This window comes from Seriola aureovittata, chromosome 14, assembly GCF_021018895.1.
Source record: "Seriola aureovittata isolate HTS-2021-v1 ecotype China chromosome 14, ASM2101889v1, whole genome shotgun sequence".
Taxonomy (NCBI): Eukaryota; Metazoa; Chordata; class Actinopteri; order Carangiformes; family Carangidae; genus Seriola; species Seriola aureovittata.
The window spans coordinates 11457268-11663312 of NC_079377.1; the positions used below are offsets into that span (position 1 = coordinate 11457268).

The following is a 206045-nucleotide window of genomic DNA, read 5'->3' on the forward strand; positions in this document are numbered from 1 at the left end:
GTTTTTAACATGTGTGACAGAATCCACTTAACCGGTAGTGAGAGGAAGATTTTTTTTTTTTTTTTCTTCTTTGGACTGACAGCAGACATTCAACCCTGATGTGGCATTCAAGTTCTAGTCTGTGTTATGTTAAACCACAGGCAATTATAGCGAGGCAGCCATTAATACTTATAGTCCACATTGTGTTGTACATCCAAGGAACAACTCTGAAGAGAAAAAAAAAAAAAAAAACCTCCTAACCACCTAATATTCTCTATTTCTTCTTAAATGAATAGTTCAACATTTTTGCTGAGAGTAAGATGTGTATTCCCCAAAATGTTCAAGTATTCATTCATGTCTCATTCACTATCAAATAAAAACCAAAACCTGGCTGTGATTGATGCAGTCTGAATGCACAGACAAACTGGGTTTTGGTATTTAAATGTACAATAATCCAGCCACAATAATGTCCTCACAAGCAATAAGAGGGAGAATACTGTAAACACAGTTATGGACGAAAAGAGGCAAATGAGATGCAAGTCATTCTCAGGTCAAATGTGGATATACAGCAGTCTGATCTCATTAAATTCCATCTTCAAAGCTTTAATAACTCATGGGGAAAATAATTGTGGGGAGAAAGATGCAGTCGAGCAAACTCTACAGTATATAGGGCTCGAATAGATGGTCAGTGTTTACTTGGCAGTTTGAGCCACAGCAGCGTGAAGTAGCTTAAAAACAAACTCGCATTTGTGCCGCAGTGATTAAAGCCTGTTTAACCAAAGCAAGCGGGAGCAGAAGACCAACTCTCCTCTTTTCGCAGGTTGTACCCAACATAAAGTCAAACACGAAGCGACAGCACGGCTCCAGGCGGAGCTCTGAGAGAGTGAATGAGTTTGTGAGTTAAAGTTAATCACATGAGCAGCGGCTCACACATCTGTCAGGTTAATGAAACAACGCCCAGGGGATTAATGGTGAGTTTACATACAGCTGCGGGGACTTTACCACCAATTTTACAATCAACAGGGTCGTCACATCTCCTGGCTAATTTTGTGTTTGGAGAGAGGACGTGATGATAAATGTATTGTTTTGTTCTCTCCATTTAGATTTCTTTTTCTTTCTTTTTTTTTTTTTTAAATTTAAGAGACAAATATCACACTCTGTATCCTAACAAGAAGTGCCAGGTTTTACATGAATTAGACAAAATGCTGATGGGAGTGTAACTGATGCTTCCATCTGGTGTTACGATCAATACCAAACATCACCTAGAGACAGTAATGGACACTGGTGGATCTCCGGATTTAGACCAATGGAAAGATGCCAACAGGTGCATCCTCGCCGTACTGTGAGAAGGACACCTATATGCAGTGATTGATTTTCCTGCTAAATTCACTTTTATATTTTAAACCAAAGCAGCATCAGTGTTTCCTCCCAGCAAGAACACAGCAGTCAGTTCCCGGCATGCTCACCTTCGGTTTGTGGTGGTTTTCTTCCACAACCCAAAAACATGCATCAATTTGGTTCATTTTATGCACCAACAAGTCACACAGAGAGACTACGACTGTGGTTATATTAATGAAATACTTAGTAAAAAAGTAAAGTAATGTGGAGTGGAGCAGAGTTTTGCACGCCTGGTCACTTTCCCAGCACATCTACATGCTTTTCAGTAATGATTTCAGACATCTGTGACAGTAAAATGTCGCCATGTTGCTTTACATGAATGCCAGTATGAAGAGGAAACAAAATATAAATGGTAATCGGGGTTCTTAATCTTGGAAACACTAATGCTTAGCAATAAAAGACCATATATATATATATATATATATATATATACACACACACACACATACATATATACTTTTAATATAATTACCATTATCAGTCTTGCAACCTGCCACAACAGTATATTTCTCTCAAATTCACCTTTGCAGAGTCATCTGCCAGGACTATTTCTTGATTAAATGTCAGTCTGGTGAGTCATATGAGCGCTCAGAGGAAAATGAAATTGTTAAAATTGAGAATTACTTTTCTGATTGGTCTTGTGACACAAACAATTTTTTTATTATTATTATTTTACTTATTTTTCTGAACATATTCTTCAGGCTGTTGTTAGCGGATAGAAGCAATGTTTTTCATGGTAAAATAGTTTTTGTCCTGCTTTCTTTGCCAGCCAAGTAAACATCCAAGCGCCTGTGTGTTTAATACATCCCAGTGGGACCCTGGGGTGGAGGGTGAACTCAGAATATAGGGAATGTACTCATGGATGACATTTGAGTGATTCTGCAAAGTGAAGGAATTAAATGTCACCCTCTTTGCCATTATGTTCAAATACACAAACTTCTGACAGAGGAGCGTTTCAGACTAAGTAAATCAAGTGTTTAAGTTAGTTAAAAGAGTCAATTCATACACCATGATCTCTCTAGCTTAGATGTTAAAACCTCCACCAGGCTTCACTTCACATCTGCTCAAACTTTATTATCTTTATTTATTTCTTCCAAGTGTGGCAGCGACCACAGCGCAGAGAGGATGAAGGCGGCAACTGCAGTACGGCTAATTTGACAGGAATCCACCGAAGACCCAAAATAATCTGTTCTTCCTCCCACTGAAACGTTAATACTCCATCATGACTACACAAGCGTTTATGAAATCTGAAATCAGGAATGAGGCAGTTATCAAATAAATTGCGCTCGTTTTTACACAGCTCCAGGGCGAGATGTACAAGTATGCGTTATGGGGTGTTATCTAATCCTTAAAAAATAAATAGAAAACAAAACTCACACAAATCCCCAAAATTAACCAGGGGCCGCTCCTGGTGAGGCATATTAAATAACAAATCAAACTGCTGTACAGTTGGTCCCCTGGGCAAAATTATATTAGGAAGAGGACAAAGAGAAACATCACGCTCTGAATAGAAATGTACAATGGAGTCAATGTGGAGAATTCAATACCACTGACAAATGACCTATTGTTTTATTTTGGTGCTTTCACATCATAATGCAACAATTGCACTTCGCAATTCTAACTTCCCTGTATTGTATCTCATGTTTTGCTCCCTTTCTTTTTTTTTTTTTTTTTTTTTTCATTTTTACATTTGAATTAATGTTACTTGTTTATGGATGCAATGCAAATCAACTTGTGGATGTTATGTTTGCAGCATTTACGAGCTCCAGATTGCAACACATTCACAGGGCTGCAACAAAAGCCTCACTCCAGCTACACTGCACGTCCTTGCATACAGATTCACCCTGCATGTCAACCTCCATGTGAGGCCCATGAAACAAATGTTGCGGTTAGGTCTCAAATTGAATTTCTGGCTCTTTCGGATAATGCACCATCCCCAGAACACCTCTCGCCTATGTAATGAGTACGGGAAGAGAACGAATCGCACGACGAAACCAAGCAAGTTCATGACTAATGATTGTAAATCCATTCGGAGGAGATAAACACTGTTCTAGTCAACTGCCTGCCCACAGTCTAAGAAAGTGCCAGCTTTGTCAAATGTAGTCATGCTTTACCAAATATTAAACATCAAGGGTCTCTTGCTGACAGCAGCCCGGCTGCGCACTGTTATCCAGTTGCCTTATTATACTGAATAAATCCTCTCTGTGTCAAGCACCATGCCTGGATTTTAAGACCTAATTTAATTCCAGCTATATGCAGCTCTGGTGAAAACCATGCGTTTGTGCTCTGACGTATAAAGCACGAGACAGTGATGAAGTGTGGTCTGAAAGTGTCTGCAGAGAAATCTGCAGAAATGCTGTGATTTTTTTTTTTTTTTTTTTTTTTTTTTTTAAATCGTTTGCCACCGACACCATCTGGAACATTAAATTAGATTTAAAATGATCAATCATTAAATCACAGAATGGTTTTCACCCCATCATTCAATATTTCCTTTGGCCTCCTGGAAACACATTTGTATTCATTTAATTCCGGGCCAACTCTTCAGCGCCTCTAATTGGATCTTAAGTTTGTAATCTAGTAAAATGCATGGTAAGAGTGGAGATAAGGGCTCAAAACTGTACCTCCTAAAGAACCAAGATTAGAGGAGCAGTCTCCGTTACCAACATCACAGCAGTGCAAAAGGTCCTTGACTTTCAGGCAGCCACCATTTCTCACAAATTATTGAGCAGGCAGTTCGAGATAAGAAAAAGGAAATATCTCCTGACCACGTATGCTTTGAATAAATTGCATTGTGCACTATGAGGCAATATTCCAAGGCGGCATAATACAACTGTGGAAATTATTTATTTTCATCCATCCTCCTGCCACCATTCATCCATACTCCTGCCAGCAAATACAATGACATTGTTTCTGAGACAGCTGGGAAATGTTCTAGTCATCACCCCCAAAACTGCGTCCCTGCCAAAACACTGTGCACTGAGACTGGGTATAAGCCATCTGAGTCCAGACCAGAGTGAAAACAAAGAAAGAAAACAAACCAAGAGACTACTTTTAACGCATGGGTTAAACGGCAAAAATGAATGATGCAGCCTCACAGACGCTAACAAGGAATTTGATCAGGTAGAAAATGTAATGCTGAGATTAAGAAGATGTCGCTTAGAGGCTAACTCAGACCCTGCTGTGTTTTAAAGTGGACTCGATCATTGAAAGATTACTGATATGCAACTTTAATACATGTCAGAAACAGAGTCTTCAAATCATGTAAATATGGACCCCGCCCCCCACCCACCTTCATCCCTCATAGAAAAGACAGACATTTATTTCTACATGTATAAAAGTAAAAAAAAAAAAAAAGAAAGAAAGAAAAAAAAAGAATTAAAAAAATGTTTTAAAAAAAAAAAATCAGGCGTCTTGAAAGAAAGAGTCCAGCTCCTCCGTCATCTCGGCCAAATCCTGGGGGGCGTTTGCTGCTGCTTCTCGTGCTGCAGTGGATCCTTTGGCAGCAGAGTTTTCCTGCAACCTCTGTGGAGCCTCCATCTCTCGCTTAATATCCTTGCCGCCGCCCAAAACTCTCTGGCTCTCTATGAAGTACTGGTTGGGGTGGTTGAGCGAAAAATTGGAGTCCTCAAACTGCTCAAATAAAAAGTAAAAAAAAGAGAACACAGGAGAGGTAGGTCAAGGGGAAATTAGAACAGCAGTCTCAGTTTTCCCAGAAGTGAATGATGGATTCATGTCACCTTTTATAAGATGATCACGTAACATCTGCTTCATTGGGCAAGATGTGGAATGGCTTGCTAATTTACCAACAATTTACTAATTAACAATAATGAGAACTTTCACAGGCACATTAGCGAGTTAAGTCACCAGCTAGCTATTCCATCAGAGCACACAGCGAAAAAGATGAAATGTCCTCTCAGGAAATAAAATGTCAAAATCACTCATGATGAGTAAAAACCTATGAATCAATTAACAAATGAAGTTTGAGCTCTTTCAGAAGTTCGTCCTGTGACCTTTAGTTTTTAAACAGCTGTTTAATGGTGAGTGATGTTTTAAGTTACTGTGACAGATTTGTACACAACACATTTCACTTTGCCATTTTTACTTGTTGAACTTCTAGAGTGAAGGAAATAATTGTGCACCGAGCACTTTAACTACTATAATGTACATCTGCAGGTGGGTGGAAGAGTGACAACATACTTCTGTTTAATCATTGCTTTTATCAGCTAGTAGCTTCATAAGAATGTGATTTCAACGTGCATAAATTGTCCTGTGAAGCAAATTCATTAATTTTACACATGACTGCAGAGTACAACATCTTTGTTCTTTCATCAGTTGTTTGGACTAAATTCATTAATGTAAGTGTAGTGACTGTAAGCAAATATGACAACTGCATTTTTCATTAAGGTCAATAACCAGTCAAGGAGCTAAGGAGCCCAGGGTTATGACTATGTAAAAGAATGTCTGTTTGGTTTTTAATGTCTTCCATATTTACACGTTTCATTTAAAATGAGACTAATTTTTTAGCACATCCATTCTGTTACAAATAAAGAACTGAACAGTGTACTTCAGTGTACTCGGGGGTTTTGCTGCTACATCCTGATGTGGTCTGGTATGACCAGTAGCTTCTGGTGGCTAATGTTAGCAGACACCAGGACTGTGTCATGGACACAATTTTAGGCAGTTTGTGTAATTACTGATCTACATCCAGAAGAAAATATTTCATGAAGAGTGTAAAGGTGGATTTTACCATGATGTGTCTCAGAGGTATTGTACAGTGTATTTGCTGCTGATTGTACTGAAACTGACAAATAAATTGATTCAAAGTCTAAACTTTTATAAAAAAAACTGATAAACTAACAACTTAATTATACGTTGCGTGAATTCTTTGTGTACAGTCACTGTTATTACAATTTCAGGGATACAACTCCATCACTTGCAATAGATCTACTAAAAAGGTACAGTATGTGAAATGATGTTCCCTCCCAAAATTAACTATGACACCTAACGTTTGAGCATTCAAAATAACTGTTTCACCTTAGACACAATATATCAAGCTGTGTAAATTTGGTAAGAAGAGAGAGAGAGAAAAACCAGAGCACGTGTTAAACTACTGATCACAATGTGCCAAACTCAGCTGAATGACAACTGCAGTCACAAGCAAATACATTGTGAGTCTAAGACCTTGTTTATTTGTTGTTTTCTTTTTTCAAGTCACTACTCTTCCCTGAAACCAGGACTCTGAGTGTGACTGAAAGGGATGATGACTCAAGCATCCAAACTTAAACAGATTAAATTAAGTAAGTATCCACAGGGGACAAAATAGATCCGAATGCCATAATAAACCTTTAAAAATTAAGTGGCTGTGACAGCCGGCTAATGATGGATGTGATGACAGTTCTGGGTCTCTCTCCCCAGCCGTCATGCATCACATGTGAGGACCAAACACCTGCCTCCGATACAGGTACCCCCCGCTTCAAATTAAATCTGCACTTACATTGTGAGTCAGCTCAAAGTACTTCTGGCATGCCAGCTGATAGTGCATTCCTTTAACCAGCTCCAGGATCTGCAACAATAAGTAGAGGATAGGAAAAGTTCAAAAAAACATCAGGGTAGAAATTTCATCTGCATTCTCACACTGTTAAACTGTTACACTTTGGAAACCGGCACAGAGCGTTTACATAAGGTATTGCCAACATTTTGTGATTTTGCAGTCTTGTGATCCAAATTGTTTTAATTGGCTTTTCGATCAACTACCTACACAAACATCTCTCATAAATCATTAAGACAGCAGTGAGCGCATCCTTCAAGAAATCTTTGCAAATGTAATCAAAAACAGATCACTTAAATATTCATGCCCTGAGTCAACTCTTTGTAGAATGTAGGAACTGTTGGCAACGTTTACACCTTCAACTCTTTTGGTACATGTACATTTCAGAATTTCTATCTGCTTTTTCATTCCTGGTTTTCGGAAGCTCTGTAAAGTTGGAAAGGGAGGGTGGGAGCAGCCAGTTCGAAGCCCGGGCTTTGGTTGGGTGGCACAAGCACTCTCACATTCTGGCACCAAAATCCCCTGTAGCGTTAGTGCGACTGTACACTCAGGGTGACTTACCTGCTGAAAAATAAATCCAAGGTCTTCATCACTCGCTTAGAGAGAGAGACTGCCTGTATTTGGCTCCGTCATTATTCTCTATATTCCTGAAGGTTGCCTCCAGCGTGATACTGCCACTAGCACGCTCAACCACTGTGGCTGGTATTAGATCTGCGAGAGTGGTAATAAAAGGCAAACACTAGCTGTGCTCTCAGTTTTATTCCTATTTTCTCTTTTGCAAAAGAGAAAATATCGCACTTATGTGATGCGAGTACTTCACTTCCTATTTGTGTGCTTTACTCGAGAAGGTTCTTCTGGGATTTGAGAAACAACATGTCAAACATCCACATTATCGCGTTAACTATCTATTTTTACTTGTCAGTACTTTTAGAAATAAACCCGCTGTTGCAGGAATATGTTGTAGGTCACCCTGTGAAAGACACTATTTTGTGCAGGCATTCATGGATGAATCCTCATGACTTTGGTGATCCTGACTTTTCGTGTAGCGTCTCCGGCAGGTCAAAGATTTCATATAACCTGTGAAATTTCATTTCCTCTGGCACAATCATGAGGTTGACATGTCGTTTTGAATGAAATATCTTGACAACCACTGCATGGACGACCATGAAATAATGACTCTGGTGATCCATTAATTTTTCATCTGGCGCCATCATTAGGTCAGCTTAATAATTTGTCAAATATTTTGGTTCATGCAAGTACCTGCAACGTCGGTTACAGGTTGGCATCTGTAACTACTTTCAACTTGCATATTTTCTATACTGTAGTTGAAATGTTATAAAGACACAGCTTCTAAAGGCAGCTGCTCTCAGCCAGGGTGTGAGGGTGTGGTGAGTAGTACTAACATTTTCCAGTTTCTAACTCTAGATTTTATTTATTTTTACCCACTGGAAAAAAAAAAAAAAAAAAAAAAAAAAGATGACACCCACCTGACTGATTCCACTGGGAGACACTTTGTAGAACTGAAGCTTCTGCTTCAGTAGCTCTGGGTCACTGTGGCGAAATGGGCATCCTACAAACATGAAAATGAATTCAAATAATTTGCTTCATGAATTAACAATTATTTGTTTCACCAATAGGAGCAAACTGAAGTTTTCAGCATGTGAAAACTGCATGAGCAGAGATTTGGGTGATGATTTCGATAATCAACACCCAGTCAGTCGTGTCACTATTTCCAAGCCAAGTTCCGTTAACTAGAAAGCCTGATAATTAGAGTTGAGTGGCTCATCACATGGGTAATGGCTTCTTCCAACAGCCGTCAACTCACCATGATGGTCGCCTTGGCTGGGTGGGTTTGATAAAATCACCTTCATGCAGCTGTAGGGGGTGTAGTCTGTTCGCTTGCCTTCTTTGCCAAACATGTGGCGGATGCTGTAGGCATATGCTTTGTCAAACTACAGAGAGTGAGAGGAAGACAAGAGGGGAGAGAGGAAGAGAGGGCATTAGTGAGGATGAGAGTGTAAGAGGGACAAGGTTGGGGTGAAAAGAGACATTGTCATACATCATGTCAGTTTTGACAGGGTGTTTTCCTCAATGAAATATAGAGCTATTAGAGAGAACCTGCTGTAGAGGTGTCGCCACACTCGAGATAGCTGAATTATGGATACCTTAATACGGCCATCTTTCGCTCTCAGTGATTGTGCCCCTTGTCTTGCAGAGCACTTTGATACAATGTGTCTTTAAATAAAATAAATAAAAGATGTGTCCTTAAATAGAAGAATGGAAATCCCAATATGATGTATCAGTATTCAGCGTGATGTATTAACCATTTCTACCTAAAAATGTAGCACTTTACTATTTTATTGGTCCGGGAAAGTTGTTTAGATGTATGAGATCCGTGTTAATATGCACAGTCTGGGCCCCTTGTCACATTTCAGGAGTTTTTGACCTGTTGCAGATCTACCACAGAGGCATTTCCCATTTAAACTTCTCTGATGGGGCAAATTATCAAATAATTTCACAATAAAAGCAAAGACAAAAATGTCCAAGAAGATGGAGACACATTTTTGCATCTGATTTTTTTTCCGTAGTAAAAACTGGCTCCACCTCAACAAGCTACAACAGCAAAATGCTGCTTATACATTGATGCATTTATCATATTAACAATCTAATAAAGTAATATATGATGGTGTGTCAGTCACTGAGGTCATTTTTTCTGTAGAGCAAGTACTTTTACTTAAGTAAAGGATCAGCGTACTTCTTAAGTTTTTGCTGCTAATAAAGTGTCTTTGGGTTTTGGGTTGTCGATTGGATAAAGAAACGTGTTGAGGAGATCTTTTGATTTTAAGATATTATGATGGACAGTCGTCACCATTTTAATAACTGAACAGTTAATCTTCAAAATTATACAGTAAGTGATGATGAAAATGATCATTAATTGCAGCCTCAGGCTTGTATAAGATTTGTATTCTACTAAGTTGAGTAAACAAATGATTGAGCATCCACATTTTGATTTGAATATATTTTCTCTGGCCTTTTTTGATTTACAGTTTAGTTCCAACTTATTACTGAGAAACAAATGTACCAACAGGTTGCATTCACAGTCAGACAAAACTAGACTTTGTGTAGAAGTATTTGATCTATGACCGGATTGCAGCAGGGTTTGAATTCAAACAAACTTTATATTAATATCTGGAAAAATCTTTGTATGATAACCTAAAAAGAAAAAACATCAAAGTCAAGGACACAAGTGAACTGTATCAATAAACTTTAAAGTGCCAGACCTCTGCAAACCTTCACACCATATTCTGTCCAGTTTGTTCCAAACCAAAAAATCCTCAATATTTTTTTTGATAGGGGTCATTCTACAAAATCTCCACGGTGAACTCCTTTTATGTGTACCGTACTTCTGCGCAACCATTAAAAATGAATTACAAGGACCCTGCCTCTAAAAATCAAACAGTAAAATACACACTGTGTGCTTCAGAAGTGGCGGAACACAATCACCATGACTGCACCCATCATAACACATTAATGTTGCAATAAACCCCCTGAACTTGCTAATGTGACAACCTGCAATAGCAATTTAAAAACCCATAAAATCTTCCTTAAGTACAATAAATCAAATATTAATTATGTAGAGCTTCTAAGGATTCAAGAGGCTGTTTCTCGATTTAAGACCACCCTACTCTATTAAAACGAATCCTGGAACTCCACTGGCATTAAAGTGTGTTTAATATGTATTACATGAAATAATTAGGACATAAAAAGATCCTACGTCATCTAAAAAAGTGATACAAACACTTGATATGGCATTGAACTGTCACTGAGAAAGATAAGACTGAGGAGGTCTGATTAAAGAGAAAACTTCATATGAACAACAGGTACCAAAACAGTCTGTTCATATATACTGGGATTAACTGCAAATGGCTCCAGAGGTAAACCTTAAAATGTGCAATAACTGATGAGATTAAACTGTATTTGATTTCCCCTCAGCATTCAGATTCCCTTCAGCACTGAGATGTTGAACAGTGCAGTTCAGTTTCTTCTCATCTTGTCCCATATTTACTCATATTGAATGAAACTCCTTTAAATGCAATATATTTGCTGCGCTTCCTCTAATCACCAAGTGTGTTCCTACACTTCAGCCTACACTTTAGATAATCCTGGATATACTCTAATACAGTTGACCTCCAAACTGATGGAAGTGAGGAAAAAAAAAACAGTAGAGTCTGAACACAAGCACAAAAGATGCATTAAAAAGGAGCAGAGCCATAGCTCTCCTAGTGCTTGGCTCGTGGGGCTACATCACTGCAACATCCCCCCACACTCTAGGACACATTCACAAAAACCTGCGGCAATGGAGACAGAGAAATAGGACACAATCAAAGGGATTATGTACGTGTGTGTATGTGCATGTGTGTAAACTTGGCATGGCTTCTTAGGCTCAGTCCATAGTGACTGATGTGCCTGTAGCTCCAATCCCTCTTACATATAATACCATTAAAATAGTTTTTTAAATCTGCACTACTGGCCTTTTCACACCCTAAAAACAATAAAAAGGTGAGGGACTGAAAAATACTGCAAATACACACAAGGTAAGAAGTTTGATTTTGCGGAAAGAAGAAACGAACTGCTTTTTGAAATGGTCATTTACTCACAATGAACGAGGAGAAAGGAGAGAAAATATACTGCTACATTAATGACAAGCCAATATAAGATATGCATCTGCATAGTCCTAGGTTCTGCATGAAAGCAAATGTCACTTGAACAACTTATATTCAGCATGAGCAGTAAAACTAAGTGCGATTCTCCAGACTTGTTTTCAACCACCTATTTCAGATAACAATGTACTAGCCAATATTCTGTTTATTTAAGATTTGGATTTTATTCATTTATTTAAATTGGAGCCTTAACTTTCTAAAATGAAAACAGAACAAAAATCTCACTAACACAAAATAATTTCTCTTGGATCTCTTCAAGAAGAAGACTTTTCAAAAGTGAGGCAGACCCATAGCAAAGGAGGAGCTCGGGGCTACTTTGAAATGTACTGAAAATACCAGTGATTAAAATAACATGGTGTACATTTGTAACCATACTTTAAGAGCAGTTAATACAAAGTGTCATCTAACGAATCTCCTCTACATTTGGAAAAGACCCCAGAGGAAACCAACGCTATAAAGTGAAAAATAGTGTCAGTTAGTGGAAATTAATTAACCTGAAGTTAACATCTGTAAAACAAGCAGTTCAGAGCAGTCCTACCCTGAGGCTAAACAACACACTAAAATGTGGTACAAATAGACACTCCTTCAAATGAATTGGCTGACTTCCGTGGCAAGAAAAATGGTTAGATCAAGTTGATTTCATCAATTTTCCCTCTCCCTCTAGTCTAATATTACACTGCCTCTTCCTCCAGGCCTCCCTTTCGGCATCGCTGCCTCCCATCTTTTTCTCCGTGCCAGTCGCATACTAATGAGCAGGCTTTGTGCAGCCTGCCACAAAGTGCAGTCCCTGACACAACACATACATCACTGTGAGAGCTGCGATCTGGTCAGCACCACTCTGCTGCCTCTGCTGTGGAGCAAGGGCTGGGCTTTATGCAGAGCCCATCACACTTTCTCTTGGAGCTTGTACACGCTACTTCAGAGATGGGGCACCAAAGAGGGATGTAACATGAATCCAGTCCTCTGTAGTTGCCATGAGGCTCTTACTGAGGGGCCAATAACAGACAGTAGGACAGGAGAGAGTGTGGGCAGGAGAGATGGGATATTTTTGAATGGCTCAAATGAAAATACTTGAAAATGAATGTTTTTATTTTTTCTTTTTATTAAAGATATGGGCTCACAAAAACCAACAAAAGAAACTGACTGACCTACATCTTAAGAGAGTGAGGAACTAACCACACTAACCACCCTGACTTCTAGCATATGTTGCTCCAGTGCAAAACTATTTCAAAAAGCTACACAAATTACTGCTGATATTTTGGTTCACTTTACTCAGATTAGAAATGTAGTCTTATTATTTTGCTGTATGTTTCTCCTTAGTCATAAATACAGGTGGTGGTTGCAATCAACAATGACAACCAACCATTACTCAGCAGGACACTGATGTTTAGAATAACAAAAACAAAAATATTAACATGTTGTAAGGGCAAGCAGAATTAGTTAAATGGCACCAAAACAAAATGTTTTTGAAATCTGATTAAATTGTAAAAGTTTCAGAAACAACTAAGCTTGTTGTGGCTTTATGTTTTAATTTCCCATAGTGATCTACAGCTCAGCTCAACAGCGATTGTTTAATTTATGTTGGACATTAAACTTTAAAATTCTTACCAAACTCCTGAATTTGTTCCTATTCACACTATGTTTACACTGGTTCTGGACATGGCGTTATGCTTTTACACATTGGCCTCTAACCAGTTGCATGTTAGTGTACTTCGTCCTCCATTTCTACAATGCTTTTGCAAAGAGATGAGAACAACCTTACGAATGGCGAAGTATCTGGATTTTAAACAGGTGAAAACATGAAAAGCGTCTCTATGCATCTTTGTGCATCAGAGTGTGGTCAGAATTCTTCTTCTTCTGTCTCATTACAACTAAAAACTGACGCACCAGCAGAAACAGATGCCCCATATATTCCCACGACACGCCTGGAGACATCGTCTGGCTGATGTAAAACACATCCTTGGACTGGAAAATATGCAGACTACCTGGAGTGACATGGTAGGGGTGCCAACCATGTGATACACTGTACTACTACAAGTCATTATTAAAAGACAACACTGCTCAGGGATCAAGGCCCATCCACATGAACTGCTGTGCCAGACTGCTGCACTGGGTTTCTATTCAACTCAGCACAATTAAATGATTTCTTGGCACCTTACACACTGTTAATACTGCATCTTTTGAACAGCACTCAAAAATGCAACACACATGTGTTTGAGATTAAGCTCTGGATGGGTGTTTATCAGAGCAGGTCATAGGGTTAGACAGACAGTATTTTAAGCGTTTACTTTGCAAATATAATTTACAAAATAGAAATTATTACAAAAACAGGTCAAAATAAGACAAGTCTCTCACAGTGTCACAGTGCAATCAAATCATGCTGGTTTAATATTTACCTGCGAAGTAGGTTTGCATCAAACAATTATTTTTATTACCAATTATTTTCTCAATTCATCTCTTTATCTATAAACACCAGAGAGCAGTGAAAAAAGACCGTCCCTGTTTCCTAGAGCCCAAAGTGTTGTCAAATTCATTTAAAAACCTGATACCATCAAATGTTTCAAATTTTTCCTTTAAGTGATTCAAACTATTAATCGACCAATAGCTGCAGCTCTGCAGTCAAGAACTCCCTGCTGTGGCTGAGCAGCAAACTGTGTAATGGTCTCACGGAGCAAATGATGCCACTACTAAAACAACAAAAAGGGTTCATAATCATATTTGGGGGTTATGGACCTGCAGATATTTTTAATATTGTGTGATCTGACCATTCATATTGTAATTTGCTTTCATACTGAACTTTTTAGGACAAGGTTCATTTGGTTGTTTTTGGCTTGTATTCAGGGAACCACTGAGAGCAAAATCACTGACATGCTGAAGAGGTGGGGTGAAGTGAATGAGGCACGAGTCCAAATCCATTAATTGTAGCGTCAAGCTTTTTTTTCCCTCAAATATACAGTATGTGTTTTAATATTTATTTTTTTATTAATATAGAACATGGCGTAGAATGAAGTTTAATCACTTGAACTGAAATTTCATTTTCATGTTTCATGCATAATATCTCAACAACAAATTCCTAAGTGGCTGTGTGTGGTTGTCGAGCATTTAATAAAAAAAAAAAAAAAACTACTCAGAAACAGGGAAGTCTGAATCAGCCATATCTTACTTCTTTTAAGACAGGCCAACCAAGGTGAGGCAGACGGGGATGTTCTAACAGTCTTTAGTGTATAGAGCAATATTCCTAAAAGCAAATCGATGCAATCCAAGCAATTATCTATCTAACACGCAGTTGTTTCCTTTACAGTCAACAAGGACAGGAATTAGCACTTGTACGATCAGACTTATAAAACCATGCACTCAAGCCAAGCTAAGTAAGGCACACTGTGTAACAGCATGTCCACAGCTACCTAATGACCTAATTGAGGAAAGAAAACTTAATGCTGTAGCTATTGATTTCAGAAATGAAGAAAAACTGCAAAACCTTTTCAGAACTGTTAAATAAAATGTGGTGTGGTCCTGGCTTATGTCTAATACATTTAAATTAAAAGAAATTACGACAAGAATAAACAGCATGATTCATTTGAGCTGGCATCTCCTGTCACTATCCACATGAAGAGTTGTTGTTCTCCTCATGTAGAACAATTTTAATCTCTTTGCTGTGAATCTGTCTTCTATTGAGAGATACAACAACTGAACCCACAACGACTTAAGTCTTCATTAGACTCATTACAGTACTGCGTGCAACAAATGAAACCGGTGAACTTTCTTTCTTTTTTAATCGATACAGCTTTGATGAGGCCACTTCATCAACAATAAAACAGCACCACTGACTCCAGTGTTGAGAAGCACTCAGGAGAGGAGAAGGCACTGAGACATTAACACTGCTGTCGAGCGTTTCTTAATTATAATCATTATATTACTAAAGTTTAGTTTGCTGTAATCTTCTTTTTACAACACATTCCTACATTATAATATTATAGCATTAATATCGTCAACATTACCTTGTCTGCATCCACTTTCCCTCTGGTGAACTCTGACCTCCAGAACTGCAGCGCCTGCTCCAGAGAGAGGCCGATACCTTTGAGGAAGAGGCCGTACTGCATACGTCCCCCATGGCGGAGATGGTGGTTCTCTCTCAGTGACTGGTGGAGCTGCTTCATGCACAGCGGGAACGACTTTCCTGAAAGCTACAGGCAGAACACAATTAATGACTAATAAGCAAAAATAAACTAATGTGATTCATCAGTACCTGTTTATTCCCATTTCCATTCTATGGACCACATGTTAAACATAATGTGAACTGACTGATTAAAACTAACGTGACACTAAATACACTTTCGATTCGTTCCTAGCTCTGGGCCACCAGAGTTACTACACAAGCATCATTTCTCCCCTTTTACGCCACCCATTCCCAGGCAACATGGCACCCTGAACTTGACATTTCGAGAATAAATGGTCAGTGCAACTCACTGAATCAATTTGTTCCAAGGAGATTTTCCCAACATTCTTCTGGATGCTGTAATCCTGTCCCACATAGGCATGACTGAAAGAAGAAAAAAACATGAAAAATATCAGGATTTTGACAAATGAGACTGTATTCCTTTAGGAATATTAATGCAATTTTAGAGGCAATTGGGGCTGCCATAAAAAGTGAACGTATTTTCCGAGGCATGTTCCCTTAACTCAAATCAAATCTTCTTGATAGAAAATCAGGTTAAGACCTGACAGTAAGACTGGACACAGCTAAAATAATGAAAACTTTACTGCAATAATAAAAACAAGGGGACACATGCCTGTAACCTCCTGCCAAACAAACTTGAAACTGCTAAGCTGCTATCAGTAGATTTTTAAGTCGATGACTTTGGCAATCCATCAAGTCCCGTGTGGCAGTGCTTCACATCACATTGTGTTACCCCCCCCACCACAGAGATTAGTGGCTTGCCCACTAATCTCAACAACCTGCCCACTAATCCCCAACAACAATCAAGCGACACGACTTCTCCCACCCCTACATTCATGTTCCTACTTTTATCTGAAGTAAGATAAACACCCTCACTGTGCTCTGAGTTGCTCTTCTTGGCTATTGAAGATGAAATGAAGTCAGCTGCCTTTTCATGCACACTCATGTGCTGTTGCTGATTCACTTCAACTTTCAGTGGTGAACACGTTTAAGGTTTTTACATCCAGTTATCCACAAGAGGTGAGCCTTAGTATCAGAAGTTAGCAGCAGCTCTATTGTTTGAAAAAACTATATCAACATTTAAGGTGGTTTTTAATATTGCAATGCAGGTCTGATAAAACAAGATGCAGGTTTAGTGCGGCACTTCAATGAAGTGACAGGCTTGAATTGCATTTTTTGGCATAACTGAACACTAATACATCAAGATAAGTGACACCTTTTACTGCAGCATTCATGTCTTATGGAAAATAACTTGCAGTGTGTCCGCATCACAGGCGCTGATCACAGTCTGCTCACAGGATGACATAAAGCAGGTATTCCCACCATATGGAGTTTGACTTATGAGGGCTGCATACTGAGCTCTGCTTAATCTATGATTTGATCATGAAAATGCATTACAATTTAAAATTCTAAATCAATTAAGTAATTTATCCCAAAAAGCAATTACTGGGGGGGGAAAAACATGCCCCCCCATCAGTCAACAGCTAATGCAATAACAGTGTTTGAGAAATTGTAGGAAACATAATGCACATGTTGCATAGTGCTTACTGCTTCAAGACTGAGTTAACTAACAATAAAAATAGATGATGGTGGGCACCGGGCACCATAAGTCTCCACAACATCTGGACTTGTCTACAGGGACCGATTGGGTTGAATCAGACCAGGCACAAGCCCCCAGCCCTCCTTGGTGCCAAAGATCAATCCTGCTAAATCTCTTTTTCAACAGAGTTCTGGAAAAATGGCAACAAAGTTATCAATCCTGCTGCTTACCTGAGGTGGTTAAGGAGCGGTTGGAGACGTTCATCAGAATGCACTGCTGGTAGTGAGCGGGCAGTCAGCTGCAGAGAGACGGACATCACATGAGTGATGGTGAGCAGTGTAGGTCAAAGGATTAGAACAGCCGACCATTGCAGGTAAAGTGCAAAGATTAAGTAATGCGCAGAACAAGAATTAAAATACAAGGTCATGGAGTCAGCTTATGTGGGTTGAATAAAACTAAAGGTATACGTATATAAGACCACATTATCCAAACTGATCAGGAAAAATTGAAAATGATTTAACCAAACATGTAAATACACTGTATTATCAATCAGGAATAAATTCCAGATACTTTTTCATGCTGTCTCAGTCTATTTGAGCTTAATTTTCTTAATTCAAAAGCAAACCTAGAGATGGAGGCACATCTCTCCTCAACAAAAAGCTTTAGATGAACTGCATCATAAACACGAGTCCAATCGGCAACAGTCTCAACCATTTCAAGGTCTGCCCTACAGATAGACAAAAACAGTTTAATATACAATACTCTGCCTGTTGAAATGAACAGCGAACAAATAACTGGTCATTGGAGTCATATGGAGAAGCAGCTTTCCATTTCATGCTTTTTTAATGGCACATTTTTGGCGATGTCCCCTTGCTGTCCCCAGACAAGGAGAATAGACATTATAGTAACACAGAAACAGTCACAATGGCACAGTTACAAAAAATAGTTTTGGAGCATTACTCCATTCCAGCAGTTAGTGGTCCGGATAATTACCAGAAAATTGGAGAAAGGCCCAACTGGACCAAGTTGTCCTTATTATGTTTTTTTTTGTTTTTTTTTCTGTTTTTCCTTTTCTAATCCTGCCTGCCTGTCCTCCTGTAAGGGAGGAAATGCATTCAGATTAAAGCAAATCAAGCAAATGTTGCCCACTATGCCAACATTAATACAGAGATAATGACTTTCTATATTACAGTGACCTAATCATTATTTGGACATCAGAATGAATTCTACAGCCAGTGGAGTTCTTTACTTGCCCAGTAGTGAGTTTTAGACCAGAGATTCAGTTTGTCAATAGGCATTTTAGATCAGTGGCTGAGCAGAGTCCACTCTTTGTTGTGAACACAGGCATTACCTCAAAAACGCACTGATTGAAAGTGACTACTCGGTTGAATGCGAGGGACGGACAGCAAAACACAACCACAGAACAAAAACTAACCTTTGTTCAAACTGCTAAAGGATTTTCTAGGCGCTAAGCAACAAACCGCCTGTCCTAAGGTAGACACAAACAGCTGCTTTGGAAAGACAAGGCATCTGGTGTCTCTTTTGACAAAGTGTTTTTTAGTTGGAAAAATCATCAAACTATAAGAGGACACATGATATACATGTATGTGTGCATAGGTATTAGAGCTAGCCCAATATATTAGCCGATATTAGCTTATTGCAGAAATAGCTGTATTGGTGTATTTGGGTGGATAATTAATAATTGCAGTACATTTCCTGCAGAAGCCTATTCATGAACTGTACAGTGCCACTGCCTTTGGCTGTTGATCACCACGATATAACCTGAACTTTGGTTGTCTCCTCACATGTATTATATATGCCTCTGGTTCCCAAAACATCATGGTTCACATCCTACAGGGCATTCGATGCAGTGCACAAGTGTGCCGATATTGCGACTTCACAGACCCCCTTCAACAGCCTTTTAAAAAAACATCATGCCTGTAGGGAGAATAAGCACTTTCACACTAGCTGTCCCCAGTCTTCCCTCCAGACATTTTATGTCATGTGTGCATACTCATTCCCCTCATTTGAACCATGAGTTTCTCTAGTTTCCCTCAGGGCTCTGAAGGGAACAGCCATGATTGCAATTTAATAATACGCCTTATGCACCCAGGATTACTGTATACACAAAATACATTTACAGAAACTACATGTACAGGAAGTGGACATAACAGAAACACTTTGCAATGTAATGTAAAGTGAAGCTCTTGTAGTGAGTCAGAAAGGTGTTGATTCAAATCTATGGTACTTTCATTTATGTCAGAGTTGTACATGCACATGCTATATATATATATATATATATATATATATATATAAAAAGGGGTAAATCTTTGCTATATGTTTACACCATGAACTGCAGTGAAATACGCCTGAAGTTGCCATGTTTCTCTCAAGTACACATTCTCATCTTCTTTGAGCTTTCTGGAACACAACCCATTATTCAGCCTTTCAAAAACAATGAAGAGATGTAAACACTCACCGCGAGAGCTTTAGATAGCCTTGTGCGAAAATCATTGAGAACAATGGTGACAATGTCCTGATGAGGGATGTACACGTAGCCTGCTTTGAGGTACACTTTCCTTGTTCGCACTAGATCCAGGGCATCTTGAAAGGGAACCTTTAAAAAAACAAAACAAGAGTTGGAGAGAAAATGTTTTGAATAAATAATGCATTCAAAAGATACATTTTAATATTCCGTTGGCATGTATAGTAAGTATAGTGTCAGGAGGTTGATGCTAACCCTTTTGCCCTTTATATTTTTTGGCCACTTAAAATGTGATCCAAGGATTTAGACTTATTCTAGTGATATTCAATAAAGCGAGTGTAATGATTTACATTCTCAATGAAGAGACCATCAGCAACAAGCATAAAATGTAAAATGAAAGTCATGTAGCAGGCCATGACATTTTCCCCTTTTCCTTTTCATTTTGTGAATAGACAAACTGAGACTTAAACTTAGTCAGCTGTGAAAGGTTATGATGGTGATCTGTCAATCAGGCAATTACTTTTCAGGCTCTCTATTCACACTGATTTAGGAGATTCCTCCACTATGTGAACATTTAATGATTTAACAACATTATGTCAGAACATTTCTCATGTAGTATTACAAGATACTCAGATGCATTTGGGAGAGTATGCATTCTCCAATAAGTTGATTTAAACTGCCTGAGGGAGAAAGAGTTGCATATTTATTTCATATTAGAAAATGTTCTGACTTGATCTGACAAAACATTGGCCCTGGGGGTAGGGGAATTGAAGTAAAAATATAGAGCTAAGAAGGCTTTACTTCAGTGTAATCAATATTTTATTTATTTTTAAGAGTATTTTAAGAGTGACTGGTACACTCTTGAACAGGTAAGTATTACACAGAATGGTTTACACTAATAAGAAAGCTCTTATGGCAGTTATTCCAAGCTTAACATTGGCCCAAAGGCAAAAGTTAAAAATCTATGAATCTTTATAAGTTTCTCTCTAAATTCTACCCAACCTTTTTTGATCTTCTGTGATCCGAGTTGTTACATGTATTAATGGTGGTCAATATCTCAAATTAATGGTTAACATTAGTGATTTGTATCTCATCAGTAGTGAATGGGACCCAAATTATGTAACCTGGTATACTTTACTTTGTAATGGCTTCAAATAGGAACAGCCTTTTAGTCCGTAGTGTCGGTCAGGTTCCAAAATCACAAGATCCTACATTTCCCATTATAGAACCTCCCCGACTAACTAACGCCACAACTTTTAAACTCCACACCTCCAGTTTTAACCAAAACCTCTTTTGTTAAAAATGTGAGGCTTATCTGGGAACCCCGATGACATCATCTGGGTAAAACTGGTGGAGTGACCCTTTAACGTGGCAATCCACTCCAGAAGAGTCTCTTTGAAAGACTAACCCTGACCCACAACTTTGTTAAACTTGTTAACTTGTTAACTCAAAATTACAAAGAAATGACCTTCAGCTGGAAATCCTGGAGCTTTTGATAGTGAATGGAAGAATCACTGTGAGGATAATTACAGTGGAGAGGGTGATTTTAACATAAAAAGCATTTTCTGATTGGCTGTTAAGATACAAATGTTCAAATCTTTATTAAAGCTCTAACATTCAGAATACAAAACATTTCATGTTCATTGTCCCATGTCTAGATTCTGCACCTGCTGGATTCTAAAAGGACTAGAAACTGTTTTATGGGCACATCAGCACTTAACTTTCTTAGTGGACTCAATGGACAGAGACGAGTAACTCACTTTGTAGAAGTCCTGACTCTCAACAGTGACTCCACTGACGGCGTAACTGGAGATGACAAGCTTTTCCTGCAGAGCCTTCTTCTCCTCGACAGTAATCTGAAAAAGTTATTGAAGAGGATGATGAATTTCAGTGAAGAGCTGCAAAGGCAGAGCTGTGTCAGTGTTAATACATTGAGGGTTGAAGCTCATGGAAACCAAATGTCATTTATCAAATTAATGCACCATTTTCATTCTTGCGTCGACTCATTATGCGTAGATGAATTATTCAATAGTTTTTTCCATTTATGAAAACCTGCTGCGTGCTTTCCTTAAAGTGTGTCTTTAGACGGACCTAAGTAAAACAGAAACTAAACACACCGTTATTACACTTTTATTCTTCAAGTGATTAGGGAAACTGTTAAAAATAGCATTTATCTACATTTATCATCTCTGAAATATAATCTGTTTTACAAATAAATCTTTTACCAAAAACAGAGCAAAAAAAAAAAAAAAAAACACTTTTAAAAATGAAACTTTTTAACTACCACTGAAGAATACCTCACCATTTATAGATCCTGTTACAGTGATCAAACAGCTCCATCTAGTGAAAATACAATTGAATACCACTATGTTGTGAATGGAGGCAGCTTATACAGCTTGTTGTCTCCCATGACACACTCATTACTTAAGTCTGCCCTAAAGAAGTAGCGCCGCTCAGAGGGTGTATTATAACCTCGTTTTGTAAACGCAATGATGGATGAAGCTCTTGCTAAGACTGGTAATTAAACAGCTGTTAATGCTAATGCTGGCTATGTAGCAATAGCAAAACTTACAAATAGCTCCTTTAAATCAAGGCAAAATAAAGGCTTCAGAAACTTACTGTGTTATATTGCAGATTATTTCTGTGCAGAAATTCACGTTTTTGATCTGAAAGCATGCCATCGAAACGGTAGCGGAAAAGATCAACTTCCTGCTGTATAAACCACCGCCTGAGATCTTCCCTTTAAGAGATCATTGAAAATGAATATTTAGTTTGGTTGCTTTTGAATGACACTCATTTGTTGTCAAAAAAAGAATACAATTGTTATTTAAATTTAAAATCATTTGTACTTACGTTTGGCAGTAGGCGAGCCTGAGAATGAAGTGGGAGATATGATCCTTTCTTCGTTTCTCATATTCATCTTGTCCAATCTGAGACTTTTTTTCATCCTTGACAGACTAAAAAAGGCATTTTAAATGACATTATGTAAATAACATATACAAAAAAAAAAATTTTCATAATCTGTCTTGGAATATTGAGAATTGACTGCACCCTGAGTATTTTTAGAGGCTAACCTGCCACAGGTGTAAGCTACTAGTGTTTGTTTACATAGTGACTGCATAGTACAAGCTATTTTTGGGTAAACATTATAGCAGATTATTGTTGTAAACATGCACATGCATGTACCACACAGGGACAACCTGAAAAAGGATGCCATGGATAGGATGGGATTCGTGTAACATGAATATTGAGGCAACAACGGAAGTGACATAAGATATTCAGATGCATTTGGAGAGTTTCTTACAATTATGTTAATTTAATGGGATACTTTGACTAATTCTTTTAAATTGGAAGGAGTGTAAACCGTGCTGCTTCTCTAGGGATGCATGGCTGGAGGAATATCTGGAGGAATATCTGAACATGGAATGAGCAGATTGTCTCTTAAAGAATTTCAAAAGGGCCCTGAGGGACATTGGACACTGTCCGCAAGCTCCTTGCTCAATCATGTAAACTGACCGATTAAATTTGTTGGTATGTGTTCATCCATGCATCCATTTTTTTAGACTTCCTCTTTGTAGAAGACAGGAGCATATTATCGCAGCCTTTACTGTCAGTTGTGTTTACAAGATATAAACATTTTTAAAAATACCTGTTCGCTAGCTGTTGTGAATTTAGGCCATTGTGTAAAATGGCTTTTGTAATTCAGCTTGAGAAGTAAGAAGACAGCTTTCTGCCCACTGACTTTCTCAGTGATCGCTTCTTTTGTGTTTTAATATGTGTGTCTGTCTGTCTGTAGCAGACTAAACATTTTACCTCAACTAATGTTAAAACCATTAATATTTACAACGATGTTTGTTTAGAGTCCATGCAAAAACACATTTTGTAGTTGCACAAACTCAACCTAAAAGCCAGAATAGTCAACATTACCGATACATATACCACTTCCCATCCCTCACCTACAGCTCAAACTACCAATATGGATCAATGTAGTGTGACAATTCAGGATGAAAGCCCTGTACGCTTCATCTAACAGCCAACACTTGGTAAATGAACATTGAGAAACTGTATGCATTTGAGTATAACGGTTTATACAAGCTGCACTGCAGAGTTTTGATGTATGTCATGCTTAAAATACTCACAGCCTCTAGTTTGTAAGGAAAGTTCAGGTTTCTAGACTCATTCCACAGTTTCTTTTTGTAGTCTTCTGACAGTTTCACGTAGCTCACTCCCAAATTCTCAATGGTCTTCAACACTGCATTGACATTAAAAGAAAACTTCCTTTTTAATATGAAAAAATGTATTTCACAACACCTGAGAAAACAGTGCTTACAGCAAATTTCATAATTAAAATTTCATTTGATCAACATGAGACCAACTACTTACATTTCACTCTGTCCACAGCAAATGTCTCAAATTCAGAGAGAGAGATGTTTTCAAGCGGAGGCTGCACATAGAACTGCAGAGCATGTCCATAGAGCTCCGTCTGAGGGCTGGTGTCAATCTTCTTTCTTCTGCTACCAAACTGCATTTTGCCTAATGGTAAAGGAAAAGTATGTTTAATGTACCACCAGATAATAGGCCACTAGTGGAAACCTTGTTGGGATATCTGGTGCAACTGAAATGCACATACAGTGAGGTGGAAATCAGCTGCAGCCCTAAAAGACAAGTTAATCAAAATTAAACAAGATGCACAATTCTTTACCGGGGTGCTGGCATTTTGGGACTAAATATGGTATATTGGAGAAGAATTGTTTGGCTTTATACATAACACCCACTGCCAACAATTACAATCAACTGATGATCTGGTCTGAAATGATCAAGAATGCTGTGACTCTCCTCACAACATAAATAAATAAACAAATAAATAAAATGACTGCCTAAACTCTTTTACCAACTGTGTACAATCAAAACTGTGCAGAAGTGACACTAGCTAATCTTTTTTACAAATCATCATAATCCAAAGACAGACCGTCGTAGAATATGGAAGTTAGAAGAAAGAAAAATACACATGCATGAGGCATCTTCTCTCTGTCAAAACATATTTTTAGCTGCACCTACTTGGGCTAGAAAGCTGACCTTGACTAAACTCTGTAAAGACTATTATGAGGTTAATTCCACGATACACAATCTAGCCCTGCAACCGTGAGCTCACAACTTACTGACAACTTACTTGACAAGCTACTAGCTTTATTATGTCACACTGGGTCCAGACCAGCAGCTTGAGACTTCACTTAGAGAGTATCAGAGACGAAAGTTAACCAGACTATCATTAACACTGTCTAGTTAGCTAAACGCAGAACAGCAACTTGAGGGTTGTTGTAGATGCTAGCTAACTTACAGTAAGCTACCTTGGAAACTGACTTGAAATCGGCCGAGCTCTAAAACAAACGGAGCAATTTATCAAACAAGCAACTGGCAGAAGAATTAATTTGCAAGATTGCAGTTACATTACCGATTAGATGATGAAGCAGCTGCCTCCAAACTCAATCCCGCCAAACAAAGTGGGCTGTTCAACAAACGCGGGTAAACGATGACGTTTTTAACCAACTCAGGAAGAGAAACCTTGTCATAAAGAGGGCACTTGTTTTCTTGTTCCGCCTGACACGGTGTGCCTCTCCCGCTGTTGACGACTTCCATGGAAAGATTAGAAAGTATTCTCACTTTTGGACGATACATTTGAACCAGGCGTGTATCCGGAGAAGTTGAGATTTAAAATAACTCATGGTTTTTACATTGTGTCATTTCTATGACTCTTTTGTTGTCGTCGACCTGGGTGCAACAGGAACTTGCGGGGGCATCTGTACTACATAGCAAACGCACCCAGAACATGTGGGTTTACCCATAACCTCGAATGCAGACTTCTTTTCTCTAGAATATGATAATAATACGTACCAAATCTTAGCCCCCCGTCTTTATTTATCGAGACGCTTTCTGCCATTAATAATCAAAGTCAATAGAAAATACTCAACCATCGTCTTCGTTGTTCTGTGACTGAACTTAATACAACGAACTCTGTAGATACTAATGACCACCAATGTCCATAACCATAGACTGTAAATAATATAGTCGATGGTCAACTAGGCTACTGTCCATGTCACACAGAGACAGTACTAAAATGTATACTTTTCAGGGGGATATATTCTACTTATTGTAGTTACATTTATATCATTATTATTTATTGATTGATTGATTTATTTATTCAATTATGAATAATTATGATTCAATTTATTCATTGTTGTGTTGGTAGTTTAATTTAAGAAAATGATCTGAATACTTTCTACACCAAGAAGAATAATGGCATTCGCATTGAGTCAGCCACAGAAATAAAACACACACACATGATAGTTGTGAAGAACATATCATATCATTGTCGGGAAGGAGTCATTATAGATTTACCGACATGACAAGTACCTCAACATTTACAGTCGTGCCTTTAGAACTACAAATGTTCCCAAGACTCCTACGTCGAGACGTGTGTTTCATGTTAACTATCTTGCGTTGTGCACTCTTTGGCTCTGCTGCTTAGCAACAAACATTAGCGAGCTAGCCAGTTGCCAGGTTAGCTACTCTCATGCGCAACGTAGTTAGCTGGAACATTGGCTCGCCGATAGACAGTAATGCCGATAGATGGTAATCTTCATCCCGTAAATGTCACAGATTTTACTCAGCTGTCGACGTTAATTAAACTTTATCAGCCTTTTTGAAGCGGAAAACACACATTGGCTCTGTGCAGACATTAGCTAGATATCATTAACGGGCGGAGCAGAAGCTTCTTTTCTCTGGGAAAAGTGGCTAACCTTAGCTAGGTAACCTTAGCACCAGAGTCACTATCGCCTCCTCTTGCCTCAGGGTAGAGCAGGGGGAGACTGTAGATATGTGATTGTCGGTTATCTGGCTGGTTACCTCATCTAATGTTGGCGGACATCAGATGAGACGTAACGTGATTTTACAGGTAAGAAATTGCTTGCTCTGTGGGTTTGCTAGTTTTTAATTCTCACTGTCCAGAACCGTTTCCTTCAATCAGCTTTAAGGGACTACACCAGCAGCTGTTCGGTACTTAAAGCTGCTATTCAACAGGTCATATCTTGAGGGCGAGGGAGTCTGATTTGGGCAAATAAAAAACATTGAAAAGTTTACTTGTCAACTTAATTCCACCCACAGACTTTGGAAATACTACATTGCCTACAGTAGCAGTAAATTTCGACAGAAAGTAGTTGTTACACCTCAATAATTGTATTCTCCCTGTGCCCTAAAATATTGGCTTTAACTGTGCCCCGCCTTGACGCCTGGCTAAATTAACGGTGTGTCTGTGAAGATGACTCACTGGACTTGGAGGGGAGGTGTATTATCTTCTACATATTTAACAGAGTTGTTGTATATGTGCATTGTAATGCACAGGACACCCAACCCTGGTAACCTCTCATGTCAACGGCAGGGCTATATTTTAGTTTGTTTATGTATTATATAAATATGTTGTATGAATGGGGTGATGATCTCATTGTAGGTGACAAATACGATAACCAGAGGACCCTCAATATAGTTAGCATAGTTATCTGTGCAGGTATGGAAAATTATCTGTTTAATTGTAATTTGTGGTGATCATACTGCAGTTGATGTTAATGTGCAGTCAAACTTTTCATCTGGTATTTTCAGATATCTCAGAAATCATTGTGATCGTTTTTTGCTTTATTACTTTGTATTGATGGATTATACCACGCTTTGTGATTACAGTGATACACATCAAATAATTGCCCAACATTATTATCAATGTTAATAGCATGATATTACTTTTTTTTTTTATTGTGTCTGAGCAGACTGTTTAAGACTAGTAGTCGACTGTTCTCCAATTATTATCCACTTTGAATCACTTTTTGTGACCTAACCCTAACCGTAATTTAAACTGCACATCTAGGAATGATTAGACTGAGATATGAAAGAACTGCAAATGTTTAACTTTGCTTGTGAGATGGCAAGTTAAAAGAAGAACAGGTTCTGAGTTAGATCAAGTGTATTGTATTAACTTAACCTGAAAAGAGCATACAAATAAAGAGCAGGCTGTTTTATTTTAAGCCATGTTTTGATTAAGCGTTATCACGATAACAATATATACATATATAATAACAACTGCTGCATAATGCGGCTCAATTATGGTTCATGAATAATATCCTCTACTACAGTACATATTGTGACAGACAGGCTGTTGGACATCACAGTCACACAGTAGGTTGTCAGTGTCCATTGGGAACAGCTTTCCCACAAGATGTTGTTTATCATTGCACTCAGCAGCTACACACATATAACTGTGGAAGACCCCGTTGCTATGCGAAGTCTGCTGCTCTCAGTCCTAATGGAAGAATAAACACATCGCATAGCCACTCCAAACAAGTTCCCTGTAAAATTTACAATCATTTGTTCAATTTGAGCACACACATAATAGTTAAAAGGGCAATTCCAGTTATTGTGTATATAAAGTCATTTATTAGAGTGTACCTTGTCCTTAATTAAATTCTTATGATAACCTGTAGTGCTAAGATTTATAAGATTTCAAATTGGATGATCTATAAAAATATTAATTGGATACTTATAAAGTTTTAACTGTTGGCTAAGCAGAAGAGGCAATAGCTTCATACTCTTGTAATTTTTAATTTTGTTGATATTTTTGACACACAGTGGGGCCCAAAAATGGCCTCAGACTTTTGGACCCCACTGTATACTGTACAAAAAAGATTAGTTGAAGATTAATCAATAACAAAAAATAAACATTTGCTGCAGCCTTAGTAACCTGTAATATAAAGGTACTGTTTGCATTGGATAAGAAATAAGTTTAAAAAAGTTGACTACTTACACCCACTACTTTTATCAAACCAATTTAATCAGAGCTGTATTTTGGTGGGAAAAGTGCTAATAACAAGTGGACATTCATGTTGATGAAAGAGAGGTCTTTGAGTCACTGACGTGATGGCTTCAAATGTGAACTAAATCAGGATGTGTTAAATGACAATACAGTATTTTAGCTGCACTCGTGTTGATGTTTCACTTACAGTATTTAAACATGTGCCACACGTCAATGTTTTGTTTAATTTATGCTTTCAGGTGGTATATGTGTCCGTGTCACATCACTGAATCTACCTGGGCAGAGTGGAACTGAGAAAAGCAGCCAGACGTCGCCACCATGTTGGAGGAGGACATGGAAGTGGCCATCAAAGTGGTCGTAGTTGGCAACGGAGCTGTCGGAAAGTCCAGTATGATCCAACGCTACTGCAAGGGCATCTTCACTAAGGACTACAAAAAGACCATTGGAGTGGACTTCCTGGAAAGGCAGATACTGTAAGCAGCTTGTTTCACAGAAATTCTCTTTTCTCTATCAGGTAGTTACTACTCTGCTCTGATGTACCACAGTTTAGACATATATTGTACTTTTTAAGGTTATTGTAAAGTTGACAGACAACAACTGCAACTTTATTAATAAAGATTTTTTTTGTCTACATTCCAATAATGAAGATCCAATAAGATGCATCATTTTATTTTGATTTAATTAGGAAACAGTGAGATAAAATGTAAAAAATGTTCTAACAAGAGCAGGTTTGGCAAACCTATAGAGAAAAAATGACTGTGTTGTGCTGGGTAGGATATTGTTATGCTAACTAGTAGTTATTACATACTTTATATAGCCTCATTACCTGTTCATTGTTTTAGTGTAAATGATGAAGAGGTCAGACTAATGCTGTGGGACACTGCTGGGCAGGAGGAGTTTGACGCCATCACCAAGGCGTATTATCGTGGTAAGACCCCACCCCCACCCCACCCCCACACTGCAACAAACCTATCACTGTTGCTTTGGGTCACTGACCACCGGGGTTTTGGGTTTTGGGTTTTTTTTGTTTTATTTTTCAAAGATTTTATGGTTTACTGGCAGCGGAGCATTTAACCAAAGCACATATTCTGGCACACAATACCACTGTAAACATGCCTCTCCAAAGAGGCTGTTTTGAAGTTCACAGTGTTTTAACATCCTCAAGGAGGGTGAATTATGTCTCATACTTATAGCAGAATAGATTAAGTTTTTTTTTTTTTTTTTTAGATTCAGCAGCTTGTAAAATGTGAATTGTTGTCATGGTGTGTTGTCTTGCATTCCAGGCGCGCAAGCATGTGTGCTAGTCTTCTCTACCACAGACAGGGAGTCGTATCAGGCTATTGACAGCTGGAGGGAGAAGGTGGAGGCTGAGGTTGGAGATATTCCCACAGTTCTAGTGCAGAACAAAATCGACCTCCTGGAAGAGACTGTTATAAAAAAGTAAGTTTCTTTTTTCTTTTTTTTCTTTTCTTTGTAAAAATCACAGTGGAACAGTAAAGCAGTTGAATGTTAGGGACAAATGGTAATGACTGTGAAATGTAATTCAGGCAGTATACCTTACCATGAATTCAAGAAATGTATTCTCTTCACTTGCATTGCAGCGAGGAAGCAGAAGCCTTGGCTAAAAGACTTAAACTGAGATTTTATCGAGCTTCGGTAAAAGAGGACCTTAATGTCAACGAGGGTGGGTAACTGAAAATGTGGACAAATAGCCTTATGCAAGTGAAACAGTCTCATTCTTAATGTTACTTTCGTAACATTTTTGCTGGTTCTGTCTTTATAGTTTTTAAGTACTTAGCTGAGAAGTATCTTCAGCGACTCAAACAGCAAACAGCAGAGGAGACAGAGGTGGTCCACACAACGAGCAATAAAATAGGTAAGAAATAACCTTTCATGCTACATTAAGTGTTTTTTCTTAAGTATGGTGAGATAACTCGTATATTGTGTTTTTCCAAAGGTGTTTTTAATACCACAAGTAGTAATGTCTGCAACCAGAGCTCCAGCAACGGCAGAGAGGTCATCACTTTGCGACCTAACAAACAAAGGACCAAGAAGAATAAAAATCCTTTTGGAAGTTGCAGCCTACTCTAGATAGAAAATTTAAGTTTAGTGATAGACTATCGTTTCTATCTATTGTTTCATGGACAAAACACTATCAAATCCAGAGTTAATTCTCTGTGCAGAAGTATTTTTGTACGAATCACAACAGTGTTGAGTGATATTTTCACTTAAGTGTTGACATAGTGCCAAATTTCCATTTTTCTGAGCTGTAGTTAAATATTAGTACTGCAGTGATTTGGATGTAACATGAAATTAATAGAATATGCTCCTATGTATAACCAAATATCAATAGCTATTGTCAACAATAGTCCTCCTTAATACCTAAATACTCTGCTCTTTGAATCAAAGTACATCAAATCACAATCAGTTATGGTACCATGTTTTGATTTCACTTTTACAATTTACACATTTCATATTTAACTGAGATTTTCTTTAACTGTGGTACAGCTTTGAGTAACTCACCACAACCTCAGAGTAAATACATTTCAGTACCTTTTTGTTTTCAGTTTTCACTACATTTATAACATTTCAAACACTAAAAATGGTACAAGACTTATAGTTTTGGTATGCCTTCTGTTGTATCGTATCAGTTATTACTATTTTATTGATATCATTCTGCTCCTGGGAGGAGTGGGAATAGCTCAGTTGTATCTGCCCCTGTGGTGTGGAGTCTTGAGGACAATGCAAAGCCTTGTTCTCTGAAGGTTTTACAAAAAGCTGACCATCAGGATTGGATATTTTTCTTCTGACTGCTTGTGTTTGCCTGAATATGCAAGCAAATCCAGTTTCTTCGCACTACACGAGGGTACTCCAAAAAAGATCTCCCAGACTAATGCTCACTCCTCAGTGCAGCTAGCTGTGAACTGTATGTTATTGCCTTGTCTGCATCAATCAAGCCTTTTTATAATTGTTCTTTCCAAAACTCATTATCTGAAAGACACCGGTTTACCAAGCACAAAGAAATATGTGGTAGTGTCGATAAGTCGTATATTAAATATCCTGTCTGAAATTATTAACATTTCTTTATTAATAGTTACGATTCTAAGTATTTTACATGGAATTATACTACATAGGACATCTGGGATTACATGTGCATGCATGTTTTTGTCTTTTTAAAAGTTTTGTAACTGATCTCAGATCTGTGGTAGAAGCTTCTACAGACAAGTTCAGATGGGACTGAATTTATTCATTTTTTTCACTTCATAGTTTGTTGTGAAAATCCCAACAGTCGGTTAAAATGTGTTCAATATTTTTACCATTGGCACTAAATTGTGTCACATTTCAAGCTCCCTCATTTGTTTGTATGTGAACAATTCTGTTTTGAAAAAAAGAAAAAAGCGTGGCAACTAATGCATGTAAGCCTTTTCCCACATCAGTGAATGTTCAACCATGGTCACAATGCCACAATGCCTTGTCCATGTTTACATTCTCCCCTACTGACCACCAGTAAGCATTTTAATCCTACTCTTGCTGTTTGTTTAAGACTGCCTGCACAGTGAATCTGTAAATATTTCTTTCTCAAACTTTCTCTTGTAACATTGTGTTTACTTTTGGCTTTTTTGCTTTCTGACTGAATGGATTTAGCGCACTTTATCATTAAGATGGCATATAATCTTAAAGAACCATAAGTTAAAACTAACCATACTTATGTGCTGTCACTCAGGTGTTGTTATAATCTTTGTGTCTTACTGCTTTTCACACACAACTTCACAAACCAGTTTCACACATTTAGATAGACAAACCAATATATGTATGCTTAGAGTCTGACAAAAACAACACTCAACTGTTGGATTTTTTTGTTTTAACAGTTACAAATGTATCACAACTTGAAGCGTGCCACACAACTGTGCACCTTCAGTTTGGGGGGAAAGTTGACGGTAATCTGACTTAAATAAAACTACTTTTTTCTCGGGCATCCAGTGTGTCATTTCAAATGACCTTACTCTCCTGTCTCCTGTTGACATTAAAACATTTTGTTTAGTTGCATTTGGTCAGAGTTAGCAAGAAAATAACTAAACTGTAAACTTTGTTGCTAATAGATGGTGTATTAGTAACCATGCTGGGTGTGGAACTTTAGTTAGTCTTAACCTTAGAAACAGTAGTTTGACAGAAAATAAAAATGTTTGTAAGTCAACGTTTTAACCACTAACCTTCCTCCGACCATATGGGAGTTTGCTCGAACTCCATCCATAGAGGAAGAATAGTTAAGCTTACTAAGATGTTTATAGCTGACTTGCGTGACTATAGCACCATTTCACCATTGCTTTGTTGATGTTGTTTTGTTTATAGCTTCATACCCATCCTAAATAATTGTTTTGGTCTCCATTTTAAAAAATATCTCTGATACCAACAGGATACAGTCTATAGATTAACATGTGTATGTTACCAGATGGTTCAGCTGAAGGAAGACAATAAACAAGTGTTCATTTAGGGTGTTAGAACCAATGTAGAATAGGTTCCCTAAAAACCAACTGATAACTTTTATTCCCATCTATTACAGCAAAAGTCCACCTTCAACATATTCACTTATTAGACAAAGCCTTTTTTTGAATTTGCTTTTTTGACACACAATTAAACTTTAAAAACGGTTTTATGCAAATATGAACTAAGTCCACAGCTTAATGTGATTTGTGTTGCCGTCACACAAAGAGGTAGTGTATGCACACCCGAAATCCTTTAACAAGTGCCTGATTTAAAAGGTGAGAGTGAAACAGAAAAAGACACTTTCACACTGGGCTCACTTAGCAGTTTTCTGACCTTCATTCATCAATTACTTCACTTTAATTTGGATCAGTCCAGATGTTCCTGATCAGAGTAACAGTAACCAAGTCATAAAATACCTGTTAACTGCTATGTAGACTATTATGGTCACTTCATTATAAGTTTATTAACAGAACAGACCTCCAATGAACCACTGCTACTGTATCTTTTTCTGTCTTCAGTGCACACGTGAACACACGTTTGGTGGGTTTACACAATAAATGATTCATATTAAGTAGGTCAGTGTAAATGATGATCGTTTAAAAGTAAAACTTGATTATGCATAGAAATCACTGTAATATTCCTTAAAGGAGAATACTAGTGTCTGCTCACTCGTGAGTTGTGCTTTACTCATTGCCCATAGTAACTAGTCTTTCTGCTACATGTTGAGTCTCTCTAAAAGTTAGTAGGATTACAACAGTTCTCGTGAGGTTAGTAGCTTTTAAGACACGTGTTGTGTTTTGGTGACTTATTGACTGCCGTTGGCTTGTGGCTCCTCTAGTTTTTGGTGATCCATAATCTTAATATTCTTCTCAGCATTTTCAACGTTCCTCAACAACATCTCCAGCCTCCGCTTGATCTTCTTCTGGTCCTCCAGAGCACAGCTGATCACGACGGCCTGAAACTTTTGGTCGATGGGGACGGGCGGCGCCTCAGACACACAGGCCGCATGCAGGGCCAGCAGCCGCTGCCGCCCGCCATCCATGTCACTCAGTAACTTTTTCACCATTTCATCTATTATAGATGTGGCCTTGCGCAGTGCCTCCTCCTGCTGGGAGTTTCTGATTGTGCCAACACAGATCTCCACACACAGCGTCCGGCCCATGAGACGGTTTGCAGTTAAATCTAACTCTTCTCTCTCCCCTAGAAAACATAAAGAGATAAATCAGTGTGTCTTCAAATAAATAAAATACACTGGTACAGTAGTGGACACAATAATAAGAACATATATGCAATCTACTGTAAGTGTTGCCACACAACAAGGTTCTTGTCCTCAACCTCGTGAGTGGAGTTTCAATGTTCCTGCTCCAGTTTCCTCCCACAAGCCAATGACATACAACTCAGATGAACAGTCCTAATTTAATGCAATACAATCCAACAGGATGGCCCTGCAGTTAACTTCACTATACTTGTGGAGCTTATGAACTTCATTTTCAAGACTGTCAGAGAAGTGTTGATTCAACTCATGCAGCTGACAAAACAAGATTTTAGCATTATACTGTATTAGATGCTTATATGTGTGTGTAAACCAAACAAACTCAACAAAATTGATACATAATTCCCTATAATATTCACAGTGGTTTTTATTTATTAATGGCAGGATAGGTGGATTGGACAGTGTTCGTGTAACTTCCAGACCCTGTATGTACAGTGTTGTGTCGTTAGACTGGAGCTGTATTGATGTAAGGTGGACATACTTCAGTTGGGAAATCAGGAAATTGTAATTGTGATACATTGTGTATGATCATTTAACTGTAACTACCCTTTGTGCATCCTACAATATATAAAAAGAAGGAAAACAAGCTATGAATCTCTGATGCAAATTTCCGTCTTCTTTAGGGTGGGGTGCAAAAACTCCCATGTTGACTTACTCCTCTTTCAATCCCTTGTGGTTCTTGAACACCACCACCCAACTATAAAGCAGCATTCAAAGCATAACCTCACTGGATCACAATGTTACAGCAGCTTCAACTATGCGTGGATTTAAAACACACACACACACACACACACACACACACACACACCACTGAAAAACACACAAACAAGGTGTGATCAGACTCTATTATGGTCAGTGTCAAAAACACAGTAAAGCAGAGTGGGAGTCAGAAGCCTCACCAGCACAGATGTTTCGCATTTCTTGACTGTTCTGTATGGACTGAATCATTTCCAGGATGCACTCCCTTTCCTGCTCCATGGCCGATGCTGCTTCGCGTAAAGCCTCCACCCTGATAGAGAGACAGAGGCAGGTCACAACCTCCACCGCCCATTCAAAACCACATCCCTCCATTGTGAAAAAATAACGGCTTTTACAATAACAGGTCGATGAACGTGAGCTTCACAATCAATACACGTTAGGATACAAAATAAAAGCAGATTTTTCTATTATGTACTTATGTCTCTATACATATTTAGATATATATTTTTTTTTTCCTCGCCTATACCCAATTACTGTCACTAAACTTACTATAAAGGCTGTAAGCAGCCACACAATGTAAACAAGACAAATCTTCAAACATCTCCTCAAGTGCACTGTACATAACGCACATGGTTCAGGCCTGTTACTTGACTGTACCTCGTTTCCAGCAGATCCAAATTTTCCAGGAGTCGTCCGGAGCGATCTGCCATGGACAGTGTCCGGCTGAACTTGCTACAGGGAGCTTCGTTCATTTTCGCCTGTATTTTCGCTTGAGCCATGCTGGTAAATGATTCTTCTTATTGTTATTATTGTGATTCGTGCCTGAGAGCAAATCCCGTACGTGCGATCGACACCCTGAGCCGTCCAGCTGACACTAACTCCGCCGGCTCCAGCAGCGCCCCAGGGAGAACATTTCCTAACATGGGCTGCAACTTCCTTCAGTCGCTCCTCGCAGAAGTTTCCCGAGGAGCCCAGAACAGATCAGTGGTTCCCAACGTCGGGTCCGAGGACCACTACAGGTCCTCGAGGAGCTCCAGTGGGTCCCCAAGAATATAGACTAAGATGTAATTTACAGATGTGTAAATATGAATGCTTATTTTCATATTTAACAAATATATTAATGTGAGGGGGTTTTAAAACCTAATTTGGCTCTATTGCAGTAGAAGAATCATTAGTTTTGGGAACCTTGGCTTAAAGTGGACCTCAGATGGGTGGGATTTCATTTGTTTGTTTGTTTGTTTTTTAACAAAACTGGCAAATCAGATAGGACAAACACTTTCCAACATTAATCTCCTTTTCTAATCATTTAATGACTATACTGATTTTTATCAATGAGTAGAATATCATAAAGATTAAGTATTTTATGGATGCTTAGACTAATTACCAAGATCTATCTGTCATGTTCCACCGAAGCTGCTGAGTGAGAATTAGAGTGATTTCACACAAGTGGTTGAAACTGTAGTTAGACAGAAGCTGCCAAATTCTACAACCAGGAGGGCTCAATCTGAAGGATTTTGTTGCATGAGTGCATAAACATGCTCCGTTTACCACCTGGTAAGTGACTTAGAGGATGTGAACGAAAAAGCAAACAAGCAAATAAATTACACTACAGTACGTCCCAATTACAAGGGCAGCATCACAAAACGCATCTGAATGCCAACTTGCAGTTTGAATCCACTTTAAAAGGAATTAGTCAGTCACCCACTAAAAATTTTAACGACAACATGAGGAAACTGACAGTGCCCAAAGAGCTGTTGCCAGAATTGCAATGGCAACTGCAATTATACAGGACTTCCACTGGGACAGTGTTTATATTCCAACCAGTGCACAAAAACAATTTGCTGCAACAAGCACAAAACAGGCCCTTGGTGGTTATTCTCCAAAGTTTCTTTCATCTTCATCCAGATGGGCGTAAGAATTCTATTCTAGTGCATTGTGTACCTTGTACTCCAATTTATGTTATCGCATTATTACATTTCTGTAGCACAGGAGAATAATGCCTCTCTCAATATGGTTGACCTCCGACCAGCATAACAAAGACAAAAAAAAAGAAAAAAAGAAGTGGTTTTCATTTTAGAAGGATGATCTAGTGCACTTCAGGAAAGACTGGTGCAGGCTATCCACTGGATTTCATGTCTGCAATGAAAACAGAGACTGCAACTCGAGACACTCTTAGCACTGTGGTCACAAGTTCAGCTAAGGCATTTTGCAGTGTCATCAATGCCATCTATAGCAAACGTGTTGGCACACTGAATTGTCAAGTCTTTTACAACAGAGGACTGTGCGTAAATCAGCAGCCAAAAACCAACCTTTCAAAACATGGGATCTGCCAACCACAGTATGATCTGAGTGGTGCTCTGTAACTGAAGTAGACAGGAATTCTAATAATGGAGACCGTCATGTCCGATCTTGATTTTAAAATGATTAAATATGTAAAAAAAAAAAAAAAAAAAAAGGAAAATAACAACTAACATTTATTTAATATATTCTGATACAATTACCTTGTACAAAACATTACAATATGTCTCATGAACTGTGTCACAAAAAGTTTTCAGGTCATTAGTATTCCACAAGACTTCTTTTAAGTGCTTCTTCCAACTCTGTAAAGAAAAAAAAAAAAAAAAAAAAAAAAAGATAATCTGTCACAGTAAGTTCGAATAAAATTGACACACAATCGTAACACAAAAAAATACTTTGTTCATATTTCATTTTATTGCTTTAGATCTATCTTTTAAAGCAAATCATGAACATTATTAAGTGCATCAATATCTTGAGTTGGTACAATTATATCCTTTTATGCTGTACCTGCTGATTCTCTCGCTTCTTCATCAATCACAGACAGAGCATGCTTCATCTCGTCATCTGAAACTTCTGTTATAGAACACACAAAAAAGGAGAAATTGGTTCATTAAAATCTGTATTATTAGATACTTAAAGACATGCAAAAATTCCCTAAAAAAAAAAAAAAGCACTGAAATGTGATGTCATATAACATTATATATTTATTTGCCTCTCTAATTTTCTATGCATACATTACACACTGGCTATGCATTATTTATTGCCGACTTTCATTTGCTTGACTCTTTGTTGTCTCGGCAGATGTTTAAAATCTTAACCTGTGTTTCGCCCTAAACATAAATAATAAATGCTAAAAATGTGATGGAAACTGATTTACCATTGTTGTCTGGTTCGATCTCCACAGCACTCAGTATGTTTACAGTGGCGGGTTCTGCTTTCACTTCTTTCTTGCAGGTCCTGGAGTTAATGCAGGGTTGCAGTGTACAGTGTTGGGAGTGATAGTGTTTATGGAAACTTGGTACACCCGCAAAACTCGCCTGGCAAGCTTCGCACTCTACATCAAACGTCTTCTCCAGATTCAAGGCTGCATGTTTTGTGTGGACGTGAGTCTTCATCTGTGCATAGGACGGCACAGATACACCACAAGGAGTACACACATACTGGCATTTCCCTTCGGCGGCCAGATTCCTCATGCACTGTGTATATGTAGCCTTCATTTCCTCTTTGCGCTTTTCTGAGCCCATGCATGGGCATGTAAGCTGACTGGTGCTTTCAGCAATGGCTGGCTGAACAACGTCAGCATCATCCATACAGTAGTAGTCCTTACTGTGAAGACTCTTGTAGTGCGCCAAGAACTCGCTTTCAGATTCCAACTGCATGCTGTCACACAGGCCGCAGAAGTGGGAGCTCTTTATCTGCCCATCGTGCTCATTCATACAGTGTCTACGCACAGTGGACACTTTAAAGAACTTCTGTGGACAATGTCCACAGATGAACCTCTGAAAGCTGTGACTGCTCACGTCGCTGCAGTGCTCATGGACGGCCGCTTCCGAGTCAAAGATGTCCTCGCACATCCTGCACATCCAAGTCTGCTCTGCTTTTGGAGGAGGTGGCTCTGCTATGTTCTGCTGGACTGTGGACTTGGACGATGAATGTCGCCGGACTTCGTGGCTGGTGGAGGGCTTGTCATCGATGACTGTGACAGCCTCCTCAGGCACTTCTTGTTCAGTGAAGTAGGTGTGACCGCTGTGAGCTTCTGACACATGCGACAGGATATCTTCATACCGGGGCATTTCCACCTTGCACTTGCGGCAGTAGAAGAGGAAGTTGGAGAGATGAGCTCCCCCATGAAAGCGACTCATATGCAGGCGGGTAATTGAAGACTCTCCCATGTGTTTCCCACACACACCACACTGATGGAAAATCTGGTTCACAGCCAGGAGATGCTTACTGGCTGCAGCCTCCTCTGAGAACTGTAGACCGCACTCGCAGTACCATGCTGTTGCTAGGTTTCTGCTAGTGCTGTCATGCAGAGTCGGGCTAAGTCTCTGCCGCTTGGCTGGAAATTTTTCACAATCGTTTTCCTTCCGGATTCTTTTCTGAAAAGATGTTTCAAGGCCATGCAGTCTTTTCCCTTGTGCCTCTTTAGCGCTCTGGCTGTGTTGAATTTCACCAAATCTGCAGTGCTGAAGAAGTGCTTTCTCCATTGCTAGGTTGACCTCCACATCATGCTGGGTCGATTCTTTGTGTCTCTCAATTTCAGCTTGGCTGAGGAAGATTTTGCAGCAGAGGGAGCACTGCCCTCGCACTTGCAGCTGTTTCATGACCTGCGCTATTGTTTTATCAGCCTTGGCCACCGCACAGCCCTGTCTGCAGTGCACACTGAAAAGAAAATAAGGAGAAAACCACAGTAAATCAGTTCCACAAAAAAGAAAAGACAAAAAAGCAAACAAAAACAATGTCTACTATATAAACATGTGACACTGCATGCCAGAATAATCTCAACAACACTTACTTAAAGTGAGCTTGAGCTGCCTGGTGTGAGATCAGTACTTTGTGACATAAAGAGCATCGGACATTGAACGCCACATCCTTGCACAAAGCAATGAGGCGATTCTTAACATATTGTGGGAGAGGAACAGGCAGTGCTCTTCCTCTGGGTTCTTTAACAAGAAGAGAAAAGTAAAAGTCACACATAATCTTGCTCATATAATACCGCCGAAGTCCTTTCTTTAAGTTTAGGAGATTTGGATATGTGAGGTTTTTAATGAAGATGTACAGAAAATAAAATTGTTCAATAAACCTTACCACTCATGGTGAGTGTCTCTGTGAAGTGGTTTTTGGCTGACATGTGCTGCAGACACTCATCTCGGAGGTTGAAGAGGAGGTAGCAGGCAGGACAGGCAAAACACACAATGCGCTGATAGGTCTGAGTGATGCTATGATTATCAGCAGCAGATGAGGACGCCTAAGGTTCAAAACTGAGTGTTACTAGAATTATTTTACTCCTATAAATCAATAGTCAGATTGACTTTCAAGAACTAATTGTTAAAACATTCACAGAGCAGAGTTTGTGTGCACAAACCTTAGTTTCGAGGTGTTTCCTCCATGCTTCTTTGGTTTGAAAATGTTGACCACAGGCAACACAGGCAAAGAGGTCAGATGGACTCCCCTTCAGATTGATAGCTGGGTCACAAGGGGAATGATCAAACCTGCACACAAGATATTTTACTTCAAAATATACCAAATTGTAAACAAGAAAATGGTTAAAAGCATTACACCCACACTGAAATGAACAGAAAATGTTTACCTTTTTAAGTGCCCATCAAGGAGGGACGCATTGTCATAAATTCGACCACAGCTAATCACTGGACACGTGTGTCTAGTTGAACTATTAATGGGGAAAGACGCAGGTCTGTGCCTTCTTCCAGAGCCAGCACCGATCATTCCGGGTTGAAGACCTAAATAAACACAAAGGTACAGTATAACCAGGTGCACAGAGTCAGTCAGCTGACACAACATATTAGCATGGTAATAGGTTGGCGTTTGCATGGCTAGATCTATTAAATCAAAATGACACTGTAATCATCCCTGTAATGAAAGTGGGTCAATGCAGCAGCCAAGATAGTATGCTGGCAAGAATATCAAACACTACATGGCAGAAAAACACATGATGTTCTGACAAATTTACAGGTGACAATGTACCTGGCATCTTTAACCACATGTCTACACAGCGCTTTGCTTCCTGATTAATTCCATTTGCAGAACTAAAAGCCAGCTCCTGTTGTCCATGAGCTCTTTGTAAGATTTGCTTCTCCTGAAAAAGAGAAATGCAGAGATGAATGACAACAGAACATACAATGTTGTTATATGGAATGAATACACTGCTGTTTATTCATCCTAGTACTACAGGCCGCACCAGTTATTTGTTTTCTGATTCTGCCCACAGGGTGGCACTGTTGTTGTCACAACTGGCCTTAATTGACCCCATAAACCAACACAACACAGACAAACACACACATTTCTACTGGGCATTTTAAGTTACATTTAGCCATTAAATGATAAAATGCAAATAACAGCTGTTTATAAGGTTGTTGAGGAGGTTTTGTCAGCACTGATGCTACAGACTGGACTGGACTTGACTAAGGATATGAAGATGATTTTTACAGAGTAGTCTATAAATTAAATATTATATTTCAAAGTTGACACTGAACAATCTACATTCTGATTCACTATAGATCTCACAGAATATATAAGGCATATTTACTTTAGTTTGTCCGTGCAGAATGCATGTGAATATTTGGATGGAAACACTAGTAGAAGTTATTTCAGTATAGATTACATAAAATTTGAAAGCTGGAACTATAGAGTATGCATTAACCGTTTTTTGGCTTTAGTATTATTTTCTGTTAAAAACATGCCCTTACAATGAGCAAAAGTCATTTTGCTTTTAAATGCAAGGGGTGAGTGAGTGAAGACAATGGCCTGATACAGACACCTCCAAAAAAAAAAATGAATAGCTTAATTACAATCTGACAGGCAACAAATGATAGCAGCTCATTTTATACTGAGGTGATCTCACCTTGAATGCTCTACATTTATCTGCTCGTTCCTTTTTCTCTAGGGCCACCTGGTGTGCTAGTCTGTCCAGTGTAGATGTAACACGTGCTTTGTGGCGGGTGATTTTATCTTCAAGCTATATTAGAAAGAGAAGGCACAACACTTTTAGAGAATTATAGACAGGTTTTCACACTATATAATAAGAAAGGTGTTCTATTCAGCCACTCACCCCTCCTGCTAATGATGAACAGCCCTCATCCTCACTATCACTCAGCAGATCAATACATTCCAATACTGGTTTGAGAGGGCCCTCCTGAAAAGATAGCATGTCATTTAGTGTTATAAAATACACCAACATTTATCAAAGAAGTCTGCGAAGCCTGTGTGCAATGTGAAAAGGGTGGTTTCTTGATGTTAACATGCCCATGAAAAACAGGAGTGATCTATGTCTGAATCATCACTGCAGTCACAAAATATAATATACAGAGCTTATTTTGTTCAGTGAGTCAAATGTGATATATTCAGGAAGTAAATTAAAAGCACATCAGTCTTGTTATCAGTCTAGATCGATATGTTATTGCACAATTAGTCCAGTCAATGTCAAGAGACAGAAAGTAAGCAAATGCAATTGATTATCTTATCCTTGGAACCTTTTGAAGGTTTTTTTTTTTTTTTTTTTTAAATTGATTAAATTTACACATGACTTACTGATACAAACTCCACGTCTTCTTCTTCCAACTCATCTTCGTCTGCTTGACCTGGAGAAGACATTTCTCTGTGGAAAAACAACTAATTAAAGTAACATCTGAAGTTGAAATCCTAATTTTGAACACAGGTGAAAAAAAGGGGGGGGGGGTGCACTTTTCAACAAAGGCCAGCCAATCAAGTACCTGAGCAATAATGCACGCCCACGACTGTAACTTTGGCATTAGACCTGTGAACTATCAGTCAGTCGAAGGTGGGAACCGTTCTTTTCAATACGACCCTCAACAGTGCAACATTAGAACCAGAAATTGCTCACTTAGACATTGGATTTAGCCAGACCTTGAGTAAACAGCACCCTCGGCTCAGCTAGCTACCCAAGTAGCGTACAGCTCTCGTATTAGATATACGTTGGTAGGATTAATAAGGTAAGGTTGCTAAAATTACAAATGTTAAACCGTTGTAAAAATACATTGGAGTGCAGTTATTACACCCGGCAACTGATCCGGGAACCTTGCATCGATGTCAGGCTTGTGCACAGTTACAAAAAAACACGACTTACTCCGGTGCTATACAAGTCGCTCCATTGAATTCAATACAACCAATGTAAAATCCAACAGGGGGGCGGCGGGGTAAATTCTTCCTCGTGTATCGCTCACATTGCTTCTCATTCATGCTGCCATAGACGGGTGGAAGCAAAATTGCAACGGTCTACAATACTCTTAAATCACGCTGTTGTTGCAATATAGCCCTCGGCCTCCGGTGGCAGCAGTGAGCGCCGCCGAGCTGCTAAAGCAACAACCCCAGGAGGAGCGAGGATAAAGTTACGCGCCATAAAGGACTGCATGGACTGCCTCGAGTTTAATAGGCATTTAGCGGCACTCCATCGAGGTAACACGTATGTTTGCTAACGTACACATACTTGACATCGACGTGAAGTATCCTAATCTGTCGCTAAGAAATTCACCTGCAATCTGATGGGTTTGTATTATAAACCGTCGTCTTTTCATCAACTTTATGAACAGCGAGATTTTGAAATCGGCGCTTTATTTTGACAGCAATCCAGAACGGTCCCAACGTCCGGACTCCGGGTAAGCTAACGTTAGCTCTCTCTCGTTTGCAGTTGCAAGGGCTTTGCACCTCTAAACTACAGTAAGTTAAACACGCCAAACTGGGACTTGGGTTAGTGTTAATTACATATGATTGAAACAAGCTGATGAATGAAGCTGAGCATCACATTACCTGCTGCTTTTTCCGCTGATTCCTCAGTTGAGAAGAGAAGCAGCTAGCTACAACATCCCAAATCAAAGTAAACGCAGCTAGTCTGGTCTGCGACGTAATGTGTCACTGAAGCGCTCCTTTTCTGCGCGGAGTGTGCCGCATGGACGGGGTTATTAGATGTTGGGACAAACTCCGCCCGTCTGTAGTTAGTTGTTCTGCTCGAAGTATGAAGCTGTGGCACGGTATCACTCTCTGAATGTTTTAATTGCCCCAGTCGGATGAATAACTAAACATACATTGTAAGTAATTGACACCATTCATTTGAGAAACGTATTAGCAGTAGCCTAGTTAACTATGTATCCATACATGTCACATATTTTAAATTATTCTGACACCATATAGTGAATGAATTTGACATATAGTTATGCTATACTGTATGTAAAATCCATGCAACAAAAATGTACTGACCGGCAATGACTGTGCACAAATGTTAAGTACATAAATGCATTGTGATTATGTGGAGATGTTGTAGTATGAACCTTTTAAAAAAAACACTAGTGCCTAAGTAATTTGCAGCATCCAGTTGAAAACCTCTGTGTTTAAATTCGTATGCACACAGGAAGAACAACACACAAAAAGAAATAACACCCCCACCCCTCCCCACCTAAAAATAAAATAAAGCAAGACTAAGCAAACATTGAAACTGCAGCCTCATGCCAGTGTGTGGTTGCTTATGAAAATGTGTGTATACAAATGATAATGGTATTTATGCAAGCTCACGGTATACATTTACATGTATTACAATAAGAATGATTATACAGTGCATCGCTTACATAAATCTAAGACATGTATAACAAAATGTTAAATAAATAAACTAATAATGTGAGCATTTCTAGCAAATAAGAACACATGTTGACATACTCAGAACTCGGCACACATGACAATTAGTTGTATTTGCAGATGCAACCCCTGGTCACTCTATTAGGTACACATACTGTATATAATCTAACTCAGTCCAATACAACATCTCTGCCACATATTCCATCCTAACAAATCTTATAGCCAGTTTTTGTTTAAACTTTCCGAGATATGTTTATTCAACTATATGTTTATTGTTGTGGTTGTTTAGTGCCGGAGGTTCCCTGGGCTGAATTATATTGAAATATGTTTCTAATATTCTTCCCCACTCATGTATGTAAATGGGGTGGGCAAAACATCAGTAACATCTCTCAGTGTAATGCTTTCCAGTGCAATACCACTGCCAACCACAACCTCAATAAAAAACATTGAATTAATATGTCTGACAGTGTCATGAAAAAGTGAACATTATTATCTATAGGTAGAATTTACGACTAACCTGTTGTATTAGATTTTGCACGTGTGTCTAAGTACTGAATGTTCTGTATATTAACATACATATCAATGTAACTGAGCATAGGTTGTCATACGGTACATGGAATACTCTGCCTCTTCTGACATGTGGGAATAACACTACTTTGTATTTAATAATGCTACATAAGTGAATACATGCTATATAAGAATAACCTTATACAGTAGCCTACATACATTCTAATGAGTCATGTATGATAACATACTGTATTCAGATTTTTTTGATCATGTAAAAAATATATTGAGCGATACAATGTTATATTGGTTTGTTGTATAACACGTGCTAACATACTATGTTTAGTACTATGTTTATCAATGGCAGCCTCTGGCTTTTTGTTTGGGTGCAGAATTACCCTTCTAAATTTGAAAATAAAACTTTTTTTCACCCATTACACTTTGCTTGTCCGAGTCTTACATCTGACTGAAGAAAAAACCTGCACATGATGTTAGTTCATCAAAAAAATTATATAATCCATGTTGGATTATGATTAGATTTGGTTTCTATTTTTCCCCCCTAATCCTGCAAGTGTCTGTGCATAGCACCTGCCTCGTTGCAGGGCCTGCCAGCACAGCATGCTACATTTTACAGGGGTAGTAAGCCTGTACAGAAAAATATACCTAGGTACTCATAATAAACTGTATCAGACACGCATTTTGTATTACCAATAATAGTGATCCAAACATAATAGTAACATTTTAGGTATACCATGGGTTGTGAATGCAAAATCTGTTCCATATAAACTATATCACTGGACTGTTGACTTTCACATACCCACGAATGTCTATGTGGATCCTTATAGGCTTGTTACTACTAGTATTACAGCATCATCCGTCTGGGCTGTCGACTCTGCAGCACATCACTGCGATGCTCAGACAGACTCTCCCTGCCCCCTGTTAGAGAAAATAAATAAATAAAACTTGCGTCTCTGCTGAGTCATGCATTGTGCCTCACAATAACGATATCAATAGTCTGGGCTGTCTACTTTGAACCTACACGCTTGACACGGTTTGCTGTGCGATGCTTCACGTATGTCGCTCAGCGTCCTTATTCTCCTCTTGAGCTTTCAGCGGTGTAACGGCAGGGGAAGGAACCAGCTGTCTGATGCTGCGGGATCTGTCCTACATCTCGTCTTATGATGATCGCTGCGGCGTTTTTGGTCCTGCTAAGGCCGTACAGTATTCAATGTGTGCTGCTATTATTGCTGCTTTTGCTCGGGACTATTGCGACTATTTTGTTTTTTTGCTGCTGGCATCGCAGGCTTCGTAATGGAAAACATCCAATAAAATCTGTGCTGTCCGGACGCTCCAAGAGCCGCGGTGAGTAGCGCAGGCCAGCCGCATCTCCTCACCCTGCCAGCTCATCTTATGTCTGGACATTTACTGTATCCTCTGTGCGTCTTCATAGTATGTTTCTCTTATTTGTTGTAGCTAGTAGCAAAAGTCTGTAGCAATTACACCTCTGCAGTTTGGGCTGATCAAACAAACACATGATTTTCCGGAAGGTTTTAAGGCAATTAAGGTTTTAGTTAAACTGGTCAGAAATGTCTTAAAGTTATAATAGGCTATATTGAACGAACGTATATCTGATATGTGACATGTCATACATTCATGGTAAATATTTGATCATAACACCCCATTCTAACATCTGTTATCTGTCCTGTAGTTGGCCTCCGAACGCACCATTTTCGATCAGAGGTAGGATGAACTTTTTACATTATGGGCTTGAGTCATTGTGATTCAATATTATCTAATAGCCAGGAGAGATGGTACTTTAAATGTGTGAAAGCTTTGTTCAGGCTGCATGATCCTTCTATGTATAATATAACGAATGCTTCACACACAAGTCTTGATTCTTTTGACTTTTATCGAAGGGCTGCGTGACTATTTTAAGGACCATGATGTGCGCAATGCGCATGTGTTATCAATAAATCATATAGGTGATTTTGCAGTTTCATACTTTAAGGTGGATGGAAACTCTTTAAATTGTGTTCTCCAAAACGCATTGCTTGAAACTCAGGTCTTAGTGAGCCGAGAGAAAGCTACTCAAATGTATGGTCCATAAACTGTATTCATCCTTCATGTTTGATGCTTGTGTGAATGCGTCCAGTAGAGCTTCAGGCGATCCGTTTCCGTTTTACGCATATTGTTTTCAAAATAAAACCTGACATTTTAAAGCTTGTAAATACATCAACTGCATAAAAACAAATTTAAACCATTATCACCACAAATTTGGCATCTTAACATTTAAAATTGTATATTATTGTATATAATGGCAAAGGTTGCTTTAGTAGGCAGCCTTTGCCAAAATAGGCTGTTTCTATAATCTATCTTCCTGGCATGGTCTGTATGGAGAGGCTTTGTCTGTAATTTCATTAAAACTAAAACTAAAGAGGGGTTGGTGAAAAGCAATTTTAGCACATAAACTCATTATTTAGTGATTATTCAGGTTCATTGCCACATTTGCATTTGATACACTGATGCGTACGGTCTTCTTTTTTCTGTCTTTTCTTTGTCTTTTCGTGACTGACTGTGGTTAAAATGTTCCTAAATCAAAAGCTTGCCGTTCCATAGCGGGTTATGTTATCTAACCACAGGACACTGAATCCCTACCAACTCAGTGCTGTAGCTGGTGGATATTCAGTATCATGTTCAAGGACACAACAGCAGGACAGTTGCTGAGACCAGTCTCCTTGATTATTACCTTCAAACTTAACGTGTAACAATAAACAGCTTCTTAAAGAAAAACACAGAGAGGGTCGAAGGAAGAGGGCGATAGTTAGAAATGTCGGAATTTACACTGAAATATTTTCCTTTCCTTCCTGTGTGGTGATTGGAATTGCTGTATCATCTTTCTCTGACTCTGAAATCTAGGTCACACAACAGATCCCCCCCTAGCTTAAGAAGCCTGGATCACATCACAATTATTATTCCTTTTATAATGAAGCTTTTAATTTCTCTTGCTAAATCTGCTGAAAGTCTTATCTGCTGTGTGCTTGACGTTTGTTCATGGTTTCCCAGGGCTTCAGGCACAGTCCACGTCACGCAAGAAGGAGCATACATGCTCGAGTGACAGAGGAAAAACCCAATCTGGTTGAGGTTCCTGAGAGTGAACCTGACTCATCAACCACTCTACGGAAACGCAAAGTGAAGAAGAGAGTCCTGCCAGAATTTTACCAGTCTGTACAAGTCACCCCCACACGCAAACCTGTAGGTACCCCCCCTTACCTGTAACCTTGATTAACACATGATGATAAAGTGATACTATTTTTTGCTTGCTCCCCTCCACAGGGACACCCTTGTGCCTTTGAAGCCGGTAAGGATTCAGTAACTTACTCAAGGACACAGGGCAAGTGTTTGACTACAGGGCTTGGACCCTGGGTGTGCTGTTGAATTATGGTCTCTTTACACTATAGGTCTTATGAAATGAAAACCGGTACCTTGTATCCGTAGGTGTATTGTTGACTTATTTATCATCATATGACAAATATGGTGGTCACGGATTTTTGCACAAAAGACAATAAGGCTCCAGAGTCGCACCTTTAACAACAGATCCCATAGATTTGGCATGAACCATTTCATACTTGTCCTGGAGGTAATCTACTTTTTCTTCAGGTAAGCCGCCAAAAAATCTTAAATGCTTCTAAGCAACTACAACTACAATACATTTAGCCGAATACAAGTTTTGTGTAATAAGAAATATTTAGTAATCACAAAATGACACCATGAATTCATACCTGATATGAAGTTCTACATTAGATTGAACCACTCTGGTCCAGTATTTTGACATTAATGTTCAATTTCTAAAGGTGTAGCAGCCTTGGTGTTAAAAAGCGGTATTGAATATGTTTCACAAACACATCCCTGAGCATTTTACTTATTCAAGAATCACAGGTTTTATAAGGTATTTACCTGAGAACCTGAACAAATTGATTTTTACTGATTTCCAGTTCCTCCATTTTAAAAGATTCCATGGGATCTATTCATTTTGCCTTGGTTTGTAGTCATCTTAGTCAGCATCTCAGCAGGTGTCCTCTCTTATCCATTCGAAGCCTGTTAACAATTTACCATGTTGGCATGAAAACATAATGTGTCTCATGTGGATCAACAGCTCAGCCCTTTGTTAACTCACCACAGCTTTAGGCCTTCAGGTTTTCATATCTGCATCTTTATGTCACCCTGTGAACCAGCTGCTCTGTTTCCGAACAAGAGCGTGCTCACCATCCTTCAATACCGTTATCAGCTTCAGATAGTGCAGTTAAAATGTAAAGTGAGGAGAGACGGGAAACCCTGGGCCAGACTGGAAATATTGACTTGAGGGGACGTGAATCAGAGAGCATAGCCATGACCCCCTCAGGTTTGCTGGGTTATCTGTATGTACTGCCGCTCGGATCCGAGAAAATGATCAAATCACAGAGTCTCTGGATGTTTCTGGGTGTGTTGAATGTCATTTATTGTATCCAGAACATTAAATATCCTACCCAACATTTATCCCTATACTAAACATCTCAAATCATGTCAAGACTTGACATGATGCTGATGCTGAACTTACTGACTGTGTTCAAAGGAACTTATTGATCTGTGCGAACATGTTGCAATGTCAAGCTTCTGTTCTGCAATACTGCAGATAACAGACACAAACAGTTTGGTTCTTTTTCTTATTGCCATTGTCAGCAAACTACACACGTCAATGTGACTAGAACCACCTATAGTAGAGAAGACTTTTCATATCACAATCTTGTCTGATGGAAATTATGTTTATATACAACTACCTGAACATAATCCAGCCAATGATTACGTTGCCACCACAACGAGGTGCATATCGATGTGTTATTGTGGTTTCTGATGCCTTTAGATCGAATATTTTGTTGCCATGGGTAAAACAAAACCAAAATGTTTAAAATATTATTGATACAATGTACAAATGAAATACTTAATGTGGCATTGAACAAAAAGCAAATCTGTGTTGGCTAATATTGTTATTGTAATAATAGAAAAGTGACTGGGGATCACAACAGGAAAAACTATTTGGAGATTTAAGGAATCGTGGGAGCTCCATGATGTGGCTGTAAATGAGCAGACTTTAATATGTAATTGAGAAGTATAAACTAGTGCAGGCCTCGATCGGCCCAGCATGCATCATTCATGATATATTTGCATGACTAAAAAATGAATCATCCAGAGTGGTTGCCATGTCTTGGTGAAACCTATATTTTGTGTTTTTTCATTGATACACAGATATAGTATAATGTCCTCATATCCCTTTTTGTTAACAGTAACAGCTCCTGAACAAAGAATATTGGGTATTAAAGAATAAAGAATTTTGTACATTCTCTAAGGGAGAGGATAAGCTGTGTATGAAGTGATGGGGGAGGGCCTCCAGTCTGTCAACTATTCTTATCCCTGTGCAGTTTGTTCCTCATAAAGAAGGGGAAAACAGACTTGGGAAATCATAACAGCCCAAACTAATAATCATTTCATAATAGTGCACATTAAATTTCCTCAAATCATGGAGATTTTTTTTCTCCCCTTTTAGTAGGAGGAATTATGAATAAGCAGAAAGCTGATAAAAAAGTGCAACGCTAAGCTGCAGTTTTATCCTGACGAAAAGTGATGCAATGATGAAAAGGCTGCTAATATTAGCAGTGTGTTGCTTTTATCAGCTCTTACAGATTCTGCACTGAATGACCCCGCACTGGAACCCGAAGCAGATTCCTCTACTGCTATTTTAAACCAGAACTTATTTGCAGACACTTTCAAGTTTATCCTGCACATTTACATTTCATGCATCCAGATTTACTATATTAAAAATATCACCCAGGCAGGATCATAGTCAGTTTTTAGGTTGCATTTCCCCTTTATCATTAAGCAAATAAGGTGTCATCATACAGGTATTTTAGCGCCCCACCCATCTCCTTCTAAGTCAGGTTGTGTTAACCTGCATTTGCTCCGTTGCTCAACCTCAGGTGTGTCAGGGTGCAGCAGGAAAGTCATTACTTCATAATTTTCCTTTTTGTGAGCAATTATGTTATTAGCAGCTCGAGTTACAACTGGAAAATGTCTGCAAAAGTTCAAGGAACAATAACAGTCAGAGATAATCCTGGATGGGTTGCATTTAATGGCGTTATTATATGTTTTTCTGGTTAAAGTAGCCTTTAACCGGGTTTATAATTAAACCCGGTTAAACCCACTTAATCCAACTGCTTTTGTTGTACACCCATGATCCACTCCATCCTCTCAGGTAATTAGCACAATGTATATGAATGCTTCCCACCCTACCCTCTGTGGTTTACACACCACCTACAGTGTAGGAGATTATAATGTGCATCTGTAGCGAAGTCCTTGCCATGAGAAACCGTGGGAGCCCTTGTCTTCCTATTACCCCCCCCACACACACACACACACACACACACATTCGCCTCGGAGGTAAATGTGTAGCCAGCCAGCACCTCTTTTTGTGCAGGATGGCGCTCTAACACCGCCGTTGCTGTTGGAGCTGCTGTTGTTGGCTACACCGGCTGTGACGCGGAGACACATGCAGTCTGCTCTCCCCATCACAGTCCAGCTCTGCCTCGACAGCACACAGCGTACCATCCCCATCAGCCCTCCGGAGATCTGACATCACCTGACATCCTTAATGCTCCGATGGCCGGAGCATCCCTCAAAGGGCGTGGCACCTTGAGAAATTAACGCACGAAATGTGTGACTGAAGAGTGGAAGCTAATAACGCACAAATAGGATTTTTTTCCCCCTTCTTCTTCTTCTTCTTCTCTTCTTCCAGCTGACAGGTCTCCATGTATACAGTGGTAAGTCTTATTGTTGACCTGGCGGGGGAGCCATTTACTGTTGATTTCACATCGCCTTTATTTGGCTCAATTTTTAATTGTTATGGATGATTGCGAGCTGGCGGCTCATGTCACGGAGCGTCCTCACACCTAACATGCGCTCACATTACGCACTTTGACCCGCAATGGTGAGAAATCATCTGATTTGCGCTTGTTATTCCTGCGCCACGTTCTCTTTCATTTTTGCCTGGGAGTGAAATCAAGACAAGCATTGTTCATTTTTTCCTCTCTCTCTCTTTATCCCCCGTTTTCTTTTGTCTCACAGAGCTCCAGTTCGGGGAACCCTTCCCTCCACTGCTCCATGTCTTCCTCGGCGGATTTCTCAGACGAGGATGATTACAGCGTTAAATCCGGGTCGGCATCGCCGGCTCCGGGGGACACTTTACCCTGGAACCTGCCCAGACACGAGCGGTCCAAGAGGAAAATCCAAGGAGGATCCGTGCTGGATCCGGCAGAGAGAGCCGTGCTCAGGATCGCAGGTGAGCGGCTGACTCCTTGTTGTTGTCCGGTTATCAGATAGTGCGGTAAAGAGAAAAACAACGCTGGAATATGCTGCAATATACGGAGAATGCATGAGCTCATAGCGACTTATTAAGCTGTATCTTTTCCTGGTAAACCCAGTGTTATTTAGGGACCTAAACACAGGGTCTGAAGTGACATGGACCTGTGGTACATGTGATGGTATTTTGGTCAGTTCTTATTCTGGATATGGTGCTTTAAAATGAACCAAAGCGGTATTGGATATGTAGTGTAATTTCAAAAGGAAACAACTGTATTTTTCTTTGAGCCAGCCTCTGTCAATGAGTAGCTTTAAAGGCCCATTTTAATGTATGATTTCATTTTTCATTTAAATTATTTATTGAGACACCCTAACCCTCACGAGGACGCATCTTAATGCCCAAAGGTCACATTTGTTCCCTATAAATTAAAAAAAAAAAAAAAAAAAAATCCTTCTCATGTGGACACTTGTTCGTTTCACTCTTTATAACAAGCTTAGAGAGCTGAAGTTTATAGCACTCGTGTAGGCTATTTAATAATGATACTCTTGGACGTTTTAAAAAAACGCCACAAACACAGAAATAAAGTCAGATCGATATAGGGAGTGTTGTGGGTGAACTTTTCAATGAAAGCTTGCAGCTTAGTGTGACAGTATGGTGACAGCTGATCTGAACCACTGGCAGCAAAGAGACTGACATCTTCTCAAACAGTAAGTCCTGTAAATGTGCCAGAGTTGTTTAAAGTCTTTGGCAGGTGGACAGCAGCGAAAAAGAAAGTGGTCCATGTCACGAGCCGGTACTGAGAAGCCTGAGTTTATTATCACACTATAAAAAGTGAACTGACCATTCAGTTTGGTTTACGCAGGTAATTTTACTCACTGGTGCGAAAATCGCGCACATGGGCGTCAGACCTGCTGAGATGTATCCTCTCGTGATAAGAGAGTAAGATATAAATCTCACTTTCGCCGTCCGGCTGATTGACTTGTTAAAAGAGGCATTTTTTTTTGCAGTGCAGCACGTCCGGCTGTCCTCCCTATCAATCCGTGAACTCCAGAGAGGAAGTGTGGCCACTATTGGACAGAACGCAGACAAGGGAGGGACTTAGGGCGTTTCCTTTAGTGCAACAACAGCGCCGATCACTCTCGAGTCCTCAGCACATACACATGCACACACACATACATACATACATACACACACACACACACATACACTCACACACGCTGTGTCCCTGTCCGCCGCTGGTGAATGTCCAGTTTGTGGAGCCCGGGTTATGGCTCAGTACGCACCGCAGGCTTATGTGCTCTCCGACGAACAGGAATACCTCCAAGCCTATGAGGATGTTTTGGAAAAATACAAAGGTAGGATCAATGGTGATTGGATAGCCAATTGCTTCAGCTTTGGGACGATGAGGAAATTGCCTGATTACTGCTTGACAGCTCGATAAATGTCAGCCTGCGCCCCTCTCTTCCTCTGGTGACCGGCTGCTCCTAGTGTCCTTATCCCCGCAGTGGAAAAGTGAGAATATTTCCTGCATGACATCACGTTTAGGCTGATTTTTAGTAGCCAAAACAAAGGCCTTATTATATGATCACATCTGATCATTAGATTATGGGATTATTTCTCTTGTTTAGCTGTGGTATGAAAATTTGTAGCTCGAAATATGCCTGGAAAAACAAGAAATCAAGCCAGACGATTACAGTGTCTGCATTGTTTACCTTCAGTCTGAAAGTCTAAACAGATAAATCAAGTCTGTTGTTTGACTTAATTGTACTTTCACAATATAAATGATGTATTTGTATAGGTTTTGGCTGATCGCCTATAGAAATACCACTGAGTGAATAGTGCTTCGCTGACCTATGTGGTGTCTCAAGGCAGACAGGACAATGACATAGCAGGGTGAGGCGTTAGCTCATATCAGTGGCTCGTGTCGTTTCATGTAGCTGCTCCTTTTAGGTCAGTCCCATTAATTAGATCAAATCCATTACACATATAGAGATCTATATTATTCAGTGTCTCTGCGACAGCGAGAGCTCGTTGACAAAATCATACACATGTACTCTGAGGCCCGAGGAGATCCAGTGGAGCTGCATTCACACTGACAGCAGAGGTTTTAACTCTTGAGTTTCCTTTTCAATCAGGCTAACAAAGTGAAACAACAGCACAATAACTAACAGACTGTGGACTATTGTATTCATGCTTGCCATGAGCTTTTTCTCTCAGCTGTTTTTCTCTCTGCTTTCTCTGAAGCATTGTAGCCAGCAGGGCCAGTCAGCTGTGGTATACGGCTTAAACGCCCTGACTGGACTCTTAATGGGATCATATGATGTAGCATCATTAGGAATCTGTATCTGTTTTCTTCAGGCAGAGGAGCTTTGACACACAATGAGCTTACTTAGTTTTCCTGTTTTCTCATATCACTAACTACCACTCGGATTAGTTTTTACATGTTAAGTATTGATTCTTGGGAGATATTTGACTCCCCGCCAGCTGGTGCATGAACAATGAACGTATCAAAGAGGGGTAAGGTATTCTTTTGTATTTTTAAAAAAATAATTTTAGCAACAAATTTCCACATTTTCTGGAGTGTTATCGTCTTGCAGTAATTCTAATGTAGTTTCAATCCAACCAATTTATTATGCTGACTGTTTCTTAAGTAAAATTGGCTGAATTAAGTGTCTTTTTGGCTTATCAATAGCATTCTGCACAGATTTGTCTTTTTTTGGCTACAGAGCCTTCCTGGTAGAAAGTTGAGTTTAGCAGATGGGCTAATCATTGGCAGGAAAAAAAGTTCCAGCTTAGAGAGCTGAAGCAGAAAGTCTTCAACACTATCAACATTTATTTACCAGGGTTCAGCTAAGGAGAGAGGGAGCTATAGCTGAGACTATAGCTGGGTTATAAACATGAAGAATTCATAATTTCTTTGTAAGGTAGTGGGCTCCATGCTTGTACCTGATAATGCTGGAGAGTGGTGAGTGAGATAACGACAATTGATAAAAATGAATATTAGCAAAGCTTTAGAAAGTTAGATCTTAGCTTACGAAAGTTAGGTATACAACACCATAGCACAGTGTACAGTATGTCAGCATATATAACAGGATGATTAGGCCTAAATATGTATCCTTACATCAGAGCCAAATACCTTCTACCTTCTTAAAATGATCTAGTTCCCAATCAATCCCAATCTTCCCATAAAACATTTGCTTTCATAAAACATTTATTTGCTTAATATGTCTATAGAGTGCTGGCTAAGTGCAGGAAAAATCCTTGTTTTTAATTTTTAAAAGTTTTATTTGCAGTTGACAGAATTAGCCAGAGCCCCCAAGCTTCTCTTCATGTGATGCTAAGCTTATCAAAGAGAGACATTTTCATCGCCAAGTCATCATCAGTAACCAAACAAACAAACCAGTAAACAGAGCAGCAAGAGGGCCAGCTATAAAGTAGGGAACAGTTTTTTCTTTGTTTCTCCAAATCAAGATATAGGATCGGATCCTTTTCATATTGGACAGTGGAAGTTCAGGCAAACACATTGTAATTTATTGTTAGTACGTGCACTGGTGACTTTGTGTTTACGTGGGTGGTTGTCATTGGTGGTTTGGCTTGGTTCCAGAGTCATCAAACACCTCTGAGATAATGTCAGCTGTCAGTTTCTAGAGAAAACTGTACAAAACTGTAGTCTTCACTGTGGTGAGTGAGTGCCATGTGGCGCGACACATGCACTTGTTGACCTCCAGTGTGACCCTTAGTGAACTTAACCATTAGAAATAAATTGGCAAATTTTCAAGATCAAGGAAAAACCATATGAAGAGCTGAACTGTGAGTTTCGGATGTTTCTTGAGCTTAAGCACAATTGCCATTGACTGGGTCCATGCATGTAGTTCCTATTGCTCCAACCTTAAGAATGTCACACTAATTAGGTATTAGAGTTAATTATACACTTTGCGATGGAATTGCTTTAGGCCAGGATGAAATTCAATGCAGGCTTTACAAAAGACTGTTAACTTGAGGAATGAGTTAAAGACATGGTTTCCTGGACACACACAACAGTTAAATACACTGGGTAGTGGCTGTTGTTGGATTGCACTGTTCTAGCAGAGCCTGCTTGGTCGGTCCTCAACATGATGGGAGCGAGTTTCCCAGCAGATGATCATCCTCTGACATCAGGGAAGATTTAATGGATTAGACATTTGGTGGTTCAGTCAGCTCTTCTTGCAGTTGGTTCATTTTGTTTTTAAGGTGCCATATGGAGTCAATAGTTTGAGTAGATGGAAGGAAAGTATATTTCTAGAGGTGGACCCAAAATGAGCAGGTTTTGCTTATTGAGTGAACTGAAAGTCTTGCAGAAAATATGCAGAAAATTCTATTTTTTTTAATTTTTTTTTCAATTTGGTGACTTGCTTTGTGACTTTTGTGCATGAACACCATTTTTTTTTTATTTGTGGCCAAATATATTTTTGTCTTAATAAACATTACTAGAAGACAATGTTTAAATTTACATTTATTAATTTATTATTAATTCATTGATCTATTATTTATCAAACATCCATTAAGCTCATTTCCCAAGTTTGAAAAAACGATCTTTTGTGCAAGGCTTTAGATTACAGACATATACAGTATATTGTATTGACTGTTACAGATTTAATTCCTTTCAGTAGACGCCCATATACACTACCAGTCTGTAGGATGGCTGCTTTGTAAGTTATGTGTTATATGAGGGTGTGGTCTCTCACTGGCTGTCTGACATTTCTGTCTGTGAATCACTGCAGTCTGCCTCATGATTTAATCTCTCATTACAAGTAGGACTTCTGTAGAAACAATAAGAAATACCTTATTATTATTCAAATCACCCTCATATACCCTTATATTATACTCATATTATCCTGTGTTGTCAAACAGTGATGAGTGAGAGAGCATTGTGTTTTTTGCAAGTCACTGCCTTTGTCCATCCTCCTGGGCCGTGCCCAGCCCAACCCCTCTGCTCTATGTCGACAGCCCACTCATCACATTCAAATGGCCCAGTGGCCCACACATGCAGCAGGCTGCTTCTATGGAGACTGTCTGCTGCCATACAAAAGACACTTTGTTTTTTAGGGCGAGCAGCATCCAAGTTCCACAGACTTGTTCATGTGTCAAGCTGATGATGGTGTCACTCCTTTTTTGGCGTTTCATTGAGGCTTAAACGTCAAGGAGCCTCACTTTGAAGGTGGTCTCTTTCCACCTAATTCAACCTACGACTTAATGTTCCGTACTGCATATTGCACGTGCACAGCTGGCCATTGTAGCACTAACCACTAACCTGTATTGTTCACAAACAACAGGATCATGCTTCATAGGTTTAAGTTAAACCCTGTTTTTCAGATTGGTAGAAAGGGAGAATACATATTATTTCAAGTATGTACACTTTATATCTGCCAACCAATAATTTTCTAACGACATCAAATGAAACAATTACTTCCACTTAAAGCAAGATTTAATTTTGATTTAAATTTTTTTTCCATTCTAGAAGATTATCAGGAAAAAAATATGGCACTTGGACATGATGTATTTGATAGCAAAAATGTGCGCAAATATGATTTAGATAGTATAATCACTAGGCTGTCTAATTATAGTGTATGGTGTGTTCTAGGGTAATTTCTCAGCTACTACGGCCAGAATTCAAAGTGCTAAGTTCTAATAGCTAATTAAGTGCATCAGATCTTTGGATCAGTTTCCAGCACAAGCTCAACTTTCTGCTCCATAACCTCACAATAACATCGAGCAGAGGCTGATTTGAAGCAATGAAAACAGCTGCCCATGGTTTCATTTTACAGGCTTCACTAATATGTGTTCTCAGATCAGAATGCAAGTTATCTGCAGTCAGAAACCCAATGTCGGGGCATTTGCCGTCATTGTCCATCAGTTTGTCAAGCTTTTTCCGTGGAAAAACAAAATGTTAAAAAATATGAACCATTAACAGTAAATACGCACTACGCTAGAAGTACTTAAGATAAAACATAATATTGTTCTTGTTGCCATGCTCCTCACTGATCTGATCAATAGACTTCATTTAAAATGGGCCGTGTAATCCAAACCAGGGCTCGCAGAAAGCTTCTTACTGCTCCATCAGTCTTTCTCAGAAATCTATTTTGTTTTTGTTTTTTTCTTCAATCATATATTATTCCTGCATTACTCATTTATAGATAGGTAGCACATGCATTGCCCCTTTGGAATACATTTGATTAATATTATCAACATATGTTTAGGAAGTTAAATGAAATATAACTTCAGTGCAGTCACATTCAATTGCATCATGTCTGTGCCAGAGCGTGATGCCTGTTCTCTGTTATATTTCTAAATGTTGTATTTATATGCTGTCATGGTGATGGGAAGACCAGCGTGGCCGAACCTCATTCCACAGCTTTGCTTAGCTCCACTTACATGAGATCATCTTTTGAGTCTCTGTCCCACCCCTGACTCATGCTCGGTTGCCTTTCCTCTCGCGCTCCAGCGGCACCACCCTTCTCTCCTGAATGCAGCAGATGCTGGGAAGCAATCACACACTAGCAGCAGGAAACAGATTTCCTTTCTCCACTTTTTATTGGGTGGGCAAGAAACGGGCAGCTCCATCTGCTTTTATGTGAACTCCACATCATAAAAGCTATTGTTTTAAAACCTTTGTGATCCTCACATGAATTGGATTATATCAGAAGCTAATTGTGAAAATAACATTAAAGGATTTATTTTTTTTGAGTGCCCATTAGTGAGAAGTGGGTCTAGTGTGAAGATACAGACTGGTGATGAATTAAAGGAAAAACCTGAATACAAGAGAGGAGAAACATAACAAATACAGATGCTTCCACATAGGGTACAGGGGACCGCTGAATGTTTTGATGAGTATGAAAATGATGTGAATCATATACTGTGACTTTTATGTTCGCATTTTACACTGTGTGAGACAGCGCCCTCCGGCACCATCATCAAAACACCAAATATGGGAATATCTTATAAAGAAATAGTTTTTATCCCTTCAGTGAAGTTTCAGAGGCTTGTAGAATCTGTTTTTTTCTTTACTTTGTCACCCATCTGTATAATTTAAGTAATAACATACAAAAACCATTTTACCTTTTAGAGTGAAGATTGTTCAAAATGCGAGTTGCAAAAACAAACAACTCACCAAATCTATTTTATATCGCTAACGTAATTATCATCAATATATACTAGCTAATGAATTCATGTCAATTCTACTTTGATACCTTAAAGAAGCTAATCCTAAAGAAGTGGCGCTGCTCAGATGGTGTATTATAACTTATTGTCTTCTTAATGCAGCAACGGCTGAAGCTCTTGCCAAGACTCATAAGTACGCTAACCAGCAGTTAATGCTAACACTGACTGTGTAGCAATAGCAATACTTACAAGTAGCTCCTTCAGTTGGGCTGATCAAGAAAAGCTTTGTTTGAAAATGATGGAAAGTAGCCCCTCTTTGTAGTTGCTATAGCTCATTTTTATGCAAAATAATTCAACATGACTGAAAATTGTAACTTTATTTAGGATGATATTGGAAAAATATATATATTTACAGTGGGTACCTGTTTTTTTTTTTGTATTTTGGCAGTGCCAAGCCAACATTTCTATGGTGTTTTTTCAAAAAAGGATGAATGTGTTTAACAGCCCCTGTGTAATTGTATCACAGCTAAAAATTTACACAGAATTATCATAAATTATAAATCTTGATCAGGATTCTCCGTAGTCAAAGTGAGAGGGAGGAGGGGGAACAGATTTCCATGAGCAAATACTCACTTAAATGTGGCAGTTGCAGCTGTTGCACATATGGAGGCTAGAAAGTGAGTGTTAGTAACTGTGTGTGCGTTCATGTTAGTGCCGTTAGTGTGTATGTATGTCCCATTAGCTGTCGTTAATGCTCCCCCTTTTCCTCTCCTTGACTTTGCTGAGTGCCTCTGTAGTGATAGCTCATGCCTAAGGGTACTTTGACAGCTTCACCTTGATCCTCCATTTGCTTTTCATCAAGGTTCATGGAATATTCTATCATCACTGGTGAATATACTGAGTATTATATCTGAATAGCCTGAAACTTAATGAATAAAAAGCCAGTCATTAATTAAGAAGACACCTCTTGATGCACTACACAGTAAAATTAGTCACAAAGTTAGTCAGTAAGCTCTGTGTATATAATCAGTCACTACTGCTCTGTGTAGAAGCCACTGTTCACTGTGATTTAGTTTGAAGTTCAGGAAAATACTGATCAGAGGAGAATGCTGAAAATTTTATGCGGAATTGGCTCAAAACAAGACGGACAAGATAATAATAATACTCTGCACAGATGCTCAGGCATTGTACCCTTTTCTTGCAGTCTCCTTTAATTTAGTCTCCAGGCTTAAGACAAAGCAAAGGCTGAGTTGGAGGGCTGCTTTGAAGTCTTGACAACCTGTTTCAGTTACATATTTCAGACTCAGCCCTGCCCCTCTGAAAAGAGTATTCTCACTTACAAAGAATGACAGGTATTTCCCCATCATCGTCTCACATTGTAGTTTTGTTTACCAGCTACCCAGATACCACTTTGACAGAGTTGTCAAACAGTAAAATCCAGTGGTAGCCATTTGTGCTGAGTCACCACTCCTGTGGGCCTCAGTCATAAAGGGCAATATACATTAATTCCCAAGTGTGACTGATCTGTAAGTTGCAACAGATCATTTTTAGCCAGGATACTGTCATGGCTAAAAAGGATGGCAGTGTCAGTCTATTGGTCAAATAATCAGTTAATCAATTAATCATTGCAGCTCTACTTTAATTAATCTATAGCCAAATACCTAAAGCTAATAACATTCCCATCAACCTCATCTGTACTTGTGTTTTCTGTTCAATAAGCAATGCTAACAAGCCAGGCTAACAAGTCAAGCTAACATGGTAAACTTTATACTCCCTACACATCAGCATCTCAGTATGGTCATTGTGCATTTAGCTCAAAGCACCACTGTTCCTATAGTACAGCCTCACCATTTCCGCAAGCACTGGAAGAGTGAACAATGTCTTTTGCACATTGCGTGTCCTAATGAAGCATGAACGTTGATCTAGAGCTGAGCTGTAGGATGTAGCGAAGCTTTTTCATTTTGGATACTTTTACACTGACTGTGTATATGTGACCATGAACGCACAGAATTATGCTGCTATGAAGGAGATTCCCTCGATGTGTACTTTAAGGAACATTTTGAGAATTTTGCTACTCATCAAAGGGAAGCCTGTTCAGTCAGAGGTGTAAGATGTTAACCTCGAGCAGGATAACAGTGACAAAGACCAGTACCTACTTCAAAATCTCTGCCACTGCTACGCAGTATATGGCCTTGTACCCAAAACAAAGCAGAGGCATACATGTCTTTGCTCACTGAGCTGGTTATGACACACAAGAGGTGAAATGAGAGCTGTTGAGCAAGAATGTTTAGCGAGTCCTTGTCATACGCTGGAAGGTTGAGGGCTTTTCAGTTTACACTTTGTCTGTTTTGATCCCCCTCCCATACGAGGTCAAGAGGATTACACAGGCTGGATTTTGATTGCGAGGACTTTTTGACTTTGCTCTGCTCAGAATCATGTGAGGATATTTTAGGCATCCTGACGCAACAAGATGCCAAAGGATGTCACCAGCCCCCCCTGTGCAAGTCATTCTCTGGAAAACAACAGTTTATCCGTTCTATTGTTCAAAGAATCTTGTAAAAATATTGTAATGAAAAGCCAGTGTGAAGTGCTGTAGACTTTACTGCTGCCGGTTGAATTTCCAACAGTTTGGTTGTGCGTTGTTGGACACAGTTTAGTAACTATCATTCATTCATTCATTCAAACTCTACTATAAGTTTAACTTTACTACGTACATTAACTTCAGTCATCTTTATTGTACGTAAGGAAATGAAGGACGTCACCTAAGGGCCACAGATTATGTGGTCTGCAGTTTCAATGGCAGCATGGTTTAGAGTTGTGGCTATTTATAGCTGTGCACATGTGCTTTGCTGAGGTCTACAAATAACAGTCTCAGGAGCTCCATGGCTGTCCGTTTGAATGCTGTGGTGGACTCTTGGCTAGTGCTGGGCTTAGTTTGTAGTCAGGGAACAGACAGGCCTAAAAACCGGTGTGTACGATGTACTGTACAGTAAATAATACCTTAATTACTCACAGGTCAACCTCCTATCATGGTGTAAAATTGCACTTCTGCAGGGAGGCTGTAATGGCAAAATCTTTTAGATGGCACCCAAACATCAAGAAGTGCAAATATAACGAGAGAGACAGGTGGTTAGTCTGGCTTTTTCATGTGATCCTTCAAACATCAACCCATTAAAGTCAAAGGTCACAAGCTGTTGGTTATACTCTAAGCTGTTCCCAGACCTCTGCTGGATGTGATTCATCTAACTACTTGAATGTGTGCGAATGTTTAAACGTCAAAAGGAAAATTTGTGTTATTCTTAAATACGTAAAGCAGTGTGGTGGATTTGAATAAGTACTGTATTTTCAGTAAAAGCAGTTACTGTATGTAGTTCTAGTTGGCGTCAGTGATCACAATTTGGAGGCTCTTTACACTATAAGAAAGCCTTGTGTGAGAAATGCCTTGTGTAAGCCGTATGAAACAAATCTAAATAATGAGAAAAGCAATAAAGAAATGGAACACACGTCTGCACAATAAGCCACAGTATTGTACTGTCGCTAATTGAATCAGATATGGGGTTTAATAGGTAAAAAAAGTGTGAAAGTCCAAGTAGCATAATCATGTATTTTATTAGATGTGATAAGTAGAATGAGATTGATTGGGCGGATAAAGTTGTGCAACGTCAGGAGAATGAGATGATCATATTTGATCTGACATTATGTCATTGTTATTGTTAGAGGGGGAAAGCTGATTTGTTTAATGTCTGATATTTGACCTTTATTTATCTTTAGGACTGTTTTCATTTTATGACCAAATAATCTGAGACTGCTGTTTAAAAGATGGGAGCATTCAGTTTCTGTTGGACTGACAATAAACCAGTTAATCCTTACGTTTTATTCTCATAAGATCCTCAAGAGGGCACTATACTATTAAGCTCACCTTCATGTTTTTTTGGGAAGCACATGTATAGAAATAACTCATCTTATTGCATATACAAACCTGCTGCCTACTTCTGTTTCTGTTTATGCTGCTAGTATTAAAGATTTAATAGGGATGGCATAAATAATGAAAAACCGGGTATCTCACCATCTGACACTAGCTGATGTTGATGTGATGTGTTCAGTGTGTCTGTTATCAGTAATCTGTGCAATATGTGAAGCACAGCAGCCTATTGTTGACCACATCTGATAGCACTCTGTTTCAGCCTGTCCTTGATCTGAGCTGGAGAGTTTCCCTGAATACTTGCCCGGCCAATCTATATTAATGAGTTTTTCAGTGGAGGTTTATATATTATGCAGCAGAGAGCTTAGATATGGGCATTACAAACCAAATTGGTATCCTACTGCAGACTGCACTGCTTTATCTCTCTCTGTGATTCAGCTCTACTGTAGAGTCACAGGGACGGACGCATCGGCGATGACACAGCAGCACTGCCGGGTAAAGGCCTCTCGCTGCATCACTGTTTCGATGTGATCACAGACTACTTTCCTTATTTGGTAGGATTCTTTAATTGATCACGTTTAGTGAGTCATCTTAGTCGAACTGCTTTGACAGGCCAAAGTGTTCCTTCTTTTATGTGATGTTTCAGCTTCATGTCAGGCCCTCATCTAGACCAACATACATAATGATAAATTGTCAGATCAACCCACTTTCTAATTCTCAGCAGCTTTTACACATGGACTATTTTTAGATGAACTAAATGTAAAAATCTGCAGAGTACAGTCACAGGACTCTTAAGGTACCCCTGTTGTCCTGGAAATGTGTGTTTCAGGCGTTATGATAAGTCAGCCTGGTCTGTTATATAAGAATAACCACCCACAGCAACTGTCAAATGAAAAAGATGCCACCCTGTCAGAGGTAGGCCTGCTTTCGTTTTCTGTGACTGCCTTATGTAACTGGTACACAAATTATCAAAAAACAAATGTAGAAATTCCATTAAAAAAATCTGATCTGAATAACTTGTGTTGAAAGATCGCTTGGCCTTTTTTGGTCAGGTTGCTTCAGGAAGAGTGTTGATGTTGTTATTTGTCTGGATGTGTTCTCAGTTGTTTCTGCTGATGCACAATATAATGACCTGAGAATGTTTTCACCTTTGAACATTAAAGTATATAGTTGCGCATGGTTATATTGCTCAAGATACACAGGATAAGATATTAGCCTTAATCAAGTGTACCATGCTGCCAGAACAAATCATGGTACATTTCTCTTAAATAACATCTTAAACTGTATCCTGCCGCAGTCATTCCTTAAACATGTCAGCAAGGAACTTTTCTTCTTTTTTTTTTCCCCCTTCATTTTCTTTTACAAGAAGCACTGATTTCTTGTGTGGTTTTGAGTGCTGCTGCTAGATAAACACTTAACCGCGTGGAAACTCAAAATAGTGTGTAGCGATGGAAAACCTGACAGAACTCGTTCTGGAAGCTTGATGAGAAAGGGAGTCACGGCTGCCCTAGAGGCTGGCAGGCAGGCAGCAAGGCAGTCAGGCAAGAAGACGGCGACTGTAACTCCTTCCTCAGTCGCTTATCCACATGGCATCCGTCTACCTGAACCACGATCCTCTTGACAGCCCTCGGGAGCTGGTTCAGAGAATGAAGTACCCGCTTAAAACTGAGAGGGAGCGTAGGACTCACCTGGTTACTCTCATGTGCTGCATGGGTCAGTATTAATCTTACTGCTTCTTGTCATTTCCTTGAGAGATTATTCATGTCCGTGCTCGTTCATGACTAATAGTAGGTAAGTTATCCTTGAGCAAAACTCATTTTGTAATCCGCACTGAGGAAAATTAAAGGGAGGATGTTATCTGTGTTGTAAGTCCCGTGGTCAAAGTTCAGGAAAATGCTGATTGTCATCCACCTAGTTGTTGTGAACTGAATGCGACCTAGTTGGCAGATGATGTTGTAGATGTGATCGATTGTGCGTGTGTGTTTTTTTGGTGTTCGCTGAGGGATAATTGAGAGGAGTTGTGTCTGTCATACTGGGAGGCGTGGCAGCCGTGACATGAGTCATGGTTGTGGTGGCTGGCATGAATCCTCCTGTGCTCTGACACTGCATAAAGGACAGTCTTAAAGAAAATACGGTGACAAAAAATATGAGTTGCTCATAATACTGTAAAGAAAACATATATGAGATGCAGTGTAAGAACTGGTGTTCCTTTTCTTCATTATACTACTACTAGAAAAAAAAATGAGTGAGCAAAAAAAAGAAAAAAAAAAAAAGGATAAAACTTTTTTTCCCTATTTTATTGCATCCATTCGCATCCTGGTCTCACATATGTCACTGGTGGCAGGAAGTGTGGTTGCTATGGTGATGGGAAACAAGAAACATAATGTGGTCAGCAGCATGCAGGAAAGAGTGATGCCATTTCAGTCTCTGGGTAACAACATCCTTCTTTTTCAGCCACAGGGACTTGAGGTCTTCATTAGTTCTTCCATCACTTTCAATGAAAGTATAAATAACTGACTGTCTGCAACAGGAAACAGAGGATTTAGCTACTAAAATGAAATGCTTCAAAACCTCGAGGCTCTCACATGCTCTACAGATGCAGTTATGTATTTGTGCCCTCTGTATTTGTCTCTGACCTTGTATGCCATTAAATGCCATGCAACCTAATAGGCTAGATAACCGGCTTACACAGAGGAGAATTAAGCTACTCCAGAAACCTTCACAAAAAGTGTGCTGCCCGTACACCTCTGATGATTGCTTTATAAAGTGAAAAAAAATCACAAGACGTGTTTTCTGTTCTTGCTCCCTTCCTCAGATGAAAGAGACAGAGTGCAGAAGAAGACATTTACAAAATGGATAAACCAGCATCTGCTGAAGGTAAGAACAGTTTGTTTGTCCTGTCTATTTAATTTAGAATTTCATAATATGGAAGCTGATCTAGAAATCGAACTCATTTGCGCCCTATGTGTTTATATGGAAACTATAGTCACTAATACAGAGATGAAACCTAAATAATAGTTAAAATTCCAACGATCAGCAAAACGTTGTCCTCAAACTTAAACAATCCATTAGAGAGGTGTTGACAGTAATAACATTTACCATGTTAGGTCCCAACATGCTAACATTCCGCCCTCCTTATTAAAGCTTGATAAAAGTCATTTAGTATGACATGTGCTGCTATGTTGCTGCAGCAGCAGGTTGTCTTTTGTTGACTCAGGCATTTGAATCACTTACTCCGCTTTTTCATCTGTCCATTGAATTTAATGAAACACATTAACAGACGGACAAGCGTTGGCAAGTCACTGCCAATACGCCTTTCTTAAAAAAAATGAATCATTGCCTGGGAATCAAATGTAATATTGTACTTTATGGGGTTCTTGTGTCATACACGTATGTAAGACATAAACATGTATCTGTGATATAGCCTCTAAATTAAAGGGACTTTAAAAAGAATAAATACATTTTAGACGTGAAATTGGTTGGTACTAGATGCATTATGTCTTGAAAATTGGACATCTTTCAAGTAGTCGTTTGCTTGCCAGATAAAAGTGGAGAGCAGAAAATGGGGTCAAGCTAACAGAAACGTTTCAAGCTAGCCTGGCAGTAACTCTCAAAAATAAAGTGGCTAGATGTGGCTTATTGTGTTGGGCAGCTCAGTGCTCAGTTATAGAGCCAGTGAGAGCGATGATCAACCGTAGAAAATTGGTTGCTTTTGCACAAGCTGTCTCAACAAGATGAGTTTTTTTTTTTATTGTCCGTCATCCATTCTTGCAAAAGCGGTACCATGTGACAGTAAATTCAATGGAATAAAAAGAGTATTCAGTACTTGGTATTTTCATACCATATTGAAATGCAAATTATGCAGGAAAGGTAGGAAATCAATCAAAAACTAATGGTATGCTTTGGAAAATGGATGCAGTTTGCAGATGGATTGCCATTAAAACTTTGTACACCTTCAAAGGATGAAGCTCATAATGCTGGCGATTCCCTGACCTTTCCTCTAGTCCCACCAGCAGGGCAAAGATTTCACATGTGAAGTGAAATATCTCAATATAAACTAGATGGATTTGCCCGAAACTGTGTAAGATACATTCATTGTTCCTAGATGATGAATCCTGCAGACTGTGATGATCTCCTGTTGTCTCAATTCAGACATGTCATCCTCTGGACTAACTTTAATTTTGATCGTCCTGTGACTTTTCATCAAGCGCTATAATCACATCAAAATTTGAATTTGTTCAATACTATAATATAATATAGCTGTGGACTCTTATTCTCTTATTGTTCATTATAAAACAAAACCTCTGGTCCAGCCCCACAGCTGGTTACACTGCAGCTAACCCGTTACCAGTCTTCCTCAGAAATGCAAATCAAGTGCCACAGTGTGAACAGACTTAAATTATTACATAACAGTGGGCCTCTCTTTTTCTACCTACCATGTTGTATTTACTGTTTTGCCCCTGAGGGGGGGGGGGGGGGTTTCTTTGATAATCATCTTCAAAGCTTGGTGTCCTGAAGGGTAAGTTAGAGGGTCTCTGCCAATTAGACCAGTCTTTACTTGATGAGGGACTGGGCTTCCCATGGATCCGTGCTGATGACTAGTTTTATGAACACTTGTGTGTGATGTTTTCAAACTGGAATGCATTTATTATTGCCAATACGACAATAATTAGAAAGATGCTTGAGGCCCTAAGGAGCTACTGGTTCCAGTTCTGCCTTCACGAGGTGCCGGCTGCACCTCAAACTGTTCCACGAAACTTTCTCACAATCTTGGTTTAAGAAAGAAGGAAATTATATTTTATCTCTACAGTTCTGCAATAAAAATATGACACATGCACATGAAGCTGCAGAGATTAATAACAACATGTGTATAAAAACCAAAGGGGTTTGAACCTGTTGGATTTTTGCCTTTTATTTCACGTTGGACGGCCAGGTTTTGACAGCTGTATTTCAGGCATCTTTAGCTTACCGTTAGGTCTTTATCAGCAGGCTACACGTATGGTCCATGAGAAATCAGAGGTGCTGAGTAATAGTTGGGGAACTGTTTGGCTGACCCCATAACATAAGGGTGCAGGTCTATTTTGGCTCCACAGCTGTAGCTGCTATGTGGGATTACAGTGCTGAAAGCCCTGTGTGAAAGCAGGTCAACGGGCAGCAGCGTGATTTCAGACACGCGGTATTTAGGACAGGAAGGAGAGATGGGCCTGCTGGGAGGACTGGACTTGTTAAGTGCCTTGCTCAAGTGCTTAGATAAGGTGTCACAAAGATATGCTGCCCGGGCAATTATTACCTAGTGTTTTATGATATATGCATTTCAGTATAGAGAGAAATGTGAGGGAAAAAAAACAATCATGTTGTAAAATGTGGGCCGAAACTGTTTTTTAACCGGAAACTGAACACCAAGTTGAATGAATGACATAAGTAAGAAACATCAAAGGCAATGCGTGAGGTGTAGTTATGCCAGATGTAAGAATGTCCTCAAAGACGTTGATTATATGTACAGTAGTCGATTAAAGGTATTTGTTATAGTGTGTAACAGTATGTATTAACAGTTGTAAGCAGTAATGATACCTTCAGTTTGCTCACACTTTGCTTTCTTCCTCTTTGTCTGCAGGTACGGAAGCATATAAATGACCTGTACGAAGACTTACGAGATGGACATAACCTGATCTCGCTGCTGGAGGTTTTGTCTGGAGACACATTGGTGAGTTCATGCTTTTCTGTCATCTTCGTTTTCATGGTCGGCTTTTCTTAAAGGGATAAGAGCTCAAAACAAACCTATTGAAATTTTAGTCAGAAAAATTTCCATTGAGATCAGTGTCATGAAAACACAAAACATTCAGATTGTCATTAGACACCATGAAGGACAGTGAGAGAACCTCTTCATATAGACCCCCCCCACCCCCCTGACTTATGTAACTGATGGTAGGAGGGAAGAGGGAATCCTGGGATTTGATGGTCTGTAAGCAGATCCTGTGTGATTTAGCATTCACTGAAACCTACTCAAAATTCTATGCGGGTTTTTTCGTTTGTTCATTTCTTCTTCCTTGTCCATTCTGGGATATCAATGAAACCAACTGATGTGCAAATCACTGTGATTAGTTTTGCGGTGCTAGTAGGTGCAAGTAATATGAAACAAGGTGATATAGTATGCCCTGCTTTAAATCTCCTGCGCGTACAGTCAGAATACAGGCAGAGATGGGGAACTTTGAGCCACAGTTGTAGCAGTGATGCTCAAGTGAGATATAAACTACGGTACCCACAACAAGTTGTTATACACACATCGGGAGAAATCTAACAAGTGGGAAAAGTTCTCTGGTTGCCCACTGGAGTTTCCAGCAAGTTCTTGGCAGCCAGTAATTGGTCATTAACAAAGTTTAACTCGCTAACTAGCTTTTTTTTTTAACTCACTAACTGCCAAAGGTTAACTTGCTAGCATGAATACAGTACCCTACATGGATACAGTATGTATGTAGAGAAGGCACCAATGTAACAGTTTGTACAAGATAAATAACAATACAGTGAATAACTTGCTATGGACTTTACCATGCTTGTTTGTTGTACATTGCTGCAGTTCTGTGCACACAAAGTCACTCAAAGGACAAACATTACTGCACTGGACACACAGCCAGCTTGAATATGCAATCATGAGCAGTGTTTGTGAGTGCAGGAAGCTGCTGTGTTACGGTGATTAAAGCACAGCTGGAGTGATCACGGTAACGGCTGTGTAATCAATTTCCAGTCAGTCAAGACTTGGAATGAGCAGGAAATTATAAGAAACAAAAATCTTTCACAGATATCAGTCAAATTTGTTTGTAGTTAGGTTCATCATCTGATAATGTGTTAATCCAGGGCCCCTAGAGGCACTTTTTCCCTTTTGTTATTCAGCCGAAAATATTACAATATTTCCTAACAAATAGGGATGGTGGAAGTAAACAACGGCCTTTTTAACTTCGTTAATAAGGAAATCATATGGGTTCGAATTCATGCACAGTTCAGTATGTGTATGTGTCTAATCGCTCACATATAGAGCACGTAGCTGCACAGTGGATGTAGCTGTAGTGCTTTGGCCTAAGACACATGGTACTGATGTGCTGCATGTTATTAAGCAGGTTATTTACAGTAGTATTTTCATCTCTTTTAACATGCCATTCTTTCCTCTTATATTGAAGTATGCTGATACAGTCTCTGTGAAGTTACACAATGTTATCATGCTGTGATGTCCCTTACTATATAGTTAAACTGCATGTATTCCTGTAGGAGGAACCCAAGCAGTTACCCCCCTCTCCACTGTGACTAACTTTCATCCTCTAAACAGCTATCTATTTTCTGTTTACATCCTACTTTCCCCATCTTCTGTTCTCCACTCTTTGATCGTTTTCTGTCCATTGTCTAACTTCCTTTGGTTTGGCCGCTGTGTGTGTGCGTGTGTTTCTGTGTGTGTGTGTGTGTGTGTGTGTGTGTGTGTGTGTGTGTGTGTGTGTATATGTGTATGGTCCATGTCCTCCTTTCTTCCCCATGTGTTGCCTTTTCGGTGATAAGCCAAGGGAGCGTGATTTTCTGAAGACATTGCGGTTGGTGAGTGGGACAGAAGCATGTGCAGTTGAGCAGCATGGAGACACGGTGGATGATGATAAGGGGGTACGTGTGGCTCACCCCCTCCACCCCCTTGTAACAAACTAATTCAGAGCGTGCTGTGGCCAGTTAACAGAGGTGTAGAAACAATCCCACTGTATGATTTGTCTCTGTGTATAGTCTCACTTAATTGCTTTAGCAGATATTGTAGTTCCTCTATACACTTATAGAGTATTTTCCCCTTTTTCCAATTTGCTAAATTTGTGATTTCTATGGAACGTTATGTTTCATAATGCCACTTCTTTTGATCAGGAAACAATGTCAGAATCTTTGTTTCACATACCAGATGATAGCGATGATCCAGAGACCCAGGCAGCTTCCTGCTCAAATCTTCTTTTTAACGTACAGTATATTTGAGATAATAAAAAAAAGAGGAAACAATAAGAAGTCTGGCATACTGGCCTAGCAAAAAAAAGATGTAATAAATTGCAAAGAAAAAAAAAAAAGAAAAAAAAAAACTCTGCACATTATTGAACCATACAGTCAAAGTGCTCCGAACCTGCGTGAGCATCAGGACACTTCTCATCCGCTGCTTTGGAGTATTTTTGCAGAAGGCTTCATAAGTGAATGACACTCACCGAATGAAAGACATGGGTTTTTATGAAGTGTTGTTGCTTTGCTACTGAGATGAGCGGGATTCGTCATCCTCTTCCTACCATCAGCGTAGAGATATGGCTGAATGCGGCACAAGTCTTTTGCCGTTGCTGCTGCACCCCGGCTTGAGTGCATTTTCCATTTCATTACCTCACGCTGTGGCCCCTGACCGTCCACGTGCATTTTGCCACACAAGATCACATAATACGACATTTTACAGCACCGAGAACTGAGCGTAAATATATTTCAATTGCACCTTTGGCTGTCAGAGCGGGTTATCGAGCAGGTTATGTTACTTAATCTGTTATAGCAAGTTCAGAGCAAATTTGTGGAGGTGGAAATGGTGGAAAATGTTCTAGGATGGTAGATTATATGTACAGTATGCACAGATTTTGAGTGGACTTGCAGGAATGGATGCTCCTGTTATTGGTAGAGTTTTTTTGTGTGTGTGTGTGTTCTTTTAAGTCTTTACCTCACCAGATCAGCGGGTAAGAACCTAAAAGCATGTCCTGATGTCCTGCGTCTTCTATGCCACTAATCATTTTTGTAATTTGTTCTGTGATATTGAGAAGAACCTGATTACCATGCATGGCTCCTCTTCCCTCTTTATGTCCATAGCCTCGGGAGAGAGGGAGGATGCGCTTCCACAGACTCCAGAATGTACAAATAGCACTGGATTATTTGAAGAGGCGGCAGGTAAGAATCAGTCGGAGTGTCCTCTCAAACTCTTGTGCGGTCACATTTTTGATTCAGGACTGAAATAAATTTCAGCCAAAATTTTGTCATAAACCTTTCAAAGCATTAAACTACTGGAAATCAGCCTGCTGTCAGATTTGATTCAGTGATGTAATAGCAAAAACACGTTTTTCTGCCTTTCCTATGCTGCCATGGATTCATATCCAGCTCAATATTGTGACAGATTCTTTTATGTTCATTTGCCACTAGTAGTAAATAGCAGCATTTAAGGAGCTAGTAGCAGCGTTTAAGGAGCGCTGACTACAAATCCCATCAGTGGGGTTTCAAATTTGCCCTCCCCTCCCCCACCTCAGTCAGGATGTGATGAAGAACACAGCCTGGCTGAGCCACAGCCAGATGTGACGTAAGGCTCGAGACAAAGGATTCATAGATGGTCACAAATGAGTTGTTCTATTGTTTTAGCTACAGTTCATACCAGACACATCCACGCATCCTCCGTAGAAAGATGTTGGAAGTCACAGTTATTAAAGATGATCAGGCTGGCACAGGAGGAAGAAATTCATTATCTCTATATTAAACCAACACTATGATCAGACTCTGCTTTCCGTTTCTGTTTTAAGTGAAGGACGTCATTAAATACGCATCATTTCTCACTTTGATAAAGCAGCAGATAAAGCAGTCCTGGCAGGTTTATAGCATTTAATCAGTAGCAAACATGCTCTCTCAATCACCTCAGCCTCACACTGTGCGGACCATAACACTGTTCTTCCACAACCATATAATGACTATTGTGCCACCTTGTGGTGCATTTTAAACAATAGGCCTATGAGGCAACATGGGCACAGTACAGGGAACGTTCACCTTTATTATGTTGAATACACAACACAAATATAATGGTAAATACCATAATTTAGAAACTCAAGAGCAGGTCTTTTACACTTTGAGTTATTGTAAACGTGTGTGTATTAATCGTGTTTCTTGTCTTCAGGTCAAACTTGTAAATATCAGGAATGACGACATCACAGACGGTAACCCAAAACTGACCCTGGGACTGATCTGGACCATAATTCTGCACTTTCAGGTCAGTGTTGTCGTCTTATGGTCGGGAAATTCTTATGCTTTTAACAGCCATGGAATTAAGATGATCTATTACCCAGATAATGGATTATTACTTACTTTTATTTCTTTGTATTACGTGTAACTGATGAGCTCACACTGATAACGGCTGTTAATTTGTATAAACCTCTACATCTGACTTACCTGTTAGATATCTTTTTAAAGCAGAGGATTGTGGGAGTTCAAATGTATTTGAAGGCAACAGAAAAAAACATCCATGTTGCCGGTTATTGACTTACATAATAGTGTGTTAAATGGCCTTCAGTGAGTCCACACCCATGAAGTGGATGTTTCTACTTTTGACCACAAGGTGTCAAAGCTGTGCAGCTTACATCATGCAGAACATTGTTATTGTAATTTTATTCCTTGGAGACTGCTGTGAAATATATGATGTTAGCGTTGCTTACTGGCTTTAGATCATGTTTGATTAAAGTTGTAACTTGGCAAGTTCACATCAGGTACCTCTTAGTAGCTGAAATATCCTGGTATTCACAAAAGAAAAGTATTGTACTCTATGTAATTCATTATTTCCCAAAACCTACTTTAGTCTAAATTTGTTTAACAGGACAAAATGCTCTGCGGATTCTTGTGTACTCTGTGCTACGTTTATGTTTCCCCCCTGAATGTTCTCTCTGAGGCAAATCATGTCAAGTGGGTTGGTCTGTGTTTGCATGCCAGGATCCAGGTGTCCACTGCAGTTCAGTATCATGCAGACATTTCATTCTTTAAACTACTTCTCATTTACACTCTCCCCTACTCTCCCTCTCTCTGTCTTAGTCTTGACTGTCTTGCATTGGATTATTAATATCCCTCTTGCACATGGCATCGACTCAGTTGTTGGTCACTTACAGGAATATTACAGTAGACTTTCAGCTCTGATTGAGATCGCAGTGATTTCAGAACAAGCATGCATCTGTCTGACTAATGCACTCTGTGAAATAATGACGGGGAAAAAAAAAAAAAAAAATAGCTAATATAATTTTGCATGCACTCGAACACGCTGACAGGTAGCGTCTCTGATAAAGCCAACACCTGCTGCTGTCAGTCTCACGCAAGCCCTTGAGCAGTCGCTCCAGAAGCGATTGGGCCTGTTTCCTCTTGATTTTGGAAGGGTAGCAGGGCACGTCAGGAGAAAGTATTGAGCCTTAGTCACAGCGTACTGCTTTGTCTAATTTTTATATGTTGCCAGCAGATTCACATGTATAAACTGAACACTGCTTTTATATCATATTCTTTTATACGCCCGGTTTTGCCGAAAGTATCACGAATCGGTTTCCGTCTAGACAACAGGGGTTGTTTTGGGAACATACTGTACGTGCTTTTCTTATATCAGCGGGCTAATATTTTAATATGAACTCATACAAACTGAGAGTATTTACAGTGTGTGTGTGTGTGTGTGTGTGCGCGCGCTGTTTCCCTATGGCTGGGTTCACTGTTAAAGTCTTGAATTACAGACACTGGCCATTGTTCGATCATGCCTGTACAGATAAGAAGTTGATTTCATTATTGTTGTAGTCTTCACAAATGGGCTCACACTGTATTTTCAACGGGGGCAGTGTGGTGTTTACGTTAGCATAGCCGGTGACATAGCACTGCTGTCAGGCGTGTCTGTGCATATTTTGTTTGTTTTGCCCTGATTCACAGTCACCGTCTCTTTGTGCCACGTCTCTTGTTCTGTCACTCACTCAACACATGATTCACTCATGTCAGTCGGTCTCTGTTGTTATAACATTGTCATTGCAAAAATAAACTGTAACACCCAAGGCTATAAATCATATGATCATTTTCCTGAAATATAACATGCGCAGACATCATTTAATACTGCAGTAATACCGCTCAATATTTTGACCATAAGCTGGCCATAAATAGAAGCAGGAGTTTGAACTGTGTTTGCTGTCAGGTGACTTTGACCTTTAGGGAAACTTCATGAAGTTCAGATATTGTGAGCTCACGGTGACACGGTTATATTTAGTGGAGCTGTGTGGTGGCATTATATTCAATCTTTCGCATCCTACTTATTTCAAAAGTATCGATACACGCACCTCTGCAGTTGGGCTTGTGCCACACTTTGTCGGGCAATGTTATCGTCTAAGTGTTGTGATGGTTTTACACGGTGAATCACTTCCTAGTCAGAGCATTTGCCCCCTTGTGAACTGCGGCGGTGGTGATCTGCTCAGATAATAGTGTTTGTTCAAACCATTGTCCTTACGCCCCACCTCTGGCTTTGCCATTGTACGTGGCTTGATTAATAGACAAAGTGAAAGCACTTTGTTGTCCAGCTCGGATTTGCCTCTGCTTCTGCCGCTCTCGTTGACCCACGCTGTTCTGTTTTTCAAAGCCCCTCTGACCGGCTGGGACTCTGTCTGGTTCGTGCAGCCAAACTTGCTGAGCCAAAATTTCTCACAGCATAATAGGTGGCCATCAGCTGGCATCCTCTAGCACTTTAAACCTTGTCCTCCCTTCACCCCTCGTCCCAGACACAAATATTAGGAAACCCAAGTAGCGGCTGTGACATGCGCATGTTTACTGTAGATGAAGCAGACCAGCCGGCCCCAAGAACAGGTCTGTCCACAAGTCTTTTTCATTCTTGCTCAGCTGAGGGCTGCGAACACGTGGGGCACGTCTGTATGTGCATTTATGGTGTTTGTGCTGGATTAGCAAAGCCAGAGAAATGTTTCAAAGGTCAGAAAGGATTCCAGTGTCAGAGGAGAGACCCAAGAGAGAGCGAGCGAGCCAGAGAGAAATACAGTGAGAGAGAGGGGGAGAGAGAGAGAGAGAGAGAGAGGCTGACCAGTTCTCAGCTGGGAGTCTCTGAGAGTCAACGAAAGGGAAAAGCCAACTCTGCTCTGGGTGAAGCCGAGGTTTATGTCTGGCTGCCAGGCTGTTTGTCACCGCGCATTGTGCGCTGGTTGCGCAGCGTGAACATGGCTTTCTGTCAGCGGGATACTGGCTCTTCGGATCAGCTGGACCTCACCCGATACTCTGCCTGAAAGCGGCTCTGACACGGTCGATGGGGAAGAGACTATTTGACTGTCAGCCATGGGAAACATCTGTGGCTGTGTTCGAGGCCCTAAAGAGGAATGTTATGTTGACCCCAAGAAAGCCCCTCTGAACCCTGAGTCTAAAGAGCAAAAAGGTCGACGCTATTTTCAACGGAAGAAGAGGAAATCCGGGGAATTTCAGCCTGCTGGATCTCTCAGGAGTCGTGGAAGTGAAGCCATTGCAAGTGGGGACATCTGTGACAGTGCCGAGCTTCAGGATGGCCCGGATGGGAGCACAGGGGGGAACCAAGAATTGCTGGATAAACCATCAGAGGTGGAGAATCCTCTACTCAGGCAGGACAGCATCAGCAAAGGCGTCTATGTCGGAGAGGTACCAGTTTTAATCCTCAGAGATCGTAATAATCAGCCTCTCGGCAAGAGGTTAGCGTACAGGCTGGGAAGGTTTTCCACAGAGCAGACAGACGGTGACAGAAGCAGGTCCTTTGTAGAAGAAAAGCTTCGTTGTATTAACACAACGTCCAGAGGTGTCTCAGCCAAGGATGGCCTGCTGGTGAAGAAGCTGCTACAGCGCCAGTTGAGGAGGGCTGTGAGCTTTGGAGCAGTGGAGCACATGCTACGGACTCTGAGGGGTAATGACAGACCTGGGAGTGAGGAAAGGTTTGCCAAGATTATATGGGACTCTCAAGCACACAGGAGGAGGAGACGGAGGGCCTACACCTGCTCTGGTTACGTAGAACATCCTCCAGCTCCTGCCAAATGTATTTCCACGCAACTCGAGGTAAACCAAGAACGTGTTATTTATAGCATTTACGTGTGTGATTCATGATGGATTAATAAGGGGTTCGACTGGGGTATAATGTAATTTGAACATTGCAAGTGCGGTGTGTAAATAATGGTATTTAAGTACTACAGTGAAAACATATGCTAGAATAAAGAAGTTGCTCATTTTGTTAAACTACTTAACCCATTACCTAATTTTATACCCTAATTATATCTCAATAATGTATTTACACCACAAAGGCTTGTTTTAATTGTCCTAATTACTGATCTCACTAGAATAGTTATATTTGTTATGTAGTTACAGTATGTTTGATATTATAGTGGATATATTCTTTATATTTTCTACATTAATGGCTGCCACTCCTTGTATGTAAATCGGCACAAAATGCTGATGATGTCTGGTTGATAATTACAAATATCTCAGGGCGGTTATTGGTTATCTGCATTTTGAATCTAATGTGTCAATTTTGTTTGTAAAAAAAAAAAAAAAAAAAAAAGAAAGAAAAAAAAAGCACCTTTATTATCTTAGAAACATGTTTATGTTTCCATGATGGCTTTGTTTTATCCCAGTCTGATTGGATCTGTTTTATTTTTATTTTTTTATTGTGGTGTGGTATGGAAACCTCATCCTGTCCAGCAGAAGTCAGGTTCAGCTCTTTAACTTATTTACTCAGCGTGGTCGCAGGAGGGTTGAGCCTATGCTGTCTTGAGCTGTTCATCATCCCTTGTTCAAGATGTCTCAGTTACTGCCAGAGTTGTCATTTCAGGATCCCTGCTGAATGGACTAAAGGACCAAATCAACCTTGTGTCTGTGGCTGTTGGCCTGTTGTGTAGAAATGTTTCAGGTTTTCTACAGGATGGTGATATTTTTTGTGTGTGTGTAAACTTTGTCCAAGCTTTTTGTTGTAGAGCTGCGAAGATTAGGCGATTAATTGATTAGTTGATTGGAAGAAAATGAATTGGCAATTCATTTGACAACTGATTGTGTGATGATTTGATGTGTGATAGTAAATAAATTATCATTGGGTTTTGAAATGCCGGTTGAATAAAACAAACTCGGGTCAGGAAGATTCTGATGGACGTTTTTCACTTTCTGATTCATTGAGAAAAAGAAGTGGCAGATTAATCTTGTGTGTTGTATGCGTGACTGTTACTGCTTTTCTGCTTTCCACTGTTGTTTTCACGATTGATGGTGATATTTTTCTGTGATATGGGAAACAGGAACAAACTCTTCAAGATGTATTGCATGGCAAACAGAATTATTTCCGGCCGCTTGACATGCGTATTACCGGAAAATAAAGTACAAAGGCCTGAGGCTTGTTAAGATGTCTTGAATTGTAGTATGGTGTTCTGTCGCAGGATGACCCTCCCTTCCACAATAGCTTCATAAAGAGCAGCAGGAGCATCTGGCTCCATTGAAAGGTCCAAGGACGTCTTTTGTTCCTGTGGCCAACGTTGACGCGGTTACCTTTTCATTCATAGTGCGCTGCAGTTACCTATGCTTGCTATTGTCTGCATACAGTTTACTTTGGCACATTTTCACTCTTGGTATTTACGAGCTTGCGTTTCATCCTGTTATCAGCTACATACTTGGTTTTTCACTGACTCTTACTGTTGTTGCATTGATTCTGTGTATATGTCTCTGTCTGTGGTGGCAAACCAGTTTCCCTGCTGGGGATTAATAAAGTTCATCCTATCCTCTCCTACCTGACGTGGCGCTGTTTCTTTTACGTCATCGTGCTCTTCATCCGTTTCGTGTGCTGTAAAGCTGTTGGGTGATTTATTACACGGCTCTATCTTTTAACTTGCTCGCTGAAATTTTCCGTGTTTAAAGTACGGACAGAGCTTTTCATGTGTTGGATGAAGAACCTCTGATTCTTGTCAGATGTGAAATAAAATACATCTATATTTTATTATTTACAGGAATATTTCTCTGTATGATAAACCCTAACTTTAGGTTTAACATGTTGCTCCTTTGCTGAGTCATAGTGGTGTTGATCCTTTGCTTAGTCATAGAGGTGTTGATTCAACGCATTAGTTTTTTATTACAGCTGTAATTTGTGTTGCTGTCACATTTTCTGATATTGTTACCACTCCTGCATATCTTGCTTTTTATATCATAAAATAGACAAATTGGTGAAAGGTAAGGTCTTTTCTGTGTCTCTCGACCAAGCGGCCTTACCTGCACATTTTCACGTCAGCACATTTTGAAACACTTTTTTCTTTTTCTCTTGGCGACAGATCTCGGAGATCCATGTGACAGGGGAGTCCGAGGACATGACAGCCAAGGAGAGGCTGCTGCTCTGGTCCAAGCAGATCACAGATGGCTATGTAGGCGTCCGATGTGAAAACTTCACAACCTCCTGGAGGGATGGGAGGCTATTCAACGCCATCATTCATAAATACAGGTACACACAAAGATTTTACTTTTATTCCTTCAGCTCTAATGTGTTGTTTTCCCAGTGTTACCTTGTCATTATTGTCTCGTCATACTTTGCTTACAAGTCTCTTTTTCTCTCTCCGTCTCTTTCTGTTGTAGGCCAGACCTTGTTGACATGAGCCGCGTGTCCACACAGACCAACAGATCAAATTTAGAGCACGCGTTTGGTGTAGCCGAGCAGCTGGGGGTGGCCAGGCTGCTGGACCCTGAGGGTGAGACCCATATATACAGTCGTGTTTGATTTGGCTCCAAAAAAAAAAAAAAAAACACACACCTCAAATCATGTTGGAGTGAAGCTCGGATTTTGGCTTGAGGAGTAATTCCACTGAGTACAGCTCATATGTGACCCTTTTCTTTTTTTTTCACCTCATTCATCAGACGTAGATGTTCAGACACCGGATGAAAAATCAGTCATCACATACGTCTCAACGCTGTACGACGCCTTCCCCAAAGTACCTGACGGTGTTGAGGGAATCAATCCTAATGTAAGTCGATGGCGTCCGTCCCTCAGCAACTCCACCCAGAGTGAAAGTGCTGAGAAGTGTTTTGTTGCTGATGATCCTTTTGATCTGAACAGGATGTGGATATCAAATGGGTGGAGTACCAGAACATGATCAAATACCTCAGCCAGTGGATCAAACACAATGTGGCCATAATGTCAGACAGATCATTCCCCAACAGCCCTGTGGAACTCAAGGTATCGTACCGCAACAAATAAACCCCATTTTGTAGATTTTAGTCATTATTATTAACTTTTAATTTACCCCTTGAACTTCAGCTGTCTCATTTTATAGAGCGCTTAGAATCCGCATGTAATGCCTCAAAGGAGAAGGATAATTGCCGGCTTCAAAAGTTTATCTGCTGTAACTGAGACTTAAAGTGATATTGATGGATGTGAGGGAGCAGCAGCATCCGTTTGCTGCAGGAGATCGATAGCCTCTAACAACGACGGCACTTTAACGCAGTTGATTTCAAGACGAGTAGAGAGTGTGGACTAATATTGACAGATCTTCCTCCTAGTTAATATCTATTCTGATTCTTTGTGGTACAAAAAAACCCAAAAAACTACATTTTCAGCGTAACCTCTGCTTTGTTTTACAGGCACTTTATACACAGTATCTGCAGTTTAAAGAACACGAAATCCCACTGAAAGAGAACGAGAAGACAAAAATCAAAAATCTCTACAAGATGCTCGAGGTATGTAAACGCAAAAACAGCAGAGCATGCCGCTTATATTTCCCATTGCAGCGTTGATAGTCTTAAACGATGTTATAATGACAAAATCTTATGTTTGCGGTGTCGATTTCAGATGTGGATCGAGTTTGGACGTATTCAGTTGCCCCCGGGTCATCACCCCAACGATGTGGAGAAGGAATGGGGAAAATTAATTGTTGCCATGCTGGAAAGAGAGAAGAGCCTGAGGCCCGAGGTGGAGAGGTATGCAGAGGCACTGAGCATATTAACACTTTATCTGTCCTGGCCTATCATAATGTGATTGAGAGAGTAATGTTTAGTGTTTGTTTTTTTTTTTACCTAATATTATGGGTTATTTATCTACCAAAGATCACTATTTCACTAACGCTATTTATTACGTAACTGGTGCTTAATATGACGACATGTGTGTTTGAGGCCACACACTGGGATCTAAGCCGTGAAACATTTGGATAATGTGCTGTTTATCTCAGTGAAATGTACGGTATATAGATAAAGGAGCAAAGATGCTACATGAGTCAGCATAACATTTTGTGAGGCCGGAGTGCTCCAGTGTCGTATTGCAAGCTCACTAATGTCTCTACTGAAAGCAGACACAGACGGACGGTGTCTCATGTTAGTGTTTTATGAGTGTGATAGAAATCCCCTCACTGAGCTGTTGCCCTCTATGATAAGGTTCCTATCAACATATCTATGTTGTGCGCAGTGTTGCCGGGTTAGATTTACTGCAGCCAAAGTGCGCAGTTTGTTCCACTGTAACAGATGATTTGCAAAAATCATTAGGAAGCAAATGAATCTTCATTCATGAACTGCAGAACGTTAAAGCAGTTGCTCCGTGATGGATCTAGTGTCTAGTTACTTTGAAAAGGCAGAAACTTACAAAGGTTACCAACATAAAAGGTGGATTTCACGTCACAGCCTGCTTGAATCAAAGATGTTTTCTGATATAATACAGGGTGACAACTTTCTAATGGCAAGCTTGGTCAAGTTTTTGAACTCTATTTGGTGTTCTCTTTCCATCAGCGTTTGTTTGCAGAGGCGATCTTATTTCTATGGAAACTGTCTGTTAACAATAGTTTACACAAGTTTACATCTCCGTTCCTGCTTTTGTGGTTTATAAACACATCATATTTACAGCATTAATGCTAGGTGTGGTGAAAACTGGCATTAAGTGCAGTTTGGCAGTTCTTTTATACAGTCTCAGCTCTTATAAAGGAGTACTGTCTCAACCTGTTATTTAATTTTTATCCCCTCAGGGCAGCATATTATGTCAGGGTGGGATTCATTTTACACGCTCCTTACCTGGCTGCGACACTATAAATATCAGGAGGTTGAAAGTCGTTCCATCAGTTCAGACTGCGAACGCTTTGCAGTCGAACTGTAAAGGTGAGCTCGAGGCTGGGTTTTCTTCCAGAGGGATCTTTAAGATGAGAGAAGGTGATCGTTTCAGCGGCTGGGAGTGGCAATAACTGTTTAGAAGTAAGATGGCCTATTTTAGCGGGATCTCATCTGTTAGCAACAGCAGCTTCACCAGCTGTGGCTCCAATGACAGCGTCCTCACTGAGCCTTTCCGAATTAACAGCTCAGTCTTTCTCAATAACAGCATTGCCTATGGATCCAGGTGAGGTTACAGTGTGCGTGCGTGGCTTTTGTGAAGCTTTTTAGTTCTTATCGAAAGTGATAACATATATTTTGTTTCCGTCATTATTTTTTTTTTTTTGCAGGCTTGAGATGTTACAGCAGATTGCCAACCGGGTCCAGCGGGACTGTGTTAACGGGGAGGATAAGCTGGCGTTGGCGCGGACGGCCCTGCAGTCTGTAAGTTTTCTTAGAAGTTATAACAAAATATAACTGAGTGTACGTTGTTTGTCTTGAGTTTTTAAGTCTGGTTTTTTTCCCCATCTGCTCAGGATGCAAAACGTCTTGAGTCAGGAATTCAGTTCCTGCATGAAGCAGAGATTGCTGGCTACTTGTTAGAGTGCGAGAATATCCTCAGACAACAAGTGGTGGATATCCAAATTCTCCTGGATGGGAAATTCCCCTTTGCGGATCAACTAGTCCAGAGGTACAAAATTAGATCCCCTTGCAAAAATAACACACAGAATATTCTCATACGTTACGATGACTCATATTGTTGTTCCTTTTTCAACACAGGGTATCTAAACTCCGGGATGACCTTCTAACCCTGAGAGCTGAGTGTTCCTCTGTGTACAGCAAAGGCCGAACTCTGACAACAGAACAAACCAAAATGATGATCTCTGGCATCACACAGAGCCTGAACTCTGGCTTCTCCCAGAACATCAGCACAAACCTGACACCAGCCCTCACTCCTGCACTCACCCCAGGGGGGTTAGGTACCCCTGGTTCCACATTCACCTCTAGCCTTACACCGTGCCTGACCCCGTCCTTGACCCCCACCTTGACCCCCGGCTTGCAGCCTGCTTCAGTCCAGAGCTACATGGGGGGCGGTGGCGGCATGGACCCAGGCAGCCTCAGGCATTTGAAACACATGCAGATCCGCAAGCCCTTACAGAAATCCTCACTGGCAGACCCCAACATGACCGAGGAGGAGGTCAACATGAAATATGTTCAGGACCTGCTGAACTGGGTGGAAGAGATGCAGGTGAGCTGCCAACACCAGTTTATTTATAATGTACCGTGGCTTTGATTGTAAAATAAGATACTAAATATTTTGAATTTGTTTTTTTTTTTCTTCTCCTTTCCGTCTTAAAAGGTGCAGCTGGACCGTTCAGAGTGGGGATCTGATTTGCCAAGTGTGGAGTTGCATTTAGAGAACCACAAAAGTGTACATAGAGCCATTGAAGAATTTCAAATGAGTCTTAAAGATGCCAAACTGAGTGAAGTAAGGATTTTTTAGTTTCTTTCTGTTTTATAATCAAAACTAAACTCTAATGAGTTTGAATTTAGTTGCTCCATTCTCTGAATTAAATCTTAAATCCTGAAGAGGAAACTAAAAATACAACAAAAACATGTTCTTTTTTTCTCTCAGATTCAGATGACCATTCCCCTGAAGCTAACTTATTCAGACAAACTGAACACACTAGAAAAGCAGTACGAGAGGCTGTTGGTAAGTTCGCAGAAGTCACAATCTAAAATCTGTGCTGCTGTGGAAATGCTCGTTGTCGTCTGAATACACGGATGCCTGCTCGTTTCAGAGCTGTTCAAGAGAGCGACAGAGCCACCTGGAAAGCCTGCACGACTTTGTGTCTCAGGCGACTCAGGAGCTCATCTGGCTGAACGAGAAGGAGGAGGAGGAGGTCGCCTTTGACTGGAGCGATCGCAACAGCAACATCTCCAAGAAAAGAGACTACCATGCCGTAAGCGTCTTTTAATGAACTGTAATCTGTGAAATCCCCCCCGTGCAGACAGAGTAACAAAGACTTGCTCGGGCACTTGTTTTGGTTGTAGAGGATTGGCTGCGTTTCAGCTGCATTCATTTAAGCAAACAATCGTGTCAGTGAAGGGATTTGTCTTCACATTGTGGCCGGAGTGATTAGCCTCACGCTCAGCCGTGCGAGGCAGGATATGAGATCGTCTGAGAGGATGGAGTGAATGGTCACTTGCCGCAGCTGGATGTCAGAGATACTCAGCTTAATTTCTTTATACAGGACCTGATGAGGGAGCTGGATGAAAAGGAGGACACGATCAAGTCTGTGCAGGACAAGGCAGAACGCCTTATGCACAAGAACCACCCAGCCAAACTAACTATTGAAGTAAGCCCTTTTTTTTTGTTTTTGTCTCTCTGTTCTCAGCGCTGCGGTCAGCATGACAATTACATTGGGAACAGCGGTAGAGTCTCCACCCTGCATACAGCTGCCGCACTATGATTAAAAGATTGTGAAGTCCTGTTTCAGCTTGTAATTTTCCAGCTATTACACCTGGATATTGTGTGTTTATATTTTTTCTGCGTCACTTCTCTTCCAGGCGTACAGAGCCGCCATGCAGACGCAGTGGAGCTGGATTTTACAGCTCTGCTCGTGCGTGGAACAGCATCTCAAGGAGAATGCTGTTTATTTTGAGGTGAGCTGCTGCTTCGTTAATGCAGAAAAGACGCTTTTGTTAGACGCAGACGATTTCTCATTCTTATCCCCTGTGCAGTTTTTCAGTGATGCCAAAGAGTCCATAGACTACCTTAAGAGCCTGCAAGATGCCATTCAAAGGAAATACAGCTGTGACCGAACGAGCAGCCTGCACAGACTGGAGGACCTCATTCAGGAGTCCATGGTAAACTGATGGAAAGATATAAAGTGTGCATGTATGTGAAGGTAAATAAAGGAAAGAAAAAAAAACATTGCACTGGTGTTGTGTGTCCCTAGGATGAGAAAGAGCAGCTCCTTCAGTACCGCAGCACGGTGGCTGGTTTAGTGGGCAGGGCCAAAAACATTGTGCAGCTCAGACCCAGGAACCCTGGGAGCCCTGTGAGATCCTCCCTCCCTGTAAAAGCCATCTGTGATTATCGTCAAATAGAGGTACAGCTTTCCGCGCTGTATTGCGCCACATTTCATTTCAGTTTATTTCAAAGTGTCATACAAAATCTGTACCGTGTGTCTTATCCCCACTCTTTCAGATCACTATTTACAAAGAAGACGAGTGCGTATTGGCCAATAACTCTCACCGGGCCAAGTGGAAAATCATCAACCCAGCAGGGAATGAGGCCATGGTGCCCTCTGTGTGTTTCACTGTGCCTCCACCCAACAAAGAGGCTGTTGATATGGCAACAAGGTGAGGCACTGGGGTTCATTTTGTGCGTTGAGTTTCCTACACTGCAATTACACTAAATATAAAGTTGACTCGAGAGTTCAAATGCCCCTGAATGCGCACGTTGCGGTGACCCGGCTGAGTTGGGATACATTATTAATGCCTCTTGCCTCATCCTGCAGAACTGAGCAGTTATACCAGAATGTCCTGGCGCTGTGGCACCACTCCCACATCAACATGAAGAGCGTGGTGTCCTGGCATTATCTAATGGCTGATATACGAGCCATTCGCAACTGGAACGTGGCCTCAGTATGTTTGTTTTTTCCTTTTACGACTCTTCTCGATAATCAGATACATTTTTGATGATCATTCTAATAAACATGTTCGTGTTTGTTTTATTTCCACTTTCATTTCGCTAACTAATCCAGATAAAGACCATGTTGCCAGGTGAGCATCAGCAGGTCTTGAGCAACCTACAGTCCCACTTCGACGAGTTCCTGGAAGACAGCGAGGAGTCTGAGGTGTTCACAGTGGCAGACTGCGCCCAGCTCGAGAGAGACGTCGCAGCCTGCAAGGACTACTACCAGGAACTGCTCAGATCTGCGGAAAGAGGCAAGGCTCCGATTCCCTTTCAGTCCCTCCCAACAAGGAGCTGCTGCTGTAAAACTGAACACAGCGACGCGATGGAAACACATGGCACTTTAAGCCATTTAAGCCTTAAATCAGTTTCTATAGAGATGATTGGCTTTGCTGTGAAGTAAAGCAAACACTGGGACGTTGTTAGTGTGTGGTCATGGGTTTTTGATAGGGTGGGATACCTGGAGAAAAAAATACTGAATACTTTTAATGTTATGTTGTGATATTACATAGATCTGTGTAGATAAACAGAGACACATTCATTTACATAGATGCACCTCCCCTTTTCACAAAAAGGTTCTCATCTTATTTCCTTCATTTGTGTATGACTTCACCTCATTGCAAAAGGCCCTATAATGATGCCACCTAGAGGTGAACTTGTTACTGCCAGCTCATGTGTGAGTCAACACTGTACGCAGGATTAACACTCCCTTTGTTTTATCATGTGTAATTGTCTGTAGTTGTGATTTTCAGACGGAGACAAACTTTGGCATTGGCAGTTTTAAAAAAAATACAACAAAATCATCTTGTCACTGTTTGAAACTCCAAAGAAATGTCATGCTCTCATGTTAGTGTTCTTACCAAGTATATTTTCTCTGTAACAGAGGAACACGAGGAGTCTGTGTACAACAATTACATCTCAGAAATACGCAACTTCCGCATGCATCTGGAGGCCCATGAAGAACACCTGATCAGGCAAATCCGCACGCCACTCGAGAGGGATGACCTGGAGCAGAGTCTGCAGCGCATCACGGAGCATGAGGTACACGTCTGGGTGTCAGTAATTAACACGTAACACATTGAAGAACTTACTGGTGTTGTTACATTAATGATGATTTTCTTACATTCCACCACCCAGAGGAAAACAGCAGAGCTGAATAAACTGAAGGAGGATCTGGATGTCATGAAGGAGAAGTGTGAGCTGTTCCTCAGACAGGCGGCAGGTTCCCCGTCTGTGCCGACGCTTTCGTCCGAACTAACCGTCCTCGTTCAGAGCATGAGCCAAGTGTACTCCATGTCTTCCATTTATATGGACAAGTAAGACATTCCTTTCATTGTCCCCAAAGAATTATAGTGGCATTTAGTAGATGAATTGAAGACACGCTCCTCTTTTCTTTTTTTTCTTCTTTCACAGACTGAAAACTGTGAGCTTGGTGGTGAAGCACAGCCAGAGTGCAGAGGCACTAGTTAAAGCCTATGAATCCAAACTCTATGAGGAAGATGCCATGAACTCTGATGTCAAGTCCATTGAGACTGTCATTTCAACACTTAAGGTAATGCACTGTTTGGGTAAAACCCTTCGCCGACATTGGCAACGTTTTCAGTTCTTTTTGAGTGATCGCTTGTCCTTCTGATCATAGCAATGGCGGACAGAGATCGATGAGCAGCAGGAGGTGTTCCATGACATGGAGGATGAGCTGCAGAAAGCACGAGTGATCAGTGACCGCATGTTTAAGGCCCACAATGAGCGTGACTTTGACCTCGACTGGCACAAGGAGAAAGCTGATCAGCTGAGTGAAAGATGGCAGAACATTCACTCCCAGATTGACAGCAGGTTAGTGTTTTTTTTTGGGGGGGGGGGTTGTGGAGATTTTTTTGCTTTATAAGACTAAAATTATATCATATGTGTGCAAGTATTACAAAGATAAGAATTTCTCATTGAGGTTATTCATTCATTCTCAGACTTCGGGACCTGGATGGTATCAACAAATCTCTGAAACACTACAGAGACTCTTACAGCAGCCTCGACGAATGGGTTACAGAAATGGAAGAAGCACAGCGAAAGGCTCAAGAAAATAAACCTGAGGATAGCAAGGCACTGGCTGAGCTCTTAAACAAACAAAAGGTAGAACAAGATTGAACTTCTTCTTCACACTGAGATGAAGACACGATATGATGTATAAATATATATCTAAATTGTGTCTTTGTTTACCAGGTCCTTGTTGCTGAAATTGAACAAAAGCAGAGCAGAATGGATGAGTGCCAGAAGTACTCAGAGCAGTACTCATCTGCCATTAAGGTAAATTCATTTACTTCAACTTATTTAAACTCATTTTGAAAGTTTTTCTTTAAACCCCTCTTCAACCTGCAGACCCATAGGTATTTTCTGATTTTTATGACAGTTTGTTACATTTTATAATACGTATATAAAATATATAAACGTATATATAAAATTAGCTGTTTTGTTGAGGGAGGACCATGCAACAATCTAAACAAAGAAATTGGTATATTTGAGAAAAAAAACAAAAAACAACCTTTTAACCAAACACATAACTCTTTTTTTTAGGATTATGAGCTCCAGCTGATGACCTTCAGAGCGATGGTTGACTCCCAACACAAATCTCCCCTGAAGAAGCGGAGGATGCAGAGCTCTTCTGATGCCATTCAGCAAGAGGTAAATCTATGATTAAACTCTGGCAGGGGATTTGTGCTCTATGCACAGTAGATGCTCAATGACACACTTGTTTTTCTTGTTTAATTTTCAAAGTTCATGGATCTGCGAACCCGCTACACTGCTCTTGTGACTCTCATGACGCATTATGTGAAGTTTGCCAGTGAAACACTGAAGAGAACCGAAGAGGAGGAGGTGAGAGATTCCTACTTACACTTATTAACATTTACATTGGCTTATGCAGCACATTTTAGACTGTTGGGGCTTTGCGGCTGCTGAAATTTATAATGCCAAATTGAGCTTCACCTTCTTCACCTTTGCATGGTTCCTAGATGTTCTGTTTTGCACCAACATGTTTTACTACCTCACTAAGAGACCTCCAGTATTTTTCCTCGTTACCCCTCTTGACTTCTTGACGTCCTCTTAGGGTTGCATCCTTGAGTTATATATATATGGTCACCTCATCATGAGTGAAGATAATTTGCTTCATTGCTCTAAAGAAGCAAAGAAAATGCGGAAAAGCGATGCATGTCTGCACGCAGAGTGACCTCTTATCGCTGGTGATGGGGACTTGCTGGGAGGAGAAAGCAGCTTTTGTCATTCTTTGACAGAAAGTCTTTCTCGTGTTGGCCTTTCTGTGGGAAAATACAGCTTCTCCAGGAGTTTGTCTAGTATTTTGTGCGTATTTTGCCTAGTATTGGTGCTGAGACGTATTCTCACACCTGTTTTCTGAAAATCCGACTGTTACAAGTTTGAGATCAGGGAGGGAAAAGATGAAGTGATCAAATTTGTAACAAGTGCTATTAAAATAATACATCTAGGATCTTGTTGTTAAATGTGGTGAATGTTAAAATTTTCAACCTTCCACAGTATTTTTGGTTAACTAAAAAAATCACGCAGTCTTGAAATTGCAAATTCCTGGAGAGATTGCTTAATATTGCTGCAGCGCTCTGGTAAGAAGTAACGTTTTCATGCAATTTATTTATTTATTTTTAACAATTTGTAATTAAACATGAGGCAGTGGATGACTTATTTTCTTTGTATTATAGAACAGAAAAGCTTTTGAACGAGCAGAGAGTGCAAAAAGGACAGAGAGCATGGAGCTCCAAAAAGCTGCAGGGGAAGTAGAGATTAGTCAACTTAAGCGACGAGTCCACGAACAGGAGGCTTTGCTGGCTGAAAGACAAGCGCAGCTGGAAAAGTTGGAGGGGGAAGTAGAGACACAAAAGAAGACAATTTACGATATAAACTTTCAGAAATCGCAGCTTGAGCATGACGTCCATCAGTATCGCACCAAATTAGAGATAGCAGTCACAGACAAAGCTGCCAGTGAGCAGGAATTAAGTCACACAAAACTGTTAATTGAGCAGTCAGAGGCCAAATGGTCTTCGGCTCAGAGGAAACTAGAAGACCTCTTAAAGAAGACAAATGATGACCCAGATCTTGAGAAACAGAGCACCACACTTAAGAGAAAAATAAATGTGGAGGAAGGTACTGAGGAAGAGTTACAAAGTCAAGTCCAGGCTAAAGCAAAGGATCTGGCTCAGCAGCCTTTAGCATTTGACAGTCAGTCAACTGTCAACAGTGAGCCTCAGTCATCTGCGGTTAGAGAAAATGACCGCATTGTGGTGGATGTCCTGCAGCAGAAACTAGAGGAACTAGTCCTGGTCCAGAAAAAAGCAGAAATTGCTGAGGAGAAAGCACAAAGTTATAAAAAGCTGCTGGATGACAGCAATAACAGAGTGAAGAAACTTCAGATGGATATGGAAAGTGAGAGGATAAACATGAGGGAGAAATCAGATGAGCTCCAGCAGGACATACTAAACATGAAGAAATCCATAAATGAACTTCAAGAAGAAATCAAATCTCACCAAAGAGCAAAATCGGCACTGGAACAAACCACTTTCTTCCAAAGCACAGAAGTTGAAGGCCTTAAGGAGCAGCTGAAAGTCACCCAAGGAGACCTGCATAAGAAAAATTCCTCGGAGCAGGAGAATATTTACAAGATTAACAGCTTAGAAGAAGAGGTAGCTTCCAAACAGGCAGTAATAGATCAGCTGAAGTTTAAATGCAATGAGCTGACCAGGACAAATGTCTTGTGCAACAGTGATATTAGAGGCCTTCAGATCCAAACAGAGTCATTAGAAAGAGAGAGATCAGTTTCTGAACAAAAGATAAAGTCTTTGAAGAGTGAGATTGAGAGCTGGAAACAGCAGCTTCAAACTGCTAAGGAGGAAAATGTGTTAATGAAGACATATGAGCAGTCGTCCCAACTCAAATGTAAAAACCTTGAAGCAGAACTCCAAAAAAGTGAATTAGTTGCTTCTCAATTGCAAAAGAGAGTAGATGAGATGAAACAGATAAATATGGAGATGGAAAAGAATCTGAAGAACGTAAGAGCTGAACTTGATCAGGTGACGATGGAGACTGACAGCAAGGATCAGCAAATTAAAATCTTAAAGTCTCAAGTGGAGGGCACCAAATCACAGGTCAGAATTATTGAGGAGGAACTACATAAGAAGTCCCAGAGCTCCCATGACCTTCAAATTAAGATACAGGATTACAGTGAGGAGATTAGGAAAATGACTGAACTGCAGCAGAAAATCAAAGCACTCAATTCAAATATTGCCATTTATGAAGGAGAAATAACAACTCTGAAATCAGAGCAGAACTCAGTGCTTGCCGAGAAGAATTTAATAAATCAAAAAGTCCACATGCAAAATGCTGAAATTAATGATTTGAACATGATGCTAAAGAAAAAGAATACAGAACTGGAAAAAGAATCTGCTGAAAGTCAAAAACATCTGAATAAAGTGAAGGCATTAGAGGATGAGCTTTTCAAACATAAGCACAGTATTAAAGGGTTAACCAGCAGTTCAGAGAAAATGACAGGAAGCCTAAAGCAGGAGATATATGCTCTTCAGAACGATAAGAAAGCAACAGAAAGGAAAGTGGAGAACTTGAATGATAAACTTTCAGAGTTAAGTGTCACCCTACAGCGAACTAAAGATGAATTGGCTACAGAGACCAAAGAAACACAAGTCAAAGAATCCAAAATATTGCAGCTGGAGACTGAGCTTCAGAAACATAAATTGACTATCAAAGAAATAATTTCTAGTTCTGACAAATCTGGGTCAAATATACAGAAAGAAAATGCAATTCTCAGGAGGGAGAAAGTTGAGGTGTTAGAGAAAAACATCTCACTTGGATCTGAGGTCAGAACCCTTAAAGAAAAGCTACAGCGCACCCAAACAGAAGCTGAACAGAAGCAAAGAGAAAACTCTGCCCTTCAGATGAAGTCCCAGCAGAAGGAAGAACAACTGGAAAAGTGCAATAAAATGCTAGAGGAGTTAAAGAGTAAACTCGAACTTCAGAAAGAGGGCTACGAGAGGCAGTTGTTGCTAGTGAAGACTGAAATAGAGAAAAAACTAATTTTACTGCACTCTGAAATCACAAATAACAATGAGAGGTCAAAGCAACAGTCACACAATGCAGAATTAGCAGAAATGCTTAACAAGTATTTCAAACAAGATGTCACACAGACAACAACAGTGCATCAAACCACTGTGGAATCAAAGCAACAACTGGACCAACAGCTGCAACTGCAGATCAATATGGACAAAGTGCAGCAAGAAAGAACAAAGCTCACTCAAGACTTGTCAAAAGCAAAATCACAAATTACCCAACTTGAGGAAGACAGACTTAGACTCAACTCAAAAATAAGTGCTTTGCAAAGCCTTTGTAATGAACAGTCAATGGAGTCAACTAAGTCTAAACAGCTGTTGACAGACCGTGAGTGGAAACTGAAACTAAAGGAAAATGAAGAAAGGTCTCTTCAGGAGCAAATAGAGTCATACGTCAAAGAGGTGAAAAGTCTTCAGGAAAAGCTTTTGACACTGGAGGTCAGGATGAAGACTGAAAACCAGAGGATGAATAAACGGGAAGTCAGTGGAATCAGCCATCAATATGTAGTAACAACGGAGAAAGAACATAATCTTGCAGGACTGAAACAAGTCAAACAAGACAAAACTGAGGTCATTCACAGCCAAAGCCTTCATGATTCAACAACAAAGAAACCTTTGAGTAGTTCTGCTCCTACTCTCTTACAAAAAGACACGCAAAATGTGTTTAAGAGCCAAATCAAACCTGATGAGCGCATGACCGTGACAACACATGGATACATGGCTCTGTGTGGACTAACAGAGCAACCTCATAGCATCACTAAGACAAGAATGTATCAGATCAAAGAAACTTGTGAAACTGTAAACATGTCGGAGAAGAGTTCAGCAGACAGTGATGGAAGACTGAGTGTGATATATTCAACTTCTCAGAAGTTTCCAGAGCTCAAAAGCAACACAAGCATTCAAGACTTAATCAAATTTAAGCTCTTGGATGAAGAGGTTTTGCGTAAGTTTGAGATGGGTCTCATCACGATGGAAGAGGTGCTTGCTCAATATGTTGGCAAACCGACTGCTGTTGCTGGAGTTTATGTGGAATCGAGTAAGAAAAAGATATCCTTCCTAGAAGCTGCGGAGAAGGGCTTCTTAGCAAAGACTTATGCAGTTGAGTTTCTTGAGGCTCAGGCTGCAACGGGAAGCCTTACAGACCTGGCCACAGGGCAAACACACTCAGTTGTTGAGGCTCTGGAGAGAGGTATTATAGAGACAAGCCTGCAAGATAAACTGATAGAGGCTGAGAAAGCTGTTAGTGGCTATATCCATGCTGGCAAAAAGCTGTCTGTGTTTCAGGCAATAGAGGAAAGGATTCTCGATAGATACAAAGGCAAGAAGATCCTTGAAGTCCAGGTTTCCACTGGAGGACTGATCAACCCAGAGATTGGTGTCAGGGTTCCCGCCAGCATTGCTGTTGATCAGGGTCTTTTGAACAAGGAGACTCTACAGGGTCTGTATGATCCAGTCAGTAACCCTAAAGGTTTCCACAACCCTGACACTGGACAGAAAGCATACTACTCTGAAATACTCAAGACATGCCTTTATGACATCGATGGTTGCGTGTTTCTCTTCCCATTTGGTGATAGACATCTAGCTAACACCTCTCCCACAAGTTCTCATAGAGTGTCTGTTGTCAGCAGCAGTTGTGGCATTGAGATGTCAGCGTACGAAGCATTCAAGGGCAAACACATTGACAAGAGGACGTATCTGTTTTTGTCACAGCAGGAAAGTGAATGGCAGGAAAAGTCCATAGTTGACGCCAGTGGAAGCCCACTTCACATCATCGCTGATGTCAAAAGTGGCCGACAACTTTGTCTGGAGTCTGCTCTAAGTCAGAGGTTTCTCGAGACATCTGAGCTTGACAGCTTTCGCCTTGGGCTTCTTAGTGTCTATGAGATTGCAGACCTTATATTTTCAAGAATGGTTGTTGTGGAGGATGTTAACAGCCCTATTGCTGGTCTCTGGGACGTCACTCGGAGGAAGAGGCTGTCAGTTCTTCAGGGTTTTCAACAGGGCTTAACTGATAGAACTACTGCCTTAAGGCTGTTGGAGGCTCAGGCCTGCACTGGAGGTATTTGCGATCCCTTCTCAGGGGAGAAAGTTCTAGTCTCTGAGGCTCTCAAGAGAGGTCTTGTAGATGAGGCACTGAGTCAGCAGCTCCAACAGTTTGAGCAGGCATTTAAAGGCGTAGTTCATCCCAAGACTGCAAAGACTTTGTCTATTTCCCAGGCCGTTCAGGAAAATCTCTTTCCAAAGGATGCTGGTTTCCGCTGTATCGAGTTCCAGCTCCTGACTGGAGGATTGATAAATCCCGAAAATCATGATAGAGTCTCGCTTGAGGAAGTCATTCAGAGTGGCCTTGTTGACAAAGTTACTGTCTCTGTACTCAAAGATGAGAAGTTTCACACCAAAAGTCTCACCTGTCCGAAGACCAAGAGAAGAATCACGTTCAGAGAGGCACTTGAAAGAAGTGTGTATGATTGTCACACGGGGTTAAGGTTACTGGAGGCAACAAAAGTTCTTGGCTTTGGAGCCAAATCAACATTTCATTACGTTTGGGCGTATAGGCAATAAGCATTTGTAAATATGTGGTTGTCCATAGCATAAACTCAAAATCTGCAAATTAGATTTTCTTTGGTTTTATGTTAGGCAATGAAGTTAACCTTGTTTTCTCAGTTCAATGCTGTTTTATGCTTTACACATGTATTATGATACCATGTTTGATGCAACTTGAGCTTTGTGTGTTTTTAGTCTGATTATAGATGTAATTTGACAATGCCCCTCCCTTTTAGGATTCCCACATTGAGTGTTTTTTTTTTTTAACAATCTTGTTGAAAACCCATCTGTTCTGATTGTAGAGGTCTGTTGATGAGGAGAAGAGAGAGCACGGTGATAAAGTTAGCAAACTATTGCACTGGATGTCCAATGTGAAACAGACCCTGAACAATGATGGGAATGCTCTCAAAGATAGCAATGCCAATAAACCCCAGGTAAACAACATGTATTGATTTTTGTGTTTTGAGTATGTCCTGGTTTAATATGCTGCCACATATTTGTTGTACATGAGAGAATGCTTTGTTTTAATGGTGAAGATTATTTTTCTAATCCAAATGATATCACAGCCTTTTGCTGTCACAGTGTGTGATTTCTAATAAAAACTCACTCTACTTTCTAATTCATTTAATCCATTAAATCATTATTTTACACTACACAGCAGGTAGTGGTTATAATGACTTCATATCATATCCCCTGTTCACTTTGTCTCACAAAGGCATGGGTCATATTTTGTATTTTGTGATCTATTATTTCAGACACTTTCAATAGTGATTCAATAGCACCAAATGAATAAGTTGCACAAGCACCTCATACTTCAGAACAACCTCACTGACAAATAAATCGGCCCCACAAATTATAGATTAAAATAAAGCTCAGATTCTGGGCCCCATGTGTCCATGGAAACATGCAGTGTACATACAGAAAACACACAGTCCAAAGCTGACATTATTCAATAGAAATAAAAAAATAAAAAATTCTCTGTTGAGTACAGTACATCAAAATAGCATTGCTATTTTTCTAGAATAGTGCTGAGAAGCTCTTGGTTTGTTAAAATATATTAGTGTAAATAAATTACTATAATTGCTGTGTTACATTTACATTTGCTTATTTGGCATATGCTTTATCCAAGGCAACATATAAGTTAGGGACAACACTGAATTATTAGTATTAGTATTATTAGTATTATTAGTATTAGTAATAGTAGTAAATGTTATGATTTTAGTAGACATAAAAAATTGTCAGTTTTATTCTGGGAGCAATCTATGGGAGCAATTTTTTGTACATTATGCACACAAGAATATAAATATAAAGAATATAAATATAATTCCAAATCAACAATTACAATGTAATAATGACAGCTTTGGACTTCCTATTTTATTTCATTTTATTTTATTTTGATGAATTTTGAAACCATTGAAAGTGTTTCTAATAAAAAAAATATTTAGGCCCACAGCAGTCAAATACAACAAAAAGTATAATATTATTCCTCGAAAATGACCATTGACTCCTCTTTGACAAAGTTGACATTTTATTACATAGATGTTTATTGGATTTCATTCATATATGATGGTATGCCTATATTTAATTTTGTTGCTGCAATATACAGTATAGCCTTAGTCAATAATTGATATATTTGATATAAAAAATCACTTTAAAAATGATATTCAGTCTTAATAACTCTAGTGTATGCATTTGTGTGAGTATTTGTGAGCTTTGCTCTCTGTTGACTGAAATCACACTGACTACAATATTATATGATACCTACTCAAAGAGCAGTCATACAAAAGTAATGAGGGGTCATTGTACTGCATGTAAAGTATTAATATTTCACTGTTTGATGTTCTAGGTGTCAGTCGAGGAAATGGTCACTAAGAAAGAACAAATTGCAGAAGCACTGAGGGCCACACAGATGATGCTGAACAAACACAGTGACAAGTAAGCGAAGCTGCTGCGACTCACATGCGGAATACTTTGTCCACTGTTAAAACTCTCAGCCTCATTGTTCGTTTGTCTTACAGAATGACAGGAGAGGAGAGAGAGAAGGCCCAGGAGCAGCTGAAGGCACTCAACCAGGCATACAATGAACTCTCCCAACAGTGTTCAGATCAGACAACCTCTGCAGAAGAGGTTGGACACTGGGCTCTTTGTTCGACTGAGTGGATTGCATTTGTGTCTTATGATGTGTTAGAAAACAGTGCCACCTGATGTTCACTTGCATGACTAACCTTTTTTCCTCCCCTCTCAGTAGAGTGTGAGCAGTTGTCTTTTGCATCGCTCATTTCATTCTCTTACTCTGGATCATTAGGGACAGAAAACAGGATTTGTACAATCGAAAAACAGAAAATATAAGTATGCTGTAAACATGCTTAGCTGTGCCCGGCTTTGGTCTGACATTTCACTGTCATCAATGTGCTTCAGTTCTCTTAGAGTTCCACAGGATAACAGATATGGTGCACTACAGTGTGTGATGTGACTAACAACTCTCTTTTTGCAAGATTCTGAAAATCCCAGATGCATGATAGCTTTAAATGTATTAATCGTCACTCTCCTGTTGCAACCCTGATGCAGTCTTGCACTTGTGCACATGATGTTTTAACATGCCCTTGTTTGTGTGGTGGTGAGTATAGATTTTGTCTTGCTTTTGAATATTTTCATTTTACATAAATAGTACAGATGTTGGTGTCAAAACCAGTTCAGTAATTTGTCATGTTTTCATTTTCTGCAGGATGATGGGATTGGTGGGTTTGGGACTGGAGCCATGACTGATCACATGACTACGATCGCTGTCCCAGAGCCCCAACTCATGACCTCTGATGCTCTCAAACAAGATCTCTTTTACAAATCCACGCTGAACCACTCACCAGAGCAGAATGATACGAATAAGTGCATACAGAATTCACAAGCCTCCTCTGTCCCCCTCTCTGACATAGCAGCGGCTAGGGAAGGACCCACATGTGAAGGCCTGGTCATTAAGATGATAGAGGTCAAAGAAGACAGCGATGGAGTGAAGGTGTGCTACACAGGGGACACACTAACCCTGCAGAATGCGTTTCAATCTGGTTTAATATCTGCTTCTGTCTATGCAGAGATTCTTCAGGGGCAGAAGACCGGTCAGGATATGATAAATCCTAGTAGTGCTGAAAATGTGCCACACTTAGAGCCTGAGCAGGAGCTTGGACCTTGTGAGGCCAATAGACTGATAATAAACTGCCTCAGCAGAAATAAATCACTTACAGAGAGGAATATTAACACTCTGAGGTCTGTTTGTGAGGGTTCAAGCGACCAGGAGACCATGTCAAGGCTGTTAGGAGTTCAGGTTGATGCAGGTGAAATCAAAGACGGTCAGAAAGTAAGCGCTAAGGTGTCAGTGGATGTTGGGAAGCTAAAGGTGGATGCAGCTGTTCAGTGTGATATGATGAGCTCTAACAGCACACTCATTGTGCTTGGAAATCAGCAGCAGTTTATGGGACTTGTGTTGCCTCAGTCTGGGGAAATTCAAACTGTGTCCACGTCATTCCAATATAATCAGCAGATCACCACCGATGAGTTTACCAGCACGTTGTTCAGTAATCAGCAAAAAATAGCAGCTTTTTACATTCCAGGAAGTTCCAAGATAGTAGACATCACCTCGGCCGTTCGGGATGGTTTGATTGACAATTATACAGTGGAGGTTTTAAAGTCTGTAGAAATTCCTGATACAACTCCTGATGTTGATCACCTTAATGAAAAGTTTTCATCTTGGCTCATGTATAAAAAACTCACAATTGATGGATGCTACCATGCTGCAGAATGCTTAGAAGTTGACAACATCCCTACTCCCACAGAGGCAAGGCAGTTATTCATCTCCTACCTAATGTTGAACAGTTACATTGATCCAAAGTCAGGACAGAGGGTCCTAATACTCGACACACAGCTGAGTAAGACGGTTAAAATCTTCCTTGAGGATTTGATATTTTCTGAAAACACTGAGAGAAATGTAAGTTTTCTGAATTTAAATGTTGGTGATCTGTCAGAACAGTTAAATTTAGATACACCGCTGCGCATAAGTGAGGAAACAGAAGAATTAATGAAAAATACAGAACACACATTTGATCCTCATAATTTTGTTTCCTCTGGCAATGGAAGAATTTCCTCCAATGAAAACATACAATACACACCTAACCCTTGTGGTTTTTCTTCCTCGGCCAGTGGAAGCCCTACCTTTGATGAAAACACACAACGTGCTCTTGATCGTCGTGATTTTGCTTCCTCGGCCAGTGGAAGCCTTACCTTTGATGAAAACACACAACACACATTTGATCGTCGTGATTTGTCTTCATCGGTCAGTGGAAGCCTTACCTTTGATGAAAGCACACACAGCACTTTTGAACCTTGTGATTTTGCTTCCTCGGCCAGTGGAAGCCTTACCTTTGATGAAAACACACAACACACATTTGATCCTCATGATTTTGCTTCCTTGGCCAGTGGAAGAATTACCTTTGATGAAAAAACATATGCGCAAGACAAGGCTCTAAAACAAGATCCTTTCGAGGAATATTCTGATACCACAGAGCCTGATGTAGATGAGGAAAACATGTTTCAAAGCAACACAAATTGGAGAACGTCAGGTGAATTTCCAGAGAGAATTTGTGGAAACAGTTTGCAGATTGATGTTGGAGGTGCTATTAGTGAAGGTCCAGATATTCCAACTTCTTTAGAGATGTCAGTCTTTCCCACATTCAGTTCTGAGGAAAGCAGAAATGTTGATTCACCATCCAGGATGTGTGAATCTCAGACTCTACCACTCTATGACACTGAGTCACTGTGCAGTGAATCAAGGAGTATTGATATTAACCCAACTGAAAGTTTATGCTCTGAGGATTTGGTGGAGGGTGAAAATGAGCAAGACTGTGTTGTTCGTCTTCTGAAAGCACAAATGGAGGAAGGGGGGATTTTAGATGTCACCTCGGGGCGACGTTATGACCTGGAGACAGCTTTCAGTAAGGGCCTAGTTGACGAGATGACACTACTGAAAGTGCTTGACCTGCAGTCAGATGAAAGTGTTGTTGGAGATGAGGAGGACATAATGTCTGTTTTAAAACGGGCACTGTCAGATGGATCCATATCCTCAAATATTGTTATTCCTTCAGTGGAACAGCACGGCCTGTCGAGATCTGATAGCTCCATTAGTATCAGTGAGTCTTTGGAGTCTAGATTAGTTACTGATGCTGTTAAGAGCCTTAACTTAGATCCAAAAGCCAGCATTTACCCAGATGAAAACAGCAGTCAGTTCATCTCTGTTGACCGTAATCTGGGTTTGATTAATATGAATGAAGCTGAAAACACACAGCAGCCGACCGCAGCCGTGTTGCTTGATTTCACAAATGTTGATAAAGAGAATGGAGGTGCATTAGATTGTGCGACAGGAGGAAATGTAGAAGAGATGAGTAATCATGCACATATTTCCCCTCTCTCAGAGAGCGGTCACGAGCCTCAGATGATCTCACCCTCCTCATGGAGTCAGGTTACTGCAGAGTGCATTCATCAAACAGACAGGTTGCCTCTACTGGCCGAAGACACTGAGTCACAAGTCTTGATCAATAGCCAGCTGACAGATAGAGCCGATGTATCCAGTGCAGTGATAGAAAACGCTGCTGCAAATATCCAGTCACATCCATCTATTCTGAGTGACAGAACCTCCGAGAGCGACACCGCTCAAGATACTCAGACTTCTCACTCTTGTAAATCCGACAGCGCACCCATGAAAGGTGATTTTTTCATTGCTGGCTACAATTCCCAACTGGCAAATCAGACAGTTAGTGAGAGTGACGTAGACATGACCTCACCACATCGCAATGTGTTTTCTGAGGAAAGTAGAGTGCAGAATGACACAAGGGCTGTTCAGTCACCTTTGGACAATGAGCCAACTCCAAGTACAGATTACTCATCGCCCAGAGATTTGGTTGAAAGCGCAATTATCTCAGTATCCAGGGGTGATTGTAACTATGACGAAAACATTACAGAAGATGGCAGAAGAATCACATTACCTCAGCGAGCAGCGCTTCATTCAGAAAGTGATTCTGGTGTTGAATCTGAGCCCAGATGCTCTCAAAATGGTCAGAGACCTGAACAGTTGAACGCTTCCTCTCAGTTACCTGCTGTTTCAAGTGAAATCTCTGCATCAAATACCATCACTTATAGGAGCGGCGATATAGAAAACTCAGAGCCAACAGTACTGACTGATAAAGATTTGTTAGACTCAAAGCACAGTGGTGCAGATGACATAGAGTTAGACACAGAGAGGCTTTCCCCAGAGATGCAACATGAGGATGTTTTCAGTCATTCTGAGCAGATCTCTGTGCCAAAAAATGAGGGGGAAAATCCACATATTGATCGACAAGTCCGCTGCTTAAATCCACCCGCTGCATCATCAGACATCAACTCAGGGCAGTCTGAAACTAAAATGAGAGATGAGTTAGAGTCTGATGTTCTACCAGACAGAGATGGATTAGATGTGTATGCTTCTGGAAGTCCACAGGTAGCTACTGATTTCCTGTCAGACAACAGCCTCACATCTGACGTGGCCTCTTCAGCTCCATCAGTGTTTTCTAATGCTCTAAAGACAGATGTAGATGACCAGGAGGGACCGGTTACAGAGGGGGCTAATGTCAGTGATTTCCAAAAGTCGCAAACTCAAGACATTGAAAGCACTATCACGATAGCTGAGAATACTCCGCAACCTTTAGACAAAGATAAAAGAGACACACCTCAAGGATTTATCGAGAGCTGTCACCCAGATCTTCTCCTGGATTTGCTGAAGCAAAACGCCCTCAGTTTGAACAACAGGGAACGAGAAAATCCAGAATTGCTACTGCAAGAGGAGAGAGTTCATGAAAAGACAGAGCAGTCGGATGCCTCAAACATCCAGCTGCAACTTCTGCAGGTTCTTAAGACTGTTTCCTCAAGCCAAGACCTTTCAATGCTCCAGGAAGTGATGGACACTCTATCCAGCGCTCTGGGGGGTGACTCTCAGGAGGACCACCAGCACATACTGGAGAGCATCAAGGAGGAGAGCTCAGAGGGAGAGGATGAGGGGTCAGCAGAGGACAACCAGGGTCTCTGTCATTTTGATAGTCACAGAACATCTCCTCAGTCGTCTGCCAACTCAGATACCTGCAAATTTGAAGAGGTCAAAAATAAGGTACAATTTAGGTTGTTTCAGCTAACGTCTCTGTCCATAAGTTTTTGGCATTGGTAACATCTGCTTGTTTTGTGTTATTCTTTTCCCCACAGCTTTTCTCCATCCAAGATTTTTTGGAGTGTGTTGGGAGACTGCAGGATCACGCTGATGTTTTAGATGATGTCAAAAAAGACCTTTTAATGGAGGCACCAATGGGCAGCAACATGGAAGAACAGCAGATACAAATAGAGGAATGTCAGGTTAGAAATTAAATAACTGAAGCACATTTGTCCTCTGTGGTGTAATATTTAATCATTTGATATCACATAATCCAATTTTTTTAATGTATTTACTACATGCATGCATTAGGTCCTGACTAAATCTGCTCTTGTGTCCAGTGTCTGGAGTCCCGACTTTCTAGACTAGCTGGTGCTCTAACAGAAGATACGGAGAAAGCCAAACAGCTCTTAAATTCAGCTGATGATGACATTCCCAAACAAATCCACGAAGATTTAGCCTCAACGTGTCTGGAATTAGAGGCAAATTTTACAGCTGTTTCCCAGATGTGTGCAGAAAAGACTCACTCCCTAATTCAAGTGATAGAAACAGGGAAGGTCAGTGTTCGATGTTAGTAACTAGAATACAGTGATGTAACGCTTGCATCAGCTTGTGACTCATTAAAATATGGTTTTAGGTACATTTGGAATCAACATACCAGAAACATCTCAGTGATCTTGAAGAACTAGCGGGCGTCATCCAAAACGACCCTGAGAAGCAGAGCGTGGATTTGAACTCGTGTGATGTGGACACACTGAATCGTTTGATTCAGCAGAACGAGGTATCTTTTTAAGTCCGATTTAAATGTTCAATACCTACATTAACTACAAAAACGTACTCATCTTATTTCCATCTTGTCTTGTTCCAGGACGCGGAGAGCAATCTGTTGAAAGATGCCAGGCTCAAGTTAGAGGATGTAACATTTGACATCCAGTGCTTTATTTCTGAGCACACTCAGTTCCTCAGTCCAGCTCAGAGCAGCCACCTCCTCAAGATCCTCAGCACCACCCAGCGAGCTTTCAGGGACCAGACAGAGAGGCTTGTTACACAGAGACGCACCTTAGATGTCCTACTGGACACCAGAGAGAGGGAGAACCAGGAGAAGGTCTGCTTGTGGATATGCTATAAAATATCACAGAGGTTCCATTGGTTTGCTAAACTAAAATTAAAGTTGATAAAGAAAGTATATGTAGAGTTGGCTGTATAAGACACGTTACTGTTTGAAGCATGGATTGTATGATTCATGGATTAGAATAGTAGATTAGTTGATCAGATCACGTTTGACGTTATCTGAACCTCAGACATCCGACAAGAATGATGAATCATCTTTAAAAAAAAAAACAAAACAAAAAAAAATTTTGTACAAATATTGAATTAGATGATTTTCATGGATTTCAACTGAGAATAAGACTTTCTTTTTAGAGCATTCAGCAGCATCCCAGCATTTAAAGTTTTTACAGTTTTCTATTGTTTGTTCAGTGTATTCTGAAATGAGTGATTGTCTTTTGTTTCCAGGAGTCAGATTTGGGAGGGGGATTTTACAGTGAATGCCTGAATGTTTAGAAATTAGAAATAACATCATCGCATGCTCAAGTTGCTCGACCACTCCTGCGCACTAACCTTTATGCTGGTTGTATTCTACAGGACTCAAGACAGCAGTGAACAATTAACATCGGACAAAAACGCACCTTCCCTGTTGGAACACTTTCAAGCCAAATGAAACCGACTAACACACACAGTATAGTGTCCTCCTGTGCTTATTACCATCACAAGACCAAACTGGCGAATGGCGAAATAGCATGTTTACAGCATACTAGAGTTTTATGATGAAGGAATATGTATTCTTAAGCAGATTTTGCATGTTACCTCTGTGTGCCTGACTCCTCTCTCATGTTTTGATGCTCTTGTTCTCAAATATTGACTGAGCTGTTCAGACTATTGGGATTTATGAATACTGTTGTGTATGTTGTGAATGTTTTACTGAGTGCAGATGTGTCTAAATGACAGGTTTGTTGTTGTTGTTGTTGTTGTGTGATATTAACTTGGTGTTGTTTACTTATTTATTTTTCTCAGTCTTTGTTGGAGAGACACAAGGAGTTTGCGGAGAAATTGGAGGAAGTGTGTGATAATCTCACCTTGACAGAGAACCGCCTGATTGGTCATCAGCAACAGGCTGACAACGCTGAGTGTGTCACAGATCTGCAGCAGTACCAGCAGGAACATCAGGTTTGAAAAACATTGTCTTTGCTTTTACGAAGCACATTTTGTGTGTAAGTAGGTAAAACAAAGCTGCTTCAATCCATGCTCTTACTATTTCTCCGGCTTTGCGTCTGTCTGATCTCAAGGCTCTGCAGAAAGACGTATTGACAAATGCCAGTGCCCTGAATGAGGTCATCACCAGTACTAAAAAGTTCCTGGAGGAAAACCGGAACAAGCTGACGCCAGATCAGATCGCCACCATTGAGAGCAAATTGGAAGAGGCTAAAAGCAAAGCCAAGCTCATCAACCAGCGGGCTGAGGAGTCCAGGAAAGATTTGGAGAAGGTTGTTACGACAGCCATAAAACAGGAAAGTGAAAAGGTCAGATTACCTGCTTATATGTTGCCTGTAAAAATTATGCATCAGAATTTATATTATTAATTACAGTGTAATTAACATATTGCTGAATATAAAGCCTTTGTATGTATTTTATTGATTTTCTTCACTGTTCAGCATTCGATTAATCTGTGATGTATATGCCTTTTCAGGCAGCAGCTGTTGAGCAGCTTGAAGAAAGTAAGAACAAAATTGAGGGTCTTCTAGAATGGATATCCAACATAGGGAACGAGAACGAGGATCAAACCGACCGTATAAGTAAAGAGAATGGGAACCTGCCAGAGGAAACCTCAGCCAAGGGACTGATAGGAGACGATGACGATGCCAATGGAAACGCTTTACAGACCACTGAAAAAGATTTTGGCAGAGAGACCAGCGACAAGAACGACGCCTCCCTGGACCTCGATAAGCAATACGAAAGGGTCAAGGTATAGTTGGTTTGCAGACGCTTGGCTTTCCCTCTCAACAGTTGAAAGACACAAGTTGCAATGAAATACAGAAATTTTCAAGTAAAGTATGATCAGTTTCTAAGTTTGTTAAACAGCAAATGCCAACAATTATAAAAGTTCAAAATTGAATTAACAAAATCTTGTTATCTGAACAAAGCTCAAATTAAAATATGACATTTCCAATTAGAAGAAATTGAGATGACGAGATCGATTACTTTACGAAATGAAGAAACAGGTTATGTAACATGTCAATAAAATAGATAAGAATATAATTTTACTAGCATCAGGCAGATTTGAGATTAAAGAAACAGGAAAAGGGAACGGGATCTTAAAGCCAGTAAAGACAAAAAGCAAAGAAATGGTAAAGAAAAAAAATCAGTATAATTTATGATACAAATTTCAAAAAAATGTAAATAAAAATATTCATCATCATCATTGCTGCTATTTGTATTGGTATGGTCCTCAAGTCTCCATTGCTCTCACAGGCCCGTCATCAGGAGATTCTGTCCCAGCAGCAGGATCTGATCATGGCCACCCAGTCAGCTCAGGCTCTGCTCGACAAGCAAGCCAACGTGCTTTCCCCGGAGGAGAAGGAGAAGCTGCAGAAGAACATCCAGGAACTGAAGGGGCGCTACGAGGCCTCTCTGACGCAGGCTGAACAGCAGATGAAGCAGGTGCAGTGTGTCCAGGAGGAGCTGAAGAAGTTCCAGGATGACTGCGAGGAGTTTGAGGGCTGGTTAGACCAGGCGGAGGGAGAGATTGAGGAGCTGGGCGCCCCCACGGGCTCCCTCAACATCCTCAGTGACAAACTCCAGCGACAGAAGAGCTTCTCGGAAGACGTGATTTCTCACAAAGGGGACCTTCGCTTCATCACGATTTCAGGACAGAAAGTTCTGGATGTGGCGAAAGCCTGTGGAGTGGGTGACCCTGCGGCTAAGAATGCTCTGCTGAATGTGGATACTTCAGGAACCTGTTCTGCTGTCAAGGATAAACTGGACTCAGCAGCAAGTCGATACAAAACCCTACATTCACAGGTATTTTATCCTGCGGTTCATCGATTGAATTTTAAGAGGCTGCAGTAGCTTATTCTTGCCACTGGGTGGAAGCATTTGTCTTTTCAGAAATCTCAATACTTCTTCTGCGGGCACTGTGAAAAAGAATTTATATTTTTATTTTAACGAACTGCGCCTGTGCACTTAATTATCTAAATATCATATCACACACACAGTATCATTTCATTTCCTTTGTTTCAGTGCAATCAGCTTGGCAACAACCTCAAAGATGTGGTCGACAAATACAAGAAATATGACGACTCCAGCGCTGGGCTTTTGAAGTGGCTCACCAATTCAGAGGAGGAGGCGAGAAAGCAGCAATCAGAGGCCATAGCAGCTGACCCGCAAACACTGCAGAAACAGCTGGAAGAGACCAAGGCAAGAAACACCACAAGTCAGGGCTGTACTGCTTAGGTCTAGACTTGGTAAAAAGCCCAACCTCAGAATTTTGTGGTGAAAAGCTCAGATTTATCTCAGATCGTGATCTTTTTTTGATCTTGGTGTAAGTTTTCCATGTTTTTCTAAGAGGCCTCTGTAATTCTCGTGAGTCATATGAAAAAGTTGTTTTGATCTTTTTTCTTTTTTTTTTTCCCCATGTAATGCTTTTAACTTTTGGTGAAAATTATTTTTTCACAGTTCAAAAAGGCTGCTGGGTGATGGACATTAAGTTATGGATGATCCAACTAAAGAAATAAAAGATAGCTTTATTTAGAAAGAACACATGCAGAACTTGGAACATTGACTGGGTTATAAGGTCATGGCACATTAGGCCTGCCTTACCATATACGTACAGTGTTTCCACTGACTGAAGTGCAACAAAGCTATTTTTAGCCGTGCATTCAAATTCAAACCCACATGTGAGTAGTTTAGTTATTTGTATCTCGCATACTCCTACGAGAGGATAAGAAACTCGGCTGAAAGAGCTGTCTCTGTCAAAGCTTTTGGCTTCAGTTAGCAACAACATTTCTCTGTAGGGAGGTAGTGACTTACAGCATAGATATGCCAAGATAAGAGGCGCCTGTGAGCCAACCAGAGAGCACTGTGCTTTTGGCTTTGGCTACAAATCACTGCAGAAATCCTGAGCCTTTCTGTAAATGTAACAGTCGAAGCAGACAGCTACATCTAAGTGTATCTGTGGAATGAGTCGATATTACATAGATATAATCCAGACATTCTTGCACATCATCACTCTGGTGCTTTTATCTTCAATCCATCACACTGGCGAAATGCATAACCTGCGAACTGTAGTATAAATCCAGGCAGAGGACATGTATTTATGTGGATGCAGTTTCATTTTCTCTGACTTCCTCATTCTTGTTGATCCACAGGCCCTGCAAAGTCAGATGACAGGACATCAGACTGCTATTGACACATTACGCAAAACAGCTGAGTGTTTGATCACATCGGAGGGGGACCTCCTGAGCAACCTCGACGAGATCCAGGAGACAGTAGGTGAGGGAAATATCAAAGCAGGGAGCAGATCTTGCACCATCTGAATGATTTTATGTGCCATCATTCACACTCAGATAATGGGATTAGGATTTAGGCCTTTAAATAAGCAAGTTTAAAGATGCCAGACATCGAAAAGCTTTTAAAAAATCAAGCGTTTACACAGCTTGAAGTCAATAAACCTTGTAGTCCTGCAAAATGTTTCTCATGCCACAAGCAGGAAGGTCTTAAAGCCAAATGGCAGCATATTGCGGGTCCAGCAAGTCTTTTCTACAATTTACACAAGTTGTCTGTGTGAAACATATTGCTTTTAGAGTGTCTCATTTGTGTTAATTTTCCCACAATCACTGTTTTATTGTCCTCCATTTAAAAATGCTTTTACTTTACCTAAACCATGTGACTCTAATCCTTTGCCGAAATTATAGCATTAACAAACTCAATAAATGCCAAATAAGTTTCTACTTTACTTTGAAATGTTTATCTCATAGTGTCTCCCAAACAGTGAGAAGCTGCTCAGCTTGAAGCGTAACCTGATTTGCCTCCCTGTGTTGCAGACGACATAGTGGAGCGTTACGACAACGTGTCTAAGTCTGTAAGTGATCGAAATGAGAAACTGCAGATCACTCTTACTCGCTCCATGAGTGTCCAGGATGGTTTGGATGAAATGATGGGATGGATGGAGGGAGTGGAGGCCAGTGTCCAAGAGAAAGGACAAATTCCCCTGGACTCTGCATCAATTGGAGACATCCTCAGCAAAGAAGCAGTGTGTATTTCAGCAGTACAATAACTTTATACTGTAACTATTATTTTATGCTGTAAGTGGTTGGTTTTGTTTGTCACCAGCTCCAGATCCACATTATTTATGTATTACAACCCTGCCGTTGTCCGTCCTGTGTTTTCCCAGGCGTTAGAGCAGGACATAGCAAGTCGCCAGAGCAGCATCTCAGCCATGAAAGCCAAGGTGAAGAAGTTTGCGGAGACGGCAGATCCCTCCGCCGCCGCGCTTCTGCAGTCTACGATGGACGCTCTCTCTCAGCGCTTCTCTGATGCTTGTGACAAGCACAAGCAAAAAGTTTCCCAACTGGAGCAGCTGAAAGAAAAGGTGGAAGAGTTTGAGACGGTCGCAGATAAAGTTCAGCAGTTTGTTGTGAAACGTACGCAAGATCTACAGGAGACGGACGGGCCGGGAAAAACCTTCAATGAACTGTCTGAGCTGATGCAGGTAAGTATACTACTGACAATAAATTGATATATTGATATATTTTTTATACTTTTATAAGGACTGACTGACTATTATAACTTCTGTAGAGTACTAAGGCTGAGATGGCTGAACATGCCGGTGATTTGGAGAAGCTGCACACTCTGTCCAAAGAGCTGTCTGAAATAAGCCCTGATGGAAACCAAGCCCAGATCCAGAGCAAGATGGACGATCTCTCCAATATCTTCACCACCTTTAAAGACACTGTCAAAGAAAAGTAAGTGGGGAAACAGGGATGGAAAAAAAAGAAGATCTTTGTATTTCCACTTTTAACAATTACATATACATCCTTTTCCTTAACATTACTGTTTATCTGATGTGGGTAATGTACACATGGCTGTAAGATGTGACTGATTTTTGTCTGCTACAGAGAAGAAGAGGTTTCATCCTGTCAGGACCAGCTGGGAGAGTTCAGATCTGCAGCCAGCACGCTCACCAAGTGGCTGGAGGAGACCAATGACAAAGTACCTGCAGTCCAGCCGAGCAGCAGTGAGAAAAGTCTGGAGACGGACCTGCAGATAGTCACCGTGAGTCGTGAGATAAATAAAAGAAAAACATATAGAGAGTGTCATTCCTATATTTATTTTATCCAACAGCGCTCACTCTGCTGTAACAGAAGCCATTGACGTTGTACTTTACATCTTGTGCTTATGTGTTTTGCAATAGATAGATAGCGTGTTTTAACAGATCGTAGTCCTATCCTCCCTAAACTCCCCACTTTTCCAGCGTGCTTTTCTGTGCCAGCTAATAACAGATGGATGGTAGGTTTTCACACAGGACAGATCTGGGAGTGAAACACGACGTTGTCCAGCAGAGACAATCTTTTCTTTCCTATGATGTTAGAGGAAAAAAAAAAATCACAAAAGTAGTTCCTCAATCTAGTGTAAAAATAGAAAATGAAAAAAAAAGATGATGTAAAATCATCCAATTTCGATTTTTTCCATCCTGTATCACATCAACCTTTTACTTCTATGTGTTATAAATGCCATATGTCATATCTATACCCATATATACCATCTAACTGTCTGATTATTCTCTCATCAGGGTTTGTTAGATGAATGGATATCCAAAGGCCCTGCTGTCCAAGACATGAACAGCAAAGGATCCGAGCTGTGCAGCCTCATTACTTTCCTCACATCCCCGGCCAAAACAAAGACTCAGAACAAGTCAGGTAAACGTCAGCACACTTAACCTCATGTGTCTGAATCATTCAGTGGAATGGGAAGCATGGTGTTTGGGCACACTTCTGAGTACTGTGTAATCACTAACAATCAGAGACCATGGAAAAGATCTTTTGCCAGCAATGCTAGTCAGTCTGCCTGTGTTTTACTCAAGCTTTGTCTCATGTCTTTGCATCAGCTCTTACTAATGGTGGTGGTCCGGCGAGCCATTCCTACCTAACTAATAAAGGTAATGAAGTGTGTATGTGGGTTACTGCTGTGAAAATAGAGGTGTATGTGGTCTGCTGTGGCGGTATTACGGCCGGTTTTCAAAACACTGCTATGACTGTGGCGGCTCTATGCCAAACAAATAGCAACTTTTGAAAATCAGTGTAACAGTATGTTCTGATTATGAGGTCTAGAGATAGACAGAGGGAGTTTATTATATTTTACTGCTCTAATTAAGAAATGAAGCCTCACCCAAACACCATAGAGAGCGAGTTATTTTATAAGTTCCCATCAAGCTTTAAAGGGTCCAACCACCCATTCACACACACAAACACACACAGTTAGCTATGTAAGGGTCGAGGCCTCATTCACAAAAATGTCATACAAGAGTAAAAAGAGAAGAAGAAGTCCTGCAGCTGAATACAGGTTGGCAGCGATTGCAGTTACATTATAGAACCCAAAATGTGAGAAAAAATGTCTGGGTGTTAACACAGTGACATTACAGAGCAGCATTGTGGCAGAAATAAAGAAGTGACTAAAATGGGAGGCGCTCAAGGGAGGGAGAAGGATCGTGGAGGTGGACGAGAGAATTCTGTTCTGGCTGATGGTCCAGTGTTGGCTGCAGAGGAGGATGTTCACCTGGACAGCGACCTGCGTAAAGATTTAGAGGAAGCTGTTGGAGCGTGAGGCGTTGCCATGCCAAAGTACACATGCAAATATGAATTCTACATAACAATTTTGCTTTTTTATTTTATTTTTGTATTTCTTGTTTATTTGGGCAACATTTAACTCCAGCTTAAAAACTCACACATGCCAATTAAGAATAAATCTGTTTGTAGGAGTTGTTCCTACACGCTGTTCTAACTTGTGGTGAAGCTTGCAGCTGCATTAAAGATCGTATGCTTGAATTCCACTCACAGGGAGTTGGTGATATTTTCCTCACTCATATTCTGAACATACTGTACCTTAAGGCTATTATATTAACGGTGCCTCACTGTTATCATAACCTCATTATGGCGCTGTACGATACTTCCGTGAAGGAAACTTGATGGAATTATTTTGAATGTCCTCAGAGCTGATGATAATTCAGCAGAACATGTCATTCGTCAACGAGGGATACGCGAGCCTCGGGGAAACGCTAAAGGGCCGAGCCGCTGAGCTGAGTACCTCGGTGCAGGAGATGAAACAGGCCCAAAAAGAGACGGAGGACATGTTGACGTGGCTGAAGGACAAGAAAGAGACTGCAGCATCATGGAACAACGCGGCCACAGAGAAAGATGCGGTGAAAACGCAGCTTGAACAGCAGAAGGTACAGTGCAGTTGTTGTTGCTCACCGAATGAACTGTTACATTTAATTATGCTCCAAAACTGCATGCGGTCCTCGCTGACTGTGTTCTGCTGTTAGTGAGATACTCATGTGACACTCTTTCTTGGAAATCAAAAGGCTTCAACGTTCATAATTCATTTCATTCTGTCAGGCATTTGAAGACGACATGAAGCAAAAGCAGGAGCAGCTCCAGAAGCTCAGAGAGAAGCTCCTCGACTTGATTAAGACTCATCCAAACTCCCCCGAGGCGGCAAAATGGAAGCAGATGCTGGCAGAAATAGGTATGCGCTAAGGTGTTGTGTCCATATGGCCCTGGGTAATTTATGTCACTGAAACTGTCAGAGGTGCGTTGAGTCCCATTGATGAAATGTATCCCATTACAGCACTGGTGTTTGAGTAAAGGCTTTTACAAAACGGCACATACTGTATGAGATATTGGAGCAACTATACTCCTGGTGTCCATCTTGTTGTCTACCCGCCACGTACACACATGTAGCACAATGTGAACCTGTATCAGCATCTGCTCTCTGGCACACCAGTTAAATTAACACATTTGTAGTGCCAAGTCCTGCACAGTGGGGGGTTCGCTCGGTGAACAGTGGGACAGTGGATGGAGAGGTGTGATTGTGCTGACTAATGAAGACTGGTGTGACTGTTCCGCCCTCCTGCTCAGATGCGGCTTGGGCGGATATCAGCGGCTCTGTGGAGGAGAGGAAGCAACACCTGGAGGAGTCCAACAAGAATCTGGACATCTTCCAGACAACTGAGCTGCAGCTTGGTCAGTGGCTTTCAGAGAAGGAGCTGATGATGAGTGTCCTTGGGCCCCTTTCGATTGACCCCAACATGCTTAAAATGCAGAAGCAGCAAGTTCAGGTAAGCACGGTGCAATCTGTTGGGAATGATTTGAGGGTTTTACATCTCTTTAGAAATAAGTTATTCTTCTAGTTTTCTGATGGATTTTTCATCTTGATCGATTTCTTCCCTTTAGATCCTCCAGAATGAATTTAAGAGTCGTAAACCTCAATATGAGCAACTTGAGGAAGCTGCCTCAGCCATCCTAAGCTCCTCAGGCAACCAGGACCCCTCAAGTGGGAAGCTGGTGAGGGAGCAGCTTGCTGCCGTCACCCAAAAGTGGCAAGGCCTCACAGGGCAGCTGGACCAGCGAGACGGCCTCATCGACCAGGCTGCGGTGAAAACAGGGCAGTTTCAGGAGTTACTGAGGAGTCTCAGTCAGACTGCCACTCAGCTGGAGAGTCAGCTCACCAACCATCAGGGCCACAGCACCCAGCCCGATGCTGTGAAGATGCAGCTGGAGGACGTCCAAAACATCTCAGCTCAGCTGAGAGAAGAGAGGAAGAAGCTGAAGGAGGCTGAGGCCATCAACACGGAGCTCACAGCGATGGTGACGGAGGACTATCTGAAAGCCGACTTAGCGAGGCAGCTGGAGAGTGTCAGCAAGCCTTTCAAACAGCTGGAAGAGAAAGCAGGTTGGCCTTGTAACTTAACCTAATAATGTAGTGTTGTAATGTTTGGAAAGAAGGAATGATTCTATTCGTGTTGAATCACTGCAGAATATATTTATTCTATGACAACAACTTCCTGACAGACTAAGCTGTTGTAATCACAGTTGCTCTTGAGGAGTATAAAACTCTGGTCAAGGCTCTATTTTAACTTTTTATTTTTTGTCAACACATCAACTTATTTGACATTTATTTAAATCTATCTATTTGGTTCAAACTGAGACTGATGACTGAATCAGTCAGAAATGTTGAATGAATTAGAAAAGTCCCCTGCTGTAATACTGTAGTACTGCAGTAATGGTTCTACTTTTTTATGTAAAAAAAGTGTGACAGCATTTAACTCACTACTTGTCACATTTCTCTGTTGTAGCAAAAAAGATTGAGCAGCTGAACTCAACGTTTGCCAGCTCTCAGCAGTTCCATCAGACCTCCAAAGACTTCCAGTCATGGCTGGGTGAAAAGCTCCAGGACCAGTCTCAGCCCCAGCCCATCTCCGCCAAAGTGGACATCCTGCAGCAAACCATGGAGGAGCACAGTAAGCTCCAGGAGGCTCTCAGTGAACATGAAGAAGCTTATAACACGATCATCGGGGAAGGGGAGATGCTTCTGCAGAAGACTGATGGCGCAGAAAAACTGGCACTACAAGGGCAGCTCACTACCCTCTCCTCCAACTGGGAGGAGGTGAAGAAGGGCTCTGTGGAGCACGCTGATAAACTCCAGACTGCTCTGCAGAGATCTCGGAAGTATCAGGAGCACGCAGAGAAGCTCAGCTCTTGGATTCAGGAGTGTGAAGCAGGCGAGGGCCGAGTCAAACTCACTGTTGACCCCGTTGCTGTTGAGAGCTCGATTTCTCAGGTGAAAGCACTCCAGAAGGATGTTGACAAGCACCGAGGGATGGTGGAGCAGCTCAACGCGGCTGCAGATAGCCTCCTAGAGGTGGCCAACACCGACACTAAAGCTATAAAGGAGGAGAAGGCTAGCATTGGCAAAAGAGTGGATAATGTAGTGGAAGGTCTGCAGAGCAAGAGGGATTCCCTGGAGAAGATCTCACACGTGGTTAAAGAATTCAATGATGCCTACAAGGAGGCAAAGGGTCAGCTTGAGGGAGCTAAGAAGCAGGTGGATGCCTATGAATCGCAGGGAGTGCAGGGCCACAGCAATAAGAACCTGACCAACATGAAAGCCCAACATAAGAGTTTAGAGGGAATGCAGAACCAAGTCGAGCACCTGAAGAGCTTGGCCAAGGACCTTGTAGTAGACGTCCCCGATGCTGATGGAGTGACAGATCTCTTACTACAGGCTGACAGCATAGAAAAAGACTATGGCTCCATGACCGAGAAACTAGAGGAGACGTGCCAAGTCTTGGAGGGTAAACTGCAAGGTATTGGGCAGTTCCAAAACAGCATCCGTGATATGTTTACCCATTTCACGGACCTGGATGATGAACTGGACAGCATGGCTCCTGTGGATCTTGAGCTGGCCACTCTTAAAGAACAGCAGGACAGCATCCAGAGCTTTGTGGCTAAACTGCAAGAGCTGATGGCCAACACAGCAAACGCAGGAGACAGCTGTAAGAAGATGCTGGAGACTGAAACCTCACCTGACCTCTTAGGCCTGAAGAGAGATCTGGATGCTCTGAGTAAGCAGTGTGGTAAACTGTTGGACAGAGCTAAAGGCAGAGAGGTGCAGGTGCAGAGCACTCTCACCAAGATAGAGGAGCTGTACGGTAAACTCCACCAAATGGAAGATAAACTCAGCAGAGCCGAGGACAAGGAGGCGTCTCAGGAGGCGGTCGGCATGGAGACAGACGTCATCAACCAACAGCTGGAGGCCTTTAAGGTACAGTGTCCTCAGTTTGACATTCATCTTGTTGCATAGGCCTAAATACAGAATTTCAGATGACTTGATTTTCATTCCTCTGAGTGAATGAGTCGTATGATTGAATATATGTGAAATCACAGCAGCATAAAAATCGATGTTAACGGCTTCCTTCTTACATTTGCACCTATTTGTTTCGAGCTCTCAGGGGATCAGTATGCTTTGCTACAGTTGTGAACATGATGATATAATTGTTCAGGAGGGACTTTGCACTTCTTCACACACCGAGACCTGTTTAGTTTGCTTTGCACATCAGTGATGAAGCTGTGGCCGTGGACTGCACTGCTTCTGGTATCCCAAAAGTTGTTTCCCTCTCCACTGTGTATTTGTGGACATTAGGTGGATATGTAATATTAGTCGTTTGTTTGAGGCCTGTCTAAAGAGAACCTTTATAGATCGATAGTGCTGAAGCTGTACCTTTAAACTGACAGTTCTCAAAATAGTGTGTCTTTCCAATAATGTCTATAGAGATACGATGATGGACATTTTCGCTCTTACAATCTGTTGACTTACAGTATAGTCTCATTAAAATTTGACTAAAATTAGATGATAAAAAGTACAAATTTCATACAGTTTTTAAGAATAAATGTCACATAATCATAATTTATTTTTCAATATTTAGTGCCCCCTTTGCTTTTCAAATTGGAAGTTATTGAGAAATGCTACTGTCATAGTTACATGAATCATCCAGACTAAAGGCTAATCTGCAATTCTCTATTATACATTTCTCTTATACATTTCCAAAATTCTCCCAAAATCGTACAAATAATATTTTAGATGCTGTCCCAGCACAAAACCTTGCACTGGGGCAGTTCAGCGGCAGGCTCTATGCTGAGGACACTTGCTACATGCGCGGCAATCCTCGGGGGACTGCTGGTTCATTCGGGGCATCTGTTGTTAACAAAAGAGCTACGGCCCATATGCAGTGCTGGTGCAGGAGGGATGGACCCTCGCGGCCAGGTGGTCGCCAGCAGGGCGTCACTTGATTCATTAATGAAGCTGGGTCTGCATCCTGATCTCTTCATGTTGATATTGTTGTTCTTTTAGTTCTGAACCTTCACAGCCTGACGTTATCGCTGGTTATAAGCTTAGAGGAGCCTGGTGTTAATTTGACTATTGTGACATAGATACCAGTTAGTAGTGATGGTTAATGATATTTAAAATGTCCTGAAACCTTAGCTGAGCGTCCATTAAAGCTTGTGCTAAAGGTTGTGTAATTTAGCTAAATTAACTGCTATGTAATGCTCCCTTTACGATTAATACAGCAATATTGAAAATGACTGTAGGGTTTTCATTGTAAAAGCTTATCAGTACACACTATTGTACTATTGTATATTGACCTAATGGTCTGTTTTCACTTTCTCTGACTCTCCACATTGTCTATAAAATGATGGAGGTCTCTGTTGGTATCAGTGAAGGATAAAACAAGGGCCATTAGCAAGATTTACAGACGATGCAAAATATTTTTAAAAGCCTATAAATTCCTGTGGAGTTTTCCAAAAGAGGATTAACCTATATTTAGAGGTGAAATTCTGAAACACTTAATCATTTATAGTATTAGATAGCATTACAATAAAACAATGTAAACAGCCGTGTATAGGCAAGTGACACAGATCTATGCTAAGATGTAGGTCAAGGGATTTTTTTTTTTTTTTTTCAATTAAGAGGTTGTTGTACTCACATAGCAGGGCTGCGTCCATACCCCTTGTTGAGTTACATGGATTAAAGTATCATTGTGGGCGTGGGTGGAGTGGGTGGGGTGGGGTGGTGGTGGGGTAAGACAGACAGTTTGTTGTGTGGAGTTTAGTTCAAAAGCCTTGAAGGATAACTATTAAAGATGTGATTGATTCAAATTGTTGCTGAGCAGTGTTGTCATGGTGCGTGTTTTACCCCCCCCCCCCCTTTGTGCTGTCACCAGTCTGGGTTGAGAGGGCATACACAGCCTCAGCTGCTGCTGGAAAATCCCCTTTGTGCGCAACCATACCAATACTTAGCTAAACTTGAATTGTTTCTTTATTTAGATGCAGTATGAAAACATTAAATGATTTTCTTATAATATGTTTTATATTCTCTGGATCAGACTGTGGGTGTAAGTAAGTGGGCTTTATTGGCAGCTGGTGGGAAAGAAATAAACAGAGAAAGACAGCGCTTGGATTCACCTCTTTCATGTGCTGTTACCATTTTAGGTCAAGTTTTGAAAGAGACATGCCTGACTTCATGTGTTTACTCTCGTTTTTCCACATGAGATTTGTGGAAGCTTGTCTGAGGAAGTCCTGGTGTATGTTCGTATATCTTTAAGTGTACCTTAAAGTGCAGCTCTGGTGACTCAACACTACTGGGGGTTGGCGTGGGTGTCTTTGCTCACTGCTCAGACATTACATCAGTGTGTCTTTCAGTTTGAAAAGGAATTTCTACCTCCTGAATCATACTGTTGCTGAACCAGTTCATTGAAATTGATGGTAAAAAAGTGTCACATGGACCACGTAGTGTTGCTTACTCACTGCCACATATTGATGATACGCTCTCCTCAGAGTGAAACGTGAAACCTCTATGGGCCACTTTCTATACAGATAGAGTGCACATTGTATTGCTGTAAGGCAGTTATGTTGGGTTTTCTATTCATCAAAGGTTTCTAGTCTTTGTTTCCAGTGCAGAACTAAATCTCCACTGTTAAAGCAGTGATCAGCTGAACCTAAATGTCAGAGGACCAGTTTGAAAACAATCTCCTTTACGCTCCCACAACACATTTGTGACAATGACATGAAAACCTATTCATTAGAAGTTGAATGTTGTGTCAGGCTGCTTGGTTTACTGGATCGCAACTGGATCGCTCACAACTGTTATCTCGTTGATTGAATTAATCTGCAACAAATTTTAAAATTTATTTGTTGCTTTTGTTTTTTGTTTAAGCAAAAATGCCCAAAGTTGTTGGTTTTAGCTTTGCAAAAGTTGGTTTGCTGGTTCCCTTAATGGCCTGTGATGGTAAACTGAATATCTTTTGGTTCTGGACTGTTGGTTTGGTAACAAACTATTTAAATACATCAGCTGGGGCTCTGAGAATGTGATGGACATTTTTTCACTATTTTCAGACTATTTACAACATTAAATGATTGGACAATAAACGATAATAAAGATAATCATTAATTGCAGCCCTAATCTTTCAATCTAGTCTTTTAGGAAAGAGAAATCAATTCACTTAATAATCCAGGAAACTCTTCAATCCATTTCATTTTATCAAAAGTCACAGCTCAGCACAGTCAGGTTTACACAGAGAATAATTTAAAGTAATTTTGATTTATCACTGGTGATTTGATAATTCTCTGTTATCTTCCACATGAAGAGCACATGTTTCTCCCTCTGTCTGTCTCAGATTTGGCTCCTAGTTGCCACTGCACTGTTGTAGTACCTCCTCTGTGCCTGATTATTTGAAGAGGCTGAGTGTTGCTGTTGAAAAATCTTTATTCAGTTTTTTTTTCTTTTGACAGAAAAATGTGTCCTCTCTTCAACCTTTGTTCTCTGCAACTTTTGCCTAAAAAGAATTTATGTGAACTTCACAAAGATATTTGGAACAGTGTTGACAATGGGACCCGCAGCAGCCAAGAAAATGACTAGGAGAATTATTTGTATTCATTCACCCTAAAAGCCGGAATATTTATAAAGTATGCAGGTTTCAGTGGCTGAACATCCTTCTTTAAAATCCCACCAGATCTTTAACTGCTTATTTATCTCTGCCAGCGTCCTCTTTCCGTCTCTTCTCATGCGTGCAGAATTGGACAAAGAAGTTGGGATTGTTCAGCTCCTTGCCGAGCTACTGTGGCAGAGACAATCCAGGAAACAAAAATAAATTCCTTTTATTATCTCCTCTATCCTCCTTTTCTCTCCTACCCCGGTCACTGGACATAAAAAGCCCCTTCATGCACTTGGCAGAGACATCGGTGTTAAATTACCTGGGACCTGTGCCCCCCTCAGCATTCCACAGTAATTAAGAATATCTGCAGGGTCCACAGCAACTGTCCACAAGAGAAAAAAAAGAGGGCAAAGAGGGAAAAAAGGAAAAATGTGTATCTATTTCAGCATAGTGTGATGTCATCAGAGTGGGAACTGCTGCTGCCTGCTGGTCTAGGTTTTTTTTTTTTTTTTCTTTTTCTGTGAAGTAAAAAAAGCTGGTGCGTATGGCTTCCTCTCCCCGATCCCTCAGTCACTAAAAGAAAAAGAAGAAGAAGAAACGTAAGTGATTGTGTCAGGATGCAGAAGATGGCTTAGAAGTGAAGTCATATGGACCATTCAGACATAAGGGGGAATTAGAAAGGAGGAGAAAAAAAAAAAAAAAAAAAAAAGGGTCATGTGTCCACCAATCAACATGTGCCGGAGCGGCTCTGAGCACAAATGGAGTTGTGGCAGATGTTGTCTGAATAATGAGCGGGGGCGGGGCATGAAACCCTCTGCCAGGAGGGTGTCTGTCATTGCGAGTGGAGCGATGAGAGAGAAAGGGCAGGCTTTTTTGTTTATCCAAGAGTACCAGCTCTCCTCAGAACAGCCCACAGTTTTTTGGTAGAGCCTGCTGGATTTGTCTGTGGATATTTTTCACTTTGCACTGAAGATTTTCCTTCAGCTCACATGGATGCTGCAGGGATTTCAGGGAAAAAGAAGCACTTTGGACCAAAGGACTAGTGATTAAGTTTTGGCAATGCACGGAGAAGAGCCTAGAGGAATATTTTTAGGATAGGTGACTGTATTGAAAGACTGGATTTTCATTCCTTATATGGACTATGAAGCTGCTATACCGGATTTTTTTTAATATTGTTTGACATGTTTGTATTTCATAAGACTTTATTTTTAACATTTAGCTGAATTTTTGTCAATATTTAAATCTCCACAAGTAATTGTATATTTTATTTTGAAAAACAAGTGGAAACCTTTAATTTGTTAACATGTAAAAGAGGAGAATTCATTATTTTGCACACAGTTGCTTGCCATGTCAGTTGGTCACATTGTGCTCCTTTGTGAATGACTCCATATGCACTAGAGCAACATATACCTCAAAGGATTTTAACTACATCCTTAATCTTTTTTTGTGTAGTGAGTGGTGACAATTGTTTTAGCATGGGTAAACCGCTGAGCAGACCAGATTGCCTCAGACAAAACCCTTCCTGTGTGGGGAAGGGGGAGGAGGAGGACCTGAACATTGATGACTGCTATGTGCCCCAGAGATCCATTTATGACACCGTGCGGCTCAATGAGCAGATAGACTCGGGCTCTAAAGGCAGCCTTTCTTCCCGGCACTTCACAGGCACCCTACCTTACACACACCGCACGTTAGACCTCAGCAGCCTGTGTGGAAATGGAGTTATCTCTGCTTCTAGTTCATTTGAGCTCAGAAGCAGAAAGCCTGCCCTGCTGGATGAGCGTGTGGTCTTTGATGGACTTAAACTCAATGGGAACATAATCAGGGCGACTGATGCGGTGGTGCCTAAGTCACGGCTCCAGGGAGGAGAGAAAAAGGACCATCCTCATCATCGAAGGTCATGGCGGACCTTTGCCCCCACTAATCTGGGCGAGTATGCCAGCCGCAGCGGAACCTTGTGCTCTGGGAGCGTGGAGAGGCCTGGGTTGATAAACGACAGGAGAGGACAGAGTATGACCAGCTCACTGACATCTGAAGAGGACTCAGGTCTGTACAGTCCTACTGTGGAGCGGGAGCGACACGCTCATCGATCCCACAAAAGAGCAGGTCACGGTACAAGGAGCCTGTCGTCCTCAGAGGCGATGCATATGTCCGGGGACCTGAAAACTCTGCGATCGCTCAGCTCAGGGCAGGAGGAGTTTCCTTTCACCCCTGCGAGGGACAACCGCTCTCTTTACCACAGCAGTAGCTTGGTCCAGGAGCCCCGAAAGGTAGAATCTGGTATGGGTGGACTCAGTGAAAGGGATACCCTGAGCAATGGAGAATACAAACACTCCACAGGGAGGTCCTCCTCAGGCTCAGCCTCCAGGACTCAAAACGACAGCTCTGGATGGCGCTCCAGGACGTTAACAGACTATGACGAGCTGTCCACTGCTGAGCTGTTAGAGGATGTGTCACGTCAGGATGACTGTGAGTTGGTTAGTGTGGTGGTGACGGAGCCTGAGACGTACGGAAACTCTGTAACTCTACCCATAGAGAGCCGCCACCAAACAAAACCATGTACTGTGCAACAAGGAGCGTCCAAGTACAACATGGAAGAGCTGGAGGAGTTTCTGCAGTCGGTGGAGGCCTGTCTGCCTAAAAGTTTACAGGCATTCCAGCACACAGGAGAGCACGAGATAGAGGCTTTACTGAATGCCATCGCCGCGTGTCCTGAAATGGACCCTATGGGTTATTTCTCCTCACAGGTGCCCAAAAATAGCCACTTCCTTCATTTCCGAGTTTCGCTCATTAGTTGGTCCAGCAGGTTTCACTAGATAACACGCCTCTTTAGATGAGTGTTTCCTGGCTTGGTGTTTTTCATACATATCTGATTACATGATGGGTGAATTAGGTTTTGCTTACCAGTTCAGACTGGAAGGCTGTCTGCGTGATTGTGCACAGCTGTGCTTTAACTTTTAGCCATGCTCTGCCCTTTTAGAAAGCTGCTGACTGGTTAGAGAGTTGTTTATGTCAGCTGGATTTTCACACCCAACCTGAGGTGATGGCGTGGCAATTGTGTTTCAGGAAGTGGGAGAACTCCCTGGCATCATTTTGAACTTTTTTGAACTCTTTATAATTTAAAATAGTGAAAAAAAGGCCAGTCACAAGTTGAAGGAACATAAGGTGATTTCTTCAAATATCTTGTAAGACATAAAACAAAGAAAATCAGCCAATACCATGTTCAGGATTTTTTTCATAATATTTTGCTTGAAAACCCACTAAAAGGTTTAAATGACTCTCCACATAGCTAATTTCCATAAAGTCTAGATCTAGATCATCCAGTGTTATTTATTTTTGTTCATTTCATTTTGTTACCTGTTCTGATATTTTTGAGAAAGTATTTGTCTAAAGCTCAGCTGGACAAATGATTTTTGCAGGACAGAATCATGACAGAGCAATATTGAAATTAAAATCACATTTAAAAAGGAATTGTTCAGAATGATACTTAATTTTGTCTCGTTCTGAAAAAGGCAATAAACCCAGTAATGCATCATTGAAATCATTGGTCTTTGAACAGTTGGAGCAGTAATAAAGTCAGTTTAATGAACCCCTAAATAAGACTGATGACATTGTAGTCTGAGCACTTATAAAATATTTATTGTGATTTGTTCCATTTGTCTTTAGGCCTTCCAGAAAGACGACATTGATCCGTTGCAGACGCAGCTTCAAGACATCAACTCCCTCGGTCAGGGCCTGATCCAAAATGCCACCAAAGGCACCAGCATCAAGAAGCTTGAGGATGACCTGGAGGGTGTCAACACAAAGTGGAATACGCTCAATAAAAAGGTTATTTGTTATATACTACCGGTCTGACTGGCTGATGTTTGCTTTTGACTAGTAGTCATTCGTGAAAATACAAAGACATATTGTCATTCATTCTTGCTATTTGTTATAGTGTCCTCCTTTGATGAGTTACCGCTTTACTGCTTAAGTGAAACAGGTGACGTCTGTATTTACCATGTGGTCTGCAGATTGCTGAACGTTCAGCCCAGCTTCACGAAGCCCTGTTGCATTGTGGGAGGTTCCAGGATGCTCTGGAGTCCCTGCTCAGCTGGTTGACCGACACAGAGGAGCTCATGGCCAATCAAAAGCCTCCCTCTGCAGAGTTCAAAGTGGTCAAGGCACAGATACAAGAGCAGAAAGTAAGACAGTATCACATGGTACAAACACATAAACACACACTCAGAACACACCAGCTCTATATTTACCTCTCTATTTCAACTCTGCAAAACCAACAAAACATTATGACTTTCACATTCATCTTATTTAATTGACATCCATTGTTAAACAAGAGTGTGGAACACAAAGCTTTTACTTTAATGGACACTTAATTTGTGCCTGTTAGATTTACTGTTTTTCACCACCACGCAATGCTCGCAGTCAGAGCATGTTAAAGGCGCCCAATAACTCTCCTCCTTTGTTTTCCTCTGACAGCTTTTACAGAGACTGCTGGATGACCGAAAGCCGACAGTGGAGCTGATAAAAAAAGAGGGAGGGAAGGTCGCAGAACTGGCAGAGTCTGTGGATAAGGAGAAGGTTGCAAAAGAGATCGAATGCCTGGGGCAGAGGTGGGACGCTCTGCTCAAGAAGGCTGAAAACAGGTCTGTATAAACACCTGCAATGTTAACAAACCTATTTTCCTAAGATTTGAATTTGTGTTTTTGCCTAGATTTGGTTGTGGAAGTAATTAAACCTTCTTATTCTGTCAAATGCTTAAATTTAACTTTACTTTTCTCCTACTGAAGCTTAAAGGAATAGTTCAACATTTTAGGAAATGCACCTTTTTTTTGTCTTTCCTGCCAAGAATTAGATGAGACAATTGACACCACTCTCACGTTTGTACAGTAAATACAGTATGAAGCTATGAAGCTACAGCTAACAGTCAGTTAGCTTAGCTTAACGCAGACAGTTTTTGTACTAATTAAACACATGACACACAAACATGTTAATTAATCATCTTTAGAGGTACTTTGTTATGTTCGCACAGAGCCAGGCTAGCTGTGTTTGTCTTTTTACAGACTATGTGCTAAGCTAAGCTACCTAAGGTAGCTTTATTGTTCAGACATGAGAGTGGTATCAATAAATTAACAGTAAATGTTGCACACTTGCAACAAAAGCCAATAGCAGATATTCATTAATAAGTTTGGCAGAAATGAACTTGCCTGTTAGTGTGTGCATATAAATGAGAAGCCTGTACTTTGTTCCTAATCCATTGCTGTTGCTATCATTATATTTCAGGCACAAACAACTAGAGAGCATCTTAGTGGTCACTCAGCAGTTCCATGAGACTCTGGAGCCCCTGAGCGAATGGCTCTCCGCCACAGAGAAGCACCTGGCCAACTCAGAGCCAATCGGCACTGAGACGTCTAAACTGGAAGATCAGATCTCTCAGCATAAGGTAATACACAGCATTTTACTCCATTACCATGTGTCGGTCCTGCTAGGCTGGATTCAGTTTTGTTCATTTTGCTTGTAACTTTAAGTTTGTGCTCATCATTATTTCCCATTCAGTTCTTCATTAAATTTCTGTTTCATATTTTTTTTCTTTATTTGTTTGTTTTCTGTTTGTGTCACATTTCCTTGGTTTTGTTTCCCCATCCCATACGGTCAGGCCTTAGAGGAGGAGATTATGAATCACAGTAAAGACCTGTTACATGCCGTCAGTCTGGGTCAGATGCTCAAAGCCGTGAGCTCAGTGGACGAGAAGGAGTTTGTTCAGTCTAAACTGGACGCCACCCAGGCCAGATACATAGAGCTCCAGGAGCGATGCAGGAGGAAAGCTGAGATGCTGCAGCAAGCTCTGGCAAACGCCCAGCTGTTTGGAGAGGATGAAGTGGCTCTGATGAACTGGCTCAACGAGGTGCACACCAGGCTGGGTGAAGTGTCCGTGGAGGACTACAAATTAGATGTTCTTGAAAAGCAGCTGGCAGATCAACGGGTATACAATCCTCCTCAGGCCAAGCATTAAGTTGTCCTTTCATTTAAGTTGCATCAATCATGTTTCATTTAATTTTATTGATCTGTGTGTCATACATTATTTACATTGGAACATTTCTGTCACTCTCAATACCTTTCTACAGTCGTTTTTTTTTTTTTCGTTTTCAGGCTCTACAAAGTGATATTGATTTGAGGAAGAAGAATGTTGACCAAGCCATCTCTAATGGGATGGAGCTACTGAAGCAAACAACAGGCATGTCTGACTTTGTGGCTCTCCTATCACAGTTCACACAGCTGGATCTCAGAAAACAATTCTGTCTCTGTAATACCCATCATGAGGTTATTCAGGAAGCAGCTCAACAGCAGCAAAGTCGTTGAAAAAATTAGTTAAAATGTAATTTTCAGAAAGCACTGGCATTATCCCTGCTGCATTATTTAAAGAAATGGTTTGCCATTTTGAGAAATACACTTATTAGCTGTCTTTCCGAGAGTTAGATGATACGATGCAAAAATACAAAAGTCCTTAAATTAATACAGAACAATTTACTTCCTATTCACAGGTGATGAGGTGGTTGTTATCCAAGGCAAACTGGATGGTATAAAAGCCAAATATGCTGAGATCAACTCTATGAGTGACAACGTCTTGAAGACACTGGAGCGTGTTTTGAGTCTCTCTTCCAAGCTACAACATACTCATGAGGACCTGAGCTCCTGGCTGGAGAAAGCAGAGGCTGAGATCAATGCTTTCGATGGTCAGGAGCCGGTGGGCGAGCAGCTCATTCATGCACAGAGCAGGCAGAAGGTCAGTCTTTCTATAAGGTTTTTTTTGTATTTTCTCTTTAAGAAATAGATACCAAATGTAATCCCTAACATGAAATTCCTCTAACACACAATATGAAAAAAACATACATCTGTGTCTTAAACCGGTGTTTTCTGTTTTCAAGGCCTTACTGAAGGAGACCAAAGACCAAAAACCTGTGATGGACAAGATGAATGAGTTGAGCGGTTCTCTCCTGGATCTGATCCCGTGGCACACTCGTGAGGGTCTGGACAAGCTGGTGACTGAGGACAATGAGCGGTACAGAGCCGTCTGTGACACCGTCACCCAGCAGGTCGACCAGATCAACGCCGACATCCTCAAGTCACAGCAGGTAAACCAAATCTCTTTTTTTAATTAAAGCTGTCTTCCATCTGTACTTTAGGTAAAAGAGTTTTTTTTTTTTTTTTTTTACCGTATCTTCTAATTCTTCAATGGAAAACATCAGAGACAGAGTTTTTTTTTGTCTGTTTCCAGTTCGAACAGGCTGCAGATAGTGAACTCTCATGGCTGACTGAAGCTGAGAGGAAGTTACTGTCGATGAGCGAGATCAGGCTGGAGCAAGACCAAAACACAGCTCAGCTCCAAGCACAGAAGGTTAGCCCGTCATACTGTGTGTGTGTGTGTGTGTGTGTGTGTGTGTGTGTGTATGGATAGACACAGGCCTACATCTCAACAAAGTACAGCAAACACAGCGGTTTGTTTTGTAACGTCAAGCTAAACTCACTCTACTGGTTTTCCAGATTTTCTCCATGGACATCATGAGGCACAAAGATGCTGTGGATGAGATTTTGAAAACAGGAAAGGCCATCATGAACAGCAAAAACCCGGAGGAGAAAGAAATCTTCAAGGTGAAGAGAGTTTATTTTGAATTTGAAGTAGGCGGTTATCCATTAGGAATGTGCACATAAATTAAAAGATCTTCTTGGTTTTCAATCAGGCCAAGACCCAGACTCTCTTGGAGAAGTACGGGGTCGTGAGTCAGCTGAACTCGGAGCGCTGTCTGCAGCTTGAGCGAGCCCACTCTCTGGCCAGTCAGTTCTGGGAGACATACGAGGAGATGTGGCCGTGGCTTCAGGAAACCATGAGCAGCTTCAGCCAGCTGCCCCCACCCGCCATCGAGTACGAAACACTCAGGCAGCAGCAAGAGGAACTCAGGGTAAGAAGCCGACAAGGAGCAGATGTTCAGTACAACACCTTTATTGAAATGAGGGAAAAACTAATCTGAATATGCCACATCCTTTCCAGCAAATGAGAGAGCTGATTGCCGAGCACAAGCCCCACATCGACAAGATGAATAAGACCGGGCCACAGTTACTCGAACTGAGCCCAGTGGAGGGAGTGCCCATCAGAGAGAAGTACACAACTTCTGACCAACTTTACTCCCAACTGAAAGCTGATGTCAAACAGAGGGCGGCCACTCTGGACGAGGCCATCTCCAAATCCACCCAGGTCAGAAGCAGTTGTCGTTTGTTCGGTGTTTCTAAGGAAATGTTTTGTTTTACTTTACCTTTAATGTATATGACAATGTTGTCATGGGTCCTGTCCATCCATGATTACATGTTGAAGGAATTCCATTTAAATGTTGATAAAATGCAATTAAAATACAATTTTTTTTTAATATGATTAACTATTTGATATTCTTGAAAATAGATAATAATAATAATATAATAATAATAATATAATAATAAATAAATAATAATAATAAACTTTATAAATCATGATAATGTTGGGCTGCAGCAAATTATTATTTTTATTATTATTTAATTTAAATTCCCCATGACTAATTGTTTTGTTGATTTAAAAAAATAAATAAATAAGGAGACATACCGGCTTTATAGGCTTGTCTCTCATTATAAATACAGTGTCTTTCTGTAGCAGCTCTCCCAGCTTTCTTCAGTGTTATTGCTGTATGAAGTCTAAGTACAAACCGAGGTGTTTCCTTTCAAACGCTCTCCACCAGTTCCATGATAAAATTGACCCCATGCTGGAATCGCTGGAACGGATCGCTGAGCGCCTGCGTCAGCCTCCGTCCATCTCAGTGGAGGTGGACAAGATCAGAGAGCAGATCACTGAAAATAAGGCCGTCTCTGTTGATCTGGAGAAACTGCAGCCTTCATATGAAACGCTGCGCCAGCGAGGCGAGGAGATGATTGCACGGTCTGAGGGGGCAGACAAGGACATATCTGCTAAAGGTATGGTATATATCATATTGTCTTGTTTGTTTGACATTATGTTGTTCCACTTCTTTTTAGCAGTCCATTTTTTTATATAATAAAGCAATTATTTTTTTATGTAATACTCCAACAAAAAGGTTAAAAGTTTTTTTGGCAGTTTAACTATAACAGTGCATTGGGATAATTAAAGAAAATAAGAAAAAATTGCATAATAAAAGGTCAACAATACCAAAATATCAGGGGTACATAAACAGAATTACTAGACACAGCTTCAAGGTCTTGGCTCAACATCTTAAATTTAGTTTGGATTCAGTTTTTTTTCATGCACTGGCTTGCGTAAGCTTCCCTCCAGGTGTAGCTTTTATGGGAATGCCAATCTTTTTTCAGGCACAAGAAATAATCACGAGATATAATAGACACCAATATAATAGACCAAATATTTTCCCATGAAAACCGTCAATGTGAATGTGCGTGATGTGTGTTGAATTTATTTTGTATTCACTGTAATTGTCACTCATGCTTATCCCACAAGCCGTACAAGACAAACTGGACCAGATGGTGTTCCTGTGGAATGACATCCAGGCCTTGCTGGAGGAGAGGGAGGCGAAGCTGCTGGATGTGATGGACCTGGCAGACAAGTTCTGGTGCGACCACTGCGCTCTCATCGTCACCATCAAAGACAGCCAGGACCTGCTGAGGGAGCTGGAGGAGCCGGGAGTCGATCCGTCAGTCGTCAAACAGCAGCAGGAGTTTGTGGAGGTACACGGATCCCCCAAATGAAATGACTGAATAAACCCAATGCATAATTTAGAAAGAGGGAGCATTTCTTTGTCTTAAATACTGCATTTTATTTCCACAGGGATTTAAGGAGGAGATTGACGGGCTGCAGGAAGAGCTAGATGTGGTTCAAAACCAGGGGGCGGAGCTTATGACTGCCTGCGGGGAGCCTGATAAACCTGTGATAAAGAAGAGTATCGATGAGGTAAAAACTATCTTTGCAAAGAGATTTTGTTTCTTCTTCACTTGCTGATACTTTGTCCCATGCAGACACTGTATATTTCTTTGCCTGCATGTGGCTTGTGGTGACACTCGTGTCATTTTTCCAGGTGAATTCAGCGTGGGAGAATCTCAATAAGACTTGGAAGGAGAGAGTAGAGAGACTGGAAGAAGCCATGCAGGCTGCTGTGCAGTTTCAAGACGGCCTGCAGGTACTTTGATCGCTGCTTCAAGGATTTTCAAGGGCAACACAATAAAAACACTTTATGGGTTTTTGGTAACTTTTGTGAAGCTCTTCCAAAACTTAACCTCGACTTTAAAAAAAAAAAAAAAAGTTATATTTTTTTTACTTGTTTTTATTATATAAACAGTAGGAAAATATACAGGTTCATGTTCACAGAGACATACTTTAGCATTTGAAAGTGAATCTGTTAGTTTTTAAGGCCTTCAGATGAAACCACAGATTACAGTGTTTTTTTTACTATTGCAGTTGATTGAAGTGATGCAGCGTTTTATTGGAGACCGATTAATTTTGAAACAATAAACACTGACTACAGTGCTTTTTTAGATCTGGCTCACATTTAACCTCATAAAGTTATTCTAAGATATTTTCATGGTGAGAAAGGAATCCTCCACACAGCTGCTTTAAAAGATCACATTCACACTTTTTTAACATGGTATTTATGTTCAGGGCTTGTTTTTTAATTCTCACTTTTTATCATGTTTGTTTCCTCATTTGTCAACCATATAGATTTACTGTATTACATGACACCGAGTGTGAAACATGACCCCTCTGTGCTCTAAGCTTTGTTTTCTCTCAGTAACAATGGTTTCCCACCTCGTACGCAGGGAATGTTTGACTGGGTGGATATTCTGGACAGCAAACTGGATTCAATGTCACCTGTAGGCACAGACCTGGAAACTGTCAAGCAGCAGATTGTAGAACTCAAGGTACAGTCTTGTATTTCTGTATAAAGATGCAACAGCAGACTGAGAATATGATGATTCACTTCTGCTCCAGCTAATTAAATCACGTCTTTAACTTTACTGCAGTATTCACTGTTACAGGAGCCGTGTCATTTACCATCTGTGTTTATGTTGAGTGCTTGATTCATGACATGCCATAGTTTGTACAGGTACAAAGGCTCCCTTAAAATAACATAAAGTAGTCACATTCGCTTTGATGTACAATCATACAAGTCTAGTGCTGAAAAGGCAAAGCTGGTATTGTCTGTGTGACTTTATACCTCTGTTGACTGATTGGGTGTAACTGCATATGTGCTGGTTTTGTCAGGAGTTCAAAGGAGAGGCGTACCAGCTGCAGATCGAGATGGAGCGCCTGAACCACCAGGCGGGCCTCCTGCTGAAGAAGGTGACGGAAGAGGCCGATCGCTCCGCAATTCAGGAGCCAATGTCTGAGCTCAAGATGCTCTGGGACAACCTGGATGAGAAGATCATCAGCCGACAGGTTAGAAAAGGGAAACACGCACCGGGAAAGAAATAATTTCAAACTGACTGTTCATTTCAGTTTGATGCTATTTACATACTGTGTAATAAAATCTTTTTGTTACTTGTAATATATTCTGCAGTTTCATAAAATATTCGAAGCCAGGCTCAACAGTGGCTCAAAAGGCTGTGGAAGGCTGTGTTGTATGCATATCAAGCGCTTTCACACGCTGGAATATCTAATGGTTTAATCCGTCATTAATCCAGCACAAACTGGAGGGAGGCCTTCTGGCTCTGGGCCAGTTCCAACATGCACTAGACGAGCTGCTGGCCTGGATGAGCCACACCGAGGAGCTGCTGAACGAGCAGAGGAAGGCTGGAGGAGACCCGAAAGCCATCGAGATAGAGCTCGCCAAGCACCATGTACGACAAACCTCCTCTCGTCTACTCACATCCACACAGATTTTATTTAGTCCTTTGCGCCTCAGATCCATCCTCCCAACATCTTGTTGTTTCTTGTACCTCCATAGGTTCTCAAGATTGACGTGTTGGCTCATAAAGCAACAGTTGAGACGGTTAACAAAGCCGGTAATGATCTGGTGGAGTCCAGCGCTGGTGAGGAAGCCTCTAGTCTGCAGACCAAACTGGAGAACCTCAACCAGCGGTGGAAAGCCATCCTGGAGAAGACGGACCAGAGGAAGCAACAACTTGAGAGCGCTCTGGTTCAGGTATAAAAAAAAAAAAAAAGTTCATAAGCACTGACCTCATTTATCATTATTTATTGTTTAATAAGCTGTTAGTGAATCCTTTCCCCCAGGGGAACAAATATGTTCAGTTCTTTCTGGATGAGTGACTCCTATCTCTTCCCCTCCTCATTCCTTCTGCATCCTGTGGAGTTTTTATTCATAACTTTGACATTTAGGGGGCTGCTGGGATGTGACGGGGGGATATGAGGAACAGAAATATCCCATGGATTCAAGAAATGTTTTAAAAGTTCATAATCTATGAGTGTTTTCATTGATGAGAGTATTTATCAGGAAAAAAGTGATAAAAACACAATTAAGAACATTTCATTTCAATTCAATTGAAACAGTTTTAACATCTAATGAAAAAAAAAAAGTTTGTGATTTTTAATCAAAGCTTTAATTAATTACGTTTATGTTTTTTATTTGAATTTTACTGCTGAACACTGCAGACAGTTTTTTCGGTAGCTGAATGAATCGATGGAATTAATAACTCTGACATCCTGCTCTCTGAGACATAGGTTGCTAACAATGCGTGTGTGTGAGACACCTTTTGTCCTGACTCAGGTTGTATTGTGTTGTAGGCCCAAGGTTTCCATGGTGAGATAGAAGATATGCAGCAATGGCTGAAAGACACAGAACGTCAGCTGTTGGCATCAAAGGCTGTGGGAGGCTTACCAGACACGGCCCGGGAGCAGCTTAACGCCCATCTGGTATGTGTTTAACAATATGAAAGGCCGCATACAGATGGCGGGGCTTGTAAGGAGACGACTGTGTCTTTTCTGTGTTTTATCTGAAGTGTGAAAATTAAATGACACTGCAAAATACACTACTTGCACCCCCCCCTCGCAGGAGATGACAAAAAAGCTTTTAAAGTGTTTCGAATTGATTCGGGCTTGTCTGACTATAATGAATTTAGGAATGTTTTCCTTCTTTGTTTTCCCTCTCTCTAATGGAGAAGCTCAAGACACTTTCACAGCAAAGAAGCACTGTCATTTCATTCAACCAAAAACAGAGGGATTACTTGAAAGCAATAACTTTTATCAAATTAGTAACATTATACAGTTTAATTGTCTGTGGGAACATGCCTCTGAGAGTCTGTGTGCCTCACTGTGTTCATTCTTTCACCATTTTTGGAATGGATTTGGACGAACCGCAGACAAATTCATTACATACACTTTGATCGCTGTACAAAACCAAAAAGTAAAAAGTAGAGCTATCTTTAACTGTAACTTAGTCTGTGTGACGAGAGCGTCTCCCTCTTCATGTCATTGTGTGTGTGCGCGTTTTCTTGCAGGAGTTGTGTTCTGCCTTGGAGGCGAAGGAGGAGCTGTATCGGGAGCTGTTGAACAAGGGTCAGCAGCTGCTCATGTTGGCGCCCGAGGGTCCCGACAGCAACACGGAGCAGGACCTCGCCAACCTGAAGGAGAAATGGGAAGCAGTGCAGGGCAAGGTCGCTGAAAGGAAGGTATGGAGTCGCTGGATGTGCTCTCGCTGCTCTTAGCTTAATGATTCACAACTTGAGATTTAGGCCCCGGCGAGAGATCGCTGACATACACTTGAGCCATGACTCTGTAGCTGAAAGCCTCTAATCCCAGTGCCGATAATGAATGGTGTAAGGACAGAGTGCTGGCAAGGACACACACAGGATGTGGTCACACTGTAGATCACAGCGGGCAAGTTGCTGTCTGAGTCAGCATGGAACAACAGTGGTCTTGTCTCATTTGTTGCCATAGTGAAGAGCTGACAAGTGCATTAAATAAATAGTAGAGCTAAAATTACCCCTGAGCCAAAATAAAGACATCACTCACTGTATTGTGCTTATCGTATTTATATGTTACACCATTAGAACAACAGGTTCTCACTTTTGTTGCTACAATAAATAAACATCAACACTTCATGACAAAAAGATAAATCATCTCTGCCTTCCCGCTCTCACTCCAGATAAGGAGCTCCTCATTCTGGCTGCCTGAGCGTTTACTGTAACATTTTGCTTTTGCTTCCTATTTACTTTGGTCCTGTTCCCAGGGAATGTAAAGTCTGGTAAATCTTAGAGCTGCGCAGAGTTGCAGCTGCTGGCCAAACTCTCAGCAAGCAGTGTGACACTCCTCCGGTGTGGTGTGTCGCACACAGAGTCTTCAAATGATAAAATATGTTGGGACTTAAACTACAATTCCATATTTAGCAGGACTCTCAATGTGACCCACAACATATGAGGCAAACATATTAATGCTCGTAGCTCTCATCATGTTTGTAATGTCATTAACACGGCAGTTACTGTCATGCGATGAGCCTGCGCCAGCGGCCTCGGCTGTAGCAAACGGATGTTTTTCCGCAGAGGAGACGCTGTGGATGTTTCTCTCATTCAATTAAAAGCTCATCACTCCATTACTGCTTCGCCATCAGCCTCTCCAGAGATGCTAACTTCCTCTGTTTCAATAGAGACCAGGTTTGGCACAATTGAAACATAATTGTTTAGTCCCCCCCCTCTTCATCAAATGTTGTAGCAACCAGATGGTTTGTTTTCAGCATGGAATAGTGTGATTATAATAGCGAGCGAGAAAATATAACAGAATTATTTCCATTACTATACAAGAGGCCCTGATGATGTGTTTGTGTCTGCAGGTGAAACTAGAAGAGGCCTTGACACTGGCCACGGATTTCCACAACTCTCTGCAGGACTTCATCAACTGGCTGACCCAAGCAGAGCAGACGCTCAACATGGTTTCCCCCGCTTCCCTCATTCTGGAGACCATCATGTTTCAGATTGATGAGCATAAGGTAATGTTTGCACGGAGAGGAGGATTACGCAGTCTGCGAAGCGAAATGAAACGCTGATGACGAAACATTTCTTTTTAAATGTTCGTGCTATAATAGGTTTATCTGTGCCAAGTCGAAGCGTATTCGTCCAACTTTGCTTTTATTCAGCTGCCGCGATAGTGCGTAATTTCTTTAGCCGGTGAAAGATTATAAATATCAGTATCACATATAGAAATAGCAGTTTATGTTTGCTAATTCACCCTTCTGCCTTGCCATCAATGACTCAATAACTCCATCTGCTTTTTTTTTTTTTTTCAGTACAAAGCTCATTAACACATTAATCATATGAATTACACGACCTCCTCTTTACACCCGACCTTAACCTCTCTCCTCTCTGCTGCGCCGTGCCGCTGCTGTGCGTATTTGTGCAGATGTTCGTGACAGAGGTGAACTCCCACAGAGAGCACATCATCGAACTGGACAAAACAGGAACGCACTTGAAGTACTTCAGCCAGAAACAGGATGTGGTCCTGATCAAGAACCTGCTGCTCAGCGTGCAAGGCCGCTGGGAGAAGCTGGTGCAGAGATCTGTCGAGCGCGGTCGGCTGCTGGATGACACCAGGAAGAGGGCCAAACAGGTACTGCTCTGCTCATGTTTATTCTTGGTTTGAAATAGGCAATGTTTCATGTTCATGTTTGGACTTTTTTATTATCACTGGAAAGCTCTGGAAATAGTATATAAAGCTTGTTCCATATTCTGCCTGCAGCTTGTTATAGCGTTTTCATTAGCGTGGGCCTCTTTCGTTCCTTGGGCCTGAAAACCTAATCATGTGAACATTAAACAGGACTCTGCGATAAATCAAGTGAAATCATACCTTCTCTTTTTCCTTTTTTTTTCAAAATGCTTTACACTGTGTTTGTTTCTCTATCCTTCATTAGTTCCATGAAACTTGGAATAAACTGATGGAGTGGTTGGACGAATCTGAGAAGGCTCTGGACTCGGAGGTGGAAATTGCCAACGATCCGGACAAAATCAAGACGCAGCTGGCGCAGCACAAGGTGACTGAGCATCGTTTTATCGCGGTTTAATGGGAAAAGAATGAAAGTTCAAATAGCCATGGAGCTTTGACAGCATCTACAGCTGAGTTTCATTGAGTTAACAGAAACAACGTCAGCATCCGAACCATTTTGTGCGAGCCAGAATCATGAGGCAATGGAAGTAGATAATTCCAGCAATAAAAGATATTTATAGGAATTACAGTATCTACTGAACGCATTAGTCGTGCATTTGCTTGTGTTATAGGCCGCCCAGTCCCTTTTGTTTTCTCTGCAGTGTTATACGGGGAGATCGTGCTAATCCTGTCATAATCCCAGGATGGACCAAATGTATCAGGGGTGACCTTGCTTTTGGATACTTTTAATCTCTGTGGAGCAGTGGCTCTTGAGTTTTGACCCCCTTTTTTTGTTTCCCCTCGCTGAATAGTGTCTTCTTAATCACAAAACACACACAGATTAGGATACTGTCTGACATACCAACAGTAGTAAGAAGAAAATCCCTTGAGAAGGTTCCCTGTAACCGTGCGCAACCAAAGTCCCATCCGAAATCCCCCTATATACAACTCTGAACAGCTCTTTCGTTTTCTAAATACAGTAGAATTACTTTATTGAATGGAGGAATGACTTTTTATTTTTCATATACAGGAGTTCCAGAAAGCTCTGGGCAGCAAACACTCAGTGTACGACACCACCGCCCGGACAGGACGGTCCCTGAAAGACAAGACCTCCCTTCAGGACGATAATCAGAAGCTGGACGACATGCTGAGTGAACTGAGGGACAAGTGGGACACTGTCTGTGGCAAGTCGATAGAAAGGTACGGATACATCTTCCCACGTTTGTTGCCCTATTTTTATCCCACCAACTACAAGTCAGACTATTTGCAGTGTTTCTAAAACACCTCTTCATTCACTGTGTACGATTTGTACTGTCCTCTAGACAAAACAAGCTGGAGGAGGCCCTGCTGTTCTCCGGCCAGTTTACAGATGCTCTCCAGGCTCTTATTGACTGGCTGTACAGAGTGGAACCTCAGATGGCTGAGGACCAGCCCGTACATGGAGACATAGACCTGGTTCTTAACCTGATAGACAACCACAAGGTAAGACACCAGCGACACAGACTGTCCCACATGTGATGATCTGCTGGTTGATCACTGCTCTTTTAGTGTTGCACCATTGAAAACCCAGTGTCGAAAACCAGAATAAAAGTTTTCATTGCTGCATTAACACTGCCTTTTCCTTTCATCGCTGAGGTTTATTCATTACTGTTTCTTACCACAATAGAAGACAGAGGACACATAAACCACACCAGGGTTGGACTATAAATTTAAACAACAACAGGGCTTGTAGGCATTGTAGTACCTTTCCACTGAGAGTGCCTGTTCTGTCCAGCAAGGGTGTGTGGAAAACCTGCTGTTATGTTTGCTCATTTCCAGTGTTATTATTAATAATAACCGTGCTGCATCAGCAACAGAGGTCATTCTGTTCTTTGCTTTTTCAAAGCAGCTGGATAACTTTTGATGTCCCGTTTCAGTATGTTATGGCTGGACTCACGTTGTCTGACTGTGTCATGTCCTCTGCAGGTTTTCCAGAAGGAGTTGGGAAAGAGGACAGTAAGCGTTCAGGCCCTCAAACGTTCAGCCAGGGAGCTGATCGACAGCAGTCACGATGACTCGTCCTGGGTCAAAGTCCAGATGCAGGAGCTGAGCACTCGCTGGGAGACGGTGTGCAACCTGTCGGTGTCCAAGCAGGCGCGGCTGGAGCAGGCCCTGTGTCAGGTACTGCAGAGCCCCGACAGTTGTTTGATAGAAGGTAAACTGAGTCTATGAGTCTGACATGAACTGTGTTTTTTTTTTTTTTTACTACAGGCTGAGGAGTTTCACTCTACTGTTCATATCCTGCTGGAGTGGCTGGCTGAGGCAGAGCAGAGTTTGCGTTTCCATGGCAGCCTGCCTGACGATGAGGAGGCTCTGCGGGCGCTTATCGAACAGCACAAGGCAAGCAGTGCAAACATTTATATTCTTTTATCTTGAGCGAAACTTTAAGTTTATATTTGCATTTTTACTTTGACAGTTTCGGTTATTTCGGTAAAGAAATGAAACATGCTGGCGTCTTCTGCTTTAGTGACCTGTTAAGGCCCCAGTTGTCCTCAAGCAGATGCCATGCTATCATCCATGCCAACAACGCAGGAATATTTTTCTTAACTATGATTTCATCTGATTGAAATAGCTCTGCTTCACTCTGGTGTTTAAACAACCTTTATGAGCAATGTGTCCATTTTTATGTTTGCTGACGATCATCCAACTGCAAATCTAAATTCTTTGCCATTTGCTATTTTTAAGGAGTTCATGAAGAAACTGGAGGAAAAGCGAGTGGCTCTAAATAAGGCAACCAGTATGGGGGAGGCCATTCTGAGCATCTGCCATCCAGACTCCATCACAACCATCAAACACTGGAACACCATCATTAAAGCCCGGTTCGAAGAGGTCAGCTCACAGCAGCCTGTCTGCATACATGCCTTTCCTCTCTGTCACACACACACACACACACACACACACACACACACACACACACAGACACACACACAGACACACACACACAGACACACACACACAGGTATTACCGGGCACAATTACACCGTTTGGATGCCTCAAGCTACAATACCATGTACAGTGGAGGTGGGGATAGTTGCCTGATGTAGCTTTAGCATAACATTTCCACACATGTGATGCAGTATGTGTTCCGTGTTTAGCATGCAGTAATGTGTGTAATGTTGCTGTTACAGGTGCAGGCTTGGGCCCGGCAGCACCAGCAGCGACTGGCCACGGCCCTCACTGAGCTGTTGGCCACTCAGGAGCTGCTGGAGAATCTGCTGACCTGGCTGCAGTGGGCTGAGACCAACCTCAACGATAAGGACAAGGAGGCGCTGCCGCAGGAGATCGAAGAGGTCAAAGGCCTCATAGCAGAACATCAGGTAAAGTAGAACTGCTTTTGGGTCATTTAAACTGTTGTTTATTTGGAGTTTTGAGGAGCAAATTGCTCTCTTACTATTTCTGTTATTGCCAAGATGGTCCCCTGGCTAGCTGTGATTAAAGTAGTTGACTACCTTCAGAGTACATGATGGAAGCTGGAGGTGTTATTGTTGCTGTTCCCTGCAGGCATTCATGGAGGAAATGACCAGGAAGCAACCAGATGTTGACAAAATCACCAAGACACACAAAAGGAAGGCTGCTATGGAGCCCCAAATCCAGTCTCAGATCCCTGTGCTCGACAAAGGAAGAGCAGGAAGTATGTATCCCACAAATACCCCTCATAGAGCGTGACCTGAGCCATCTGGCCAAGTGTTGAGTCACTGCAGGGTGACGCGACATCCTTTTCATTTCCTGCTTTATCACCTGGAATGATGTCATTGCTAATCTATTCCTCCTGATTATACGGAGAGAACACAACTCACCATGAAGGCTTTTGTCTTTCATTTGCAGGAAAACGTTCTCCCACACAAACGATGTATGCGTCAGCAACACAACCTCCCATTGAAACCAAGAACCCCCGGGTCAACCTGCTGGTCACTAAGTGGCAGCACGTGTGGCTGCTGGCCTTGGACAGAAGGAGGAAACTCAATGATGCCCTGGACAGGCTGGAGGAGGTAATGGAGCCCTCAGACCTGCTCTCAGTGTTATCGCACGCACACTTATTCTGCAAATTTGTGCTGTTTTGGTTGTTTACGTCATCATATTTTTTTATGTGCAGTTGAAGGAATTTGCCAACTTTGACTTTGATGTGTGGCGGAAGCGCTACATGCGCTGGATGAACCATAAGAAGTCTCGTGTCATGGACTTCTTCCGCCGCATCGACAAAGATCAAGACGGCAAGGTGACCCGACAGGAGTTCATAGAGGGCATTCTCTCCTCCAGTAAGTGTCCGGCATATGAACTGAACAGCGTGCACCCCTGCCGGCAGAATGTCTTATTTTTTTTATTTTTAACACTTAATGTTCTCCTCAACAGAATTCCCCACCAGTCGTCTGGAGATGAGCGCCGTGGCAGACATCTTTGACAGAGACGGGGACGGCTACATTGACTACTATGAGTTTGTGGCAGCTCTTCATCCCAACAAAGACGCTTACAAACCACTAACAGACGCAGACAAAATTGAAGATGAGGTAATACGAACTCTCGTGCCCTCAATTTCCAAATAATTCTCAGGTTTTTAGAATCAGGGTTCAATAAAATCATTTCTCTGTTTGTAGGTCACACGTCAAGTGGCAAAATGCAAATGTCCAAAACGATTCCAAGTGGAGCAAATTGGTGCCAACAAATACCGGGTAAGAGAGATTTTCACCTGCTGGAAATCCTTCATTTTTTTCTTCAAATGCACACTATCACTTTGCCATGATCATGAAATGTTTTAGAAACTAAAGTTTCTTATTTTCACGGGGAGATCTTTGTGAAGGTAAGTGATGAGTATGCTGAAAAATGTGCCAATAAAAACTCTAACCTTTCCATGTTTTTATTGTTCCTCGCATCACCAGTTCTACCTTGGAAACCAGGTACATATGAATGTCCTCTTGTGTTTTTCTCTTTCTGTTCTGTGCCTTACGCCTTCTTTCATTTACCATGTTTGTTGTCCAATTAACACTCTCTGCCCAGATTCCTGGCTGATGTTTACAGACTGGAACTCAGAAGTAGAAATAAAGATCTGTGGCCATCTGATTTAATCCACATGGAACACTGGCCGTAGATCTAACAATTTATGGTTGCTGAATATAATCTGAACATGAAGTTTTATTTAAAATGACTAACTAAAGAATCATTAAAGGCACCTCTGTGTTTTAAGTTTTTTTTTGTTTTTGTTTTGTTTTGTTTTTTTGTGATTATAGAAATTTTTAACATACATTTTTGTTTTGTTGCGAAAGAAGAATCCAGGTGAAAAGCATTGTAGCATATGTTTATATATCTGCTTTTGAGTTTCAGAGAATACAGTATTAGCGTGCCAGTACCATTTCAGCCCATATTTTTTTATTATTGGTCCACGGGCATAAATTCATCTGCTGGGCATTTTTGGGAAATAATGCTTTCTGTGTGCTTGCCTCTGGCGCTTCAGTACCATGGGAATGATTTTACCTCAACATTGGCTGACACACTTTTATGTAACTGACACTGTTTATTAATTTGTTTTCATAGCTGGGCAGCCTTGATGATTTTAATGAACACTTTACTTTTCATTTTACCTGCTGAGTTAATATTTTGTCTTGACAAACTGCATGTTGTAATGTAAAACTCACGACTGATGCGGGTTTATTGTGTCACATGCTTTCTGAAGCTTGTTGGATTAATGATGTCAGTGAGAGGGGATAGGGGCATCAGTGGTGGTTTGTGAACTAGTTTGTATTGCTGTGTCACACTACATTGAATTGAAATATATCTTTTGACAGTTTGGTCTGGTTCACTGCTTACATGACTCCTTAATCGGCGATGAGACAATAGCAAACAGGGAAAATCAAAATCTTACCCCCCACCTACACGTTGCGGTTTTGGAAAGCTGTATTCTGGTAAATGGTTATTCTTAAGATGTTTCTTGTGCCTCTTTTTTCCTCCAGATCATCCTCACCTTTAATGTATTTGATCACTTAAATCACCAGTGGCATTAAATCATTCTGATAATCATACAAGTGCAAGATTTTGTTGCCAGTTTAAGAGATACCATGATATAATAGGCAATTTAGCGGAGGGTCATCAGTGTTTGGTCATGTCTACGTGTCACACTGTGGTGGATTAGACAGAAATGATTTGAACCATTCCTCATGATGTTCTCAGTGTGTCATCGGAGCTAGCTGCATTGGATCTGCATCAGTGTCAATGCATCCTGAGTATTTGAGTCGTAGTTGTAGAAAGTGCAACAAAGTGCTGGATTGCAGGAGATTGCTGTTTGTCCATCCGATCATGGTGTGAGATTGTGTTTGTTTTTTGTTTTTTTTGACGGAAAGCATGCGGCTGTGATTGTGTGAATTCTTTTGTTTTTGTGCTAATGCTCATGGTCATATCCAACTGGCTGACGTCTGTCTCGTGTCCACCCCATGAAGCTTGAACCATTCACATCCATGACATGCTCAGTGTACTGAACGTTTGGTATGTGTGGTTGGAAAGGTGAAGGCAGATTATTATACAACAGTGCCTCCTGGTGGTGTAATAATGTGCCTTCAGTTAATGTTTTTTTCACAGCTCAACCTGCAGTAACGGCAGCAAACTGTAGCTAGACGATAAAGTCAGACATTACATCCTGAAAATATATGCGAGCAGAAATCACTCGAGTAATAACATTGTACAGATATCAATGTGGAGCCTGACTGTTATCAACATTGATTCTATTTATATTACACTATGTGATAGTGAAATATTAGTCAATTACCTGAAGATGAGTGCTGTTTCCAAGTAACTAGTAGTCTTTTTTCTGTATTTTATTGTGTTATTTTGTGTCTTATTGGCTAAAATATATCCATATATACCGATATACAGCACAATATTTTACATGAGCCAAATCTAGCTAATAATATTGACCCAACAATAAACTAGTCAGGCTCGACATTAGATTCTTGTACTTTTTTTTGGTAGTATGAGAAAATACAAAATATATATATTTTAGCATTAACTCATTTAGTATTAATGAACTCACATAGTTTAGAAATTTTAGAATGATACATTTGAGTAACATACACCGGCACACGCTAATAAAGGAAACCAGTTGGACTGACCTTTGTGTAATTTGTGTCTTTGAGAATGAAAACTGAAAATTGATGTTGTGTCAAAATTCCTGTTTGTGTAAACATGGAAAGGAAATCAGAAGTGGACTTAAAGCATCTTTGATGGATGCATCATTTTTGAAACTTTAAATGAAATACTCCTGATTAAAGTTGATTCAACAAAACACAGTGATGAATCAATCAATCGGAATAAATTTGATCCTCCACACCACTCTGGTTTCCAGTGTTGCACAGCTTCTAGCCTGCAGTGAGGAGAGTGTTGTTCACACGTCCCCTTTTCTCTCTTCCCTCCCCCGCCGTATAGTTCGGAGACTCTCAGCAGCTTCGTCTGGTGCGCATTTTACGTAGCACTGTGATGGTGCGGGTGGGCGGAGGCTGGATGGCTCTGGATGAGTTCCTGGTGAAGAACGACCCCTGTCGAGGTGAGTTCAAAAGTTCACCACAAGAAGTCACAGTGAGGCACTGCGTGAAAACACTGTGTTCATTTATGTTTTCTTTGTCAGTGTGTGATGAAATGGTTTGGCCTTTAAGGGAGTATAAATCGACAAGAATATTGCTTTTTGAGTGATTAATCTATTTTTTATCTCTTTAGGAAACTGAGGTCTCCATGAATCTAATTTTGACTGTCCAATTTTTGATTTACAAAAACATTTTTGTACCAACACTGTATGCATAGTTACGGTTGATAAAGATTATTATTATTATTATTATTATAAATATTATTTTATGAATCTTTTAACAGACACACAGTGAAAATCCAGTGAGAAACAGTGACATTCATTGATTCATACACCAAAATGGTGTGTAATATTATTAGTGTCATCACTTTGTTTCATTTCTAAGTATATTAATTCAGAATAAGTGACCGTAAAAGGATTAGTGTTTTCTCGGTTTCTGATCCATCAAAGGTTTTGGAGCTTAAGAGTCTAATCCTCAGTTTAAATATAAGTAGAAGTAACCACCGTGACTGTCTTGTCTTTTCTCTTTGTTAAATGAGCTTTATTTTGGAATCATGTCTACGGTTATTTGCTTTATTGTTAAAGTCTGTTCTTGCTATCTGAACTCAACACCTCCTGAACTCAAAAAAAAAAAAAAAAAATAGATATAGTAAAAAAAACAAAAAAAAACTGCACCAACATGTGTATCAGTATGAAAACTTCCTCTCTGTGACCGCGTCCAGTGCAAAAGCTTTATGTGCTTGTTTCTGCTTTCTTCTAACCTTCCTCCTGCTGAACATGATATCATTTCTTCTAGTTCATCACCACGGGAGCAAAATGTTGCGCTCGGAATCAAACTCTTCAATTACTCAGTCTCCTATAGGTTGGCAAATCTCACACTTTCTCACCTTGCTCCATGAACCCGACAGTGGTATGTGTGTCTGCACATCCGAGTGTGTGCTGCTTGTGTTGGTGCCCGGTGTGTGTAACCACCGTAACTGTGTGTGAGCGTGAATGAATGGGTGAATCTCGTGCTGTGTGAACCAGCTCCACTCATCACAAACCAACTGTCATTCATCTCCTGCTGGTTTTTCATGCATGCAGTTGTTTGTGTGAGTCACATCACCTGCTGACACTTTCTCGAAGGCACTGTTTTTTTTTTTTTGGGGGGGTGAGGGGGTGGGGGGGGACTTGATTGGCCACAATGGCTCTTTTCTTCTCTCTCAGCATGTAGCGAGCGCTTCTGAGCTGAGCTTCTTTTGCAGTTCTCAGGTTTGCTTGACAATCAAACACACAGGCATTTGAAACCCACGTGAAAGGTTCAACAGATGCTTGGCTGATGATATAACCCGTAAAAATCAAACTGCCTTGCATCATCATTGGGGAAAAATGATTAATCTGTCTCTGAAACAGTATTAATTGCATTGTTTACTGACAGCGTGGCTTAGTGATTCAAACTGCATGTAAGCCAGTTTGTTTTTAATACAACTGGTGAAAAGTCTGTTTGGTTTATTCTGTGTAGTTAATGTTTTCTTGGTTTTGTAATTCTTCTTATTTGGGCACTTGTGGTGCGGGAGTGTTTTGGCACATTTTGATTTATTATAATTTTCCACCATTGGATCAGCAGTCTAAGCAAACAAAGAGGTATCGCTGGTTGAGAAACAAAAAGTTTATTCCACTACTGTTGCAGCAGTAACTGGACAGTATGGATGAGATGTGACACCGCATGTTTTCTTATGTTTTCATTGTTTATTCAGTATTTTAATCCCAACTTTTATTTTAATTAATTTTAAGTATTCTGCTTCATTTAAAAGCAGACTGTCACATCATGGTAACACTTTATTTTCTGGATTTCATCTGTATTTTCCCAATATACTCCCAATGATTTTTTCAGAGGTTTCCTGGAAAATCCCTGTGTAGTGCGCTAATTATAGGGAAAACAGAAACTGTGCCAAAATGGGAAATTTCTCCACAGCCAAGCACACAATTCAACATTTATGAAAAGTGAAGTTTCTATTAGTAAATGAATAATCGATAAACATTTGTGTTCAAGGAAATTTCCTATAACCAGGACCAAATTACATACTGTAGTAATTTCCAGGAAACTTCCCAGGAAATATTGTGAAGTTGTTAGGAACTTAGGAAAGTGGAAAATAAAGTGTTAACTCACATCATCATCAACACAAAAATACTAATAAAAAATAATCATACTATATTGTATTCATGCAATGTGGCTCATTCGGAGTGTATTTTTGTAGCTAAAGGCAGGACCAACATGGAGCTGCGGGAGAAGTTTATCCTCCCAGAAGGCACCACCCAGGTGATGGCGAGCTTCCGCTACCGAGGCCGGAGATCTCGGCCGTCGTCCAGAGGAGCTTCTCCCAACAGATCCACCTCCAGTCAGAGCTGTCCGGTCCCAGCACACCACGCACTGACTAGTACACCCAAGGTGAGAGGCTCCACCCCGCTGTGAGAGCCAGTTGTTTTTTAGTTGTCTGTCAGTAGACTGATCATCCCGCACTATGATTTCACTCTTATTTATCTGCCTTAATTAATTTATGTTACATTATCTGATCATTTTCCTGTTTTTGGGGGGTTTTTTGTGTTTCTTCCATCTAGCGTTTCGTGTAGTTTTTGATTTGTGAATCCATGTCTGTGTTTTTTGATTTGCCATTGTTCCTCAGACTCCCCAACACATAACCCGCAATTATGATAAGCCCTGGCTTACAAACAGCAAACCCTCCACTCCTCTTAAATCATCAGACTCCTTTGGGAGCCAAGGTTCATCCTCAGAGGTATAGTCACATATAAGATGTGGAACACTTCAGATTTATGACCCAACCGAAATCCATCAATTAATTATGAAAAAAGACCATAAAAACATGCAAACCTGGTCTCATACATACTGCATACCTTCACTAATTTCCATTTAATCCTGTGATAAGAAACCTGAAACCCGTTGGACTTAAGATGGAGCTCAAGTTGTATTTATTAGAGATTTCAGTTGGGTCTATAAACTGTCTTTGATTACTAATGGGCTGGACATTTAATTCTTGCCTGACAAAAATATCTGCCTCATTTTAATACCCCTTTTGAAATGAACAACTTTGTATTAAATCTGTGCATGTGTGATTGTTTAATGATGTATAAACGCTGCAGGTTTAACATATGAAACCTAATACTAACTGCTTCTAAAAACAATTCCCCAGCTGTTGCTGAAATAATGATTTTACAAGGATTTTTCATAAAATTTAAAACTAACTCAATAATATTTAGAGTGCTTTCTGGTACAACTTGTTACATTCTTCAGTTGATAAGGACCATTATCTAAAACACTGTCCCCATACTGCAAAGTTAACTGCAATTGATTACAAATGGAACTAAGTACTGTCTTTTACAGAGTACACCAGTCCAAGGCAGCAAATTGCGTCTTCCTGGGTACTTGTCAGGCAAAGGATTTCAGTCCGGCGAGGAGGGAAGCTTGATCAGCGCTGCTGTACTGAAAGCTCGAGCACAGACAATAGGCGGTGAGTAGAGAGCATTTTCAGTCACTCTTTTGATTATAATTGGAAGAAAATGTGTTTTTCTCTGTTGTTGCACTGGTCAGTGGACCCCTCTTTATATATATATATATATATATATATATAGTCCACAAGAGAAAAGAAAAATAAGTAAAAATACCAACTAAGCTAACAGTTAGAATGTGGTATTAGTAAGACAATGCATCAGAGAGTTAGCTATGTTAAGAAGTACATGAACACTGTGCAGATAATGGTCCAGAACAGGCATTAAAATGGTTGATTAAAGCTGCTATGATCAATATTTTTATATTAAAAATGGATGACATGATTACTTTTGTGTGAAAGAAGTTGCCCACAGTAACAAACCTTCAGATAAGTATCACTTCACTCAGGAGTTCATCTCAACTCTACAGAGCATTTTAGCGTCTTTTAGCCCATTGCTTTGATTTTCAGGCCCGCAAATTTATTGCTGTGGTTCACTGTCACGGCTCTCATCAGCGTCTTTACCAACCCTAAACATGTTGCTGTTTTCAGCATTAAATCTCTTAGAAGCTGTAAAATCCAAGTAAATGATAATGTTGCTCCATGTCTGGATGTGTAAATAAGTGGTCATGGTGAACTGTAACTGCTATGGCACTGCCAATAATGGCTGCTACCTCTGGGCTAATTCTAAGTGCTTCATTAATTATTGTTCGTAGTGAGTAATTATTGTTTCTTGATTTTATGTTTGTAGATTCAAGAAGAACTTCCAGCCGACCTGGAAGTAAAGCTGGAAGCAGAGGGAGCAGTCGCAGAGGTAGTGACGCCTCCGACTTCGACATCTCAGACATCCAGTCTGTGTGCTCGGATATGTCTGAGACAGTTGGAGAGTCTAGCAGAGCGACGCCGCGCTCTACTTCCCGCCAACGTGGAGGAAAACCCTCCAAGATCCCCACCCCTCAAAGAAGAACCACTCCCACAAGCAAACTGGCTAAGGGATCCAAGCGATAGTCAGTGGCCTTGAAAACAAACAACCCAGGAGCTAGTTGCACCCGAAACACATAACGGACACTGGAGATATCTAATTTAAAAGACTGCAAATGTGTTGAGTGTTATTTAAATTGTTGAAAAGATGTAAAATATTCAGTTGAGAGGCAATATGATTTAATTTTATGTGAGAATGGAATGTTAATGGCCTTGTGTATTTGTTTTTAATGTATTTTATTTTTTGTGAAAAATGTCAAATTGTTTTTATTGTATTTTATTTTATTGATGCAAAACCTGTAGAGGTTCGATGAACACTAGGAAACCTGGGAATGACTACGTTGTACGGTTAACTAACATTTCTACACACTAATGAAGGGGCAACACGCAGGATAGCGCTGAGAGTTACTGAATGTACTGTAATTTAATGTATGCTGATGTTTGGAGTAGATGGTGCATTATGGTACCATGTGAGGCATTGCAATTATCTATTTAAGTGCTATGATATACTGCCAACATGCATTTAAAGGGCAATGCAATATACTACAATAAACCCCTGTAAGCACTGCAGAAACCTTTGAAAAACACTATTTAAGACAAGTAGCAGAAACCTCGTAATCATGAAGCTTTCAAGTCCTGTTTGTTTGTCAGCAGCTGCAGTCCCTGTTTTGTTTGACCACTTCACAGCAGCGTGTGCATTGACCTTGACGAGGTGCCACTCCATGTAGACATTCTCGTGTGCATCCATGTCAGTGTATGGTTAATTTCGGTAGAGCTGAAATTGTTACTGTAACATTACTTTGTAATAAACCTGCTTGCAGAAAGCCACCAGAGACGGGTGTGAACCACAGAGTCCTCTCTGTCTTGCTGGTTTTACCACCTTTTATGAGTCATGCTAGCAGCGATGGCAGTGTCGTTCTACTATCACTGTGACATCTTTACAGGTATTTGTGCTTTACAAAAGATGAATCCAACTGACTTTGGTGATCCCCTGACCTCTTCTAGCTCCATCATCAGGTCAAAGTTTTGTACAGACACGTGTGGTTCCCAGAGGATGAAACCTACTGATCCTTTCTTCTCATATAGCACCATCATCAGGTGAGAATTAAGATATTCTTCAATACCAGTTTATGACCATAGAACCTCATTACATTCCCATCAGCAGCAGCTGTAGTTTGTGTTCAGTGCCTATTAGCAAAAGTTAGCATGCTTACTAAGATGGTGAATATGATAAACATATGCTAAACATCAGAATGTTAGTATTGTTACTGTGGACAGGTTAGCATGCTGATGTTAGCACTTAGCTTAAGTGCAGCGTCACACAGCTGCTAAAGCTGTAAACTCCTTGTCTCTGTCTCCCACGTCTCCGTCTTTCATGCTGCTGCACTAAAATAATTGAATGGGCATTAAAGGTCACCACGGTGGAAAGCAATTGCTGGGTAATTGGTAAATATGGTCAATAGCTCTTGCAAAACCAAATTTCTTTATGAACTACAACACTTTATTTTTCTATTTTAATCCATATATTGAATCCATTATCTATTTTCCCCATGATTTCCCTGTAGCCTAGTAGTTACAGATCCAGTGTGGCGGTTTAGGTTGAAGGTGTGGTTTACTCCGGGTGGAATGTTTGCGGAGAGTCTTGTGTTTAGCTGTGACATACTACATCTTTCTCTCAGTGAGACCATGCAGGTGGTAAAACACTGAACATAAACTACAACTATGTGACTGTTTTTTAAAGCAATTATAGACAAAGTTTCATTAATGGTCCCAACAAAATCTTTTTTTTTCTGGCTGTACCGATTGGATGTGTAAAGAGCCGTACAAAAGCTCTGCACAGTGAAATACACAAAACTTATTTCAGGGCTACACAACTGAACAAACTTAAAGTATAGGCTCATTCTTCAACATTACTGTTACTTTCTCTTCATAGCAGCTTTAACCTACATAAAGGCCCTGGTGTGTTCACCTACATTTCCTACATATGATGACTCAGTTTACTGGACTGTGTTACCTTGTAGTGACTGAATAGGTGTAACTGGCCTATGAGAAGAGACAGATCCCCTGGGGACTAAAGGTGGAGTGGAGCTCAGGGGCCAGGCTCCTCTGAGACCGAGAGCTTCTACTCTTAATGGTCCTCCTGTTCATCTCAAACACTGGCCCCGGGATGGCACTTTAGAGAAGGGATATATCTTCACACCAGGAACTGGAAAAGATCCATCTACAGGAGCCCTGGGACTGTCTTTTTCAAGAATATGTGAGTAAATCTAATATTTTCTGTAATTTTTCTGCATTTTTTAAATAAATGAAGGTAGTGGGAAATTATATTAATTGGAGTTGTCTGTAATGTCAGGTTACTAATCAAACAGGGGATAATGCAGATTAGTATAATTGTGTCCTCTAATTTTGTGAAACTTGAGAACGTTTGCATGGACAAAATTTAGTGGATACAACTTTTGACACTGTTGTTCTAGGTAGTGTTAGGTCTTATAGGAAGATTATCTTATCACATAATGTGGTTATGAAACCTTAGTAATTGTATTGCATTGAAGAAATTAAAGTATTTATTTAAAAGGAGTTAAAAGAAAATATTCACCACTTTGATTGATCTTCCAGGAGGTTAGGCCTATTCTTATTTTTAGAATAGTGACATTACATTTTTTTTCCTTTCCTTTATGCTTTCTATATTTTTAATAATCATGCATACAGTAGAAATGTAATGTTTTAAAACACATTTGAGTGAACTGTACTACTATACCACTGTATACACATATATAAATGAATATAATTTATTGAATTGCTGACTTATTTAATTGCTGTACTGCAGGCACTTGTAGCACCTGACTTCCAAAATTTGAAAATGCCACCCTACAAAGCTATGCTGGTGTTTGCAGCACTGTTTGTCTTCTTGGGATTGACCCAATGTCAGAAGTTGCCAAGTAAGTTGGAATTTTTTCATGCTTAATTGAGGACTACAACGTGTTTCCTGCTGCATAGATATATTAACACTGAATCATCACATATTGCATTATGCTGTTTCTGTGTAGTTGCCCACAAGTGGACATGTTGTATGTGCTGCTGCTATCTTTGCAAGAACACTCCTGCTAAAGAGATTTTTAATCTCAGTCAGGAATCTTCTGGTTAATATAAAATATATTTCACAACAATCGTGTAATCATATCATATAAATGATCTTTGAGTGTGACTTTAGTTTTTGTCTGGGTTTAACACTGTACTACAGTGCCATGACCAGCAGATGTCAGTGTTTGTCAGTTCTTTTTCCACTAATTCCCTGCACAGGAGTTGAACCAGTATCATATTTCCTGCCCTCAGAGCCCGTGTAAGCACTCAGGGGTCAGAAGGTCATGCTGGGGTTAAGCTGTGTACATGAACCTTTGAAGCCCTGAAACAGAGTCTCCCTGATACCATAAATAAACAAGTTAACACAATGTTTTTCTACCTGTGGTGTTCTGCGCACAGATAAAGTTGCCTGTCAGCAGAAGCAGTATGTGTACTGTTGGCCTATTGACAGTAAAACATGACAGTAAAACATATCTGCAAGGAGACAAGACTGCAGATTTAAGTCACAGACCACAGGTGATTGGTGTTTTCACAGAAAAAACCTCTCTGCAGACTTATACTCAAATTCAAAGGAACAATTTGTTAACATGCCGCAGCATCAGGTATCAAGCTTTCCATTATTGTAGAGTAGGTGTTCTGAGTTATTTTCCACTCAAGTCTTAACATTTGTGATGAGAATCTTTCACCAGCTCTCATCCACGCATTTTAACCTGACAGGAAACACCGCTGCCATGCTGATCTCATTCTAACTGCGCACAGTGTTTAGATATTCAGTAGCCAAATCCAGCCATGAAAGAAAATAAACAGCCTCGTCATGTTAATGGGTTTAATGAATTACCTCATTGTACCTGTGAAGAGATGGCACTACTAATGACAATGAGTAATGCGACTGTTTAAAAAAATCGGTGATATCAGTGCTGACATAAGATTTAGAAGTGGTCCAGCACCTTTGATGCTGAATCGCTGTGATGTCAAACTAAGCTCAGTGTTTGTGCTGTGAGGTTTCGATCTCCTGGAGGAGTTTCGTGTGCCTGAGTCGAGAGGAGTGAGGAGGGTGGATGGCTCTCAACCTGAGGCGGTGGCCTACCGCGTCAATCCCTCCATCCATCTACGCAAGACCATGAGGTACGGTGCAAGGCTCCATGAGCGTTATTAATGTCAATGGAGCTGGAAAATGATTGAAGAGTAACTGAAAATTACATTTTTGCAGATTTCCAGTGGTTTAACATCTCATTTGGCTGCAGTGAGGTAGAAGTGTACACCACGGTGTGTTAGTACACTGTGACATCACTGTTAGGTATGGTTACAGGGGCAGTTACGCACACTACTGAACAAACCCAAACACACTCATCACAGGTGCTGTGTGTGGTCAGACTTGAAACAGACATGAAACTTTTTTAGGCTGGTGTTATATTGCTCTTAAAAGGGTAAGTGAACACCAGGCTGAAAAAGCTGTTGTGCACCTGTAACCCCACCCATCAGTGATGTCACAGGGTCCTTGAGTACACCTGTACATCACTGCAGCAAGGTAGGAACTTAAATCCTTGGATGTTAGAAAAAACAAGATTTTTAGTGGGTGTTAAGTTGGCCTTTATACGGTCTCATTTGTGAGCTTTGTAAGCAATTATTCACAGATGAAGAATAGCAGTAACACTTAGCATGAATATAATCCCTTATATTAATACTTTAGGTGTCTCAAAAATATACTGATTTTTTTTTGCCATGCTATATGCCTCACTCTAGGGATAGCAATGTCAGTATGTTTATCCGTCCACCACTTTACTATCTAAATGGTTAGCATGCTGATGTTAGCATTTAGCTCAGAGCACCGTTGTGCCTGGGTACAGCCTCACAGAGCTGCTACCATGGCTGTAATTCACTTAGTCTTGTTTCTCTTTGAACTCTCTTTGTCTGACAGTGAATGGAAGGCATAGTGCTTTAAGTGCTTTGTTCGTATTAAATTAACTTGGAATGGTAGCCCTCTAAGAAGTGCATTTTCACAAAAAGTTACAAACAAATGTGAATATTGAAACTTGTCCCAACTCATATGCTAATATGGGGTTTATGGATAAAGCTGAAGTCTCTCTGTTTCAACTTATGCACATTCTTCTAAAACAAAACCCTTATGTTCCCACAAAAGCCCTCAATTGTTGTTTTGTGAAGAAAGCAGCCTCTGTATGATGTTAACCAGCCTTCCAAACCTCACTCTTGTGCCACAGTGATGTGTATCCAGATGGACTTCCCTCCGACTACTCCGTCATTGCAACATTTAAGGTGACCAAAGACACGGCCAAGAAATCCTGGAACCTGTGGCAGGTCAGTGACACCGAGGGACGGGACCAAGTTGGCCTGCGTTTCCAGGGCGACACGCGCTCTTTAGACTTCTTCTACACTGGCCCCCGTGGGAGTCAGATGCTGAGGACCTTCCATGGTGTGGAAAAACTGTTAGATGGAGAGTGGCACAAGTTGGCGCTGAGTGTGAAGGGCAGGAAGGTGAAGCTGCTCATTGACTGTGAGGAGGTCAGTGTGGAGTCCATTGACGAGTCAAGGCCTGTTATCCGCCGAGGGTACACCTCCATCGTCAAGCGGGCTGCAGGAGATCGTTCTGTGTCTGTATGTCGACAGCTTGGATACCTCTATATCTAAAGTTATATTTCAACTTCCATTGATTTGGATTACAACTTTCATTTCTCATATAATCTCTTCTCTCTTTCCAGGTGGACCTCCAGCAGATGGATGTGTCATGTGACCCAGAGCAGGCTTATTCAGAGGGCTGCTGTGAGCTCTCCAGTGTGGTGAGTCACCTTATGATTCAACGATGTTTCACTCCCACTGTTACAGATGTGTGTGAAATTTCAAAACCATTTCCGTTATCTGCCCATGGCAGTGTGGAGGGTATGCAGAGATCGGTCTAACAGCTGGAAGAGCATCTTGCAAATGTATGCCCGGACAACCAGGCATTCAGGGACCTCCAGGGCCAAAGGTGAATGTGCCTGCACAGTGAAAGTTGGCAGAACACACTAATAAGACAAATTGAGTCCGTGTTGACATATTTTTTTATTCTTCTGCAGGGTCACAGAGGTCTTCCAGGGGGAGCCGGAGACCCAGGAAGACACGGAAACTGGGTAAATAATTGTACAGTATGTCTCAGTCGTGTAGATGCCAAACCTTATCTCACACAGGATGTGTGTTGTGGTGTGTTTACTTCTTCTTCTTAGCATGAGCAGCACCCCGTTCCTCTTGCTGGACAATAAAGAGTTAAAATGAATTGTGACATTGTAAAACCTTCATTTGTGAGACAGCAGTGGAGCTGTGGAAAATGGCAGTAGAAGTACAACCGAGACACGACAGGATGGAAACAAATCTGGAAGCAGAAGCGCTCAGCGATAGTAAACACAGGGGCTCCTTTCATAGTTTGAAAACTCATGTCCGCTTTGCAAAAGATTTAGGGAAGAGGCCAAGATAAACACAAAGAAATACGGATGTGACAATAAATTTGTTTTTGCAGTTCTGAAATAGCCATTTGCATCTTAAAACACAGAGAATATAGGATTTAACTTGAACTGGCACATGATCACAGGATTTTGTAATGGCTTTGCTTTTCCATTTGGAAGAAACTGAGCCAAAAGTAATGAATCCCACACACACAGGAAAACCAGTCAGTTGAGCAATAACCATACCCTCAAAGTGTCTGGTAATGAGTGGCATTAGTCTGCATAATCATTGTGTGAAATTTGTCAGATGTTATGTTTCTTTTCTAATGTTTTTATCTTTGTGGATAAGGCTGATTAATTCACCACAGGAAGACCAAATTGTGAAAGAGAGGGAAGGTTTGAGAAAATGATAATGAACAAAGTAGTCTGCTGCAGGAGCCAGTTACACAGGGATCAGTGAAAGAGCAAATACACTCACAGTTGTATCCTTTAGGGAGCCGCAGACGTGATTATTTCCACTTTAAATTTATGACTTGTTAATCTCTTTGATCCTTGGCGCTTACTGTTATGTTGGAGCAGATCTGAGAGTCTTTTAATAACAGTCCGGAGAACATGTGTTTAAAGCAGGTTTTTTTTTTTATACATATGTGACGGTTTGGTATATAACATGCCCTTTGCACTCAAGGAAATCCCCCATGCTGCCTGAGAACACACAAATGTACGCCTGCAGAGCAGTGTACATTCAGAGCACATTTCCAGAGCTGTACATCTGGGAATAAACATCTGTCTTGTGTAACTTGTTAAGAGTTTTGACCTCCTGCCAGCATGTGAATCACAGAGCCCCAACATGTTTATCTCCTCCCCTGCTGGCATCCGAGGAGGGCATTTCCTGGCACAGATATATGAACTATCCATCTCAGGTGGTGGGTGGTCCTTTTCTCGTCAGAGCTATACCCGCCTTAGAACTGTCGTAAAGTTCACGGTCATGCCTCTCGCCGTACTGTCGGCCATCTCTGAGGTTAGCCTCCGCCTAGCTGACTCTGCTTAAAAACGGTGTTAGGTGAGATGATCAAATAAACTGACAATGCAAAGGCGTCCTGGCCTAGTTTAATCTGTTTGTTGACTCAGTGAAATACAGCCAACTGGAAAACACTTGTCCCTCTACGACCCAGGAAGTCAGCATCTGTGCAAACAATACTGGTACATTTTGTTGTATTAATGACTAATGTTTCCTAAATCCTGCTGAAAAAGGCTGCAGTATATTCTCCACTAATGTGACCAGTGTGAGTGTGGCTGAAATTTATAGCATGTTCACATTTTAAATGTAACTATCCTCAATTTGTCGTGTGATTTTCACGTTATGTTAAAACAAAGCAAAAATGGTGTGACAGTTTGACTTTCTTGCTGAGAGACTCATATCTGTGCCGTAAATATGAAGTTACAAGAAATGATTAGCTCAGCGTAAAAACTGGATACAGTTAGAAGCAGCTAGCCTGCCTCACTAACCCCGCTTAACCACGTTTGTTTTGTTCAGATTAAAACAGATCTACAAGTCAATTGTAGAGCTTTAGAGGTTGCAGTTGTATGTTTTTATCTTTAAGCTGTTTTGCCTTTTTTCCAGTCTTTGTGCTAAGCTAAGCAAACTGTCCTCTGGAATATTGCAACATGTCCAAAGATCCAGAGCGGAGCACTTCTATATTCTGATTGTTTGCCGCCGAACCGCGTCTTAGCTCTTTACCATAAAGTTGCCTGAACTTAAACTTTTCTGAAGCCCACACTGCTCAAGACGCCTCCAAAAGACGCTGACTCACATACAAAATGAATGTGGTTACTTTGATGTTCTCGCTGCTTTCAGTTTGAACTTCTAGGAATAGGAATATTGAAATTATTATTTATTATATAATATGTTATCTCTGTCTGTATGTTATGGTGCAGACTCTGAGTCTTTTTTTCCATCCTGTGCCAAAAACAAATTCTACCAACTCTGGTCACAGGGACATTAAAGTGAAGACCTGCAGCTCTAAAGCTCAGTTATAGGTTATATATAGGTTATATTATATATAAGTTATATCTCATTTGTTTACTTTGTACAAAAACCAAAGTGTAAAAACAACAACAGTTTTATAGGTGTTATGTGCTGAACTTTTTCCCCCCAGGTGCTGACTTCCTGCAGTCTTTGCCAGCTCCATTACATCTGATTTTTTTTTTTTTTATGTTACACTTTAGTTTTTTTTTACAAACTGTAGCATGTCAATTACATTTAGAGGATCCTGGGAGATTTTGTTACCTTTGGACAGAGCCAGGAGAACTGTTTTCTGCCTAATATTTACCACACAGGCAAGAGACTGCATCCAAGTTTCGGAAAGAAAGTAAATATAAATGTATTTCCCAGTATGTCCAACTATTACTTTGAATTGTTCTTATCTCTTTATTCCCTGTTCATCTTGCCACACTGACTGCAGAAAAATCAAAAGCTACCTTCTGGGTTTATTTAAGGAGCAAATGCCAGATGTCTGATGCATCCAAAGTTTAATCTCGCAGAAGTTATTAGTGACTTTCTCTCAGTGGAAACAGTCGTTACAGCGTTCACATTTTACGCTCTATTTCACAAGCTGTTCAATTCGCAAACAAATAGCTTAAGCTTAAGTCTTGCATGTGATTCAGTCCAACGTGTCTTGCAGGGGATCAGGGGAAACACAGGAGACTATGGCAACATTGGCGAGACAGGCCTAAAGGTAAGATCAGCTTCTATATGCCCCTCAGTTTGGCTTGTTCTCAGAACATATTAATGAAACTTTAAACGCATGTCCTCAGGGTGAAGAAGGAATCAAAGGCGAGAAAGGAATGAGAGGACTCTGGGGCCAAGTGGTAATTTATCACGCCAAGATTTATCATTTTCTTTACACTGATATGTTCTGAATTTGTTTTAATGAGATGTTGTATTAACAGGGAGACAGAGGTCCTAAGGGGCTGAAAGGATTAAAAGGGGCAGCTGGCTTCAAGGTAAACATCTCTGCTTGGTTCAGGTTTTAATTGGACCTGTTTAATTAGGGAGCCACCTAATTAAGTTACAAACCTTTCATTGGAGTTTTGTGCAGTTTGCTGTTAACGTTTTTATAACTTTATAGATAACTCAGAGGGTTTATTGTCGGCATTTTAACTGTAATTACAGGGAGTTCATGGACCACCTGGGGGCATTGGCGAGTCCGGGAAACAAGGAGAAGTTGTAAGTTAACCTTTCAGACTCAGTGGTGAGCCCTTTTGCAAGTGATTATGTAATTAATGTATTACTAACATGTTGGCCTCCTTGAAGGGCGCTAAAGGTGAAAAAGGATACGAAGGGATTCCTGGGTTTCAAGGAGTTAAGGTACTTGTGTTTCCTCCTTTATTTGTCCTTTTTTATCTATTGATATTGTGATTGAACTCCATTATGCTTGTCTTTTTAGGGAGAAAGGGGGACTACTGGTGCAATAGGGCGTGCTGGGCCTAGAGGAAAGCAGGTGGGTTGTTGTGGGATTCCCATTCAATAATCTGTAATAAGCCCTCCTTAATTCTGTGACTGCTATCTTCAAAACCCCCTCATTTGAGCGCAGAGAGCCAGTAAATCATTTGTGATGTGGTAAAACACTGGAATACAGCTATGTCTTTGGCTTATGTGCCGTCTCCATAAACAACGTTAGTTCATGTGGCTGGATTTTAGCTGAGATCTGAGGGCCTGAACTATATCAACATAAGCTGGTGAGTCACTGAAAGAAGCGCCTCAACCGCAATGATAACCTACTCATGAGGAATGGATTATACATGAAGGAAGGCTCATTTATTCAACTTGTTGCCAAGTGACTCAAAATGTGTTGCATAAAATGTAAAATCTTAACTTCTCCTAAAATTTCTTCTTCTTCAAATGTTAATTTGGCAGGGTATTGTGGGAGATCCTGGAGAGAGGGGAACTCCTGGAGAGAAGGGGACGCCTGTATGTATGACATAATCACAATGATGTGAAAATGATGTGTCCCTTTTGATTTCACAAAGATTTCAAAATGCATTATTTTGATTGGCACGTTGGTTGTCTTAAAATTAGGGGATCCGAGGACCCATGGGCAGAGCCGGCACCATCGGGCCAAAGGTAGTTCATTGCCGACACACCCAGCGCCTCACACCTGGGTGCTCACTTACACTCCCAAAATGAATGGTCTGTTTTATAATAATGATACCATCTCCCTAGGGCATTATTGGAGATCCGGGCTTACCTGGCAGAGACGGAGATCCGGGAATAGAGGTATTACTTTCGTAATAATTATGTCTCTATGCTGAATTTTGGAAGCAGTGCACTTGTATTGTTATAACTGTCATCTGTTCCTCGCAGGCTTATCAAGGACCACAAGGTCTTGGTGGAAAAGTAGGACAAATTGGAACAAAGGTAACTCACTCTTCTCATATGGTTTTGCAAATGAATGTAAAAATGAGTTGTTTTTGGCAGATTCATTCATTGCCATTTGTGACTTTTACAGGGGGAGAAAGGCACCCTGGGGCCAGAAGGAGAAATGGGTCCCCAAGGCCGAACTGTAAGTCACTTTTCAGGCATTTCAGTCACTGAAGACAAGCACATAATACATTTTATACTTAAAGTAGTTTGCCATCTTAAAGGAAAACGATAAAGAATAAAGCAGTCCCTTAGGTCGGTTTAATAAATGTTTTATTCTCGAGGGCCCAAGAGGTTACAAGGGTTCTGCTGGGAAGCCAGGAAGACCCGGATTTATCGGCCCACCGGGACCTACTGTAAGTGCTCCAGATGAATTTTCTAAACTCTCCCAAATACTAGTTCATTTTCTTCAAGACATTAAAGCATGTCATCTCTTCACAGGGACACGTGGGTGTGCCTGGAAAACCAGGGATCAAGGTAATACATCCTCATCCATTACCCATTAGAGATATAAAATGAAGGCAAAATTACTATTTAATGGCACAATTACTGTAGCTAGTCAGGAATTATTTACAGGGTCAATGAGCCACTTAAAATTTAGGATTTACAGATGGTTTCTCTTACGAAACCAGGTTTATTCACTAGACTTTTAGAACTTTATTTTTAGGTAACAATTAAAGGTCAAATGAGGTATTAGTACTTAATGATACTGCTAAAGCCTTTCCTTTGATCGCCAAGTCATCCCCCAGCTTCATGTGAGCAAACTAATAATAAAACAGCATGAGGAGTCAGAATAAACACTTCAATAGCTCAGTTCAGAGGCTGCCCGTCAGGGCATGTTGGCTCAGTCTCTCCTGTTCTCCCCATCTGGACTGGAGGTCACATCCCATGCTGAACTCCCCCTCAGGATCTGTTCTTGGTGTTTACAGAACGTCCCACGCTGATTAAAGAGGCAGATATTCCTGCAGAAACCGCTTTTCAGCTGTTTATGTTTTTGTGGCATTTTTGTGGCAAATCTGATAAAAAATAAATAAATAAATTTAAAAAAATTTGGAGTCGAAATCTGGCACTGGTCTGTTTAAAAAAAGTAAATGTCAATTCTAAAAATGAATAAAAGTCAAATCAATCAAAAGACATACAAACAGATATAAGAGACAAGTACAAACAGAAGTATTCACATTTGCCTGTTGACACATTATCAGAAAACCTGTTCACCAGTGAATGAAACATGTATCCATTGACAGAGCAGAACACCTGTGCGACCCTGATAGACCAAATATTTGCAAGCTTCTCAACACTGTTTATTTTTTCATTTGCCTTGTGCAGGGTGACACAGGAATCCAGGGAATCCAAGGAGTTAAAGGTTCACAGGTACTGCCTTAAATATTTAATCTCTGCTTGTCATTACATCCTCTTCATGTTTTTTTTTTTTCTTAACATGAACTTGCTCTTTTTCTTAAAGGCAGAAAATGGAGTTAAAGGCCCAAAAGGAAAGGTGAGCTGTGATTCTGTTGGTAGAGTGTGATTTGACGAACATAAAAGTTTCTTTGTTAGACGATAGGATTACATACTTCCACTCAAAAGTGTTTGTGCAAACCTGTTTACGTCACTGGAAGAATACTGTACGTGTGGCTTAAGTGAACTGACAGTTATGTAGCAGGAACAGATTCAAGGGCCCCTAACAGTCAGAACAATCATGATATCTCTCCATCAGATGACTTTTCAAACATGTTTTAGGCATCTGTAGACATGATGGTAACATTCAGATATTATATTTGAAATGCAGGTTTTGTGTATTAACACACTGACTGTGCCTATGGCCCTGTTACTTACTGCGTTTTCCTATTACAATTCAAATTCATCTTAAGCTAGTTACTGCTTTCCATTAAGTTTTTGTCCGTGCAAAAGCGATTTCTCACTGTACGCTCGCTCTGATGGATGCACTGGCTGTGTCATGAATTCCGGCCTGCTGATGCCGTTAACGTGTTCTGTAGGTTGGAGGCAGGGGGGAGCAGGGTCCCCAGGGTGGACGGGGGAAGCGTGGCCCGGCAGGCCCACCTGGACGTTCAGGTCCTGTCGGAGTCAAGGGGGTTCGAGGTGAAGGAGGACCAGATGGCTTTCAGGGGCCCCCAGGTCCACCAGTAAGTGAAATACAAGCCTCTGAATCTTTGTTTTTTTTTTCTTGGCTGATCCCACAAACATTATAGAGTAGTACTTGATGTAGTCACGATGAGAAGCACTGCTATTCATTCTCTGCTGTAATTGACTATAACTTCATCTATCTGTGAACGATGGCACAGAAACAGCAGAGTAATCATTTGCACTGACTGGCACACACACACACACACACACACACACACACACACACACACTGTGTTTGGTAACAACTTTAGTGTCAAAAACACGTTTAAACAGTTTCTCATTAGCCTCGTAGTTAGTAGTGACTCACAGCAAGGGTTTCATTTAGTGTGGCTATAAATCTATAATGAGCTTAGGGAAATATTGTTGGCTTTGTTTGTTTGTTCATTTCTTCAGAGAGGTAGCCACTGCTTCAGCGAGCCCCGTCCTGTAATAAACCGTATTACATGTCCCACAGTTGGGTCACCTCCAGTGATGGATGTGGTAATGCTTTGTCACACAGGGCCCGACCCTCCCCGCTCAGCACGTGATCGAGGTTTGTAAGAAAGTGGTGCTGGAGCAGATGTCCACCTTTGCCAACTCAGTGAAGAGGACGTGCGCTGCAGTTTGTCCTCTTTATGGGGACGTGCCCATGGGAGCCCCCGGTCCCCCCGGACAGACGGGACCCCCCGGACCTCCTGTGAGTTTTTGGTTGATCAGCCAGTTGCATCAACACTCTAGGGTGTTTTTTTTTAAATTATTATTATTTTTAAAATAAATTCATTATTATGTATCAGCTCACCTCCTGCAGACCTTTAGCTGAGACACACTGCTGGAGCGCAGTAAATTCTCCATACATTGTTCGTTTTTGCCTCCCTGGCTGAGTAAAATGCAAACATATTGCAATGGTCTGGACTGGACTAAAAGAGCTGAAGTATTTGGCAGAAAACCTTGGAATGAAAACATTACGATTTTCCACGTCTCTATGAGGACAAATAAGGAGTCACAGACTAGACACTTGGTCTGTGTTGAATGGTTTTTGGAGAGAATCAAGGCTGTCCTTGGATTGGAAAGCCTTTTCCACATTATTATACAGTGAAGAACCAATTCATGTTCCACAACTTTAATCAGAATGACTCTCAGGCTGATAAATACTCTTGAAGCTATTACTATATAAAAATATTCCACTATATTAGATTATGGCTGGTAAGCCTCGTGTTGTGGAGTTTAAAGCCAAACCAAGAATAGTGATGTACAATTACCGTACAATGTTTTCTCAGTTTACTCAGTATCGAACGATCACCCAGAAGAATCTTTACAGGTTTCTTTTTACAAAGCAGTACAGAGGTGAATGGAACCTTAGTTCATGACTTGAACAGAACCTAGGAAGAAAAAAATATTGCAAGGTTTATACAGAAAACACCCAAAGGATTAATGGTGTATTTTCCTATTGATGATGTTGTCAGGGTGACCCTGGTAATGATGGTGTTGATGGAGAAGTGGGCCTACAGGGATTCTACGGAGAAGCCGGAGATCTGGGCCGAAAGGGAGAAACAGGTGCGGAAAAACAAACCTGACAGAAGATATTTATGAATATGATTAACAACAAACCTATAATTCAACAGGGTATTGTTTTAGAAAGAGCCAGTGGTGGAAAAAGAATTAAACCTGCCTTGACATTTTTTTTCGGCCACTTAGGGGCAGGACAACGAGTTATAAACACATTACTAACATATTATCAGCTTCTAAAATCGATACTGCGAGCAGTTGCTTTTAAACACATCCAGCAGACGTAGAGCAACATTACCATTCATTTGATGTCATCGGGGGGTTATCTGTGTTTGGACTTTACAAATATTTAACAGACCCTCTGCAATGCAAACTGGAAGCATGGAATTTGATGAGATAAGATGTGGGCATTTGGCAGGCAATGAGGGTCTAACAAAAGATGCTATCATGCTGGACTATGGGAAGTGTAGTTTCCTGGACTAGTGGAAGGGACTAATAGTGAGGATATGTTGGACTTTGCTGCATCAATTTGGACCATTAAATCTGAAATTAATGCCCCATTCAAAGTTTGATTTTATCCTATTTTTGTATAATGTCATAATTTTTACATGAACCTGCATTTAAATTTTCTTTATATACTGTTTAATCTTCAACATTGCCTCATATTATTTAAACTCTTCATGTTTTGCATGTAAAATCTTGGTCACCAAAGAAATGAGTAAAGAGTAATATTCAAATAAATCTTGTGAAGTAAAAGTCCAATAATTCCTTCCAAAATAAAGTAAAGTAAAAGTTTGAATATGTGATTAAGATACTTTCCACCGCTGGAAAGAACAAACGTGTCACCTATAATCTGTATGAAACACATTGAATCAAATACTGTACGGCAGCGCTGTAAAACCCGTAGGCTAACATGTACATTCGCAGCTCTAATTTATGGTTAGCAGCCTGAGCATGATGTCACACTCATGCTACATTCCCGTGCCAAACCAATGAAATCGAAGAATATTTACAAGGTGTTTTAAACATTTATTTAACAATGATCTCAGTAACACATATGGTCTTTAATCAACACGAACAGCATGTTCCTGAGTGGAGATCACTCCTGAGGGAACAGCATTTCAGCCTGTCTGCTGTCATCCCTGCTTACAGAAACCTGTGTGTGTGTGTGTCTGGCTTCCAGGTGACAGAGGAGAGCAAGGTGATAAAGGAGCCAAGGGTTATGGCCTACCTGGCTACACTGGAGATCAAGGACCAAAGGGTAATTTCATCTTCCAGAATTTAATACTGTTTGATGATATGGCTGAAATGAGACATTAATCGACGTTCACATCTGGGCCTGAGCGACATTTTACAAACTATATTCAGCCGAGTCTGTGTTTCAGAACCCTGGAAAAGGGGGGAGGAGATGTGTTACTGTAAGAGGAGCGTGTAATCTGCCAAAAATGAAATGATTTTTCTCTGTAAATGTTCTGTTCTTGGAACCAGTGACAACTTTGTCTTGACTCAGCTAACTGAGCAGACTGCGAAGTCTGGAGCCTAAATAACACTTCTGCCTTAATCACAGGTCAGCGTGGACGTCCTGGCAGAGTCTTCAATGGCCAGCCAGGGAAGCAGGGTGAGCGGGGACATGTAGGCCAGCCTGGACTCAGGGGCCACCCAGGTCTCAGAGGACCTCCGGGTGTCTGTGTCACCTCTGGGTGTCCTCAGCTCAACGCCACCAGTGGGACACCTCAGCCGGCACCGCGGAGGTCGAGGAACCGCCCGTAGAGGAAGAAAGCGTCTATGTGGACAGTGAATTGAATATTGGGCTTAAAGGAGGAAAACATGATCGATTGTTTTTGTTAATACGCGTGTGTTCAAATAAATTTCATGTAAATATGCAACTTAAACCTGAACTGAACTTCTGGGAACAAAGAAACAACCTATGTGATTTGAAAGAGAGTGGTAACAAAATATATTTGTATAAAAAGACCATCTTCATTTGATAGTTTTATTTAAACTGATTTCACAAGTCTGAGTTGTCTTTAAACACCTGCTCTTTATAATAAAAATCCAAAACTCTCTTGTGTGAAAGCCTGCTTTAGGTTCATGATCAGTTATATCAGGCATGGCATTTGAGAGCCAGTGTCAAGTGCAGCAAAAAAACCATATAATACTAATACTATTTGATAGACATTTTTTTTGAGTGAAGGAAAACTTGGCAAATTATTCAAAACTGTCAGGCATAGAGCAGCTCAGAGCTGTGTGTTTTTATATTTCTCATATATTATCTTTAAAAAAGTACATAAAAAAAGTAAGTAAGTGTGTTTTAATTAAACATTTCGTCATAACTTGGACGTTACACAGTTCAGATATTGTTGTGTGTAGAAACTAATGTTATTCTTAAAGCCCATAAATGTAGGATTTTAAAACTTACAACTTGGCTGCCTCGCAGAGGCACCATAAAAAAAGACAGTAATGAATCCCACTTCTGGGCTGTGAGAAAAATTTTATGTAGAAGTCATTCTAAGTAATTCAGTAATTTCACATGATGCACACTTGGCCAAGAAGACTTTTTTTTTTTTCTCCATTTACAGTCGTTACCATTACAATGGCAGTAAAAGCTGAATACATTTTACTGCGTGCCACATATACGTGGCCCCAAAGACAAATGATGCTTCATGTTATCAGAATTAAATTCATTTAGTAAAATAAAATTCTTCTAGTAGAGCTGTATTAGTGCTTATTTTCATGCCATTCATGTATAAAACATAAGATCTACATAATAATACATTCATGTTTCTCCCCTGTTGCAGTACCATAAAGATACATTCACCAAATAGTGGCCCAGTCTCAGATCCCGACTGGAGACTGAGGGTGCAGTGTTGTCCTATAGTAGAATCGAAGTACTTTTATTACTTAACGGTACATTCTATGAAATAAAGTACTTTTATTTCACAGAAAGAAGAGTTCTCTGCATTTCTCAAAGTGGAATGTAAGGAAATCCTTTCTATAACAATTTCTGGTAACATGTTTCATAGAACTACAGCGATTATGTATGATTTTATTTTATGACCTCCAACCTGTGCTTACTTTTTTTTTTTTTCTCTGTTGCAGAAGTTGTTGTAGCGATGAGAACAAACAACGACACAAACATCAATGTTTCCCACATGGTGGCTCTGTAGATGCTGTTGTATCACTGGTGTTTCACAGCAACACAGAGCTGGTTTGATTCCTGGCCTGTGTGGACTTTCCAGCTGAAAAAATCCTTGCTGGTCAAGTGGAATGGAGAATTTAAATTGACTGAGGGTATGAGGTGCCGCGCCTGTCTATCTGCATTAGCCGTGCAATTGGCCGACGCCCAGTCTTGGGCATTTTCCTGCTTTGTGATCAACGTATGCTGGGAAAGGCTCCAGCCGGCCTGCAGCCTAGACGGGACTTAATGAGTTGAAAAAAAATAATAATTGAGTGTTTTCCACAGCTCAGATTTAATGGAGAAACACTTCTGAAGGGAGAAACACACTGGATGCTCTGCGTGTGGCTCTTCTCAGTGTCTTTCCTGGCTCCTCTGAGAAGCCCATTGACTGTAGGTCGTCATCCTCCACCACTCTGTGACTGCAGCGTCGTGTGCCATGCTGCTCTGTTTTGTTCCATCAAAGGATGCTATGGTCACCTCTGTCATGGAAACTATTACTAATACACGATTATCCCCTGAATTTTCTTTCTGGGCTCAGCCACTCGCCTCAGACGTGCTCACTATTTATCTCTGTGGCAAACCATACAAGTGATCATGGTAAATACAGCTTAATGCATGTGAGCTGATTAAAACAACCCAGTACAGCTGAGCTTCAAAGTGGTGGCAAAGAATCAGGGGTTACTAGACACGGTGGTTTTATGTTGTCTTCAGGCAGTTTCAGAGCAACTGCCAGCCACTGTAAATGTTAGTTGATTTAAGTAATAATCCAAATGTGTTATTATGTTTTGTAGAAGTGAAAATGAGCAGAGTGCTAATGCTGTTAGGTCCAACTCTAGATTTCATTAACTATACTGACAACTTTTTACCACATTCACACATTTTAACATACTGGCAGAATGAGATGCTGCTGGGCGGGCAGATGACATAAAGTTTTTTCTGGTTAATTTGCCTCCTCATTGTTTGTAGGCACAGTTTTATCATGTGTGCAAAGCGACTGCATATTCGTTTAAAGCATTTGATCCTTTTAGCTTCTTAACAGACTTCAGACTGATTTCACACTGTTGCAAAAAGGACAAGAGACTGGAATTTTTCTCTGGGGCTGAGTTTTGAACAAAAAAAAAAAAAAGAAAAAGTCCTCTGATGATCATGAGGGAAAAAAAAGTTAAAGGCCAGTACTGTTAAAAGGTCTTTATTCCTCTTGTCTGAGGCTGTGGGGCCATATCATGGGAGCAGTTGTTAACTTGCAGTTATGAATAGCCAAACAGCAAAGAGACTTTTAACTGATTTTAGAGCGTCTTTGATCTGTTCGTTTTCCCACAAGATTGCCTGAAGGCGAATTTGTTATCGAAAAGAAGTGTGTAGTTATCAGTTGAGAATCTCTATAACTGACTTTACTCGTTCATGTGCACATTTTACATCTATTTTAGTGCTTGTTATGTAACTGGAGCGCATGTTTTATACATCGAACAGACAGAAAAGCATATGGTGTGCACAAACTAATATGATGTTCTAAGAAAATATAGTTTTCGATCCCGGCAAGAAGTTCGAGAAAAACAAGCGGTTGGGGCCCCACACAACGGGATCGCAAGATGAACCTTTGGGAGTCGAATAACAATTAGCTGGGTTGAAATAAAGAAAATCGAACAAAAAAAATTATTCAATCACTTTTAAACTGAAACTGCTCTTCAGGGTTGAGGCCAAGACTGTATTACAGGGTTCAGGAGCAACCGAAAGATCCAGACTGTCGCGTCACTTTGCGATACTGAGTCAGTGTAGCGTCCACTAACGCTGCTCAGAGACTCTTTTCTCATAAACTTAACATGACTGAAGCTCACAGCAAGACTGGTAAGTAAACAGCTGTTAATGCTAATGTTGCCCATGTAGCAATAGCTAAATTTACAACTAATGTTTGGATTTGATTGCACAAGATAAATATAGCTGTCTTGTTTTGCTTAAGTACTGCCTCCACTTTCATAACAATGAAAATTAAATTGCGTAATTTATCTAAACAAATGATTTCACATGTTTCCACATTAATATAATGAATCAATCATGGCTAATTAGCAAGTTGAAAACAGACTTTACCAAGGTATGAAACAGTTTAATTTACTTGAAGGTACTGTGGCAATTTACGGCATCAGATCAAACTATGGCAGTTAAACCCAACCGGTCTTTTTCTCCTGGCATAGACCTAATCTTGCCAAACAGTATTAATCAATTGTTTATTAACAATTATGTAATCTTGATGAGCTCACTGAGCTAAATGTGAACAGTTCACAGTTATTGGACATTGATCAATGCGTAGGCCTGAGAAGACAACCAAAGTGGTTTCCTGTAGGAAAACACCATGAGCACACAGATCTTCTGCTCCGGGGGGTTTCCTCCATGTGCACATCCTGTTGGGTACAAACCAGAGACCAGTCAGTTGCTACAGAAGATTACTCAGCATTGGAAAGTCTAGTCTCACCAGCAGGTTGGCCACTCCCAGGCTCCAAACACCAAACACCAACTCAGTATTTGCCTGCATGATCCACCAGAGTGTGCTGAGGCTCAGGGTCAACCAGTCCGTCATCGGTGGGAAACCACTGCAGCTCAGTCTCAGCATAAAATCACAACTCATGACATCTATAGCAGCACCTGTCACGTGATGTTCATTTTTCATCACATGGAGGTTTTATGATTTCTTTTTTTTGTTGATGATATTGTACCTAAGATCTTAATATATTAACATTAAAAGTACAAAGTAAAAATTATGTCAAAATCATATGTAACTACAGTACTTGAGTAAATTAACTTTCCACTCCTGGATTTAAGCTGCATGAAAATTTCACATTAGGAAAAACACAAATTCAAATTTGTACTGATTGAAACTAAGCAAGTGACTGTAATTTAACGATTCAAGCTCATGTTTTTTAATGCTTATAATGAATTGGAAGTATCATAATTAATGTAATGAAAATTTAAGTTTTTGTCATTCATCTGACTCTTTACAAACACCACTATTTTCCAATGTTAGTTGGACTCTTGTAAATGACTTTAAACAAGAGGACCATCAATCTAATATAATCATCTGAAACGCCGTTAGCAACACAGTCTTCTTTTTATTTTAAACTGAACAAAAAAGTGCGGCACAGTACTGTGTTCAGTACACTGTCAGGCTTTTTGGAGCCTTCAAGACAGCATGAAAACACTGAGGCTCTTGTTCGTTGATGCAAAGCAGGCTGCCACTGAGGACAAACATGATAAAACTTGTTAGAGTGGATCAAACCGAGATCTTCCTGCAGCACAGATAGATAGACAGCAGATTCAGTTCTGCATTTCTAATAACTCCCAGCTGTTTGTGCCGGAAAAGCACTGCAGTAGCGTTTTGCACCTTGTTCATTGCTGAACAATCTCCTGTCCATTTGGGTGATGAAATGGAATGACGGACGAGCAGCGCAATGCACTGCTGAGCACTTCGGGTCCTGCTTGGATGTACCATAAACATTATAGTATATGTGTTTCATTATAGTAAAACTTGTGCTTGTCCTGTATCCAGAAAACTCCCATGTTCTCTGGTTATGCCCCTAGCAACCCACACACGATCCAGACCCTCAACACTTGGAAGGAGGCTGCGCTGATTACAATAATTTTCCTTTTGGACTGTCAGAGATGGGCTGTCTGCTTCACTATTTCATACTCTCCTTATCTGCTTCTCTTTCCATGGTAATTGAGGATGGCTGTAGGCCAGTAAAAGTCCGGAGTGAGTGAGGGGGTGGGGGGGTGGAGAGGAAGAAGGACAGAAACAGAGGAGACAGAGAGAGCTGCTGGAAAGGGCAGGCTTTCATTCAGCAGAGAAACATGTGCACTTCTCCCCATATTCAGTTTCTGTAAACCTGGGGCTGTGAACAGTATTGATCACTGGCTCTCAATGAGAGGATTAACAGGAATTCACACAAGGGCTTGGACGCTTACCGGTAACTTTTTGCTTACTTTGGGTGATTTTTGCGAGGCAACATGCTGTATTTCTGAAATTTAGAGATGCTGTTTTGCGTTTTGCAGGTTTTGTTCATGCATATAGATGCAACAATCATATTTCTTCAACTAGCAGACAGCTAACTCATGTGTAACATTCCAGGAGGCTGTTTTTGATTGTTAAAGTCAACCTGTTGGGGCTGATTTTCGTGGATTTAATTTATTTTCAGTGTGTCTTGTGTTTTGATGTGCAGATTAGTAGCAGTTTAGCACTGTGTCAACATTTTCTTCAGTGTCCTTACCTTGTGTGCTGCAGCAGTTGCATATTGAAGACATTAAGCTCAGTTATCAGTCCCTTGTTTGTGCTACTGTCATGCAAAGAATGAATGGAATCATCTCAAGAATTTTCCTGGCCATTTCACATGTCGTAAATGGATATTTCTTACATATTTCCTGCACGTTGGATAGCGCACCACAACTTTGCATGCATTGTGCTCATGCAGTTTTTGAAGATGTGAAAATTGCATGCATATGAAGAACAATAATCTTTGTGACTAGAGAAGAAAATATGAGGCATCTGAAAGTGGACATGTTGGCTAAAAAGCAATAATACCCCTGTGATTTAACATTTTACAAGACATTATTTAACTGTGTGGATTAGTTGAACAGATTGCTATGGAAGGGCTTGGCTTTCCCTTGTTGCTTGAAGAATTTGGCAGCAATAAATCCCCCCGATCTTGGCAACTGCTGTTCACGCTGAACAGCAGTTGTTGTTTCTGGAATGGAACAACTTCCTTTTGCCAAATTCACAACAGATAACTATAGCTTTAGCGGTTCACGTGGAGTTAATGACTGCTGTTGCATTACATAAACTACAGGTACAAAACAAATAGAAAAGTCTGTTGCATTTTTTTTCCTTCTGGGCTCAATAATTCAAGCACAAAATCTGTGGTCTGACACCGTGATTAAAATCTGTTTGATGACTCAGTGTCGCCCACCCTGAACAAGTGAAATCTTATCTGGTGAAATGTGAGATTTCATTTGTTCAGCAGCTTCTTCAACAGCACATCCAGCTGGAACTAAACTATCACGAAACTCAAAGTCTCAAACGTTTAATCTTATTAACTCTGCAGAGTATTGCGACAAACAACAGGCTCAACCCCAGAATTACTGTCATGTTGTAGATATTTCCACAATAAGTTTGCACAGTTAAATATTCTACATACCAACCAAGTGTGCAAGTGTCTGTGCTGGTGCAATAAAATCACAGATCACTGGGGTCTGGTACTAACCTACAACACGAGTGCACCTGTTAATTCTACTACATTATGCATGCATTCCAACTCTGAGCATTATATCACGGCACGTGTAATGTTGCGAGTTTATTCCTGGATGGAGGCTGCTTCCCTTCATCACGACTACATGTGTTTGGTCACTGTCCACAGCCGGAATTTCACTGTCTGATGGTGTAAATGAATTCCATGTGGCCCGAGCAGAGGTGTAGAAATACTCAGTTTGGGGAAAGTCAGTTGAGGGGAAAGTCATTCTGGCTGGACGCTGCCAATGAGGGGGTTTTCCAGCAGCCTCCTCCAGCTCTCTAGTGGGGAAAAATTCTGAAGGAAAACGGCTTCCAGCTTAACGCCTCCTTCGACTGTGTTACTTCAACGCCGAGTTTACACGGTGGAAAAATGCAGTCACGTTAAAGAGTGTGACCCCCTCTTTGGCTGCATAGAAATAAAAGCATTCGGGAGGCCAGAGGTTACATCCTGGCCAGTGTTTTGTTGACCTTCACATGCTGCAATCAGAAACAGCTATGAATAAGGTGTATGGTCAGTTCCTTCCTATCAAATTCCTTCCACAAGTCTTGTTTCGTATACTGTATGCAGCATATCTGGTCTTCATTTGCAACTGCTTCCTTTTAGGATGTCAGCAGTTTCTTTCTTACATGTGCTGGAAAATACTGTAAAAGATAATTGAAGAGAGCAGCAACAGAAACAACATGCGATCAGATGTCTGCTGTCTGCTGACGTGCAACTCTCTAGCTGCAAATGCAAATAAGACTCAATCTTTTCATTGCCTTCCCTGGTTCTTGATGTCCCTCTTCATCTCTGACTCCATGAGCATGACCACAACCATCATTATACTCCACCGTAATGCTACATGTTGTTTTGCAGAACAAGGAATGATGTTAGTGTTCAGCTGTTACTGAGATAAACTTGCGAAATGCAGTAATTAGCATGTTTGTAACATGCTATTGTTTTGTACATGACATTAATTGATGTTAAAGTACAAACTCTGCATTTTGTCACATGCATTGATGCGTTCAAATCCGAGTGGGATTTGTTTGCCATTTCTGAGTTAGTGGCAATTTTAAAATTTCGAACAGACTGGAAAAGAACAGATTTGGTAAATGACCCTCCTGCGTTTGTGTGAACAAGACTTGATAGCGGCTCTGTGGGGCTGCTTTGAGTGAAATGCTAACATGCTGGCAATGCTCATTATGAGCGTTTTTTTTTTTTACCTCGATCGCCCTCATAGCTTGGCTTATTAGCATGCTAACATTTGTGTTTAAATCATGCAGTCCCTGGACAAATTTCAATTTTGACCTCATGATGGCGCTAGATGAAAAGTCAGAGTACCACCAAAGTCCACCAAGGCACAACATGGATATCTTCACCAACTTCCGCAGCAATATATTATAAAACAGTGTTGAGATATATATCAGAGTTGGATAAACAAGGCCTGTGGTGTTGTCAGTGGAGTGAGGAAGTGGCATTCTGTCTCATAGCGACAGCCAATGGTGGTTTCCTTTAACTGCAATCAAGGTGTTTCAGCAGCTACATTTTGAAAAAGCAAATGATTTCTTTTCTTTTTTTTTTTTACTGATCGAGCACCAGATCAGGAAAGTACCCACATGCCTTATTTTTAAGTGCCTTGACTAATTACCTGTTCTGTCATTGAACTTGTAGTCAGGATAGATCAGATGTTCTGATATGATATTGCCATATCAGCTCCTGTGTTTGGAAATCTTTGTTTTGAATCTCTTCAGTGTAGGTGAGGCGTTTCAACAGTCAACCATACAGCACAGATGTTGTTACGCAGGTGTAGAGTGGGGAGCCTCAGGGCTGAGTACAACGAAATCATTATGGATTGAGTCAATTAGTCAGGTAAAAAAAAACATAATGGTTCTAGGGCAAAACATGAGCACAAGCATTGCTGTTTCAGCAGAACTGTCTCTGTTGATGAATTGGGTGCAAAAATGGCAGCAAACCAAAAGGGATTAATCACATGTACAAACTGTTTAGCAGCTAACATCTTCCCTAAATATCAGTTTCCAATATGTTCAGACAAGCTAGTGTTTTGAAACATTTCACTAGGGTGTAAAATAATCTTACTCCAAGAATGACACACCTGGTGACATAACAACTGGAAGTGCTTCAGCAGCATGTGCCAGTAAACTGGTTAAAATTACTTCATGTGCTGATGAGAAGGAAGGTATTACAATTGGTTTTATCCATGTGGGAGGAAAAGTGTAGGAGTGAAGCTTTTCTGGGCAGGCGTATTGCTTCTGGGCCAAGGGTGGGCAGGGAGTGACAAATGGCAGCAGATTTGAGGAAACAGCTGATAATCCCACAGGAAACAGTGAGCACTGTTTTAAGGGTAGTTGTGGTCAGAGGTTCAGTGACTTGTTTATTTAGTAAAGCTGACAGTGCCATGTGAGGATGTGCTAGATGAGGCTTGAAAGGAAAATGCTTAGGTGTACTGAGGCCAGATTGGAAAGATAGAGTGCGCCGCATGGAGGATGGATGCATGAGTTTTGAGTATAATTTAGTGGTTAGAAAGTGAATTAGGGATTTGTGTATGGCAGTGTCTGTGGAAGCAGTTGGAGGGAGGAAGTGAATATAGGGAAAAGCAAACATGGGCTAATGGGATTTGCACTTGAGAGCCGCAGTGACATGTAACCATATTCAGGTTAGGTGGCCACTGAGTAGTACTGTCTCTTTAATGGTCCTCAAATTGCATGGTGTCCTGTATGGTTTCCTCTTGTGGTTTAGTACAATAAGGAAAACAGTATGAATCATGTATTGGTGTATCATGTGATTACACATTAAGGGTGCCTGATGCCTACATTGGAAAAGTGTCAAAACCAAAGGTCCCCACAAATAAATAGCATTTAACTTAGAATTCAAAGTTGTTTTTATACATAAAGTTAATCAAAGAACTATGTGTAATGTCACGTAATGTCAATGATGATCCAACCCTGCAGGTCGCCTCAGCTCTACAGAGCTTTTTACCGTCTTTCACCTCATTGTTTTGGCTGCAGATAGACAAAGTTAGTGATTATCTGTTGAACATGGTGTGACCTAAGAGCCAAATATTCGTCTCAGGCATGGGTACAGAGCAAAAACAGTTCTGAGAAGAGCGTGAATATTGGAATAACATTTACTAAGTGGACAGTAATATGACTCCAAATGAGTAGCTACATGTACTCATTACTGTAAGCTAGTATATTGTACTCCTAATCAGAACACAAGCACTCATTTGGATAACAGTTTAGTCGGCTGGATGTTAAAATAACTAAACAAACTGTTTGCTAACACGTTCGCCGTATTAACTTTGCGAGGCGATAATGTGTCAGTGTCGTTGCACTGCCCCCAAGTGGCCAAAAAAACAAACAAATCAAATAATACAGTTTTAAGAAAGTATATGTATATTTTATACCTGTAAGTACTTAAACAATTTTGTTCTTTCTTAGATTTATTGTTTTGTATCTTTCTCCATTATTTTGACATTTAGCCGCCATTTCCCAGGACACCAGGACATGAACTGCTGAGTCATAAAACCTAAGCCAAAAGTAATTAGTAACACTAAAAATTCGTATAGAACATGTACGAGAATGAGTCATAACAATGCTTCCTGTGTGGATGTGTGCACGGATTCCTGCTGTCATGCTTGAGTCATGCATATTCTTACAAAGCTTAGTGAAATCACCTTCATCTAACACTCAGTTGGAGTTGACTGCATCATCCAGAGAGACAACATGAGCTCAATGCACAAAAGCTGCTAATTTGCATGTGTATACAACGCTTGAATCATTTATTGTTTGATTTAATTCATATAATGCATCTCACAGAACCTTTTTTTTTTATCACTTATATGTGAAATTGCAGGTAGTGGGGTAGTTTTGTGTGATAGGGTTTTGAGCTTTAAGTCTATGGTGAGGTTAGGAGCCAAAACAAATGGCAATCAAACATCTCAGTAATGGAAAAACACTAGTCTGGGACATTAACTTCTGTCAATGCAAAAATAACTCAGAGACCATGTGTCACAATGCTTGCATTGTCCTTTTTCTTTTTCCCTGCAATACAAAGCATGTTTTTCCCTTTCCCCTTAGGTGCACAATTGGAACTTGGTACTGCTGCATAATGGGTTACAAAGCGACATCCATGCATTGTGTCTTAAGATGCCTGTGCTTCATGCTTCTCCATTTGTTTAGTGCAGCTCAAGATGAAGACATAAGAAGTAAGAGTGCTTCTGTCTTCATTTTCTCACACTTTGTTATGCTTGTTGTCCATACATTAAAAACTGTCAAATGCATACAAATGGCAAAGGTGATTTCATGTACCGTAAATGCATTTTATTTTAATGTATTCCGTCAAACTAGATGTGATTTACTGAAACCATTATTAGACACTGCTAATTGTTTATTTCCTGTCTGCTTCAGGTTGTAGGACCGCACCTTGTGATTTGGTCTTTATTCTAGATGGCTCATGGAGTGTTGAAGACGTCAATTTTGAATTAGTGAAGCGATGGCTTGTCAATATAACGACAAGCTTCAACATCGGACAGAAGTTTACCCAGGTTGGAGTCGTCCAGTACAGCGATGACCCTGTTTTAGAAATACCTCTGGGGAAGTACTCCTCTAACAAAGACCTCATCAAAGCGATGGAGTCCATTGAGTACATGGGGGGAAACACAAGGACAGGCACAGCCATTAAGTTTGCTACAGAAAAACTGTTTGGCCTCTCTGAGCGTGGCCCACAAGGCATTTCCAGAATTGCTGTTGTCCTCACAGATGGGAAGTCTCAAGATGAGGTTTTGAAAGCAGCAGAGGCAGCAAGGAAAAAAGGAGTAATTCTGTTTGCAATTGGTGTTGGGTCAGAGACAGAAGAGGCCGAGTTGAGGGACATTGCGAACAGGCCATTTTCAACTTACGTCTTCTCTGTCGAGGACTACAAAGCTATTTCCAAGATCATACAGGTCATACGACAGAAACTGTGCGAAGGTAAGTAACTGATGGTCAGTGTCTGCAGCTGAAAGTGTTTTTCAGCTCAGGTATCAAATATCACTTTCATGACAGTATCAGTGGCATCTATTCAGCTCAGACGACTCCATTTGTCATTCTGCCTCCCATCCTTCTTTCCATTATGTGTTTTACTCCTTTTGTCACTATGTTTGTCTGTTTCCCTGTTTTCTCTTGCAGAGACTGTTTGCCCGGCAAGAATTTCTGTCGATTCCCGTGATGAGAAGGGTTTTGATATTCTGTTACATTTAAACTTGGCCAAAAAAGCAAGGAAGACACAAGGGGCGTATTACGGCTCGAGGGCCTACGAAGTGACGTCTCGTGATGACTTGAGTGCAACTACACGGTAACCATCTTGCTTTCATATTTCCTTCATCATCGTCGTCAGTGTATGCAAAGTTGATTTCCTTTTTTTAAATGAAATTTTTTTGTATTTGTTCATTCAGCACTCTGTTCCCGGATGGCCTGCCTCCATCGTACGTTTTCGTGGCCACACTGAGGTATAAAGGATCTGTAGCGATTGAAGAGTGGGACCTGTGGAGAGTACAGACGCGTGATGGGAAACCGCAGATGGCGGTGACTCTAAATGGGATGGACAACACCGTCATGTTCACCACAACCAGTGAAGCGCCGAGTGGAACGCAAACGGTTACATTCTCACAGCAGACAGCCAGGGTAACATGGCCCCGTGCACTTTCACTTTTAAAATACTTTTGCACACGAAGACAGTTTACGCATCGCAGGTGTGACTACACAGACTGTGTGCGAAAACATATGTACAATGTGGCTTTGTCAACAACAAAATCACCCTGATGACGTCATCAGGATTTTCTCTGCTTGGGCTCGGGAAAGTCTGTGTTACAAATTGCGAGTCAAATCAGAAGACACTACCAAGATGCATTATGGGAAATGTAGGATCCAACATTTCTGAAGCTTAACTCCTACTAGAAAATAAAAGTTATTAATATCCTCGCCTTCTACTGCTTGGATTTTGACAATCCTTATTTGAACGTGTCTCTTGTGAGTCAATATTTAATTGCTGGGATACATCTTTAACAGTCTGATCGATTCTCAGCATGAATGCTCGTAACTTGTCCAAGTGAAAACACACTCATACTATATGACACAGGTAATTAATGTGAAGTACATTTCTGCAGTCAAGCTGCCCTCATTGGGGTAAAACAGTTGCCTGTTCTATTAATTATTTTATACAACCCTGGCAGAAACAGTTTAAAATCAGCGCACCTCCAAGGTTTAGGCATTTTCTTTCAGCCACACATAACGCTTGTTATGTAACCAGTACACCCTAATCGTACACACCCTTTTCCTTTCAATGTTTTCTGTTTTATTGTTTATTTTTTTCGGAACATTTCCAGGGTGTACCATTGTAATAATGACTACCATTTCCTATTGTTTCCCAATGACTACATAAGCTGTTTGACGAGAAATGGCACCAGCTGCGGCTGCTGGTCACGGAGGAGGATGTTACTCTTTATGTCGATGACCTGGAAATAGAAACCCTATCCTTGGACCCCCCTGTTGGCATTTTCATCAATGGAAAAACCCAAATTGGAAAATATGTGAAAAAGGAAACAACAGTGCCAGTAAGTTTATCAGTATAATCATAAACTGCATGTTGTTTGGTCCCCAGAGAAGTAACCCAGCAGTGCGTCAACTTGACTATAGAAGGAGGTTTAATGAGTAGCTGATATATGATTTAAAAAGCATCACACAGCACTGCAAGGTTTATTGCTGCCTCCTCAGAGACATGCTAAACTCCGTGGATAATAAATCCTTGGCAAAAAAAGAGCCCTTTTTTTCCACAAGGGCTTATTAATCTTTGTTTTATTTGTCTCATTTGGCATAATTTGCGCCAAAAATGCTGTATTTGTAATAAATCATTATTGTGCTGTGGTGCAATTTGCTCTGCAGAAGGCTGTATAGTGTGAACTTCAAACATTGAAATAAATACATCCCTGCAAACATAATATAACAGTTATGTGATGGTACAGTTATGTTAAAGTTCTGCACAATACATCCTTTTAATTCTAATTGTCAGCGTGATATATTATGAAACAATGAAACAATAGCACAAATTGACCCTTTAAAACACCTCAGACACATGTGCAAGCAATTAGGGAGCTTTGGCATCGTTGCATTTGTGGCATTGATGACGGTGAATGAAATACATGTAAAAATAAATTAAAATCAAAGAATGAAAGCCTTGGTTTATCTAGCGGCGGAGAGGGTCTGTGCAGAAAATCCTTTGTTTGAAAAGAAGGAAATAAAGAATATAATTCATTCATGACTGTTACATCTCCTGTGTCAGCCAGTATGTTGACACACCATTATGGCTGTGAGTATCAACATGAACACAGTTTGGCAGTGAATGTTATTGTGTGTACTGACCCGCAAAGTGAATGTACTTATGTAAGACAAACACATTTGTAATTGGAAACAGATTTTTTTGTAACTGGACCCTTAAAAATACACTGTGATTACCACAAGGCAATTTTAAACAACACTAGATTAGTGTGAACCATCAGACCAAACCATACATTGTTATCATGTTTAAAACAAGTAACAAGACACAAACTATATCCTTTTAGAATGACAATCATGCAGTCGCCCTAATGTTTTCATGCGGCTGGAAATAATAAAAATCATATGTGATAGTCATCTCTTCTGCTCACGTGGTAACCGAAGTGAAACGCTCGATGTGCTGGCACCATTTTACCACCAACATCAAAAACTACCAAATATTGGATGATTGTGCAGAACACGTCCAACCACTGAGGGAGGTCTGGCAACATGTAGCTGCTAAATGCCCAGTGAGGGCACTTACAATAGCAATTTCAATTCATTAGTGGCGAAACACTGATAAAACTCAACTAAATGTTGCAAAATTACCCCATATTACAATTTGTTTGTTTTGTTAGCTTGTTTCGAGTCTCCACTGGGGGTTGTATGTTTCACGATATGTTCTTATTCTTCTTCTTCTTCTTCTTCTTTTTTTAAATTTTCTTTAGTTTGAAATTCAGAAACTCCGTATCTACTGTGACCCCGAGCAGAATAACCGAGAGACTGCATGTGAAATACCTGGAGTTGTAAGTACAAATGTCTGCTAGGCTCTTTTTTTTTTCTTTTCAGTCCAAAAGCAACAAAGATGACTTATTCTCACCTACTTCACACCTTATCCAGCTACATCTGTTTCTGCTCTGAAACGCACTGCACTGGTGCAGCCAGTCCTTTCATCATCAGTTCCCTCCACACCTCATACTGCAGGGCATGAAATGAAGCTTTCTTGCTTTATATTTCACCAGTACAGTGTGCTGTATCATTGTGTGCTGAAGGTGTAAACTCAGCATATTCATTTTTAAGCCACATCTGTTTATGCATAAAATAATTTGTTGAGGAGGGAGGACCGCATTGGCTAAGCTTCAAACACACTTCACTCAGTGTTTTTTTCTCTGTCTGCTGGCGATAAATGTGTTTGTGAAGCAGTGGCCCATTGTTGTGTTGGCCTGGAAATTGCTCTAACCACAAATCCGGTGCCAAATTACTGTTTTTAATGTGAAGCCGTTGGATAAAAATATCAAAAGAGACAAGATGAGAAGCCTAAAATGACAAAAGCTTGCCAAGCACCGCTGCTTCTCTCCTCTCTTTGTGTGCTTTTCAATGGTTTATTTGTAATGGAATCTCCAAGTTCACTTATCAATTTCCGTTTGAATGGAGGCTCCAACTTCTGGCAAAGACTCACAACATTTGAAAAAGATTCATTGCTCATATTCAAATACAAGTGAATGAAGCAGATTATATATATGAGTATAAAAATGTCCTGTTTTTCTCGTTACAACTCTTAAAAATGTGTGATTTGCCGTTTACTTCTGTTTTTCTATCATTTTAAGTTGGATATCTCTGAGTTTTGAAATACTGGTTTGATAAAACGAGACATTTTGAGGCATGAAATCAGGTTTTAGAAAATTGTAATGAGCTTTTTTAATCGATTAATCAAGAAAATAATTAATCAGTAATGAAAATAATGAAAATTGTACACAATGCCCAGTTATGCTTGTTCATTACAGTGCTCCAACAGTCCTGATTACACTGAACCCACCCAAGAACCATGTGTTTGTCCTCCCGGACCCCCTGGACTTCCAGGAATGAAGGTCGGCTGATCTCTTTCCTCTCCTTATTTGTCTTGTGTCATGTTGTTCTTTCATATATCGAATAAGAAAATATTGCCACACTGAAACCCACATCACACAACACTTGGATATTAGACAGTAGATCTTGTTCCTGCTTCAGCACACCCCGGTGTTCAGACAACTGGTTAAATATTTACTTTAGACAGTGGTGGTCTGTCGAGATTGAACAAGAGAAAAATTGCTTAATCTTTAACAGTGTCGGTTTGTGTGTAAACTCGGGAATGACAAAGAGACCAAATGGCTTCTGTTCTGGGACACAGAGCACACACTCTCTCTTTCTTACAGCTTAGCTATGAGGAAAACTGCGCAGAATTCCCCAGCGATGTCTAAATCCTGCTCCCTGTGTCAGATAATTATGTGATGAGCACATGAGGTTGCACTTTACCGATAGGTCAAATCCAACTGTCATTACAGCCTGTAAACGCAGACTTCCTTCATGCCAGAAACAGCGCTGTGTGGGAGGTTTCAGAACTTTCATCTCTTAAATAAACAATTACCTGCTGAAAATGTACAGTTTTACCAATTGTGCATGCACCAAATAGCCTCTTTTCTCCACTTAGGCAAATTGAGGCTTTCCATTGCGAGTGACTCACAATTAGTCTTGTAAGATCTTGTTGTACTGTACTGCTCGCTGGAAACAAACCAGACCACTGCTCAAGATAAACACCGGCTAGAATGGAAAATTACCAAACTAAGGAATAAACCCTGCATCTCCGTCTTTATTGATCACAGGGCATCAACCAAATAATAGCAGCCCCGGTCATAAAAGCCTTTACACAAGGACCTCAGAGAGATATAACCTTAGCAACAAAACTCTTTGTTAATAAGTAAATAAAACCTACATGGTTTCAGGCGTGTTTGTGTTTATAAGGTCAATGCTATGCTTTTACTACATTTACTAATAGATCAAAAATGCTGGGGCCATTGCTGGCTCGCAGATGTTCCTTATAACCCCACAGAGTGCCCGAGAGCATCTTACATGAGATGGTTTATAGATAAAATAAATCAACACTCTACGCTTGAGAAAGCACGCTGTTACCAGAGATGCATTAAATTGATTAATTCATGCTGCTTTGATTGAAAAGTTGTTTTAGTTACGTTTGACTAAGTTACCTCATTTTACCTCTTTTTATAGGGAGAACAAGGAAACACGGGCAACCCCGGTCAGCCTGGACCTACTGGTGCTGATGGTAAGCCTGTGAGTACTACATAGTTCAATATACAAACATACAGTACATAACTGCCAACAGCACTGTCGCAGCAGCTTCCACAGCGACCCATTTGAGTTAATGTAGCCATTAGGTCATGACAATTTCTGCTTGTTAATTCTATGTGGTCAGGACTGCAACAGAATGCTCGAACACAGCGGTGAATATGCCTATTTGCTTATTTTTCCAACGGGTAAATAAAAAAAACATGTCTGATTATAGCAATAGTGGCAGCACAGTGGTGATTTTGTGTGATGAAAACCAACCAAAAGTGAACCACATGTTCTATAGCTTGATCAAAAACGAAGAGAAAGAATCTGCCCCGAAGCCCAGACTCACTCAGAGAACATGCACACAGCTGGATTCAAATGTTTAACCAAGTGTTTGTTTCTCCCATCCTGTTTTGGTCTGATTTAAGGGTATCCCTGGCGTTAGAGGGAGTCCAGGGCTGCCGGGTCCACCAGGAGTAGAGGTGAAGAAAATGTCACTTATTCAGTATTATTAAATTCAGTAGAAATAGAAAATTTAAAGCTGGTTTCTTTTGTTTCCTCTGCCAGGGGCTGCGAGGGCCAGACGGGTACAAAGGGGAGCAAGGGAGGCCCGGTGTTTCGGTAGGAACGTCAAAAACACATTTGTGGCACAATGTGTTTCATTGTCATTCTGTAGTTCTAATTTGTGACAACTTAAAACCAATTTTGTGATACAATACCTGTACTTTCAGGGGGAGAGGGGAATGCCTGGATTACCAGGACCGCATGGACAACCAGGAGAGAAGGTGGTGATATTCATTACTCAAATGTGCCTATTCAACATTGTTACGATGATCTTGCTTTAGATGCTTTTTTTTTTTTTTTTCCAGAATATCCTCTAGGGGATGTTGTTTAAGTCAGGCAATAGATTGTATTGACTGATCAAAGCTGAAAGAATGCGGCCGTTAAAAAGTACAAAACACACACTGAATTGTCAGGGTATATCTTCTTTTTTTATGAGATCAAATGTAGGATTAACAGGAAATCCCTGCTAGACACATCAACTTGAACCATTTGAACATTGTTGCATCAATCAGAAAGAAACCATATGTTATGAGTATAAAGCCAGATCCGTTGGGAGAGTCAAAAATACAACCTCTATACTGTGGGACGAGAGCGCTGTGCAGAGAGAGCATGAGGGCCGTCAGAGACTTCTTAAACGTGTTCATATTTCCTGACTTTTGTTCTGCCCTTTTCCTCAGTAAGCTCAAACACTCTGACTTTCTTTGCTACTTTTATAGGGAACCACAGGTGTCTCTGTTTTCCCTTGTTGCCTTGTGTTTTTCCCCTCACTTGCATCTAGTCTTTGCTCCTTCGCCTCCCAATTGCAGTATGATCTGAAGTGGACATGCCAGGAAGAGATGAATCAATGTTACTGTCATGTGAATCGATAATGTAAATCAAGGCAACATAAGATCCTGGAGAGTCTAACAAAACAGATCCCACAGAGAGGACTGTATGTCCTGAACTGCAGGCCAATCAGTTAGAAATAAAACACTGTAATCCAGTGAGACCGACCTGGCTGCAGTGCACATCACCTGCTCCAGTATTCCCTTATATTGTTTGGGAGAAGATATACTGTATGCATCAACAGATCCAAGTAAAATGTATTTTAGTCTTCTTTTACCAGATGAAAACCTAAGAGCTCAGGTCTAGATGACAGCCAAACAAAGCCTACAGTAAGTGGTGCCTCGGCTGCATAACTGTCCAGTCACACAGCGGTGGAAACACACAAGCAGGTGGTGCTGTGTGTTGCCAGCAGCTGTCATGATATGTATACTAACACCAGCCACAGGGACAAACCGCCTGTGAGCTGAAATGCGTCAGAACCAATCCAAACAAAAGAGGACTGAGTCTCTCTAGAACTTTTCTGTTGCTCTGATCACACTGACGTTCATCTGAGCAACATTACACACAATAATGCCTCATTATTTTGAGGTACAGTGAAGTAATGCATCCTCCCCAGATTGCATCACCCCTGTCATATCATCCTACCTTGTAATCAGTGCGACCACAGGACGACCCCCTGCCAGTTGGCTGCAGTGCAGAGCAATTCAAGCAGTTAATGTCATTTTGAAAATAGTCTCAGCTGGCTGCAGACACGTGTCCGCACCTGGAGCGAATCCTTCTGTACCATCTGTCCCATTATTAGAGTTTCACTCTCAGGTCCAGGATGTATCAATTTAGGTTTTTATTAGTGTTTGGACTGTCCTCATAACTGTCTTTGATTCAGTCAAATTCTTTGGGTTTTGGGTATACAAAAACACAAAGAGAGAGAGAGACCACAATGGGGGACTGCATTTCTAAAGATCAGGTGGATTTACTGTATTTTTTTTCCCCATTTCCACTTACAATTAACACATAAAAGGACTGTGGATTTTACTGGTCTATCAAAGAGCTCTTTTAAAATCCCATAATTAGACATCTAATTAGTGTAATGGTCTGAGGCATGAATGATGAGATGAGCGACTAGATGGGGCAATGAAAGTGATTTTCCATCACTTACATGGCAAAAAAGGACGGCTGCCAAAATCGGCTACAGGGCAAGTTCGGAAAAGCCCTGGTTGAATTTGCTTCAGTGAATAGGTAAAATATTCACAGTACTGTAGATAAAAGGTAGCTATTTTCTGACACCACTAGTCAAATATAGTCAATTTGAATTCAAAGTAATAAAAATCTAAGAGCAGGAAACACATCAATAAAACGGCACTTTACGTGTCTGACAATATATGGAAAATATATGAAACAGTAAAGAAACTTCTGCTTAAAGTTTTTCTTCGCCAAGGAGTCTAGGAAACTGAATTTGTCTGGGTCAAAAGGTTTTTGCACTCCCCGGAAAGATAAAGAGCCTCCATGCAACAGAAAACAATCTCTGAAGACCAAGATGTGTTTGATGAGCAGGAAGCCACTTCTTTTAAAGTTAGAGGGAATCCTCATCAAGCTGAGTGTAAGATTTTCTTTGGTTACAAACTTACAAACTACAACATCCCAAATTGGTCCCATATTGTAAAGACCACCAAAGGGTGTAGCCTCATTTTCCTGGCACAGGCTCTAGAGAATGGAAACATGAGATCTTTACTAAATTAAGTCAGAAGTACATAATTCAAGATCACAAGAGGAAGGAGGACTGTTAAGGCACTTCGCCAAAAGAACTAGCTATGTTTGTGTATTCACAGTCTGTGATACTTGCTGATGACCACAGTCATTCATCACCTCTGAAGGAACATCTTACAGCTAATTATGTGGGCATCCAGTCCGTGCTATTGATCTCTGTAGTTTACTACCTCTGCCAAAGAGGTTACGTTTTCACCCGTGTCTGTTTATTTGTCAGCAAGATGAAGCAGAAATCACTGAACCGATTGGAACTGAACTTGGTGGAGGGATGGGGCGTGGGCCAGGGAAGAACCCATAAAACTTTGGGGAAGATCCGCATCATTTACTACGAATTTGAATTTTTCTCTCTGAAGTCAATTTAAGTTAATATTGACTATGGCAGACGTCTGCTCACACTTAGTGCCCTTCTAGTTAACACTGTAGATACATTGTCGGTATTCATTTTGACAGAGATCAATGTTTCCAATTGGAAACCTCAGAGCTCAGCTTGGGGGGTGAACATACCTGAGAAAGGTTCTTATCCCATCTTTCCTGCACACCTGGGATGTAAGAACACACCAGTCACTGCGTACACTACTTATGCTAGCACCCTATCCACGTTTTATCACTCACTGCAGCGTGAAGACAAATGAAGCACAAAGCCCTACCATTTGGCTTCCATGTTTGTGTCTTTACTGCCCCGGCTGCAGCACGGCCACTCAGTGGCACCCTGAGCCTCTGAGTCCCCTCACCACGGTTAGTTTGTTTTGGCAATCAGATCTGCCGTGACGGCCACAGATGGACTGATTTTTTAATATGTTTTGATACCAATGACTACAATGTCTTTTTATATACAGACTATTTTTGCAAATGAGGCCACAATAAAAATTATGTCAGATTCTGCAGCCAGCAATAAACACGTCATTTGGTTGTATGCTGAACAATGATTTATCTCTCCGTCAGCTGATTAGCATACATTTGAATGCTGGAATGTAAAACTGGAGAAAAACAAATGATTTAATGTCCAACCTTGTTCCAAAAATCAGGATTTTTTTTATTCGGAAGATACTGAAAATACAGTGACGCATCATTCCCTTAAGTTTTGGCAATGTCAAACAAACACTTAACATTTAGTTCTAGGTCAACCAGTGCAGTTTTTTAAATGCCAGAACGACGCAGTGAAACACGTCACTTGCTTAAGCTTCAGTCCAAAAAGTTGTTTAATTCATTGTCTCTCCCAGAAAAACCGCTACTGACTAATGTCAGACACTGACTGCATATGTGTGACCATGTGGGCTTTACAACGGGTCTATGATGTGCTCTCGTCACACACTGTGCAACTTGAACCTCCTGACCTGACCTGGAATTGTTTCGCTTACTACATCTATTAGAAACATGAGTGGCACGTCTAATGATCATTTAAATCTTGTTGCTTTTCTCAGGGCTCTACAGGATCCCCAGGAACTACAGGGTTACCTGGGAAAACTGGCCAAGTGGTAAGGGCGCAGACAATCCTAAAGGCTAAAACAACAATCACTGTCTCTGAACAATGACACAAGAAAAAGGAACAACTTTAACATGGATGGCATGATGTTTTCAGGGGGAAAAAGGAAGTTTAGGACCTCCTGGGCCTCCTGGTTATCAAGGAAAATCTGTATGTATAAAATAATTCATAATCACATCCAGAGCTTTTGTGCTGATTCTGTGTAACATCCTTTTCTCTGATTTCAGGGCCCACCTGGCAGAGATGGAAAGGATGGATTTCCGGGGGGACCTGGTCAAAAGGTCTGGTGTTTTGACAGCAATGTGTAGTTACATCACAAAGCTCATTCAGGGATTAGGAAAATAATAGAAGCACGTGATTGGCTGAATGTGCACAGTCTTAAAAGACTTAACTGTTCCCAAAAATTGTGCTGTTGATGTTTGGCAACCATGGAAATTGAGTCATTCAGTGCTGGTGTCCCCTTTGTCTTTTTTTACAAGCTCTATTTGACAATTTTAGCAAACATCAAGGGTTTTCGTAGATGTCTTTTTTAATAAATCCAACATGACATGTAAAATGATGTTAATGTGTCAAATAAAGGGCTCACAACTAGAAATCTGAATGAAAATTGAATGTATTAATAATATTTTTGTTTCTCTACCATATTAAGGGAGAAGCAGGGGCCAGTGGCATTCCTGGCACCGATGGAAGGGAAGGCCATCCTGTGAGTCGTAAACACAGATATTACTCAGTGTACTTGTTCAGTGTTTTCTAGGTTGCTAGTGCCCTTAGTGTTGTCTTACATTTTACCACTTGGACCCCTAGCAATTAAGGATTTGATGCAAAATCTGATGCAAATTGTGCATGAATACAATTTGAAATAGACTGTCATATTGCCTTAAGGTTTATACTTTTCACTGAGGCGTTTTAAAACAAGAAAAGTTGAACTTTATGCGTGTGGTCCTTTATATCATGGTTCACAGAATTTGTCACAGACAAATGCAATAAATTATAGCTGACATGTAATAATCTAACAGAATTGTGAAATAGATGCATAATGTTTTTTACCATAGCAAGACTGTGTGTTAACATATTGTCAGCAGTACAGAGAGCACCCCTCACAGGCAGTAAATTAGGGGTATTTCCCCTGTAGTTCATCCCAGGATAACCCTGTTATGTAACAAGCAGGCTCGGCCTATAATCTAAGGCAGTGAAAGTAACTCATCGAGGGAATGCTGTGGCGCTCTGGCAAATCTGTTTTAGGAAGAAAGTGTTTCAACTGGGCAGCCACCCCACTGATCATGATTATAAGTGTCGTCCAAAAGTTTGAGATGGGTCTACAAAAGATGAGTCAGTTACTCCACAAGGCTGTAGGCCATTTTTCCCCACCAGAACAATAGAGTTAGCGATGTATCCAGGGAGACAGGATTAGTACTGTACTTCCTCAAGTTAAAACAAGATGAAGTTAGCACTCGAGTGTGGGCCCCAATACGGGGGATTTCTTCACCTATAGGTTGAGTGTGAGCGTCTGGGTGGCTCTATCTATATTTCTGTCTCTCTGCCTGCCTGTCTAATCCATTCACTATGCACATGTGTTTCTCAAACTTTTGTGTGAGGCAACCACTAAGCATCTGCAAGCGTTTATCTCAGAAGAAAATAACTAAAACAAAAAACTAAAGAGGCTTTCCAAGGCACTTTTGCTGCGTATGTTGAACCGAATAAACTTTAAATGTATTTATAAATCAGTATCTGCTGTTTTACTTTTTCCGCAAGTGCAATTTAAACAGCATACTATGTTTTGTCTTATTGCATCTATCAGCAAACAAAACATATGCACAGCCCACTTGCAACACATATGGTTCATCCAAGAATCCTACAGTTTACACGTCGATTAAACTTTAGACAGTACTCCACTCGTGCAGAGAGCGCTGCAGTTTAGTCTGGGAAATGAATTGAAATATTCTTTTTTTTTATTGGAGTGATTATATTTACAAAATATAACTGGGGAGTGTACGATTTTGGCAGACATTTCCTGGTGCAACGAGACCAGCTCGAATGGTTGCTTTTATTGAGCAACTGGCTACAGTCGTTATTGACACAATGAAGTAATTATTTCAGAACTGTGAAAGGAAGTAAACTGGAACGTGTGTTTAGTACCAGTTTAGAAACATTACTCGAGAAAAATTAGGAACATTACTAAGAACTGAATAGACAAAAAGTAGCATTACAAACAATTCCATGTAATGTTGCCGTTTTTTTTTTTTTTTCTTTGGTATTCTTAAATTTACTGATGTGCATTACATTATAATGTGTTTCCATGCTGTCAGGGTTTACCTGGATTACCGGGAACCACAGGCCTGGATGGACAAAAGGTAAACAAGTTGCCAAACAGATGTGCAAAAGACACTGATCAGTGATTTATTTTACTTGTTGTTTGTGGTAACATTCAGCTGACATGATTCTCATTTAAGGGGGAAGTTGGTGCGCCTGGACCAAGGGGCTTCACAGGATCGACTGGATCGCCTGTAAGTTAACAGCTGACTGTTTATGCACAAGTTCAGTGCACATCGATGTGTTAATATTGAATGTGAGGAGTTTCTTCACTCTCCTGCAGGGTGAGATGGGTTTACCTGGTGCACCTGGTTCAAAAGGACAAATTGGACCCAAGGTAATAATTTTTGCATGTTAGAAAATTCCCTTTGAGCCTCTTCAGACTGCTGTATTGTTAGTGATGCAAAGCTATAATGAAGAGAGCAAAAATAATGACAGACTTTCATCTTACCAGCAGACATCAAAAAGATTTAATACAGTCTTTAAAAAGGATAAACTGTTCACTAAATACAATGTGAATTTATCCCTACATCCCCGGGGCTGTGAGCGCACTGGCTCAAACTCTGACCTAGAAAATTCAACACTGCAGAACAACAAGCTGCAGGCCAAGCCATGTTATGATTTAAGTTGACTCTAAGCAGAGTGTAGTACAGTCAACCTGCCAAGCCTTATGTCGTCCAGCCTATACGCTGCAGTGCATAGTGTCATTAGTTTGGGTAAGATTAAATCTTTGCAGCTTTCTTGAAATACATAGAAAGCTGCTTGGGTCAGCAGCATTACATGTTTTGTTTGGTCACTGTTTTTCTAAAATACACTTTAGAACAAGTAACGACCTCTTGGCCACACTGGCAGTGCTAAATTAAGCGATGATCCGATCGTACTGCTTTCGTCAGTGGAATTTTAGTGGAAATGTAAGCAGTCTGGGCTTGTCTGGTCTGGACGTTCTGTCTCCTAATCACTTTTCATTAGCTGATCTGCCTTTAACAAGCCAATGTGTATTGGTAAATGGCACACAAGTGAAAACCTAGTTTATGGACAGGCAGGCAAAACTTTGATTTTATGGCTGAGCTTCAGACTGCAATTACTGAGGCTTGTTCAACTGGAAAAGAAAGCATTCGACTAGACACAATTAAACATCAAACTGCCATATCCCAAAACCTCATGAAGGTATGCTTAAGTTACTGCACCCATCAAGGAAAATGAATTATGATAAGAAAGTGAAAATACCAACTGCACTGCGGTCAGTGATTTGATGTCGTTTGGATGTTATTTCACTGTATGTTTTCTGTAACATGAGACATGTTTTATTTCTCAATCAAGGGGAATAAGGGTGAAAGTGGAAGTCCAGGTACACGAGGAACACCAGGGCCTGCGGTATGTTTCCGTTTAAAGAATCTAATATGAACCAGGTGGATTTATCTCTGACTTCAAATACTGTGTTGAATCAATAAAAGTGTGAGTGAATAAACATGTATTTATCTACAATGTAACAAAAAATATTTTTGGTTTTTATGTCATGTAACAGTATAAACATAAAGATTGTTCTTGTTTTTAATGATTGGTGTTTACATTGATGCTTTTAAAGGGGAGTGCAGGGGAACCAGGGAGCGCAGGTCAGCCGGGGCACCCAGGCATACCAGGCATGAAGGGCACCAAGGTATTTATACTGTGATATTTTATGCTGTGATATGTGATTTATAATAATAATTGTTTGCTGGTCAGGGTTAACCCAGTCTGGTCAAACAGGAAACTTACAGTATTTCCACTGATATTTAATCATAAATGTTCGTTTGCCTGAAATGCCAGTTGTCAGCTCTCATATCAGCAACCAGCTAACACCGCAATATTTTTTTAGGCAATAACTCTTATAGTTTTTCAAAGCAATTTCATAGCCACATGTTATTTTCGCACATTAACAAAATATGTTTAGATAAGCCAGAAGTCTTTACTGTGATATAAAGTAGAAGGATGTATTCTGGCACTATAGTTTTCTATAAATCATGTGGAACTTGTGGCTGTTTTCCTGCTGCAAAACATCTATAAAAGTATAAGCCATGTCTTTATTTCTTACCAGGGACAAAGGGGAAATCCAGGTGAAAGCGGAGAGATGGTAAGTTATTACCCTGCCATCAACCCTTAATTGGTCACACAAGCAGATGGTGGAATGATCCTATTGACCTCTGTGCTGCTAATCTAAAATAATAACTAATATTTAGCGGTTGAGAGCACACATCTTCAGCTTTAAATAAATATGAGTGTCACTTGGATTAAAATAGACTTGGTTCCTAAAGAAATCGTCACCACTGGAGCTTCAAATCGAATCATTTTTTTGTGAGCTTGTAGTCAATGCCGTCTGTAATGGTGAACCCCTATTAGTGGAGGAATATATTGTCTTTAATTCATTTAGTATAGAAATCATTTTATTCCAGTGGAAATAAAGCCTGAATTATCATGTACTGGGTTTGGAAAACTATCATGTGTCAGCTATATTTTGTCTTTTTGGAAGTACAGCTGGTTATTTGCTGTGACTTCCATCATGGTTTTTCTCCATTACACCACACTGGATCAATTTCATGTCATGAAAAGAAAATCAACTCTGGAATGCAACAAGGAAGTGCAATCATATTTATGTAATCAAATCTAATGGGTGTTAATGTGCTACATTTAAACCACATTAACACCCATAAACACTTCTATAGAAATACATCTACAGTCATGAACGGATATTTGAATCTTCAGTACAGCACTATATGCTGCACAAGCGGTATAGACTGATGTGTGAAACACTGATTTCATGTGCTTTTGTGACCGTACTCGAATTATTTTCTCACCAGGGATTGAGAGGAGAAAAAGGAGAGCCTGGTCGGCCAGGGAATCATGTGAGTTTGTTTTGATGTTGTATGATGACGTCGTATGACGCACGCACAAAACCAATTTGGATCCAAAAAGAAAAAATGACTAACATATTTATTTTGTTCAAATATTTTTGCTTTTTTTTATAATGATGTGCAAGTTTCTAGTTTATGAAAATTGGTGTGTCATGGTCCAAAGTACTGAGTGCATTAGTGAGATTCAACTGAACTTGGGCAATGTATTCATTATACAATATAGTCATTACCTTCACCAGGGATGTTATCTCTCTATTTGTCTGATGAATAGCAGAATACCTAAAAACTGGTCAACAGATTTAAATGGAATTTATTGGAAAAGTAAATCATGGGCCAGGGAAGAAATAATTTCTAAAGGTCTTGAGAGTCGATAGTGCCACCATGTGGCAATTTATAAAGCACTTTAAAAAATAAAATTTTCACTTGAAACTCCTGAGCTATGAAATTTTGCAAAATTCTTGTTTTCCTGGATCCCTCGGTCCAGTACAAATCTGCTTTACCCATAAAGGCCACACACTCTTTCTGTGACCTATATTATTATTTTCCATTCTAAATGCAAACATTTTTTGATAAGTTCTATGAATTTTGTGCAGTCTTCACTAAAATTAGTGTTAGATCATTTGTGTTTGATGCTCCATCCATTCCTACAATGTGCTGCCAAGTTCTTAGAGGCCTATCTGTCATAAATTCCCATCATGAAAACGGTGTGTAACACGGTCCTGTTTCAAAGTGATCCTGCAGAGATCTGATGCTGTTTAGTCCATAGGTGGTGCTACAGCAACATGATGACTTTAGCTGGTCATAACTCAGCAGTCATAATTCTGACTTATTCCACATTTTACAATATTTGTGCCTAATATTTCCATTATTTCAACATTATCCTACAATCACCATGAATACCTGTCATTGTGCATTCAGATAAAGATATAAATGCAGATTTTTCATTTAAAATAACATATTTTAGGATTGTTTCTCAGTGCTTTCTGTTGTGGTTTTTAATGACTTCTTGTGACTTTGATTGACAGGGTTCCACTGGTTCAACAGGACTAAAAGGAGAGGTATGTTAAGCTGAATACATGAATTACTGCACATCCATTTAACCTGAATTGTCATACTATTGCTAACACTGGGCTTGTATTTTTGCCAGAAAGGGACAGCAGGGGATCTGGGGCAAAGAGGTCAAGAGGGTCAAGCGGGACGGCCTGGACAGCCTGGTCAGTCAGGCCCAACTGGCCCCCGAGGGCTGCAGGGGGACACTGGTCTACCTGGTCCACCTGGACCTGAAGGAAGATCTGTACGTGTGATACACATTGTGTTAACAGTGTTACTGTCGATAATATTTTGTTTTATCATGATGTCACGTCTGAGATTGACTGAAATAATTGCATAGACATTGACTGGAGAACCATGTGATCTGATCCTTTATTACAGGCAAGTGAAATGTCAGACAATCACATTCGGCAAATTTGCAGAGACATTCTTCAGAGTGAGTATCATCACAGACTGACGGATATGTTGAATGATATGTTTCTCTGTGTTTTCACAACACATCTGAAATCTTGTCATTGTCAATCATCCTAGCTGAGCTGCCTTTATTGTTGCTGAGCAACCAGCAGAGTAGCTGCACCAGGTGCCAAAGCCGGACTGGATCTCCCGGCCTTCCGGGTCCAGCTGGGCCCCAGGGACTAAGGGGTCTTCCTGGACTTAGTGGCTCCAGGGGACAGCCAGGCCACCCTGGTCGACCAGGGCACCCTGGTGTGAACGGGCTCAAAGGTAAAGCCAAGTCAAGTCAACAGTGTGTTATTAAAAGTATTTTGTTGGATGTTCTAACAAGGACATTTGTGTTTGCAGGAGAACCAGGTTTCCAGGGTGAGAAGGGGAGCCCTGGTCGAACCATGATTGGAGACCAAGGGCCACCTGGGCCTCCAGGTAAATAAAGTGGCTAATTATTAATTATTATTATATTATATTAATTTATCATTCAGTTTATTTAGTGAAAACCATGTGGAAGCTAGTTTGATGAGGTTCTGAAATTTAATGTCTCCTTTTATGTACCATTCCTTTGAACTGATGGCTTAGTACTTTTATCTCCTCAGGTCCAATGGGTCCCCAGGGGTACAGTAAACCAGGTCCTCCAGGTAAGCCTGGCCAGCCTGGTGTAAATGGAGCAGAGGGTAAAAGTGGTAATCCTGGCATCCCTGGCCAGCCTGGGGTGTGTGATCCATCCATGTGCTATGGTAGCATGATGAGGAGGGATTCTTACAGCAAAGGGCCAAACTATTGATGTAATGCAGCGCCACTGCAGGCACCAGTCTAGAGCTGATGTGGAACAAACAGCCATTCTCAGGAAGATCTCATCTTTACAGTTGTCTCTGTCGTGGAAACAAAACGGACCTCTTCTAACACCTTGTATGTGATCTCAGACAGTCAACAGAACTAGATCCTTTCACATTTTCTCCATTGGTAGTCTGTATTATTATTCAGATGTCTTTGAACATGCTTTGAGGTTTTAATGGCGTTAAGAGAATTAGAAATTGGCTCCGTTTAATACCTCTAGTCTGATCACCTTGAGCTCATGTACTACATCTATGTCTGGGTCTCCCTCTGGACAGTACAGCTGGTACATTTTCCCGTATTGCCGTTTGGTGTTGCTTTGTTGCATGTTGCTGTCTAAATCTTCACAGCACATTGAGTGGGTGCTAAATCTAAACTTTAAAAAAAAAAAAAAACACAACTTCTATAATCTATACATTCCATCTTCAGTGATTTCACCATAAATTATGTCAGGAATTGGCATGTTTCAGCACAAAACTGTGAGTTTGATTTCCTGTAGCTGATTATGAGCTGCTGTAAGCCTGTGTTCCTAAAACATCCAGTTTGACTGTTAAGCACTTAACTCTTTATGAAAACCTTTTACAACAGTGTATCATCCAAGATAAATGAATACCCCCCACTCCCCATTACATACAATACCAGTTCATTCACGTGTCATTTTATTCCAATTTAGAAGAAAAATGTTTAAAGTTTCGCCATCTAAGAACATGCTGACATTTTAGTTTGAAATTTTGTCATCTATGTTCCAGACGCTTACCTTTCATTACTGTAGCAGGTATTTTATTGTTATTTATGAAAGAGTCATAGCTGTGTATTTCAGCAGTGACATGTCTTAAGCATCATTGTAATTTTATTTTGTGTTTAGGTGACTTTTGTATGAAACTTTCAATCTTTTTTTCTTTCTTTTTTGTTTTTTTTTTTTTTTTTTACTAGAATTAAAACATCTTAATGATTTGTGAACTCAGTTTGTCCTCTGCTTTGGGTTTTAAGTTTCAAGTTTATTTCAGGACATCATCACATCATCAATATCATCTCTCTCTCTCTCTCTCTCTCCTGGAAATTTTGGGGTGTGGTGTGTGCTGTGAGATGTTTTCCATTTTGACTGCAGCATCAAAAAAGGATGAAGTGTGATGGCTGTGGAACAAAAAGAAAGAGAGAGAGGGAGAGAGATCATCACCTGGGTCTTCAACTAAGGACACCGCATTAGGAAACTTGGATACAAGTGCAGAAAGTTTGTGTGGGCGGTGTGTGTGTGTGTGTGTGTGTGTGTGTGTGTGTGTGTGTGTGTGTGTGAGAGAGAGAGAGAGAGAGAGAGAGAGAGAGAGACTTAGGTAGTGGGTTTGTACACTAGATGGCGCCATGTGGTAATACTCAGGATGTCTAGGAGTTACTTTACCTAAGTAGGAGCTTCATTTTTTTTTTTCACTTTGGACAGCAGCCACCCATCACATGGAAACCTCTGATTATTTATGTTTTTAATTATCCCAGTACACTTCAACACACTGTTTACTTCATGCTCCTCTGTCAATGGAGCTTTCTGCATAAAGGCTATTTGCCTTGAATGAACTTTTATATACTCAAAGTAAGTTTTTGCTCTGTGGGGAGTTTATGTAGCCTAATTATAAAGATGGAAATCATGGGAGGATGTAGAGACATGCAACGGGAATGTGGTTCCTCATACTGATTTTACATTATCCTTATCAATCTTTGTGGTGTTTTTATCTCCACCCTTCTCCGTTGGGATTGTACTGTACAGCACATTGCAAGCAGGCCCACATGTTTGTTATTGTATTTAATAAACTATATTTTACAGCACCCCAGTGGATCGTGGTCGAGCCTTGTGCAGCATTACAAACACAGGATCCTTGTTGCTGTCGCTGAACGCAGCTGAGCCCTCTCCAATAAGCACGCGGACTTCAATAAGTTGAGGTGATTAAAAGGCTCTGTCATTAGTCTTTCACTCGTTAAGACGGGGCTCTCGGATTTCAAGTGTCTCCTTTTACACTCCAGAGCCGCCACATTCATCATGGGACACGGGCTGAAGTTTTATTGCGGCCGCTAGAGGTGGATGCAATAACAAAAGTTGAGTGGGATGGACTCAGAGGGCAACTAGTCCCCAGTAGGCTCCACTCTCTCAGGGTTCAAAAAAAAAAGAAAAAAAAAAAAAGAAAGAAAAAAAAAAGAAAAATGCGAGCCGGGGCATAAGTCGAGAGCTGGTCTCTGTCTCTCATTTTTGACACAGTTCAACACATTTCATCCACTTGGAAACTCCGGGTTATCCCTCGACGATTATGGGCGTACCTACGTGCTTTTTCATCACAGAGGATTAAGGTGAGGGACGGGGTCATAACTCCATAAATACTTGGTGTGGCACAGACTCTGGATGGACCCTGGAGGAGTAAATACCGCTGGAGGAGCCTCGCGCACAGGAGAGTAGCGGCGACTTTTTTTTTCTTTCTGCAAGCTGATACCTCATCTGTAGAGAGAGAGAGAGAGAGAGAGAGAAAAAAAAACTCCTCTCAGTTACCACCGTGAAAGTTGTGGTGCCTCTGGCTAATATGGAGAGTCTATGATTCCGTATTGGCAGAGATATAAATTGCTTTATTTTTCTCACAGAGTGCGATGTAGTTCAACCTCACCTCCCAGAGTGAGCTATTTGTCAAGATGACAGCGCTTACACCTTTGAACCGAGCCGTACTTGGACTTGCGTGGAGCTGTTTGAGTTTTCTGTCCTGCGCTCATTGCGGCTTAAGTGACAACCATGTGCACTCCAGTTTTATTTACAGGAGGTTGCGCAATCACGAACGCAGGGAGATCCAGAGAGAGATCCTCTCCATCCTGGGCTTGCCTCACCGTCCGAGGCCCTTCTCTCCCGGGAAGCAGGCGTCCTCCGCGCCGCTCTTCATGCTCGACCTGTACAACGCGATGGCCGTGGAGGAGGAGGTGGGGGAGGTGGAGGGGGTGGGGGTGGGGGTGCAGCAGGGCGCAGGGAAGAGCTTCAGTGCCAAGGCTCAAGGGCACTCCAGGAAAGGTTACTACAGCCCCCAGCATGCCGGGTACTCCCGTGTGGCACAGCCTTACCGAGCGGCCCCTCTGTTAGGCCACAGCCCCGCACTCACCACAGCGCACGACACCAACTTTCTGAATGACGCCGACATGGTGATGAGTTTTGTCAATTTAGGTAAGTGACAGTAAAGTAGACTCGTTTTGTCTGCTGCTTTTATAAAATCACAATTATTGACAGTAGCCTAAATGCAGGCGATTCCTGATTTCATTAAGATTTAGAGGTGAAGCAGTCTCGTTGGAAAACCAACAAATTCAACAGAGAAAGTCCCTCCCCAGCGTGTTCTGTTATTACTTTAACTTTACTTGGTGAAAAGCCAGAAACATTTTGTATGTTGGATGCAATTTTCTCTAAAATCCTCTGCAGACCTGCTTTCAAGAGTTAGGCTAAATGAATGAATACATTTATTGGCCTGCCTGCTGTATTGTACAGGGATATATCAGCACGTGGAGTTCACTAATTCTGTCAAAATAATTTTATATTTTAATCAAATAATCATAGCTATGTTGCCCTTAGAATTTTTTTAATAACTCCATAAAATTATGCTGAGCATCTAAATGAAGTTTTACAGGTGTTGGCTTCCTCTCGTTCATTCATTCATTCATTCATTCATTATTTCTTTATTTCGAATTTCTACATTTTTATTTCTTCGTTAAAATGTCATTAGTAGATTTTCAGACATCAGTCATCATGTGGCCTCGGAGGTATTCAGTTGCTTTTAGCTTTGTGTGAAATATTCTGTATTCAAACTGAATGAAGCCCTAAAGTTTTGACCAAATCAGGTTGTGCTGCTTTCTATTAAAAAGCAGCTGATGTGTATAATGATTGTGTTTGTTCAGTAGCCGTGACCTTTGACCCCGCAGTTCAGAGCAACTTATCAGATGACTGTCTGACCTTGAGAAAATTGGTCTAAATTATTTCCTGTTGTTAAAAGGGGAGTGATATTGACTGATGCCTGTATTTCTTGCTGCTCTGTCACTAAGAGAGAGCAGTAGCCCTATTCCTCATATTTGTGTTCTTTGTAGCATTTATCGTTCTTTAATGAGAATGAAAATATTAAACACACTATATAGAAACTTACTCAAAAGTGTAATATGATGCAGCATGGCAAAATCCTAAATGAATGATAAAAGAAACAATTTTTACACAACGCCCCTACTGTGGTGCTAAGGATTTTATTTTCTTAAATATATAGCAAAACATGTAAAAGTGAATTTGTGTAGAGTTTCTTGGGAGTATAATCCCTCACCTTGGCCTGAGCCCATCTGTTTCCACTTACCACTATACCAGGGCATGTACACTGTCAGCCTTGAAAGCTCTGCTCTCGTTCTGGGGACTGTCAGTGAAGTGTTCAATGGGGCTCTGTCTTTATTACAGTACACTCAAATATAGCTACTGACCTCAGCTCTTTTAGAAACGTCTATGTGGGATCTCATGCAGTTTAATGTGCCTACTGTATGAATGGAAGTCAGCCGTCTGTATGCAAGAAGAGTAAAGATGTGACGATGTAGCACAACAGTCCATTTATTAATCCTATTGACATAATATGGATACCGTCCTGGTAGAAGCTGAATCTAATTAATATACAACACATCCAGAATGCACACGGCTCACCTTTTACCGGAGGGCGAGGTCATTATTATTTCATCTTTAGCTATTTGAAAGTAAAATGCTCAACGCTCTCAGTGGCACTTCTGCTTCAGATTACTGCCTGTGGCTAAAATAATGGAACACGCTCAGTGGGTAAAAGTCAGACCTGACCTCTGACCTCTTTGTGTTAAGTAACCGCAGGCGTTCTCTCGATAAAATATCTGGGAAATGCGCTTCAAATAGATATCACTACGGATGTCAGAAAATTCACTAAGCTCAGCCACATGCCTCTGCGCTGCTAAGAGGCAGGGGTGTGAGACAGTTGGCGGTCAGTGTTTAGTAGCATCAAACTATCTTTAGTCAGTAGGTGATAATGTAGATACTCTGAGGCCTCTTGATGGGGTTATTTAAGTCATTTTTTATTGTGGGGCTTTATTTTGAAAAACTCAAGCACATATCTTTTATTTATTCACCTGTAACGGACGATGAGTTTGTAAACATCTTCCACAAGTAGAGGCCTAAAAAGGTATCTCACTTCATTCATTATGTTAGAAATATTTAGTTTTAAAGGTCAGGGGTTATTGAAGACTCTTAACGCATTGTATGAAACCTACAGGAGGTCAGTAAAAGGTCAGAAATGAGGTCAGAGTAGACGCTCCCATGATGTTGAAGAATCCTGTCTGGTCTTTTCTCTCACTTGAGGATCAGACCAAAGTGTTTTTAATTGAAATCAGCCTGTTTTTCTTAACTGACAGCCCATTCATCATGGCCAGAGAATGCAGTTAAGGCACACAGTAGAGGGCCTGTCTGGGAACTGCTACCTGTATTCAGTTGACTGATTTAATGAACTGGAAAGTGCTTTTGTTGGTAGTCAAAATGTTTGGATTGGACCCGAAACGTAAAAGAAGATGTAATAAATTACTCTTTTTCTGTGCGTTAATGCTGGCATATTTTCTCTTTTGAGCAACTCACGCAGCGGTTCAGGAGGTGAAGCCATATATTTTGATCACTGTAAGCTTTGCTGCCTCTAAAATATGAAATTCATCATTAAATATTTTCTTTCCCAGTGGAGAAAGACAAAGATTTTTCCCACCAACGAAGACACTACAAGGAGTTCCGTTTTGATCTGACTCAGATCCCAGATGGAGAGGCGGTGACTGCTGCAGAGTTTCGGATCTATAAGGACCGCAGTCATGCCCGCTACGACAATATCACTCTGAAGGTTTCCATATATCAAGTCATCAAGGAATATCAAAACAAGTAAGTACCAAAACAACCAAAACCAAACACTCAGTACTGAACTGAAGTTCATTTCTGAGGTACATGTACTTGAGTATTTACATTTTGTCTACTTTATACTTCGACACCAAAAAACATACGTGCAAATATTGTAATTTTTTTTATTAAACTACATTTATGTGACCGCTATAGTTACTCTTTACTTTTCAGATTGGGATTTTACACTAAAAACATACAAACAATTTAAAAAGCATGTTATACTGTTTTAGATTAAACTAATAAAAATATAGAAAGTAATTAAAAAATGCTTTTCCTCAAGCAACTAAAACATTAATATGCTGCTTTCTCAATAGTACATCAGTAATTATAGTCTAGAAATAGGACAGGGGCCATAATTCATGAGTACTTTCTAATTCAAGTACATTTAGCTTTACTTTTGAACATTTATGACTGCAAGACTCGTACTTGTAGTTGCTACGTTTATTCAGTTAAAGCATCTCAACATTCTTGCACCAGTGATTAAAGGATATTTTATACACTTTATATTGGGGATAAACATATGCCGATCATTGATATTTGACAGAAAATTAATCTGCCCTCATATAATCAGTCAGTCCCAGAGGAATCAAACATCTCACAAAAATAACACAAGCCAGCGAGGACTTGCATTCAGCCTGTGCTCAGTTATCTGAAATGCTGTGAAACACAAAGGGCACAGCAAACATCATCCTGTTTGCAACTGCAAATTGTTGGAAAGAAAACAGAAATAGCTGTTACTTCAGCTGTGCTTTGATCCCCTGCAGTAATCTTATTTCACAGTTACCAAAAAAAAAAAAAAAAAAATAGTCCAGCAGCTATTGTCTCACATGGCTGAAACTTTCCACTCGCACAGAACGTCCTTCTATCTCCGACTCTGTTCTCCTTCATTCGCACCATGTCTGCCTTACAAATATAGTTCTCGGATAAAGAGAGCTCCATTAGCAAGTTGGCCACTTATGAAGCTCAGAAGGTCCATCAGTTATCACTCGTCTTGTGTTGCCTGCCAAGCTGGACGCGTCCCAGATGAAACCCTGAGGGCCCATATTGGGGGAGGGGGGCGGGGGCCGGGGGGGGGGGGGGGGGGGGGGCCTCCCTCGGGTGCTCCCATGATCACTGTTATGCCCACCACCTGCCTGTCTTAACAATATTCCGGAAGTTTAAACCATGACATAGCTGAATACACAAGGGTGTACTTAAAAGTGGGCCCACATTTGCTTGCCAAAAATGTGTGTGGGTGATTGAAGGGGAGATATGGCCCTCCTGGGCTTTGAAAAGGTCCAAGTCAATGGACTCTGCCATCTTAAAGGGGAAGACGGCTCAGTTTAAGTTTTCACACACGTTTTCATGAGGAATCGTATGCTTCAATCAGTATTCACAAAGAAGAGCAGCGCTTTCCCAGTGCTAGAAATCTTAGAAGCAATCTTGGAAAATGTGATTTTAGAACAGTTTTCTCAAGGTTTTTCTCAACTTAAAAAAGGCCTAATGAGTTCATATTCATAGCACTGTCAGCTTGTAAAGCCGTGCACATTCTTTTATGTTTACTTAACAAATCAGACAAAATGTGTTAATCCTCAAACTAGTCACAGCCAAGAGCTTTCAGTCAGGTATTTCTACAGTATCTACTTGTGCGCTAAACTATATAGTAAAGTCATGGTTTCATTAGTGAGTTAAAGCGGTGACCATGTGCACTAGCAGCAGCATCCTCAGTCCCTGTCAATATTTTTCAAAAAATCTATTTCTTAGAGTTAAGTAAAGGTTGTAGCCAGTGTTGATTAAGTGCAGCAATCCTCACTGATTAGTATGAGTATGGGATTGAACTGGACATGCTGGTGTTAGAGGTACCCTGTTGGGTTTTTGTAAACAAGCAAAGTTGTGTTTACATTCACTGTTTCTCACCAATGTGCAGTGTGTTTATCGTTGAGCTCCAACAAACATGTTGAATGCATTTCTTCTCCTCTAAAATATGTGCAAAGCCAATTCTTGGCTGAATTTGAAACCTACAGTTTAGGGCACATTTTAAAGTGACTGCGCACCAACCTTCTTTCACTCCACTATATCAACATCCTGTACTGGATTTTGCCACTGAACATACACTGCTAATGGAGAATAGCGGCATATGAACAGAATTTGCAGGAAACATACTCAAAAGAGACTAAAACGTCTAAAAGGTCTTAGTTACCTCTATCCCTGGTTTCCACTCAGTTAAACTTGCCCTCTGTGGAACAGTACATCCACTAATCACAGATTAAGGGGCGGGAAAAACATTTTTCCTCTTGGATCTGGCTGTGAGAGAAACAAATTCTTACCTACAGAAACTAAATTATCACAGGATGTCAGCTTAATGCTGTACATTTCAAAGAGGAAGTTCAGCAGGAAGTCACTCATAAGGATTAACCTTGTGTGGTTGAGTTTTATTACACCTGTAATAAACACATGAATAGCTCCTGAACTCTCGAGGCCACATGGAAAATCTTGGTTCTCTCCGACCAGCACCATGTAACCACAAAAACTGAACAGGCCTTATCCGATCTGCTGCTTGAAAGGAATCCAATGCAAATTGCGAAGCGGGGCTTTTTCAACTCAGGGTTGATTGATGCCTTATGTCAGACTCATGTTAAAAATACACAAGGCCTGATACACAAGATTCATAACTCCTGAAAAAAAGTTTGTACCCATCAAAAAGCTGAAACTTGGCACACGGTTGGCCACACAACTCTGCAGTTTATTACAAGTCACAGCTTCTTCAGCAATAGCGGCGCTCTTTCTTTTTTTATCTCCGCTACAAAGCTGGCACACGAAAATCACCAAATTACTTTTACACACCAAATTACCAGTTTTCAATACGCTGGCTTTTTGAAGAAGAATGTTTGGTTTCAAAAGGATAAAGAGATGAAGAAACTAATAAAAGCCACTCCGATTCTGGCTCCTGCCGCGGAGCTTGAGCTAAGGCATCCATTTGTGATCAGTCAGTGATACCTCCTTTATCTGTTCTTGTCTAAGTGGTTAAGACCTCTTGGATTCAATCTAAATACCCCAAAGAGGCATATGGTTTCTCTTTTGTGTCCCATTAAAGCAATGCGGCAATAAGGTGCACAGCCCATTTTTATTTAACAAACTGTAGCCACCACAGAGGTTTTGTAATTTGTTCATAATGCAGCAGTAAAGTGACCACATTCATTGCAACATCTGTTCGGTCTGAAACGCAGCAGTAATAATCTCGAAAACCAACATACCCACACAGATAAATATTAAAGTCATTTGCACTGGCTAGTGATATATTTTAAATAGTCAGAAGACATGCTTTATGTTTTTGTTGCGTAATAGCAGCTGCAGCTTGCATGGCCGTTTGAGTGTGCATCTTTTTTAACTGCGATTTATTTAATACAGATGTGGGGGTTTTTTTCGTTTTTTTTTTTTTTTTTTTCATTGTGTTCTCTTAACTTCAGAGATGCAGAGACGTTCTTGCTCGACTCCAAGAAGGTCCAGGCGTCGGATGGGGGCTGGCTGGTGTTTGACATCACGGCAACCAGTAACCACTGGGTGATGAACCCACAGCAGAACTTGGGCCTGCAGCTCTGTGTGGAGACAGTAGATGGCAAGTGAAGTTCTGTTTTTCTTTCTATCAATATGACATTTGTTCCTTTCACTTGTGTACCTCCACAGATTTATTTTAGACTCTTGGAATCTAGAAAGGTTCAGGAAGTTCATCTTTTCAGACGATGCACAATGTCTGTATTGTGATTCAAAACTAGTGTTTTCATTGACTTCAGGGCAAATGCGACGTGTACATTTGATATTGATGATTATTGATCAACAATAAACAGCCGCAAATCCTCTAAAAAGGTTAATGGGTTGATCCGGTTTTTGTATTTAAGATTCTGGACTTCAGCATTACCTTGAAAGCATTCATAGTATAATAAAATAGCCATCTTTTGTTCAGTTTTGTTTTGAAAGCTTTATTTACCTGCTGATTTTTAAAGGACGAAGTATCAACATAAAATCTGCTGGAATCATTGGGAGGAACGGGCCTCAGTCCAAGCAGCCCTTCCTGGTTGCTTTCTTCAAGGCCAGCGGGGTGTTACTTCGCTCTGTCAGAGCTGCTGGTGGGAAGAAAAAGAACCACAATCGCAATAAATCCACCAATCAGCAAGAATCATCTAGGGCGCCAAAAACTGGAGGTATGTGCTCTTTTACGATGTGATAGATTTTTTCTATAATTTCTTTTACATCAAATCTCTTCTCTGGATATATTTTAACCACATGCATCAGACAGGTCCATCCGTTTGTCAGACTTAACCAGCGTAACCGTCTGCAGCCAGATATCTCCACAATTACTGACCAGATTGCCTTGATATTGGAAATTATATTTTGATCATCTGTTCACAGTGGTGGGCTGTCTGCCATTGGTTTGCGGTGGAATGAACTTTTAATCTTGTCAATAACTTCCGCCCACAAATTGTTCTTTTGTTTGCTCCTTCAAAACGTTTTCTATTAAAATGTTACTCTGGAGAAAAACAACACATTTTCTACGTGGAGACAAAGGAGATTTCATTCAGGATTCACTTCTGCTCTGCAGGTCAGCAACAACGCTGTGAATACATTAGTACTCAGAGTGCCTGAGAGGTATTATGGTTAGTGGCTTCGTCTGTAATGCACTCTGCTGTACATTTCATTAATCGTTTATCATCAATAGTTTCAAAGAATAATTAATAATCCAACACATTGATGGATGAATTACTGTCATCCCGGTTTTATAAATTAATGATTCACAGCAGCTCTACAGTTACAGCTTCTCAACATCTGTGATCCACAGGCAATAAATTTTGCACAACATTTACTTTTTGCTAATAGTTTAAGATTTATTGGAAACATTTCCAAGCATCGTATTAATGTAGGGATCCACAGTGCATATTTGAACAGTACTGTATATGCTTTTAGTGCATTTGCTCATGAGTTTTACAGACTTCTATGTTGTGTTTATCTTCCCGCGTTAAGCGAACGGCAAGAACTAAAGAGGTGTTGTCTTGACTTTCAGATTACAACACCAGTGAACAGAAGCAAGCCTGTAAGAAGCATGAACTTTATGTCAGCTTTCGAGATTTGGGCTGGCAGGTAAGGCAAACTGATTTCACGTCTCTTGCACATAGCAATGAATGACACACTTCTTTAATTCAGTTTACGTGGTCACACTGAGGAAACGGATATATGTGTCATAAATGAAGAAAAACAAAAAGTCCTCTTTTTTTTTTTTTTTTTTTGTCAAGGATTGGATCATTGCACCTGAGGGCTATGCTGCTTTCTACTGTGACGGTGAATGCTCGTTTCCACTCAACGCACACATGAACGCAACAAATCATGCGATTGTGCAAACCCTGGTGAGTATCCTTTAGAGTGTATCACACGTGTCCTGAAATAAAGTCATGTTTTAAGCTTCCATAATGTTCTTAGCGGTTATGACTCATTTGAAACTCGCTGCAGTCGCACCTCTTTTAAACCTACTTCATGCTCTCATTTATAGGTCCATTTAATGTTTCCTGACAATGTGCCAAAGCCATGCTGTGCCCCAACCAAGCTCAACGCAATATCAGTACTTTACTTTGATGACAGCTCAAACGTTATCCTCAAGAAATACAGAAATATGGTCGTTAGGTCTTGTGGTTGCCATTAGCGGCTAACTTTAATTTATGTTATCTGGTATGGGAATCGCTGGAAAACACATCTGCTGCAGGTGTGCTGTGATGTACAGTATTATGTATATAAAGTTTTATTACCTAATTTATTTTCTTTTTTTAAAAAAAATAGCACTGAATATTGTGATATTTAAATGATTAGGACAAAAATGATTTCACTTTAACGCCAGTTATCTCATAACTTTTGTGTCCGTTGGCATATACTCCCTCTTAGTTACGTCTGTATAACTTTTATGATTAAATTATTCACTGGAGTCATCATGATACATAAGGTCGCCTCCCCTTCTGCTTGTTGTCCCCCTTTTCCAATATGAAATGTGTGTGTTTTTTACTTCAAGGCTAATTTTGTGATGTGTTTGTTTCCAACAATTAGAAATGATTGATTTAGACAGAATAATGTCACGAAATTCTGCTTCAAAAATACATTTGATAAACAAGAGAGACCTCGAGATGATGCTATGAGCGCAAACATCACAGTCTGAACAGGCTGTAATCAGATTGGATCACTGGAAAACGAAAAACAGTGAGTGTTCTCTAATATAAACCAAACTGCCCAAAGCTATTTTCAAGCTGTCACCGTCTTTCAGCACTGATACTGCCTCACCTTTTCCATGTCAGCTATTTTTTTTCTTTTTGTTTTGTTTTCTTTTATAAGTGAGCGTGGTCTCAGAGGGGGAATTGTGTCAGTCTGGAATGAAACTCTTATTATGTTGAGTGTTCTCTTATGAATGCTTTACAGTTTAGCTCTTTTTCTTTTTCTTTTTTTTTTTTTTTTACACACAATGTTAATGTAAATCCCTTCCATAAACACTGTTCCTCTGTGTCATAGCTGCTCCATGCTAATTCTAGTTCTTGTTTGGGGAAAGTATATCTCAATGTAGAGTGTTGTGTATTTTAATAAATGTACCACTTGAAAACCACTATCTTTTGCTTTTGCCTTTACTTGACCTCACAGCTTTTCTTGCTCCATTCATCACCCTCAACTACATGCAGAACTGCATTTCATCTTGGACCCCCCCCTCCCCCTCCTCCAGCTGCAAAGTCTCCAGCTTTTTTAAATTGAAGTTGTCCCTTCGTATTTCTGTTTGGAGCTCTGCGGATGTTTTACATTCTGTTGCCGGACTACCGTCTCGGCTTTATAAATGTTTGACAAGTATGATATAAACTCTGGGGTCCACCCACGGAGCCTGTTGACATGCTCTCGGGGAGTGGTAATGCTAGTGGTACAGTGCTAGCAGCAAAGCAGTGCTGTGACCTCCAGACCAAAAAGGGTGATTATCACGAGGCTGCCAGCAGAGAAAGGTATATCATTTTGTAACCAATCCCTTCCAGATTATGGGGGGGGACGATACTATCCATCACATGATTTATGTGATATGTATGGCACACCTCTGCTTGCTTTGTATTCTGTACGCTCACATCCTCAGAGCTAAGATTCAACCCTGGAAACAAAGTTTAGACCATAAACTAAACTAAAAGGAGCAAGTTGTTTTGTTCCCCTCCTCGCTCGGGATAAGCAGAACTTCCAGAGAAGTGTGAGAGGGAACGTGCTATTTCCAGAGAAGCACTCTGGTTACGCACAGATTTTCAATGGTCTTGGAAATGTAGGGATTAGGTTAAGGATTAATATTTATTTACACAACTGTGTTGACCTTCGCTGAACACAGGATATGTACTGTTGCACTTTTTCTCCCCCCACCTTCCCACTTTTATAACATTTTTTTCTCTGACATGGCAGAACATTGAGTGACTGTATTTCACTTAATTAAAAGCAGTGGCCGGCCTGCCCAGATGTTATGTGGGCTGCATCTAAAAGGAGTGTTGACATTCAGTGAATAGAAGAGGCCACCTGCTAACTTAACTCTTGGCTTGAGGGGTGATTTGCATTCCTGTGGCCTGTTGCCTGGCATGATTGCTCCTAGCACTTCACAATCCCATCTACTGTTTAATATCATGGATTCTTTCCAATTCAACTACATTTCTTCCTTTTTCTGTAACGCAGGAGCTGCAATGAATGAGCTCCTATTTAAGTTCCCCGAGACTACACAGGCCTCTCGACAGCAACCTCCTCACCACATGAAAGGAAAGGGTAACAATTGCCATACTCAGGGCAGATTAATATATTGGCCCCTTCTCCTCTGAGACCCCCGCGGTCAAACACAGCCTGCAGTGAGTCAGAGGTGACTTGACATTCATCAGATCAGCACTTCCAGTGGCCACTTAAAGCTGGAAAAAGGTCAGAACCCACGACAGTTTACTTTTCACGGTAAAAGGGTTTTATGTGCATTATTCATGCGTCACGCTCTCAGGTTTATCGTGTATATATATATATATATGTCACAACACACTTTACATAAACACACTTACATAATATCAGGATGTGATTCCAGGTGCTGATATTAAGTTTTTTTTTTTCTTTTTTTTTTTTCTTTTTCTACCACAAACATGTTTATTCTCTTAACCTGATTGAGAAAACAGACGCG

The 206045-nt window shown here is 40.6% G+C and overlaps 9 protein-coding genes across 32 annotated transcripts; 6 read left to right on the forward strand and 3 right to left on the reverse strand.

Moving 5' to 3' along the window:
* Window positions 1–4202: 4202 nt before the first annotated feature.
* On the reverse strand, window positions 4203–25377 carry prim2 (DNA primase subunit 2). Its single transcript, XM_056396388.1, has 14 exons — window positions 25301–25377; window positions 24232–24381; window positions 23988–24100; window positions 22702–22805; window positions 22468–22588; window positions 21609–21704; window positions 19843–19980; window positions 17594–17661; window positions 16114–16186; window positions 15645–15830; window positions 8751–8877; window positions 8413–8495; window positions 6872–6940; window positions 4203–5007 (listed from the first exon to the last, which is right to left on the reverse strand). The coding sequence occupies exons 2-14, from the start codon at window positions 24374–24376 to the stop codon at window positions 4780–4782; spliced, it is 1551 nt and encodes a 516-aa protein (XP_056252363.1). The 5' UTR covers window positions 24377–24381; window positions 25301–25377; the 3' UTR covers window positions 4203–4779.
* A 1006-nt stretch (window positions 25378–26383) lies between these two features.
* Window positions 26384–32676, forward strand: rab23 (RAB23, member RAS oncogene family). Its single transcript, XM_056395878.1, has 7 exons — window positions 26384–26800; window positions 28942–29175; window positions 29545–29630; window positions 29986–30142; window positions 30304–30386; window positions 30486–30578; window positions 30660–32676. The coding sequence occupies exons 2-7, from the start codon at window positions 29021–29023 to the stop codon at window positions 30791–30793; spliced, it is 708 nt and encodes a 235-aa protein (XP_056251853.1). The 5' UTR covers window positions 26384–26800; window positions 28942–29020; the 3' UTR covers window positions 30794–32676.
* Window positions 32677–33185: 509 nt separating this feature from the next.
* bag2 (BCL2 associated athanogene 2) lies at window positions 33186–36104 on the reverse strand. Its single transcript, XM_056395879.1, has 3 exons — window positions 35817–36104; window positions 35360–35469; window positions 33186–34387 (listed from the first exon to the last, which is right to left on the reverse strand). The coding sequence occupies exons 1-3, from the start codon at window positions 35936–35938 to the stop codon at window positions 33993–33995; spliced, it is 627 nt and encodes a 208-aa protein (XP_056251854.1). The 5' UTR covers window positions 35939–36104; the 3' UTR covers window positions 33186–33992.
* Window positions 36105–37620: 1516 nt separating this feature from the next.
* Window positions 37621–45890, reverse strand: znf451 (zinc finger protein 451). 2 transcript variants are annotated; one of them, XM_056394914.1, is made up of 12 exons: window positions 43962–45890; window positions 42726–42792; window positions 42247–42330; window positions 42040–42153; window positions 41163–41274; window positions 40768–40918; window positions 40543–40669; window positions 40266–40425; window positions 39973–40120; window positions 38335–39839; window positions 37965–38030; window positions 37621–37759 (listed from the first exon to the last, which is right to left on the reverse strand). In XM_056394914.1, the coding sequence occupies exons 2-12, from the start codon at window positions 42786–42788 to the stop codon at window positions 37719–37721; spliced, it is 2571 nt and encodes an 856-aa protein (XP_056250889.1). In that variant the 5' UTR covers window positions 42789–42792; window positions 43962–45890; the 3' UTR covers window positions 37621–37718. The 2 variants fall into 2 exon arrangements, with proteins under 2 accessions (XP_056250889.1, XP_056250888.1); XM_056394913.1 differs by lacking the exon at window positions 43962–45890 and adding an exon at window positions 43282–43454.
* Window positions 45891–46239: 349 nt separating this feature from the next.
* On the forward strand, window positions 46240–147201 carry dst (dystonin). 22 transcript variants are annotated; one of them, XM_056394915.1, is made up of 104 exons: window positions 46244–46646; window positions 46993–47024; window positions 48348–48536; window positions 52437–52650; window positions 66546–66607; window positions 69345–69434; window positions 71273–71371; window positions 72578–72655; window positions 73644–73736; window positions 79795–79961; window positions 80093–80205; window positions 80372–80478; window positions 80571–80690; window positions 81095–81190; window positions 81303–81430; window positions 82930–83023; window positions 83116–83270; window positions 83360–83828; window positions 83940–84068; window positions 84216–84293; window positions 84382–84543; window positions 84835–84939; window positions 85151–85246; window positions 85325–85450; window positions 85543–85695; window positions 85794–85948; window positions 86107–86233; window positions 86353–86536; window positions 87166–87323; window positions 87420–87598; window positions 87696–87834; window positions 87922–88115; window positions 88244–88406; window positions 88497–88580; window positions 88848–88955; window positions 89049–89147; window positions 95263–95394; window positions 96807–96895; window positions 96979–97087; window positions 97686–102140; window positions 102233–102379; window positions 102518–102733; window positions 102814–102957; window positions 103045–103281; window positions 104250–104402; window positions 104522–104755; window positions 104923–105198; window positions 105705–106253; window positions 106473–106649; window positions 107600–107723; window positions 108275–108483; window positions 108625–108942; window positions 109029–109195; window positions 109349–109505; window positions 110023–110149; window positions 110338–110388; window positions 111440–111675; window positions 111845–111974; window positions 112367–112566; window positions 112682–113180; window positions 113584–115052; window positions 122383–122544; window positions 122730–122900; window positions 123193–123359; window positions 123997–124156; window positions 124370–124696; window positions 124864–124948; window positions 125256–125497; window positions 125640–125846; window positions 125990–126109; window positions 126256–126363; window positions 126453–126671; window positions 126761–126964; window positions 127476–127707; window positions 128222–128448; window positions 128549–128671; window positions 128796–128897; window positions 129535–129636; window positions 129980–130153; window positions 130399–130554; window positions 130662–130859; window positions 131459–131587; window positions 132172–132342; window positions 133500–133655; window positions 134066–134272; window positions 134574–134693; window positions 135336–135505; window positions 135628–135787; window positions 136271–136465; window positions 136556–136684; window positions 137030–137173; window positions 137473–137661; window positions 137846–137975; window positions 138170–138333; window positions 138438–138600; window positions 138695–138849; window positions 138937–139011; window positions 139219–139236; window positions 141752–141869; window positions 142702–142815; window positions 144143–144333; window positions 144569–144679; window positions 145285–145411; window positions 146139–147201. In XM_056394915.1, exons 1-104 carry the CDS (start codon window positions 46463–46465, stop codon window positions 146393–146395), a joined length of 22413 nt encoding a protein of 7470 aa, XP_056250890.1. In that variant the 5' UTR covers window positions 46244–46462; the 3' UTR covers window positions 146396–147201. The 22 variants fall into 22 exon arrangements, with proteins under 22 accessions (XP_056250905.1, XP_056250890.1, XP_056250892.1 ...); XM_056394917.1 differs by having other exon boundaries at window positions 142702–142767; XM_056394919.1 differs by having other exon boundaries at window positions 71273–71308.
* Window positions 89960–95294, forward strand: LOC130181125 (desmoplakin-like). Its single transcript, XM_056394939.1, has one exon. It carries the CDS (start codon window positions 90050–90052, stop codon window positions 94976–94978), a length of 4929 nt encoding a protein of 1642 aa, XP_056250914.1. The 5' UTR covers window positions 89960–90049; the 3' UTR covers window positions 94979–95294.
* A 2027-nt stretch (window positions 147202–149228) lies between the features above and the next one.
* On the forward strand, window positions 149229–162994 carry zmp:0000000760 (collagen alpha-1(IX) chain). Its single transcript, XM_056396038.1, has 26 exons — window positions 149229–149307; window positions 150451–150574; window positions 151669–152062; window positions 152167–152244; window positions 152337–152432; window positions 152521–152574; window positions 155565–155618; window positions 155698–155751; window positions 155833–155886; window positions 156056–156109; window positions 156197–156250; window positions 156330–156383; window positions 156800–156853; window positions 156962–157006; window positions 157106–157159; window positions 157247–157300; window positions 157392–157445; window positions 157588–157659; window positions 157745–157780; window positions 158630–158674; window positions 158766–158798; window positions 159298–159444; window positions 159945–160121; window positions 160888–160978; window positions 162114–162191; window positions 162498–162994. Exons 1-26 carry the CDS (start codon window positions 149229–149231, stop codon window positions 162698–162700), a joined length of 2292 nt encoding a protein of 763 aa, XP_056252013.1. The 3' UTR covers window positions 162701–162994.
* Window positions 162995–167912: 4918 nt separating this feature from the next.
* On the forward strand, window positions 167913–193755 carry col21a1 (collagen, type XXI, alpha 1). 2 transcript variants are annotated; one of them, XM_056395613.1, is made up of 29 exons: window positions 167913–168064; window positions 173458–173585; window positions 173788–174348; window positions 174547–174712; window positions 174813–175041; window positions 175800–175970; window positions 177396–177473; window positions 178452–178535; window positions 179710–179772; window positions 180201–180254; window positions 180340–180393; window positions 180504–180557; window positions 184347–184400; window positions 184505–184558; window positions 184636–184689; window positions 185058–185111; window positions 186715–186759; window positions 186859–186912; window positions 187002–187055; window positions 188039–188092; window positions 188304–188375; window positions 188793–188828; window positions 189553–189597; window positions 190632–190664; window positions 190754–190900; window positions 191038–191092; window positions 191188–191379; window positions 191458–191535; window positions 191703–193755. In XM_056395613.1, exons 2-29 carry the CDS (start codon window positions 173489–173491, stop codon window positions 191888–191890), a joined length of 2880 nt encoding a protein of 959 aa, XP_056251588.1. In that variant the 5' UTR covers window positions 167913–168064; window positions 173458–173488; the 3' UTR covers window positions 191891–193755. The 2 variants fall into 2 exon arrangements, with proteins under 2 accessions (XP_056251588.1, XP_056251589.1); XM_056395614.1 differs by lacking the exons at window positions 191458–191535; window positions 191703–193755 and having other exon boundaries at window positions 190758–190900; window positions 191188–191363.
* A 652-nt stretch (window positions 193756–194407) lies between these two features.
* bmp5 (bone morphogenetic protein 5) lies at window positions 194408–204482 on the forward strand. The gene is made up of 7 exons (XM_056395615.1): window positions 194408–195121; window positions 197662–197854; window positions 201319–201467; window positions 201853–202050; window positions 202908–202984; window positions 203137–203247; window positions 203391–204482. Exons 1-7 carry the CDS (start codon window positions 194605–194607, stop codon window positions 203538–203540), a joined length of 1395 nt encoding a protein of 464 aa, XP_056251590.1. The 5' UTR covers window positions 194408–194604; the 3' UTR covers window positions 203541–204482.
* Window positions 204483–206045: the final 1563 nt, after the last annotated feature.

Coding starts and splice junctions, on each gene's coding strand:
- znf451 (XM_056394913.1), bottom strand. CDS start 43,394: ATGAATGAGAAGCAATGTGAGCGATACACGAGGAAGAATTTACCCCGC. Junction 42,154..42,246: donor GTTCATCATTAGCAGGAGGG/GTGAGTGGCTGA, acceptor TTTCTAATATAG/CTTGAAGATAAAATCACCCG. Junction 40,121..40,265: donor AGAGACACTCACCATGAGTG/GTAAGGTTTATT, acceptor TTCTTGTTAAAG/AACCCAGAGGAAGAGCACTG.
- col21a1 (XM_056395613.1), top strand. CDS start 173,489: ATGGGTTACAAAGCGACATCCATGCATTGTGTCTTAAGATGCCTGTGC. Junction 186,913..187,001: donor CAGGATCGACTGGATCGCCT/GTAAGTTAACAG, acceptor ACTCTCCTGCAG/GGTGAGATGGGTTTACCTGG. Junction 191,536..191,702: donor AGGGCCACCTGGGCCTCCAG/GTAAATAAAGTG, acceptor TTATCTCCTCAG/GTCCAATGGGTCCCCAGGGG.
- rab23 (XM_056395878.1), top strand. CDS start 29,021: ATGTTGGAGGAGGACATGGAAGTGGCCATCAAAGTGGTCGTAGTTGGC. Junction 30,143..30,303: donor GAAGAGACTGTTATAAAAAA/GTAAGTTTCTTT, acceptor CTTGCATTGCAG/CGAGGAAGCAGAAGCCTTGG. Junction 30,579..30,659: donor CACAACGAGCAATAAAATAG/GTAAGAAATAAC, acceptor GTTTTTCCAAAG/GTGTTTTTAATACCACAAGT.
- bag2 (XM_056395879.1), bottom strand. CDS start 35,938: ATGGCTCAAGCGAAAATACAGGCGAAAATGAACGAAGCTCCCTGTAGC. Junction 35,470..35,816: donor TTGGATCTGCTGGAAACGAG/GTACAGTCAAGT, acceptor TCTCTCTATCAG/GGTGGAGGCTTTACGCGAAG. Junction 34,388..35,359: donor AATGCGAAACATCTGTGCTG/GTGAGGCTTCTG, acceptor TATGTTTTCTAG/GGGAGAGAGAAGAGTTAGAT.
- zmp:0000000760 (XM_056396038.1), top strand. CDS start 149,229: ATGCCACCCTACAAAGCTATGCTGGTGTTTGCAGCACTGTTTGTCTTC. Junction 157,301..157,391: donor TAGGACAAATTGGAACAAAG/GTAACTCACTCT, acceptor TGACTTTTACAG/GGGGAGAAAGGCACCCTGGG. Junction 159,445..159,944: donor AGGGGCCCCCAGGTCCACCA/GTAAGTGAAATA, acceptor TTTGTCACACAG/GGCCCGACCCTCCCCGCTCA.
- prim2 (XM_056396388.1), bottom strand. CDS start 24,376: ATGCAGTTTGGTAGCAGAAGAAAGAAGATTGACACCAGCCCTCAGACG. Junction 21,705..22,467: donor ATAATCTGCAATATAACACA/GTAAGTTTCTGA, acceptor TAACTTTTTCAG/ATTACTGTCGAGGAGAAGAA. Junction 16,187..17,593: donor CCGCTCCTTAACCACCTCAG/GTAAGCAGCAGG, acceptor TTCTTCTTTCAG/TCATGCCTATGTGGGACAGG.
- LOC130181125 (XM_056394939.1), top strand. CDS start 90,050: ATGGAGCTCCAAAAAGCTGCAGGGGAAGTAGAGATTAGTCAACTTAAG.
- bmp5 (XM_056395615.1), top strand. CDS start 194,605: ATGACAGCGCTTACACCTTTGAACCGAGCCGTACTTGGACTTGCGTGG. Junction 195,122..197,661: donor GATGAGTTTTGTCAATTTAG/GTAAGTGACAGT, acceptor TTTCTTTCCCAG/TGGAGAAAGACAAAGATTTT. Junction 201,468..201,852: donor CTGTGTGGAGACAGTAGATG/GCAAGTGAAGTT, acceptor TGATTTTTAAAG/GACGAAGTATCAACATAAAA.
- dst (XM_056394915.1), top strand. CDS start 46,463: ATGATGATCGCTGCGGCGTTTTTGGTCCTGCTAAGGCCGTACAGTATT. Junction 88,116..88,243: donor CACTCCCAGATTGACAGCAG/GTTAGTGTTTTT, acceptor ATTCATTCTCAG/ACTTCGGGACCTGGATGGTA. Junction 102,958..103,044: donor GTTTGATTCAGCAGAACGAG/GTATCTTTTTAA, acceptor GTCTTGTTCCAG/GACGCGGAGAGCAATCTGTT.